At 41.7% G+C, this 236,436-nt stretch overlaps 3 protein-coding genes across 6 annotated transcripts; 1 reads left to right on the top strand and 2 right to left on the bottom strand.

Moving 5' to 3' along the window:
- The first annotated feature begins 8,897 nt into the window (after positions 1-8,897).
- Positions 8,898-128,654, top strand: LOC142401239 (rho GTPase-activating protein 7). Of its 3 annotated transcripts, none has more exons than XM_075486568.1 (17): positions 8,898-9,057; positions 104,336-104,407; positions 104,505-104,586; positions 105,586-105,649; positions 105,973-106,568; positions 106,729-106,948; positions 107,082-107,483; positions 108,821-109,122; positions 111,058-111,234; positions 116,101-116,260; positions 117,146-117,344; positions 119,012-119,225; positions 122,216-122,330; positions 122,433-122,660; positions 123,229-123,458; positions 124,267-124,440; positions 127,347-128,654. In XM_075486568.1, exons 1-17 carry the CDS (start codon positions 8,937-8,939, stop codon positions 127,453-127,455), a joined length of 3,465 nt encoding a protein of 1,154 aa, XP_075342683.1. In that variant the 5' UTR covers positions 8,898-8,936; the 3' UTR covers positions 127,456-128,654. The 3 variants fall into 3 exon arrangements, with proteins under 3 accessions (XP_075342683.1, XP_075342684.1, XP_075342685.1); XM_075486569.1 differs by having other exon boundaries at positions 111,061-111,234; XM_075486570.1 differs by lacking the exon at positions 8,898-9,057 and adding an exon at positions 94,949-95,272.
- A 12,281-nt stretch (positions 128,655-140,935) lies between these two features.
- Positions 140,936-174,932, bottom strand: rars1 (arginyl-tRNA synthetase 1). Of its 2 annotated transcripts, none has more exons than XM_075486571.1 (15): positions 174,774-174,932; positions 171,472-171,606; positions 169,445-169,633; positions 169,153-169,261; positions 168,672-168,772; positions 167,871-167,992; positions 167,642-167,762; positions 166,757-166,886; positions 166,573-166,677; positions 166,063-166,241; positions 164,218-164,327; positions 160,713-160,818; positions 151,292-151,464; positions 144,775-145,022; positions 140,936-141,192 (listed from the first exon to the last, which is right to left on the bottom strand). In XM_075486571.1, exons 1-15 carry the CDS (start codon positions 174,816-174,818, stop codon positions 141,083-141,085), a joined length of 1,983 nt encoding a protein of 660 aa, XP_075342686.1. In that variant the 5' UTR covers positions 174,819-174,932; the 3' UTR covers positions 140,936-141,082. The 2 variants fall into 2 exon arrangements, with proteins under 2 accessions (XP_075342686.1, XP_075342687.1); XM_075486572.1 differs by lacking the exon at positions 174,774-174,932 and adding an exon at positions 171,906-172,083.
- A 2,581-nt stretch (positions 174,933-177,513) lies between these two features.
- wwc1 (WW and C2 domain containing 1) lies at positions 177,514-236,185 on the bottom strand. The gene is made up of 22 exons (XM_075486573.1): positions 235,164-236,185; positions 219,083-219,192; positions 215,392-215,595; positions 213,383-213,459; positions 212,856-212,935; positions 208,260-208,389; positions 201,691-201,837; positions 200,547-200,617; positions 200,174-200,419; positions 194,716-194,805; positions 193,047-193,690; positions 188,430-188,541; positions 187,889-188,056; positions 186,742-186,934; positions 186,382-186,522; positions 185,423-185,472; positions 184,330-184,495; positions 183,870-184,040; positions 183,693-183,785; positions 183,025-183,255; positions 182,810-182,928; positions 177,514-182,725 (listed from the first exon to the last, which is right to left on the bottom strand). The coding sequence occupies exons 1-22, from the start codon at positions 235,280-235,282 to the stop codon at positions 182,659-182,661; spliced, it is 3,429 nt and encodes a 1,142-aa protein (XP_075342688.1). The 5' UTR covers positions 235,283-236,185; the 3' UTR covers positions 177,514-182,658.
- Positions 236,186-236,436: the final 251 nt, after the last annotated feature.

The following is a 236,436-nucleotide window of genomic DNA, read 5'->3' on the forward strand; positions in this document are numbered from 1 at the left end:
GGGGCCTGAAACAACTGATGGGCAGATCTGAGTGATCTAGAAAGCACATGTAAGGAGATCAAAATACAAAGGAGCTGACCCTTAAAGCTATAATGTGTAATATTTCACGTTGTCTATTAACAAATTTGAGTCTTATCATTCACAAGTATTACCTCAATCGTTATTAATTACCTCCATCACAAAAGTGCAGTGTTCTTATATTCTTTATATTCAGCATGCGAATGTACATAAGAGTGTTACACCCCAATGAATGTCTCCATGTCGCTCCGCCATTTTAAAACTACGGGATTTGTAGAAGGACATGTCATCAGCTTCGCATTTTCCGTTTCCAATGTGGAAACGACATGGAGCGACATGGAGACATTCATTGTCCGTGAAATATTACACATTATAGCTTTAAGGGTATTAAAAGTCAACAATTAAACCTTAAAATCCATCCTGAAAGCCGCTGATAGGAGGCAAGTACAGGTGAGATGTTTTCATACTTATGTGCTCGACGAGCTTCAGCATCCTGGACCAAAGGTGGCGGTTTACGTGAGCGTCAAGTAAAGTTGGTATTAATAATCAGGAATTAAACGAGCTGGAACTTTACAAACACAGACTTCCCTTCTGGGTTGGTTTGTCCTCCTCTGTTATCAATTGACTTTTTTTTTCTTCTTCACTATTTCTATTTCTTTTGGGCCAGTTTAAACTCATTTTAAACTTTTTAGCTTAGCTAGTTTAGTTCATTATCAGCTTGTCAGTCCCCTTTAAAGCAGACAAAGATGGCCCTAACCCAACACAACAGGAGCTGACTGGTTTACGGTTCTTTAGAAAGGAAGAAAAGACGCAATCAGTGCATTATTGAAAAAAACAGGGACAATTCTTTAAGAATTTGGTAATATGAGAAAAACCAGGCGAGTCCATTACTCATTTGTTCTGGTTGTGTCCTCATTGTAAAGATTTCTGGCAACATTTTTGTCATTTTGTTGACTTAAAAATATCAGCAAGCTTCCAGTTGTACTGGGAGCATGTCCTGTTTGGGTTTCAATTAAGTGACAAAAATGAATCCAAAGGTTTTCTTTATTAATTTATTAATTATCAAAGCCAAATTTCACATACACAAATGCAAATTTTTTTAAAAGAAAACCAAATTTCTATGTTTTTTTGATTGAATTAAAGCAATACTTGCTCACAATTAAACCTTCAACTAATCATAGAGCAAAAACAACAATATGGGCTTGTTCCCAACTTGGGATTATGGACGAACTGTTGTCCTAAATCTTTGTTTTATTTGTTGTTTTTTTACATGAGACTAGTTGGCACATGTCAGTTTGTTCAATAGTTTTCTTTTTGCAAGAGTTTTGTGATTGTCATTCTCTTATTATTATTCTTATTCTTATGCTCCCCTTGGCTGGCTTTTTTTTTTTTTTTGACGTTATGTACACATATATATGTCATTATTCTGCTTTGTTGCAAATAAAGTTCTTAAAAAAAAAAAGAAAGAAAAACCAGGCAAGAGTTTCTTTCACACTAGAAATAGAGGAACTCACTTAACTATTATCAGAGGGAGAAGTGAAACTTGAAGCATGCATAAATGAATGTCAGATGCTGAAACTTGAGTCTCATTTTTTGGTGTCTTCTTGCTCTGACATCTTGGAAACCTCAGAGTTAAATCCCGGAGCTGCCGTGCCGTCAAAGAGCTGAACTCTGGCCTGTTTGTTGCGTTGAGTCAATTCTCGGTTTGTGTGCAGAGGAGAGACTCATGAATATAGACAGCGCCGCTTTTGTCTGAAGTACGACAGTGCCTTGTTCTTTTGGCTGCTTGGCATTTGTCTCCGATCCACGTTGAGGGGCGTTCAGATTTGTAGCGGCCCTGCGTGCGGCTGAGTGCTCTTTAATTACCTGCTTTTGGAAAACCGCTGGGAATGCAAGTAATTTAGGTCTCATTTGAAGGGTAAACAAAAGTGCCATAAGATGTCTCCTATCGCCCTCTCAGCAGAGGAAGAGGATGGTTGGGGGGGGCAGAAGCTGCTTCCTATCACAAATATGGTAATAGCTGCCTGAGAAGCTCTTGAAGGGAGCTGAAGGAACACAATTATAGTGAAGCGACCGAAGTGAACGGATCAAGCTTCGGGATGTGCAGATATTCAGAGAGCTTTGTTCTCGAACCCTTGATGGTGAAGTCTGTGAGACAAAAGCAGGACAATAATGAGGAAATGAGATTGGCTTTGGCCTCAGGTGTTGGAGAGCGCTGAAATGCCGGCTCCATGCCGACAGATTATTTTGAGACTTCAGGTGGTGGATGTTGGATTATGGAGTCGGAGGAAGTTGTGCAGATGTGGGCAGGTGGTTTCACTGTGCCTGAATCGGAGGCAAACAGAACTGCAGAGGAGTCAAGGAAGGCTTTTGTCACTGCAACTCACAGTTAAGTTGTGTAAAGCTGGAGAATGTGCAGCCGAGATGTATGGGCTGACACGCACTCATTTTTAGCATCTTCTTTATCAGATTAAGGGTTGAATTATAGATAACAAAACAGGGAAATATAATTTAGACTAAATGTATCTACATCATACCAGATTGGAAACAGCTGACAATTAACTCTTCATTGTTCTCGCTTTTATTTTTTTATTTTCTGTCCTATTGTGTTTTCTCTCTGTGTAATTATTCCCTCTTTTCACACTGGCCATGAAGACTAACTACTCTAATTGTTGTTACTGTTGTTTTTATTGATTTTACTATCCTATGTTGTTGACATCAATCTGCCAAAGGGATTTAAGATGGAAATTAGCCATTGGCTGTAATCTTGCATATTTACATGTATATGTTCATTAATATGTATTGTCCTTGCTTTAAATAAATAAACTCAAACTCAAATGAGGAGGTGCCTTTAAACCCAATACCACCGGTGGCCACTAGGGGCTGTCTGCAAAGCAACTTTGATTCCATTAGACTTCCAGTGAAAAAGTGTCAACTCCTTTCAAATATTGTCTGCAAAACTTTCACAGAGATGAGCTCTCCACATAGAGAGTCAGCTGAGGTGGTTCATCTGGTTAGGAGGCCTCCTGGTTGCCCCCCTTTGGAGTTTTTTTCGGGCACCTTTTACGGAGGAGGAGGCCCTGGGGGCAGACCCAGAACATGCTGGAGGGATTATATACTGGGCAGCTTGCAGTTATTAGTTGGGTTTCTATAGCTGTTTTTTATTCACATTTCAGATATGTGAGAAAGGAAAGGAGAATGGGAAATGAACAGAGTTTTTTTTAAACTCACATTATTATACTTTAGGTAGTTCTTGCCGGTTTTGAAAAGACTTGATGTGCATCAGGGAGAATGGAGGCAAACTTGTGAATTGTCACTGATCTGATTTAAATTACGTGACTCTCAGTTGTGTTTTCGGTCTGAGGCAAAAAACGCTGCAATGAGAATTCAACTACGCTTTAACTAAGCTGACTATTTGTTTCCTGTTAAGGCAACTACTTCTTCTACTGAATTACAACAATTAGCAACGTAGCCTATGTCATTACTCCCTGTTGACAGAACGCATCCTAGTTTATGCTCTTCAGACAAGTTAATGGAAACTTGGCTGATTATTTTTTCTGCTTGATTGCTTCAGATTTGCTTCACTAGTGAATAGAAATCCAGCTGTTGCGGTGACTTATAATGCATGGCCAGCAGTTGAACTGAAAGTGGATCTTTCAAAAGAGTAATGATACTCAGTATCCTAACAAATCCACCAAGGAATGACTCACAAAGAGGAAATGGGGGGTTAAGGAATGGACAAATCAAAGCAAAATCTTTATTTGCATTGAAAAGTTGTTGGGGGATTAGACATTTTATCCAGCTGAAGGATTTGTGAACAGAAGATGCAGATGTTTTCTGGTGGACAACGATAACACACATTAGAGGTAATTTCTGCTAAACAGGACAATATGAGGCTTTAAAGCTTTGGACTCCAGATAAGGGTTTTAAATTTATTGTCAATAAATTATTTAAGAAAAGTGTTTATTCAAATATGTCACCTTGTTGTCCAAAAAAAAGGGCAACAAAGCATGTACCTTAGATCCAGTTCTTGCTTCTTAAACTTGCTTTAAGGTTGAAATGCTTGAAATTGAATTGAAGGCTTCGTTGGAAACTTTACTGACCATTTGCTGATTATTTACAATGACCGTGATCATTTCCTCCCAACTTTGCTATTTTAAATTTGGAGTTCAGTATGAAGACAGGGGAGGAAGTCTGCTGAAAACAAAACTCGCCAAAATTTGCTCTCAGATGACCAGTGGAGATCTATTACAACTTAACTGTTTGCACATCCAGATGAGCATGATAACAGCTGCTCTGTTATCATTAAACTGAGTTAAATGAGGTGGAGAGGCCACTGGGTGGTGGACTGGGATGTCAGGGGGATGAAAAAGGGTGGTGTTTTGCAAGAAACTAAATAAAGTAAGATGGATATGATACATTTTCATTGTTTCCATCCTAAAAATAAAAACATGTTGCACGTTATACAGCCATCACTTCCTTTATTAATAAGCTTCTTTTCTTAGTCTCCTTTACCACAGCACATGTTTATTTTTTTGGAATAAAGACATCCATAATGAGTTTCTCAAACGATATGAGGGAATCCTGCCAAATTAAGTTCCAGGGGTTTTGGTGGAAAAAAAACAAAAAACAAAACTTACATATCAAATGAATCAGTTAGCTTATTAACACAACTTGAATTGCAGCCAAACTTCTAACTTTTTTTGACAGATTGGGAATTCTTGGGATGTTACGTCTGCAATATTTGTAGAGCCAAGTGAAATACTACATTTAAGGTTTTTATTCAACATATTTAGATGGGCCACATGGAGGCATGCTCCATACATAGTCATTTCTTTCTGCCTTTTCCATAAGGCCATTTGACGTTGCAGCAGAGTTCAGACTGCAGATGTAAGCGCCTAAATTCTGTCTGAATGCGTAGAGATGGGAGGCTGCTACCTCTTACTGTTACACCCACAGGCAGGTTGATCGTGTAAAGACAGCATTTAGAGAGACATGAGGTATAACCTCCTTGGAAAGACAGACTGAGGCAGTTAACGTTCATATATACCACTTTTAAAAGTTTTTAAATCTGAGTGCCCCTGAACAAAGCTCAAACACTTCACCAAAAGAGGAAGCAATTATTGTTTGGTGTAAATCTTTCAGCCTTTGAAGAGCTAACAATCAGTCTAGTCAAAAAATGACTTTAATTTGTCATATTGAAGGTGTTTTGATTTATTTTATTTGGCTGAGAAAATTGGAAAAATATTGACACAATTCCATGAATTTAGCTAACACATTTATCTAAAGTGACTCGTGAGCCCATGGAAAAATTGTCAAGTAGAGGAGTGAAGATGGGAATCAAACCAGCAACCTTCCAACTGAAGGACAACACTTAACCTCCTGAGCTCCAGCCATCCTATTTCCATTACTCATAATACCTTTGCACTCGGGTACCTAAACAAATAGCGAGGCTTGTAAAGCTCTTTCTTTAAATTCACAGTGGTCAAAACTGTGAATTTAAACTGAGAGAAACTCCTGCGACATACCCTTGGAATCCAGTGCTTGGCAATGGATCTCACGGGTAACTGCCAAGATGTCCAGCTTTACAGGTTTTACCATTACAAAAGTATTGTTCCCTTTTTTCATTCTGAAATAACAAAGCTAAACAATGGTCAGGGGTGGCAGAATTATGGTGTTGATTGACTGGCAGCAGTTTAGCAACACTGATCTAATTAATCACATTAGCACTGTATTTACTTTGGCTCAAAGCTAGCATGAGAAAAAAAAGTACCACAGTGTTGTGTGTTATATTGCGCAACGCAGAAAAAGTGTTACCTCAAAGTGACATCTCAAGAATAATAATAATAATAATGTTTAATATTACACTTCTAAAGATCTGAATATCATAAACACGGCCTTAGTTGGAGAGTTAAGTTGAATGATGCCTATTTACCTTATGCAACTCTTCAGGTTCAAGGTGTTATCATTACAACACATCATCATTAATCATTACTAACTTCACACAGGCGGCCGCTTGGTCAAGAGCCGTTGACATTGGTTTTCAATGCTTTAGGGGTCCCTTTACCATCACTTTACGATGCACGGGGAACTGCTCAAAAGCTGCACACTGACAGTTGGATGTCTGCGGCAGTAAGTGACACACCAGCAACAACATTAGCAACAGCATTGTGAACATTTGATTGTGTTATGCTGTGTTATCAACATGTAACATGGTCTATGTAAGGAGATCGGAGCAACAACTAGGATAGTCACCCAACTTCCATGCATGGGACTTGTGTTGAAGCCCAGGCTTCAAACCACTGTATTTCGCCTCCTTTTATCTGCATTCAATTTTTATTATTTTTATGATTTCGAGTCTTTAACCCTGCACCTCTAAATATGACTTCTTGGGGTACCCTGTGCATTCAAAAGCAGCAGGCCGAAGGCATATGGTATCCCCAGATGTAATTCTGACAAAGGAAGCCAACACAGGCGTAGTACTGATCAATAAAGAAATCCACAAAGAAAATGTGTTTTTACAGTCAAGAAAAGTTGAAAGCTTTGACTAAGCTGCTTTTTTTTTACAGAAATCGCATGACTTATGATAGGATGCACACCAGGACTTCTCTAAAAGCACCTTATACAATTCTATAGCAGTCATGAATAAATTTGAGTATGACTTTGCACTTAATACAGATTATCTGAAAATTCTGATAAAAATCAGAATGTATTGTAAATTAAACAACTTTCTGACACTTTTTATTACTAAATGCCCCTTTTGGTTGACCTGTGAGTTCAGTACCTACATTGGAGGGTTCATTCATTCATTCATTACCCCTCTTAAAGTCTTCATGGTTATTATCAATGGATATTTCACTCTTCCAGTTCTTTCCATTCAGCATTTCCCTTTGTTTCTATGTTCTGGCTCCTCTTGCTCTTTCCCAAAAGTTTTGGCCTCCAGTGTTTAGTTAATCTATTTCCCAAGAGAGAAAGTGTGTTTAAACATATTCTACCATTAATAATGATTACGTTGATGAAGCCATGATGGGTCATTATAGCTGAGATTTCCCCTGTCAGCTTCAGGTTTCTCTTAATGTGTAACTTGACTTTGGCCTTGAACCCTTTTTTATTCTCCCAAAGTGTATTCTACACTCACTCTCATAAGTCTTTTGGCTTTTGTCTACATTTCCAGACTTCTTTTTGACTTTTTAGAGCTATATGATCACAACTTTACCTGATATCCCAGTGTTGTATGAACAGAGTTATCTTTAAGTCTTTTGGGACATGATAAGTCCCTGACAACAAGTTGAATTTGAGTCCAATGCCAAAGTTTGAAGCTGCTCACAACAAGTCCAAGTCCTCCATCAAATCTGTCTTGATTTATTTCAGACCAGTCAAAAACGAATCTGTCCCAGGTGTCGATTCTCAAGTCAAGTTCATGCATCACATAGTTTCAGATTATGAGAAAAGTATCTCAGATCCAGACAAAGTCAAGTCTGTCAGGACATGTCTTGTTAAAGTCCTAACAAGTCCATGCCAGCTCTCAAATCTGACTCAAGTGTTCAGTCTGTCTCTCGTCCAAAGCAAATACACACAAGTTGCGTTTCAAGGACTTTCAAACTCTTCTAAATGATTTTAGTCATTACAAATATGATTATAGTTTCAGGTCCTGCACACCCTCATACGGTACATAGGACATACAAAGTACGTTGACTTTCAAGTCGTGATGAACAAGACAAGTCTGATCCCAGTCCATCATAGCGCACCTCACGTTTAAGACACCCAGAAGAGATGTTTCAAATCAATAAAAACAGCAGATGAAGTAGTTTAAAATTAGCCCAGTCCAACAAGAAGTTTGAAGTTATTCAAGTCACATGTTGGGAACACCCTGAAGTCAAACAATCAAGTCTGTCAAGTGTGATGAAGATTTTACAGTAAAATCAGTAGAAACTCAAGGTCTGTGGCGAGTTTCATTACATTTGGGACTTCTCAGCAAAATCGAGCCTCTTAAAAATTCAAATTAAGATGCAGTGTGCCATGTCTTTGAATGCTTTTCATTTAAATGGACATTATTTTACATTCAAAGGGTTTAAAGAGGTCTTACATAAATGAGGTCAAGTCCTTTCAATGCAGAGGCCTGATAAGCAAATATTCAATGTGTGTGGTAATGTCCCGCTGAGTATATAAAAGTGTGGTGGTGCATTTGAGTTTGTGTTTATAATGCAAGTCTGTCTCTGTTTTCTTTTGTATGTGTGTGTGTGTGTGTGTGTGTGTGTGTGTGTGTGTGTGTGTGTGTGTGTGTGTGTGTGTTTGTGTAATGTTGATGTCTTTAACCCGGGTTAGATATCATTTCCTCTTCAGGGCCACCAAATCCTTTAACTTTCCACACAAAAGCACTCATGGACAAAAGATAAATACTCCTCAGTGTCGCTATGCTTCACAAGCACTCTTTTTCCTCTCATAGTTTGAAGCAGTTGACACACTTTTTCTTTTTGTAACTTTTTGTTAATCACACCCGCACACATGTATTTATATTTTTCTAAGGATAATGAATCTCCTTGCTCCTGTCTGTGAGCGAGAACTGGCCTAAATGACCCCCACTTTCCAAAGATTTTCACAGTCCCAAGAGATATAACTCAAATTAGTCCTCGCAAACATAGATGTACACCCATGAGCAACAGTCTAAGTAGGCAGCTGTTGGGAGGGAGGGAATGTGGTGGTTCACAAATTGCACGCAGACTTTTTGCATCAAGTGTCAGACCCATTGCCTCCTCTTCTTCCTCCTCCTCCTCCTCCTCCTTCCTCACTTTGCTTAACTCATAAGTCCAGCACACCCTGTTCATGAGCTGTGAGGGAGTGGACACTGCTCTCATGGATTAGAAACTGTCCGGAAAGAATTTTTAAGTGGGAATATGTAACCGTTGAACGTGTGGATTATGGCTCAGACCTCGACAGTAAAAACTCCACTGCGAAGATCCTTCAGTGAGCATGTGAAAGACTCCACCAACAAGGCTTGGGATGTCTTCTGGAGGAGTGTGAGGGAGAGGCGGCTGTGGGGTGAGTCTGGATGGGATGTGCTGCAGTGTCTTTGTTGCAGCAGCTCGTATTTCTACAGCTCAGCGTATCTTGTTTTTGCTGAAAAGGAAGATGTCACCCATTTGAAAAAGGATGTCTCTCAAGATCATTGAGAGAGTTGCCATAAGTTCACCTGATCCTAAAAAGGAGTAAAGTTGGAAATTAATAATACTTCTTAGCATTCTAATTTATATTGTTGGCTTATGTTTTGTATTATTTCAAAGTCTCTGGGGGGGGGGGGGGTGCTATGGCTTGTTCACATTCATTGTCTGCAGAGGCCACTTTCAGATGCAGATTTCAAAGCAGATTTAAAAGGCTGATTATGCTAAATGTATCTATAATTGCACCAGTGACTTGTGATGTCGGCAACCTTTTATAGTGATGGACTCGCTGCAGTCTCCATTCTGAACAGTAGGTGTCACTACAGAGACAAATGACACCGCTACACTGCAAGAATCACGCAAGAAGAGGACATACAGAAATGATATGATTCGTACATAAATGTAACTACAGTTTCAGTCTTTATTTTAAAGCAGTATTTGATGGGTTTAATAACATCTGAAATGGTTGTACCTTCTTTGGTTTTAAAGGGTCGTACAGATGCTTTTAGAGATGGGACCTGCTCGCTCTTCCCTTCTGCTATTCCCCACTCACGTAGCAGTTGCAAAGATCGGGATATGCACACGCAGCTGAAGTTTGCTGAGAACCATAAACCTACAGTATATGAAGTACTTTGACTCCCCAAACTTTGTCTCAGCAGTCATGTCCTCTTGGATGCTTGACTTCATCAAAATTTTGAAGAAAACTTCTGTCCTCATCACCATGAAATTCAGCCTCAATAGTTTTCCAATAAACTTTATGCATTTTGTAAACATGATCTGGGGAAAGAACATCAGTCAAGCTGTTAAGCATGAAGGTGGATCTATGCTTTGGACTTGTGTAGCGGCGTCAGTTAATTACAAACTAACTGTAGGAAAACATTACAGTGTATGTTTAGCTGAATATGAACAGAAGATGGCTTCTACAACAGGATAACCATCCTCAAGAGACAAAAAAACCCCCACTAAGGATGAACTCAAAAGGTGCAAATGGAAGCTTTTACAACGATTCAACAGTTCAGTTTATTTATATAGCACTAAATTACAATCAAAGTAATCTCAAGGTACTTAAAGGGATAGTTCGCCTCTTTTGACATGAAGCTGTATGACATCCCATATTAGTAATATCATTTATTAAATTTGACTTAACCCCTACTGCGTCCTGTGAGCCGAGTTCCAGCCTCGTTTTGGCGTTGATGAAGGTAGTCCGGCTAGTTGGCTGGGGCCACAAAAATAAAGCGTCTTGCTTCTCAAAATAATATGCATTCAAAAGAGTAATACATTTGCATCACAAAATCGTTCATCCAGAAAAAGTCAGACCTCACAATCGCTTGGCGCTATTTTCTCTCTACCTTCATATCAATGCGTGCAGCCACCTGCTGATAGCTGCACCTGTTACGGTGTTTGCTGCTCGGAAGCAGGGGACTGCTCGGTCTGCACTTCGGTCTGCACGGTTTACACAGCCCGTAGTGATACGAAGGGAGAGAGAAATAGCACCAAGCGATTGTGAGGTCTGACTTTTTCCTGGACAACGATTTTGCGATGCAAATGTATTACTCTTTTGAACGCATATTGTTTTTAGAAGCAAAACGCTTTATTTTCGGGACCCTAGCAAACTAGCCGGACTACCTTCGTCAATGCCAAAACTCAGCTGGAACTCGGCTCACAGTACGCAGCGGGGGGTAAGTCAATGTTCATAAATGATATTGCTAATATGGGATGTCATACAGCTTCATGTCAAAAGAGGCTATCCCTTTAAGTTCTATTCAAGTCCAATAAAACACAGTCTGATAAATTCAATCCAGCCGACTTCATTACATCCCTTCCATGGAGCCATGTTTCCATCATGGGAGAAGAAGTGGAGGTGGTTGAGGAATATAAATACCTTGGTGTTCATGTGGACAACAGACTGGACTGGAGACACAACAGTGAAGCAATCTACAAGAAAGGACAGAGCAGACTGTACTTCTTGAGGAAGCTAAGGTCCTTCAAGGTTTGCAACAAGATGTTGCAGATCTTCTACAAGTCTGTTGTTGAGAGCGTCAATTCCTCTTGCGTCATCTGTTGGGGCAGCAGCATCAGAACCAGGGACCTAAAAAGACTCAACAACCTGATAAAGAAGGCTGGTTCTGTTCTGGGGACGACTGTGGAACCTCTGGAGACAATAATGCAAAGAAGGATTTTGCATAAAATCAAGAGAATTATGGACAACCCTGAACATCCTCTCCATGAGACTGTTATCAGAAAACAGAGTCTCTTCAGTCAAAGGCTTCTTCAGTTTGGATGCAAAACGGACCGCTACAGGAAATCTTTCCTGCCCACAGCCATCAGCATCTATAATAACTCTTTGATTTAATTGAGCTACATCAACATTTAATTTCCCTCTGGGATAAATAAAGTATTTTGAATTGAATTGAATTGAATTGAATTTTAAATCCCTGCTTCATCAGTTCAGTCCAATTCAGTGTCATGATCTAAGAAAACTACAGGCCGATCTCATAAGAACCGTTTATGCTCGGTGACCCAAGAATCTCACAGAACAGAGCGTTTGCAGGAAGAAGCAACAAAAATCACCTTCACAAATGTTCCTTTATGAGCCGTGGTGCTTCCAAAAGGAGGTTGTTATGAAGAGTTGATCACAAAGCGATCAGCTGATGAAAAGAAACCTTTCAAGCAACAGACTCCAATATAAGAATTTGCCATATTCCTGGTCTTTCATTATATTGTATTGAATTTGATATTATATTTATATATTTATATTGTATATTTGTTATTTCTTACTGTTTTATGATGATTTACAGATTCAATTCTGAACAGATTAACTGAGGAGTTAATAAACTATTTGATTGTTTAATGTTTTGAAGCAATCTGTTGGATTCTTTAGTGAGAAAACTTTTTAGAAATTGGCTTAGAATGAATTGGACTCATTTTGAATTTGAAAAGTTTATTGGATTAGGATTGTATTACAGTGAATTGGATTGCATTTGGTTTGGCTGTATCTTTGAAGTGCCTTGAGATGCAGTTTGTTGAGATTTGGAGCTTTATAACTAAAACTGAATTGAATTGAGTTGAATTAATCAAGAAATAAAGTGCTATTGATTGAAACCCAAATCAAAATTTTGTAATATTACGCATTGTTGACTCCAGTAAAAAGAAATAACCAACTGAATAAAGACCTTTCTCTGTTTTCTCCAGGAATAGGGTGCCCTAACACAAGCTCAGCATCTTCTCTTTGTTCTGAAAATGTAAAAGATTTGAATCCATCACTTTTAACTTGCCTTTCTGAAATCAAGCCCTCTACTTCTCTTGTGCTGTTAAATAAAACCAGAAATTGTATCTTGGGGGGGTGGGGGGGCAGACCTTTTGGCTTCTCTGGTCTCTTTGGTGGATTTATTAAATTATTTTAAATGCTGTTAATCTACAGCTCATCTTAACGTCCCGGCTGGCTCCTGCTTCCTGCTGTCCGTCAAATGTTGAAAAAACAGCTCCACAAAGCCACGAGTATGTGAACTGGAGCTGTGACTGATTGTGGTTTTTCTGCTCTTAAGGCACATCATAATGGTAACTTGATTATTGAAAATGGAAGTGCGAAAAGGAATCTGCGGTTTTCCACTTCGAGGAATCCCAGCATGTTGTCCCCACTGAGAAGTCGCTCCCCATCTGAGGGGTCAGACAGTCTCAGCAGGAGTCTGGCAGTGTTTGATCAGTGTTAACACAAAGCAGGTTTTAATAGAAAGTGAGGCTGAGATCACACAGAGCAGCCGTTGTGTGAGTGTGTGTTTGTGTTCGTTCCCGCGCACGGAGTGGAAATTGCACAAGCTTAAGCCCAGGCTGTTTTTTATTCATGAAAAGTGGGTTTGGGGTGTGGGTGAAACTGTCTGGGCTTGCTCGATGATTTTGTGACTGGAGGCTTACCAAAAGTTTACCAAACTGGCTGGAAAGATTTCTGGATGATCTCAGGCGGGAAAGTTTGCCTCCACCTGCTGTCGTCTCAGGTGTGACTGTGACTGCTGTGTGAATGGAAAGCACCAAACTGAGGACAAAAACCGAAAAGACGCATCCCAGTTGAGATTTTGATGATATTTTCTGTTGTATGAATGGATGGCTCATGGAAGGTGGGCCTCTGGGCAAAGTTGATGTTCCGTACAATCACCTGGTGCTCTTATTAATCCTGTTTGTTCAGGCGTTTTCTAAATGATGATTGATGATATGTGCACATTGAGCGTTCTGTGTTACACACACAGAGCACTGCGCAATAGGAAAATGCGAGAAGAGTAAACGACAGTAGCAACTTGAAATAAAAGAAATATGTGGGGAAAAACAAGTATTTCCAAAAGAATAATGGGAAAAATAGGCACAGCAATGTGTAAAAGGACATGTATGTCCATCCATCCATTTTCTATACCCGCTTAAACCAAATGAGGGTCGATTGGTCGCGAGACAGGGTGCAACCTGGACAGGTCACCACTCCATCACAGGGAGAATTAAGAGTCACCAATCAACCTCACATGCATGTTTTTGATCTGTGGGAGAAAGCTGGAGTACCTGGAGAGAACCCACTTATACACGGGGGAGAACATGCAAACTCCCCACAGAAAGGCCCCAGCTGGGATTTGAACCTGAAATCCTCTTGCTGTGAGGCGGCGGTGCTAATCACCACACCACCGTGCTGCCATAATGTATGCATAAATGTTACATCATTTAGGTGAACATGAATGCGGGGCAGGTAAAGATGAGATGAAAAAATGTCATTGTGCAGTCACCTGAACAACCAAATTTTTAAAAGGCGACTTCTGTGTAGTGCAATAAATATAAATATAAAAACATAATGCGGACAGACAAGCAAACTAAAAGATGAATGCTATTTTAAATGTTGCACATCATTTAAGAAAGAAAAAAGTGTTAAAGGTGCATATTAAGGCTACGGCTACACGAAAACGAAACAAGGTTTTTTTTTAAAACGGGTACGAAAATTCTTGCGACCACACGGCAACGCGCTGCTGTAAAGACTCAGGTCCAGACGAAAACGGATGAAAACGATGAAACGATGCAGTACACACGCCACTGTGTCACGCCACGCTGTGAGACAATAGAGAAGTGTTAAAATTGGCTCACAGCGTCAACGTTTGACTGACGCAAAAACGTTTTAGCTGTAACAATGGAAACGAAACGAGGCCGTTTTCAAACTTTCCCACTCTGGAACCCGTTCTCAAAAACTATCGTTTTGGGGTAGTGGGAACGCCGGCTCCGTGTGGCCGCGACAGCGAAACGATAAGAAAAAGTATCGTTTACAGTGAAAAACGTTTTCGTGTAGCCGCAGCCTCAGAGTTCAGACAGCCCATGGGACGAAACTATTCCTGAGTGTTAATGAGCCGGTTCCTCCTACCAGAGGGCAACAGACTGAACAGGTGGTGGTTCAGATGGAGGTGGTCTCTGAATATGTTTTGAGTATTTATATACACAGATTACGTAATGTGCTGTGATTACTTCTCCAGCTGAACCAGTTAGTCATAACACCAGCACAAGCACCAGGTTAAAATTGGCAGAAAATACGTAGATTTGGAGAGAAACTCAGTTCCTCTCCTCAGGCATATGGATATTTTTTGAAAAAGAAGCTACTCATACATGTTCCGGCCTTTGATCTACATGCAAAGATATTTTGGGTCAATGCAAATTAACCTTCTGAAAACTCTGCTCTTAGCAGCACCTCTGTATTAATATGCTAACTTCAGGGGATGCAAGCAGCCACCACTACTGCAGTGTTCGTGCTTTTTTCTTCTCTCAGGATTCAGTGTGCATGTAGTGAGTATTACATAACGAATAAATAGAAACAATATTTTTAAGCCTTCAAACTCTCGATATTTCTTCATCGGGGCTTCATTCCGGGGTTACATTTTGAGACGTGCGCCCTCTGGTCAAACCACCCTGTTAGGCGCCGCTATCCACTTCGGGCAGGTCTCAATGCATCCTTGTCCTGAAGGTATTTGTAGGTCTGTCCATCCCATGACTCCAAATCCCAGTATGCCCCTCAGAGCCTTAACACTGTGAGGGGGTTTTGCACTCGTTGTCCATTCAGCCTTCAGGTACCTCACTCTCCTCCCTCCTCTGGGGAAGTATCAGAAGAAAATGGACAAATGACGTGTAAAAAGACAGCTAAAATGTCAAAGAGGTTGGTTTAACACAAAGCATCTTAAAAGCATGAACAAACTGCATTCTCGGTGTACTCTGTGGTTACTATTCCAGTGCAATACTCAGAGCAGACATTCTCAGGAGGAACGGAAAACACCTTTGAGGCACTTTTATACAACGTTTTTTACGTTTTGCTGTAGGTGGTGAGAAAAACGTTAGCAATATCTGTTCAGCTGTGGAACCTTTTTATGTCGGGTGAATCTTCTTTAAACTGTAAAAAATATTCAATAGTGTAGCCAACACCGTCGCGTTTCCTGTACGTAAAATATTATTTCCCTGCTTATTGGCTTTTGCCGTGTTGCATCAGATGTGTCATGCTGACAGGGGAAAGTAGAAAATGAAACTCTCATGTCGAAATAGTGATGATAATGTTTTTTTGTTGATCAGCAGGCTGCGGGCCTCTAAGCTGAGCAGCTTTTTGTGATGATGCTACAAAACGTTCAAACTTTAAAAGGAATGCAGCAGTAAAGCGAACAGTTGATGTGGAATGCTGCTTTTGCTGTGTGTTGACCTTCGGATTGTGTCTGTTTTAAAGTACTTCTTATTATTTTCCTCCATGTGCTTGTGTGTGCAGGTCCGTGAGTGTGTTTTTGTGCGGGTTTTTTTTGCTCTGACAGCTGGTTCTGTGAGCTGATACCTGACTCCAGCTGTGTGTACACTTACATCACCATGCGAATGTTTAGATTAAACCTACAAATTACGCCGGGGCAGTCATGCTCACTGGTCGGCTGAAATGGGTTATGCAACGGTTGTGTGGCTGAAAGAAGAGAAGCTTGGCTGCCTTTTTCTGGAAGAATCACATGGTGCCCAATGACTTTACATTAACCTCTGCCCTTGATATGCACAGTTTACAGAAGAAAAATACTGATATATAAGGCTGTGAAATCCCAAAGTGAGTGAAAACAATCTCCTTTAATGGCTGGAAAGCAAAAGTGAATTTCAAATTCTTTGTTATCATTTTTCATAAATTCCATCTAATCGTAAGAGCTGAAATTATTATATTGAACAGCAGAAACAGGATGACTAGTTTTCCTGTTTCCTCTGCCTGTCACAGTCCTTAAGAATATCACCTGCAGGTCTTGAGTCTATTTAATTCAATGGAAAATGTGACTCTCTGACAGATGAGGTCGGAAACTGGCATAGAATCGTCCATTTATCTATTTTCTATACCCGCTTGGTCCAATTCAGGGTCACAGGGGGATTGGTGTCTCTCCCAGCAGCCATTGGGCGAGAGGCGGGGTACAGCTTGGATGGATCACCAGTCCAGTAGCATCAGAATACTGCTATTTCCATTTTAAATGGATTACATTAAGTTGTATTATTTTTGTTATTGTACATACAGTATTTCTCCTTTATTTTCTCTTGTATTTAATCCCTGCATTTCTTTCTTAAAGGGATAGTTCGACTCTTTCGACATGAAGCTGTATGACATCCCATATTAGCAATATCATTTATGAACATTGACTTACCCCCCGCTGCGTCCTGTGAGCCGAGTTCCAGCCTCCTTTTGGCGTTGACGGAGGTAGTCCGGCTAGTTGGCTGGGGACCCGAAAATAAAGAACAATATGCGTTCAAAAGAGTAATACATTTGCATCACAAAATCGTCCCTCCAGAAAAAGTCAGACCTCACAATCGCTTGGCTTCTCTCTCCCTTTGTATCACTGCGAGCTTTGTAAACTGTGCAGACCGAAGTGCAGACTGAGCAGTCCCCTGCTTCCGAGCAGGAAACACCGTAACAGGTGCAGCTATCGACAGGTGGCTGAACGCATTGATATGAAGGGAGGCAAAAATAGTGCCAAGCGATTGTGAGGTCTGACTTTTTCTGGAGGGACGATTTTGTGATGCAAATGTATTACTCTTTTGAACACATATTGTTTTGAGAAGCAAGACGCTTTATTTTCGGGACCCTAGCAAACTAGCCGGACTACCTTCGTCAATGCCAAAACGAGGCTGGAACTCGACTCACAGGACGTAGCAGGGGGTAAGTCAATGTTCATAAATGATATTGCTAATATGGGATGTCATACAGCTTAATGTCAAAAGAGGCAAACTATCCCTTTAACTATTCTTTTCCACTATTCTGTTGTATATATAGTATGTAGAAAACATTATAATTTTTTTTTGCTTTAGAGTAGCAGTATTCATCATAATAATAATCATTATTCACAGCCTTTTCATAACTTAAGTTACTGAATAGAATATACGTCAAGTTGGCAATTGAGACATAGGTTTTGTAACTTGTATCACTATATTTGAATGTGTGCTAACAAGCACAAGTACAAATCAAATTCTGAAGATACAAGTCAATTCTGCAAAGCTTTTGTCACACTTTTCACTCGCCTTGCTGAGTAACCAATGGCGATGCTCGGTTTAAGTCACCAATCAGATTTATCTAATTGCTTACAACCAGCCGGGGAGAGAGAGGGATGAGTGCTTTCTTCTGCTTTCTTTGCTGCTGTTACCTCTACGTTACACTGACGACGTTCAGTTTTACTCAGAGAAGGGAGCAGCAACCGTTGTAACACGAAATCCCCCGACCTGTCAGATTGTTTTGCTGTTGTAATGCCATAACAGACATGTTAACTGATATACTGGTGCAAATGTGATGTTAAACATCTCTTTCTGCCAGTGATGGACCAATGGGTGCAGACAATGCCTTGTCCAACCTTTATCGGAAATAGCATTTGCTAGATAAATGAAGGACAAAATTGTTGATGTCTTTAAGCCAACTTCCTTTAAATAGTCACTGTGGGTCAACTTGGCTCAGTCGGTCGGATGGCAGCACAAGTACCTTTCCCCACTCTTTCCGTGACTGAGTAGCAATTAGATCAATCTGATAGGTGAAGTAAACCGAGCATCGCCACTGGTTACTCAGCAAGGTGTGATAAAAAAGTGTGACAAGAGTTTTGTTCGAGCTCCGCATTGAAACGGTGTTGTAAAAGCAATTCAAACCCGTCAGTGGACTTGTTGTAGATGTCCGAGTCCATAGTCTGTCATCCAGAATACAACATGATGGAAGGAACACAAAGAAAATGTTCAAGATAATGCATTTAAACTGTAAAATTATATATCTCTCAGTTTTTTAAACATTTACCCGTTGTTGTCTTAAGTTGTCCCTTATTGCTCACTTATGGCAAAATTTGATTCTTAGGGGCAGTCGGTGGCGTAGTGGGTTAAGCAGCTGCCCCATGTACAGAGGCTACAGTCCTCAATGCAGCTGGCCCCGGTTTGAGTCCCACACCGAGCGGCCCTTTGCTGCATGTCTTCCCCCTCTCTCTGCTTCCTGTCTCTCTCCAGCTGTCCTATCATTAAAGGCATAAAAAGCCCCAAAAAATACTTAAAAAATTTGATTCTTAGAATTCAAGGCATTAAATTGACTTTAAAAAATATATTTGATATTGATTATGTAGAAGTCCCAGCTTTCAAAAACTGTTTTGGTTCATTTTGCCAAGGAAAGCTAGAGAATTAAACCCAGCCTGCACTCTTCAAGATTTATTAAAGCACATACTTCGGTGATAAGACCTAAATAAAAGAGTGCACTTTGTACCTTTTCACTGTGGCGATTGTGTGTAAACACGATCCACGAGAACTCCTGCGTCAGTCTTCTTTTCTGTCTCTTTGTGCGCCACTTTTCTCCCATCGCATGCCGCCGGAGTGTCTCCAACCCGGGAGCATCTCCTGCACGTTCTTCATCAGCCCCTCTTCATATTTACACATCTGTAAATCACAAGAAGTTTTCATAACTCATGGCCCAAATATGGTCATCCATTCAAAGCTCACAAGCAGTGTTCTTCCAAACACAGTACGTGCCAGATGCGCTCTGTAAACTCTGCCGTAACTTTTTCCTCATGCTTGTTAAGACTGATCACTGGTGCAACATGGTGAAAGTATCCAGAAACTCACCACCAGATGCAGAGTTCAAATTGACTCCAAATGCTCAGATGTCTGGTGTGGCTGGACAACCTGTAAAATTCCCAGGGAGTGTGAGGGTATTTTGGAAAAAAGAGCAAATGCAAACATAATAATGAGAATTTAGACCGCTGTCTTGAGTTGTATTTTTGATGACTTTTTATAGTCAGAGAAGATCATGTTAAAGGTGACAATGTACAACAGTACACAGCAGAAAACAGTGACTTTGTAAAGATATACTGTATGTATGTCAAGTTGATCTGAGAAAGAAATCCCACTAACTGACTGTTTGAATTGTCCACTCATTTAATATATTGTCCACTGTGTTGTGAAGGAACCAGCAGTGCTTTAATGGTAATTCACTATATAATGCGCGACAAACCCGTCACACGATACACCAAAAGTACTGTACAGGAACTGTACATATTTTATATTCTTAATTCAGTAAATTACCAAAACAACTTATTTAACTGTTGTGTTTTCATTATATGTGGGTCTTAACATACATTTACCACTACTGTGCAGTAAAATCATTCGTAAAAATAGCCGTTAGTGGGAGGCACTACATACGAGTCAGGAAATATACTGATATCACTGTCAAACCTTGCAGCTGATTAGCAACATTAGCACTATTGTCATCATTAGTATTGCTATTATAGTGTAGTGTAGTTTGAGTATTGTGGGTCATATTTTCTTCATGATTTCTAAAGTTTCATCTTTAAATGGGCAAATGAAGCTATCTCAACCAAAATAACTCGATAAATAAAGACAAACTTTTCATGGCAAACTGTTACTGGGAAATGTTTCAGCTTATATATTACTATTTTCCCCTCCCCTGGTTGATTATTTAGTTCAAGGCAGTTATTTTTTGTATCACAGATTTGTTTGGAATAAATACATAACAAATTCCTGTAATTAAATTCTACTGTCACATGAAGCCTTAGAGGCAACTGCTGTTTCTTAGCATCAACAGACAGAGAATTTTACAGTTAAAAAGCCTTGTTCAAAGATGATGTGAGAGAGATACTGATGCTCTGAGCCAAAAATGATGGAGAGAATCAATGTGTGGGCTTCTGTTTGTTCTGAAAAACTCATCAGACAGGCCAAACTAAACAGCCAAATGGTGATATTGGGGCGGGAATCTGGTAACGCACACACGGTCCCACACACTATCATCCACCTTCAAACAAACACGCGGTTTTGGTTTTCCAACTTGTGTTGTAAATGAATCTGCTCTGGGCCGGAAGGAGCAGGGTGAATGAAGAAGGGTGTGTTTGTTATCTGTCTCTGAGCTTCAGAGGGACAAGAGGAAGAGCGCTGTTGCGGGAATGAACCACGGAGTTTAAACACGGGAGACGAAAAGAAAATAAACACTCTTTGCTCTCACAGGAAGGGCTGGGTCACAGCGGCATTTATAACAACAAGATTACAGTAAAAGAAAAATGTCTTTTAAAATTGATTTTGAGTTCAGACCCTCGCTGAGGCGACGATGTTCCACACTGCAGGCCAAGGGAGTAACTTTGATTTTGTCATTGGTGGGGACACAAAAGTGCTCCACGACAGTTTTTTTTTTTTTTTGCATTACCAATCATAAGTTAATGGCATGCAGATGCTATATGTTAACGAGCCATCCTAATGTTTAGGGAGTTGGTCTTTAAATCACAGGGTTGCAGGCTCAAATCCCACGATTAGGCTACCTCTGTTTACATCCCCATCCATGACTGGAGTGACCTTGAGCAAAACAACTAACCCAACATTGCTCCAGAGACTGTAACCAATAATGTGTTCTTATAAGTCGCTTTGGATAACAAAAGTCAGCTAAGTGTTATGTAATGTAACTCATATAATGCAGGGTATCTGCACATTTTTTATCAACAAATTGAATGACTTTTAAGACCTTTTTAAGACCTCTAAGAATAAAAATTAAGACCATTACCACGGCAAAAATATATATAAAAACTACACTCTAGGCTGTTCGGTGTTGAAAAAAAGTCCAGTGTGAAATGTGTGCTTCAGTGATACTGAATCAGTGTGTCAACATGATCGCATAAGATTTGAACGCACAAGGGAACACCACACACCACAGGACAATCGTGCCCAATTGTCACACCTCTGCGAAGGAGTGTGTTTTCGCTGCCATTTGTCTGTCTGTTTGTCTGAGGCTCTGAGCAAAATAAATCCATAATTGAACCTAATTTTCGAGTTATGTCTACTGTGCTTTTACAACTAGCAAAACGATTTTACTACCCAAGTTAACTTAAACCAGAACTTTGGACAACTCACGTGAAGCACAGACTATGGACAGTGACTTTGCATTGCATAAACCACACGACAAGTATCTCCAATCTTATCAAATAAATAAAAACGAGCACAGACCGCTCATACAGTCAATGGCATGTACCCATAGAAAAAATACACACTCACACACACATCACACAACCTGACTATCGACTGCTAACAACCATGATCAGTAACCTACACAAACCCAGACACATAATGGCTCGGCGGCCAGCAATTGGATAAACCAATGAAGTGAATCAATCCTGTGAAAGAATGAAAACAAGTGAATGAAACCTGCACTCACCCATTATGAAGTTAACTGCCAGCCCTATAATCTTGCCCCTGCTCAGCCAACTCCTTGACGTCGGGTATGTTTGGTAACGTTACTGCGGCTAGCATTAGCAACGAGGCTGCTAGGCTTGCTAAATCGGTAAGCATTAGGCTACTGAAGAAAGCTAGTCTTTTTAGCTTCGTTATATTATCATCTTTCTTCTCGGCTATAAGTTAACCTTTGTTTACGGCCACTGGCCCTAACCTGACGCGCTAGCTGTCAAATCACCGGAAGTTTTCACCGGAAGTACTGGCGCACACACGAAAGTTCGAACGCCATATTGTGCACAGAGCAATAGAAAATCGTCTCTCCAGACATATCTTTCTTTCATTTCGCCCAGATGAAATTTAATGCCACTCTTCGAAAATCGGCGAAATTTAAGACATTTTAAGACCTTAAAAAAAGTATTTTTTATTTAAGACTTTTTAATACTTTTTAAGGATCTGCGGAGACCCTGAGTAGGGGGCTGAATATTGGTAGGGACGTGACCCTAGCGTCCCTACCCAAAATTACGCCCTTGCTGCAGGCAGGCAGCAGATACAGGCCTTACTGACCCATAACTAAACTGTATTGAATATTGGGCATGCCAGTGAAACATCTTAAATGACATACACACAATTCTCTCCAGTTGGTAAAATACAGTCAACTCGCAAAACAGGGCTGACCTGTTATTTCCTCCTTCTCAAGTCATTAAGTTCTTGTTGTGGAAAAGCAGTGACATTATCCACAGGCTATAAAGCGGTAAGTGCTCAGCAGTTTATTTAACTTAATCAACCTCAAACTTCATCCGGACCGCTAGTTCTATTTCATCCTTACTGACCGCCAGAGGCGGTGCTTTCAAGCACTGAATGATACATCTCGCGCATGCGCAGGTCGAGTGTTTATACCAACAAAGTCACTCGTGACCCTCTGCTGACCCCGGAGAGCCTATATCTTCCGGTAACATCAGCAGATCAGTTCCTTTTCATCTTCTCGCTCGCAGGTATTACCGCGTCTGCATACGAGACGAATTTCCAAACCATAGTATTACTTCATTGTTCGCTGCTAGTGGTCTCGCGACGTTCCGTCGAAGCTGCGAGCTACTCGCCCTTCAGAGACCGCAACGAACTCCGCCGAGAGGTCTGTGACCTTTTTTTTCCTCGGCTGATGAAGTTTACTGCCAGCTGTTACAAGCGCCGGTCTAGGCAGCGGGCTCACTCCTTCTCCCGGTGCTGTGCGCCGCACGTCAGTAACAGTTTGTTTATAGTTACGTTGTTGGTGAAGGCTATGTGTTTGCTAGCCCTCTCCCGGCATCTGTAACCTGCCTATGTTAAGCGGCCAACTCGGTTGTGCCGGTTCTTTGAGTTTGTTGCTGCTATTGTTCTGCCCCTCTCCTGGTGGAAGGCTGCGTTTGCGCCCCCAGCTCCCAGCTCAGGTGGCCTATAGTGGTTGCCGGTGAAGGCACCGTTTGCAGCTCCCTCTCCCGGCATCCACCTATAGCTAATAGAACTTGCATTAGCCCCTCTCCCGGCGACGGCGGCGCGTGCGCCCCCCGCTCCCGGCATCCACCTAGAGATAAGTGTATAAATACAGCAATAGCCCCTCTCCTGGTGTAAGGTGGCGTGTGCGCCCCCCGCTCCCAGCATAGGCGGCCTATAGTGGTTGTCGGTGAAGGCACCGTTTGCGGCTCCCGCTCCCGGCATCCACCTATAGATAAGTGTTTAAATAAACAATTGCCCCTCTCCTGGTGTAAGGCGACGTGTGCGCTCCCAGAACAGGCGGCCTATAGTTGATTGTCGGTGAAGGCACCGTTTGCGGCTCCCTCTCCCAGCATTTATCTATAGATAAGTAGAAAAATTTTCTTTTGAAAAAAAAAACCCAACCACAACCACTCCAGCTCGGCCTGTATGGCTCCTCTACAGCTTGAGGATGGCCATGATCTGTGTCCTTCGTGCCTTGGCCTCGGACATCTGAGGCAGGGTCTCTCAGATGAGTCCTGCATGAATTGTGGTATCTTGCCTCATGCTGTCAGAGCTGCAAGGCTGGCCGAGGTAGAGCGCCTGTTGGGCCCTCCCTTGTCTCCCCAGTGACCCCTGACCAGCGGCTGGCCCCGTCTCGGTCTAGCCGACCACGGCGTCGGCCTGCTAGGACTGCAGGCCCCACCTCCGGGAAGAGGGCTAAGGGGTCCGGGCTCACTTCTAGAGTGGATCAGCTGACAGCGGAGCTTGACAGCATGAAGTCCCTCCTCCTGGCTCTCCAGCCTGGGGCTGGGGCAACCCAGCCAGGTGTCCTTGTAACTCTGGCCGTTTTTTTTTGCATCCCTTATACATCCCTGGTAATGGAAAATGTTTTGCATGTTTAAGCAGCTGATCCAGCTTTCCAAAGCCCAAGTAATTCCTGGAATTACCCCAAATCTAGATGAGTTGAAAAGGAGACGTATGGGATAAAGAACAGGAATTAAATGGAGAAAAAGGAGGAGGAAGTCTAAACAATTTCTTCCCTCGATCATCATGAGAAATGTGAGATAACAAGCAGATAAAATGGACGAACTTGGAGACCTAATTAAGATACAGCAGGAATATCAGGAAGAGACCTGGCTGCAAGAGCAACTCTAACAGCTCTCTGCTCAGCTTTAAGACTATACGGGCAGACCGAGACTGTGGACAGAGTGGTAACTGTAAAGGAGGATGATTATAAAGCTTGTTAACATCAGATGGTGTAATCCTGGACATCTCACTGAGAAAGAGGGTCTCTGCACCCTAGATGTTGAACAGTTGGCTGTGAGTTTCTGTCCATATTGTACTGAGAGAGTTCACTTGTGTTACCTGCTGACGCTGTGTGTGACATCATCAGCTAAGTTGTCGCTAAGCTACAAAAACATCATTTCTACCACACCTCTCTCTGCCACAACTTTCTCAATATTTGTGAGCTGATTTTTATTTTAACTCTTTTGTTTTCTCTCCATAACAACAGCATGTATTTAAGGCTAATTACTGCAGCAATATAGTTTCCCTTCAGAGATTAGTAAAGAATTTATGATGTCAATTTAAATGATGACATCACATGTATGTGTCGCCAAACTTGGGCACAACCCCCAGACTAGAAATCCCAAGACACACACCACAACACAGGGACAAGGATCCAAATAAAATTACAATACTTTATTTCATAATACAGAGTCCGGCCACCATATAAGCTTAGGAGAGGGAATAGTCCATTAACACAGTCCTGCACAGCAATTCCCCAGCAGTGATTACACAGCAATCATAATTAGTGGCGCACAGCACCTGTAACAGCTCAGTATCCCCCCCGCATTGTCCCATTTATCAGTCACAATGTCCTGATTCATATAATGACTGAGTCCAGTGTCCATTTCACCCTGCTCAGCATCAACATTAACACACAATTTCATCACAACAGTACTGCATACAATATACCATCCTCCCCCCATGACACATACACTCTATCTGGAAATTTCTGAGCTTTTCTTGCTTTATTTGATTATTTCTTGGTTGATGTCTGACTTGAAGTCCCACCTAGAGACAGTATCTTTGTTCCCCTTCGTGCCGCTGTTTCCCTTTTTCTTGTTTATTTCACAGCGTTTTCCCTCTTCATTTCTTTGCCTCTCCTTACACACTTTGAATGCCTGTCTTCATAGCTGTCTGGATTTCATCAGTGAAATTACCTCATCCTGATCACTGGGACCACATGCTGTCCCTCCTACCCCTCTCAACATTTTTTGTACCCTCTCCTCCTTTTTTCTTCACTCATTTCTTTCCTTCCCTTCTCTCTGTTTGCTGCCTTCATTATTCACTTCTTTCCCTTGTTTGCCATCACTCTGACTGCACACATATGCCTGGCTCAGGGGATTGCTGTGTGCTTGAGGGTTTTTACTGTTCAGATCGAAGCTCTGCTACATTTAAAAAAAACTTTCCAGATGTGAGTTGTTGTTTTTTTTTAAAGAATCCAGCTCAAATAAAAAAAAAAGGATTCTGATTTCATGTTTCTCCAGTCCAAATACTGGCAAGAGAATATTTAACAAATGGCTTATTTTATGATATGTTCACCATCTGGTTGTTGTCTTTCACAATTTGTGAACACATATATGTATGTATATATTTAACATTTTGGGCCTTAAAAATAATTTATTACAGAAATAGTTTTTAAAGATGCAATCTGTAGGTGGGAGAAGAATAAGAATAAGAAAAAGCCACGTCTCTCTGTTCCAGATGAGAAAGGCTGACTTTCTGCATGAGCTACAAAGAAAATGTGGCTGTAATGCTGCTGCAGATGAGGCAAGAGGTGGGTTACACCATCGATACGTCACCAGTCCATCACAGGGCTAAAACAGAGAAACATCCATTAATTGGGGGTCCTAGCAGCGAAGCTGCAGGAACCCATTGAGTTAGTAGCTTTTCCTATTATTGGGGGTCCTAGCAGCGAAGCTGCAGGAACCCATTGAGTTAGTAGCTTTTCCTATTATTATTATTATTGGGGGTCCTAGCAGCGAAGCTGCAGGAACCCATTGAGTTAGTAGCTTTTCTTATTATTATTATTATTATTCATCCGTTTCCGCTGCAATTGAAGTCTATGGCAGCCCCATTAACCCTATGGTAAAAAGTTGTGAAATTTGGCACACGTAATTAGCCAAGTGCCAAAGCCAAAATCAAGAATTTTCATGCCCCAAGAGCTTACTCTCTAGCGCCACCAACACGCCAAAGTTCAAAGTGCATTCAGCCTAATAACTTTTGAGTACTTGGCCCAAATTTCACAAACAAGACATCATTGGAATCCTTGGATCATGACGAGTCCAACGCACCCTATGACGTCAATTTGCGTATACCTAGATTTTCCGCCATTTTGAATTTTATCAAAAAGCTTAAAAAAGCATTTCAGGTCACAGAGATTGTCCAATTTTCACGAAACTTGGCACATCGACTCTTAAGACCAAGCCGCACAAAAGTTATTGTGTGGAATTTTAAATTAGGCTTCCAATTTTCCATAAAACCCAATCAAACTCGAGGTTGACACCCCCAAACCGGAAGTGAGGTCATATCTTGGCAACCATTTGATGTTATGACGTCAAACTTATAACACAGACTCAAGACTACAAAGGTAAGAGGCCCAAGAAGTTTGGTGACGTTCGGCCTATAGGTGGCGCTATATGTAGCAAAAATGCATTTTTGCCCATATCTTTGGACCACTTGGTCTAAATGTCACAAATGAGGTACCAATGGAATCCCTGGATGAAGCCGAGATCAATGCATATCATGACGTCATCAGCGCCATCTTGGAATGTCCGCCATTTTGAATTTAATCGAAAACCTTCAAAAAGCATTTCAGGCCTCTGAGAGTGTCCAATCTCGACGGAACTTGGCAAATAGAATCTTCAGACCAAGCCGCACATAAGTTATCATGTGGATTTTTTTATTTAACTTCCGTGTAACCGCGGCAGCCAATCAAACTCCACGCCGACGCGCAAATGGGACATTTGGCCGTATCTCTGCGATGCATTGATGTATCGATGCCAAACTTGGTGCATGAACTCACGACGCCTTCCTGAGCAGCCCAAGCCTTGCCTATTGTGCCATTCTGCTAGGACCCCCACATCGCTGCTTGCAGCTATATTTATTATTGGGGGTCCTAGCAGCGAAGCTGCAGGAACCCATTGAGTTAGTAGCTTTTCCTATTATTATTATTATTATTATTATTATTAATCCGTTTCCGCTGCAATTGAAGTCTATGGCAGCCCCATGAACGCTATGGTAAAAAGTTGTGAAATTTGGCACACCTAATCAGCCAAGTGCCAAAACCAAAGTCAAGAATTTTCATGGCCCAAGAGCTTACTCTCTAGCGCCACCAACACGTCAAAGTTCAAAGTGCATTAAGCCTAATAACTTTGGACTACTTGGTCCAAATTTCACAAATGAGGCATCGTTGGAATCCTTGGATCATGACGAGTCCAACGCACCCTACGACGTCAATTTGCGTATGCCTAGATTTTCCGCCATTTTGAATTTTATCAAAAAGCTTAAAAAAGCATTTCAGGTCACAGAGATTGTCCAATTTACACGAAACTTGGCACATAGACTCTTAAGACCAAGCCGCACAAAAGTTATCCAAGGGAATTTTTAATTAGGCTTCCATTTTTCCATAAAAGCCAATCAAATTCGACGTTGACGCCCCCAAACCGGAAGTGAGGCCATATCTTGGTAACCATTTGATGTTATGATGTCAAACTTATAACACAGACTCAAGACTGCAAAGGTAAGAGGCTCAAGAAGTTTGGTGACATTCGGCCTATAGGTGGCGCTATATGTAGCCAAAATGCATTTTTGCCCATATCTTTGGACCACTTGGTCTAAATGTCACAAATGAGGTACCAATGGAATCCCTGGATGCAGCCAAGGTCAATGCACATCATGACGTCATGAGCCCCATCTTGAATTGTCCGCCATTTTGAATTTAATCAAAAACCTCCAAAAAGCATTTCAGGCCACTGAGATTGTCCAATCTCAACGGAACTTGGCAAATAGGATCTTCAGACCAAGCCGCACATAAGTTATCATGTGGATTTTTTTTATTCACTTCTGTTTAACAGCGACAGCCAACCAAACTCTAAGCCGACGCGCAAATGGGACATTTGGCCGTATCTCTGCGATGCATTGATGTATCGATGCCAAACTTGGTGCATGGACTCACGACGCCTTCCTGAGCAGCCCAAGCCTTGCCTATTGTGCCATTCTGCTAGGACCCCCACATCGCTGCTTGCAGCTATATTTATTATTAATCCGTTTCCGCTGCAATTGAAGTCTATGGCAGCCCCATGAACGCTATGGTAAAAAGTTGTGAAATTTGGCACACGTAATCAGCCAAGTGCCAAAGCCAATATCAAGAATTTTCATGCCCCAAGAGCTTACTCTCTAGCGCCACCAACACGCCAAAGTTCAAAGTGCATTCAGCCTAATAACTTTGGACTACTTGGTCCAAATTTCACAAATGAGGCATCGTTGGAATCCTTGGATCATGTCGAGTCCAACGCACCCTATGACGTCAATTTGCGTATACTTAGATTTTCCGCCATTTTGAATTTTATCAAAAAGCTTAAAAAAGCATTTCAGGTCACAGAGATTGTCCAATTATCACGAAACTTGGCACATAGACTCTTAAGACCAAGCCGCACAAAAGTTATCGTGTGGAATTTTTAATTAGGCTTCAATTTTTCCATAAAAGCCAATCAAACTCGAGGTTGACGCCCCCAAACCGGAAGTGAGGTCATATCTTGGCAACCATTTGATATCATGACGTCAAACTTATAACACAGACTCAAGACTGGTAAGGTAAGAGGCCCAAGAAGTTTGGTGACGTTCGGCCTATAGGTGGCGCTATATGTAGCAAAAATGCATTTTTGCTCATATCTTTGGACCCCTTGGTCCACATTTCACAAATGAGGTACCAGTAGAATCCCTGGATAAGGACGAGGTCAACACACTTAATGACGTCATTTGCGCCATCTTGGATTGTCCGCCATTTTGAATTTAATCAAAAACCTTCAAAACGCATTTCAGGCCACTAAAATTGTCCAATCTCCACGAGACTTGGCACATAGAATCTTCAGACCAAGCCGCAAATAAGTTATTATGTGGATTTTTTTATTTCACTTCCGTGTAACCGCGGCAGCCAATCAAACTCCATGCCGACGCGCAAATGGGACATTTGGCCGTATCTCTGCGATGCATTGATATATAGATGCTAAACTTGGTGCATGGACTCACGACGCCTTCCTGAGCGGCCCAAGCCTTCCCTATTGTGCCATTCTGCTAGGACCCCCACATCGCTGCTTGCAGCTATATTTATTATTGGGGGTCCTAGCAGCGAAGCTGCAGGAACCCATTGAGTTAGTAGCTTTTCCTATTATTATTGGGGGTCCTAGCAGCGAAGCTGCAGGAACCCATTGAGTTAGTAGCTTTTCCTATTATTATTGGGGGTCCTAGCAGCGAAGCTGCAGGAACCCATTGAGTTAGTAGCTTTTCCTATTATTATTAATCCGTTTCTGCTGCAATTGAAGTCTATGGCAGCCCCATGAACGCTATGGTAAAAAGTTGTGAAATTTGGCACACGTAATCAGCCAAGTGCCAAAGCCAATATCAAGAATTTTCATGCCCCAAGAGCTTACTCTCTAGCGCCACCAACAAGCCAAAGTTCAAAGTGCATTCAGCCTAATAACTTTTGAATACTTGACCCAAATTTCACAAACAAGACATCATTGGAATCCTTGGATCATGACGAGTCCAACGCACCCTATGACGTCAATTTGCGTATACTTAGATTTTCCGCCATTTTGAATTTTATCAAAAAGCTTAAAAAAGCATTTCAGGTCACAGAGATTGTCCAATTTTCACGAAACTTGGCACATAGACTCTTAAGACCAAGCCGCACAAAAGTTATCGTGTGGAATTTTTAATTAGGCTTCCATTTTTCCATAAAAGCCAATCAAACTCGAGGTTGACGCCCCCAAACCGGAAGTGAGGTCATATCTTGGCAACCATTTGATATCATGACGTCAAACTTATAACACAGACTCAAGACTGCTAAGGTAAGAGGCCCAAGAAGTTTGGTGACGTTCGGCCTATAGGTGGCGCTATATGTATCAAAAATGCATTTTTGCTGATAACTTTGGACCCCTTGGTCCACATTTCACAAATGAGGTACCAGTAGAATCCCTGGATAAGGACGAGGTCAACACACTTTATGACGTCATTTGCGCCATCTTGGATTGTCCGCCATTTTGAATTTAATCAAAAACCTTCAAAACGCATTTCAGGCCACTAAGATTGTCCAATCTCCACGAGACTTGGCACATAGAATCTTCAGACCAAGCCGCACATAAGTTATTATGTGGATTTTTTTATTTCACTTCCGTGTAACCGCGGCAGCCAATCAAACTCCATGCCGACACGCAAATGGGACATTTGGCCGTATCTCTGCGATGCATTGATGTATCGATGCCAAACTTGGTGCATGGACTCACGACGCCTTCCTGAGCAGCCCAAGCCTTCCCTATTGTGCCATTCTGCTAGGACCCCCACATTGCTGCTTGCAGCTATATTTGGGGGTCCTAGCAGCGAAGCTGCAGGAACCCATTGTGTTAGTAGCTTTTCTTATTATTATTGATCCGTTTCTGCTGCAATTGAAGTCTATGGCAGCCCCATGAACGCTATGCGAGAAAGTTGTGAAATTTGGCACACGTAATCAGCCAAGTGCCAAAGGCAAAGTCAAGAATTTTCATGCCCCAAGAGCTTACTCTCTAGCGCCACCAACATGCCAAAGTTCAAAGTGCATTCAGCCTAATAACTTTGGACTACTTTGTCCAAATTTCACAAATGAGGCATCGTTGGAATCCTTGGATCATGACGAGTCCAACGCACCCTATGACGTCAATTTGCGTATACTTAGATTTTCCGCCATTTTGAATTTTATCAAAAAGCTTAAAAAAGCATTTCAGATCAAACAAATTGTCAAATCGTCACGAAACTTGGCACATAGACTCTTCAGACCAAGCCGCACAAAAGTTATCGTGTGGAATTTTTAATTAGGCTTCCGATTTTCCATAAAACCCAATCAAACTCGAGGTTGACGCCCCCAAACCGGAAGTGAGGCCATATCTTGGCAACCATTTGATATTATGACGTCAAACTTATAACACAGACTCAAGACCAAGATGGTAAGAGGCCGAGGAAGTTTGGTGATGTTTGGCCTATAGGTGGCGCTATATGTAGCCAAAATGCATTTTTGCTCATATCTTTGGACCATTTGGTCCAAATGTCACAAATGAGGTACCAATGGAATCCCTGGATGCAGCCGAGGTCAATGCACGTCATGACGTCATGAGCGCCATCTTGGATTGTCCGCCATTTTGAATTTAATCGAAAACCTTCAAAAAGCATTTCAGGCCACTGAGATTGTCCAATCTCGACGGAACTTGGCAAATAGAATCTTCAGACCAAGCCGCACATAAGTTATCATGTGGATTTTTTTATTTCACTTCCGTTTAACCGCGACAGCCAATCAATCTCTACGCCGATGCGTAAACGGGACATTTGGCCGTATCTCTGCGATGCATTGATGTATCGATGCCAAACTTGTTGCATGGACTCAAGACGCCTTCCTGAGCAGCCCAAGCCTTGCCTATTGTGCCATACTGCTAGGACCCCCACATCGCTGCTTGCAGCTATATTTATTATTATTATTATTATTAATCCGTTTCCGCTGCAATTGAAGTCTATGGCAGCCCCATGAACGCTATGGTAAAAAGTTGTGAAATTTGGCACACCTAATCAGCCAAGTGCCAAAACCAAAGTCAAGAATTTTCATGCCCCAAGAGCTTACTCTCTAGCGCCACCAACACGTCAAAGTTCAAAGTGCATTAAGCCTAATAACTTTGGACTACTTGGTCCAAATTTCACAAATGAGGCATCGTTGGAATCCTTGGATCATGACGAGTCCAACGCACCCTACGACGTCAATTTGCGTATGCCTAGATTTTCCGCCATTTTGAATTTTATCAAAAAGCTTAAAAAAGCATTTCAGGTCACAGAGATTGTCCAATTTACACGAAACTTGGCACATAGACTCTTAAGACCAAGCCGCACAAAAGTTATCCAAGGGAATTTTTAATTAGGCTTCCATTTTTCCATAAAAGCCAATCAAATTCGACGTTGACGCCCCCAAACCGGAAGTGAGGCCATATCTTGGTAACCATTTGATGTTATGATGTCAAACTTATAACACAGACTTACGACCAAGATGGTAAGAGGCCCAAGAAGTTTGGTGACGTTCGGCCTATAGGTGGCGCTATATGTAGCCAAAATGCATTTTTGCTCATAACTTTGGACCCCTTGGTCCAAATGTCACAAATGAGGTACCAATGGAATCCCTGGATGCAGCCGAGGTCAATGCACGTCATGACGTCATGAGCGCCATCTTGGATTGTCCGCCATTTTGAATTTAATCGAAAACCTTCAAAAAGCATTTCAGGCCACTGAGATTGTCCAATCTCGACGGAACTTGGCAAATACAATCTTCAGACCAAGCCGCACATAAGTTATCATGTGGATTTTTTTACTTCACTTCCGTGTAACCGCGACAGCCAATCAAACTCTACGCCGATGCGTAAACGGGACATTTGGCCGTATCTCTGCGATGCATTGATGTATCGATGCCAAACTTGTTGCATGGACTCAAGACGCCTTCCTGAGCAGCCCAAGCCTTGCCTATTGGGCCATTCTGCTAGGACCCCCACATTGCTGCTTGCAGCTATATTTATTATTATTATTATTAATCCGTTTCCGCTGCAATTGAAGTCTATGGCAGCCCCATGAACACTATGGTAAAAAGTTGTGAAATTTGGCACACCTAATCAGCCAAGTGCCAAAACCAAAGTCAAGAATTTTCATGCCCCAAGAGCTTACTCTCTAGCGCCACCAACACGTCAAAGTTCAAAGTGCATTAAGCCTAATAACTTTGGACTACTTGGTCCAAATTTCACAAATGAGGCATCGTTGGAATCCTTGGATCATGACGAGTCCAACGCACCCTACGACGTCAATTTGCGTATGCCTAGATTTTCCGCCATTTTGAATTTTATCAAAAAGCTTAAAAAAGCATTTCAGGTCACAGAGATTGTCCAATTTACACGAAACTTGGCACATAGACTCTTAAGACCAAGCCGCACAAAAGTTATCCAAGGGAATTTTTAATTAGGCTTCCATTTTTCCATAAAAGCCAATCAAATTCGACGTTGACGCCCCCAAACCGGAAGTGAGGCCATATCTTGGTAACCATTTGATGTTATGATGTCAAACTTATAACACAGACTTACGACCAAGATGGTAAGAGGCCCAAGAAGTTTGGTGACGTTCGGCCTATAGGTGGCGCTATATGTAGCCAAAATGCATTTTTGCTCATAACTTTGGACCCCTTGGTCCAAATGTCACAAATGAGGTACCAATGGAATCCCTGGATGCAGCCGAGGTCAATGCACGTCATGACGTCATGAGCGCCATCTTGGATTGTCCGCCATTTTGAATTTAATCGAAAACCTTCAAAAAGCATTTCAGGCCACTGAGATTGTCCAATCTCGACGGAACTTGGCAAATACAATCTTCAGACCAAGCCGCACATAAGTTATCATGTGGATTTTTTTACTTCACTTCCGTGTAACCGCGACAGCCAATCAAACTCTACGCCGATGCGTAAACGGGACATTTGGCCGTATCTCTGCGATGCATTGATGTATCGATGCCAAACTTGTTGCATGGACTCAAGACGCCTTCCTGAGCAGCCCAAGCCTTGCCTATTGGGCCATTCTGCTAGGACCCCCACATTGCTGCTTGCAGCTATATTTATTGGGGGTCCTAGCAGCGAAGCTGCAGGAACCCATTGTGTTAGTAGCTTTTCTTATTATTATTGATCCGTTTCTGCTGCAATTGAAGTCTATGGCAGCCCCATGAACGCTATGCGAGAAAGTTGTGAAATTTGGCACACGTAATCAGCCAAGTGCCAAAGCCAAAGTCAAGAATTTTCATGCCCCAAGAGCTTACTCTCTAGCGCCACCAACATGCCAAAGTTCAAAGTGCATTCAGCCTAATAACTTTGGACTACTTTGTCCAAATTTCACAAATAAGGCATCGTTGGAATCCTTGGATCATGACGAGTCCAACGCACCCTATGACGTCAATTTGCGTATACTTACATTTTCCGCCATTTTGAATTTTATCAAAAAGCTTAAAAAAGCATTTCAGATCACACAAATTGTCAAATCGTCACGAAACTTGGCATATAGACTCTTCAGACCAAGCCGCACAAAAGTTATCGTGTGGAATTTTTAATTAGGCTTCCGATGTTCCATAAAACCCAATCAAACTCGAGGTTGACGCCCCCAAACCGGAAGTGAGGCCATATCTTGGCAACCATTTGATATTATGACGTCAAACTTATAACACAGACTCAAGACCAAGATGGTAAGAGGCCGAGGAAGTTTGGTGATGTTTGGCCTATAGGTGGCGCTATATGTAGCCAAAATGCATTTTTGCCCATATCTTTGGACCATTTGGTCCAAATGTCACAAATGAGGTACCAATGGAATCCCTGGATGCAGCCGAGGTCAATGCACGTCATGACGTCATGAGCGCCATCTTGGATTGTCCGCCATTTTGAATTTAATCGAAAACCTTCAAAAAGCATTTCAGGCCACTGAGATTGTCCAATCTCGACGGAACTTGGCAAATAGAATCTTCAGACCAAGCCGCACATAAGTTATCATGTGGATTTTTTTATTTCACTTCCGTTTAACCGCAACAGCCAATCAAACTCTACGCCGATGCGTAAACGGGACATTTGGCCGTATCTCTGCGATGCATTGATGTATCGATGCCAAACTTGTTGCATGGACTCAAGACGCCTTCCTGAGCAGCCCAAGCCTTGCCTATTGTGCCATACTGCTAGGACCCCCACATCGCTGCTTGCAGCTATATTTGGGGGTCCTAGCAGCGAAGCTGCAGGAACCCATTGTGTTAGTAGCTTTTCCTATTATTATTAATCCGTTTCTGCTGCAATTGAAGTCTATGGCAGCCCCATGAACGCTATGGTAAAAAGTTGTGAAATTTGGCACACGTAATCAGCCAAGTGCCAAAGCCAATATCAAGAATTTTCATGCCCCAAGAGCTTACTCTCTAGCGCCACCAACACGCCAAAGTTCAAAGTGCATTCAGCCTAATAACTTTGGACTACTTGGTCCAAATTTCACAAATGAGGCATCGTTGGAATCCTTGGATCATGACGAGTCCAACGCACCCTATGACGTCAATTTGCGTATACTTAGATTTTCCGCCATTTTGAATTTTATCAAAAAGCTTAAAAAAGCATTTCAGGTCACAGTGATTGTCCAATTATCACGAAACTTGGCATATAGACTCTTAAGACCAAGCCGCACAAAAGTTATCATGTGGAATTTTTAATTAGGCTTCCATTTTTCCATAAAAGCCAATCAAACTCGAGGTTGACGCCCCCAAACCGGAAGTGAGGTCATATCTTGGCAACCATTTGATATCATGACGTCAAACTTATGACACAGACTCATAACTGCTCAGGTAAGAGGCCCAAGAAGTTTGGTGACGTTCGACCTATAGGTGGCGCTATATGTAGCAAAAATGCATTTTTGCTCATATCTTTGGACCCCTTGGTCCACATTTCACAAATGAGGTACCAGTAGAATCCCTGGATAAGGACGAGGTCAAAGCACATCATGACGTCATTTGCGCCATCTTGGATTGTCCGCCATTTTGAATTTAAACAAAAACCTTCAAAAAGCATTTCAGGCCACTAAGATTGTCCAATCTCCACGAGACTTGGCACATAGAATCTTCAGACCAAGCCGCACATAAGTTATTATGTGGATTTTTTTATTTAGCTTCCGTGTAACCGCGGCAGCCAATCAAACTCCATGCCGACGCGCAAATGGGACATTTGGCCGTATCTCTGCGATGCATTGATATATCGATGCCTAACTTGGTGCATGGACTCATGACGCCTTCCTGAGCGGCCCAAGCCTTCCCTATTGTGCCATTCTGCTAGGACTCCCACATCGCTGCTTGCAGCTATATTTATTATTATTATTATTAATCCGTTTCCGCTGCAATTGAAGTCTATGGCAGCCCCATGAACGCTATGGTAAAAAGTTGTGAAATTTGGCACACGTAATCAGCCAAGTGCCAAAGCCAATATCAAGAATTTTCATGCCCCAAGAGCTTACTCTCTAGCGCCACCAACACGCCAAAGTTCAAAGTGCATTCAGCCTAATAACTTTGGACTACTTGGTCCAAATTTCACAAATGAGGCATCGTTGGAATCCTTGGATCATGTCGAGTCCAACGCACCCTATGACGTCAATTTGCGTATACTTAGATTTTCCGCCATTTTGAATTTTATCAAAAAGCTTAAAAAAGCATTTCAGGTCACAGAGATTGTCCAATTATCACGAAACTTGGCACATAGACTCTTAAGACCAAGCCGCACAAAAGTTATCGTGTGGAATTTTTAATTAGGCTTCAATTTTTCCATAAAAGCCAATCAAACTCGAGGTTGACGCCCCCAAACCGGAAGTGAGGTCATATCTTGGCAACCATTTGATATCATGACGTCAAACTTATAACACAGACTCAAGACTGGTAAGGTAAGAGGCCCAAGAAGTTTGGTGACGTTCGGCCTATAGGTGGCGCTATATGTAGCAAAAATGCATTTTTGCTCATATCTTTGGACCCCTTGGTCCACATTTCACAAATGAGGTACCAGTAGAATCCCTGGATAAGGACGAGGTCAACACACTTAATGACGTCATTTGCGCCATCTTGGATTGTCCGCCATTTTGAATTTAATCAAAAACCTTCAAAACGCATTTCAGGCCACTAAAATTGTCCAATCTCCACGAGACTTGGCACATAGAATCTTCAGACCAAGCCGCAAATAAGTTATTATGTGGATTTTTTTATTTCACTTCCGTGTAACCGCGGCAGCCAATCAAACTCCATGCCGACGCGCAAATGGGACATTTGGCCGTATCTCTGCGATGCATTGATATATAGATGCTAAACTTGGTGCATGGACTCACGACGCCTTCCTGAGCGGCCCAAGCCTTCCCTATTGTGCCATTCTGCTAGGACCCCCACATCGCTGCTTGCAGCTATATTGTTCTCAGTCAATTTAGACTCCCCTGTTAACCAAAGACCTACTTCTGTGAACTGTGGAGGGAAACAGGAGCCCCCAGAGAAAACCCTCACATATATCTAGAAATGTCAAAAATGGGATTCAAAGTCAAACTAGAAAGCTCCTTGCTGTGAAGCAAGACCATCCTAATAAACTATATCGCCCAACTTTTCTGAAGCAGGAATAGTAACTTAAAACCGACTCCTTAAAGTCATAACTTTGCATTTTTCCACTTTAGATATACTGAAAAATTTAAATTTGAGTTTATTTGTCATATGCATGTCAACACACAGTACAAGGTCAACATCACAATGAAATTTGTTGCATCAGAAGATGGTACAAAGTCTCTCAACCTTCTGTTATTCATAAAAACCTGAAAGGAGTTGTAAACAGGAACGGTATAGAGTAAAGGAGTATATGCAAAGGTATGTTGGAGTGCAAAACATTGGCTGTATGGAATGTAGATACGTGGACATGAGTGTAAAGCAGTATTTACAGTGTAAGGATATTGCACAGTGGCCTTGTAGAAGAGCTGCATCAAGTAATAACAAACAAAAATGTCAGAGATGATTGCACACACACAATATTGCAAAATGTTACAATGTGTATAAAGTCCAGGGTGGAGCATGGTGAAAAACTTTTAAATTATAGCTATTCTGTAACCTTGACCCATTTAGACAAGCAGGTTACGCAAAAGCTCATCCTGATGTATGGAGTGTATATTTATCGAAGATCAAATACCTTAACTCGATCTCCTTTGGACATGCATGTTTCAGAACTTTGTAGATTGCATGTATATCATGATTCTAACTGCAACTCCTTTCTGCCAACCTCCTGTCAGAGCTTTAAAATCAGCAGTTTAATCATGAGCCAAATACTCACGCACTCTTCCCTCCTCAGCTGCACCATAAAGCTTTGTCCATCCTTTGGTCCTCTCAAAACTCACATTTTGAAAGGTTAAATGTGTTAATTAGTGTAATAGCATTTGATTCAAAGCGACTGGTAAGTCATTTTGATTTTCAAATTAAGACAAACCTGTCCTTGAATTTTATTGTGCACATTGTAAACAATTATTAATCAGCAAACAAAAACAATTGTTAAACTTGTCAAGCTGAGCGTTTGAGGGAATGGTTATGTTGAGGTTATTACCTTAATCAAAACACATGAATGACCTCGGGACTCGTACTGGACAGCTGAGCATAAATCTTGTGCCTTAATTAGATATCTGCATTGTTTAGAGCTCCAACTGAGCGGTGCAGATCGAAATTTATGGACACCACTCGGCAGATAGAAAGTAAACAGCAACGTAGTCAGAATGAAAAGCCAAACTGGGGCTTTACTTTTGGCCCCATACACTCCATCCATGTGCACCAATATTTATGGTTTTCCAAATTGGATTCAATATTCATGATTCCAGCCTGCAGACTAAATTGTTTATTGACTATTTTCCTATTTTTTGCCACAACTTGAAAGACTAGCTGAGACTCAGCTGAACGTCCTGTTCTGTCTGTGCTTTACCTTCCAGTGTTTTGTTGGTGTGTTTTTCAATCACAAGACCGCACAACTCAGTAGGAGTTTGCGTAAGGCCTTGTTTTTCTAAGGTTATAAAAGATTTAAACAAAATGCAACAGTACTTGGTTTGAATTTGAATTGGGGGGGAAAAAAGTTGAATGAAGATAACTTGCAGGCCCCTCCTGCTCCCTCTCTGCTGTGCTTCCGTCTTGCAAAGATTCAACATAATCACAAAACTTTCAAAATAAATCTAGAGTAGGAGTTCTGTTGTAATTAGGAACCTGAAAATCATTTTGGTTTTGGATCCATGGAGTTTTCTCTCTTATTATGTGGCAACAGATAACTGCCCCCTGCCAAAAGTCATAGCTTAGTTGGAGTTGTATATACTGACAACTAAATGCAAGATTCTAGGCAGGTTAACTGTAAAATGAAGCTAGCTCGAGTTCAGCATAAACTGTAAAGTGAGCTAGCTTAAAATTAGTCAACATTGTATGGACTTTAATAGTTTGTTAGAGTAAATTACATCTTGGCTTTTTGATGTATGCTAATCCGACCTTTTTTCTGCTATAACATTAGCTCATGAAAATGAGTTAGTCTACAATTCCAACTTAGTGTAATTCATGCAGAGAGAATTAAAAAAGTTTTTTGCAAAGTTAAGGAAACCAACAGATTGCGTCAAAATTTCTCTATGATCCAATCCTCTGAAAAGCCATGGAAAGCTCTGGATATCCGAAAAACTGTTTACATCAAGTACATGTTGTAATAATGAGAGATGTACATAATTTCTCATTTCATTAAAAACTGTTTTAATCATACTTCCTTGTGTTATTCTTTCCCTTAGGGGCGACGCCACCGTTATGATCACTCTATATTTAGATACACAATAGAGAGCACTTACAGACGGATTTTGTCAGCTCACTGCCAACTTTCTCTAGAATTACTGGTGATTGGTGTGCAGACCAGAAAGGTGGGTCACCTTTTTTGATTTGCAGTTTGTCAAGTGACGTCTCTTAGATTTAGTTGTCCAGGTAGGCACAAACAAAGAACATTGTTTGCAACCGTAACATCCCTTAATGCCTTCCCTGGGGGGCAGTGATGGCAGATACATGTTCATGTGAAAATCAGTGTTATTTTTATATGTTCGCACCATTCATTTTAGTGATTGTGGGCTTATTGTAAACTGAATCTTATTGCACTTCAAACTTCAAACTTCATCCAACAAAAAGCTACTTTTATCCAAACTTAGAATGTCTTCATAAATCTGGGAATCTGGTAACCAGATTCTGGTTTTGCAGATTTTAGTTTACAAAGTGATTGAGAGTGGTGCATCAGGTTTGAATAAAAATATATATATATATTTTAAAAACTGCTGTCTGGGTCTCCACAATGAAGTACAATAAGAACAGCTGCAGTTGTGTTAAAGCAGCGGAGGGAACTGGTTTTGAAAAAGAAGCGGAGTGAATAGAGGAAAAATGGGCTTTCAGCAGAAGCCAGGGTCCCATTTAAGACAGAATTTATAGAATTCCTTTTATTCTCGTCAATAACAAACAACTTGGAAGGTGTTTCGGCTGCTTCCAAAGAAACTAGAGGTAAGAGGAGGAGGAGACCACCTGAGAGCCACGGAAAAACCCAAAATGACTGCTTTTCTCATCTCCTCAGTCGATTTTCTTAAAGGAGGGGTGTGGCAGTAAACCAGGACACGGCAGTGGAAAATAACTTGTCTGAAAGGATTGTGCTCTCTCGTAGCAACAGGGTGTTCTGTGGCTTAAAGAGTACAATCTCCTCTTTCTGAGGAAGCTGCCGTTTAGCCAGTTTAATTGTAGTTTCAACCACTCTGTTCATGCAGTCTGCCTCCTTCTCCTCTTCAGTGTAAAACAGAACTCTAATAGCTGCTGCTTTACAAATTAATTCATCACATTCGAGCTCAGACCCATTTTTCCTGAGAGAAAAATCATAGGAAATTTAATGACCAAATGGACCATACAGATCATTTTAGAAAAAAAAATTCATGTGTCAAAGATTTCTAATATTTCCTATGTTTGGTAAATTTATTTTAGCTCCAATCATTTGTTACGTCTGTGTCACCACCGGTCTTTATGGGTTATAAGTTGTTAAAAGGTGTCTGAATAACTAACCAACTCAACTCGAGTTGAGTTGACATCCAGGCCACTTCTCAATGAGTGTCAGTCTGAAATCTCATGAAGAGACAAAAAACAGAAGAGACTTGGAAAAACCTTGAAAAGCTTTCGGCAAGTTTTCCAAGAAGCAGATTAGACTTCAGTTCAGTTCAGTTCAGTTCAATAATACTTAAATAATACTGCAGTAATATATTTTTCCTTCAGGGCATTCATTATTATTAAAGATCTGCTGTTGTTATAGACAGATAACAAAATAAAATATAAATCAGCTGACAAACATGTCGAAAGTTGAAGTGCAGCAGAGAGGAAGGTTTGGTAGAAATCTTCATTGCCCTTTGAATTGCCTTGTGTACAAATTGTGCTCTACAAATAAACTTGCCTTGCCTTGTTTACCATCAGTGGGTTGAGGTTTTGTTTTTGTAGCTTAGCAACAACTTAGTTGATGATGTTACACACAGTGTGAGCAGGTAACTCAAGTTAACTCTTATTAGACAACATGGACAGAAACTCACAGCCAACAATTTGACATCTAGGGTGCAGAGACCCTCCTTCTCAGTGACATGTCCAGGATTACACCATCTGTTGTTAACAAGCTCTGTAATCCTCCTCCTCTACTGTTACCAATCTGTCTGCAGTCTCTGTCTGCCCGTATAGTCTTAAAGCTGAGCAGAGAGCTGTTAGAGTTGTACCTGCTGCCAGGTCTCTTCCTGATATTCCTGCTGTATCTTAATCAGGTCTCCAAGTTCGTCCATTTTATCTGCCTGTTATCTCACATTTCTCATGATGATCGAGGGAAGAAATTGTTTAGACTTTGTCCTTCTTTTCTCCATTTAATTCCTGTTCTTTGTTCCTGCCTGTGTCCTCATAAACAAAACTGAATTGAATTGAGTGAAAGCAGAAGATATTAGCCCTGCTAATCCACATGATGGAATACTGCTGAAGAGTTTGTCGTACAACGACCCACAGAAATCTACTCGGTCCGGCAGGAGGGATTGTAGCCTCACAACCTGAACTTCTAAGCAAGTAATGTATCTCTTTGTGTCACTTTAGTTAAGTTTAAGCAAAAAAAAAAAAAAACAGGTAGGATTCCTCCACCCTAACTTGATTGGTTAAAAACAGGCGGGAGCGCTCAATTTTTGCAAGCATGATTACAGGCTTCAGAGGGAGCTACAGATTTCGTTATTTTTCCTAAACAGCCTATTTGATATTCTACTTCCAGAATCACATGACAGTTCAAGCTAATATGACTAAAAAAAAGTTGCCGACCGCAGCTTTAACCATGAGAAGCTTGTTCCTTTTTTATCTACATAATGTCATTTTTACATGTTGTTTTATGCCTCAACCGTGTCATTTCTTTTCAATCCTGCTTATTTCATTCCATATTTAGGTTCATAAACACCAAACTGAAGTGAGGGACCAGCAGCAACTAAAGAGCTCAGTGTCTGGGCATAAACTAAATGAAAGAAGGATTACTTTAACGCCACAAAGACCACCTGGATATGCAATATATGCCTACCTGCACAAGAGGAGGGAAGTCTGTTTTTACTGAAGCAAGCAAAGGAAAACAGAGAACTGTATTGATTAAAAAAATGTAAACAAAGCAATGCTGGTCAGTGAGAACTTGGCTGTGGAGTAGAATATAAAGAAGCTGCCCAAAGTGGGTAAAATCCCAGATTCTTCCAAAATGCTGTAGTGCCGGTCAGAGTGATCTTTCTAACTGACAGAGATTTGCTTTATATTGTGTCCATTCTCTGCAGTTTTCCATTTATCTGTATTTGTCTCAGAGCCATTGAGGCTGAGACTATATGAGCTCATACTACTATACTACTGTCCGGACCAAACCCTCTTCAGCTCATGTCAGCCACCGGGAAATAAAAACTTTTAATATCATCTGTCATCCTGTGCCTTCCAGACTCCGGAAGCTGATTAGCTCATATTTTAGTTTTAATTAATCCCTCATGCGTCTCCTGTGTCGTTGTTCTACTTCCTGCTGAAGGCCTAGTTTGAACCAAAGCTTTCTGGTGCTGTTTCCGTCCCCACCGAAAGTTTGGGTGGTGAGCGTTTGTTATTTCGTGCAGTGTTTGACTGCTGCGCCATCTCCATCTACCCGAGTGAGGGTTCTGTTCATTTTCGTATCCATAAAAACTCCCTTGATAGAGTTGATTTGTGTCTGTGTGACTGAATAACTTTCCATTCCACTACCCAGGGGGAAGAATCTGTTTATATCTCGCTTCTTTTAAAGTCTCGTAGGAGGACACTTGATAACGGCGCAGGCGACAAATTGGTTGTGATAATGCAGGACAGCAGCATTGTGTTGTCAAGGCGGGTGGAGGCGAGTCTGCTTACACGCCATTGCCCCCAAACAGACCTCATTTTCTCTTCTGTTCGCATGTTCACACCGCTGCTGGGTGAGAATCTGCAGTCCCCGACAGTAGCACTTAGAAATAACTGGATGGACATGCTCTCTTGCAGAGTGGTTGTGGGGGAATGTATGAGGATATGAATTCATTTTTATTCATTATCTATGGAAATCCCATTGTTTGAATTGTAAAGCATTCAATGTGCGGCTTGTTCAGATACAAACTTAATGAAAGTAAATAAGTAGATGAACAAATCCTCGTTCTTGACACGTTGCCATATTGCATCGTCCCAGCTGCAGGTAATAATCACAGTAAATGGTTAAAAGAAAGATCCAGATCTAATTTCAGCACACAGTTGACACCTTGATATGCAGCCTTCAGTGTCGGTAAGCCAAAAAGTGAATAAGTAGGCTGCATGAGGCAGAACTTGTCATGGTCCATGTTAATTTCTTGTATTCTGTTTGTTTTCAGTCCTCAGTGTTAGATTCTGTCGGGTCCTTGTTCCCTGTCATTACCCCTAACCCGTTACCCCTTATATCATACCACCGGCTCAGTTTTATGTACAATCCAGGCAAAATTCATGGAATCAACAGTCTCAGCGGATGTTTTTTTTAGCTTTTTTAAAATTATTTTGTGGAAAAAAATAACCAAAATACATATTTTAATACAAAACCATTTTGTGGCTTTTCAAAACATTTCACACATTTTGATGAAATTGTTGATTTTTTTTCTGATCAGGTCCAAGAAAAAACTGGGATAAAACAAGTCCCAAGTCAAAAAACCGATGAGTCGGTGGTTTAAAGATTCTCAGCTGTATTTTCTTGAGTTCATCCTCTCCCGTCAGACTTACATTCAGCTTCTAACCTGATAAAGTTCCTTCAGAGCAGTTTACTTACAAACATCTCAATGCCGGGTTGAATCATAAGCAGAAACATGAACTAACTGTAAATGAAAGCGTTCTCTTTGATAAAGCGCTGCCCATTCGTGGTGTATTTTACAATTTTACAGCCTCGCCTAACCTCTGCTCTGCTGCAAAATTCAGAATGTGTGTCTTTGGAAAAAGATTCTGCTCAAAGCATAAAACTGGTAATGTCATATTACTCTGTCATTTTTGCTCAGGCTTAAAGGATATTTCGGTCATTCTGGGATTACTTCTGATCATTATTTGCATAAAATGAATCTGTGGGCAGGAAGCTGCATTCATAATTTCACATTTAAATACCCTTTTTGGTCTTCTTCTCCATATCATACCAAGGGAAACCGCTGAGAGTTCGCTGAGTGGGGCAGCCCTTCATACATGTGCAGTGAAGCGTCTTAAACACCGATCTCTGTGGCATGTTTACTCCGTGTGAATCTGTCATGATGCTTCTCAAACACAGCTGTGGTGTTTTTCCATCAGAGCTTCAATACACAGATGCAGTCGGAGCATCACAGGTTATAATGTACAACATCAGCCACTTTTCAGTGCACGGAGGGTATTAACTGCAGAGCGGGGGCGACCATTCAGACATTCAGTTAGTTTTACTCAGAGTTGTCACCTTGGGATACTTACCAAAGTGTCCGTGAGCTCGTTTCTGTTCGTCTGTACATGCTTTCTTACCATTTAAGTGGGATAACTGATGGCTTTTTAGGATTTTTTTTTCAAAGATAAGTCTCAATTGTGTGTTGTGCAAAACAAATTCATTACAACTGTCATATTTTATTAACTTCAGCTTTGTCTACATAATACATTATGCAAACACGGAAGAAGGAGACACTGAACACATTCTAAAAGAAAATCAGAGCCCACACTCATTAGAAAACATGTCGGTACATTTGTCCACATCTATAAAATGTAGAAGTGTCACAAGTCATGGTTAGACGTTTTAAAATGGCGACGTATACCTAGCCTGTTGTTTTGTGTGGATCAGCGTTCACATGTCTTCATAGGAACCATAACACATGAATGTATAAGTCCTAAACATATATGGTCATGTTTCTTTTTAAAGTTTTAGATATAAAACATGTTTTTTACTGATCTGATCCATACCAGGTCTTAAAATGAGGTAGAATTAAACTAAAACTGAGACAAAATGAAGAAGCAGTGTTTGAAAAACTAAGCAAACCCTTACTGCTTCCACAGGAATTAAGGGAATAAGCAGCAGCCAGGTGCTGCTGATCAATGCACTGATTAATTGATCATCAGTAAGTGTGAGCACCTCTATAAAAGCAGAAGTTTTATCAGTTTGCTGATCTGAAGCATTCAGGTGTGTGTTAATACAATGCTAAGGAGGAAAGACATCAGCAGCGATCTTAGAGAAGCAATTGTTGCTGCCCATCAATCTGGGAAGGGTTATAAGGCCATTTTAAAGCTATTTGGAGTCCATCATTCTACAGAGAGAAAGATTATTCACAAGTGGAAAATATTCAAGACAGCTGCCAATCTTCCCAGGAGTGGACGTCCCAGCAAGTTCACCCCAAGGTCAAAAACCCAAGAGCTACATCTCAGACACTGCAGGCCTCAGTTAGCATGTTAAATGTTAAAGTTCATGACAGCACAATTAGAAAAAGACTGAACAAGTATGGCTCGTTTGGAAGGGTTGCAGGAGAAAGCCTTTTCTCTGTAAAAAAAAAACAAAAACATGGCAGCACAGCTTAGATTTGTAAAGTTGCATCTGAACAAACCACAAGACTTCTGGAACAATGTCCTTTGGACAGACTAGACCAAAGTGGAGATGTTTGGTCATAATGCACAGCAGCACGTTTGAAGAAAAGCAAACACAGCATATCAGCACAAACACCTCATACCAGCTGTCAAGCACGGTGGTGGAGGGCTGATGGTTTGGGCTTGTTCTGCAGCCACAGGACCTGGGCACCTTACAGTCGTTGAGTCCACCATGAACTGCTTTCATTACTTAAAAAAGTTCCATGCATCACCTCCACACGAAGCCTTTGAGTTCAAATATGTCACAAAGAAATTCCCAGAATGATTACCACACATGGTTTCTCTCTTTTAAGGAGAAGCATTACACTGTACATTGCCATTTTAACCTAAACTAAATGAGGGACACCAAATATCACTATAAAGGAGCATTTCCTAATTTTACTCCCAAATACTTTAATCACAGGTCGATCATGTGACTCTTATTGTTCTGAGAGCAGTTAGATTTATTGGAAATTAGACTGGATCAGATGCAGGATTTCACATAATTAAAGCTACAGAGACGTGAGGACAAAGCTTGGTTGGTGAAAGAAGTCAGTTGTGACATTAGATAATCAGAAAATTCAGCAGTCTACGAAGGCTGCCTGAAACACTTGTGTTAATGTGATTAGATGATGTCGGTTGCCTGGTAGCAAGCATGTTACCATCATTGAGACATTTCCATTTAATCCACAAAGGGTGTTCAGGATCTTCTGTTTGAGTGCAGACCCTCACGTCAAACAGCCAGAGGCCTGATGGCCTTAAAAGGAGTCAACCTGTCGGGGGAAGATGAACGTCGGCAGGGTTTGTGTTTGGACAGAAGCTGCGACTTAAACGTGGCAACAAAAGCATCACTCAGCACTATTTCTCAGCTGGACAGTGACTGGCCTTGTGTGAAGTTGTTTTTCAGATTTTTCCAAGGCTTTTTGGTGTCACTTGTAAGGATGTGACTTTTTAAATTAACAACATATGATGGTTTATTTTATTCTGTATCCAAGTAACTAAAAGGTTTTGAATTTCAAGAGCAACAAAGTCCACGGAAAGAGATAAATCATCATCAACATGACTGGTGTAAATATCCTCCGTTTTCTTTTTTAGCTGTCTGGTTCTTTAAGCAAACAGTTTCTAGTTTGTGAACCATTGTGAACAATAATGTAAATACATAAGGCAAAAACAGAGTTGGTACGATTATAATGAGCTATAAAGTCAGTATTTGTTCTGAGCAGCTTTATTTTTCAACACAATCTGAACCCTCTTAGACCAGCTTTCGGTTATTTCTTTAAGTAGGCTTCAGGAATAGTTCTCCAGGCTTCTTGAAGGACATCCCCTAAATTTACATAAACAATGCAGAGCCAGGAGCGAATCAGAAAAAGCCTGTACATTCTACGTCACACTGAAAAAAGGCGTTGCCCACTTGGGATTATGCCCGCCCATGGAAACCTGCCCCCCTCGGACGGAATGGATAAGTACGGGTACTAGTGAAGACACGCGACTCGCTGACTGCGGAGTCGAGAAGCTAATCAGCTAACTTTTTATTAGCATGGCGGAACATACTCGTACGTGTGCGATCTGTGGCAATAAGGCATCGTCGATGCATATGTTGCCCAAGAATGAGGATGATAGGAAGAGATGGCTGGAGTTTATCTACGGAACATCACAACAAATTAAGTTTAACAAGACGCTAGTGTTGTGTTCCACACATTTCCTGGACAGCGACTTCAAAAACTTGGGCGAGTAAAACAGGGGTTTTGCTACAAAGCTGTTTGGTGTTTGTTCTCCCTTTTTCCAACACAAAACAGAACATATAATAAACAGGGAAACTAAAACGAAATAATAAATCTAATTTACGTTTTTGGGTTATTGGTTTCCCGGTCATCCGCTCCACTCAGTGTAATCTGGCTGGCTGGCGCAATGAAATGTCAGCTCATTTAATCAATCATAACTCGCTTGAATACAAAACTGATTTTCGCGGGGGTTTTGTTTCTGCAAAATTCATATATATAGGCATGATACGAGACACATGATTCAGCGTATTTTAATATTCATAGTAGGCTTAACAGTAATATAATATCCTGGTAACATATGTGATGTAAGTCCCGGGTTCGATTCTTGCCCGATGTGTTTTGGCAGTGAGAAGTGATAGTGCGCATACCAACGTCTCTGCAGAGAAGATGCGCAATTTGAAAAACAATTCAGTTCTCAAACGGAAGTTTTGATTGCAACAATTATCTAGTGCACCAGGGTGTAAATAGCACACTTTGCTATAAATAGCGTACATTATTCTGAATGTCTATTAGCACCCCTGGTACAATAGCCTTACACTATTCACACCACTGATCTATAAAGAAGGTTCTTTATAGATCTGTGATTCTTCACACCCCGTGAATTACCACCAAAAACACCTTGCTCGTGAGCACAAAGGCCATTGCGGACATTAGTTTTTTCTTCATCAGAAAGCGAAGAATTCTGATGACACTAATATCTTTTTAAATTGAAATATAGATGTCTTTCTTAACTCTTAGCTGAGGACATCTCTGGCCTAATGGATAGCGACGTAATCCTCCATACGGGAGACAGTGGTTCACCTAGCTATCATTTCATGCTAAATCACCTCTCCCATTTTTCGTTATGATTATTAGCTATATAACCAAAGCAACCATGAAACAAAACTTTAGCTGCCATTTCAGTTTATTTTTTCATAATCATCCTTGGGTTCAATTTGAATGCGAGTGGTAGATCGAGATATCTTATGCCCTGTTGCTTGAAGCATATACCTTTGACCTCCGACATTGGTATCCCTTTATTGATCACCTCACGTTTGGATAGAAAGTCCATGTTTTGAGAAATGTTTCCATTTTCGCAAATATGTGTAGAGGAAGAGAAGCATTTTTTTTTTAATTTAGGTGCACGAGTGCTCCTGGGGTACAAATAGCATACACTTCTAATTGCACCAGACGGGGTATCAATAGAACACATTGCTGAGTGCACCGGGGTACAAATAGCATACACTTCTAATTGCACCGGGGTACAAATAGCATACACTTTTAATTGCACCAGACGGGGTATCAATAGAACACATTGCTGAGTGCACCGGGGTACGAATAGCATTCACTTCTATTTGCACCAGGGTACAATCAGCATACAGTGCTAATTGTACCAGGGGTGCAAATAGCCTTACCCTTATAGATATTGTGTTGGTCAGTTCATAGCGGAGCGGCCCCCTGCTGGTCATGTAGCGTAACTGACGCTCGGTTAGAAAGGCGTGTGCTCTGACGAGTCGACAGAGTGAGGATCGAGCAGTTAATTAACGTCCCGGCAAGTGGTGTGTGCGTGTATGAAACAAAACCACACATGACCTAATTGCCTGCAAAGGAAAGAAATAAACCACCTGAGCCATCCCTAACCTGCCTATTCATTTGGACCCTCTGGGAGTCTGATTGGCCTTAAGGTTCTGGCCGGCACCCCAGTGTGAACTTTGTGTTAACCCCTGAACTAACGCCTGATACAGTTTAGCCCAGTGTCTTCACTACACACACACACACACACACACACACATATATATAAATAAACACTAATATATGATAGAGAAGCAGATTGTGTACTACTCAGCTATTTTATTAAGTTGAAAAATGAAGAAATAATACATTATACATATAAGATAAAACACAATAGACAGAAGTTATATATCAGAAAAAATAATATCTATATCTACATATATCTCAGAAGAAATTAAAATCTATATCTATATCAGGATTGATTCAAATTGTCTTTATTAGATTTCTCAGAATCTGCCAGCAGGGGGCCGCTCCGCTATGAACTGACCAACACAATATCTATAAACGTCACACTCTAAACATAACATGTCTCAACTTTGGAACCTTTTCTACAGTGTGTGTGTGTCTGTGTGTGTGTGTGTGTGTGTGTGTGTGTGTGTGTGTGTGTATTATATTTTATATATCGTTTGTCTTTTGCAAAATAACCTATCTTACATCACATATGTTACCAGGATATTATATTACTTAAGCCTACTATGAATATTAAAATACGCTGAATCATGTGTCTCGTATCATGCCTATATATATATGAATTTTGCAGAAACAAAACCCCCGCGAAAATCAGTTTTGTATTCAAGCGAGTTATGATTGATTAAATGAGCTGACACTTCATTGCGCCAGCCAGCCAGATTACACTGAGTGGAGCGGATGACCGGGAAACCAATAACCCAAAAACGTAAATTAGATTTATTATTTCGTTTTAGTTTCCCTGTTTATTATATGTTCTGTTTTGTGTTGGAAAAAGGGAGAACAAACACCAATTCCCTTTTTTTGGTCATACAGAAAAACGGGATCGTTATTTCGTTTTTCGTTTGCCAGATTCAATGGAATAGTTGAATGATCGGATGATACACGGACCATAGATGTACGGCTGTATTTCAGAAGACATGTTGAAAGGTTTTTTTGCCTCCAAAAGTTTTCAAAACAAGCGGTGAAACTCGAGTAGCGTAGTTTTAGCGAGCTATCAGCTGATTGCTGCTCTCGGATAGACACAGAGCGGGGAGGAGGGGGGTTCATTCATTCATTCATGGGAGGGAGCCAATCACAGACGCCTCATTATCGCGTCACGGATATGCATGAGAAGGACCGGAAAACCCTGTCGTTTGTCATCAAGCCATTCTTCCTGCCCACAAAAACAGCTTGAAACAAAGCAACCATAACGTTTTTTTAAACAGAACCGACGCCTAATGCATTCAATAACAATGGTGAACACAACAGTATTAATGAAATGACGATGGAAGTTGGCCTTTAAGAATGGCTTCTTGACAGCCACCCTTCCATGGAGACCATTTCTGATGAGGCTTGGGCCAACAGCAGATGGATCAGCTGATTTGGGAATCACCTTGTTGGAACAAAAAAAAAAAATTTTTAAGTCTATTTTCTGACAGGCTGCTAGTAACAAAGTGCCTAAAGTTACAATTCAAAACTGTTTTTTTGCTAAGTTGTCTGTTATACGTTTAAACAACACTGGTTCATCCCTAAGAGTTAGGAGCCTTTTTTCTGCTTGAATGAGTCATAGGTCAGAGTTAAGTGAGTTAAAAAAGAAAAAAAAACACATTCCTCTGAAAATGTTCAGGTACAAGGACTGGACTGAAAATGAGTGAAAAAGCAGTCAATGTCCAAAGAAAAACATTGAAAGACCTTCAGAAAGTCCTGCTGAAGCCGATGGATTCCCCGGACACAGAGTTTGAGTGAAAGCCCTCCTCAGCCTGGAGCGTCGCAGCTTTTCAGCTGAGCAACATCTCACTGTTCAGCTCCAGAAGCTGCTCTGCACACAGGAAACAACTTCTTTCCATCCACCTGTCACAGTGGTGGAGTTCTGGTGTAGGAATGCTATGACTTCCTGCCCCCAACCCTCTCTGTTACAATACGTATATGACTGTTGTCTTCATCTATGGCAAGTAGGGAGGACTGTTCAGTTGTCCAAATGCTCAGCATGTTTGTGTGTTTCCAGTCAAGATTAAGTATCCAACTTTGACTTGGACTCTACACCTGTGGTTGAAACTCTTTTCTGTTTTCAGCCCCTTATTTCAGTGCTTTGCAGACTTTTGGTTTATTTTACTTCAACCTACATGTGTGGGAGAGTCTAACCACAAAACCCCCATCAATAATCAACACCTTAAGCATCTTAGGACTGTTTTATAGATAATAGCAGCTAGATGAACTCATAACATTTGAACAAGGCTTGAATATAATTTCTTTAGAGGTGTGGGAACCCTCTCCACTGCTTACTTTAGAGATATGATGAGCATAAGAAATCTGCACACGGGAGTAATTTAGATTAAAGGATAAGACCGGTTTTTTGACATTGGGCCCTTGATTTCACATTATAACATGATGTTCTACTCACCCCTGCTTGTTGTTGAACATTTGGAGCTGTTCCGAAGATATTCGCGAGGCGTCTGGCTGCTCTCTTGAGATATTCGGCCATGAAACGGTTTCCTATGGGCAAGCTTATACAGGCACAAACTATGCTGTATATAATTTATTAATTACTCTACACTAGCACTGATAACGTGGAGGTGCGTCGCTTACTTAAAAAAATCCGGGTTACTAATTTTGAATTTTAGCCGAATGAATAAAGAGGCAGCAGGTCTGTGGGCTGTCTGTGGCAGTAGCACGATGAGGACGTCAGTAACACCCACTTTACGACGAAAAAAACAAAATTACAATAACCCGGATTTTTTTAAGTAAGCGACGCACCTCCACGTTATCAGTGCTAGTGTAGAGTAATTAATAAATTATAAACAGCATAGTTTGTACCTGTATAAGCTTGCCCATAGGAAACCGTTTCATGGCCGAATATCTCAAGAGAGCAGCCAGACGCCTCTCGAATATCTTCGGAACGGCTCCAAATGTTCAACAACAAGCAGGGGTGAGTAGAACATCATGTTATAATGTGAAATCAAGGGCCCAATGTCAAAAAAACGGTCTTATCCTTTAAGTCCACCTTAGAAGCTGCCTCAACATTAATGCATCAATGCCTCTAATTACTCCCAGGAGCATTTAGGAGTCTGAGACCAGAGTGGGACCTTTATTCTTAAACTTAGTTGCATGTGATTTATTTTTTTTGGCCTAACTATTTCTATTGGGTTTTTATTATTGGTTTTCTGGACACTATATGCCAGTAGAGAGCCATATTTACACCCAGTCATTAAGTGTTACCCTCCCATGATTAAAAAGGATTAAAATCCTTCTTCAACAGTCACTTTATCTTTGCAAAAACACAACGGCTCACTTTAGTGTTCGCATGCTAACCTTTGCATGGATTTCAGGATGACTCCTCTGCAAACGTCACTTCAAGTTTTTTGTGTTTTTGTCGGTTATTGTCGCTCTGCGCGGTTTTGAAAAGATCTGGTTTTGGGTTGCGTCAATGTGAAAATTGTCCGTACATCAGCTCTTCTTTTTCTCCCTGGAGTGGACACTTTTCTGTTGTGGATGAAGACAGAAATAACACTGTAAGACATATGAGATTGGTCCTGTAGTAGCCTTTTTGTTTGTTTGTTTGTTTGTTTGTTTGTTTGTTTGTTTGTTTTTTCCGGGGTGTCACAAGTGCACCAAAGCCACTGGTTTAAGTTCAGAAAATATAAGAATTCTAAGTTATTCTAAATTCTAAGAATTAGGACTTAAATGCCTGGTTCGGGTCAGGGTGTTAAATATCATCCCATTTCTCCTGAAATGAGGCATCTGCACACACCTCCGTTTAGAAAATGCAAAACTTCCAATGTATGGAGCATTCACTGCACATATTTCTGTTTTTCCTAGAGAAACGGTTGTCCCGAGGTTGGCTTTAAAATGAGCCGGCTTTAATATGAGCGCTATAGAATGGCGTTTGCAGCATTTAAGGTTGGCCTTTACTTGTGGATGGTTGGCTCTTTGGATGTAGAAGGACAGCTAGACAGCTTGTTTCTTCATCCCTGAACCCACTGAGCCACAAATGGTCTGTCTGTTGGAGAAATGCTGCGTTGATGTAAACCAGAATGACCCGAATATTTCCTGATCATAGTTTTGAACTGTTATGCCGTACTTTCATGTGGTTCTATTGTTGTCAGACAGTTTCTTTTCTTCTGCATTTGAAGGGGGGGGGGGGGTGTTACACCTTTGATCTGCTTTGTTTTATTATAAATAATTCTCCTGTAATTGCTGTGTCAAATCTGTGTAATTCAGAAGTGCTTTGTCTCTTAACAAGCAGCCACCAGATGATTTTCTTCAGGCAGATGAAAGGAAACCATGGTGTTGCTCTTCTTAGCAGGATTATACACCTCATCAAATCAACCAGAAAAAAAAAGGTGGAGACTGCTTTTATGGGTGTAGCTGTACAATGATTCTGTATCCAGAAGGAATCCTGATCCACTTTCTGTATTTTGGTGGCCTGTGAGAGGCTGAGGATTACTCGTCTTTGGCTGCACTTGTGTGGATGTGAATGTGGCCGCTGCTGATAAAGCAGCGATGCTTCGCCGGCGTTGTCTCTCTCAGCAGGAGGGGCGGAGGCACCATCACATTTGGCTCCCTTCTCCAGTCGAGCATCCTCCTCTCGTCTTCAGTTACCCCACCACCTCTTCTTCTTCGTTGTTCTTTTGTTTTCCTTCATATTACTCAATCTGTTGCCTCATCACTTGTTTCCTCGTCATTTCTTTGCATTACCAGGTGTTCAAATGATTTCCAAGCCAGATAACTCACTCTCATCAGAAAACATGTTGTTGTAAAATGATAATTGCTAATTCAGCCCCGTAAAAATGTCAAAAGCGGCAGATGAAAGTAGGACAGATCATCAAAATTACAGATGATTAAAGTTAATTAGAATTAAAAATACTTTTGTAGGTAAAAAGAAATATTTGGCTACAGGTAGCGGTACCGATTCAACTTGATTCTTGAAGTAAAAGTTAAAAAGAGTACAGGTTCTTTTAAATATTAAAGTAAAAAGTACTCGTACGTGTTTTTTTAGTTTTATGTGTCATTTCATGCTGTCCTAACCACTTGGTGTTGCCCCCCAAATGATACTGGAGAATGAATTTAAAGCAAAAGATATTCAGCACAGCTGCGTGTGTTTTTATCTGTCTGTCAGTGAGCTGATATGTTTTTCAGGGGGTTGTTTTGGTGTGTGTGTGGTTGGTAAAAACATGCCTGCAGGGATTGAGATGTGAAAGAGAGATAGTGGGAATCCAGCCTGGAGGCTTCGAATCAGCCAGGAAGAGGACGGAAACACAAAACACACGCACGCAGTATTTCAGAGCTTTGTTCCAGACTCACTCCAGCCGAACCCTCTGATCCGCGAGAGAAAGAGAACAATCGGCGTCAAAAGAACTCACAGACCTCGGCAGATCCTTCTGAAATCATGAACTTTGGGAGAAAAATGCTGACTCTGCGACTTTTCTTGTCCCTTTTTTTACCTGCCTACTCTCTGCTTCAGTCTCTCGCACCGGCCTCCTCCGTCAGGCGGCATTCAATTTGCAGTTAGCCCACTTTCCATTTGCAGTTAGCCGGCTAAATGTGCGACTCCGGGGATGTGAGGGGCTGAGGGAAGTTGAGCTATAGTTGTCACGCTTCATTACTTCACTTTTTGCCCTTGGGAGTTAGAAATTCAGTGCAAGTGGGAAGTTGGGGGAGCCGAGAAATTTGGGGCTGCTTTCATTTCTCTTCTGAAATGAATAAGCAGACATACTTTCCCTGCAGGTGGAGGAGTTTTTTCTTTTTCACATGGCCTTCGGGTTCTGATGCGGCGGTCTTGTCCAAGGTCCACACATGAATGTTTGATAGCCAGCTCAATGTTAGGATCAATAAAGTAGGTGAGCAGAAACTTGGTAGGTGGACAGTGAGTAAAATATTTTTTGCACTGTTAGGCCTGCTGAATGGCGTTCCCACATGGAGTTTCAGTAATGGTACCATGAAGCAATCAGGGAGAAATACATTAGCCCACATGCTGGTTTTATAGTCAAGTCTTTGGGCCTTATTTGCCCAGCAACAATCAAGTTAACCCAGGGCTTGCTGCTGGAGAAAGGAACATAAGCAGTCTTGTGTTTATTCATTTATTTCTGGCCTCTGATTTAGAGGTGACGACTTCTAAAGAATCTGTGAAAGCTGCATCCTCCTGCTCAAATTCATCCAACTGGGCTTGAGCTCCACAGCGAGAGCGCACATACACGTGTTATTCTTTCTGTCAGTGTCATATTAATATTAGAACTGAGAAAAAGTCTTAATCCAGCCCTCATTTCTTTCTGTTTCCTTCCAAGCCAGACTTTCTTATAATCTTTAAAGTGGTCTTCAGCAACAGTTCTCCAGGCTTTCTGAAGGTCTTTCAAGGTCATTGGCTGCGCTTTCAATCATTTTCAGTCGAGTCCTTGTACCTGAACATTTTCAGAGTGTTTTTGTCTTTTAACTCGCTGAACCTATGAACCGTTCAAGCAGAAAAAGTGTGATTTGCACTTCAGGGCCACCGTAGGATCAGGACTTTTCGAAAATAAATTATCGCCAAAGCGTTTCATTTATGGGAACCTGCGAGTCACAGAAGTACCTGTGAGTGTTTGGAAGATACTTTTCTGTTGCTCAGTAGATCCACCAATAGAAGTGTGAATTTCATGCCAATAACCCACCAAAATTACGCTCAGTTTCTTACCTTTAAAACAAACCAAATTTAGTAAAAATTAGCTCTGAATTTGAGAAGTTTTGATTGATTCTGTTCACAAGTCTACGCCTCTACAGATAGACTCCTCCCAGTATTGCAGATGCACAGATGGACTTCTTCATAGCATGCAGCATCAAGGTTTTCTTCTTCTTTTTTTTTTTTTTGTTGTTATTCATTTTACAGATTGTTTTCATTCAAACTATTTATTGCTGTATTTTACTGCACTTTTTAAGCCGATGAGATACATCATTCAGTCTCCTTCAGGGTGTTTGAATACTCTGAGAAATGACAATAAAGGAGGAAATGCAGGAAAATAAACTGCTTAAATGTAAGCGATGGAAGTTTTTACATTAAAACTCTGAGCTTTGAACCGGTTTCCACTGCGCTTGGTCATATTTAGCTTTCATCAATATCAAATGTTACATATCTCCTTCAGCGTTCTTTGCACTATTTCAAGTATCTTTCATGTTCCATGTTTCCATCCTGCTGCCTGTATCCACAAACTGAAAACAACTGGATGGAAACAATAACGGTGGGAAAGATTTCCAACTCTTTACAGCGGAAATTATTTGAGACCTTTGCCCCGCAATGAAACATCCACAATTACAAACACATGACAGCACATTTTAGGAAATGAATGCTGGCACAGAAACTGAAAGCTCACGATCAAGCTACGGGTTAAAATTTCCAGCTACCAGATATTTGTGCAAACACGCGTGTTGCTTTTGAAAGGATGCAGCCGTCTGCATTATTGCTGCCATAGTCGTTTGTCTCATCAGTGTCATCATTGTTTCAAAAAGCATGCAGCTTATCCTAAAATAGAGGGATTCAATAGAAGATTATGCTGAATGTGGCCCGCTTCCATCCGTCAGAGCTAAATTCTGATTGTCATCATCGCCATCATCCTCATTAGGGAATAATAGAATCCAACCAAATGGATCTGGCCTGGTTTTATTTATAAGTCACGGAAGCGCGTCATGCAGCTATTGAGCATCGACTCAGAGCTACAAAGTACTAAAACAGAGGCATTCTGAGACAAATAAATACTATTTATTTATTGTCACACACGGAGGGGAAGAAATGTCCTCTGAAGGGAGAACGATCCCAGCTGTAACAGGTATATAATGAGCCCTCCTGAGACCAAATCAATGACTTTTGTCCCAAAAATATAGAACAAAGTTGTTGTTTTTTTTTTAATAAGGCTTTCAGGTGGCTGAACACACCTGAGCTGGACATCATTTATCACATTGACTGTTCACTGAACAAAGGCAGCTGCCAAACAGTGTGAAGCAAAGCAGCAGGTTTGTGTTACACTGAGACTTCTTTTCCCAGATTTGACGGCACTATGAGAGTTTTATGGCATCTGAAAACATCAAGGGACTCGTGAAGGCAACCTCTGCTCTGGTGGAAATGTTTCTCATTACTCTTAGGAGAGGTCAGCATGATTCTGCTTTATAAACTTCTGCTCGCCATCAAAAAATATATCCTGTTTATTTTTGTGAGGCCACTGTCACACCGCCTGGACACATTGGCTCTATTGGAAGGAATAATAATAAAGATAAGTCTGAGGGGTGTACTGCGAAGTTCAACACTGCCGGGCTTTCTTTGTGTTTCAGAGATAACTAGTGCCATGATGGTGCTGCCTTGTTCTTTTTGGAGAGAAGAGGCTTTCTCCTGCAACCCTTCCAAACGCGCCATACTTGTCTTTTTCTAATTGTGCTGTCATGAACTTTAACATTTAACATGCTAACTGAAGCCTGTAGAGTCTGAGATGAAGCTCTTGGGTTTTTGACCTTGGAGGGAACTTGCTGGGACGTCCACTCCTGGGAAGATTGTCAGCTGTCTTGATGTATTTTCTACTTGTGAATAATCTTTCTCTCTGTAGAATGACGGACTCCAAATAGTTTGGAATTGTCCTTATAACCCTTCCCAGATTGATGGGCAGCAACAATTTCTTCTCTTAAATGTGTGTTAACACACACCTGAATGCTCCAGAGACCAGCAAACGGACAAAACATCTGCTTTTATAGAGATGCTCACACTAACTGATGATCAATTAATCAGAGCATTGATCAGCTGCACCTGGCCGCTGCTTACCCTCTCAATTCTTTAGGCGCCAACGTCACAGAGTCACCACACTGAATAAAACATGTTGAAAAGTCCCCCATAACATTCTGCTAAGCCGAAGTGTTTATAACAAAGAAAGACATTTTGAGAAATTGAATTGAAAATATTTTTTCTTTCAAATCTTTGACGTAGACACTTTGATGAGCCTGTTGGCTATCGAGGAGACAGAGATTTGACAAATGCTGAGCCCACTGAGTTGTTGTCCCTCTTCCTAACTGATGATTTCTGGACACTGAGAACAAATGAAACTAACAGATGTGAACACCAGCTCGTGGCCACTCAAACACTGAAGCCAAAATCAAGGTCCGATGGAAAGACATTTTGCTGATTCTTACTGTCATTCCTTTACCATCCATTTACTGGTTTCCTATTGTTTTTATGAGGATGAAATAACAGAAAAACCGAAAAAAATATCATAACTTGGAATAGCTTTATTCATAGTTATATACGCGAGTTAAGAAAAGGATCACAGAAGGAAAAGAAAAAGAAAAGTATGTGGAAATGTGTTCAAAATCCAATGCCTACAGGTGTGCAGCAATGCAATGGTGTCATCAGTGATGTCACCACATGCAAATTAGATGATTAAATTTACAAGCGTCATACACTTTGGGTCACACTCAACATTTCTCCTATTTACAGTGTCATCTTATCTCAAACCATTTTTAAGCTGCAGCCTTTTGAAAGTCTGAGGGTCGATTCCTATCATCTGCTGCAGTGTGAGCATTTTCTACACGGGAATAGATTACTGAGATTGAAGAAAACATCACTCTACGCCACACTGTGGCATCTCACTGTGGCTCGTCCGTTACATGAGACTGTGACTCATATTTTTGTGGTTTTGGTGATGGCCTCAGGTGACACCGACTCAGCAGATTTTTTTCTCCAAACTGAGGACAATCACCATACTGGGACAGCACTTGAATGCCATTCAGAAAAAAAGGCGCATCACGCCACACTCAGAGCTGAGTAGCTATTCTTCTGAAGCTGCTCAAACACTGGAGCAAGCTTGATGTGTGATACGTGACATGGCGCCAGCATCTCAAGGTTCATTTCCAATTTCTGATTCAGAGTGAACAATGATCCGCCTGCTCTGACCCTTACAAATAACATTCTCATACTCGTGGAGGATAGGGATCATCAAGGTGAGTCCAGTTTTGTAGAAGCCATTCGCCCAAATGGATCTCATTACACTGCCATGTGGCCCCTTAAAACCTCATTCGTCACTGCGGGGACGGACAAGACGGAGACGACGCAGGAGAGACGAGGCAGGAGGCTGAAAAACAATCTGTTTGTGTTTGAGTTGGAGCTCGGAGGGAGTTCACTGTCTGAGGATCAGATTTAGAGTCATGGTGGTTTGTAAAGTAATTCATCTCCGTGAGGACTGGTTTAGTTTGGAGTTCATATTTGTTGTTGGAAGCTTATTTGCAACTGCTCGATGGTTTTCTGACTTTACAGTCAGTATTCCAGGGCTGTTGTTCAGACACCCAATAGAAATCCACATATTTCATATCTTACCAGTGGCGCAAAAGAAGACAACATACACTCAACTTCCAACTCTTGCGGCCTTTTTCTAAATTAAATGAATGAGAATGAGTACATTTATATATTTGCAAATTATCTTCCCTTTTTTAATTTGCAAAGGTGGCCGGTGCATGAATCTTCAAATGTTTGCTCATGAGCAGCAGGTGATTTGAAGGGGGACACTTGACATAATAATCTTAATACTTCCTCCCTTTTAGCCTGCCATCCAGGGTGAATTTAAACCCTGAAAAAATAATCTCTGTTCACTGAAACGAACACTGAATACGTTTTTTTTCTCAAATGAAAACAGTATGTTGAAGATGCCGACATCTAGTGGTCAAGTTTGAGATGGCAACCAACTTAAATAACATCCAAGAAATGGATGTACGGTTATTTTTTAAGAAGAAAGCAAGTCGTCCCCCCTGACTGGTAGGAGTAATTAACTTCAGCTAATCAGTCCACGTGATGGTGCTTAAAGACTTTGACACAGTGCTTTCTAGAATCGGGGAACAAGTGTTGAAGCTTGAATTTGTCTGTCTTTATTTTCCGAATCAAAACATTCTGAAGACATGATAGAGTTTTTGTTCATTCAGAAAAAAATTACAAACTGAGTTGCTCTTATTCCTTACATTGTGTGCAAGAATTAGGCAATGTTACACTGACTGACTCAAAACAGATTTTGTGGCCGCTTCCAGAGACCCTGTGGGTAAAAGTTGAAAGATGCTTTGACTCTGGTCTCAGGTTGAATATCCAGAGTATGGCTTCCAAAATGAGGAAATACTTTCTTCCTTATCTGGAGGGCCCGAGTTTTAAAAGTTTGCAAAATCAATTGTAACCGGATGAAAGTGTGTCGGTGCACCAGTCAGTCAAAATTGAAGGCCTCCCAGCCACGACACAACCACTTTTATCCCCTCTCCTCTTCAGAAAATGATGGAAATGGCCTTAAATGGCACCTGTCTCAACTGAAAACTCGCCATGGAGATTCATGATGAAGGCCAAAGGAAACAGCTGTTAACTTCAGCTATTTCTAATATAACAGACTCCTCTCCAAAAAGCACAGAGGCTCAAACTCTAAGAATGAATGATTTAAACAAATGAGCTGCTGGATTTTATCCCAAAGAGGGGCCATGCTGTTTTTCAAATCAAAACGCTAATTTAATGTCAGTTTCTACGATGATGAAAACATCTTGGCAGCCAAAAATTTCACACCTAACATGGCACTTATTAAATTTCAGCTTTGATGCTCTCCAGAGATTTTCGCTATTAGATTTTTTTTCTTTCGTTCCTCAGATGAAATAACATTCCTCTCACAGTTTTATATAATATTGCTAATTAAGAAACATCTGTGGGAAACAAAAAAGTTTATTATTCACCGAGGTTAAGCTCCACAAAAACAGACCTAATTAAAACATTTTCATCTGAATCTTGATAAAACAAGTGGACTGAGACCCCATGAACAGACGTGTCTTCGTATACTTCCAACTAACCCCCTGGTGCGGTTGGATTAAAGTACGAACGTGTCACGGACCAGAGACATCCAGACTTGACTTAAAGCTTCACATTTTCTTTTAAATGTAAGAGTTGTATTGCTCATTAAAGTTTAGGAATCAAACAGACGTAAAAACCTTTGTTTTCAAGCAACAAATCTTCATTTGGGTTGCAACACGGGCATTAACTCCTTTTTGAATCCACACATTTCGGAGCTCTCCGTAGGGCTGCCGAATTTGCTTTGCAGTTCGAGCACCCATTTTAATGAGGGGAAACTTTCAACGTCTTCAAATATCTTTTGAGTTCATTCAAAGAATTGTGTTTATTGCAAAGTCCTTCAAACCTAGTTCTTTGTGTCATCTCCAGAGGGGATTGTAACCTTGTTACCTGGTATGGGTAACTTCAGACACCCTAATATATGCTCCCAAGAACAGAAATAAATATTTTTTACATAATATGTCACCTTTAATTAAACCCTTCCTCGGATTCCGCACTCCGAAGGAAAATACTCCCATAAATACAGTATGTATGCAACGAAGAGTCGAACCACCGATTGGTGGGCGACTCTTCCTCCTGAGCTACAGCCGCCCCAAACAATGTCTGTCAGTTCTGCTGCCAAGAAGGGCTTCAATTGTCCTCTTTGTCCCGAATAATTTCAGGAGTACTTTTGTGGCCCCTGTGAGAGCAATAGAGCACTTTTTAAAAAGTTTTTAAGATATCTGGAACATCTTTGGTGTCCTGAAGAAAATCACTGCCTAATGATGTGACAAATAATTTCCCAGATGTGAGCGGAAGGCTCGTTGCCTGCAGTTGTTTGTGTCTGTGAAAACAGAAACTAGGGGAGAGAAGGGATTAGGAGGTGGATTTTGTGATCTGCAGCCTGAAGGAACATGAGTATCTGCCATAATTTCTGAAGCAAAGACAGCTCACATCCAGCAGCCCAGGGTTTTTGTCTCCTGACCTCCACCGTCACAAACTCACCTGTAGCTGTTCAGATAACTTGCAGCCTTCTTTTCATCTTTCTACTCATGCAACATATTTCTTTGTGGGTTTTAGAGCATCACAATGAACAAAAATGTGTTTTTTTTCCTTTCATTTTGGGAAAGTAAAAACACATTCTGTACGCATGTTTCAAACCTGAACCACAACAAATAAACGTATCCACCAGATCCACCTGGAATTACTCTTTAAAGCCTTTTTTTTAGGTCAGAAGTTAATTATTATGTTATCTTGAGATGACAAAACTGACTTTGTTGAGATAACGGGTTAATTTATATCATTATCTGTGCATTTACTTGAGCAGCTGCTGGCTAAAGCTGAGGGGCAGCTATAAGAAGACACTGTCTGCTTTATAGAACTTAACCTCAGCATATAAGACCACAGATTAATGCCTGCATTCTCTGCTCAGTTATGCATTCACCTCAACAGTCATGAAAACTGCCACGAAAGCAAATGAAGCTTAAAAAAAAGGCTTAACCTTACTTTAGAGGTTTCCAAATTACTGACTTACCAAAGCTGTTACTGCTATCTACTCATAAACACAATTGCAAGGGACTTTCGTTGTTTAAAAGAACATTTCTGGTTATCTTTATTCATATAATTAGATAATAATGACCACAATGGCACGACAAACTATTGGAATAGCTTGTGAATTCTATGGCTTGTCCGAGATAGCATTATGGTCTGGGGCTGTTCTGCTCATAGGCTGCAGAAATGGATGAAATCGTGGAATAATAGAAAATTGGACTACCCATCACCTTGATGTCAAACACACATCGAAGCAGGCTGAAAAAGGCTACCATTAAGCATGGAATGTCCAAATACTGATCTTAAACCAAATGAAAAATATGTGGACTAAATTAAATGGAAATACCATTTCAGCTCAGGGAAGAGGTCAAATATCCAAGTAGATATCAGCCAGAAGCAACTGGTCAACGAGCAACATGCGTCCAATCAAATATCAGACGGATTGTCTTTCGATGACTCTCCTGATTTTAGGAAACCTATACTTAAGTTAAAACTGTAACTTTTTGTGGATCACCATTTTCTCCTTCATGTGCAAGGAAACTCTGTGAGTTGCCAAACTCTCTGCATCAGTGCCTCCGAAGCATATTCCTGCTCATTCATCATACTTGTCGGATAAAGTGACTCTGATTTAGATCTCCCCTCTTCCCTTTTTCTTCTTTTAAGCTTTTTTAGATGGAAATGGCTTCTTTCTCTGCAAGTGGAAGGAAAAAGAGATGCATTTATCTCTGGGTGAACGAGCTTTGGCTCCCCTTATTGCCCGATGCTTCTGTCAGCTGTTTTCTCCTCATACACTCTAACTCCATCTGACCTGCTTATCCAGCACTATCTGGAGCCGCCACGGCCCAGGAGCAAACGGTTCCTGGCTCGAGTGAAATCTATCACACCACATGGGCCTTTTATGACATGGAGAGAGGAGGTTAGAGGAGAACCGCGGGTGGTCCTAACACGGGAATGAAGCGGAGAAAGATAAAGATGGCATCAAAGAGAGAAGTAATGTAAAGGAGGCCGAAGGGGAGGAGGATATAAGAAGGGAGAAGAGATGTGGAGCGGTGGAGGGAAGGGTTTAGGTGACCAAGAGGGAGGGATGTGAGAAGCAGCTTAGAAGCTGTGATGGGGTGAATAAGGCAGAGATGCGATGGTCTTGGTGGAAGTGATAGAGATAAGATGGAGGATAAACTGCACAGCAGCACAGTGCCAATAATCCAGCAGAACACGAGAGCACGCTGACGGCAAAATAGAAAAACAGGTTTTAAACTGACCGAATCACAGAATTAACGCCTCTGGATACTGACGATTCAAACTGCCTCAGAAATAATACAATATATAAATGGTTCAATAGATGAGTAAATAAGCCAATAAATGCATCAAAAAGAAAATATATGCAATGATTAATGTATAAAGTGTGATATAAATGGACGGTTTTTTTCAACTGTATTCATTTAACTTTGTTGTAATACCCAAATCGTTTGTTTTTCACTTATTTCTTAATTATCTTTCATTTCGGTATCATCTCTCTTTTATATTTCATTAGTTTCATTTCATTTCTCTGTTTGTTCTCTCCAAATAATAGATTTCTTATTTTTTTAATTATTGTCATTTTTCTTTATTATTCCCCCAATTGAATTTTCGGATAAATTTTTTGTAGAACGTGACATATAATTAATATTTCTGTTTTCATTTTCAATTTTATTCATATAGGTTCGTGTTAGTACCCATATTCATTGAATTTGACATTGAATTATCAAATTTACAGATTTTTTTTGTCAACCAGCTCTTTTTCCCATCTTTCTTAATTCTTATTTCATCCCTGTATTTGTCTCTGTATTATTTTACCTTTATGAGTAATTATTTTTGTATTCTTACAGTTATTCCTTTTCCTGTTTAATTTTTAGAATAGTTTTTTACACTGTTATTTCTCCCTTTAACTTCTCTGTGCCTATTTTTTTGCCCCAAGTCCGTTTATTTTCATATTTTGGCATTTTTCTGGTAAAATTGCAGCTTTACACTGGTTTTCTTTAAGTTTTCTGAGTAGAAATCTATAAATAAGTTTAACTGCACAAGGAGGTCAGTTAGTCATTAGTTGTACTCTTATCTACTAAACAAGGTGAGGTTGTGTTTTAGTTTTATGCTCCTAAAATTTGGAACAGTCTTCCAGAAGATGTGAGACGCGCCTCAACTCTAACAATGTTTAAATCTAGGCTGAAAACAGTTCTATTTAGCTGTGCATATGACACCTGAAAGTATTTCATCTACACTCTTTGCTTTTAATTTAATTAATCAATGATTATTTCTTATGTTTTTTGGAATGATTTTATTTGCCTTCTTGTGATTTTATGTAATAGTAAAGCACCTTGAACTGCCTTGTGTACGAATTGTGCTCTACAAATAAACTTGCCTTGCCTTATCCATGATTTAATAATCACTATTTTGAGGTTTCAATTCTGAAAATGTCCGTTTTTTGCCTTTCTAGAAGATATGGAGGCACCTTTCTTTAGACCCTGATGGTGTAATTTTTACTGCTGACGATGACATGAACCTGTCAGGCTTCCTGTCCTCTGCTTATTTCAACCCTGGCTGCAGTCTACAGACACTCCTCTCCAAATAACATGTCATTTGTAGAGGGACTGACCAGCTTCTCAGACAGGAGCTGATCCCTCAAATAGGTCTAGTGTGTGCCTAGATGTCATTAGCTTGGAGAGCCTGTTTCCCGGTTCAGTAACTCCTTATTAGGTAGTGAGGTTCAATCCTGAGAATAGGAGTCAGGAAGCTAATGATCCCTTTGGCAAAATCTATCAGTTACTATCAGTGTCCATTGTGATGGAAAACAGATTTTTAGGAAATCCTTTGTTTAAAGGTGACATATTACAGACAAAAAAATAAATAAATTCTGTTCCTGGGAGCATAATTAGGGTGTCTGAAGTCACCAGCAAGTGTAAAACTCTCCAAAAACAAAAGCAAGAGTCATTCAAATAGGGTTAGACAATAAACACAAGACAAAATAAAGCAGATAGAAAAGTAGAACACATGTAAAGGATGTATTGATAAGAATAAAAAGGTAATAAAAGAAGATTAAAAAAACAAAGTAAGACGAGATGAAAATAAGCACATTATAATGAGAATCTTAACGAGTTTGAAGGTGTGATTTAGAAGATGTAAGATTTTTGACAGATCTGCAGTTCTTTGGGAGCTGATTCCACATAAAAGGAGCATAATGACTGAAAGCAGCTCTCTTTTGAGTACTCCCAGCTCAGAGAGCAAAGCTTTACCTCAAGATCTAAGCTGCCTCGGAGGGTCCTAATGCATTTTGCTCCTAAACCATTGAACGCTTTAAAGACCAACAGCAGTATTTTAAACTCAGCTCTTTGCTGGTCAGAATGCCACGTACAGATCTCAGAAATAGAGGGATATGATCTTCCTTCTTGGTCTTTGTGAGGACTTGAGCAGCAGCGTTCCGATGTTTGTGGCACACCTGAAAATAAATGCATGAACCAGCTTTTCTTAATCCCTGAGACACATAAGTCCTTTGATTCTATAAATATTCTTGAGATGACAGCACACTGACTTTGTAACTATCTTAAAGCAATACTATGTAACATTTCTACCTTAATATAACAGCTTGAAAAAAATTGTGCGGCTAGAATGAGTTTTAATATTACGATTGGCCTGTCTCCTATGCCCTTCGGGGGTCTGAGTTGGAATAACTGCGCTATGTAACTTTGCTGGACCGGCCCGGGAGCTGAGCGGAAGTACTTCGACTTGCTTTCTGGCACACCTACCGCAAAAACAAATAGACCCCTCTCACACTCCCAGGTATAAGGCTAAGCTAATTGTCAGTACGATCATCATGGAAGAGGCACCGAAGAAACAGAAGAAGACGTTGACTGATGAAGCAAGGAAGAGAAAGAGAGAGGCCGACAAAGCAAGAGACCGGGCTAGAGTTGCTCTCGGAACAGCCTGTAGGGGGAGCTCCATAATGGGCTTTTTGAGAAGTTACGTTGTATTACTTTAATGTGGCTGTTTAGAATTTTGGTCTTCGCCAAAGATGGCACCCAGGTTTGAGCTTTTTTGATTGGAGTACTTCTGTGCTGTAGATCTGAACAGGTCTTCTGCGCATGTTTCTTTAGTTGTTTAGCTTCCAGCTGAGAGTTTCTCTTTGCGTTTGAGGTTAGAAGAAGAAAGACGCTTCAGGTGGAGACACACAATGAGTTTCAGCTCGCGGTCCTCTACATCTGCCCCCCCTCTTTCTCCTTTTGGGCATCTTGTTAATGCTGATATATCACTGCATTTACAGAGCACATACAAAACCACACACTGTGTGTTTAAACACTCAGACTCCTGCTTTGTGTAAGCTCAGGTTTAACTCTGGGTTTTCAGGCTCACGCAGGGGCGGCGCCAGAGATTTTTTTACTACCGGTGCCACGGGGGAGCACGGCTTTTTACCGAGGGTGCTACCCCTCCCAACCATCACCATGGCAGTATCTCCAAAATTACCACACTAAAATCACATGCCATGACACCAAACTTCTACAGTAGTACAAATATGGTCTGTACTCACAAAACGATGCATTTGGAAGTTTGTACATAGTCCAGGAGTTTATTATCATCAACACAAGCCTAATAGCTTCTCTGCTGCTAAAGCTGCGTCGACGTCACTTCCTTGATCTGGGAGCTTCAAAGTAAGATGAGGGTTGATCTACTACTGTAGACAACAAGGCAAGGCTGCTCAATTTCTCCATTGATAAAATAAATTCACAACTCTACAACATAAAAATTCATGTAGAATATAGCATATACTCTGTAGTCTACATTAGTAGATCAACCCTCATCTTACATTGAAGCTCCCAGATCAAGGAAGTGACGTCGACGCAGCTTTAGCAGCAGAGAAGCTATTAGGCTTGTGTTGATAATAATAAACTCCTGGACTATGTACAAACTTCCAAATGCATCGTTTGTGAGTACAGACCATATTTGTACTAATGTAGAAGTTTGGTGTCATGGCATGTGATTTTAGTGTGGTAATTTTGGAGATACTGCCAGGGTCCGTTAGTGCTTGTACCCTTTAAGCTGCTGTCGGCAACTTTTTTTTAGTCATATTAGCTTGAACTGTCATGGGATTCTGGAAGTAGAATATTAAATAGGCTGTTTAGGAAAAATCCCGAATTCTGTAGCTCCCTCTGAAGCCTGTAATCGTGCTTGCAAAAATCGAGCGCTCCCGGCTGTTTTTAACCAATCACGTTAGGTTTATCATTGATCTGTTATCTGAGCAGAACAGTCACCAACCACGTCTTCCACGCTGAGCGTGAGTCTGCCCCCAGCTTGTGTGCGCGCACACTGGTGTGAACTCACGTGCACAACCTCGTCCACAGAGGGGGAGGGACCTGAAAGTTGTATCAGTTCGAATTTTCCGACTTTAGACTCGGAATTTTGAAAACCTGCCGACGGCAGCTTTAAGGCCGCATAAGGGATAAGAACTCCTGGGTGCTGTTGATGGTATATCCCTGCTCTTCTTCTGCCTGCAACTTGAAAATAAATTGGGTCAAAGGTTATGACAGAATCTTCATTGTTTTGTGTCTAAAACAATCTGTTCGTTGATAACTTTTTTTATTTTCTGGCTGAAATATGTTACCACACAATAAATAATAGAGAATATAATTTAATATTTGAAAATGGGATATTTTCTTGGGGGTGCTACAGGGGTGTTATGGCTAATCCAGGGGGAGCTATAGCACCCCCTAGCGCCCCCCTGGCGCCGCCCATGGGGTCACGAATGTGGTTCACCTGCCAATGAGTACATTGCAGCACACTGAACCTGTTTTGGATCAGCTAATGTTCAAAGAAAGGGACTAAAAGAATGCTTTCTGACTGCCTGGGCTCACTGTTCCTGCAGATAATGAAAGATAATGTGGAGCTCGATGTGGTGATCATAAGAAAGTCTCTCAGAAGGATGGGTTTTACAGCAGAGACTGTCTAAACTTTTTATTTTTCTCCAAACATCTATATGAGGCGTTTATATAAAACAGAGACTGATTAAAGCACTTTCTTACCTTTCTTATTTGACTTGTGAGCAACTGTTTTATTATTCTTGAAGCACTTTATATGCTATATATGAAATGTATTTACTTACATACTTACCTCACAAGATTTGGAAGTTTTATTCATTTGTTTTTACAAATATTGTTGAAATATGAGAGATTTCCATTCTGATAATAAACTCCCGTATCTGTTTCAATTTGTCTGTGTGTTCAATTGTCAAAATTAAAATATTAATAACGGGTTAGGGGAAAATCTTCATAATGGCACTTCTGGGGTTTTTTTTCTATGAAAGATTAACATAGGGATTTAACATCACCTAACAAGTGATGGAGAATCTCGTAAGTAGTTACATAGTAGTAGTTGTAATGAAGTAAAATGCATGAACTTTTTATTTTGTCTAAGTAGTGAGAGCTCCTGTCTCTCGCTACTTTATTACCATGAGGACTCTGTACCCTGTATAGAACAATTATGTCCAGATTTCAGCAGACTAACTGTTGTGACTTTCACACAGGACCTAGTCCAGGGTGATCAGGATGCAAAAAAAAAGCAATGAAATGGCTCTTTTCTGCATTTTCACAAATCAGATTATTATTATTTTTTTTTTACAAATCCCACATAAGGTCTTAATGAATCTAAAGCCTCTTTAGAATAATTATGTCCAAATTTCTAACTTGTAGTTTTTCTACAGGACCTGTTGTGGGGCGATAAGGATGCAGAAAATGCAGTGAAATGGCCCTTTATGCCCATCCCTTTAATTCGCAAATCGGAAGCCAACTTCAGCGTCGTGTGCGTCTGTATCTTTTACTGTGAGACCACTTTTCTTGTTGATGCTTCACAAAGATTGAGGGTCAGACACAAACACACACCAGCATCTGCGCACACACACACACACACACACACACACACACGCTTTGATGTTAAAACACACAAACGTGCTCGGATACATGCCTCTTCTCTCTCGCAGTCATTTAAAGTCCCAGCAGCCCTGATCAGATTTCAGAGTCAGCCCAGGGGTGACGATACAGACGAGTCGCAGCACAGCCGAACGTTTAGCTCGTGCAGCTTTGTGTGTTTTGGTCTTCAGAAAGACGCCCGCATCCCAGGCAAAAGTGTTTCCCACCTGGGGTGAGAAGCATTAGCAGTGAAACAGAGCATTGGGGAGAAACCCCCCACGCCGCTCTTAGAGCCAACTGCTCGGTTTGAGTCCAAGAGGCTTTTCGCAAGGATGTCAGATCAGGAAACAGCAGAGACCAAATGCGATGTGACTTTCCCTCAAGAGTCGCAAAGATGGGCAGATTAAGTGTGCTGTAAACAGTGGTTTACACGAGCAAGATGAAGGCTTGAGTGTTGTCTTTCTGAGGATGTTATCACTTACGGGCATGAAATATTTTCTTACAAGTGTGACTTCCAATAAGAAGTCACTTGTGTTCTGAGGAAACTTCAGTGTCTCATCTTGCTGCAGATTAATTTTGAGTGTATGTAAATGGCCTTGAATGTAGAAAAATATGAATCCAGTTACGCACTGTGCTGTGGATGTGGTTTAAGCCTTTGAACATGTGCAGACTTTTCAACTTTCTCCTAAATAAATGTTTACATCAAGGGGCTTCTCTTGCTGAGCTTGGAAGTATTTTCTGGCGTAATTTGAGGCGCAGTAAAACTTGATATTGATATAACCGCCAAAAAAGTGATATTGATGGCGGTTTTCCCTTCAGACACAAAATTCACGGAGAAAAAGATTAGAATTAATCACGCAGGGCTAAACAGTCTCGGCTCATCTTAAACTTTGCACTTCATGTTGCTCTGATTGTAGCTGGGTGGGGATCGTATCAGCTGACTATTTTCACTGTAATGTGTATTAAATATCTTTGCTCTGTCAGAAACTACACTCGTAAACTAAGAAGTATAAATGAATTGGCTCATTCAGAGATATTATAAATCATAATTTCACATTGAATCTGCTGACGCTGAGCTCCAGCTGTGAAATGACTCTGCCCTTTTTGTCTTGGTAATGTTGATTTTCTGCCATTTTTTTCAGCCTCCGTCTCCTCTTTTTTTGTCCATTACTGCACTCACTCACACACCAGATACATGCCGTTCATCTTGTTGTCTCAGGCTTTTAAAGCCTCAGCTTTCCGTTTAAAAGTGTTGAGTTTCAGCTGAGGCCAAACAGAGAGCAGCTTATTTATCTCTTTGTCTACAACATGTCTAAGACTGGTTAAAATTTCATTTTCATCCCCTTAATGAAAACGGGACTGAAAGTGTTGTATTTGGAAATGGTTCCCAGTTGGATGGGTTAAAGGGATAGTTCGCCTCTTTTGACATGAAGCTGTATGACATCCTATAGTAGTAATATAATTTATGAACATTGACTTACCCCCCTGCTGCGTCCTGTGAGCCGAGTTCCAGCCTCCTTTTGGCGTTGACGAAGGTAGTCCGGCTAGTTGGCTGGGGCCACAAAAATAAAGCATTTTGCTTCTCAAAATAATATGCGTTCAAAAGAGTAATACATTTGCATCACAAAATCGTTCATCCAGAAAAAGTCAGACCTCACAATCGCTTGGCGCTATTTTCTCTCCCTTCGTATCAATGCGTGCTGCTGCCTGCCTGTTACGGTGTGTTACTGCTCGGAAAGCATGGGGGATGCTCGGTCTGCACTTTGGTCTGCACGGTTTACACAGCCCGTAGTGATACGAAGGGAGAGAGAAAATAGCGCCAAGCGATTGTGAGGTCTGACTTTTTCTGGATGAACGATTTTGTGATCCCTTCTGTCCAAACACTGGAACAACCAGCGGACTGATGGATCTGTTCTTAGGGCAACAAGCAACAAGTGCTCACATGTTTGGAGCTGCAGTGGTGTTCTCCGGCCACCAGGTGTCGTGTTGTAGCAACATAGTGAGACATCAGAGGATCAACACACACAGTGACACACAGACAGAGTACAGTGATGGTACAGCCTACATGAAGGACACAAGATCTAACACAGATGCTTTTTTTTGGGAGGGTTGGGTTTTTTCCCTTTAATGTGGCCGTTTGTGTGAGTTTTTTCATAGTTTGTCATCACTGTAGTTGCCTTTTGTGCTCTTATGTGCTTTATCTCGTCTTGTCTTGCCTTACAGTTTCTGGTGGTTTTCTGTAATGAGTACCCAGCATGCACCTGCTGGTCACATGGTTTGTGGTGCTTTAAATAAGTGATTAATTCCAGTTGATCAGGGTTGGAGAATGCTAATAATATTAACCACACCATCCTGGGTTTCGTTCCTTCGACTGATCTGCAAAGTTTATATCAAATCTGCAGATCCTCCAGCTCTTTAAACGTTTTTACTTTCAATCACAGGTTGTGTTTACGCTTCATTTACATCATTCGGTCGCCACTAAGAGTCTTCAGCTCTTCATACATTTTAGTTTGGTTTTTCACTGTATTGCTGCCTTGATGTTCAGTTGGTGGACGTGCTCGACGCTCACTGCTCTTCTCTGTAGAGATTTTGAAGTCGGAAAATCAAACGAATTGCTTTCGGGATCCAAAAAAGAAGAGACAGAGCTGCTTTAACAAAACCTGGTGCTTAAAAGAAACCACTTACGGTCTGAAAACATCCTTGGAGTCCATTTGTTCAGGCATCAAATGATCAAAAAAAATAAATAAATCATCTGACCCCAGACAAGTGGGTGTTTACTGTAATTATCCGGAGGAACAATGGTCCTTTGTCTTCTCAGAAAGCTACAACAGACACTCAGCTGTAATCTAAATGCTGCCTGCGTAGCGTGCTCATGCAGCAGAGATGAATTTTCTTTGGTGTGTTGATGGGGTCTCCCCCTTCTTTCTGCGCATGGACAAACTTCCTGCATCTGCAAACGTTATTGCAAAATAAACCAAATATATCAAATTTGGCATTGGCGATTAAGAAGGCCGCTGCTCACATGTCTTTCCCAACAATCCACAGCATCAGCTCGGACCAGTAAGCTGCTGGTTTGGACTGTATTATTTTTACTGTATTTGATCCCTTTGGGAAAAATCATCCAGAGATTTTCTGATGTTTCGTACCACATATTTGCTGATGATATCCAGCTTTACTGCTCTTTCAAGCCAACTGAGCCCCAGAGGCTAAATTCCTTAGTTCATTGTTTGGTGGAGATAAAACAATGGCTAAATGACAACACCTTGCAGCTAAATGTAGACAAAACAGAAACACTGGTTATTGCCCCTGATGACTCCATTCCAGGGATTAACCAGTACTTGGGTGACTTGGGCCAGTCTGTTAAAACGAGCCTCAGAAACCTGGGTGTTGTGTTTGACAAGGACATGTCATTAGTGCAACACTGCAAACAGCTGACCAAAAGCTGCTTTTTTCAACTGAGGAAAGTCTCCAAACTCAGGAAAATGGTGTCACGGGATGATTTGGAGCTGATTATACATGCATTTGTGTATTTATGCAGACTATTGTAATAGTCTGTTTTCATGTCTGAACAAGAAGGAGCTGTCTCGCCTGCAGTTGGTGCAAAACTCTGCTGCGAGAATTCTGACCCGCTCAAATAGGAGGACTCACATAACTCCTGTTCTTAAAGCTCTTCATTGGCTATCAGTTTCCTCTACGATAAATTTTAAAATTTTCGTTTTAACTTTCCGAGCATTGCATGGTCAGGCTCCACCCTACGTCAGAGATACAGCCTTACACCCCAGCTAGGGTTCTGAGGTCTGTGGATCAGAATCTTCTGATGGTGCCACGCACGCGTTTCCGGACCAGAGGAGACCGATCCTTCCAGGCTGTTGCTCCCAGGCTTTGGAACGATCTTCCGCTCTCTCTGCGCTCGATGGAGTCTGTTGACGCCTTCAAAAGGCAACTTAAGACCTTTTTATTTGTTCAGGTTTTTTCTTAATTTTCTTAATTGTCTTGGGCTACTATGATTGTCACTGAGTTGCTTTGGCCTTTTTAAACTTGTACTTTTATGTACTTCTTAAACTGTGTTTTTTGTTTTTTTTTTCTATTGTACCTGTAAAGCGCTTTGTGACCCTGGTCTGTGAAAGGCGCTGTACAAATAAAAATTACTTACTTACTTACTTACTCTAAAGTCACCCTGATGTTTGCATCTCTGAGGTCAAACCCGCTGCCTCTGAATGTGTGCAAACCTTATAATTAAACACGTGTGCAGAGTGAACAGTAATTATTGGTGTTTTCACTGCAGTTCAAAAGAAAGTGAACGTGATCAGACTTTAACATTGATTTCTTTCCCTAAAAGTCCAAAAGGCATCACTGGCAAACTTTACAGAAGCTTTCACATTCACGGGCAAGAATTCAACAGACTTTCTTAGACAGCGCTGGGAAAAAGAGGCCAATGTTACAATTCTCAGGAGAAGTATGGCTGCAACTTTGGAAAAATAAATCCTCAACTACAAATTCTTTCCTGTGGCAAGATTTCTGCTTTTTATATTTCCTCAAATCAGAAATCTAGATGAAGTGGCTCACGGTGGAGTGTTGGGTGGTCTCTGCAGCCTATTTTCAATTTGGACAACTATCTGGAAAGAAGTCGCACAACTAATTTCAGAAACCTTGGACTTAGCCTTAGATTTTTCCTTTATCTCCATTTATCTGCAAACTCCCCGAAGGCCCCCGGTGAAAGATCTGCTGAAGATATTCATTGGTTGCGAGCAAAAAAGCAATTACCAGATGTTGGCTTCAGCAGAATCCTCCCACCTCGAAGCTCTTTATCAATATTATAAACCCAGTTCACAACATGGAGGCATGGACTTTTACACTGCAAAAGGTGAAAGGAGAGGAATACTGCAACTGCATCAGAATATATCTGCTGTACAGAGCGGATTGCGCCGAATCCTATCTGCTTTATTATGCCTGTATGGCACTTTATATGAATAAGTAAGGACTAGTTTGTAATTGTCCTGGCCCTCACCCGTTCTTTGTCCATACAAAACAAACTTAAAGATAAAGTTTAGAAAAATAATTCAGAAAGAAAAAATTCAAACTTTGCATCGCTGGCCTACCAGCATCTACATTCGATTTGTGCGGTGAAAGAGCCCAAAACGAGTCTCGATCCCACGATCTCTTTCTTTCCAACTTGGTCAAAACTTGTGTATGAGCATAGAAATTCATGGTTTGACATAAAAAAATTGAACTTCTTTTGCAAAATGACTTTCTCGACATTACTTTCCACTACCACTACTTAGTAGATTCACTGATGATGAGGCAGCTGGTTGAAAATCCACCGCCATCAACACTGAACTCCTAGTTTACCCTAACTTGTCTCCATCTCATACACATGATCCCGGTTGGATGTCTTGTGGGTGCCTGTAGGATGTGTCCAGAAGGCATCTGACCCACCTTACCTGTTCAGCCCCAGGAGTCTTACTGGGGTTCCTGCTCGAAAATGACATGTCCAAAATGAATTGAGTATTTCTTTGCAATTACAACCTCCGTGTAAACCATCTTGGTATCAAAATAAAGGTAATACTTGTGAGACTTCATCAGAGCTGGATCTCCCGAGGTTAAATGACCACAAATACTCAAAATTACCAAAAAGAGAGACATACAACAACTAAATTAATCAGAGTGAATACTAAGATGCAAAACTACCTCAAAACCAATCAAAACGTCCACAACATATGTTGAATGATTCAAAGACACACAAAATCATCACAAAGAAACATTTTATAAGATAGATACGTGAAATTTTATCGTCATGTTACCAAGCTGGCAGGAGGATGGATCAATAATTTGTAACAATCAATAAAGGGTCAGCAGTCTCCAGGAGAAATTCCTATACTTTGTTGCCTTTTAAGTCAATAATTTATTTTATCTATCACTCCTCCATCCAGCTTTCTCTCCATCACTGACTCCCTTATTTTGGTCTTTCTATTCGCATCCCTCCATCTTTGCCTCCGCAGCCTCATCTGTTCTTCCTCGCCGCTGCTCTCTTATGGGCTCTCTCCTCATAACTTTAATGTCATGATCTTTAGCAGCCAATGATTTTCAATAGCTAAAGGTGGCCTGACCTTTCCGTCAAAGCCCTCTTTCTGAGTCGTCCTAACGCAAGGAGGCAGGTTGTTGTGGGAATCGCCTCCTGGCTTTGGTCTCAGGTGAGGCCTGGATGTGAACTGTATACAAAATGACTGGGAAAGTGGCTCATTGTATGAAGTTAACTCTACAAGGGTGGAAAAGTTGGGAGAAAGTTGAAGCTGCTAAATAGCAAGACTGGTTTAACAAACAGTGACTAAACTATTTATTTGTGTTCCGATTGCCATAGTTTTATCTCTTAGTTCAAAAGAAAGTGAACGTGATCAGACTTTAACACTGATTTCTTTCCCTAAAAGTCCAAAAGGCATCACTGGCAAACTTTACAGAAACTTTCACATTCACGGGCAAGAATTCAACAGACTTTTTTAGACAGCGCTGGGAAAAAGAGGCCGATGTTGTCATTTCAGGAGAAGTATGGCTGCAACTTTGGAAAAATAAATTCCACCTACAAATTCTTTCCTGTGGCAAGATTTCTGCTTTTTATATTTCCTCAAATCAGAAATCTAGATGAAGTGGCTCACAGTTTTTCTTGCTGGAGGGAGTGTTGGGTGGTCTCTGCAGCCTATTTTCAATTTTGACAACTATCTGGAAAGAAGTCGCACAACAGTTTGAGTTGAAGCCACCCCAAGAAAATGGCCATACGTGTAAGGTTAAATTAAATCCGAAAATTTACTGGTAGCAAATGCACTAGCAGATGAAAAATTTACTTACACCATCTCAAATTTTAGGGGCAAAATGCGACCATTTAGTGGCATTTACATTTATGTGACAGGTCCTTGAGCTGCTCTGGGAGTTATGACTCTAGTTTTCTGGGAGAAAACAGGAATAAATCACAAAAACGGGGACTTTTTACTCAAGAGACTGCTGTTTGTTTCCTGCCGACAGCTAAACATTTGTTTTTTTTAATCCTTAATCAGATCATTTTGTGCCTAGACACACTCAAAGCTCAAAAAGTCAGATCAAAATAAGAGATTATGTCTTTTATACGACTTTGAATTGAAGGACTTGTGTATAAAAACAGTCTTAAGAGTGTCAAAATAAATTTTGATTTATGTCTTTAGTTTTGGCAGGGGAGGTTTAGTAGCTTGTGTCTGGCTTGAAAAGGAGCCAAATATTAACCACACCAGAACAACAACAACAACTTGGAGCTCAACATGTATTTGAGGTTAAGAGAAATTATCCTGAAAGTGGTCACAAATGGTCACAATTCTATGATTACCAAAAGTGTAAACTTTGAGTGCTAAAAAATATTTGAACATATTCAAAACTGGTTTAGTGCAACCTTTTACCTTCTGTCTCAGAGATTTGATCATTTTTCGTCCTGGAAATCTGTGCATACAAAATTCCAAAAACCCTGACACGAGCTAATCAGTTTTGAGGCTCCTGTCGCTTTTTGAGCTCCTCACATTCACAATGCACACCATGTTCAGGCGCTGGTGGATTATCTTAAAGAATTCCGCTTTGTTAGACCTCATGGATATAACATATCCTTATTCCCTCAATCATATCTTAAACATAAGGGGCTTTTCAGGTTATCATGAGGTCATAAGGTTTCTAATCCGTCCTTTACTCTGCTTAACAAAACCATTGTGAATAGTACAGATAGAGGAGAAACTCTTTAAAGGCATTGGTGACAAAATGATAAAAGAAAACACATACAATTTATAAGAAAGGATGAGGGAAGTATTTTTGAATATTTCATGTAATCTTGTGGAAAGGAGGTGCAATCCAAGGACAGCTCCTAATTATTTCAAAGTATACCTGACTATAGACAAACTAGACCTTTGTGTCCTTACAGTCTGTCTGTAGATCTTTCTGCCGGTCCTACCTGAATGAATATGACGATGGATTTAAATTTAGTAAACACTGAGCATAGAAGAGATGCTTTTTGCCATGCAATCACAATCAAAAGTGTTGATCATCTTGTGTCGCGTTGAATTACATTTATTTATCCAGGTTTTTCCACATCTCTTTAAGAGTTTTGAACTTTTTAAAGGTCTCATGCTTGCAAAATTCATTGATCCATCAGCAGTATAGGGGACTTCTTATTATTAAATCTGGCATTAAAGACAAATGTCAGAGGGATTTTAGCCCCAAAGCTCCAGTACTTACTCACCGTGGCAATTAAGATAGTAATGAATGTAATATTACTGTTCCACCGAGCTGGAAATTTCTGTTCCCCAGGCTTCATCAGTCTCCCTGCGCCTCATTATGTTCACGGAGATCCATGCGTATTGACAGTGGCACAGGGACACGTCTCCCTACAGACAGAAAAGGGATGACACAAACGTGGCACGACATGTCCTGTTCTTCCTAAATCAAATATCGGAAAATGTGAAAAACACACTTGATCTGGAGCTAAAGGAATATGCAAGGCAAGGCATCTTTATTTATATAGCGCATTTCATACCACAGGCAACTCAATGTGCTTTACATAAAGACAAGGCATTTAAAAGATAAAAATTAAAACACAGTTAAAAGCAATCAAAGAAGAGTGGCAAAAAGAAAAATATAAAAAATAATCATTAGTTCATTAATTTAAAAGTGAAGAGTGCAGATAAAATACTTTCAGGTGTCATATGCACAGCTAAATAGAACTGTTTTCAGCCTTGATTTAAACATTGTCAGAGTTGAGGCCTGTCTCACATCTTCTGGAAGACTGTTCCAGATTTTAGGAGCATAAAACTGAAACGCAGCCTCACCTTGTTTAGTCCTGACTCTGGGCACCAGCAGGAGACCCCTCCCTGAGGTTCTCGGAGCCCGAGTTGGTTCATATGGCTTTAACATGTCAGAGATGTACTTTGGCGCTTGACCATGAAGAGACTTGTACACAAGTAGAGCTGTTTTAAAGTCTATTCTCTGAGCGACAGGAAGCCAGTGCAGAGACCTGAGCACTGGACTAATATGATCGTATTTCCTGGTTCTAGTCAGGACTCGAGCAGCAGCGTTCTGGATGTACTGCAGCTGTCTTATAGCCCGTTTAGAGAGCCCAGTGAGCAGGCCGTTACAGTAGTCTAACCTGCTGGAGACAAACGCATGGATCAGTCTCTCTAAGTCTGGTTTAGACACTATTCCTTTGTTTCTGGCAATCTGTCTGAGTTTAGCTGGAGAAAATTGTTTTGAATCCACACACTAATCTGTTCGATGCAGTGACACAATGTATCTATAGACCCGTGTTCTCCTGCCGTCAGTGACACGTAAATCTGAGTGTCATCTGCATAGTTTTGGTAGGACACATTATAGCTGCGTATTAGCTGGCCTAATGGAAGCATGTACAAATTGAACAGTACGGGTCCCAGGACTGACCCCTGGGGAACCCCACAGGTCATAGCCATTTGGTCTAAGACACAGTTACCAATTTCAATGAATACTCCACCCAAAATCTGATTTAAAGTGTGAATAGATCCTTCACAAAGTTTCCCAACAGCTGCCATCGAATATAAGATTCTTGACTAAATGTGTACACTAAGGAGTGCGTAAAGAGTTGAATAAGAGGAGTTGAGTTTTCTGAAACTGGTTTTCAGAGATCTTGGAAGTCAGGATTTCGATAGTGTTCCTTTAACAGTCCAGTAAGCAAAACATAGAGAGAATTATATTAAATTAGAGATGCATCGAGACGACATACAGTCGAGGAATCCGAGATTAAAAGAGAGATTGATAGTTCTCCGTGCACTCTATATCAAGGTGACTTCAAAATGCTACAAAAAACCCCAAAACAAAGTCCCTTTCTGGGCTTACAGCCAAGTCTGAGCTCCTCCAGCCCTCCTTCCATTAACACCCCTCCTAAGCAAAAAAACACTGGAGCAGATTTAAAGCAGCTGCAGAAAGTGTGTATTAAACACTGGCAGCTTAAATACGGCTCTCCATTAACTCCTCAGAAGTGGATTATGAATCACCAGTAACGCAATGGACGGATTTTTTTTCTTGTTCCTGAGTTATCACTCATTGTTCCCATCAAAGGTTTATGGGCCTCGGGGGGGGGGGGGGGGGGGGGTGCAGGAGAATTCAGCCACTTTCAGTGTAATTGGAAGGTGGAAGTGGGATTAAGTTTTAGAAACAAAGTTGTAAAAGAAGAGGAGAGAAGAAAAGGGTAGTGATGGATGATGGGGACCTGCTGAAAGAGACATCAGATCAGAAGACATTTGTTCTTTTGAAGGAAGTGGAAGAAATGCTGATTTTTGTTGAAAGCCAAGTCATCAGTGGTAGTTAAATACGATATATTATGCCTTTTTTATGTCCTTTTTAACAAATTGACACGTTTTCTGAAGTTTTATTGAGATGTATGAGACAGGCTTTGGTCAAAATACCTGTTGGTTTAAGCACAGTGCGTTTTTTCTCAGCCCTGTTTTGACACCTCTGAGTTAACAGTTTCGAGGTGGAGTCGAGTTTAGCAGTGTGGCTGTAAGTTAGCAGCAGATGCTAGTAAACAATGCTATCTCATCAATAGTAATGGACCAAGCTGGAGATGTACACAGTGTAACCCGTAGAAATGCACGTGTACTGTTAATAACTGCATCTAATCCACAAAATAAAACAGGAGCAATTATTCCATTTCCAAAGTCTGAAGTTCAGGCTCTGAGAGTTGGAACTGATCCCTCTTTGTGGCTCAGTTTCTTCAGTCCAGCGTTGAACTGGACCAAGTTGTTAAAACAATCTGACGAAAAGTGGTAACCGCACATGCACAGTCTTTAAAGGATAAGACCGGTTTTTTGACATTGGGCCCTTGATTTCACATTATAACATGATGTTCTACTCACCCCTGCTTGTTGTTGAACATTTGGAGCTGTTCCGAAGATATTCGCGAGGCGTCTGGCTGCTCTCTTGAGATATTCGGCCATGAAACGGTTTCCTATGGGCAAGCTTATACAGGTACAAACTATGCTGTTTATAATTTATTAATTACTCTACACCAGCACTGATAACGTGGAGGTGCGTCGCTTACTTAAAAAAATCCGGGTTACTAATTTTGAATTTTAGCCGAATGAATAAATAGGCAGCAGGTCTGTGGGCTGTCTGTGGTAGTAGCACGACGATGACGTCAGTAACACCCACTTTACGACAAAAAAAATCAAAATTACAATAACCCGGATTTTTTTAAGTAAGCGACGCACCTCCACGTTATCAGTTCTAGTGTAGAGTAATTAATAAATTATAAACAGCATAGTTTGTGCCTGTATGAGCTTGCCCATAGGAAACCGTTTCATGGCCGAATATCTCAAGAGAGCAGCCAGACGCCTCGCGAATATCTTCGGAACAGCTCCAAATGACAAACAACAAGCAGGGGTGAGTAGAACATCATGCTATAATGTGAAATCAAGGGCCCAATGTCAAAAAACCGATCTTATCCTTTAACTAACTCTGCTGGAACATTACCCTCAAATATAGTTTATCCACTGGGCTCTTATATCATCTGATGCTGCTGGTAGATGTAAGATGCATGCTCCTCAGTACAGCTGACAACAGAACATTTCCACCAGAAGTTGGCTTCATGCCTCGAGCAGGGTGGCTGTGAGTGGGCGGGGCTTCGTATAGGAGGTGAAGTCAGCTTAAGGAGTCACATACTTTTGAAATGAAAATCAGAAACGGCTCGTAAATTAGAAACTTTCAGACAAAGAGGAGCTAAAATAATACCAGGGTTGTGTTTTGGGTGAGTTTTACACTTGCTGGTGACTTCAGAGACCCTAATATATGCTCCCAGGAACAGAAAAATGATTGTGTTTTCTATAATATGTCACCTTTAAAGGGATATTCCACCCCCAGGCCAAATTAAGTGTATCCCCGCATTCCCGAGACATAAATAAGTGTGTGGGAGCGTTTTCCTGGCGACCCAGGCATTGTCCGAATCTCACAGCACTGACCACTGCTTGGTTGCGCGTAATACATATATGCTAGCGTAGCCAGCGTCACCACTCAAAATATTTTGCCCAACGTGAATTAATTTACTTGATTTACCTTCTAATTACTGTGTTAGTGGTGTACTTTCACATCGAGTGCAAATGACTGTGTAAACAACACGCAAGGCTTGGTTTGCTCATGTCGGTTTGGGAACTAGTTTCCAGCGCGGAAAACACAGCCGAAGCACACTCCCCGCTACGTTATTGGGAATCCCCCCCCGGCTGCTTCACGCTGGTTTGTTTGAGGAAGTCGGGGATGGGGGTTCCCAAAGACGTAGCGGGGAGTGTGCTTCGGCTGTGTTTTCCGCACTGGAAACTAGTTCCCAAACCGACATGAGCAAACCAAGCCTTGCGTGTTATTTACACAGTCATTTGCACTCGACGTGAAAGTACACCACTCACACAGTAATTAGAAGGTAAATCAAGTAAATTAATTCACGTTGGGCGAAATATTTCGAGTGGCGACGCTGCCGACGCTAGCATGAATGTATTACGCACTACCAAGCAGTGGTCAGTGCTGTGAGATTCGGACAATGCCTGGGTCGCCAGGAAAACGCTCCCACACACTTATTTATGTCTCGGGAATGCGGGAATACACTTAATTTGGCCTGGGGGTGGCATATCCCTTTAAGTAGCAGTTGCAAGACAAACAAACTGCTGTTATTTTCAAGTGATTTGCCAAACTATATGCTCCCAGAAACAGAATATCACCTTTAAAGCTTTATACAAGCTGTTTGTTGTGACAAACATACATTAAAGAGAAAAAATATTTTAGTTATTGAAGACTTCCCTGGCTTCTCTTGTTATAAAGAGGTACTTAGTAATTTAGTGTACAGACAGGGAATGTTTCATCCAATAAAGGCTTCAGCGAGAAATCTAAGCATTTGAAAAAAAAAAAATAGTTGTTTTGTCGCTGGTATTGATGTGAAAACTCTATCAGCTCTCCAGCAGACGGGGATTTGGTGCTGCAGAGTAATAAAAAAAACGTACTTATTGCTCTTTTAAGGGGAAGCAGAGGGAGGTCTGAGTAATAAAGTGACAAACAGGTGATCAGACGAACGGGTGACGGGATGGTTCAGACGGCCGAGCAGACAGCCATCACTCAGCCCGCTCAGGAAGGGCCCTTTAATCATGGAGGGATTTCCTGAGCTGGCGGACAGGACAGAGCGGTCAGAACGGCGTGTTCAGAAAAGGTTGTATCATCCGGTGGATCGCAGCATTCTGGGCGAAGACTTCCTGCGGTCACGCCGCATTGACAGAGACTTCTGAGGTTTCCACAGGAGGCCTCTGGGAATATAGGCGAAGACCTAATCTTTTTTAATCACATAGACACCATTCTAAGTGTCACAGTGTGCTGTAATAGATGCACGAAGTAACATTTTAAAGCAATATTTAATACTTTTATATGAGCTGTAACAAAATAACAGGGAGTTCTGCAGTTTCCCTCACCTCTCCAGAGCATTTTAGCGTTTTGTATGTCATTACCTTTGTTTTACAGCATATTTATGGCATGGTTGTGTTTCGCATTGTTGTTTTCAGCAGCAGTCAGCTCTTTCCAACAAATAAGCTGAGAAACTCATTATATGTTACTTGCCCTGCACTTGGAAGTCTTAGCAGCTATAATTTTTCTCAGGAATTTGTGGAGGGAAAAAAAAGAAGAGAAATAGGAGTGAATGTTAGACTTGTATAATTCCAGTTTCGACCTGCTGTATTTCCCCTTGTGTCTCTTTTTTCTGGTTCTCTGGCGTATGCTGACTTCCAATCGCATTAAAAATGCAATAAAGAAAAATGAAATCTGGAATGTGTCAGTTTGTTTATATTTTATTTAACAGATATGAATCAAAAACAAATATGGTATTTTTTTTCCATTCTGGCCTGATTTTTAGTATTTTTCATTTACTGACTTCATTAGATTTAGAAAAAAATATATATACATTCAATATTTTCTGTGAAGCGACACACTCATAAAAAGTTGTCATAGAGGCAAAGAAGGAGAAAAGTTTATTTAGTTCAGTTTTATTTATAAAATACTAAATCAAATTCATCCATGCATTCATCTCCAGTAGACTCGATTACTGTAATGCTCTTTTAACTGGACTTCCCAAAAAGAGCATCAAACATCTGCAGCTCATCCAGAACGCTGCTGCTAGAGTTCTAACCAGGACAAAGAGATCTGAACACATCACAGCAGTTTTGAAATCTTTACACTGGCTTCCAGTCAGTCACAGAATAGATTTTAAAAGCCTGCTGATGGTTTACAAATCCCAGATTCCTGAAAAGGTTATAGGAACTGCAAAGGGTTCCTACAGTGGGAATGCGCCTATTGATGCAGAGGTGAATATTGGAGTTTTGGAAAGACATGCTACCATGGAGGTGACGTCTTTTCCCAGGAGGTGTGTGGTTATTTTCAGCAGGACGATGCCAGGCCTCATTCTGCTCGACCTCCAACAGCGTGGCTTCATACACACAGAGTGTGTGTGCTAGACTGGCCTGCCTGCAGTCCGCAGCTGTCTCCTATTGAAAATGTACGAAGCATCATGAAGAGGAGAATCAGACAACAACAACAACCACGGACTGCTGAGCAGCGGAAATCTTAGATTAAGCAAGTTTAGACACCTCTTAGATTCTTCTATAAAAATCCAACAATCAGTGTCTTCAGTTCCCAAACCATTAAAAAGCTGAAGGAACACAAGGGGAAACATGACTCTAGAACAACTTCTACTGAGGGTGTTGCTGCATCAGACTCTACATTTGTTTCTGTTTTTTTTAAATTCAAAGAAGTTGGTCAGTGGAGACAGTGAAAATAATTTCTTTGTACTCGCGTCTGTTTAAATAAAGGCTCAAATGAATGAACACATTACAAGTTTTTCTCCTACTTTTCTATTGTCTTTTCAGAACCTTGGTTCCCTCTCTGTTTAACACATTAGTGGGGGAATATTTTTCAAAACATGGCAACGACTCCACCGCATTCAAATCTTGTGCTCTTAGTGCCAAAGTTTGTATTCATCTCTCTCTTAGAACACCTACATTATTCATGTATCCTTATGTTAAAACATAAAGGCGCACTTGAGTAAATGCTGCCCAGCTGCCATTCTGTTTGGTTAAAGTGCTCCTCTGGTCAAAAATAAGCCTCCTCTTCTTCAGTGAAGCATCTCTAAGTATCCGTGCAGACTGTGCTGAGCATTCCTGCTGTTATCTGTGTCTCAGAAGGAGTCCAAAATGTTTTTGGTGTCTCATTGTATTTGATGTTCTCCTCTAATCACAGTTCAGTAGAAACATTCGTCCTCCATAAATGGAAATGGTTCCTCCAGACAGGCTTTTACTGTCAATTCGACGGGTAATTTTCTCTTGGGATAATAACTTCCAGAGAAATGAGTGTTGATGTGACGCATCCAAAGATGATGCATCTAATCATACCTACACAAAGACGTGAAATACAAAAACAGCAGCACATACACTCAGGAGTCAGACACACTCGGTGCAGAGAACGGAAATCCCAGAGACACTCATGAGATCACGCTGGGGTTTTTCACTCTGTGGAAACACACAGAGTTACCAGGTCAATTCCAGTCAGTGCTAACAAGGCCTGTTACAGAAAATCCCATGTTTGTGGAGACTGATTGAACCTTCTAATATTTGATTGAGCTTTATAGGTTACTTTATGGTTATATGGGTTAAATAGAGGACTAGGACTTAGTTTTATGGTGAAGGTTAAAGTTGGGACATGAGTTTAAAAAAGGCTTTATGTTACTGAGGAAATAAAGCTAATATGTTTGTGTGTATTTGATTTTAAATTGACTTTTTATTTCAAGTAATAAAAGAACGATTTTATATCTGAGTAATTAGGGACACTTGAACAATTTTAGGGCCGACTTTATTTGCCTTATGCAGAACAAATTAGTTTCAGAATCATATCCCAACCCTCATTATGCCTGCTGAGGTCGATGGCCCCACTCTTCCACTATTTCTCCTGCCTTATTCAACTCTTTCCCTTAACTCGTGAATCTTTCACGGCTCTGTTTTTTACAATGGTGCCGTTTTTTGTGTGCAACCAGGGACGTCTTTATGGCCTACAGTTTTTAAACAGTAAATTCTTTATGTTAGAAATTAATTCCAAGGTGGTGGAATTTTGGATGATGTGGTTCCAGTACTGAGCCACTCCTCATTTTATCTATATATTTTCAGCAAAACTGGGAATAGTTGCTGTGATTTATTGAAACTTTGTCAAACATAAATATAAATACAGTATATAAGACAAAAACAGAGTTTGAACAAGTTTAAGGAGCTCTAAAGTCAACATTTGTTCTGAGCAGCTTTATTCTCCAGCACAGTCTGAACCCTCTTAGACCAGCTTTCTGTCATTTCTTTAAGCAGTCTTCAGGAATAGTTCTCCAGGCTTCTTGAAGGACATCCCAAAGCTCTTATTTGGATGTCGGCTGCCTTTTGTTCCGTTCTCTGTCAGGATGACCCCACACTGCTTCAGTAATGTTAAGGTCCGGGCTCTGGGGAGGATTCATCCCTCCATCAGACCTGTTGCCACTGATTTTCAGTCCACTTCTTGTGTCACTTGGCACAGCTCAGCCTTTTCTCCCTGTTTCCCTTCCTTAAGAATGGCTTTTTGACGAGGTCAAAAATTTGATTTCTGATGAGGCTTGGGCCAACAGCTGATGGATCAGCTGAAGGTCCAGATGCATCTCTCAGGTCCTGTGTCAGGTCTTTGTTGGATTTTTTTTCCTCTTTCTTAAGGACGTCACTTTCAGATACTGTTCATCTGCTGTAGATAGTTTTTTAGGCCTGACACTTCTTTTGTCCTCCACTTGTCCAGTTTCCTCAAACGTTTTAAGGACACACTGCACACCATGCTGAGATATGCCAAGTTTTCAGCTAATAGCTCTTTGGGAATCACCTTGTTGGAGTAAAAATACTATTTTCTGTCTGTCAGACTGTGTTATCTTTGGTGTTTTTCATTGATGCAACTAAAGAAATGGCAACAAATGATGTGTCTTTGTGACAGGTTACTAGTAACAAAGTGCCCAACGATACCATTTAAAACTGGTTCTTTGCTAAGTTGTCTGTTATGTGTGGACACAACACTGGTTCATCCCTTGACTTAGGAGCCTTTTTATGCTTCAATGATTCACATGTCAGAGTTAAGTGGCTTAACAAAGAAAATGAAACACATTCCTCTGAAATTGTTCAGGAACAAGGACTGGACTGAAAATGAGTGAAAAAACAGCCAATGTCCAAATAATAACTTTGGAAAACATTCAGAAAGCCTGGAGAACTATTGTACAATACCACTTTAAAAGATTATAAGAGCATCTGGCTGCTTGGAAGAAAAATATGAAGAAATTATGGATTAAAACTTTGGTTCAATACTGTATGTCTCCGTGCTAAAGACAAACTTAGAAACTACCTCAAAGCTGCCCATTTGACACCCACATGAGGATAATTTTAGAAGGGTATTCAAGTTTGGGTTTGTTGTGGACAGCCTGTTCCAGTTATGTTCACTGATAGACTTGATGGGGACCAGAGGTTGTAAAACTCGTGCTGAGGTGGGATTTCCTGGTGGGAATACACACCTCTGACAGCAACCAGTGTGGCCTTTTGCACCGGATGTGTGTTTCTATTCATGCCGATGAACTCAACAACAAGATGCCATTTATTTATAGCACACTGGTCTGCTTTCAAATACATTTCTTGTTATAAGCTCATACCTGAGCACACAAACTGAAGGTGAAAAAGCTGCAATAAACAACAATATAATAATAAAATAACTGGTGTGACTAATTAAAAAGTGAATATATATGCCAGCCATTAAGTTTAGCTTAAGTTCTGCTTCTTATGAATTAGGAAAAGGTAATGATTTGATGATTTTTAAACCTTCATTAAAAAACGTTTTTGGTTAAAATTTTTACCATGCATAAGATGAGATCCCTAGATGACTGCAGAAGTGTTACTTTCAAGGTTTGTATAAAAATTGTAAGTTAAATAGACTAATTTATCAGTTTATGTTCTGATTTTGAGAACAGATATTGGCCACAGCAGCGCCGTGTTTGAATTTTCTGGCTTCACCAGCCTCTGTACTTGGATTTTAGTCAGAGGAAGATGTTAAATACTCCACCAACTGAAGCAAACTGTCACACCCGGTGTTTAACGGGATTTGGAACAATACTCATGCTGAAAGCCCGGTAATAACATCTCTGAGCTTGGTGCCAGCAGCTCTGCTGACCCTTGGCAGTGTCTCCGGGTTTTTCTCCATTGGGCAGAACAAAGCAAAATACTTAATTCCTCGTGGAATACGATAGGAAAAGATAGATCTTTTTTTTCTCCAATGATGGGAAACTCCATATGTCAGCAAGTACAGTCCGAATGGTCGGGTTTGGAGCGTTAAACTGGGAAGAGACAGCTGCTGAACTTTTTTCTGTATGTGGCTTATCTGCTGGACTTTTTATTTATTTACGAGTAAAAATATTTTTTTTGCTGCAAGTACGAGGACACTGCACTCACACATGGGCTCTCTAGCAAATAAAATGCAGATACACTCTTCCCACCTCTACCACCAGCAATTTATCAAAAAGAAACCACAGTTGACAGAGTGGGGATGTTTGCATTTTAGCATGGAAATGGGGATGAACTCTAGAAGAAGATAACAAGATGGAAAAAAGTGAATAATCCATCAAGTAAATCCCCAACCAGCCATTTTTCTTTTGTTGTATCAACAGCACTGGAGGTGGAGCTGAGTGGAAAGCTGTAGTAACAAACAGCTTTCATCTATCAGTTAACCAACCACAAGTCAGAGCTTCAAAAGTCTTCTCAACCTTTCTGGATAGTTTTTAGGTTTTTTTTCAGCATCTTTTTTGCTCATTATCTACAATATCTAATTTCAGTCAACTGTGAAATTACTTTAATGTGACAAAAAAAAAATTTGAATTGGGTTAAAGCAACACTAGAGAAGTTTGTGAACCTTGAAACTATATGCCTCTGACATGGTTTGTCATGTGTTTTTTTCATGCACCTTCCCAGTCTTAAAGGAGCCCTAAGAGCGTCCAGGCAGGCAGGTCCAAGCTAAAATCAGGCAGGTTAAACAGGTTACCAACACGCAAATCTTTATTATCTTCAATTAGAATAGGCAACACTAATATAAAATCCGTCAAGAAAAACAGTGTATTGCAGGGCTGGAAACCAAAGTCGTGAACTGCTAACCAGGCTCCGCCCTCGCAGTGACGCAACACCTTCGGCTCTGCTACACTTACTCAGGCAAACTGCTCATTCAGGTGGATTCGAGTTCCCGAAAAAATGGGAACTCCACCCACTTTGTCGGGAAGCAATCAACTTTGAGCAGCGCCCACGGCCCAGGGTAGAGGCGTGTTCAAGGTAGTGACGTGGTTGAACTGCCACTCAACCCATGGATTGTACACGGAAGCGCTTCATTCAATATCAACATGGAGCAGCGTCAAGCTTTCGACACTGCTGTAGATGCTGTAATGAAAGTGTTCGACGGGAGATTCTCGTTAAAAATCGAGCAAAGAACAGCCCTTGAATCATTTCTTGACAGGAAAGACGTTTTCGCCTTGCTCCCTACTGGCTTTGGTAAGAGTTTAATCTACCAGTTAGCCCCGCTGGTAGCTAAATCATACGTCAGAGGAAAGAGTGGTGTGATTGGCTTAAGCTTAGGCACAGCCTTTTCTGGCCACAACCAGTAGCAAGCCGAGGGAGGCGGGTTGACCAGGCCATTTCGAATCGTATTCGTTATGGTCTTGGTCAGACCAGAATCTCGAAGAGATTTGAAAGTCTATGTTAATCAGGCTAGTGAACTGCGGTATCTCGGCCCCGAGGTGCTCGAGGGCAGTTTCTGGCCCGGGAATGTGCATAAAAAAGGTCAATGGTACTTCAAAACCAAGTCAGAAGCACATAGGTTTAAGGTTCACAAACTGTTCAGGTGTTGCTTTAAAGAGTAATGTTTTCCATGCCCAAACCTAACCAAAAGCCAAAGATTTCATGAGAGACTTACGGTGGAGTCGTGTCAGATACCCCAGGTAAAGGTAGTGTGACTTCCACCATCCAACATCCCTCCTACCTTCACAGGCAAGCCTGTAGGTCACAGCACTGACAGCAAAGGAAGCAAAAAGAAAATCTTTTTGTTTGGGTGCCTGTTTTGTCCAAGAAACCTGGTCATACAATGCGTCTGGGTGTGTAAACTGTAGAGATAACAGTCAGTTTGTATCATGACAAAAAGAGGGGCTTCTTTATGGTTGTGTTTCACACAAAAATTAGTTTGTACCTTACCCATTTCTGCGGTTATGAAATTAACACGCTCTATTTTGTGGAAGCCGAAGATGCCAGAGTTTATACCATCACTCTGTGTAGAGATCAAACAGGTTTTTGTTGCAGAGATGAGCGTGACTTCACACTTTCTGATCACTGGTAATAAAAAATGATGAGCGTGTCTAATCAGATTCCTGATAAACTGATAGTGTTACCATGTTAGAGTTAGGATCTGCCCACGTGTTAATTAATACAAACTGTGAGCATTAAACCTTCCCCACAGAGGAACAAAACCAGGATTTATTTTTCTTTCTTTAACCAGGACAAATGGCTGTACGCTTTATGCTGAAAACAGAGCAGGAACTCATACATATTAAGTCATACATACTTGTTTCGTGGTAAAAGAAATAACATCGCTCTGAGTCAGAGCCATAGCGCAGATGTTTCTCACAATGGAAACCACAAAATTCATATCTTGCAGAGCAGATATTTACTTATTTAGGTTACCCTGCTCCTCTCTAAGTGGCACCTTAAGCTAAGAGTGTGGAGCATTTACATTTAAATGAAAATCTGTGTCATCCAGGCTTTGCAAAAAGAGATTACATAATGCTGATTAAGCCTATCAATTGTGGGGGAATCTTTTTATATCTCACAGTTCCATCTTATTATCACACAAAGTTTCTGTGAGGACATTTCCATGGTAACACACTGGTAATGATGTATGTATCAAAAATTACATTCACTAAACAAACAAACAAACACAACCCATATTCCTTTCAAAATGGTAATTTATCTTTGGCATTTTTCATGGGTTAAACTAAAAAAATTTAAGCAAATTATGTGCTTGGAGCAAAATGATTTAAATAGATTGTTTATTGCGTGTCAACACAAGACTGGCTCATCCCTTGAGTTAGACGTGCATGGATTTTACAACAGTGTTTAAATCTAATTTGCTGGATTTCTAGTTACTAAAAATGGCAACTGGGCTGGCGTCTGCAGGACGTTGTGGTGGCCATGTTGGTTTAATTGTTATATTCTGAATAAACGTCCAGCATTGTCACGATTGCAGCTCTTCGTACGGTTGTACAAAATGGTGGCTTCAAATAAAAATCTTCATCATTGGACTCAACAGATTCCCATTGGTTTCATGTCCAGTTTCTAGCTGGTTTCCTGTTCAGAGTAGTCATCCTCTTCTTGTCGTCGTTTCCAACACAAACACAACATAGAAACAACAGATGGTCTCTTTCGGTGCTTTATTTGACATTAAAATACGATCTTTTGGGCTGAAATTTGTGTTTTCACAACTGCACGGTACAGCATTTAGAGGAGGGAGCACATTTTAAGTGAGCAGGCCGCTTCCTGTGCTGCTGCATCGGAAATACCAGGACCGAAGCCTCCGAGGCTGGATTCAGATTAGACTGCGCACACACACACACACACACACACACACACACACACACAAGCATTGAAAGTAAACTCAAACCTGTACACACCCCAAAGCACACACGCAAGCAGCCGTGAACATGCAGCGGGGTGAAGCTTGAGACAGTAAACAAATCCTCATATTGTCGCTGGCTCCCTCAAAACACCAAAACACACACACAACACAAATCACGCTCACACGAATGCACATATACCACACGTGAACAGAAACTCCCATCCGCCAGGAGCATTGTTGGATTCTTCCTCCTCTGACGCCCGAGAGGCTCTGGGTTGGGAAAAGGAAGTGCAGTCTTGTGGAACCTTGTGTGCAGCAGAGACACAGAGTCAGAGTGTCTTTGTGTTCACTGAGCCAAAGGTCGGGCCCTAAAACGCTGCTTTAATCCTCATTTCTCCAGTCGACATCTTATCAGCGGCACAGGGAAGCCAGAATATACTGTTCAGTTGTCACAACTAAGAGAAATAGTCCCACAATAACCGCATATAAAGCTAAAGGGGGTGCGGTAACCTCGCATTATATTTTAAAGGGGATATATTTTGCCCTTTTTAACAATTTAAGGTTTTATTGTGATGTATGAGACAGACTTTGGTCAAAATACCTGTTGGCTGAGCCGGAGACGAGGAGCTTTTGGAGAGGTTCAACCACCAAGGCTGCAACAGGACGTGTGTTTACGTACGTTACCTGTCATCAAAACCTGGGCATCCATTGTGTGATTTATGTTTATGCATTCGGCAAACGCTTTTATCCAAAGTGACTTATATGTGAGGATATAACATTACAGCTAAGGTCAAAGCTAACAATAAGCTACATTTAATAAGCTGATTTAATGCAGTAAACACAAACAAGATGGAGCTAATTCCTCCAGTCATAGAGCCTTCATTTAAAATGTTGGATATGAGCAATGCATTTAGAGCAGGGGTGTCAAACTGATCCTTGATCCTGATCCTTTACTGTGGAGTAAAAATCTACCAGGGTCAGGCCCGCAACCCACCGACGCGCAAACAAAACAAACATGCATCTTATAAAACAGAAAGAAACAAAAGGAAATATCTAAATAAATACGCAACACACTGGGGGGGCCCGCAAAGACAGGTGAGAACCTGACCGGCAACTCCGCAAAGTCCAAGCTGCCTCAATCAACCCCACTCCTGGAGCACTTCAAACTCCATGCTCTGAGTATCACCCACTCCGACTCCTCTCCCCAAGGGCGTAGCCCCTCTCCAGGAGTTTGGCTCCTGAGCCCAGTCAGGAGAGCTCAACTCTATCTGGTCTGTACTTCACACACCAGCTCCGGCTCTTTCCCCACCAGTGATGGGACGTGCCATGTCCCAAGAGATCCACTTTTGTCCGCTCCCCAGTTCACATTTTCTCCTAGGCGAGCCCACGGGACAAACTGGTGCCGCCAAATCAAGGTCTTTGAATCGCTCTCAGTCCGAGCCCGTCCCTGAGAACCGTTTGTCACGGGAGACCAGGCAAACCAGGTCTAAAGCCCCCAACAACACAGCTCTCACGATCATGGGGGTACTCAAACCCCTCCACCACGTTAAGGTGGAGATTCTACGGAGGCAGCTTGGAGTAGAGCTGCTACTCCTCTGCATCATAAGGAGTCAGCTGAGGTGAGGTGGTTCTGGCATCTAGTCAGGATGCCTCCTGGTCGCCTCCGTTTGGAGGTTTTTCGGGCACATCCTACTTGGTGGAGGCCCCGGGGCGAACCTAGGATTTTATTTCCCATCTGGCCTGGGAATGCCTCAGGATCCCCCGGGAGGAGCTGGAGAGTGTCGCTGGGGAGAGGCATGTCTGGGTTTCTCTCCTGAACTCTCTCGCCTCTGCGACCTAACCTCGGATAAGCGGAAGAGAATGGATGGATGAATGGATGGAGGTTTAACAAACTGTGCGTGTGTGTTTTACCTTCCTCACTTTCCTTATTGCAGCCGAAAAGTTCTGTTTTTAACCTCAGTCCACAAGACTTGTATCCCTCATTTAAATGTTCATTTTGCAAACTTCTGATGCTGAATTTTGTGGTGAGGATGCAAGTGATGAATCTTATGGCAAAGTCCCATTGGTGCAGGCTCAGCTGAACAACATTCCCAACTGTCGTAAGTCTTCCGGTCTTTTTCTGTCAAACAGCAGTTTCCTTTCGCCTTTACAGGAATCCTATGTGCTACTTATTGTTCACCTTCTTGCTTTCTGTCGCTATACTATTCTGGGACTTCTGGCCTTTCTGCTGAACATGCAAACAGTTTTTGTCAAATATTTTCCAAGAACAGGTGCATGTTTCACTGAACAGCATTTATTTATAGTTTGGAGTTCCCAAATATTTCCAGAACGATTTTGTAAAATATCAGAGTAAATTTAGCAAATTTATTTTGTGATTGAACTGATTTTGGGGGAGAACAGCTGCTACCGCTGAGATACAGTTGTGATGTTTTTTCTCAATCTTACCAAAGATAAGACAGCATGTATAAACTTCTTGTTTTTCTGTTTTGTTTCCCCGCTTCTCTCCTTTGACTCCACAGACTGAGAAAAGTACATTCGTTGTTTACACACTCCTGTCTCCCTCCTTTGTGAATTAATGTAGTGAATCCCGCAGACTGCTCTCCTCTCATCTGATGGAATTATTCACATTTAAAAGCCCATAATCAGACACCTATGCGTTCAATGAAAGCCCATTAAGGCTAATGGCATTGCTTGGACTGAGAAATGAAACCTTGAAGAACAAACTATTAGGGCATGGCAAGGACTGTATCCACCTCATGTGGAGTCATTCAGATGCCACCCAAATTATGTCAGTTCTTTTTCAACCACCACCAAACAGCAGCAGAGAATATTGGTAAATATTAAGTCTAAAAGGGAAAAGTTCACCATGCTTGTTTCTTGTTTCTGATTTGTACCCTGCCTCTTTTCAGGCAAAGTGGAACCCTTGACATCTAATTTTTTACAGTATTTAAAGTGGAAACACAAAAACATCCACCGTCTTCCCTGGCTGTGGTCGAATGGGCCACCGGCTCACCCTGGGATCAATCACCACCTTCCAATGGGAGGGTCAGCAATATGTAGTTTTGACAGATTTTATCTCCCAACTTCCCCCCGCTTATCCATAACTTCTTCCACGTCTCAGCTTCAGAGTCATCTCAAGTCTCGCCAGGCAGGCGCTCACACATCTACTGAAGTGTTCCCTTTAGGTTATTTTTAGGAAGACCCAACCCCTCTGTGGTGCTCAGATGGTCCAGTCCGGGCCAGAGGAAGTGGAGTGGTAGGGGGAAAGGGGAAATTTTCAACAATGACTTCATTAACATGACCATCATGAACAGCACAACTGGACTTTACCACTCCATTACAACACTGGATTTATGACTTTTCTCTTTGGATTTAAATCCTCAAAAACCTGTTTTTTATCATAATCTGATTCTCAGGGGTAATATGGAAACCTGTTAAAACTCCTTGAAAGCATGTTAATCAAAAGTAAGTATGTGTTTGGTTTCAGATTATGACAGAAAGGAGATAATGACATTATAAGACTCTCATTTTGGTGCTTGGTAATATTCATAATGCAGATGATTGGTTGAGCAGTGGATGAGTTCAGGTTTACTTAAAAAAAACTTGTAGTGTGACTGTTAATTCGTTGGTACAAAGATTTTCATCTAAATAAGTTATTTTAGTTTTAAAAAGTTGACCTTGATCCACGAGGCGAATGAAAAATGTGAAGAAGTTCAGCACAGACTTTGAGTTCTTTATTTCCTGGAAACAGTCTTGAACTCGGCTGGAATGAAAGTTTGTTCTTTAGCAGGAGGAGCGTAGGATTCACTGTGAATGTGTGTGGGTTACTTTTAAAATGTGATCTGTTAATGGGAAGGAATTTGTGTAGCAGTTATGTAAATTATGCAAGTGCATAATAATGCAAATGATATCTGTGGTTTTTGTATTATCTTCGTCTTTTTGCTTTTATAGTAACTTCCGTGGACCTTTGGTTAGCGCTTTCATACATAACATGGAGAGGTCATGTCTAACCTTCTCAGTATGTTGTTGTGTCCAGAAATGTGTGTTGTTTTAACTCAATTTTGATTGGGGATATTTTGCCCCAAAATGAATCTGGGCGGTTGTGACTGATTGCTTTTCGAGGCACTCAAAAAGAAAACTGCATAGCGCTGCATAGAAAAGTGCTGGATGATATAATGTGTTTCCCATCACAGAGTTTGCTTCAGCACTTAGTTTTGAGGCGTACGTGGGATATTTGAGTTGTCTACTCAAATATTTAAGCAATTATAACAAAATTGTGATTTGTTTTTTCTGTGTTTATCATTATATCATTGTAATCTAACTGTCTTTCAGTTGTTTCATTTTTTTTTTAAACTTTTTATTTGGATAAAACAAGTCATTTTCATAACTGTGAAAAAAAGAGATTGTAATCTTTATCTGCTCTCTTTATTTGTGTTAGAAAATAAGAAAGGAGAAAAATTCCAAAAGGAATCTGCTCATAACCTTACGAATTTGCTATAAGACCTTTGTAAATGAGGGCTGGAAGGCCAAATAATAGACCTCCTACACCACAAAAACCTCAACACAATGGATTTGTTTGTTTGCATAGTCAAGTCAAGAAGGCAAAGTTTTCCAAGTTCCTTTTAAGCTGCAGTTAATTCAAGCCAACTCTTTTTATTCTTGTCAGAAAGTTTCTTAAAAACAAGTCACAGCATGTCATGCATCATAAATAATAATAACATTAACACTTGACCTTTCTTATTCAGAGAAAGCTTAATCATAATTCAAACACAGACTCAGCTGGGACGTTTTTGGGTTTTTTTCAGATTAACAGTTAATGAGCCACAAGCAATTCTACCCAAAAGCACAAGGGGCTCATTAAGGATCATCCACAAGCAGAAAGAACTAAAGCTGTAGATTGATTCTCCAGGTAAAATAGGTTTGACTCCAAAGTCAAAGTTATGACTGGGAAACTTCAAAGAGGAAGTGAAATCTACTAATATTTAAAATGTGTGAAATGTGTCAGCATGGATGGAAAGTCCTGCCAGATTTAATTTCTCTCTTAGCAAATTTAAATCAGAGAATATTCACCCATCTTTGTCAGATAGCGACTTATGGTGTTTTAGCTAACGTAACTTAACCTATGCAAGTTTCTGCAAATTGTCTTAAAGAAAATAAAAAGTAATTTTATACATTTTTCCACTGAAAGATCCAACAAATGTGGTCTGATTATTTGTGGAACCCCTAATTAGCTCAGGTTTGTAAAGTTTCAGGTTTGTAATCATTGAAAACAATTATGAAGTTAATATATATAGAGACAGATGTATATATATATATCTATCTAGATGTATATAAATAAATTTGCGATATACAACTGGTTTATTTGTTAGTGAAAGGCTAAATACATTAAAAGAAAGATAACTTTTAAAAAATATCTGTGCGTAAAAAGCTTAATTCACTGTCACGATGCTCTACATTTCCGAAATTGCACAACAAATAACATTAACCTTCATATAAAATAAATTCACTGCTAAATTACTTCAAACAAATATCAGGTGCATGGAATGGAAATTTGCCCGTGATGGTGTGGTGACCTGTCCAGGGTGTTTCCCGCCTCTCTCCCAATGGCAGCTGGGATAGGCTCCAGCCCCCCAGTGACACTGAATTGGAATAAGCGGGTATAGAAAATGAATGGAATGGAAATTTGACTGTCTCAAATTTCTTCCAGTATGAATAAGCTTTCTTAGATCATCACCAGGGAGGCACAATGTTCCTGTGTTAGAGAAGCAGGCCAATTCTGAGCACAAAACAACTGACAGTTAACATTTGTAGCAATGGGTATTTGACAAAAACTGAAGAGATCTTCCTTATGCTGTTTCGTTTGGCTTGGTATGGTGACAGCTGGGTGTCTGGCGGGTGGCACGCCGCTGGGCTGTGTAACGACAGTTTCTTCTAAATGCCCCTGTGGTCCCTCCAATTTGCTTCATGGTAACTGGAGAATGTTTATCCGAACTCACGAAAGCCTTCTTTCCACTGGCACAGAGGCTCAGGACAGATGGTGTTGTTAGCAACGGAGGACAACAGTGTGGAGGAATGATTATCCTGTACCTACGTATGAGCTCATGCAGCTTTACCTGCCAGCTGAGGGACAGCCAAGGCTCAGTGTATGAAACTTTGTGATTGTATTCCCTAGTTTTCCTTTGTCCTTTGCATTGTCAGTTTATATAAAATTGTGGGAAGGAAAAGCGTGAATGTCGGATGAAATTAAACGTTTCATATATTAAGTAGAAAACTCAAAGCTTCGACTGATGAGCTGCTTTTCAGTTGTGTAAAATTGATTAAAGTAGATGACATTTAACATGAAAATAACTCCAACAACAATCAACTAGATAACTTTTTTGAATGTATAAAGTAAGTGCGTTCAAGATTAATTTATCATTAAAATACTTTGTATCAGAAAATTTAGGAGGTTGTTTATGCTGATAAGAAAAAGTTGTGTGAAAACGTATAATTTGTCAAGTTAGAGCACATAAATTAATGGTGAACATTAGATAAAGACTGAATACAATTGATTTTAAACCGATAAACAATTGAAAACATCAACTCTAATGTTGCTAGAATATGTCAACACAGGGCTTTAAATTCATGTTTATAAATGTTTTTGTCTTTTATTTTAACCACGAGAGACAAACATTCCCCCAAATCCTAAATTATCCGTATTAAGTCCTCGTTAAACCTTTGGGGTCCAGACAAGCATAAACACAGACACACAAACGGTTCATCGAGCACGTAACTCCGCAATCCCTGGTCTCTCAGTGTCCCCACACACGCTGTTCAGTTTCCTGTGCTGGTCGGGCGGAGTCATCCTAATCAGACATCCAATCTCTTATCAGGGTCCAGAGGGGCCGAATCACAACTTCCTCATAGACAAAGTAATTTTAAAAGGGAAGAGACTGTAGCCTTATGTGGTCATACTCAAACAGAAGCCCGTAGATACTATCAAATACGTAAATACCGCTCAGAGTAGAGAGGGGCCCCTGAATGTGGCAGCCGGAGTCTTTCACCAAACATTGAGTCTGAGGATGAAATGCTTTGTTTGTTTCTGACAGGTGAGGAATTGCCTGTTCCTCACTGTGCTCCTGATTTATGTGGTGATTAGGTCAGACATGGATTAGGTTCATTCTTAAGTACAGAAGCAACTCCTCTTTATCTGGTTGCTTCCCAGGAGATATTTATGTACTCATTTACACATTGGGCCTCATGGAAGAACCGTTCGTACGCACAGATTTGTTCTTAAATCGTCCCTACGAGTGATTTAAGAGAATTTGCGCATTCACCAATCTTTTCGTATTTTACGTTTTCTTTCAGGTACGAACAGAATTTACGAGTGATCCAGACCTGTCGTAGGAGTTTCGTAAAATAGTCCGCTGTTATTCAAATCAAGTTTGCTTGACTAATGGATTGTATATTTAATTACTTTCAAGAAAACATAAATAAATATACATTATACCCCATAATTATGCTGACATTATTTTGTTTGACTTAAATTGTGCACTATTGAAGGTTCATTTGAATCTGTAACGGGAAGCGCAGCGGCTGTCTTGCTACTTTTGGATGCCTTAGTGCGTCAGGCTCTTGGAAGAGACTGTGTGGAGACAGACGAATGGCTGACATCGCGATTAAGATTCCCAAGGACTGTGCTGCTACAAATATGCAGCTTCCTAGAGCCACGACTCCAGAGAGGAACACGCCGATCAAACCAAATTCCACACACGCCCACCATCCTTACCATCTTTGGATTTTTGGCCACTGGAACCTTTCAGAGGGAGATCGAAGACAGATCGGGGGTGTCCCAGTCCTCTGTGAGTCGTGCGCTCCCCTTGGTCATCAAAGCTCTCAGTTTATCACCCATGGTACATCAGATTCCCATAAACCGCTGTCAAACAAGTACAAATTAAGAGGGACTTTCATGCCGTGGCTGGACTGCCAATCATACTTGGAGCACGAGACACATATACGCATCAAAGCACCCGTGCTGTCGTGGAGCGCACTGAGCTGAAGGCCAGGTGGGTGCCAGATTTGCGCAATATTGCCATGATGAACGAGGGTCTCCTACTACCTGAACCAACCCAGGCAGACAAGAAGCTGTGGTGCCAGAAGACCCCCCTCATGGACCACCCCATCAAAGTGCCATCATGATGAGGCAACAACTGATTGCACGGCTTTAGTTGCAGTCATCGAGTGCCTGGCCATGGAGAGACGTTTTTAAAGCCATTTTCATATCAAACCATTTCTTTTTTTATTTCGGTGACATGGTATTAACAGCACTCCTAATTGCTTCCCATTTCTTTGCTTTAGCAGGTCCCGTAATTCCACTGCTGACGCTGCTAAAATGACAGATTTTCCTTTTTGGATCTCTGAAAGCAGAACTTCAGTCTCAGAGCTCCTAAAGTTGTTCTTTTTGCTCCTTGATGCCATTCTCATGACTCAACACTCAACACTTCCTGGCACAAGAGCGAGGAAGCACAGCTCCTAATATGGTATAATTTTGGGCGTGGAGTATGCAAATCTACTATCCTCGTGCACGTGAACTTAGATACGCACGAGTGTGATTCATCATTTACGCAGGTCGTTTACACACTTTTTCCGAAGTTAAGAGCGTTTGATGAATCTGACGTGGCGTGTTCGTACGAGACCGTCTCACGAAAAAATTGAGAGAAATTTTGAATAAAAATACGAAAATGTTCTTGCATGAGGCCCATTGTTTGTTCACATTTCACTGAAATTAGTTTGTGTCACCAGAGAGCTGACTCGGTATTCAAAGAGTTTCTTTCTCTGGCTTCATTCTCTTATGGCGCTTTTCCACTAGCTCTCTTCGGCTCGGCGCGCTCTATTGCGTGTTTCCACTAGCACGCAGTACCTGCAACCGGGTGGATTTTCTATATCACCTCAGCCCTGGTTCCAAGCGGGCCGAAGCGTTACTAAAACGTGACGTCAGCCGACTGCCTTCCACTGATTGGCCGATGAGTGTCGTCACTTTTCAATACTGTTTTGTCTGGCGGCCAGGAGTCTTCTCCGGCTCTCTTCTCTTGCCTTCTGTGCGACAAAAAGCCACAGGGTGAGCAGCAACACAAGCGCCTCGATGTCCTCCATGCTATCCTCCTCGTATGTTGTTGTTGTTGTTCTGGTCGCGCAGCCGTGTTACGACGACCCCGCCCACGTCGAGGAGGCACGAAATGATACTCGGTTGTAATGGAAATGCAACCAAACCGAGCCGTGCCGAGCTAGTGGAAATTCGCCATAATACACCATCTGACTGCTTGTATACTTTGGAGTGTCTTTTATTAAGGTAAAGTTAGTAATCCCAGACAGGATTTAGGAATAATCCAAAACTTCAGCTGTTTATTCATATATATATATATTTTTTTTTAATAACTTTAATCTACACTAGGTATAAACAGGCTTGGGACTGAGTGCAACAGAAGGTCAAATTATTCTTCAAACCCTGAAGTAAGCCAGTGGAATCGTGGAATAAATTCCCTTCGTACAGAGGATTATTTTAAATGGCCTTCCTAAAAGATCCTCTTAAAACTACTTGATCTCTCCTTATTTTATGTCTGTGGTTTAAACGGTGTCTGTTTAAAAACCGTCAATTGTTTAGAGAAATCATTGGAGCAGCAACATTTTTTTTAATCAGCTTTTTTAAGGTCAGTTTGTGACGCTGTCAGGAAGTGTGATCTTTTGATTCGTGTTCACAACCTCTTATGTGTGTTTGTTCAAGAACATGAAAATAGTTACACTTTGGAATATAGTTTCTCTGCAGTTTATGCCAAGTTGAGCTGAAAATATACTTGCTTTTGATTACCTGTTGGAGGTGTTAATTTTTTATACTCCGTGTACAAAAGATGCAATATGGAGGTGACCAATAGATGGATTGTATGACATAAAACTTGATTTAGGGCTTTAGTCACTAGTCACTTTTTCTGCCATGATATTAACATCAACCAAAAATTTCAGTGCTATATTCCATGTTCAATGTGTCATCCTGTAAATTTGTTTGTTACTTTTGCTTTTAATTGTTTTTGTTTAGGTGCCCAAAATCTCACCAAAAAATTACTAGTCTATTAAAATGTCTTTAGGTTTGGACAAAGATCTAACGAACAAAAGATTTTAAAGAAACCTGGAATGAAATACATTATTCTGTGCCAAGTGCCCAACAACCCCCCTGCTTACCTTGAGAGTCCGATGATAATTCGACTATAGATAAGGACTTTGTTTCCGTTGCTAAGATTTTCGTGGTCCAACACATCCCTGAAAATCCCTTTCCTTCAGGAGCTATTTCCCTAAGCCCAATTCCACTTTTGCCTTAAAGCGGGATCTTAGGGGCTTTTAAAGGGTGTAAAATTGGTTTAAATGGCACGGCCTTTAAGCTTGTGAGCCTTGGGATTGCAGACTGACAGGCGGTGATTTTCTGTGTTAGTAATGATGGATCAGGATACACTCGGAGTGAGGGGAAAAGGGGGTTCGGGGCTCTAACTGTCCACATATCTCTGGATTTACAGATACTCTCACAGACATGCAAGTCGGCTTCTCTGCGAGCACACTTGATCCCTTTTCTGTCTCAAATGTCACATCTCCAACATGATGCTGGAAATTGGGCTCAGCGGAACAATGTAGTCCTCCAGCTAATTCCTCTGAATTTTCCCTTCAGTTGTTTATTGCCTTTTCCTTACTTTCTGACACAAATGAAGGTTATTATGCCTACTGAGCTGCCATCCAGCGTTTACATATCTGGACCATCTGCTTTACGCTGTGAGCCCCCAGAGTGTTGAGAGGAAAGCAGCAAGAGCACATCAGAAGCCAAATTTCAACCCCTGCTGTCAAGGGAATGTTAGGAAAGGTTGAAAAGTCAAATGACATAAAAAAAAAAATCTAAATTAGATGCTCTTTTGTGCAAGAAGATTTTAAAGAATGGTGAGAAAAAACAAACCACGGATGTTTGAACCCATCCGTCATATGTCTGTTGTTGTCCTTTAGTTCGGACTAAAGTAATGTTTTACGATTTCTGCATAAGAAAACAAGAAATACTCTTCGTATTATTGTGAACTGCAGTGGGCTTAGGAAAGAAATCGGGTTTAACATTTCAGGGAGAGTAACTGCACAAATGTTTTTAGAATGCTGCAAAATCCGAAGCATCTGAGGTGTGCTGCCAGAAAAAGGATAAACCTCCCTGACCAACGGGAGCATTTTATGTTTTATGGTGGTTTTCTGTCTAATAATCTGCTTCTAATGCAAATACTGCAAAAAACCTACATATTAAGGATTGCTTTTAATACCCAGTAGTATGATGACACTTTTATCTTACTTGATTTTGTTGTATTTTATTGCTTTCACTGTTCTTTTATTGTTTTTATTTGTTTTTACTTATTCTTCTCTTTATTTATTACCTGCTGTAAAGCACTTTGGTATATCGTAACGACTGTTTGTAAAGGGCTGTATAAATAAAATACATTTACATTTACACAGTGATCCTGGAGTTTAGATCTTTCAATTTCTTTTTAAATGAAAATAAGTTTGAAGTGTTATCAGCTCATACAATGGCTGCCAGTAAGACAAAAAGGAGTGTTCATTTATTGCCCCAGCCAAGAAACTTCCTCTCTAAATAGTACAACTATGGTTGGACTCTGTGCAAGAAAGCTAGATTAAAAAAAAAAATGGAAATAAAGAAACCGTGTGTAAATTCAATAGAATTAAATTCAGTTTTATTTCCATAGCACCAAAAATAACAAAAATCAAATTCATTGAAAACCCAAATTAGTCCAATTCATATAAAGCCCATTTAAGAAAAAAACAAACAATAAACTGCAAAGAACCTCTTTGATTTAATCTCTCGTCCTGAGCATGCAAAGGTGACGGTAGGAAGAAAAAAACTTCCTTTTAACGGGAGGAAACCTCCATCAAAACCCGGAAGGGCGGCCATCTGCCTCGACCGGCTGGGGGTGGAGAAGTCAGGAAAGAGGGGGAAACAAGCACCATAACACCTGAGAGAGAGACCAACACAAGTTAATGACAACAATAATGTCATATGTACATGGAGAGTGAATGAAAACTTCATAGACATGACAGCCCCAGATATCCTCAGACGGAGTACAGAATGCATTCGTTCTGCACTCCTGAGCTTAAAGGTTTCATTGTGAGAACCACTTTTTACCTTCCAGAGAGCCAAGAGGCTGATGGATGTAAGGTAAAGAGGAGGGGAATGTGAAAAAACTCCTTTTTCCTCTCGCAGACACTCCAAATGCCACTCTCAGCCAGTTAGCAGTTATTAAAATGTTCCCTTCCAAGAGTCACAGATAATTGATAGCTTTTATGTGCTCCCAGTCATTTTTTATTTTTCATTTTTGTTTAAACCAAAATGCAGATGTAATTAAACTTCGAAAACAGACGACTGATTAACCACAAATATTTTGCCTCTTAAAGCAGGCGGAGCATGAAATGATTAAAATTAAATCAGTCGTGTTTATTTTTTTTCTTTCTCCATATTTGTAGAGATTGAAGCCAAGGAGGCCTGTGATTGGCTGCGAGCTGCAGGCTTCCCGCAGTACGTGCAATTGTTCAAAGGTAAATATGGGGTTGTTTGAGTAATCCTGTGTCACGCGGCCTGCAGAGTTAACTCAGACAACCTCTGAGTATGTGATTCATCTCGTTTGTGTGTCAGACTGCAGATCCCCCATTGACACTGAGAGGGCCAAGCGTGATCACCACTTTCTGGATAAGGATGCTCTCGAATCCCTCTGCAGGTAATCCCTCTGTTTTTTGTTTTTTTCCAAAGAAATGATACTCATTGATATGAATTCAGCTTTGCATACAAAGCAGACACGGTCAATATGAAATCGCCACTTTGGGTTGTGAACTGCTGTTAGAAATCCTTCAGGTTTCCTCTGAGCTTGGAATAACCCTGTTTAGACAATAAGTTGGTGCTGCATAGAAACACTTAACACCTGATTTTATAAAAAGGTCTTTAAGGACCTGATATCTGTTCAGTTATTGAATTATTTCCAAAATGAACATAAATAAGGAGTTCATCTAGACGGTGATACCATAATAAAAGAATATGTTTATATTACTGCAGCCTGGTCTCATGAAAAGGCGCAACACTTTTTTTTTTTTATATACATTTACGGGCCATTTTACACAAAGAATTGTGAGGAAATGATGTGCTGTCCTGTACTTTTGCCGTAACTATTTCCTAGTATGTACAGTAATTTTGACCGTATGTAGTGTGATAGGAGGAGACCCCAATCCTAACCATTTGACATGTCATTTGAATGGCGTAAAATGACACACCAAAAGATAAAAATGCTTAAATAAATTGATTACGGAGAAGTTTTTCTTTATTCGGCGTCTGTTCGCTAAGAGTTTCAGAATGACTGCGCCCTAGTGGTGATTATTGGCATTACTGTTTAAGGCACCTCCTCATTCAGAAACCAATGACAATCTTTGCTTATTTTGACCTTAATGTTTTGGTGTTGTTGCTCACTGAGTAATTTAGTAAAAGAGCTCCACCATCACCCTTTTCCAGAGTAGTCAGCGCTCACAGTGCCGGTTAGGAGAAGGGGCGCCTCTTCTTCTTTTCATCTTGCTGGTTCCGGCATTAGGTTGGCTGCCGTGTGTCATATTTTTACCATTTATTTTCATTATGTGGTGAACACAAAACACCACTGCATGAAGGAGCTGATGAGCGTGATAGGATAAATGTGAATGTTGACCTCCAGTCACTTTTTCTCTTTGACTTTCAGGAGGTTGATCACCTTAAACAAGTGCATGGAAATGAGGCTGGAGCTGCGGAGATTAAAACGCAGGGTGAGTGTTGAGAGCAAATGCTGGTAAACTTAAACACGGCAGGACTCCCACTCCACAGCAGCTCGACCCGTGGGAGGGTATCACTTTGTGAACATATATTGTGAACCTTGGTTTCCTTAGTGAGGCAACTTTTCTTAAATTGGCTTCGTATGAAGTGGACTAATTTGGAATTTAATGAATTGGATTATGATTGTATTACAAGTAATTGTACTACAGTTGGCATGCATTGGACTGAAAGCTATAAAGCTATGAATGCTCAAATACGGTGACTTACCACTCTTGTTAAAGCCAAAAAGTTCATGTTTCTCGTGGTCTTCCTCCAGGGAGACGACTGCGATGAGGAAGACTTTTGTGCCATCAGCCCCAACTGGTCCTATGACAAGCAAACCCAACAGTGGCGGCGCCTCAGCTCCAACGTGGACATCCTTTGCTTGTCTGACCCAGGTGGGTCTCAAGATGTGTCGTCATGTGACGTCAGCGACCGCCATGATGTCTGCTCCATCAACAGCTCCAGCAGCACTGAAAGCGAAGGCCACGACAGGCACCACAAGAGCCCCGGTGAACCCGTTGCAAACTCCACCACCATACCCGCCGGCACCGCAGATGACCAGGAGACCAGCAGGAGCTCGTCCCGCTGCTCCTCCACAAACAAGACCCCGTCCCTGGATACTTCTTTCAGTGGACCCCCGTCCCCTGTGGAAGGATCTTCCACGATGAGTCTGGAAGCCGAAGGCTGCTGTCCAGACAAACCACCGAGGAGGAAGTGCACAACCCTGCTGAAGAAGATGGAGAAGCTGAGGCTCAGGAGGACCCTCCATTTGGATCATAGTGGGGGAAGGAACAGTCGGAGCCTGACCCGGAACGCTATAAGTGGGCCAATTCTGGTCCAAAATGTCGAGAGACTGAACTGCAAATCAAGGTGAGGATTGAATTCATCCAGAAGTCCTCAGAGAACCTTTCGCGTAGTGGTTTCTGAACAGCTCCAGCAGCACTGAAAGCGAAGGCTTTTGAGCCACCTTTTGAGCAGAATTACACAAACTTCATCAGAACTTAAGTTTTACATTCTTCAATGTCTCCAGTCTGCAGGTCCGACCCAACAGCCATTCGTCTTCATCCCCCTCGTCTTCCCACACCATCAGCAGCGGCAGCAGCAGCAGTAACAGTCACTCAGAGAACAGCAGCACCGTGAGCACGCCCAGCCCCGTCACCCGGGTCAGGAGTAACTGCAAACGCTCCAACAGCACTGCCAGGGTTGGCAGTGGGACGACCCGGAACAATCAGGACCACACAGACACAGAGGTGAGTCTCTAAAGAAGGCTTCCTCCATGTTCAATTTCACCTGTGTCGTAATTATTGGAGATAAAAGCAAAATTCTTCTTTCTGTTCTTACTTTTTCGTGAACCCGAACTGACTGGTTACATCTCCCTGTCAGGACTACAGGAACCAGGTCAACAACAACAACAACAGCAGCAGCCATGAGAGTATGGTCTTCCAGGTCCCTCACGGACACAAACCTGGTACCTTCCCCATCTCCCTCGCACACAAACACGCCATCCTGTCCCCAATCATTGACAGCACCTCCATCAACTGGAGGACCGGGAGCTTCCACGGTTACCGGGGGCGAAACGGCTGCCAACGTGGCACATCATCTCTGGCCACCGAAGAACAGGGTCCGGCGCTGTCGTCTTCGTCCTGCGGCGTGAGCGACTCTGGCCGTCTCGCTGTACTGGACCACAGGCTGAGCGTCTACGACAATGTGCCCGACGACGTGCAGCTGTCTGAAAGCGAGGGCGGAAGCGGCAGCGACGCTGAACGGATGTGTGAGGAGTCAGAGGTGGGTGAGACAGAGCTGATGCTGAACCTTTAACCCTTTCAGCTACGAAAACCAACATTTTTGAAACAAGATTTCAAAAGGTTGCCACGTTAAAGTGGTTATAGATAAAGGGATACTGTGAATGGGGAAAATGTTGAGTGTTAAGGTAAATTTAATCACCTAATCTGAATGTGAGGACATCACTGCATCGCTGCGACTTGGATTCCACGACTTCTACTGCAGATTAGATATTGAACACATTTCCACAGGGTTTTCTTTTTTCATTTTTGTGATCAATTCAGTTCAGTTCATTAATATAGCGCCAAATCACAACAAATGTCATATCAAGGCACTTCAATGATATAGTCCAATTCAAGCGAGTGAGAGTCCAATTCATTGTAATTAAATCCAGTTAATCAAATTCAAAATTAGTCTAATTCATACATACAGAGCCAATTCAAAAAACTATTTCTTAGCTAAGGAAACCAACATATTGCACTGAAACGTGAGCAAGCATGAGGCGACTGTAGAGAGAAACGACTCCCTTTTAACTTGAAGAAACCTCTGGCAGAACCAGACTCAGGAAGAATGGCCATCTCCATCAACCAGCTGGGGTTTGAGAGGACAGAAAAGAGGGGACAACAAACACCACAACACCATTGAAAGGACACCTGCTGAGACGGAGGGGGGGGGGGGGGGGTCTGCTTCCCGGACATGTTTACTTTACTTGTTTGCTTCCTGGATGTCCACTCATTGTAGTACATGTTAAATTTCGTGCTTTACTTCATAATAAAAATAACATGAATAACTTAGTTTTAAATGTTGTGAAGTACACAGTATCTACTTACTTTAGACACAGAGTGCACGCTATAATGAGATATCTAATAATCTGTTCTACATGACCTGCCCCCATCTAACTGAGATTCACATCCACACAGCATGCAAATCCAAAACAAAATAGACTAAACAAGAGGGCTCTCTTCTACTCTTCAGCTCTCCTAAGGAAGCAAAAGATCTCAAATGAAAGTCTATAGAACAGAAGTGACTCAATCAGGGATATCGATTGTGCTTAGCTCAGCTCCATATGGAGTTGGAGCTTTTCCCATAAAGTCAGAAATACTCTGGGAGCGCTCGAATCAAATTTAATTTTAGCCTGAAACTGCAGAGTCATCTCTGACAACTTCCATTAATCCCTTTAGATGTGATCCTATCTGAATTATTAAAGTCTTGAATGAGGTCGGTCGGACTGAATTTATGTGGAAAGAGCTTTTATTTCTGGTGTTTCAACATTGGGGATATCACAGTTAGTAAAATGGTCATTCAAAGATTTATGTTCTCCACCTCTTTTTGACTCTCAGATGAGCCGGCTTTTGGCAGGTGAGGACGTTTTCTCCGCTCTCGACAGCGTTCTGGAGCGAATCAGCGACCTCCAACAACTGGTCACCACCTGGTCTGAAAATATGTCTGAAGACGACTCTCAAAGAGGCTCCGCGTCCTCTACTTCCTCCCAGGACTCACCTGCCCGCGGCTCCTCGGCCACCTCCCCCTGCCCCTCCTCCCCGAGCCACATCCACCTGGAGGTGCAGCATCCGGAGGAAGCAGAGGGCTGCGAGAACGCACCCGAGGAGCCGAAGAGCAGCTCGCCTCAGCCCAGGAGCAGGTTAGCGTGTTGCAGTTAACTCCAGCTGTATTTACAAAGCACTTCACAAGCTGCACAACTCTAAGTGTTGATAAAGAAAAAAGAAATGATACGGGTCATTAAAAAGTATAGCCGTCAGGTCCGGGAGGTACGAGCAAATTATTGGACATTGGTGGGCACTAATAATGACAGTTATGGGAAATCATTCCTTCAGGCTTCAGCTGAATCAGACTAAAGTTAATATGAGGCACTAAAGATAAAAGCAGCAACCTCACGCTGGATATTTGTGCTCAGATATGGAGCAGTAAAAAGTTATGGAGCCTTTTCTGTGAGCAAAAGTCTGCCACATCATCAGAGAGCAGCCTCTCCGACGGACACAGTTTGTTTTAGCCATTTTCTGCTGTAACGGCTTAACAAACATCTGTCCCAGACATTTCTGGCGATCCATTTCCATAACTCCAGCCTCGATTGTTGTAACATCGGCGTGATGAATACAAATGGAGAATAAGAAGTGTCTCGGGTTTTATTTTACTGAACCAGGTGGATTCATTTTCCTTTTGTCCCGTCAAACCTTTTTTCTTTTCAGGTGGCTGTTAGATGGCTTAATATTTTTATTTTTTTAACTCATTTTAAAGCTGGAAATGCGCTTTAAAGTCATTGGGCCTGATGCGACAACCGTTCGTACGCACAGATTTGTTCTTAAGTCGTGCGTACGAGATATTTAAGAGAATTTCGAGCATTCACCAATCTTTTCGTATTTTACGTTTTCTTTCAGGTGCGAACAGAATTTACGAGTGATCCAGACCTGTCGTAGGAGTTTCGTAAAATAGTCCGCTGTTATTCCAATCAAGTTTGCTTGACTAGAGGATTGTGTATTTAATTACTTTGAAGCAAATATAAAAAAAATATATACATTATACCCCATAATGATGCTGACATTATTATGTTTGACTTAAATTATGCACTAATTGAAAGTTAATTTGACTGTATATAACAAGGTCAATGGGAAGCGTAACCAGCGGCTGACTTGCTACTTTTGGATGCCTTAGCGCGCCAGGCTCTTGGAAGAGACAGTATAGATGTCCCGTAGACCAGAAGGTGTGGTGCCAGAAGACCCCCCTCATGGACCACCCCATCAAAGTGCCATCATGATGAGGCAACAACTGATTGCACGGTTTTAGTTGCAGTCATCAAGCGCATTTTTAACCCATTTTTATATCAAACTATTTCTTCTTTATTGCGGTGACATTACGAACTACAGGTGACATGGAATTAACGACGGCACTCGTAATAACTTCCCATTTCTTCGCTTTAGCAGGTCCCGTAATTCCACTGCTGACACTGCTAAAAATGACAGATTTTCCTTTCTGGATCTCTGAAAGCAGAACTTCATTCTCAGAGCCTGTAAAGTTGTTCTTTTTGGCCTTGATGTCATTCTCATGACTCAACACTTCCTGGCTCAGGAGAGAGGAAGTGTACACTTATATGGTATCATTTTGAGCGTTTGTTGAATCTGAGTGGCGTGTTCATACGAGACCTTCGCACGAAAAAAGTGAGAGAAACTTAGAATTAAAAATACGAAAATCTTCTCGCATGAGGCCCAATGTATTTTACGTAGTGTGTTTCTACAATGGCAAATATTCTATTCTGTTGACTTATTATAATTATATTTTGATTTAATTTGTTTGTTTGTTTGTTTGTTTTACAGAAGATTCCCCCTTTTCTTTACTCGTAGACAGGGGACAACAATTTAGATGGAACTTCTAAAACTGGATTAACAGAAAGTTTATTCAAAGTATCTAAACAGTGAATAACTTGTTTCCTGGGCTCGACAGGCTGAATCCCACTATTTAGATCAACTTAAAATACAAAAACATCACCAATCGCCTCGCTGCAGGACTTTGTTTTTTCACCCTGCGATGCCTCACTGGTCTGAGTTTGCCGCTGTGTGTCCAGCAGGGTGAGCCAGCAGCTGCACTGGTCCAGCGAGCAGAGCCTGCCCTCCCTGCCCTCCAGTCCCGGAGTGGAGAGCCAGTCCGCCTCCCAGATCCTCCTCCTGCAGAAGCTGTCGCTGCTCAAACTCACCGCTCTGATGGACAAGTACTCCCCGTCAAGCAAACAGGGCTGGAACTGGTAAGAACCGTGAAGAGATGAAGGCTGCGGACGGATTGTGGGGGATTTCATGCATGGACAATGAGTGTGGGGGGGGACCTGTTCAGCAGGTCGAGGACAGAGCTGGCAGGCAGGAGCAGGAAGGTGAGGGAACAAAGCCACATAAAAACAAAACGCACCGCTGGGTGGCGAAACTGCTGTGGGAAGGGTGGCAGGTTGCCAGGCAGAGGGTAAATGTTTTAGGCAGACTATGTATAAAAGTTATTAATTATTCATGGTCCGGGTGCAACCTTGCCTCAGAAAAATAACCAGACACACTTCGGCCAGGGTTTTGTCATCCTCTCGGCTGTCTGGTCAACTGCTGAAGCACTGCGGCTACTTTCTCAGAGGGGGCAAGCATGTCAGCGTCCATTTAAATTCAGAGTCAAGTGCGGTTCAGGCCATGTCACTACCACACACTGGTTCAAATAGGAATTTATAGTTTTCATTTATTCTAAAGCTGACAAAAAAAGGTTTTAATAAACACTAAGGCTACCTTTACACGGAAACGATCTGAAACCAAAACGCAAAAGTGGCGTTTCGTTTTTCACTTTTAAATCTGCATTTAGACAAGTGTTTTAGGGTGAAAATCTGCGTGCATACGGAAACGCAAAAGTGTGTGACGTTTCATATTTATCGATGCAGTAAACACGCCAGATGGCTAGGTGGCAACACTACCAGGACCAAGTCTTTCTACTTTCTATGTGACAAGAAACGCAGTTTTGCGTTTTCATCGTTTACACGGTGGGGCGACAGTGGAGCGTTTTCAAGAATTCCACTCTGGAGGGCGGTTTCACTTTTTTGCGTTTTCATGCCCCCAAAACGCCGTTACCATCTAAACGATATTATAGTGCATCCGCAAAAAGGTTTTGCGTTTTTAACCCGTTTTCGTTTCCGTGTAAAGTGCCTCTAAGAACTTCTCAAGTTTTCCAAGAAGCACTCAATGTTTAGATTTTCATTAAGCAGTAAGCAGTAATTCTTCAGCAGTTTCCTTTTTCTTAGTCAAGTAACTTCATTCTTGGGATCAATTGTTCTTGGAGTGAAGTCAAGACTTTAAGCTGCTTTGCTCCTGATACAAGATAGCAGCACTAATGTAATTTGCCCTGTCCTAGCATAAGGGATAGTAAGTGACACGGGGAAGGATTCACACGAATGCGGTGCATTAACACACGTCAGTCACATCATCAATCACACAATAAGCCGTGCCATTTGATTGGCTGGCACCTGCACTTCCTCGTGAATAGTTGAACTTTCCTCAACTTTATTCACAAAGAAATGCTTACAAAGCAAAGCGATGGGCCTCACTCACTTTGAAAAGTGAGTGAAAATTGAGACTGCTGAAGCTTGACAGCCTCGGTGTGAATTCTGCTGATGTTTGTTGCTTTTCACTCTTGCTTTTGGAGTCATTTGAATCGTCGGTGCTGCTTCCGTCTCGAAAAAAGTTCCGCTTTTACTCCCAAGTTTTATAGACTTGGCCCAGGACTGTGGCCTGTCTGAATGAACCCTTTGACTAAATGTTAAAGGAAATGGCTCCAGCTCAAAATACTTTCGGACTGTTTGAATGACAAGTAAGCACACCTCTATTTCACAACTGCAAAAGCAAAACAGCCACATTGATAAAGATGAATCAGCGTTATTGTGCAACTGCATATTTGCATAAAGGTTGCAAACAAGGTGAAACAGCTTTTCTGCCGAAACAAACCGGCTGTAACTCAAATTTATTTTATAGACATCATCTAATTCTCTACCAGAAAGCAAAAAAGTATCCGATTCTGTAAAAGTATTCCCTTTTAAAAACATATTAATCACCAGATTAGTGCCTGCTAGGTTGGTAAAGATGAAGTGTAAAAGTTGCTATATTTCCTAATGTCCTTATAGAAGTTGAACATATCCATGTAAGTGGGCTTTAAAATCTAATTTGAAAAGAGGGGATTAAATTGATGCCTTTATTCTAAAATGAAGACCTCGCAGAGCTCAAACTGAAGCTAATTCTTGTTTGTAACAGTATGCGGATTTAATGAGATCAGTTATTTATTATGCCTCCTACACTTTGTTTTTGGAATAAGCCCAAATGTAAAATCGATGCTAAATCGTTTTTTTGTTGATTATAAAACATTTAAATACTCTACATGCTTACTTTTAATAAACATTTGTGTGAACGCATGACCTGCTTCTTTTTTTGGTTTGGTAGAAAACCAATTAAATTCTTGGACAGGGTGTTATGAGATAAGGCAGAATGTGGGGGAAAAAAAGCATTTTTTAACAGAAGCCCCTCCTGAAATGACTCCTCGTAGATATTCGTCTTTAATTTTCAGGATCAGACGTGTGTTTGGAGGGAGACGCGAGAAAAGCAGATTGTTGCAGCAGGTTCAAATAAATAAAGCTTCAATGAGGCCCTCATGTTGCTCTCATGTGCTCTGTTTTTGCATTTCAAACGGCTCTATTTTACAGTGTAAACTTTATTAGACCACAATGGGGGAAATCATGTCTAATCATTATCTATGCAGCTGAAGGAAAACATCAAGTTTACATTTGGTGGGTAAAAGCAGAAGTTTTAAATTGGCACAAACTCTGAAGTGCAAATGTCTTTTTTTCACACTTTTGTGGACATCACGTTACTTCAACTCAGTGTGATTAAAAATACAATTTAGAGACACGGTTACTTTGTTCATTCATTATATGCGGTAAAATATGACAGAATATGTAATTGAAGTTCCTGCATCAGTTTGTTCGGACGCCTTGTATTTTTGCTTGCTCTGAGGTTGTCTTTTGTATGTACAGAGACACTCAAACTGTTGGATCAACCTATAAAATCAGACCTCAGTCGATTTCTAATCACAATAACCAAATGTTGAACATGCAAGTAAAATAAAAATCATATATTACTGAGTTTCAATATTAAAACACATCCTTATTGTCAATACAGTGACACATAAAATCCACTGCACATGACTTTATGTAATAAATACATCACTGAATCTGATATCAACAAAATAGTGGCTTGCTAATGAGCAGATTTAGCATGCGGGATTCAATTACTCCTAATAAGGTTACCAATAACGATTGTCTTTCTTTGATTACAGAAAAAGATTTATACCACCTGCATACATCTCCATTAAATGTACACATTGTATATATGTGGGGCTACTGCCAGGAGTTAGCATGAAGTTTGGTCAAATTTAGCTCTGTTCAGAATGACTAAACTATTTCACTAATTGACACAATATTTATCCCTTGTCCTAGTCAACTACGATTTCCTTTTCTTCCCCATTACCATTCTTAGCTATAAGCTAGCATATGCTTTTTTAACATTGGGAAACCTTGTTAATGTATCAGGTAAAAAATATAGACGTATATATTCATTTACGAAGTTTAGTTGTACTAAATATAAGGCTATGACCAGCTGCTGGCTAGCTTAGCCTAGCACAAACACTGGACATTGCCAAAACAAACTAGCTTGTCTTTGTTCAGAGTTACTAAAGTTCAACTACCAATGGATCTAGATTTCACTAGTTAACACATTATTGTTTTCTAGTTTAGTTTGTTGTTATTTAATCATTAAATTAAATAAAGCACTAGCTCTTTTTCCCCATTACTATGTTTAGCTATAAGCTATCCAACCACGTTGGGTGAAAATCTCGATTTAACATTCACAGCCACCTTCTTTTATGATACTGGAAAAGACATTGTAAACATATTATGAAAAATAAATTATTACATAAAAGTTTCACGTTTTTTTTTTTTTTTTTTTAACCACAATAATATATCCATAATATAATGCCTATGCTTGCGATTAGCTTAGCATAGCACAAAAGCTGTCTCATGTCAGGACGGGAAAAACATAATCCTAGCATCTACGAGGCCGGATTGAAGTTCAACACATATTTTTGCTAACCATTGCATTCAATTAAAATTAAATAAAATAGGTTTGACATTTGGGAGGTTTTTCACAACATTATAGACTAAAAAAAAAGGTCACTGTCAAATCTAAAACAATAAAATGAAAAAATGCTCACTGTAAGAACTATTTGATCTGAAAGTTCAGCCCATTAAACTAAATGTTCTTGCATAAGAAGGGAAAAAAACTCAACGTTCTGTAATCTTTTCAAGTCTTATCATTTCAACGATGTAATCACCAATCCCAAAGTAAGTACTTGATGATTAGAAATACAGCAATTAACTGCTGATTGGGACAGAGGATATCACTCGGAGGCACTTTTCCTCAGAATGGCCAATTTGTTTCTGAGAGCCACTGTAAGATGTTGCTGAAAGGGATTGAAGAGCAATCTGAAAAACATTAAAAGTGCACGTGTGATTAAAGAAAGCTTCAGAGATAGTGGGCGAAAAGGAAAACTTTGTTGTTCTTTTTTCAAATATGACTAATAGAAAAACTGCATTTTAATTCAAAGTGCTCTCAGACTTTAGATTTATAAATCAGAAACAAAAAACTTTCGAGCCGTCTCTGCTTTCTTACCAACATCAATGATGCAATTAATTATTGTATCAGACCTCTTCTCTTTAATAAATGTTCATGGTTTCTCTACATTTCCCTCCAATGCTGATTTTTAGTAGTGTACACAATTCAGCATCACCAGGGACTTATGTAATCAAAAACATTTTTTTTGGCTCTTCCTTCAAAAGGAAACGCATCCAAAAGCAGCCAAGTGAGGCTTGTTTTTTTTTAAACACTTGACTGGTTGAGATTACAAATTCCCAGAGCATTTGCAAAACAGCTTTTGATTACACAATAATTTCCATTACTTTTCCCTTTGCACATGTCCACACTGTTGAATTGCTTCCTAAACATAAGAGGATACTGGAGTCTAATGGGGGTTATTGACCTTACAGGACTGTTCCCAAACCTCTGAGGAAGATCAATCCAATTGAGGTGAAAGGGCGACGGGTATTCGGTGTTCCTCTGCTCCTCGGTGTCCAGCAGACGGGAGAGCCCCTTCCTCCCAGCATCCTTAGAGCCCTGGTTTACCTGAGGACCGAATGTTTGGACCAGGTAACTGAGCAACAAGTCTCTTCAAATAGCATATTCGTAACACGTTAAGTCGTGTTGTTAGTACACATTTTCTAAAACTTGTGTAAATAACTGAAGATACGTAGGACAATTTCTAGAAAAGATTGTGAACCTTAAATCTATGCATTGACTTTTATGATGTACATTACTGGGCCTGAGATTTACTATACTTAGTAAAAATTCGGTAAGAATATTCAGGGTAAGAATATTCCGTAAAGAGTGACGGTACACTGTCAGATGGAAAGAAGAGTGGCGGATCAGAGAGGGCGGTGATTTCGACCTGTTGCCCGCGCAACGGTGAGGAAAGGACAGGTCAACGGGATCGGAATGACGGGGTTAAAGATAGATGTAGACATCAGGGTGGTCTGAAATACGCTAAAAACAGTAGAAAATGTGTCGGTAGAATGACGACTGGGTTTTTAAAATCCTGATGATGTGTTCCAGTTCTTGGCCACTCAAACACTGAAGCCAAAATCAAGATCTGATTGGAAGACATTTTACTGATTTATTTATTTATTTTTTGCTTTCATGTGGATAAAATTCCAAAAACAAAAAAACATGAAAAAAAGATCATAACTTGGAATAGCTTTGTTCATTGTTGAGTACATTTAGAAAAGGATACCAAAAGGAAAAGATCAAAGAAAAGCATGTGCAAATGTTCACTAAAAGTTGCCACATAGTGATGTCAGCAGTCATGTCATCACGTGCAAATTAGGTGATATACTACCTTCATTAACTTTGGGGCACACTTAATATTTTTTTTTTTACACTGTAGTCTTTCTTTTGAAATTTTGTCAAAATTAAAAGAACCTCAGTGCTTAAAGGATTAATCGTTTTTACTTATTTCTGATGTGCCATCTCTCTCAGGTGGGTCTTTTCAGGAAGTCTGGGTTGAAGTCTCGAATAGAGTACCTTCGTGAGCTGGTGGACTCTGACCCAGATGGAATTTCGTACAGTGGTCAGTCGGCCTTTGACGTGGCCGACATGGTGAAGCAATACTTCAGAGACCTGCCTGAACCTATTTTTACCAGCAAACTCTGCGAGTCCTTCCTCCACATTTACCAATGTGAGCAGAAAACATGCCTTCAACACTTTATTTTTCTGGTGGGAGTTCATTTACATGGTTAATCATCTCCATGTCAAATGGCAATTTCTGTACCCTGGTATATGGTAATACATGAACTGCAGTGAGTTATTTGTCATCATCTCAACCACTGTGTCCTTTACCAAATGAGAATCTTGATAAATCAGGATAGGTTTTTTTTTTTTTACATGCCACTATATTCTGGCTTTTATCACAATACTCCAGATATCAGATCCAGATTTGCCTTCTGAAATCAGAATATGGGGTTTACATCAACCAGAATACACCAAAAATTCAGTCATAACAAAGATATTGGCGAAAACACCGATCAGTGGTTAGCTAGCAGTTTTCATATGTAGTCAAACAGGGTCTCTTTAAGGCTGGTGCTAACGTGTCTCAATGCCCCACATTCAGAAGTGATTTGGGACATTTGTTGCCATATTCTTATTACAGTGTGAACTCAAACGTGTCCGAGGCCACATTGAATGATAACCAACATCCTCAGATATTGACGCTACACATTCACAATCTTTAATGTACGTATATATCCGTGACCGGATGTAGGGTCATGGGGTCGATAGTGGTAAATATTGAGCAACGTTTCAAAGACAAGTGTGCAGAAAAAGTCTGCAGTTACCTGTAACTTTACGGTGTGCCACCACAGTCACAAATACGTTTGTTAGAAATGGCTGGCAGGAGATCAGTTCCTTTTTGGAAACGCACAGAAGAGAATGTCAGAGAAACGATGTTGGGACAGTGCCAATGTTTTTTTTTTTTTTTACTTCGATCTTAGTCATCTGGTGTGCCCCCTAGTGGTATCGCCTGATAACAGGCATGGTACACAGGCAAGTGATGGAGCAAGTTACTTATGTGAACGTGTAGTTAAAAAGCAAGTATATGCCTTGCCTTACACCCAGAGGAAATGTCCAAGTAAAAAAAGAGACATGTTCGGTATTAAAAAAAAAGGGGAAAAAAAGTCTAATTTCTGTTTTGATCAAGAGCACAATGAGAGTTGACGGAGCAGAGAGGAATGTCTCTGGTACAACCAGCGCATGGGTGTATTGCAGGCCGTAAGGTGGCTGTTTGTTGTGAGACACACAAAACTGAATGTATTATAGAAAAATAATACCAATGTCCTGTTCATACCTTAGCTCTGATAGTGCTGATAACTGAGATTTAATCCGTCTGAAATTGGACCACCTTTGAGACATGTTAGCACCACATGTAACAATACTATAGTTCTCTCCGATATCATTTTTTTTTACTTAATCTCAGATGTTTCAGTCGGATTGAAACAAACACAGTTAAAAAGATTTCCCCAATTTAGCCCTTTTTAACTGTCCGTTAGCATACTTTATTGTTGTAGCATGTTGGTTTTTGATTGCTGTAGGCATCTTGAAATCCCAGTTTCTGCTAACTGGTAATACTATCTGCTATGCACCTTATGAATATATTTCTTTTCCAGGGAAGATCAGCAAATCTTAGGAAAACGTTTACTGTTAAATCTCTGGTTCGAAATTCATTGTTTTGCCCATGTTACAGCTGTTATGAACTATGCAGAGACTTTCCGCTCACTAACTAAAAGTAACAAGTTTGTTTTAAACGCTACGCTGCTGAAAACAAAAGCCATAACTATGTTTTGTCTGCAGATTTTCCCAAGGATCAGCAGCTGGTTGCCGCTCAGGCGGCCATGTTCCTGCTTCCAGACGAGAACAGGGAGGCGCTGCGAACGCTGCTCTTCTTTTTGCGAGATGTTGTGTCCTGCGTGGACGAGAACCAGATGACCCCCACGAATATCGCCGTCTGCCTGGCGCCGTCTCTCTTCCACCTCAACACCATAAAGAGGGATAAGGATGCGGCCAGGTGCGGTGATTCAAAATGGCATTTTTAAACCTCAAGTTATGTTATCAGTTCTGGTTACCACGTTGTAAAACACGAGAGCAGATCTGTTTTAAAATTTAGGAAATACCCATAATCTCAGTAGAAGTAGGAAATAAATTGAGGGTGAGAGGTGTCTGACCTACATTGTCATAGTTATGTAAGTCTTAACTGCAGTTACATAAGACCTTTGCTGTTTGTTGTGGAGTTCAAGAGGATGGAGCTCAGAGGAATTATTCTTCCCCTGGACAGCTTGTGTTGCTGGTTTCAGGCTCTGAACTGCAAATTGTTTACATAATATTTAATCTGGAGTTGATTTTTGCACGTCATCCAGTTTCTGCAGGGTTAATTGTTTTTGAGCAATTCACTCACCAGTGTTGAAACTTTCCAAATACTGCAATACTGCACATTATTGTTTTTTTTGTATGTTTGTTTTGTTTTTACAGGGAAATAAAAAGTTACCAATACATATTAATGGCCAAAAACAAGTTCAAGTTTCTCAAAAGAAAACCATTTTTACACTTGTTTGGCTTTAATGTCGGCACCTCTCTCCCTTTGTCCAGATTCTGAGGTTTTTCACAGTGTTGGTTGCAGTTTGTGCCACTTACATAACTACATTTAACCTGCAAGTTCAATAATACATAATGCTGCTAAATTTTCCTTTCCAGATAAGTTTAGTTGAGTTATTTTTGATTCTGGTTCAGCTTAATAACTTGACTTCACGTTTTGGATGTGTGTCAAGTTGATTGTGATTGTGTAGAAACTTTTGGCAGGTTTTCATTTGAGGTGCCAAAGGGACAGAGTTTTTCTTCCTCCTTTTGTAAATCCCGTCGGATCACGTCACCTCTGGACAAGATCCAGATCTTACAGCAGGCCTTCTTGCTACAAATGAAAAGCTCGTCTGAATAGTTTGCACAGAGAAGGACAATTGCATAACTTCTACCAATTTAACATCTGGCCTCAACTTCACCCCCTGATAGGGAAGAGTTTTTCTGACACTTATCAGCCTCCAGCTAAAAAAGACCCGAGAGAAAACAGACAGATATAGTGAAGTTTAAATGAGGACACGCAGGGCGGGAACTTTATTTTTTACAAAATAAGAATAAGCTGTCGGTGTCTGTAAGGAATGTAAATGTATGTCAAATCCCATGCTTGTTATGTACAGAGTGAAAAGGGGAAAAAAAAAAAGATAAAATCTTATTCTTCTCATTCATTTTAATATATACATCCAATAGTTGCACAGCATGAACAAAAGGTTAACGTGAAGGGTTTGTGTTCTTATGCACCCAAAAAAAAGGAGCTCAGAGTTTGTTTTGTGCTTCGTACGGGTGTCATAGTGTTTGGTCACGTTGAGCATTTACTCGCATCTTTTTCTCTTTTGTTACGTCGTACGGACAAACACGAACAATTTCTCTTCTTTTTGTCTTGAGAAACGTACTAACTCCTTTCATTCCGCTACAGTCGTTCAGCTGTCTTGCAACACAAAAGTCAACTTTTGTTTAGTAATAATTAGAAGTACTGTATAAAATGATAACAATTTCTCATAGAACTTTTATGTACGTGTTTTCAGCTTGTGCTTAAAAATAGCTGAAAGTTCGAAGAGCCTCCAAATTTGACGGATTTTCATCTCGACTTCACTTGCAAAAGCAGAACGCTTCCATGAGCCCTTTAAAAATGTTTTTCTGAGTGTCTTCCAGTTTATTCAACTATTTGGGTGTCCTTCCTTTCCCTTTTCAGACTTTTTTTTGTCCACCCATCCTCATATTTCCTTCCTCTTCTCGTTGGAATCTCTGTCCTTTCACTAACTGTCAAACTGTCCTCCCTTGCTTTCATCTCCACCTTTTCCTCTTTCCATTCTGTCCGACAGCACGATCAGCTTGCCGTCAGAGTGGACCCTGAAGTCCCAACCCTTTAAAAACCGCTTACTTTTTGATGGTTACTCTATCGTGTGACCAGCTCGGTTGATTAGAGATGTTGGTGTCTTACTTTATCTCTGTTGTAGGTGATAAAATGAACTTTTCTTAAGTCAAACAAAAAACAAGTAAAAGTTTGCGTAAACTGACAGATAACCTCAGCAGATACATCTTGAAAAGCTGAAGTGTCACCTATCGAATGATGTATTAAAAACATTATTAAAGAAATAAACTTAATAACTGACTGCTTAATCAAAGATCATGTTCACCATTATAATTAATCTGAATTTACTATTTATATATTTAAAATCCTGAATGGTTTGTTTTCATTTTGCTGGACTTGAAATGTTTAAATTGTTTTTTTTTTTAATTATTATTATTATTGTTGTTGTTTTAGGGTAATTTAACTTTGTATAATTTTTTTGAACATTTTTAACAAAACTGTGTTGATGTGTTTGTTCACAACAGAAAATGTCTGGTGACATTGGTGGAAAACATTTGATAAGATATTATTGCCTGGCACCAAGTTAGTCAAACACGTACGACCAAATCGCCCAAATTTGTTTGCATTTCAAATAAATATGAGTCTGTTGGAATCATTGCAAGTAAATATCACATCCTTTCTGGCACATTTTATGTGTCATTTATACAGATTTGATCTAAATAAACAAACAGAATTTGTTCAAAAATAAATCAATAATAAATTGATTTAACGTCATACCCCAAATGGTTATAGTTAGGCTAAAAAATACATGAAATGATATGACTTATTGTGTCATTACTTCACTATGTCTTGAGACCACGTTGTTCAAATTATACGTTGTTGTATCTTTTGCTCTATGGTGAAATGTTTTTTGTTTTGTTTAACTTTATGATAATGATGACAAGAACAGAAATATTTGGATGAAATGTTTCAACAAGTTTGGAGGGACCAAAATTACTCTTAAAAAATGTTTCTTTTACTGGTTCCAGAATGTTGGCTGCTTCTCGTGTGAAGGTATTTTCTCCAAATGGAGATAATGAAAGTGGCCATGACATTGACATCCTGTGTTGTTGCGGCAGGTCCAGTCACAGGAAGTACAGCCTGGGCCGCCCGGACCAGCGGGACCTGAGCGAGAACCTGGCTGCCACGCAGGGTCTGGCAAACATGATCACAGAGGCCCAGAGACTTTTCCAGGTACAGCCAAGCTACTCCACAGACAAAAACAAACAAACAAACAAACAACCTGCAGATTTTTATTCCAGATAAGTTGCTGAATGAACAAAATCCTCTCTGCAGCTTCCAGAGTTTTGGCCCGGCCAAAGTGCCGCAGGCGCGATAGACAACTCCCACTATGAGGAAGGCCCAGCTCCACCGAGTCAGGGTGGAGGCGATGAAGACCAGGAGGAGGAGAGGAGGAGGAGGATTAAGCTGAGCACCCAGCAGCTCCTGAAGGAGGCCAGAGACAAAAGTCAAGACTGGGAGAGCCACCCAGCTCCAGAGCCAGTGGAGCTGGCCTTCAAAAAGGTGATTGAAGGGAGGGAGGTAGGGGAGGTTTTAGGTCTTTATGTAGTCTGGAAGTATTAAGTTTACTATTAAAAACGGTATCATTTCCATAAAATGAGCATCGATACAGTTAATACAAGCACTTGTTTCAGCGTATCCAGAAGGAAGACAAATACCTTTTCATGTCTCTTCATTTTACATCAGTTAAAGCCATTACAATTTAAATATAGGTGTATATATATATATATATATTTAATTTATTTTTTATTATTATTTATTTAGTCATTTATTATTATTAGTTAGTAGTGGTATTTTTATTAGAATAGTTTATTATTGTATTATTATTGTTGTTAATAAATAATCATTGTAAATATTAATAATTTGAATAAATAATTACACATTTTAATTTCCCCCATTGGGGGATGAATAAAGTATTTTTCTGTTCTATTCTATTCTATATATTGAAATTAAAATGGCCTTAACGATGTGTGTATATACTTTATGTACACCCAAAACTGTTTACCATCGAAGGTAAAAGAAAACCCCAAACAGCATAAAAAACAACAAGGGGTCATATCTTTGTCCCCAGATGAATGACGACTGCCCGCTGTGGATGTGGCGAGGCTCCGTGGAGGTGGACGCTCCACAGCAGGAGCTGCTCCACCGGCTGCTGAGGGAGCAGCAACTGTGGGACAGAAGTCTGCATCAGGCTGCCGTCATCCAGACTTTGTCCAAGGACGCCGAGGTCTACCGCTGTCTCCTCCAGGGCCTGGTTCACAGCCTGGGCTCCCAGCCCCTGCAGGAGCACCTGCTGCTCAGGTAATGAGGCAAAGCAAGCCCCCGAGTGCCCCCCCGCTGGGCTCTATGGAGCGGCGAGGACGGAGGGGTCAGAACTGAGAGCACCCTTTAAGTGTTAGTTTGACTGAAACTGAAACCGACTTTTCTGTGTGGAGGTTCGTGAAAGTTTAATGGAGCCCTGAAGCCCCTGCGGTAGTTGGGCAACATCTCCGTGCACCTTTATTCTTTCACGTTTCCTCTCTTTACAACAATGTGCACGACCTCTGAGTTACTCCTGAGGAAGAAATTAAAATAAGTCCCTTATTTTGAGTGTTTTCACCCTGAAAAAGGCACAAATGTCCTCCATGTTTTCTATTTATTAACATCAACTTTAAGTGAACATTTCTTTCAATATATTGAGTTTTTTGTTCTACTTGTTCCTATAAATGTAAATGTTATTGAAAGCAAATTCAATTCAGTTTTACTTATAAAGCGCCAAATCACACAAAATGTCATCTCAAGGCACTTCAGAGATACGGTCCAATTCAAGCCAATTACAATTAAATTCATTGTAATCCCATTCAATCAAATTCATTACAAGTCCAATTCATACAAAGCAATAAAAATTCATTTTTTTGTCCTATTTTTTTCATTTTCATAGCCTCCTATATGCTCCGTTTTTGTATGAAAACAAATTTTATCCTGGAACTATATTTATCAGGATTGTTGACAGTGAAAAATGTATTACTATATCATACTGATCCTTTAAAAAAACACCTTTGACCTGGTGTCAGATAACAAAATACGTTCTCTGGGACATTTTCTAAGTCCATTTTCTCCTCCTGTTCAGGACCTGGCAGTCTGATCCCACTTCTGGCCCGTTGTATCTGTCCTCTGTATCCACGGATCACCCCGATGTGCAGGTGGAGGGGGTCAGGGCCCACGTCCACTCCTGTTTCTACCTGCTGGAGCCAACAGGAACCATCAAGACCCGACTGACACACCTCTGTCGAACAGATACCGGGTAAGAACGAGCTTTAAAGTTTCTTTTCTATTAAAATATAGGATGTTTCTTTAAGGTAAAACTAAGAGGATTAAAACCCATATGAAGCTTATATGAAGACATATCTGGAGAAAGGGTTAAGTCCATCTTAAATACCTTGATTGTGCATGCTCTGTGTTCCTGACTCAATCTGCAGCACTATTACAACCTTCCTGTAGGTGAGCATGTAAGGAAGAGGGGGACGAACGTCTCTCCTCGTGATTGTTTTATTTGATGTTTTTTTAACTGGATGTTCGTTGATATTACTCCGCCACCGCTAAGAAAATAGTGCGAGCATGAACGAGCTGCCAAATAAAACACGACAGAAGCAACTTTTCGCAACGAAATTTGATATGGATTACCAGTGCACACCAGTAACCACTCCGGTGAGTTGATGATTTTGAAAACGGACGTTTATGGTGCTTTTACGGACCTTTTTGGACATGCGCATGACTTGCCATTCTGAAGCAGGTTGAGAAGAATCAAAATTAGGCAAATACCGGAGACAGCAGTAAACATCAAAAAAGCCGTGAGGAGGGTTCTAAAACATTGCAGACGACTCAGAAAAGAGGCTTAATGTTGAAAATATGGCAGTTCTCCTTTAACTTTATGTGGTGCAGTGCCCTTGAGGATCACATTTTAGTTTTACATCCTCCCGGCATTATGATTTCATCGGGTTTTCAGGTCTGCAAAGCCACAGTCAAATGAATGGACAGACGATGGTGTTTTGCATCGGTTCCTCCATTGGGGAACACGAACATCAGGAACAAGAATGAGACTCAAAGCTTCCGAGAGGGAAAACTGCGACTAACAACATGAAAAGGAGGGAGGACAGATGTGATCTGTAACTGCGGTTATCTCAGCAGGAGTTCAGTCGGCACATTAGCCGACAGGAGGACTGAGACAATCGCACACTTGTGTCTCTTTCTGATCAGCATGTGCTGAATAAAGAGCAACATTTAACTGCAACTGGAATCTGGAGCGCATATAGAAGGAAAATAAGCCTAATTTCCAAGATCGTTCCCAGGCAGCCAGGAGGCAGCCAGCGGGCAGCCAGCAGGCGTCTGAGCAGCGTCGGCCTGCAGTTACACGAGAGTGATCGTGTAAGAAAGAAGCGGAAACACCCAGAAGATGTTCCTCCTGTCATTTCCCCTCGCCTTTCATTTCGTGAACCTCATTGCTCCGCTGGCTTGACTCGGGATTATTTGCTGTGGCGTTAATTTAAAGAGCTTGTTGGCTTTCAGGATGAGACGGCATAGTTATTTTTTTGTTTTTTTTTACAGTACAGGCCTGTGACACTGATCCCAGCGCCTCCAGAGGAAATGAAACATGTTATTGTCTCACTGAGGATGTGAGGGAAAAACACTGATGCTAAATGTGGACCGGAGTCTATAGCACAGTACAGTTAAGAGATTATTTTACAAGGCAGGTGGACGAGCTCCTTACGAAACAGAAACTACAGCAACTAAAACCAGCTGCGCAAAATGTTCTTGCTAGTTTAATTGTTTTTTAAGTAACAATGAAACTGCTCTCTGACCAGTGTTCCCACCACTTCCAGTGTTGTAGCTGTAGTCTGGTGAAAAGAAAGGGGGGAAAAAAAGTCCCTAACATGTTGTTGGACTGGAAATTCCCCTCGTAGGACGAAGAAAGGTCTAATGTCATCAGCAAGTTAGTATATTTAAAGGCCGCTTCTGTCAAGGTTTCTTTAAAAAAGTTTCAAAGGCTATAAATCAATTATGGTAACATAGATATAAATAATGTGTTTAATATAATAAATATACCAGCAATTTTCACAAGCATGTTTGTCACTGTGCGCTGGCAGAAGTACATTGTAAAAATTCGGGTAACTATGGACTTTCACATCGAGCTTATCTTCCAAGCTTCCTGCCATTTTTGGAAAAAAAAGAAAATTCTAACCACTACATTCGGTCAAATGTGGCCCTACGCTGCCTATTGCAGCTTGCGAATGCGTAGGTGTAACTTCTGAGATTCAAGATAGTTTTATTTGTCACATACACAATCATACACAGTACAATGTGCAGTGACATTCTTCCTTGTCCTGCTACCAATAAAAAGATCATTCAAATTAAATATGACATATGAATAAAAACGAATGAAAAATATAAAATAAGAATAAAAGAAAATGTATAAGGTATCTGAAATGTACAGTATTAACGGATAGAAGTGGAGTCCAGTTTAATGCTCACTGTTCAGCAGACGGATGGCCTGAGGAAAGAAACTTTTCCTCATCCTCTCAGTGCTGGTTCTCAGGCTGCGGAACCGACGGCCTGAAGGCAGCAGGGAGAGGAGTGAGTGTCCGGGGGGTGGTGGGGCTGCCTGAGGATCTCCTCAGCTCTCGACCTGCATCGTTTAACATAAATGTGTTGCAGGTCGGGTAGGGTTGTACTGAAAAGTTTGAGGACTTTACTTTGAGAACGTGCTGAATAAAAAGCAAACATATTCCCATTTTTTTGGGCAGCTCTAAGGTTGTTTGTCCTAAAGGTCTCTAATGTTCTCGATTGCGCGGGTCTGAGAGAGGCTGAATCTGGGACACTTTTTATCCGACTCCCATTGGGTTCTGTATATCTGCTTGTTCCCTGTGGAACAGAAGGTTTGATGAAACATTTCAATGGCTGTAAAGTTGGTAGTTCTGTCATCGTTCTACAGGATATTGCAAACTCAAATATACGTTAAGGAACAGCGACACAACTAAATTTCTGTCATAAAAAACTTCAAGATCATTTGATTTGACGGGGGCTTTAATGAGAGCACACCACTAACTTCAATTATCAATACGAATGAAAAGAAGGAGAATCCTCTTTCCAACTGGTCATGCAAGATGTTTGTGAGTATCTGACCGTTCTCTGGTCTGCGTTTTGTGTTTTCAGGGGTCGGTCGCAGGAGTGGCACAGCAAAGTTAGCGGGCATCTTCTGGCCTCCGGTCTCCTGGCGATCAGAGACTCCTTCAGAGCAGACTACAAAGAAACCAAGATATGAGTCAAAGCCGAAGAGTTACGCCAACGCGGAGCGCTTACGTTCTTCTTCTGCACACCTGGTTAGATGGCGTCTCCACCACAGAGGACACGGCAGGAGAAAAGGCGGAATGGCGCCTCATTTTCCTGCTTCTTTTAAGTTTTAAAACTTTTTAAAACATGTTTTCATTTGTCAGGCTGCGTGCTGCATCTTTTACACTTCACACTCAAGTTAAATAGGATTTGTAGTTTGTGTTGAAGGGAAGAGGTCGTTAAGTAGCAGGCAGCGAAGTCCGGCTGAAACGTTTTGCCTGTAACACGTTTATCGAAGTCTTTCCTGAGGGAAGAAAAAGAGGCAGGGGAAACATGTGGAGGCTGCCCGGACAAACACAGGAAACCAGGAGAGAAAACTTCAGGAAACAGACTTTTAGCCACCAGACATTAGGCTTCAGAGGAAAGGGAGGTGGAGGAGAGGGTGGCTGCCGGTTCAAACGTACAAATACGAACAGAATCCGGCTGCCCTGAAGGCTGGCTGAAGCAGGGACAGCTGCCCATCACTGTAAACAGCAGAGCTCATCCCACGGTCGAACGAGACCAGAGTTTGTGAATCATTCTGGGACAGTTATATCGGCATTAACCTGAACTTTGGCGTTTCACCTCTCATTCACGCCACAGATTGGAGAAAACGAAGTTGCAGCTAATTAGAACACCTGCTGGAGTAACTCACAACTAATGCAAGATAAGTGTTTCCAAGGACACAAAACAGCCTCAGACCACACAGGGACAGGCTTGTTTTGTATCGGTTGTATCAAACATTATTTTGTCTTTGCTTTTTGATTTGTCCCCGACGATGGGCTGTAACTACCTCTCCAATGGACGACGCCTCAGCGGCGACTGTCGGAGGCGGATCTACTTCTTTGCTAGCCGGCGACGTGACTTCACGAACTTTTAACATGTGTATTTAATGTTGTCAGGCTCGCACGTCTCTGCACTTGTACAGTTTTATTCCAGTCAGCTTGTCTTTTGAAGAGTTACTGTTGTGTGCCTGAAGAAGTTTTATTTACCAAACACCATATCTCAGATTATTTAACTTAACGCACATCCAAATATAAATGTCGTATCCAGATATGTTTATTTAACTGCCAGCTTTCAGAAAGTGTTTGTGTGTGAAGTCTAAATTTATCAGTGCCAAACACCTAATTAAAATGTTTATTTCTCTCTGAACCTGCGCCCTGTTGTTTTTTTTCTTTCTCTCCTCTGCGACTCGTCGTGGTGCCAAACAGATTACTGACTGTAATTTCAGAGTAAGGCGGAGGAAACAGCAGGCAGTGTGAAGATGAGGTGCCACGCTGCGCCTCTGAAGCGCCGGAGATTAATAAGTCTGGCATTGTGATCACACCGCCAACTTCCCAAAAAAAAGCTCCCAACCCTTACCTCTGTCTCCTCCACTGCCTGAAACAAACCACTTGTGTCTCATTTACATATCTCATTGATTCATCTGGGAGATCAGATAGTTAAAGCACTGATAAGCACTCAGACTGAGAGGCACGGAAGAAAATGGGAGTAAAAAGTAATTTTCCTGGTGAGAACATCACGCCCCACTGTAAACAGGATTTCATGGAAGAGGAATAATTTATGCAAATTACAACTGAAGAGCAGATGAACCTGCAGGCGGTTTCATTTCTATGAGGAATAGCATATGTTGGTAAGACACCATGAAGTGAACTGTAGATGAACCCGAGACCAAAGTTTAAATAATGTGGTCATATGTGAAGTCCAGAGAACACAGACGTAACCTTCGGTTAAATCAGTGTTTCTCAATTCCGGTCCTTGGGACCCATTGCCCTGCATGTTTTTGATGTTTCCCTCCACCACACCTGATTCAAACGATCAGCTCTGCAGTGGCCTGATAAGGAGCCATTCATAAAATTAAAAATAATGGTCATTATTAAAGTAGCCGGTTACAAGGTAAGCCCTGATTATGAACTGGGAGATTTAGCATTAGCTGGTTGGAAGTCGGCACAGTTATGTCAGCCACACACACTGTTACTCATAGACATAATTCTATGCTATTACTGGACCGCTCGAACCTTCAAGGAGGTTGTACAAGGCACTGGCATAGTGGAGATGGAAATGTATTCATCTAAATAGTTGATGAAGCAATGTGAAAAGATTTGCGAACTCATCGGACATATTGAAATAGTTTGTTATATCTCGTGTGTATAAGATGACGTTTCAGTGTTAATAAGTGAATCTGTTGAATACTTGGAAGTGTGAGGCTCCCTACGGTGGCCGACACGTACAAACGCGCTGCAAACGGCGAAACAAATCCAACAGTAAAACGCTGCAAGAGAAAAATGCGGCAATCACAAAAACGACCGGAGCACACGCGCTGCAACCCCCAAAACACATGCAAGAAAGAAACGCTGCAAACATCAAAACACATGCAAGAGAGAAACGCTGCAAACATCAAAACACATGCAAGAGAGAAACGCTGCAAACATCCAAACACATGCAAGAGAGAAACGCTGCAAACATCAAAACACATGCAAGAGAGAAACGCTGCAAACATCAAAACACATGCAAGAGAGAAACGCTGCAAACATCAAAACACATGCAAGAGAGAAACGCTGCAAACATCAAAACACATGCAAGAGAGAAACGCTGCAAACATCAAAACAAATGCAAGAGAGAAACGCTGCAAACATCAAAACACATGCAAGAGAGAAACGCTGCAAACATCAAAACACATGCAAGAGAGAAACGCTGCAAACATCAAAACACATGCAAGAGAGAAACGCTGCAAACATCAAAACACATGCAAGAGAGAAACGCTGCAAACCCCAAAACACATGCAAGAGAGAAACGCTGCAAACATCAAAACACATGCAAGAGAGAAACGCTGCAAACCCCAAAACACATGCAAGAGAGAAACGCTGCAAACATCAAAACACATGCAAGAGAGAAATGCTGCAAACATCAAAACACATGCAAGAGAGAAATGCTGCAAACATCAAAACACATGCAAGAGAGAAACGCTGCAAACATCAAAACACATGCAAGAGAGAAATGCAGCAAACCCCAAAACACATGCAAGAGAGAAACACTGCAAACCCCAAAACACATGCAAGAAAGAAACGCTGCAAACATCAAAACACATGCAGGAGAGAAACGCTGCAAACATCAAAACACATGCAAGAGAGAAACGCTGCAAACATCAAAACACATGCAAGAGAGAAACGCTGCAAACCCCAAAACACATGCAAGAGAAAAACGCTGCAAACATCAAAACACATGCAAGAGAGAAACGGTGCAAACATCAAAACACATGCAAGAGAGAAACGCTGCAAACATCAAAACACATGCAAGAGAGAAACGCTGCAAACATCAAAACACATGCAAGAGAGAAACGCTGCAAACATCAAAACACATGCAAGAGAGAAATGCTGCAAACATCAAAACACATGCAAGAGAGAAACGCTGCAAACCCCAAAACACATGCAAGAGAGAAACGCTGCAAACATCAAAACACATGCAAGAGAGAAACGCTGCAAACATCAAAACACATGCAAGAGAGAAACGCTGCAAACATCAAAACACATGCAAGAGAGAAACGCTGCAAACCCCAAAACACATGCAGGAGAGAAACGCTGCAAACATCAAAACACATGCAAGAGAGAAACGCTGCAAACCCCAAAACACATGCAAGAGAGAAACGCTGCAAACATCAAAACACATGCAAGAGAGAAATGCTGCAAACATCAAAACACATGCAAGAGAGAAATGCTGCAAACATCAAAACACATGCAAGAGAGAAACGCTGCAAACATCAAAACACATGCAAGAGAGAAATGCTGCAAACCCCAAAACACATGCAAGAGAGAAACGCTGCAAACATCAAAACACATGCAGGAGAGAAACGCTGCAAACATCAAAACACATGCAAGAGAGAAACGCTGCAAACATCAAAACACATGCAAGAGAGAAACGCTGCAAACCCCAAAACACATGCAAGAGAGAAACGCTGCAAACATCAAAACACATGCAAGAGAGAAACGCTGCAAACATCAAAACACATGCAAGAGAGAAATGCTGCAAACATCAAAACACATGCAAGAGAGAAACGCTGCAAACATCAAAACACATGCAAGAGAGAAATGCTGCAAACCCCAAAACACATGCAAGAGAGAAACGCTGCAAACATCAAAACACATGCAGGAGAGAAACGCTGTAAACATCAAAACACATGCAAGAGAGAAATTCTGCAAACCCCAAAACACATGCAAGAGAGAAACGCTGCAAACATCAAAACACATGCAGGAGAGAAACGCTGCAAACATCAAAACACATGCAAGAGAGAAATGCTGCAAACCCCAAAACACATGCAAGAGAGAAACGCTGCAAACATCAAAACACATGCAAGAGAGAAACGCTGCAAACTTCGGCATCAACTTGTCAGACATGCTCTGCTTGAGCAGACTTGAACAAAGGTGACTTTGTGAACCACACAGAAGATGGTGATATGAGGTTGTTTTTTCTGGGAATCCAGCTTTGTATTTTCTCTGTGAAATAGTTTGTAATCTGTGAGGCAGTTTTGTGTGTATTTTTGGAGTTGTATTAAAAGTTTGCTTCCACGTGCAACAGTGTCAGGATTGATTCCCCGTTGTTAGTTGAGGAAAATGTTTAAAGCTCCAGTATGTGAAGTGTGTGACAATAAAGAATAAGACGGTTGAGCTGCTGTGTGCACAGCAACAGACAGGAGAAGGAGTGCAGGGAGCGGTGAGCTGCCAGCGGCTCCTTTTAGCACCTTTGACTCCGGCGTCTGGATGGATGGCATCGGTGTCCCAGATGAGTATAAAGCCAGAAAGCAAGTAGCTGCAGGTTTTGACTGAATTTTGTGGTGGCCTGTGATGAATAAAAATGTGGATTGGATTAATTGTGTTCATTCCAAGCAGCAGAGATTTGTTAATGGTGCACTTTCTGACAGGACAGAATAGAGCTTCGTTTCCACTGTCAGTACGGTTCGGGTCACTTCGTATCGGTACGGTACGGGTCGCTTTGGGGTCAGCTTTGCGTTCCCACAGTACAAAGGGGGCCCTCAGGGGTGGGCGGAGTGCGTGCCGAAGCGTCACTACGTCGATCGCTCCGAAGCTTCTTCAGCTTAATGCGACACTGGCTCACAGTTCGGTTGAAACCACTCTCTGCCATTTTTGCGGCAATCAGCTGGAAAACTTTTTCATTTCGCACAGCCTCCTCACCAACAACGGAGAGCAGAGCCTGGAACCGATCCTGTGTGCGAGGTACCCCAAGCAGAAGGGTTACAAAAATGGTAACGGGTTCCATGGGACCGGTACGCTTTCGTGGTAGTGAAAACACTGAAATAAGTGAACCAACCCGTACCATACTGCATAGTGGAAATGGGGCTTAGGTTAGCCTTAGACGTGTTAGTAGCTGAGCGTGGAGGTGTTTGTGCCTTTATTGGGGATAGTTGGTAGCCTGGCTGACGCGTCCACATCTCGATGAGATGGTGGTCTGGGAAGTAAGTGTGCATTTTCTCGTATTTGAGGCGTGGTTTACGAATGCCTAGAGCCGGTTATTGGGCGCTACGAATGTCTATCAAATGGAGTCTGGTTCTTCCCATGCTGCTTTGCGCGCGATTCATAGCCAATTGTATCACTTATACCAGATGACGTATGTAGAGCGACAGAAATTCGACGAGGAAGAAGAAGACGCGTTGCTCTTTTTTTAAAAGTAAACTTGCGCTCTAAGCTACTTAAAACACTTTCTAAGGCTGCATCGAACAGTAACGTTGTGTCCGCTGCCATGTTGGATTAACACTCTACAAGCTTCGGTGTCGCGCATAGACGTCGTCATCGTCTTGCTGCCCCCCCTCCGTTCTGTGATTGGTTTCCTAACTCAGGCAAAAGTAAGGGCGGTGGTTTCCAGGCTGCCTTTGCAGTGAGAATGAAATTGCGCGCAAAGCAGCATGATAATTCCCAGGCTAGATAGTTGGTGTACTTTGATGGCAAATAATAGTGCATGAGATGGTTGTGTCAGCAGAGGTTTGGAAGGCCTTTGTTAAAGTGAGGTGAGGACGGTTTGATTCTCTGTTTGTTAAATGGAAAGCGTTGATTGTTTGACTGGTATTGGGTTGTCCAAATTAGCACTGTGCAGTCGCTGCATTATACGTGGCCTTAGAGGTGTTATGGTGCGAACTATAGATAAGTCTGTACGAGATGAAATGGTAGGGTTGGGTTTGGATTGAAATGTGTCTCTCGCTCCTATGTTTGAGGGTACTTCTGTTAGTGAGGGTTAATTAGTGTCGTTATTTCTTTTATTGCGTGTCGTGATGATGTTTTGAATGTATTTGAATGAAGACATTTGATGTTTGTGGGGGATGTTGTATGTAGTTGTGTGTTAAGTAAAGTTGTTATTTTGAGTGATTAATATGAAGATATATAGTGAAAAGGAGGGAGATGTGACGACAAATGATTAATGGTGCTTTAGCATTTTTTTTGTAGTGGAGCGTAAGGGTGTGTTTTTCTGTATGTAAATCCATGTTTATCCTGTATTTCTGTGTGAAGTTAGCGAGTGAAAAAGTGATGTCTCATGCAGGTTTTGTGTAACAGCCTGTTTTTGTATGTTTAACTAAGTGATGAAATGTGAGAGCTCCTGCAAATGCTGCTTTTTGCCTTGATGAATTTGAAATAAAATTTTTGAAATGTTGATTATGGTGTCGGTGTGCTTTGTTAACAGATATTTCCACCACACACACACACACACACACACACACACACACACACACACACACACAGAGTGAACCTGTTTGTAAGCCACAGAAGAGTCCCAATCCAGCTAACTGCTGGAAACAGTGAAATCGTCTTTGTGGCTGCGATCAGGAGAGAAAGTCACCGCTTTGGGCTGGTTTGTAAAGTGAGTTTTTAAAGCCTCTGGGTTGACATTCAGGTGTTGGTGTTTTGTACGAGGTCGACGTGACTGTAACGGGAGACGCTGCTGACACCACGACGAGTGAGAGAGAAGGTTTGAAGTTTGTATTTAATCCGAGGACGTGGTTTGTGAATGGAAGTGTTTAAGAAATGTTTAGGAAGCTGATCTTGTAGGGAATTCCCAGAAATTTTGCATATGACCTGTTAGCTCTGGGTGTTAGAGCGCTGTAGGAGTATGACATGCTTTGTACGTCTGAAATGAGGCACAAAGCATATCATACTCCGCCATATATCCAAGGATAATTACCCTTGCTGAACTCATTCTTATTGTAATTTAGCCAATTATCTGATCCTTCCAGTGCCATGTAACCCCACTGACTGATAAACAGAGATCCGTATTCACCTGCAGCTTCCAGCTGCGCAGCCGGTACCTGATGAGCATTATTTCAGCAGCAAATTCCTAATCTCAGCCTCCAAACCACTCCGGATGTCCTACAGACGACTCCACCGTCAACATCCACAACCACGGTGAGCATTACTGCCTCCGCAGATGGTCCGGGATCAGCAGTCGGCTTTCTCCTCCTGAAGCGACTGCCCATCAAGCTCAAAATAAAAAATAATTACAAACAGACTCTCTCTTTGAAAGCTTAATGAACATTTCATGAAGCCGCTGAAGGATTTTATTCCCTGAGAGAGTTCTGAGATCGGCCATTAAGTCCCATGACCATAAGGGAGTGTAGATATTTCATGAGTCTCAAAGACGGGCCAAAGGCAGCAAGTGTCTGAAGAACTCTTCACTTCTGTATGACTTGTAGTGAATCGTAGACTCAAACGACCTTCATATCTGTGGAAGAGCACAACTGTCAGGTGGGAAGAGGCCGATCTTAACAATTACAGGCTTCCCGGCTGCTTCTGAGTGAGTATTATGTATAATTAACTTCAAATGGGGTAATTTGCCTCACACTTTGAGGTACCGTGAACAGAGCCCACTTACTCACAAGAGGCACGGAAGGCAAAGACTGTAATTGTTCTCATCTACAAAGCAGTTCGAGTCAAACACAACCTCCTATACGTCAGAGTCTGGGATGCAGAGCAGGTCAGGAGGTGGATGCTGCAAAAAGCAATTAGCTGAAATGCATAGAAAACTATTCCCACTGCTTAATTCCTTACCCCCGACGTGGAGACTTTTTTTTTTTTTTTTTATGTGATTAACGCCTGGAACAAAATTGTTTTAAAAACTTGGTTAAAGTTTGGTTTGTAGAAAATTACAGCTGAAAATACAACCGTTCACAAAGTGAACGTGAAGCAGAAAAGACGTGCGATTCAGATCAGAGGCGAGTTAAATATCACGAATCCTACATGGACGTGGTTCTCATTCACTGTTTCACCTGAACAAACATTCAAGGAAACCAGATCACTCAGTGGGGTTACATGGCACTGAAAGGACAAGATAATTGGCTAAATTACAATAAGAATGAGTTGAGCAAAAAAAAAAAGAAGGACAGTGGACGATCTGTTGTGATAACGCTAAACATAAACAGACCAAAGAGTTGTCAGACCTGTGTGGACATATTTTGAGTTTGAGCGGAATGAGCAGAGATGAGTTAAAAGCGAGAATGGGAACTGTGTGATTTTGGGACTGAAGCGAGGAAAAATCTCAAACTTATATAGGCAGCTTGGAAAAGAGACGTCCAGATGTGTTCACAGAGTTAAAAAATATGAGGGTTTCAGCGGTTCATTTAAGTCCAAAATTTTAAAGTAAACAGCTGTTGAGTTTTTCACGTCATATGAAAAGGCGCCATCCACCACAAAGTAGTGTTTGAATAATTAAGGAGACGCGAGATGGAAAAAAAAATAATGCATTTCCTGTGCTTGGAAGCATGTATTCGGGTGTCTGAAGTGAGTATCAACAAGTAGAGACTATCACACCAGCTCAGAGCAGAGTTATTCAGCCCTTCCAACTTAATCGCTGCACAAAATTTCAAATCATGCTGCATTTACTGTACCTTGGAAAAGAGAAGTGAGCTGTGTTGTTAACAGTAAATTAGCGGTTTTAGCGGTTAGGGGAGAGTGGGGTGAGACGTGCCAGTCTTTACTTATAGTGTCTTAAAAGCAAGGGGATGACAGTAATGCCTCCAACTAAAATATGCACATATAGTTTATGTTGTGCATCCCTGGGGACAATCGCTTTGGATCTTTAACAAACTGTTTGAGAAATATAGCTTTAGGGGAAAAGTGTGGGGTAAGTTGTGCCTTTGGAGAGAATACACTGGGGTAAATGCTATATAAAAGTAAGGAAAATCCAATACAAAATGACTTATTTAACATTTATTTAGAGATTTTACAACATCAAAGTCCACTTTTCTATAAACAAGGCCTGTAGCACCACGTGAACACGTGTTTAGAAGAAAATTAGCTGCAATTCTCAAAACCAGGCTACAAATCAACATCCCGTCTTCTTCACCAAGACATATTTAACGAGAACAAAATGAAATTCCAAATGAGCACCTAATCGACTGCAGTTTTCTTCACAGATTCGGCCACTACTGAACATCCCACTCGTCAATGCTGCAGGGGCACATGAACTTATGCTCACTTCTGGCTGTACCGCCAAGTTTTTGTGGTGTGGGTAGTTTTTGGAGCCAATCACCTCTCGTGATGACTCCATCCTTTTCTTTAAACGTAAAGATAGGCTTTCCAGCCGCAGACTTCTTACAACTTTGTTTTAGAAACTTTGCACTGATCTCGTCACCCTCAACATTCTCCACCAACCCAGCGTGGTTTATGGGATTTGTTTCTCCCTGCAAACTTCACAATGACAAAGTCACCAGCAGACAGATGATTGTCACCATCGTCACACATCTGAACTTTCGTAATCAGTGGCATCCACTGGCACAACTTAACCCAGGGCCTTTGGTACAAATCACCACAATCCCACCGTCTTGAAAAAAAAAATTGCATCATCCAGCTGTTTAGAGCTATAGCATCATGCCAACAGTATAGACTCATAGTGTAGCTTACTAAAGAACTAAATCATAAGTGAACCGTTTTCAAACTTGTCAATAATCGTTCAAACACAGAAATCAAAAAACCTCGATTGTAGAAATTTTACTTTAGAAGGCAAAAAAAAAATAAAAATTTTAACTTAAATGTGCTTACCTTTCAAGCCATGTGTCTCCTTTCTTTGCAGGATGAGTGAAATGAATGCCTCTTCAAAAAAAAATGTGGTCACATGACCAATTTCTTCTATGGTTTTCTAGATAACAGGGGTGGGACTACTTCCCCACTGGCACAAATCACTCCACTCTCCCCCAATATAGTTCTAGTTATATAGTTAAGATATGAGATAATAATGCTCAACCAGACCTCTGTTTGATGTCATTTCTAAGTTAACTTACTTCTTCACTGAAATATGTGAAGAACAGCAGCTTTTGGGGGGAATTCAGCTGTTCTGATATATATTTACACGTCATAGTTTGTTATTTTCTTTTTGCCAAAAGACAGAGATTAAACCCACTTGAGTCTAGTCAAGCATATACGTGCAGGAGTGATTTGATTCCTTACCACATTATCTGGGTCTGAACATTTATATAATAATATATATTAGGGCTGGGCCACGATTAAAATTTTAATCTAATTAATCACATGATTTCCCTGATTAATCACGATTTATCGCATTTGTACGCAATATCCCCAAATTAATTCAAAAGTAGTGTATAACTTTTAGCATTTTATTTTATTTTAAATGTGCTGCCATATAAATGAAAGTGCCATAACATTTGTTGTGCAAACACACTTTTAACATCAGCATCTTTATGTAGTTTTTATGTAGAAGCCTCGCTCCACTGTCTGTTTCCTTGAATGACTTGCTGCTATCAGTTGTGTGTTTTGCCTTTAAGTGATATTTTAGACTGGAACTACTACGGTGATAAGACAATTCAACTTGGCAGTGTTTACAGATGACTTTGGTTCTGTCTGGAAGACAGAACTCCGCCGTCTGGAAGACAGAACTCCGCCGTCTTCCAGACGGTGTTTTAAAATGAAAATGGCCGATTAAAAGTTCCGTACCCTTCTCCAGGTTTGGTGGATCCGCCAATAACTTTCTTTTCCAGTTCCGCAGCAGACAGCAACAGACTTTTACAAAATAAAATAAATAATAAAAAAGGGGTGGTCTGTGGCGTAGTGGGTTGAGCAGACGCCCCATGTACAAGAGGCTATAGTCCTCGCTGCAGCTGGCCCCGGTTCGAGTCCCGCATCGTATGACCCTGTGCTGCATGTCGTTCCCCCTCTCTCTGCCCCGCTTTCTGTATCTCTGAACTTTCCTATCCATGAAAGGCACAACAGCCCCAAAAAATAATAATTAAAAAAAACAGCGTTAATGCGCGATAAAATATTTATCGCGTTAGATAATCAACGTACTAATGCGACAATAACGAGTTAACTCGCCCAGCCCTAATATATATACATATTTTTTATACGTATATGTATGTATTAAGCCAGTGTTTCCCAACCCTGGTCCTCAAGGCACACTGCCCTGCATGTTTTCCATGTTTCCCTGCTCCAGCACACCTGATTTAAATAATTGGGTCAGGTCTTAAAGCTCTCCAGAAGGCTGAGGACGACCCATTCATTTGAATCAGGTGTGCTGGAGCAGGGAGACATGGAAAACATGCAGGGCAGTGTGCCTTGAGGACCAGGGTTGGGAAACACTGTATTAAGCCAATCACATGGCAGCAACTCGATGGCATTTAGGCATCTATACGACTTCATGAAGTTCAAACTGAGCATCAGAATGGGGAAGAAAGGGGATTCAAGGGATTTTGAACATCACATGGTTGTTGGAGTATTTCAGAAACTGCTGATCTGCTGGGATTTTCACACACAACCACTTATAGGGTTTACGGAGAATGGTCCAAAAAGAGAAAAAAATCCTTTGAATATCCACAGTTCTGTGGACGAAAATTTCTCATTGATGTCAGGGGTCACAAAAAAATGGGCTCAAGACGATATAAAGGCAACAGTAACTCGTCGCAACCAAGGTGTGCCGAATACCGTCTCTGGACGTTCAACATGTCAAACCTTGGGGTTCAGGGTGCCACTCCTGTCGGCTGAGAACAGGAAACTGAGGCTACGGTTCACACAGGCTCATCGAAATGACAACTGAAGATTGGAAAAACGTGGCCTGGTCCGATGAGTTTCGATTTCAGCTGCGACATGCCGATGGTGGGGTCAGAATTTGGTGGAAACAACATGAAAGCATGGATTCATTCTGCCTTTTATCAACAGTTCCGGCTGCTGCTGGTGCTGCAATGGTGTGGGGGAGCTCCTCACGACCAAACTGAGCCCGAGTATTGTTGCTGACCATGTCCATCCCTTTATGACACAGTGAATCCATCTTCTGATGGCTACTTCCAGCACGATAATGCACCACGTTAAAGCTCAAATCATCTCAAAGTGGTTTCTTAAACATTACATTAGTTCACTGTACTTCAACGGCCTCCACTGTCACCAGATCTCAATCTAATAGAGCACCTTTGGGATGTGGTGACAGTTGCATCATGGATGTGCGGCCGGTAAATCAGCAGCAACTGAGTGATGCTGTCGGGTCAATATGGACCAAAATCTCTGAGGAACGTTTCCAACACCTTGTTGAATCCAAACCACAAAGAATTAGGGCAGTTCTACAGGCAAAAGGGGGCCCAACCCGGAACTAGCAAGGAGTACGTTTAGATGGTGAAAAATGTCCTCTTTTTGTGGCCCTGCTCCGAGAAGCTTTTAGCTTTATCTCACCTGTTCTCCAAACTAAAGGATTAAACAACGCCGTCTATGGTAGGCAAGACAGGTACAAGTACTGTTTCATGTCAGTTTAGTCAAACAAATTGTAACCACATATAAAAAGTTATTTATTTACGGTTTAGTGTCCCTCAGAAACCACAAAGCTCCAGCTGTCTACACCCGCATCCGTCTCAGAGTCCATACTTTAGAACCAATTTACACCTCCCAGTATATACACATGGTATCTGGGTAGGGATGTTGGTGTTTGCTGCGCTTTGTGATCAAACAGGTGTAAATTAACATCTGGATAGTGATGCTGAGTACTTTGAACTTTGGGAAAACGAAGGCAACAAAAATGACAGGTGTTGATATCATTTAGACAAAGTTTCAATTGTCTATTCCCCCCCCCAGACTGACTACAAAACCCCATGGTTGGGATATAATTACACATATGCCAGGTGTAAATGGGTGAGAACAACCAGCAACACATTTTTTCCTCCTCCTCCTCCCAGCCAATCCTTTCCAAAAGAAGAGTGGTTGTTTTAAGCGGATAAACACATGACCTATCTTTATGTTAGCAGTAACACGTTGTCCCTGTGTGGCTATCCACTTTCAGTAGTTTAGTTCAGCTCAGGAGGAAGTGATTTGCCATCAGAAGCTGCTTTTTATCCTCCATTTACAAACCAAGCTTTAAAGGGGAAGTTTTTTTTTTCTTAAACCCGGCCCTTATTTCTGGAATAAAATACTGTTATCGGCGAGAGAAATGACTGACAGCAGACTGGGTCATTTTTAGATGGTTCTTTAATAAAAAGGTTATTTAATGAACCATTTTCCCCCTCGTTAATAACCTGAATGAAAAATAAAGTTCAGTGATTATTGGCGTCATTGCTGAACTGTGATGCAGGTGGATGGAGGTGGAGGTGGGGTGGATCACATCCTCTCCACGGGGTTGATTCCCAGGATGTCGAAACCTTTGGCCATGATGGCGGCTGTGGCCTCACACAGCAGCATCCTCCACATGTTGATCTTGACCACCTCACCTGAAGACAAACAAAAGAGGATTTAACTATTTCAGCTTCCACATCTTTAGGTCCCAGTTGGAAAAATATCCGTCTGGACCTCCTCGACCGACCAAGGAGTGGATTTCCTCTGCGAAGCCATCTCGTAGCAGTACAAACTGAAGCAGTAAAATGTGGAGTCTTGTCTTGAGTCTTGTATTTATTTACATACTAGTCGGTCGTCACGCGGTTATGACGCTTCCAGTGACGACACTCATCGGCCAATCAGTGGAAGGCTGATGTAATGTTTTAGTAACGCTTCGGCTCGCTTGGAACCAGGGTTGAGATGATACCAAAAGTGTACCCGGTTGCAGGTACTGCGTGCTAGTGAAAACAAGCAAATAGCGTGCCGAGCCGAAGCGAGCTAGTGGAAACGCGCCAAAAGATGGGAAAAATTTTTAGATCTGTACGAAAACGATTAAACTGACTTTTAATCTGAATTTGGTGTCACAGATGAGCATACAAGAGATATCATAAAAAGAAATCAAGTCCACTGTTGCACACTGAAATGGTTAAAAGTGATTTGCTAAACTGGAAAGCATTAGCATGTCAATATGTTAGGCATTATAGTTAAATAGCTAACGCTGAGTACGTTAGCTCATGTTAGCTTGCCATCTAAGCTTTAATCTTCAAGTACAGCTGTGGCTAACTAGATGTTTGTTTAAGAGGCACCGTGATGAACCACCAACTAACAAGTAGGTGTTAGTATAAATCCTACATTTTGAAGGCTATCCTCATCAACCGTCAAATGAATATGATAAATAACCTAGCAGATATTAGCATGCTAATATGTTGACAGTTATAGGAGTATTGCCATCATTCATTAAGTTAGCATTAATTCTAGTTTTAGAATGTGAAAAATGTTTAAACATATTAACATGCTAAAATTAATCATTTTTTTAGAGCTGCAATGACGTTAATGTAAGATTGCTGTTGATGAGCTGTATATCTCCTATCTTAACATATTCTGATTATTATGTCATGTTACGATTCTTAATTGAAAGATGAAAAAAAATGCATGTTCACTAAATCAGAGTTCATTCAGAAAATATGTTTCCATCCATCTCCCATTCAATTCAATTCAGTTTTATTTATATAGCGCCTAATACAACAAATGTCATCTCAAGGTACTTAAATAGTATAGTCCAATTCAAGCCAATTGGAATCCAATTCATTGTAATCATAATTACTTACAAAATAATCCAATTCATTCATATAGAGCCAATTCAAAAACAATTTCCTAGCTAAGGAAACCAACAGATTGCACCGAAACGTGCGCCGAAACCATTAAGCATATAAACTTTTAAAAACGGCAAAAATAAACATCTAAACTGTGATGGCAGCAGTGATTAGTTCCTAAAGGCAATATAAAATATGTTATGGTGTTTTCAAACAGCATTTACAGGGTTAAGTCTTCTTATTCATTTGTGCCAATATCAAACAAGTTAAAACCACGAGAGCGTAAACAGACTAAATAGAATCAGCATACCGTGATGTCATATGAATGTGAGCATGTTCGATCTGAGATGTCTGGTCATTCATTCATAGAAGTAATTGCATTGTTTCGGCCACGCTGCTAGAATTAAATACAAGAACTAGGATTTTGGAAAATCTTAGATGTAACCAATGGGAATGCAACAGATATAGTCTAAAAGCATAAAAAGATTGAATGAACAGTGAGAAGGAGTGTAGATAAAAACTAATTGAAAGGTCTTGCACATTGAAGAGATGGAAAATGGCAGGGAGATAGTCAAGACACCAACAAATAAAAGGTCAGAGGGCACATTTAATGACTCCACCATCAGCAGCTGACACGACAGAATGAAATAAAGATCAATGATCTTGACATCCACATGCAACGACCATGACTGTCCACCCCCATCGGGCTAAATCGTCTGACGGAGCAGAAATCCAAAGGAAATTAAGTCTGTAATGAGCAGCAGAGGGTGCATTAAACAGACAGGTCGTTAAAGGGGCGTGAACGTCGATGGTTGCTGACGGACAGCAACATTAGTTTGTAATTTACACAAACAAGACGACGCATCCAAGTGTACAGCGGGACTCCAGCGCCGGAGAGAAGCTGATGCGATGGAGAGGTAGAAGATTAAATCTAAAAAAAAAAAACAGCAAGGAAGCTCCTTTTACCCGATGTAAGTGGATGTGTCAAAATATTTCATTACATGTCCTTACATGAAGAGATTTCCTTCTACGGTAGAAAATTACACCGTTAACAGCATCTCTGATTAGAGTCTACAAGGTTGCTTACAGTCAGCTGTTGGAGGCCGTTCAACGGGAGAAGCACAAGGAATGATACAATTATATAAAAATGTATTTTTATGGGTCAAAAGCTTCGCCTGTACCCTGAAATAGAAATGATATATTAACCATTTAAGCACCACTGTAGCAGAATTGTGACAAGCAACCACACGGAATAAAAGTCTCAAACTACCACTCGATGGAAAATTTTAATTATACCCCCCCAAGTTAAGGAGTTGATTGATGTCAAAGTGAAAGAAATTAAACTGTTTATTGATTATGCAGATACATAGATGTGCTGTGAGATTCTGAGAAAATGAATATTTTAAGAGAAGCTATTTTGGCTCAAATCTTGGGGGTAGACACTTTGACGATAGTGCTGACTATCAAGGAGACAGATCTGACACATACCGAACCCACTGATTTTCGGTCCCTCTTCCTAACTGATGATTTTTGGACACTGAGAACAAATTAAACTAATAGATATGAACCAGTTCTTGGCCACGCAAGCCAAGATCTGATTGAAAGACATTGTACCGATTCTTTCTGATTGTCTATTTTTTTGATGGAAATAAAATGACAAATATACAAATACTAAAATGGTAACTGTCAGGATGTTAATATGTTAATACATCAATTAATGTAGTGACAAGGCAAGGCTAAAAGTCAAAACGTTTGCTCACGTTAGCGTGTTCTGTTAGCATTAATCTTGCAGTAAAACTGACAGTTCTACTTGGTTGTTTTGATAACATTTTATATACATCTGCTCAAAAAGATAAATGTAACTCAATCAAAATGGTATAAATATGCACACAGATTTTGTGACAAAGCTAGAAATTGAATACGTTAGCTGATGCATGTTTTGCTCGTATGAATCTCAATTTATGATGTCTCCTGCCACATCAACTGTTATTCTAATATTTAGATTTTTATTTAATGTTACATGTCACATTAATTTGCTAAAATGGCAAATATCAGGATGTGAATATGTCAATTAATGTAGTGACATAGCTAACAGTCAGTGTGTTAACTCACATTAATGTGTCTTGTTTGCAATGATCTCAAAGTAAAACCGATGTTGCATTTGGTTGCTCTGGTAACTGTTTATATAAACAGTTTCTAATAATAAGATATCTAATATTTTATATGTTAACTTATGTTAGTATTATTGAGACAAACGGATAGATAGAAGAAAAGCAGACACTGAAACGCTCGAGAGTAAAGAACGAGATGGAAATACGACATTGGTTTGTGTTTTCAATATTGATAGAAGAAGGCTGAAATGAAAGCAGTTTAAAAGTGTCTCACCTGTCTTTCTGTCCTTCTCCACACAGTAGCAGCTGTCGTAGAACTCTGTGAAGGTGGTGGCGAGCTCGTATAGGTAGTCGCACAGAGTGTGGAGTAGCAGGTCGTCCAGGATCTTCTGCAGGATCTCTGGGAACCGCAGGATGCACTTTCCCAGCTTCCACTCCTTATCGTGGTCCAGCAGGATTTCTGTGGTCTCTGCTGCTTTTTTCAGTGTGGCCTCGTCGATGTTGGCCAGGCGAGCTATGGACCTATGGGAGGATACCCTCTCATTACCTGGTGTGTTTATATTCTTACAATCTAGTCAGGGAAAAGCATCCAGAACAGTCATTGCCAACAGTCTGGCAGTAGAAAACAAGTCAAATAGTAAAGTTATTAAAGAGCAGCTGTGAAACAGCAGAAAGACGTGGATAACATTAAAGAACATACCGGGATGTTTCCTATATTTATACACTAAAGTGATTTTCTTTGTTAAAGCACAATAAATCAACCATAGTTCAGGTGGTACAGAGGTCATATCTCAGTTAAAGGTTTATTGGATCAATTCAACATTCCTGTTCACATTGAAGAGTAATGAGGTAAGATACTGAACCCCACCATTTGTACAGCCCTGTTTCTAACTTGTACAAAACTGTACAAAAATATTAATCCAGCCCTCATTTCTTTACGTTTTCCTTCCAAGCAGACAGACTTTGTTATAATCTTTTAAAGCGAAAGACCTTCAGAAAGCCCGGAGAACTATTGCTCAAGACCAAAGTTTTTCTTTGGACATTGGCTGAACATTTTCAGAGTAATGTGCCTTTTTCTTTGTTAAAGGGATACAAGGTAGTTTAGCGGCAGTATAGCGATCTCTATTGGTCAACCTGAAATTCTACACTGTCGTAAAAATGCCCCCCCTTGTATTATACACATCCACTAACTAAACATCGTGGCGAATGCTGCCGTTGTGTTATTTAGTCAGTGCAGTTTGGTCATCTGATTCACAAGTGTAGACTGCCCACATAAGATACTATAATCAGAGATTTTCTGTAGAGAGAACTCAAGATAATATGCTATAATCCTGTTGCTGGAGGAAGTGGCCGGGGACAGCTCGTCTGGGTTTTTCTGCTCAGGCTGCTGTCCCCGCGACCCGATCCCCGGACAAGCAGCAGATAATGGATGTATGGATGTATGGATGGACTGTTGCTGATCTTGAATGGGATTCTTCCCTCATCATGGTGTATTTGTGGAGTGATTCCTTTGTATTAGCAGACACTTACAAAAGTTACATCTGAGACAGATGCGCGCAAGCACTACCAACACACGCCGCAATAAACGCAGACTAGCTCTACACTATTCCGATTACAATCACAATCCGAACAAATTAATCCTTTTTCATGTGTAGACAACAATTCTTGTTCGGATCAAAACGCTATTCTTATTCTAATCAGGTCAGTCCGTGTATTTCTGAAGCTAGGCTACGTCTCGAACTCAGGAGGAATTAGAGCACCATCATCACCTGTCTCTTCACGATCTAAATCTAAATCAGACACTATGGTAGATCAACAAGATCACGCTTGGAGAAATTTCACAAATGGGAAGTGCCAACATCGAACGTTTCATATTCAGTCTGTGAAAGGCAGAATAGGAAACGCTTGGTGTTGGCTCTTCAACGCAAGCGAACACATAGCCTACAGCTACAGCTAGCATACAGTACCTAGCTAAGTGCCGTAAACACAAACGACTCTTATTGCGCATCACGACACTTCAGAAGCGGGTCGCTCCTGCCGAAGTTACATATGGGATTTTCAGCATACAGACCCCTGTTGGGAGCGAGACAGGCTTCATTCGCTTACCATTGACTTGTTTAACCTTTGGTAAACTCCTGAAGGCTATAATTTTAGGTGAAAATGCTACCTAGTGCCCCTTTAAGCCACTTAACACTGACCTATGATTTCTTCAAGCAGAAAAAAGGCTCCTAACTCAAGGGATGAACCAGTGTTGTGTCTCCACATAACAGACAACTTAGCAAAGAACCAGTTTTAAATTGTATTTTCAGGCTGTTTTCAGCAGCCTGTCACAAAGACACATCATTTGTGTCTGACACAGGAGCTGAGAGATGCATCTGGACCTTCAGCTGATCCATCTACTGTTGGCCCAAGCCTCATCAGAAATGGTCTCCATGGAAGGGTGGCTGTCAAGAAGCCGTTCTTAAGGAAGGGAAACAGGGAGAAAAGGCTGAGCTGTGCCAAATGACACAAGAAGTGGACTGAAAATCAGTGGCAGCAGGTCTGATGGAGGGATGAATCCTCCCCAGAGCCCAGACCTCAACATTACTGAAGCAGTGTGGGATCATCCTGACAGAGAATGGAACAAAAGGCAGCCGACATCCAAAGAAAGAGTTTTGGGATGTCCTTCAAGAAGCCTGGAGAACTATTCCTGAAGACTGCTTAAAGATGTGACAGAAAGCATTGTTAGGGATTGCAATTCTTTCTTACACATTCTGAAAAACTAATAGAACGAATGTCATACAATCTTGGCCAAACCCATAAAATTTTGGTGCCGATCGGGACCATTTTTAGTGGAACTCAGAAACAAGACACAGAGTCCTGTTGCTCTTTGAGTCCCTAAACTGGATCACAGTGAAAGTACAATATGCCTGAGTTGGATCACATGCTTATTAGACGATGATTAGGCAATAATCTTAATAAACTTAGGAAAGCCTTTAATTGAGGTCCACAGTTGTTTTTTATCCTCCTCATGGTTTGTTTTGAGTTAGGACTATAAACCACTTCTTCTACTGAATTAAAACTACTGATAAAAAAATAAAAAATAGCAAATACCGTCACCCTCTGTTAACACGACAGCCTAGTTTACATTTCAAAACAGTGGATGGAAACATGTCTGATCCACGCATCTTTTTTTTATGGTTTTTCTAAAGATTTCATTACAATTTTGAATCAACACAAAGTACATTTCAAATGTTGTTAAATAAAATTTCCCCCAAAATAACATCTAATTTTTTTTTTAACCAATTAATTGGTCTGTAATTCAGTTAAGGCTAAAAATATAAGATTGTACCCTTTTTGACATAACCATTAGATATCATAAGTAAAAACGGCAATCGGAGCCATGTTTGAGGATTCCTGCTCACCTCTGAAAGTCTCAGAAAGGCGAGGTCTGAATGTTGTACGTAGAGGAACCTGTGCCAACCAATCCTGACTGCGTGCGGGGTGAGGTTGTACAGCTTTGCATGTGCTGCGAGGACCAGATGAAATTGGAGGCTGGCAAACCGAGGAGAATTTGATATAGGAGAGCAGCATAAAAACGAGGTTCAGTGAAGAGCTGCAGGCTCAGAAACTAAAAACTTCCAAATTACAAAGATGAGTTCATAGAGGATTTCTAACAGCTGGGACTCCAGTAAAAACACGACAGACTTTTGAATTAACCAACTTATCGTTAATTTCATGCCAAGTATAATTTGTGTAAACTTTGATTGGGTTTTGAAATCTCCTCTGTATTTCTGTCTTTGTCTAGTTTTTTCTAACTCATGAACAGCTGCAACAGCCGCCACTTGAGAGTGATCCATCCACCGAATGCAGGAACATTGGATCCTCTCAGGCGACTGCTCATTCCTCCCAGCAAAAAACATAAAATAAAAGATCAATCTCTGCCAGGCACTCTGCCATTGAGTCTAACACCTCCAGGGAAGCAGGAGAAAGGGGATCAACGCACTCTGTGCATCCATGAGACGCTCACTCGATATGGGGGATAAGGGGTGAGGAGAGACCAGAACACCCCAAAGACTAATCCCCTGCCACGAGCAGGCTGATCTGATACGGGTAATGAAAGTACACGGGAAGATGACGGAGGTTCTCTAACAGGACAGGGTGAAAGTTTAGGAACTCAATTCAACTTTTAAAAGTCACTCACAGCCTTAAAAGTGACATATCATGTCAAAAAAAAAAAAAAAAAAAAAACTCTTTTTTTCTGTTCCTGGGAGCATATATTAGGGTCTCTGAAGTCTCCAGCAAGTGTAAAACTCCCCCAAAACACACCCCTGGGGTTATTTTAGCTCCTCTTTGTTTGAAAGTTCCTCATTTAACGAGCCGTTCTGATTTGACTCCACCTCCTCGGCTAAGCCCCGCCCACTCATATCCACCCTGCTGGACGGATGAAGCCAGCTTCTGGTGGAAATGTTCTGTTGTCAGCTGTACTGAGGAGCATGCATCTTACGTCTACCAGCAGCATCAGAGGATATAAGAGCCCAGTGGATAAACTATATTTGAGGGTAATGTTCCAGCAGAGTTAGCTAAAGACGGACTGAAGAAACTGAGCCACAAGAAGGGATCAGTTCCAACTCTCAGAGGCTGAACTTCAGGGCAGGGAAATGGAAATATAGCCGGACTGCCAAGGTACGCAAATTCCTCTTCCAACCCATCAGCCAGTACCAGTAGTTTATTTTCACATCCCTCCAGCAGCCCTGGATTCCCCTACACAACTCCAGCTGGATAACATCAACACTGCTAATTTACAATTCCTCTATTATCATAAATGTCTGTCCAGTTAAATCAAAGCCAACATTAAAAGCAGCTGCTGAATCCTGTATAAATCTCCCATGAGCCACCAGAACACCTCCGACCCGTTGAGACCTCTGAAGCGGGACACTTGTGGATCGGATGTGTTCAGCCAGCATATACGGATATTAATTTATCAATGTCTTATTTTATTATGACAATGAGAATTTACTGATCAAACAGCAGAGTATCTTCAGTCAGAGGCTTCTTCAGCCCCACTGTAATAACCTTAGACTATATCTTTAGAGTGGACTATTTTATTGACAATGACTGTTTTTGTTCTTTTTATTAATTTCTGTGTTTATTAAATTCTAATCATCAAGCATTCATTAGATTAGTTGGGGGATTAGTTAAGTATTATTCTGCTTTGTGGGACAGAGGTCGTATCATCCTGCTGAACGAGGCCACTAACATCAGGGGATTGTGTTTGAAGGAGTGTTCATGGTTGAAGAAGTTTGTGTCCAAGTAACACGGAGATTAATGTCAGGAGCCAGGGTTTTCCATTAGAACATGGCTCAGAGTAAATTACTACACCCATCAGCTTGATTTGTAGTAGCAAAACAACTCGCCGTCTCCTCTTCGTTGGGGAAACAGGACGCACACACCTGACAGCTCATTTGAAAAGAAAAAAATCCTACAGACCAAGTCACCATCTTTCATTGACCCATGGTCCAGTTCTGATGGTCACGTCTGTCATAGGTGCTCTCTACAGAGGTCAGCCAAAGTGGCTCTTCTGTACGACTCGTGGATAAACACTGCAAACCACAATAAAACCTCACAGAACTTGCTGAGCAGAGACGCTTAAATCCATCTAACCATCGGAATTTGTCTCAGATTCTCAAATTTATCATTTTCCCTGCTTCCAACACAACAGCTTAAAAAACAACCTGACAGCACAATTGACGTCTAATAAACCCCACCACTCGTCTCTGTGAAAGAACAACGTCTTCACCTGAGAGGTGTCGTTACAGCCGATCTGTGCGTTTTGTATCTCAAGCAGCAATACAAATAAAGCAGTTTGAAGGCACAATTTGCTATTTATAATGCATAAAAATCTAAAAATAAAACAGCTTACAGTTGGTGAGAATGAAGCTGAAAGACTCAATGGCAGCAGCTGCCCGAGACGTTAAAAAAAAGTTTATATAGACTGAACAGGCCCATCAACATCATACTTATCCTTCAACTACACAATATCAACATGTACACATACAAAATGTTCTCACACCATTTGTAAGTTAATGTTCTCACAGTTGGATTAACGTACTTTAGAGTAGCAACTGTTACACAATACTGTTGTGTTGTTATTTAGCTTTTTTTGGCTTGTTTTTAAAAAAAAAAATTATGACATGAAAGCACGATTTTATACCTCAGCATCAGCCCTTTACAGCGGGACCACCGTGCTGACGTTTTTTTTTTTTTACTTCTACGTTGTTAGCCCGAGGTAATTAGCCTAGCCTTCCCCAGGCATTTCCTGTTTATGACAGCTATGGATATCCACAAATGCACTGAACTGGAACCAATCGATACAGAGAAGCAAACGCTTCGGTCGCAACATCTGAAACACCGTAAAAGTGGAAGATAGAACAGTAAACAGTTGAAGGGATCAGGAAGTAAATGAGAAACACGTAAGCACATATGTCACTGTGACCAGTTGCTGTGGTCAGTACCGGTGCACTTGCCTTTAAGCTTCTTAAACCTCTGAGCTGCATGTTGGACTGCAAAATAGTCATAACTCCATTCTATGACATCTTTTTACTGACATTTTTTAGCTTTTAAACCACTAAAACGCATAATTGTTGGAACCCTGTCCTCCCATGTTTACTTCAGATGTGGTCAACTATCGTAATGATCTTTCACTTTCCCATAAAGGCATGGAAAAAAATGGTCCAAAACAGTCAAAGTATAGCTGATCAGGCAGTTTTCAGGCCTCAGGGGCGACCCCAAACGTTATAACGCAGCTTTACCTGATGCGGGTGAAAGCGTAGAGGAGGTACGCCGCCGTGTTGCCCCGGTCGTCCAGCATCTTGTCAAACGAGAAGACGTAGTCGTTGATGCGGTTGTGGGACAGGTCGGCGTATTTGACGCAGCCAAAAGCGACGGCTCTCTGGGCCCTCGTGAGCTCCTCCGGGGTCAGCACCTTCAGGGTTACAACACAGTCACGTTTCGTTTAATAAAGCCGACAATCTCCCACATCAACATTTTCACTCTTTACCGCATTATGAATGTTGATAAATGTACGTTTTCAAACAGCCTATAATTACTCGCGGCGGCGCTTCCCTTTCTGGTCCAACAGTCAAACCACAGTGCTGAATTTAACCAAAATAATCAATCTAATTTATTAAACCTCCGGCAGAGATTAAACCGACTTAAGTCAAAGTCTTCCCCTGAATCTGTGCGACGTGTCTGATACCACGGGGAGTGGAGAGGAAGATTAGAATGAAAGCGACTGGAAAACAAAAACCTGCAGTCAAACAGAACGTATCAGATCGAAGAGGTGACGTGACACGACAGGACAAGAATTAATGCGAAGAAGCACGACAGAGTGAAGACAACATGACTACAAATGAGGGACAGGTCACAACGGGAAATATCTGGAATATACAGAACAGCAAAGGGCAAGAAAACTCCACCTCTGCGTGTGTCCTCGGGTGGATGATCATGTATCTGCTTATAACTACATCTGCTGAAAAAAGCTTGAAGTAGAAGCATGATAACACACATCCATTCATTTTTCTTTTCCATAATTGATTCATCTAGCAATTTTTATTCCAGACCAATCTTCCGAGTCTGTTAAAGGTCAGAAAAGTGAAAAATGTACACGTTTCCTCACATCAAGGTGAGGCTGTTGGATAATAATGCTTTTTTCCCTGAACTTTCTTCCTTCATCGCAGAAAACTTAACAACTTAACCGTTTAATATTTGAAACAACCCAAGGGGAAGTATAAACTACCTGCAGATACATTGTTTATTCCTCCAAAAGTTAAGAAACCCTTGAAGTTCAAGCTTTTTCTGTAGAAAAGTTGAGAATTAAACTGACCTGAATTTGCCTGATTATTGAAGTCATATTAAATTATCAGTGGGACGACACCGTCTTACTGAGCTTTGTCTGTCCACCAAAGAAGCTAAATGTGATTCAAATTATGACTTTACAACCACCTGCCAATATGTTCAGGTGTACATGGTGCCCCACATGACTTTTGAAGGTGTCCCGGAGGGATCAGTCTACATTTATCTCACTTTGCACAGAGCGAAAGAATTGGGGTATTCGACCAATGCAGACATTCTTGCAAGGCGTCCTCTGAAAAGTTAACAGTGCAAAGCTTCTTCAATGACATTATGCGTCGGTTGAAGGCTAATGGCTAGCTCCAGCCAGTAGAGAACAAATATTGAAATTCGTCACATGAGAACGGAGCATGAAAAACGATAAAGAAGACGGGTGAAAATCTTTAACATCTTTGTCGGCTTCGACTCTTCCACTACAGAGAAAAGCTAAACAAGGACCAATAACAGCATGTAAACACGACCAGAAGCTGTTCACAACTAAGGTTTTATTCATTCGGACTGCTCCCAAGTGGCAGCAATGTGCTACGATGTGGAGACGGGCATTCCTGAAGCTCCAATGCAGAGCTATTGAAGAACCATGTCCAAGGGCTAAAATTCGGAGGGAGGGTTGGGACCAGGACTCTGAGGGCAGGAGATCCCGCACCCAACCTCCACGCCAACCTGGCGTCAAGTCAATTGAGCCCACTGACCAGGTCATGGGGAGTGCAGCCATCTAGTGGACAAGAGGACCTTGGAGGGTGGGTTGAGCACAGGGAGCCAGTCGGAACATGCATTAATCCATTTTCTATACCCGCTTAATCCAATTAAGGTTTGCAGGAGATATGGAGCGTATCAAGAGGTGGGGTACACAGTGGACAGGTCGCCAGTCCGTTACAGGGGTGACACTGAGACAAACAACCATATCACACTCACTCTTAGGTTAATTGTAGGGCTGGGCAACGATTAAAATTTTTAATCTAATTAATCACATGATTTCCCTGATTAATCAGGATTAATCGCATTCGTACACAAAATCCAAAAATTAATTCAAAAGTAGTGTATAGCTTTTAGCATTTAGTTTTATTTTAAATGTGCTGCCATATGAATGAAAGTGCCATAACATTTGCTGTGCAAACACACTTTTAACATCAGCATTTTTATGTAGAAGCCTCGCTCCACTGTCTGTTTCATTGAATGACTTGCAGGTATCAATTGTGTGTTTTGCCTTTAAGTGTTATTTTAGACTGGAACTACTACGGTGAGAAGACAATTCAACTTGGCTGTAAATGCAGGAGTTTTTTTTTTTTTTTTTAATTTACTTTGATATACGTGCTTTTATGTTGAAACAAGTAAAACAGGAAGTAGCGAGGGTTAGCTCCGTGAACACCGAGACCGAGGAGCACCTGTAACGGTGATGTTACCTGCTAGTTTATTTTTATTTTATTACTCCATGCTTCGTGGTGTTTGCTGTAACTGTGTGACTGTGATGCATTCAACAGACTTTTACAATAATAAAAACTGCGTTAATGCGCGATAAAATATTTATCGGCGTTGAATAATTAACAAGTTAACGCGATAATAACGAGTTAACTCGCCCAGCCCTAGTTAATTGGTGATTTTAAATTAACCTAACATGCATGTTGTGGGATGGCGGGAGGAAGCCAGAGTACCCGTAGAGAGCCCTCATATCACACAAACTCCACGCAGAAAGGTAAAGGCCAGGATTTGAACCAGGAACGCTCTTACTGTGAGGCTGGTTGTGAGTGCATTCTTTAAAACCACTCCACTGGTTTGCCTCATGCCGCCATCTCTTCTCCATTTAACCCTCCTGTTGTCTTGCGGGTCAAAAGTGACCCACTACCATGTTTAGCTGTAGAAGAAATACCTTAAACCAGGGCTACCCAAATCCGGTCCTCGAGGGCCGACGTCCTGCAGGTTTCAGATGTTTCCCTGCTTCAACACAGATGAAATGGAGCTCTTCAAAAGGTTGTTAAACCAGCTGATGAAGCATCGATCTGAATCAGGTGTGATGGAGCAGGGAAACATCCAAAACCTGCAGGACGTCGGCCCTCGAGGACCGGATTTGGGTAGCCCTGCCTTAAACTATCCTCTTCCAACTTGAAATTTTATGACTTTTCCTAAAGGGACCCCATCATTACAAAAGGTCATACTTTATTTATGTTTATGTTTCCATGTGGGCTGTACACCACTAGGGTACAAAGATTGTCTTATGGGTAATGTTTGACCCGTGAATTATAAAAACATTTAAACACCAGAAAAAAGTTCACTTTTTTTTCCCTTTCTATATAATTAATTCAGAAGTAATTACTTCACATTTATGTAATAGCAATAATAAACCTTTATTATGTAAAAGAAAACTGAGAAAACAAGAAAACTGTTGGTCCAACTGACAGTTGGTTTGTGGTAAAAAAAAAAAAAAAAAAAAAAAAAAAAGTGTAATCCTGAAAACTGGTGATTGTCTTTTTGTATTGTGTAACAAACTAATAAATGCTAAAAAAATATATATTGAATTGAGTTGAATAGATAAATAACAGGTGGTTTCATCATACAAAATAGATTTTGGATTTAAAATTCAATTAAGTTGCTTTATTGTGGGGCTTTGGTAGGGCAGGTCATTTTTGACCCATAGGACAAGGGGAGTAAACAGAACGTTAAGACCGCACAAGGGTTAAACCCGGCTGTCCACACCGTGAAAAGCCATGTTTTTTTAAATGCTTCACAATCTTAGTCTTAAACCTTTATTTTTTGTTCATGGCTTGTGTTCACCCCTGAGTCCTAACCCCCATATCTTCAAACTGCTTGGTGCTCTATATTTTTAGTGCGAGAAGGTGCGTCTTCCCTCAGTGGATATGAAACCGCTGAAAGTGTCACAGCCGTTATAATGTTTAATAAATCTTATCCTGCTGGAAGCTGCGACCTACTGACTGAAGGACAAACCCTTGGTGTTTTATAAAATCTAGGTCTTTATATCGAATTACTTTGGAATAGTGTGCGCCCCGGAAAAGATACCTCTGTACTAAAGTCCATGGAAAAACCTTCTGAAGGTGAAGCCATAAACCCCGTCTCTTTATGGAAAAATTAACTTGATTGACTGTCAAAGTAGGTGACAATTTTTGGCGGTTTGTTGATTATCTAAACGATGCAGAACCGTGGAAAAGTATTCTGCTGAGCAACAACGACACAGAACCTATAGAGGTCAGCGGTGTACTGAGCACAAATAAAGAATTGTGAAAAAGAAGAACGCAGGGGAGTGCAAAACAAATGCTAAGACGAAGCACTGTTAGTGATACAGGCTGAAGTTCTTGGAGGCGAGGCTGTGGTTTATTTTAATGAGACTGGGTTAGCAGATGCTAGACATGGGCACTGACCCAGACAGAGAGCAGAGTGCCAAGCCAAAAAGGCCTGCAGGGAAACTGTGTTGGCATCGAATTCCCACAACCTCCTCAGCATTAAATCCTGTCAGTTTAACTAGAGACGCTGAGTGTTTACAATGCACATAGCGCTCCAGATAATACTTAATCAGGTCAGGTTGTACTGCTTTTTTCCTCCATTTGTACTCCTGTGAAAGTCTGATTTCAGATACAAACACCTCAACAACAAAGGGCCCAAGCACAGATGGTCAAATTAACCAAAGGTACGACTTTTGTTGTGGGAAAACAAGAAAGCAGCTAACAGCAGCTTTGGGATGGAACAAGCAGCTGGTAAAGGTGGGGTTGAGAGAAATTTAACTGTGTAGCTCTACACCACCAACATCCACCTCTTGAAGTCCTGTGTGATTGTGTAATTTGGACTGAGAAATGTTGCTAAACACACGCACGATGACTACGGTTTGTAAAAGATGGTTCATTAACAAAATCTCAGGAAAAAAAACTCAGAAGGTTGGAGGGAAATTTTGGCCGACAAACCTCGGATTCAAAAAGGTAAAGGACAGGGTTCAATGGTCAGAGTGTTCAGAGAAAAATGAAAACAAAGGAAAAACTGAAAACTAAAGAAAGAACTAAAGAATATCAGGTTCTTCTAACGTTATTTGCAAGAATAAACTGTGCCTGAAGGAAACAGCCAATCAGAGCCAGAGGGAGTCTCTGAGACAGCTACGGTTGTTACGGTTTCTAGCTTGCGCGTACAGCCAGCCTGGAAGCAGAGCTGAAGCGTAAGAGAGAGAGGAGGGGGCGGGGCACGAGAGTTGTGTTAATTTAAATGTTTTAGCCAGACAGTATTTTTACACACCGCGTGCGGTGAACAAAAGACAAACAAGCGTGAAAATAGGAAAAACTCAAACGCGTCAACTTTAACAAAAACACCATTGCATGATGTTCCACAACATTTCCTTCCCGTCACTAAATCCCCCGTCGTGTTTACTTGGCGCCGTGTCTGGGAGCTGTGATGTGCTACTTTAGTTCCCTGAAGTTTTTCCACGTAGAGGCGAAAACAGACGAGAATCAGGAAAAAGTTATTTTCTCCTGATCTCCTGAACAGTCTGAACTGCATCGCCACAATAAAAAAAAAAAAAAAAAAAAAAAAAAAAGTGGTAGAATTTGCATACGTCTAAGTTGTTTTTTGGAGACAAAGTTAAAAGGTCAAAACAAAAAAGGAATATTAAAGAAACATGGCTGCAGCGGCTCATAGTGCTGCTTCATATTTAATAATCTGTAGGATTTCAGATTTATGGGTGAAACAGCCACGGTTTTCGGTGCAACGGTTCACATTATTTTTGCTTGTCTTAGAGGGGTTTATATCAACGTTTTCTGAAAAATGTTAAAGCCTTGATAGGCAGCCATTGAGTGAGCGGGATGCCGTCCAACATGCAGCTCATTATTTCTGCCTTCAGCCTGGATTTTGATTCACCCCGACGATAAGTATTTTACAGTAATGACCACCTCGCCCTACAGCAGCCATTATTTCTTCAAAGCGAGCCAAGCTCCATCTTTCTCAGCACCTCCAGGCGCGAGCGGGACTGAAACACCACCACACATTTTACCTTCATCCGCTGAGCTCTGAGGTCGACCCAACTTTTCATCCCGTCTGTGAGCTCAGAGCTCTACAGCTGCAGATGTGCTTTCACTTAGAAGAAAACAAGAGCGGAGCCATTTGGGATGAATGAAATGTTTTAGATTGATCATTGTCTGATTAGCTGATACGCCCTGAATATGTGAGGCAGAGAGTTGGTCTGGCTCATTGATTTCAACCCATAAATGAATGGGAACCAAGGCCAAGTGGAACAAGAATTATCGTTTAAACAGAGGAATCATTCACAAAATTATCAGAACTTTAGAGTTAAATCTTGAATTAGTCTAAACTTTACTCAACCAGGAACAATCTCATTGAGATTACACATTTCTCACAAGCAGCTACAGTTAACGGATCGCAATCATACCAACAACAGTTAAGGAACATTTGCATAGATGTAATGTGATGCCCAAAACAATCTGTGACAACAATGGAAAAAGAAATACCAAAACTAACAAAAAAAAAAAAAAACCCAGATCAAAATAAATGAATAAAACGGATTATTTTCACTGGTCAAATCTAGGGCTGTAGCGATACACTAACCTCACGGTACGATACGATACACGATATTCAGCCAACGATACGATTTGATGCACTTACATCATTTTCTGGGGGAGGGGAAGGGACAGTATGATTTGACATGAATCTTCGCTGATTGGACTGGTGGTCCAACCTTTGAACCGGAAGGACAACGCAGCCAGACAAACAGAAACAAATGAACATGTCACAAATGTGAGATCTATGCACTTTATATAACATTTTTATGAACTAATTTATCACTGTTTTGTATAATGTGGGTCACACCTGGCATTGTTTCGTATTACCTTAATGTTCAGTGTTTTCACTAATTGTAACATCTGACTTTTCAATAAAGTTTGCTTTAAAAAAATTGTTTTTAAAATTAAAAAAAAAATAAAATCGATACTTGCAGCTGGAAAAAAAAAAAAAAACTTTATCGGGAAACAAAATGTCGATATATATCGCAGTATCGTTAAAATTGCTCAGCCCTAGTCAAATCTGGCATTTTTGCATTTAAAGAAAAAACTTTTCAGAAATCACAAACTTTTTAGGTAAAAATCATCAAAACATTGGGCATAATGCAAGAACAGTGATTTAAGAGAATTTGCGCATTCACCAATCTTTTCGTATTTTACGTTTTCTTTCAGGTACAAACAGAATTTCCGAGTGATCCAGACCTGTCGTAGGAGTTTCGTAAAATAGTCCGCTGTTATTCAAATCAAGTTTGCTTGACCAATGGATTGTATATTTAATTACTTTTGTTATAAATTGGCTTTATTCTTAGACTTTATGTATTCATATTCTGTAGTTCTCTAGATAATCTATGTTCCTAGTGTGTACAGTACACTCTGCTCATACACCAACACTTTAAGATGACGTAGCGGGATAAAATAACTGGGTCAGATAAAGCGTCTCTTAGGACAGATAGGTCTGGTACAGTAGATGCACGCCTGAAACAACACACTCACACATCGCTTATCACATCCAAAGAACATGACAAAGACGGTGGATGGCCTGCTCACAGCATGAGTAAATATTCAATGATGCGTCGTCAAATGTAGGTACAACCTCTGTGAGATAAGGGTGAACATAAATATGAAATGTGTCCAGATATCGGGGCTCTCTCTGATGGAGGCCCTGCGAGGGCTCTGTCTCTCCGAGTTCAGCACGGCTAAACTTCACATGTGACCATGAATAAATACTTTGTTTAACTTAAGATTCCTCCAGCTTGTTCTTGGGCTTCCAATATAAAGAATCGGGTCTAACACTTTGAAGAAAACATAAATAAATATACATTATACTCCATAATGATGCTGACATTATTCTGTTTGACTTAAATTATGCACTAATTGAAGGTTAATTTGAATCTGTATATAACAAGGTCAATGGGAAGCGTAACCAGCGGCTGACTTGCTACTTTTGGATGCCTTAGCGCATAGATACCCATGTGGAGACAGACGAATGGCTGACATTGCGATTTAGACTGCTAAGGACTGTGCTGCTACAAATATGCAGCTTGCTAGAGCCACAACTACAGAGAAAAAACACGCTGATCAAACCCAATTCCACCACACGTCCAGGTCCTCACCACCCTTGGATTTTTGGCCACTGGAACCTTTCAGAGGGAGATCGGAGACAGATCGGGGGTGTCCCAATCATAATTGGAGCACGAGACACATATACGCATCAAAGCACCCGTGCTGTCGTGGAGCGCACTGAGCTGAAGGCCAGGTGGGTGTGTCTCGATACAGCGGGGGGCAAACTGCTCTATAGCCCAGAGAAGGCATGCCAAATTTGCAATGAACGAGGGTCTCCTACTACCTGAACCAGCCCAGGCAGACCAGAAGGTGTGGTGCCAGAAGACCCCCCTCATGTACCACCCCATCAAAGTGCCATCATGATGAGGCAACAACTGATTGCACGGCTTTAGTTGCAGTCATCGAGCGTCTGGCCAGGGCAAGACGTTTATTTTTAAGCCATTTTCATATCAAACCATTTCTTTTTTTATTTCGGTGACATTACAAACTACATGTGACACGGAATTAAGAGCACTCGTAATAACTTCCCATTTCTTCGCTTTAGCAGGTTCTGTAATTCCACTGCTGACACTGCTAAAAATGACAGATTTTCCTTTTTGGATCTCTGAAAGCAGAACTTCAGTCTCAGAGCCCGTAAAGTTGTTCTTTTTGCTCCTTGATGCCATTCTCATGACTCAACACTCAACACTTCCTGGCACAAGAGCGAGGAAGCACAGCTCCTAATATGGTATAATTTTGGGCGTGGAGTATGCAAATCTACTATCCTCGTGCACGTGCAATTATATACGCACGAGTGTGATTCATCATTTACGCAGGTCGTTTACACACTTTTTCCGAAGTTAAGAGCGCTTGTTGAATCTGACGTGGCGTGTTCGTACGAGACCTTCTTACCAAAAAATTAAGAGAAATTTAGAATAAAAATACGAAAATGTTCTTGCATGAGGCCCAATGTTTGGGAAACGTCATGGTTACCTGTTTGGAAGATCTCCATGTTTTTGGGGAATGCTGTCTTTGCATTTTTGCGTCGCCGAGTTTTTGGAAAACATCGCTGCAATTTTGAAAAATGTCGGTCGGGTTTCTTTAGGAAATGTCGCATTTTTGCAAAATGTCGGGTTTTTGGAAAAAGTCAAAGCACTGTCATCAGTGTCGCTTTTTTTTTTGTTGTTGTTGTTGTTGTTGTTGTTTTGCGGTTTTTCTTCAAGTCTTAAAATAAACAATCCTCAACTTTCTGCGGCCGTGGTGTCAGAATGAACCTCACCTTGTCTCGCTCCTTCTCTTTCAGCTTGTCCATGGACCTCTTCAGCCCCTCCTCCAGCAGGTCCATCAGCCTCACCGTGTCTCCGGATCGAGTCTTAAACTTCTTCCTGAGCAGGAACAACAAAGGAAGTACATGAATTTCCAAAGAAAGGCACAATCCGGCACACTAAAGTGGTCATGAGATCATGTGGTTGGAGTTTAATGCTGCCTGCAGGCTGGAAGATAAAACTAAATCCAACGCCCCCGAACAGATCCCGAAACAGAACTTTCGAGCACATACTCAAGTTCCACGTTCTGTCATCAATAATTACCACGACAGTAAAAGATTAGATTACTTCTGCCTGCTTACTCCTCGGGGCAACACATTTTATACAGTGAAGCAAATCAGCCGAGCATGAGGCAAAATTGAGTAACCCTCCCGTTTCTTCAATGTTTACTCGCAGCCATTACAGTTCCCCCCCGCGGCTCCATTAAGCACTTATTGTCTGGATGAGCGATCACGAAAACAGCATGATAAATTTCTAATAGAGTTTGTTGCAGCGAAGACTTAGCGGGGCCAATTTATGTCCCCCATCAGGTTACCGTGGGGCATTTAGCACCGCTGTGAAGTGAAACGTCGGCGTCGTGCCTGAGATGGCTCGTCCTCTCTGGACGATTGATATGTTGATATGATGAGATAGCGGCACCACAGCTACTAACACACAGCAGCAGATACAGCGAGTGTCCGGGACAAACTAGCTGCCAAAACGTCCCATATGTAGCTGTTCATCTTATGAGAGAAAAAGCAGATAATGGAGCGGAGCTTTTGGATTTTGCCATCCAACTTTTCGATGACTGTTGAGCTGATCTGTCCTCTCCGTCTCCTCACGCGTGGAGTGATAACAGCTGAAAACCGACTCCAGTGTTTGTTTGCTCGGCAGCTGCTGTGATCGTTTTTATCTCGTTTACGCTGAATACATTTGCTCTCCGGCATAAGTAAACCGTTTCCTTTAGCTTCAAACAGAAACTTTCCCCACATCGTCAAGCTATTCATGCAGCAATCTGAATTAAAGCGCTTTAGATTAAGTTTACAGCATTTTGAAATGAGCAGGACAGATGATATTTGTGCATAGATTTTGTTCTGCGTGAGGCTTAAAGGCGGGGTAGGGGATCTTTTTCTGGAACATTTTTTTACATATTGCTTGAAATACTCTTCACAACCCCATTGCAACCAATTAATTAAAAGTTTTGACACAAATATGAAAAGTTTTAGTGGCCTCTAGAACGTACAATCTAGGAAAAACACTATCCAATCATACTGAACGGACCGTTAACAATGATTGGATTCTGATGCGTCTATCAAACTGCAATCTGCTCCTCCCTCCCCTCCCCCTCCTTCCCCCTGTGCGCATACCCTGCTCCGTGAACGAATTACGCGTCCAGAAGCTTGGCAGGAAGCTAAACAAGAGCCAGCTTGGCTAGCACCTAGCATTATTAAACGTATAGTTAGCATATACTAAATACTAAATACGGCAACGATCGATGCTTGCTGTCAGAACAGCGCTCATGCACCTTCGTGCTCGTTCATGTACTCTAGAGGCGTGGCTTCGGGGGGAAAGTGAAGAAAAGGGTTGGGACTTTTTACCTGTGTATTTTCAAAATGCAGCTTCGCTGGACTCAAAAGCCAGGATCTCCTACCCTACATTTAAAGGACAAGACCGTTTTTTTTACATTGGGCCCTTGATTTCACATTATGACTTGATGTTCTACTCACCCCTGCTTGTTGTTGGTAATTTGGAGCTGTTCCGAAGATATTGGAGAGGCGTCTGGCTGCTCTCTTGAGATATTCGGCCATGAAACGGTTTCCTATGGGCAACGTTATACAGGCACAAACTATGCTGTTTATAATTTATTAATTACTGTACACTAGCATTGATAACGTGGAGGTGCGTCGCTTACTTAAAAAAATCCGGGTTACTGTAATTTTGAATTTTTGTCGTAAAGTGGGTGTTACTGACGTCATCATCGTGCTACTACCACAGACAGCCCACAGACAAACACACACAGACTTTACGACAAAAATTCAAAATTACAGTAACCCGGATTTTTTTAAGTAAGCGACGCACCTCCACGTTATCAGTGCTAGTGTACAGTAATTAATAAATTATAAACAGCATAGTTTGTGCCTGTATAACGTTGCCCATAGGAAACCGTTTCATGGCCGAATATCTCAAGAGAGCAGCCAGACGCCTCGCGAATATCTTCGGAACAGCTCCAAATGACCAACAACAAGCAGGGGTGAGTAGAACATCACGTTATAATGTGAGTCTTGTCCTTTAACAAGCTGTTGCTCCAATTCTACGTCTTCTTTTGTTTAAGAATGTGACTGGCATCTTTTGCTGCATTTCTTTATGATTTTAAGGTAATTATTTGCCTATTTAATCAAACTTACGTCTCTACTTGGGCAGAAACAACGAGAGAGGCTTTTTAGACAAACCACAGACGGCTGTCATCCTGCAACATGAACTGTTCTTCCATCCTAACTGGTGAGCACATGATTATCTGCCCTAAAATGTCTCATCTCGTGTTGTCAAATCTCCGTTTTATGAAGCTCACAGACGTACGGAGAAAGCCCATCCAAGGACTGATTGGGGGAAGTTGGCAAACGGGCATCAAGCTGTGAATTCAAGGCAATGAATAGAAGCCAAAACTGCACAGAGCCCAATTAAAATTCAGCCAGCGGTGCCGTTTGCAGGGGCAGAAGGTTTAAAAACCCACAGCTGAACAGCAGCTTCGGGATCTAAATGCATTTGTGGAGCTGTTGTACAAACCAGAAACTAGTACAAAATGACCTGGAAATGGGTCAAAATAACTGTTTACTGTCAAATCTAAGATGAGAAGCATGTCACGCAGCACAGAAACTAAACGATCAAGTGGAGCTTTTAGAGGCCGAAAGCACATATTTTTATTTTGATTCGCAGATCACTTCATTTTAAATGGAAACGCAGTCATTTACGGTCAGATTAGATTTTGCTTAGCATCAGATGAAAGAGGTTTATGTGGAGATTGTTAGTCGAGTTGACAATAACCCACTGAGTTACTGCAAAGTGTGAAAACTGAAGCTTAAAACCAGCCTTCCTCACATTTAGAGCGGGAGTCCGGGGCAGGCTGAAGCACACAGACTAAATTATGCGAAAACGTTGTTACGTCTCGGCTATTTTAAGGCATAAAAGGGTTATTCTTCAATTGGTAAAAACTTATTTTTAAGGCTTAAGTCAATCCTGGGGTGAAGTTCTCTTATCATTTCTGTTTGGATCAGTGAATTCTCTGTGGGTGATTATCGCTTTAACAAAGGCTTTAACAAAGCGAGCTGCCTGTAACCTCGCTGACTCTGACTTTCTGTCCACCCTCTGTTTGGAAAAACTCCTGAGAAACGACAGGGAGCACTCAAACGAATATATCAGGGGAGCTCATGTCACGTTGAGAGGACCAAAGGTAGGGCGGCCGAGTGTGTGTTGTGCACTCACTTGTCCTCCCCGAGCACCACCCCGAAGCCTGCGTGCTCCACCCGGGTCACCTGGGGGTTGTACCAGCCGATCCTCTGAGCGGCGGCAAACACCAGCTGGAAGTGTGTGCCCTGAGGGAGAAAACCAAAACGCAGAGACAAGAGATTTTACAGGTGAGATCACACTTATTTCAAGTTCAAAGGAGACGTTCCGTCACTGCTGCCTGAAACGAATCAAACACACGTATGTGGACAAAGATGTTGGTAACGTGATGATTTCAGAGAACTTTTACAGGTATTCGATCAAAAATCTCCCTGAAATGAGTTATCGTGATTTAATATCCATGGAAAATTCAATTCAAACTCAAGTCGATGTCGGCTGCCTTTTGTTCCGTTCTCTGTCAGGATGATCCCACACTGCTTCAGTAATGTTGAGGTCCGGGCTCTGGGGAGGATTCATCCCTCCATCAGACCTGTTGCCACTGATTTTCAGTCCACTTCTTGTGTCCTTTGGCACAGCTCAGCCTTTTCTCCCTGTTTCCCTTCCTTAAGAATGGCTTCTTGACAGCCACCCTTCCATGGAGACTATTTGTGATCAGGCTTGGGCCAACAGTAGTTCTTAATGACATCCCTTTCAGATACTGTTCATCTGCTGTAGATATTTTTTTAGGCCTGACACTTCTTCTTTTGTCCTTCATATGTCTAGTTTCCTCAAATGTTTTAAGGACACACTTGGTTTTCAGCTAATAGCTCTTTGGGAATCACCTTGTTGGAGCAAAAATACTATTTTCTGTCTGTCAAACTGTGTTATCTTTGGTGTTTTTCATAGATGCAACTAAAGAAATGGGAACAAATGATGTGTCTTTGTGACAGGCTGCAAACAAAGTGCCTAAAGATACCATTTAAAACAGTTCTCTGTTATGTGTAGACACAAAACTGGTTCATCCCTTGAGTTAGGAGCCTTTTTTATGCTTGAATGATTCACAGGTCAGTTCTAAGTGTCTTAACAAACACATTCATCTGAAAATGTAGAAAAACTGGACTGAAAATGAGTGAAAAAGCAGCCAACGTTCAAAGAAAAACTTTGAAAGACCTTCAGAAAGCCTGGGGAACTATTGCTCCAGACCACTTTAAAAGATTCAACAAACTCTGGCTGCATGGAAGGAAACTAAGAAATTAGAGCAGTGTGTATCTCCATCTTTTTTTCTAACACTTGTTCTTAAACTTGTGCCTGTTTGTTGTTGTTTTGTTCTGTGTTGAAGACATGGATAAATTTAATCTCACATAAAAGAAAATGTCTGAGATTTGGTCGACTGGTTGGACAAGCAGACGAGATTTTTTAATTAAACTAGAAGTTAAGAAGATTCTGCCATTTCCTCAGGCTGCCCTCATTCCTCTGCTGCTGAGGATGAGTAGGATTGTGGGTCTTTAGAACAACCCACATTACACTTTTATAAAGTTCAACTTGCATCTTTTATCCAATTAAACTGATTGATTAAGCATTTGTTTGACATGTTTACATCTTATACAAGTCTGGGAAGGTTTTATCTTCAAAACTAGTCTAAGCTTCGTCCGTCTGGTTAAATTTACAATGTTTCAATATCGCAGAATATAATTCATGAGCATAGTATGAAAATGTGATGAAATTTGTTCTCACATGGGCAGAAGGGAATAACTGAGTGGATACTTAAAAAATTCAACCAAAACAAGTGGTTTACATCAGTTTTTAAATAGTTTCCACTCATTTAAAAGTTGATTTTATCCACAGGAGGAAACAACATATCTGAGTTTTAGAACTGGTAACTGAAATAAGGAGGTCAGGCGATACCCCGACTGACCAAAGGTGGGTTGTTTCCGCTCCACCCACCTGTCCACTGTCTGTGACGTAGATGACGACGTCTGCTTTCTCCTCAAAGAGCCGCTGGTGCAGCGCAGCCAGGTCCGAGGTGTCGTAGGTGTAGCCTCCATCTGACTTGACGACGGTGAGCGGGATGGACTGGCCAGGAGCAAAGACGATCTTGCGACCCTCGTCCAGCTCCACCAGGCCTGAGAACAGGTGGAGGAGATGGAGAGAGAAGAGAAAAGCAATAAAATGATGCTCATTAGAGAAAGGAGGGTAATAAAGAGGGTAAGACTGAAGAGAAAAGTTTGAGAGGAGAACAATTAAAAAAAAACAACAAAAAAAAACTGAGGAAAAAGCAGAAAGGCACCATCTGAAAGAGAGTATTTATGGGACAATACCTCCACCCGGTGGTGACATCGGGGAACTGCATACCATAAATTGGAGCCGATTATTGAATTGAGGAGATTTGGTCAAATAAAAAAGCAAAGAAAAACTGTTTTTCATGGAAGCGTCTTTGAGCTGCGCGACACTGACCTTTCTCCTCGAACTCCTTCACCACCCGCGTCATCAGGTCCTGGTAGTACGACTCTCCTCTCTCGATGATCTTCACGTCCAGACAGTCATAGACCCTCTGAAACTCTGAAACATGCAAAAACAATTACTCTCCGTGGACAAAGGTCTGTCCACATGAGCTGTTGCTATTTAACGTCAGTCCTACCTCTCCTGGAAACGTCACAGATGAGGTTCCAGCCTTTTATGAACTCCGGCTCTTTGCTCTGCAGTCTGACGACACACTGGTACGCTCGCTTCTTGAAGTCCTCGTCCTCATCGAAACGCTTCTTCGACTCCTGAAGGAGGAGCAGACGGACACGAAGGGGCAATCAAAGAAAGGTCAATGAGCAGGAGAAACACTGGATATGTTACCAAAAGTATCCCAGTTCCACACAGACAACAGACACCTTTTAGTTTACCATACTGAATAAAATGTTTACTTTACTTTCTCCAGACTTATGGCTCTGAAGCCTCTATTCTAGCCACCTTTTCTCACTTCATCTACAGGATTATGACTGATCATTTGAAGGCTTTTAAAGTTCATACAGCACCATCTCGTTCAGGATGTTTTAAACTAAATGAACTCCGTGTGAACCCTGCACATGCACAGCCGTCCAATTAAGTTGTTGATAAGCTGAAGAGGCAATAAGATGCCGTCAAAAGCTCCCAACATCCCACAACTGTATGGGGAGCCAAAGAGCAAAACAATTAGCCAAATTCTCAAGCTTAAATATCGGATACGGACACACATACTCAGTCGTGTTTGCTTTTGATCGGACCATAAAGAACGCATCGTAACACCAGATTTGAACAAAAATGGTTTGTAAGAAAAAAACATATCTGAGCTTTAACTTGTTTTAAAAGCAGCTACTCTTTAATCTATGATTTAAATCAGGAGACGTGTCATATGCTGCCATTGCTCCACTTTGTAGAATTAGTCCCTGTAGGCTCTTTGCCGTATACTTTAAAGGAAACCGAGATCTCATTTAATGCGTCCCAGAGCAAACATCTACACCTGAAGTTTACACAGAGACAGACAGTTTGAACTGACTTTGTAGAACGCCTGCAGGTCACTGATGGGAGGAGAGACGGTCAGGTAGTTTGGAAATTTATCCTGCAGGTGGGCGATGAGCATCCCGAACTGGGTCCCCCAGTCCCCCACATGGTTCAACCTGCCAACGGTAACACACCGAGTCACAAAACGTCAACAAACTGGTGCATCAGAGACCTTTCAAGGAGCCGTGGGGTTTCTGAAATACAGATTTCAGCTGCTGACTGACCTGAGGACGTCGTAGCCCAGAAACTCAAAGAGCCGACACATGCTGTCCCCGATGATGGTGGAGCGAAGGTGGCCCACGTGCATCTCTTTGGCAATGTTGGGAGAGGAGAAGTCCACCACCACCTGAGCACCGAAACAACACAAAGATGAACTGAAGTGAGAACTTTTATGCAGGTTTCTACCAAAAACTGACCTTCAATCCCTAAATTCAAACCCATTTAGTTAATCCGTTCCTGTCAGTTCGGCAATAAACTTCCTGGATTTTCCTCAAAAACTCTTCGTCTTCAACGTTGTGCATCAACATGATTAAAAAAAAACATTGTGTTTCGAAATTTATATGCCGTTTATGGCAGGAAATTTATTTTCCGAGTTTGACCACAGGGGGCGCCATTATCTCACCATGACTGCAAATAAACTCAAATATGATGCAGAATAAGTCTATAAACATGTTATTGTGAGAGTAAAACAACAGAAACATGAAATAAGCTGTTGGATCATGGGGTTCACTTAGCTTTTCGCACACTGCTTCTGTGTTTTGTCTCAGTTTCTGTTCAATAAATAATGACAAAGTGTGATAAGTGTTGTTTTTCAGGTTGGATTTATCTAATTTAAAGACCTGATAAAGATCTGATTATCTTTTATTAGTCTCCATAAGTAAAACCTTTGAACTGAAAGAAAGACGGTGTACTTTCTTTTTCACATTCATTCTTTGAGCTACTTTAATATTTGGTGCCAACAAACCTACAGAAAACTAAAACTAAACCATCCAAATCTGCTTTTTTTGTGTCACTTATGGACAAACCTTCTTCCTGGAAGCGAGCGGCGGCGGCTGCACTCCGTTGACAAGCAGGTTGCTCAGCAGTCTGGACACAAATGACCTCTTGAGGTGGATGTTAATGAAACCTGAAGACGGGACAGAGAGCAGAGCGGCGACGGGATTCAACCACAGCACCAAAAAAATGCTCAAAATACGGCTGAAATTCTGTTTTAAACATTTTCATTTGTTAGAGAAAAAGGTTCAATTAAAATCACCTGAATCCCCCCCATTAGAAATAAATAAAACATTAAGCAAATTGATAAATACAGACACAACAATGACTTGACAATCCTTATTTATTTCCGGAAACATTTTATTTATCTTTATTTCCATCTTTATGGAGCCCCTGGAGGGCCAATAAAAGATTCTTTAATAAAGGATTTAATAGCTTGTTGCCACGGTGTATTATTTTATGCACACTTGATGCGTCTTGTGAGAAAGAGACTTATTGACACCGAGCTTGTACCTGGTCCTGCGATCTCCGTTTTCTGGACGAGCTCGTTGTCAGGAAGGTTTTGGATGATCTTCTCTGCGATTTCTCTCGGGTTCACCTTCATCCCCTTCGCCTTCAGCATCTGTAGTTCAGTTAAAAAAAGGAGAACGTAAACTCTGTAAAGTTTTAATAGTAAAGGAAACTTGAATCAACATTTAGTTTAAAAAGGTTTTTCTGCTTCAATAATCTGAAAGATGCAAAATGTTTTGCATCTGAACACAAACGTGAGCATTCGGTCTCCTGAACGCGGAGCCGGGAGCCTGACCTGAGCCATCGCCATGGCGCTGTTGCATTGGTAGTCTCCGAACTTGGCCTGCTGGTTGGGCGTGACGGCCAGCGGCGGGTTGTCGAGCTCAGGGCACGACGACCGGATGGCCCCACCGAAAATCTCCTGCAGCCGCTGGTTGATGTTGATCATGGCTTTGCTGCAGTGGGTCTTGTCCTCCTGAAGACTCTGTGGACAAACAGAGACGATGACGCCATTAAAGACGACGAACTCAGAGTCTGTACGTTTCCCCGCGGGCCGATCCGTCCATTTTTTCAGAGATTAGTTGCATCTTTTCTTTGAGGAACAAGTAATATTGACCTTTAACTGTGGCATTTACAGGCTTAGTGAGCACTTCTAAAAATTGTTAAAATCAGGAGTGATGCCAAAAAACTGCTCCAATCATGTGTTACTTCAGGATTGGACTTCTGTTATTCTTTATTCTTGGGCTGTCCAAGAAATTCTCTGAAAAGCCTCAGGCTGATCCAAAATGCTGCAGCCAGAGTTCTGATGAGAACGAACAGGGGAGATCATATTTTCCCAAGTTTTAACTTCTCTTCATTGGCTCCCTGTTAAATTCAGAATAGAATTCAATTTTTTTTCTCCTCACATGTAAAGCTGTTAATGACCAAGTTCCATCATATCTTAAAGATCTCACAGTTGGATTTCCCCAACAGAGCACTTTGCTCTCAGACTGCAGGTTTACTTGAGGTTCCCAGAGTTTCTAAAAGTAGAATGAGAGGCAGAGCCTTCAGTTATCAGGCCCCTCTCTGTGGAACCAGCTGCCAGTTTGGGTTCAGGAAGCAGACGTCCCCTCTACCTCTAGGATTAGGCTTAAAACTTTACTTCTTAATAAAGCCCAGTGTTTCCCACACATAGACTAATTCGTGGCGGTACGCCACAGATTAAACACCGGCCGCCACATATTGCGTTTCGTTATATATATATATATTTTTTAACGCTATTTAAAAAATACTCGTATTCGTTAAGCTGCATTTCCTTTCCCTGCTCTCCCTCCGTCTCTCTGTCCCTCGCGTCTCTCTCGCATAGCCTACTCACACACACAGCCCCTCCCCTCCGTGCTTCCCTGAAAGCGTGGAAGCTTGGTAGTCTCAGCGTCGTGTAGATTAGCTCAACCGAAAGAATTCACGAAAGGTTGGTATCACATGCACCTTTATAAAATCACACATTAAAAAGTCCTATAAAAAAATATTTTATATTTTGAATACAATGTTGTCCTGTCCCGTCCCATAGCAAGCGATTACGCCTTCTTTATAAAGTTAACTAGTTGCAAGTTTGCCGTAAAAAAAAAAAAGGTAGTTGGGTTGTCGAGGTCTAAACACTAGCAGCTGTGAATCAAATAAAGTAGTTTTTTTAAACTCTTACACTGAATGTTTGCTGCTTCAATCCAGATGAGTATTGAAAAATATTTTCCGCGATTCAAAAAGATACGTGCGTGTTGCGGATGAGGACCAGCCTGAACCGGAGGCATCAGTCTGAAACAGCTGAACAGTCCCACCAGTGTAATTAGTGTGTTATTAATTTGTTTACAATGAAGATGTGAAAATCTGCAGATAAGCCGCACCTGTGTCACCCACCGTGACACAGGTGTCACACATCCTTACGTCCCCCATAATTTTCCTTGATGGAGAAATTATCCAGGTTCTTAAGTCCCAATGTGACATATATGTCACATTACAGATCTCTGACAGTGGGAGGTGGTATTCTGGAAAAAAAATCTGAAAAGGGTTCTATGTGGTCTATTTAGTCTGTGTTATAACCCCCTTAATAAAGTTTTGTGTGACCAATTATTAACGAAGGAATTATTTTGAAGAATTTTAATTTTTTACACCCAACCAACCCCCCCCCCCCCCCCCCCCCATAGTTATGCAATAGCTGCTATGAATTCTCCCTCATTCCTAAAAGAAAAGGAGCGCTTCATCTCTGCCAGAACTGGATCGAGTCTTTGTGTCCGTCACATTTTAATAGAAATTAAACGGCTGCTCGAGTACCCGACCGTCACTCACCCTCTTGAGAACGTTGAGGCGGTACTTCAGTCTGGCGTTTTCCTCTTGCAGCTCGCCAAGACGTGGCGACGGACTCAGGTTCTGCGGATTTTTCAGACTCTCGATCTCTGCAGACAAACTCCGGATCTCCCGCTCCTTGAAAATAAAACACGGACAATTAAAGAATCCTGTGGCAAACACAAATCTTGGTTTCAAGTTATGAGACGAGTCGGATGAGTTTCAGTGTATTAGAAGGTTCAAAGATCATTCTGGCAAAGGAGATCTGATAATAAATGACGACAAAGCAAATCAGAATGAAACGAAAAGCAGTTTCCTCAGTCCTTATAATTCATGTGAACTTTTCTTATTTTGGCTCAAACTACATAAATTAAAATACAGACCAATTTAGAATAAGCTCAAAGGAAAATGCTCATATTTCTTTGAGTTAAACTTACTGGCTAATTAGCTCATTTCTTTGGGCAATACTAATTCACAGCTTCCAGCTCATGTTGCCTTCTCAGTAGGGTTGCCAATCGTCCCTTGAAAAACGGAATCATCCCGTATTTAGAAACAAACGCACTTTGTCCCGTATTACTGTGAGAATCTAAAAATAGGCAGTATCATGCCAATGGAAATTAATAACACGGGCTTTATATGAAAATGTACGGTAAACTTTTTTTCCCAGACCCTGTCCTGCTCGGTGACAGACCAATGAGCTGACCGCATATTCACACACGAGAATACGCTCATCCCATTGGTCGAGGAGTTACAGAGAAGATAGCGGAAGACAACAAAGCAGCATACATGGCAGTTACGCAGACGCCGACGCTACTTTAAGCAGTGGGAGACAAAGTACTCAACTCCAATACTTGAGTCAAAGTATTGATACTCATGGTCAAATCATGGTCAAGTAAAAGTCGCTCAAAATTTTACTCAAGTTAAAGTACTGAAGAACTTACTTTTAAAAGTACAAACTACATTTTCTAATATCAGTACATTGCTGTATTGTTTTCTGAATGCTTTTACAGAACCGTGTAACCCATGTAGACTTTTTGCACCACTCTGCTACAAAGTAACAACAACACGGCAACTATGAGCTAACAGTACAATAGTACTTTTACTCAAACAGGGGGAAAAAAATTTTTTCATTCATTCGTCTTAAAGTATTGGTGAAATAAAGACATAGGTCCAGGTTAAAAAACAAACAAAAAAAAAACTTCTCCTTTAAGAAAGATACTTATTTTATTCAGTTAATTTTGTTATTTTATATTAAAGTGAATTGCTGGATAATAATTAGTTTTCCAGGTGTTCATGTCACTCAAAAATATGCATCTAATTCAATTCAGGTTCGAGTCAAATAGTTAAAAAATTGTTTCACTCACAAAAAAAGGGGCTAAAAGCATTTGACCGGGTTCAAGCATTTGACACAGTGAACCACCACATCCATCTCTCTACCCCGGAGGGAATGGGGGTTTCTGGCTCTGCACTCTCCATGTTCTCATCCTACCTGACAGATCGCTCCTACCAGGTAACACAGAGGGTCTGTGTCGAAGCCACGTAGGCTCACCACTGGGGTTCCGCAAGGTTCGGTCTTGGGTCCTCTTCTTTTCTCCCTCTACACATCTCTTGGTTCTGTCATCCACTCCCGTAACTTTTCCTACCACTGCTATGCAGATGACACCCAGCTGATTCTGTCTTTTCCCCCTTCTGACACCCAAGTGGAGGCACGCATTGCTGCGTGCCTGGCAGACATCTCGGGGTGGATGTCGATGCACCACCTTAAGCTCAACCTGGACAAGACTGAGCTGGTGTTTCTCCCGGGAAGGGCTGCCCATTCCAAGATCTGGCCATCACCATGGATGACTCTGTGGTGACGTCAACTCGGACCGCGAGGAATCTGGGCGTGACCCTGGACGGCCAACTGTCGTTCTCGCCAAACATCGCATCAGTGACCCGTTCCTGCCGATTCCTCCTCTACAACATCCGGAGGATTCGCCCCTTCCTCACCGACAAGGCAGCACAGGTGCTCATCCAGGCTCTGGCCATCTCCCGCCTGGACTACTGCAACTCGCTCCTTGCTGGCGCACCGGCTTCTGCCATCAGGCCTTTGGAGCTGGTTCAGAAAGCTGCTGCTCGTCTGGTGTTCAACCTCCCCAAGTTCTCCCACACCACTCCCCTTCTACGCTCTCTACACTGGCTCCCTGTAGCTGCTCGCATCCAGTTTAAGACTCTGGTGCTGGCCTACAGGGCAGTGGAAGGAACAGCTCCTTCATACCTCCAGGCTATGGTCGAGCCCTACCCCCTCGCCGACCACTTCGCTCTGCGGCCTCCAGGCGCCTGGCTGCCCCGTCACTCAGGGGTCCCTGCGCACGATCGACACGGTCACGGCTTTTGGAAGGAAATGCACTTATGATTTCTTGTGACCTGAAGTTCTTTTGCCTACCGATGTGGAACACACTTATTGTAAGTCGCTTTGGATAAAAGCGTCTGCAAAATTACCGTAATGTAATGTAATGTAAAAAATTCACCAGGCTAGGAAGGGTGAAGGCAATCGGTTTCGGCCGGCCCTTCTAATGAGGTGTCCCTTATTTCTTTTTCAGGGAGTTGGCAACCCTACTTCTCAGTCATAAGAGCAAATTAAACATCTTAATGCTTTAGACTGTTGGCGATTCCAAGACACAAAAAAATGTCCCCTGGGTCTTTTCTAGCGCTTACCTTCGCGGTACTACAGAGAAATAAGAAAGATAAAAACAGTTTTAGGTTTGCAGAAATATTTAATCCCTGGTACGAACACCAGAGGGCGCCTGAGCGCACTTTAACAACCACGGTTCATAACTTTAAAATGAAAGTCAAACGATTATATTTCTTGTGAGAGCTGAATGAAACGCAGCAAAACGTCGCCAAAAACCACTTCAACTACAAACATCTGTTTCATTTTCTGGTAAATTCGGCAAAGATATGAGACATCAGAAAAAAGCATATAGCTTTGTAATACTACAAACTATTCATGAATACACGTCACACAGCTCCGCAAACGGAATTCTAAATTAAAAAAATGTTTAATTTTTACCGAAAAAAGACGTATGCAGTGTAAGCCGAATTTGACAGCAGAGACCAATTATTCAAGAAATGTGTTTTTTCTTCATAGTCAAGAGGGCATTTTTTAATAATTGAGCAAAAACGCTTTAAAAAATTGCAGTTTTTTAAATTAAGTGTGGCACATTGTTGACGTATAGGTTTCCCACTCTGACGCCGGTAGAACTAAATACACAATTAGCGGTGTCGCTAGCGTTAGCCTCTCCTCTCACGAACCGGCGGCTGACCTGTTGTTGCAGCCGGGCTGCGTACTCGGTCATTGGGTCTCCCATCTTTCTGACACGCAGGCTGAGACTCTACTGGCTGAAGGATGTGGACTCTCGTGGCTGATGAAACAAACTGCGGGAGGAGGAAGAGGTCCACAACTTTTAGTACATTTCCGGTGCTGCCAACTGTCGTCTTCTTCGTTGGCGTTAATAGCGGTTGATTAAAGCCGCAGCGCGCCATCTACTGTATGACATTGAGACCTACAGTCCAATTTCCTCGACTAGAATTTAGTAAAGTTTTGAGGCGTTTATTTACACTTTTATTCAATTCATCACAACTAAATTTGTGTATCAACGAGTTACTTTTAGGTTTGAGATTTAAAGTTAACACAGGGTTAGAAACGATTTTGTCTTCAAGCTGGTTTTGGCGTTTCTAAAACAGCAGATGACCTGGATGTTCACTAGCCTGGGTGCCAGCCGAACTTAGCCCCGCCCATAAAAGTTTTGGTCTGGAAGTTCGGTCTGGCTCTGCTCAGTTGGGAAATCATTATGCCCGACCAAGAATTGGTCGGACCAATCAGATTGCCAGGGCGGGCTTTATACGATGATGGACAGATGATCAACAGGGACATTATCGACTACGTCACTAAAGAGCTGAACACGGCTGCCGCTGGAGAGCTAGGGCGTGTAGATTCTGGCATCGAGTCTGTTCTACAGGATCTCCACATTGCATTCATTTTGAAAGACGAACAGAGGAACGCGATAAAGGCTTTTATCGATAGAAAAGATGTTTTTGCCGTCCTTCCTACAACAAGTGTGTGTCGCTTAATCTACGTCACATACTACGTTGCTCTGATTGGTTGTAGGTCTATCCAATTGAGCGAAGAGGCATTTTTTCTCCTGGTTCGGTTGAAACACGCCCCATACCCAAATCTCTATTGAGCGGTATCAGACTCACATTCTGACTAGAATCGTGAGTATGACGTAGTCAGGCTAGATGTTCACCATCACCCATACGCAAAAAAAAAGACAATGCACTAATGGATGAGAAGCAGCAGAGAAATAAAAGAGCCAACCAATGATACAAATGCTCTCATGTTGGAAACACAAAATCTATCCACTGAGATGCTGAAGGCTCTGGACATTGAGGGGCTGTATTGGCTGATACTCAGGGACGCAGGAAGTGGGGTGCTCCGGGTGCTGCAGTACCCCCCACTGGACAACAGACGCAACTACACCACTTGTGTATTAGCCTAAATTCAGGCATAGTTTTTCTCCCCCTAATTATTATTCTAAAATAAAAACACAAAATATGAATGTTTTCTACTTTTTTCATACCTATAAGTAGTTTTAAATGTCTTTTAAAAATTTGGTTTGAAATGAATGATAAACTTTTAGACCTCAACCAGACCGGAAAGAACAGTGGCGTAGAACAATGTGACGGGAGAGACGTTTGTTTATTTAGCTTGTGGTGTCAAGCTAGCAGCAATGCGCCCTTATGAGGGAGTTCATCAGTGCCACACCAGAGCGCAAGGCAACCTTTGGAGTTATTCCATCTGGTAAGCAATGCTTTTAATTAAGTTCGCTTTGGTTAAATTGTTCTCAGCTAGTTGTGTGGTTTTGCTGCTTGATTAGCCTAATTATTTTTCTAGTTTCCTTTATGTTATCAGGCTACTATTTCAGAATAGCAGACTAATGCATGCCTAATTGGTACTGTGTATTTCTTTTTTCATTATTACTTTGCTGTAGTTCATTGAATGAGCGCAAGTCTGAGGAGAATCAGCGCGGCTGCTTCACTGCCCATGCACAAAAGACAAAGTGCCAGGGCAGCGCGATTTGCTCTTGAGCGCGTCCTCGTCTCTTATGCGATACGTCTCCACATCAGGTGCGCGTTTCCCTTCCGCAAGAAGAACTTGATCATTTCAACGTGAGATTTAAAATAAAAAAATGGTCAAATCTAGCCTCCTTGTTTAGGCTACATAAAACATGCGAGAGTAAGTCAGATAGCCTATGGATTCGCTATTCCTCACCCTAAAATTGATTAGAATGCAGGAAATTGCATCTAAAAAAAATTAATCCCCCCCAGCACCCCCTGGTGAAAATGTGTTCCTGCGTCCCTGCTGATACTCCTCTTCAGTGCTGCATGGAGGACTGGGTCAACGCCTGTGGAGTGGCAGACCGGGCTGGTGGTTCCCGTTCCTAAGAAGGGGTACAGGAGAGTGTGCTCCAACTATAGGAGGGATCACACTCATTGGCCTCCAAAGAAAAGTTTCCTCCATGGTGTTGGAGAGGAGATGCCAACTGATTGTCAAACCTCAGATTCAGGAGGACCAGGGAGCTTGGACTAGAGCCGCTTCTCCTCCACATAGAAAGAAGTCAGTTTAGGTGGTTCATCTGGTTCGGATGCCTCCTGGTCACCTCCCTTTAGAGGTTTTTCAGGCCCCGGGCCAGACTTAGAACTCACTGGAGGGGTTTTATGTCCCTTCTGGGCTGGGAACGCCTTCGGATTCCCCAGAAGGAGCTGGAGAGTGTCGCTGAGGAGAGGTATGTCTGGGTTTCCCTCCTGGACCCGTTGCCTCAAAGACCCAACCTCGGATAAGCAGAAGACTGTGAGCATGAATGTAAGAGGGCTGAATCAAAGTGTCAGGACCTGTGCCATCGCAACTTTTCTATAGAGGTCTCTTTCATATTCGCAAGCTGACATTAAAATAATAGTTTTAAATACATTTTCCTGCTGTAACAAAAACACATTAAACACAAGTAGAAGAGAAGAACGTTTATTTATTTGTTGTGAAACTACAAAACATTCTGTACTTTTTTGTTTTTTTGTGCTGGTGAAAATATTTACAACTCTTGTCGACAGAACAGTGTCTGAGAATGAAAATTCACAGCTTTTCGGGACTTTCGATAAAAAGAAAAACAGGAAGAAAAAAAAAAAAAAGGCACACCCTAAATCACAAAAGTGCAATAAATATATGCTGTATGTTTTCTCACAGCCGCCTGCAAACACACCATCAGTTTCATCAGCAGTCGTCATACAAACAGATTCATTAGAAAAAAAAATAATCCGACGAGAAAAATGTAAAACCCACATGACCAAAATGATCTCTGAATGATCTCCGGGAGCAAAAATCCAAATTCCTTCATCCAGGTCTCGTTTTATGTAAATATTTCATTTTAAATATATTGATTATTCAGCTGAGTCCTATTATCTCAATCTATCTGCTCTACATCTTCTCTCAGATCAGACGAAGTTTGGATATTAAAAACAAACAAAAAAAGAGGGACAATAACGGTTTACGCGTTGCTTTCCAGAGGCACGAGCTTCTCACGCTACTCCGAAGGTTTGTGTCGTGGTGTTCCTGCTGCTGAGAAACCCGACGATTCACGGCGATCATCAACCTGATCGATATCGGCCTGAACAGTCCGATCAGAACTCAGCTTGCACGCTGGCGTCGTTTTGTCGTGTCAATGGAGCAAAAAACTAAGAACGAAAGAAAAAAGAAAGAAAGCGACACGAGAACCTCAAACCTCATTTCTAAACTCTGTAGGTCTGATGCTTTCCTACAAACAACAAACACTCGTTTTAGTTCCCGGAACTGAGGACACAGATGGGCTTCAAAGGGACAAAAAGTACATTATTCAATGTTTTATTAGAGCTAGAATAACAAAGACATAGTTGGGGATCGTGGGAAATGTGGGAAAAACGGGGTTAGGAAAATTTCTGCATGTGACTGAGAAGGAAATCCGACTTCTTGTGGTTGTTTATTTGATAGGTGCCATAAACCGCAAAAGGAGGGAAACATTAGCCGGGTTTCCGTTCGCTAGCGAAGCAAATCTGAAGCAATCCTTTGAAAAAGTGCAAAATAGTCACTGTGACCAAAGGGGGCGGGTAAAGGCTACGCTGGTAGTGAAGTAATTCAGTATTAGAGGTTGTACAAACCAACAAACAAACACTGTGGTGGACACCCAAAAGAGGAAAATAGGAAGAGTTACTTTCATCTCTGGGAATAACTGGGATACTTTGTCTTGGTAGATGAAGGCCAGTCAGACAGTTTATTGTTCGTCAACACTTCCTAGTTGGTGCATTTTCTCATCCACATCTTCTAAATATGAATCAAAAACAAAAATGCAAACCCAGCTACTCAGTGTAGAAAGAGAATGATGACAATCAGACTGATTTAACTATTATAGATACTAGCTTTGGCTGCTGTTAATTCAAGAACAAAGGCAGATACGTACGGCTGCAAACAAGGAAAATCAAAATTATCTCTTCAGGGCACATATGAAATGTTACTACAGGCCAGGAAACTCAGGTCACCGACTGACCAGAAGAAGTCTGGAAGGTGGCATGGCCTAAAGCCTGATTTATGGTCGTCCGGGAAAGGCTACGGAGAGCCATCTCCGTTGACGGAGACCCTCCCAGAGACTCGCGGAGACCGCAAGGGTTGTGATTGGTCGGCTAACAACATCATTTCCGGAGTCACTTTTCCGGTTTAGCGCCTTCCTCTCAGAACAACAACACCGACATTTTAGAAAGAGTTTACTGTGTTCCGGTCAACATTTGGTCAAAATCATATGCATTTCAATATCAACAAGCTCCAAATCCAACAAAAGTCTTTCTCTCTCGGTCACCATCGTTCACTGTGGTGGGTGAAACGGAGCCGGAAGGTAAACAATCAACCAACGACTTTCACGATAGACGTCGCGAGATTAGGTCGTTTAGCGTAGCGACGCCTACTGATCGGGAGGTGAATTGCCTTGCGTATCCGACATCCCAACGGAGAACTTCGAAAGGTTTAAGCCTCTGCGTGACCACGGAGTCGGATTGACGGATAGCGACGGAGTAGCATACCGAGGCCTTAAGCCTTCAACCTGCCGTTGATCCAATGTGCCAATCTATTTACTTTGAACCCTAACCTCCACCCTGCCTCACAACCACAAAACTATAGACCTCCTGGCAGTGCTGCAGCTGAAGCTAAAGCTAAAGCACCAACCTGGCTCCAACACTTCCAAAACCATTTTTATCTTTAGTTTTAAAAGTCCATCTGTCGTCCCCGATCAGACATAAAAACCACAACATATTAATGAGAACATACTACTTTTTCCCACAGCAGAGTGGATTCAGGGTCATTTTGAGATGATAAAACTGGGCGTTGGAAACACGTCGGACCACAAGCAGGTACCAAAGACTCCAGGGTGATCCACCAGGACTTTGTCCCTGCTGGTAAATCTTTATTGACTTGAGTTGATCTTTTTGAGACTGTTCAGACTGATATCAGATAAATCCAGCTGCACCTGAGCAGGTAAATGCAGCCTCACAGCATCGGATTACCATTATTCTTTGTGACGAAGAGTTGTTCGCGTCAGATTTTCTGTTCATATCGTGTTTTCGCAGGAAGAAAATCTTCCAAATGCCACCTGAATGTGGACTGGGAACAAGTACGGTATTCATGGTGAGGAAACAAGACTGAAAAGTGGACAAAACTTTTTATTTACAAAAAGGTAAAAAGACAAACATCTGGAATGAGAGCAGCAGCTGGGTTTTTGACTTTATGACAGCGGGAATGGACAGAGACGACTGTCGACATTTATTTCTCTTTGCCACCGGGGGGGGGCAGAATAGACAGATGATGAGGCGGCTACTTTACGATTGTAAGTCAGAAATAAACCCTCTTTTTGCTCCGTTTTTGGTCTCCACCACCTCCTGAGGAAGATCTGTTGCTTTTGAGCTGCTAAACGTTTGTTGATTATTCGAATAAACAGATAAAAAGAACCAAAAAACAAGAGTAACATTACGGGCTGTAAAACCAAAACACTTTGCTCAAAGACACTACAAGAGCTGCGATACTTTACAGGCTTTTAGCGGTTTGTGTAAAACTCTCGGAAACAAAAAGGTGATATGATCAGTTTTGCTTGTGCACCACGCTGATGTCCAGTTATGAGAGACAACGACGACTCCGATATGTACCCGAAATATCACATTACAGCGTGGAAACGTCAACAAGTGAAGTTAAAACAAACTAAAAGAGCGAGAACTGAAACAAGCCAATCAGAGAGAAGTGCTGGATCTTTAAGCATAAAGTAGGATTTCTGTCTCACTTTTGGCTGACTGATCATTTTTCTATCACGTCCAGTCTAACAATCAATCATACAATCAGTAATAAGTTCACAGTCATCAAAAATACACTTACTCTTCACTTCCTGTTTGTGTTTTGACAATCATTGTGTGCTTCAACAATCTTTCCAGCAAGAGGCAAAAGGTTTCTGGATTTTCTTTTCTTCACAAAAAACCCACATCAAGTTTCTTTTTGTGTTCATTGTTTAAAAAACATTTTCCTTAAGTTTCTTAAAGTGCAGACTATCTGATCAGCTACCTGAGTGTTAGTGGAAGTTAGTGCTATTACTACACTTCAATGAGGATGTTTATAATTGGTTAAAGACGATCACAAGGACGTTTTAGGTTAGACTAACAAAAAGCTTGCGTTTCTACAACCGTTTGTGAAGCAAAGACGCACTCCGGTCCAGTTTTCCTCTCTGAGATGTCGTGTAGTGTTTTCTGCAGGCTTCAGTGTGTGGATCAACCTGCCTACTTAACATAAAAATACAGTTCCTGATGAGAGCTATAATCCTTCAGATTTCAGACAGCTGATTTGGCGACACCTGTGGTTAAAGGTGGTAACTGCAAGTGCTCGAACTGCCTCATTTTTCCATCACTTTAAATTTAGTCTTTGCTAATTTCCTCAATGCAGAAACACAGAAAGTCTCCTTACAAGCAGAGAGAGAGAGCAGACAGATTTTTTACGGGGATTCGCCTCCGCAGCTGCTTGAAAAAGTTGAACTTTAATGAAACAAAGTGAAGAAACAGACTTCAATTCAAGAAGAAGAATTCAATCTGGCAACTCAGAACGTCACCCAATCGAAAAATGGATGAGAAGTAACAGGGTGGATGTCTGATACTGCTGATTAAAACTGAATTTTTAAACTCTTTGGCTGAATGTTTCCTGTTGAAATGCACCATGGGAGTTGTAGTTAGTTCCTTCAAAGGATCACATGCGTTTTTCTTTTTAAAAGTCAACCAGTAGACTTGATTTCCAAGCACATGATCCTGACTTCTGTTGTCCTCCGACAAAAGAAATAGCCTCTCTTCGGACGGTGGACACATCCAAGTCGTTTATCGGTTTACTTTGGAAGCCACGCCTACTAACTTTTAACCCCACGGCGGGTCGTAGCCGGACGCATTTCTACAAAAGGGATTTTTACGTTTGTGTTTTTAAGGATAAGAATCTTGAGGATTATAACTCTCATCAGACTGTCTCGACAGTTTAAACATAAAGCTCATTATTTACTTGCACCTATGGAGAAGTGTTTTACTTGCACCTATGGAGAAAATTATTCCTAAAAACAAAAAGAAAAAAATTTTTTGTGCTTCTATGTTTGAGTATAAAATATTCAAAATGCGCTTTAAAAAAAAAAAAAAAGGTTAATATTAAACATCTTTAAGTTTAGATATTTATTTTGCTTCATCGTCAGTTTAAATTGAATTTCAGTACCATGTTTGATTTCTTGTTGTGCTATTAAAGTACATGTTTTTGTCATTTTAGTTTAAAAGTCTTGTATGAACGCGTATGACTGGAATGATTTTAAACAGATAAGCGCTTATATGAACAGCCGGTTAGTAACAGAAACAAAACAGAAGAGCTTTTAGCGGTTTCTCTCGCTACTTTACAGACGATCCGCTTCGGAAACACGGAGCTCCTTAAAACTGTCTTCCTTCATAGTCTTTTTTTTTTTTTTTTCTAAACGTGTTTTTGTTTAATTCTTCATGACACCGCCGAACGTTTGCCTCTCTGTGTGGGAGCAGCAGGTTCGGGACTCGGGAGGGAAAATACTTTGAAATGCTTCTCTACACATCGTCAGCCGGCAGGTCGGGGATGCTGCTCTTTGCTCGTGTGAAGAACGCCATCTTCTCTCTGGAATCACACAGCAAACGGTCACAACGTGTTCTCCTGCTCAAAAGAGCAAAAAAAAACTTAAACTGAGACACAATCTGGTACCTGAAGGTCTGGACCTCGGGGACCTCTTTGCGGCTCTGTCCTCTGATCTTGTGGACGTCCTTGGCTGCGGCCCTCATCATCTTCTCCACCCGCTTCTCCTGCAGCTGCTCCTCACGAGTCTGAGCCGGACAGAGACGTCAGCTTTGGTGGGAAAAAAAAAAAACAGAAACCTGAGCTCACCTGGAGGCGGTCCCCATCCGAGCCCCGTTGCTCACCTGCTTCTCGGCCTGCCTGAGGAGGAGGCGGAAGCGTTCGTCCTCTTGGACCCAGGCGGGCAGCTCTCTCTGGCCCTGCTGACTCGCCTTCTCCAGCTGCGTCTTCAGCTCGCGCAGCACGTGCAGCTCCTGCGCCAGCCGGGCCTGCCGCGTCCGAGACACCTGCAAGTCCAACTCCAGGTCCAGGGAGGTGCGAAGCAGACCGTCCAGACCTTTGACCTGCGCAGGGGGCTGCGGGGAGGGGCGGATATGATCATCACCTTAAAATCATCCGATCGGAAAAACATCTACAACAACGTAAAGTGAAGCTAACGTGTCTTCAGGGTTAAAAAAAAAACACCTTTGAAAATGTTCAGGTACAAGGGCCGGACTGAAAATGAGTGAAAAAGCAGCCGATGTCCAAAAAAAAAAAGAGCTTCAGAAAGCCTGGAGAACTAACCCGACAAAGTCTGGCTGCTTGGAGGGTGGAAAAAAAAAAAAGAAATGAGGGCTTGATCAGGAGTTTTGTACAACACCGTGATGACTAAAATTTGTCCTTTTTGCCTTGTTGAGCTGCAGCAGCGATTATACTGAACCCATTTTCAAGCCTTTTATTCCCACAGGAGCAAAAAGTTGCAGCTGATTCAACTGTAAGGAGTGAAGTGACAAGTGAGGTTTTTTTTTTATACCTTCTTCATGCGCATGCTGCGCCTCTCTGAGGCGTTTCTCACAAACGGAGACTTCTTGGAGAGGGTGGAGCTGTCGCTGTCGCTGCGATTTATCTGCAAACACAAGAGAGAATGAACCCTGCGACAGATGTGACAGACAGAAGTTTCTCTCTGCTTCTGTTGGTGCGTTTCAGTTACCCTGCAGATGTACTGGCTCTGAGGTCCAGGGGAGAAGGTCTTGGAGCGGATGATGGTGTTGCCCCTCATGAAGGGGATCTGCTGGTGGACATCAGGGCGCCGCTCCTTCGGCCGGACCACAGAGCAGTGATGAGGCGCCGACAAGCCGTCCATGCTGGTCTCCTTGTTCACCTGGACGGAGAGAGATCAGAATGGAGCACAAAGGAGTTTTATCAGCTGGGTTTGGGGTCTTCTGAATGTTTTCAGTGTCAAAAGTTAAAAGTAAGTTAAACTCAAACCTACAAATGAACAGAAACACAACAAAAACTTTTAAAATGTCTGACACAAAATCTAAGCAGTGAGATTTCAGCCAGGTATTCAACAGTTTTATTTACTCCAGCACTGCAGACAGCTTAATTGTGGTGGCACAGAAACTTCAAGCAAGAAAAAGGTAAAACACACAACTTAAAGCAGGCGTTACCTTCTCTGTGATGGGTGCTGCTGTCAAAGTCGGTCTGGTTTGTTCCTCTGCCTCCCATTGGCTCCTCTCAGGATAAAACTCCTCTTCTTCCTCCGGAGGTGTCGCCCCCTCCATGCCATTTCCTTCTTCATCATCAAATTCATTTGCCTCGAGAGGGTCGCCGTGCCTGACAGAAACACAAACATTCTCATTCCTCGTGTCCTCTTTGTCGACCGCTACGACTACAGCTCCACAAGCTGTAAACTTCTTGAGTTGAGGTAAAAGGAGTGTGATGTACACTCTGAACCCATCAGGTTCCCTTCAGTCTGTGCCTGAATGGTCATTTCAAGGTCACATATTATGGAAAAATCTCTTTTTTCTGTTCCTGGGAGCAAATATTAGGGTCTCTGAAATCCCTGTGACTCCTTAAATTGACTTAATCTCCTCTGCAAAGCCCCGGCCACTCGCATCCACCCTGCTAGGTGAATGAAGCCACGGTATCGGCATCTCCTGCTAATTTACAGCAACTAGTAGCTGCTATGGCTGTGTTGAGCACTTCCTAAGTCTCCACCCTGAAAACTGACTGTGAACAAAGAGGTGTCCAAACAGGGCTGAGAAAAGAGCCACTGTGCTTTAACCAACAGATACTTTGACCAAAGCCAGTCTCGTACATCTCAATAAGACCTCAGAAAACACATGAAAAAAAACACAAGTGTTGTTCTTTTTGTTTATATGGAGAAGGCGTAGCATCGCATCAGACTGACAACAGCGTCCATGTTTGGATCAATATCTTCATTTTCATCAGGTGTGAACAACTGTAATTCTTTATAATTGGGCTGAAAGTTCTGATGAGAACTTGCAGGAGAGATCGTATTTCTCCAGTTTTAGCTTCTCTTCATTGGCTCCCTGTTAAATTCAGAATGGAATTTAAGATTATTCTCCTCACATATAAAGCTCTTAATGACCGAGCTCCATCATACGGTATCTTAAAGAGCTCACAGACAAAATTAACGCACTTCAATTCAAGCTGTGAAATATGGTTCTGTGATGGAAGTTTGTGAATGAAACAGAATGGAAGGACAAGGAGGACAAAAGAAGGATGATAAAGACTCACCACTCATCTTCCACAGGAGCTCGGACTCTGTCGCTGCTGCAAACACGAATCTGAAACACAGAAATTTTCGGTTCACACTGTTTATGTCATCATTACATATTGTGGTTGTTACTATTGTGCATTATAATTTGTCTGTTGAGTGTTGATGAATTTTGATATTTCTCCAACAGAGCATTTCGCTCTCAGACTGCCGGTTTACTTGTGAGCCTAGAGTTTCTAAAAGTAGAATGAGAGGCAGAGCCTTCAGTTATCAGGCCCCTCTCTGTGGAACCAGCTGCCAGTTTGGGTTCAGGAAGCAGACACCCTCTCTAACTTTAAGATTTAAGATTTAAGATAACTTTCCTTTTTGATAAAGCTTATAGTTAGGGGTGGCTCTGGTGACCCTAAAACATCCCATAGTTATGCTGCTATAGGACTAGACTGCTGGAGGACCTCCCATGATGCACCTGTCCTCACTCTGCTCTCACTCTGTTTATTCCTGTTAAAAGAGACTTTTTTATTTCCACCTCGTGGACGCTCAGACGGGGGATTGAATCGAAGAGTTCAGATGCAGTTTTGATGCAGTCTGTTGGTTTCCTTAGCTGGGCCACTCTTTTTAAATTGTCTCTGTATGAATTTGACTAAATTTGAATTTAATGAATTGGATTCTAATTGGCTTGAACTAGACTTTGTTGACACGTTGTGATTTGGCGCTGTATAAATAAAACTGAATCGAACTGAATAAAGGCCTTAACTCTAGAAACTAATATTTTCATGCATTTTCTTGTTTCTTTATACTTATACAGACCTGGAAAATAGTTTTCAATGCAGTTTAGGAGGCCTTAAAAACAAGAAGTTTTCACTTTTTGAGTTTTTTGGCTCATCGTATGCCTTTTGAGCAGCACTGAATGTTCATTTCCCCCCTGTGGATGTAATTCTGAAAGTGTCCACTGGGTGTCAGTGTCTCCCTTCCTTCATACCCCGTTAGAGCCGCCCACTGCTCTGCTCTCTGTGTCCTTGTTGCTGATCTCGGGTATGAAGACTTGGCTCAGCAGATTGTACCACTTGGTGCATCTGTCCTCTGAACAGATGATATCAGCCAGGCTGATCTGAGCCCCCGCCTGGAGGTAGAAGAGGAGGAGGGAGAATTAAACTGCCGCCCAAACAGGGGTCAATATGCAACAAGAGGGGTTTAGACTCTTTAATGAGTTTCATCATATCAAAACAACAAATAGAAGGGAAAATATATTTTTTAGACCCTTAAACTTCCTTTTAAAGTCGATTTGAACACAGAACTCAATGTCAAACATGAGATCCAAAGAGCAGAAACTTCTACTAACCAGACATTCCTCGTGGCCCGACTTGCTGGTGTTGCAGATGTCGACCCGCAGCGTCTTCTGCCGCAGTGCACTGTGGGATATCTGCATGCCGAAAACCTCGTTGATCTCCACGACATCCTGAGGCAGCAAGCCACGTGTTCGGAAGAGGCAGTGAGTGGCCTGCGAGCACGGCAGCACGGCCACGCGCACATACCTACAGGACACACAACGAACAGGCTGAGGATGTTGGTCACATGACACTTTCGCTTAAAAACCTGCTGCTGGGTTTCCATTTACAGGAAACTTATTCAATGAAGGTTAGTAAAGCGTCTGTGTTGGTATCAGATGCGCTGATCACTGATTATCCGACATGCACTTAACAATACTATATATCCTCATCTGTACCTCTCATGTATGGAGTTCCACAGGGCTCAATTATTGCACCACTTCTGTTTTCTTTATAAATGTTACCCCTGGGCCATCTACTTAACAGATTGAAAGGAATCTCCTACCATTGCTATGCAGATGATACACAGTTGTACTTTCCTCAACAGCCTCTTCTGCCTCAGTGAATGCTTCTCCGTTGCTAACTGGATGTATACAAATTTCATCAATCTCAGTTCTAGTAAAACGGAGGTTCTTGTGTTTGGCCCTGACAGTTTCTCGAAGGAGATCAGTCATTATTGGCCCCCTCGTCGGCAACATCAAATCATCTGCTGAGAACCTTGGTATCATCTTTGACCAACATCTAAATGTTGAATCTCACATCTCTCAGCTCATCCAGTCTTGTTTCATCCATGTAAGAAATATTGCAAAAATCAAACCTCTCAAACCTCAATCTTTCCTTTTGCTCAATCATCTGGAACTTTTAGAACATACTTTAAGTTTCTCTACCCTCGATTATTGTATTTATCGATATTTTTATAGTTTATATATTGTTTACGTTTATTTGCATGTATGGAAGTGTGTATGTTGGAACACTTTGTAACTGTTTTGAACAATAAAGTTATTATTATTATTATTACTACCTGTGACAGGCTATGGACGGTATCTAAGGGACATGTCGGGCTGTGTCTAAATGGGCCAGACATGTCTGAGCAAAAATAAAGACACTAAACTTTTAACTTCCACCGTACATAACATTTGGTACACAAGAGTGAGCTCGTACATTTTCTGGTCAGTCGGCAGACAGAGGGCGCTGCAGTTGGACAGCTGTATGACATAGATGGTGAAGCGCTGATCTCTGGACTCGTAGCGGAAACCGAGCTGCACCTGAGAGCAGCCCGACGGCAGTCTCTCTTCATAGGAGCCTAGGAGGTCTGCAGGCAGGCCCGGCCTGGTGGAAACAAACAAACACCAACACTCGTGAGATTCTAAGTGAGATACCAGGCTGATCTGAGGTCTGATCTGACGGTGGAATCATGTCATCTACAGTTAGTTTGTCGCAATTATCTGCTAAACAAAGATAAAAGTGTGATGTTTTAAAAGGTTCCAAAACAAAGAGATGCATCTATGTGCAGTTTTCAAGTAGCAACTGTAAAAAAGTGAATTTATTTGCAAATGAGGATTCTTGTAGAAAGAGCGAATAAATACATATTTGTGTAAAAATGTGATAGATTTACAAAAAAAAGATCAATTTAAAAGTTTGGAGACAAAAAAAAAAGTGTAACAGATGTGATTTATTTTGAATTTTTTTTTAAATGCCATACTTGCGCTCTGATGGTTCGTACACTCCGCTGTCTCCCGCTACCGACTCATCAGATACCGCTGAGGTCACGCCCACCTTCTTTGTCCCCGCCTCTCTCAACTGGGGGGCCGAATCTGAAGTAAACAGGAACAATAGTGTCAAGGAAGAGGGTATTTATTTATTCAAAATTAGTCGAGCGATATTCTAGATTTTGATATCATCAGAATAATCCAATACAAAGATTCAAACCACCACTGAATGACTTGGTGTACCTTCTTGTGTGCCACAGAGCTGCATCAAACACCTTCAAACTATCAAAAACACCAGTGATTTAAAGTAAAGACAGAGACGAAACATTTCTAAATGGACTTTATGAACAAAAGAACTGGAAAATGGTGTGATCCTAACCAAACCACATGAAAAAAATCTAACATTTTGACTCATTTCACACATTGACTTACAGTTTACTTCCATGTTGCAAATGAGGGCACATTTATACACCTGTTTTAATCATATTCAGGTGTTTTGGACACACTTTGCATCATCTTATCTATTGAAAATGTTCACACATAATCGGGCAGCTCTTCAGGAAGCTGGCAAACACATTTGTGATATTCGTACACACTGTTCTGATTAGTCTGTCTGATCGTAATGTGGTCACTCAATGGAATATAAAACCAATTGGTAGGGAGGATTAGGATTACCACGACCTGGATGACTGACAATCCACTCTGACATTCTGTTAGTTTATCAAATTTGGGAACTGAATAAAAACGGGGAAAGAAGTCAGAGAGTGACTGACATCCAACATATTTGACCTTTAACCCATTGACGCCGGATGTTGCTTAGTGCAACATTGCCCCTCGCGCCGGTTGTTGCGTAGCGCAACATTGTCCCTAACGCCGGTTGTTGCGTTGCGCAACATTGTTCATTTATCATTATTTTCAAGACGCATGCAGCATGTAATGCACAATAATTGGTTCAAATACACATGAGGTGGGTGTTTTTGATTAGCCTGTTCTGCAATAGTGCGTTTGTAACTAATTTGACAGCTCGGCTACAATGGTAGTATAGTAATAGTAGTATAATAAATAGCAGCATTGGGTATTATTCTGAATCATAAAGCAAAACTACATGAACCAAATGTCCAACATTGATTAAAAAAAAAGTAATACAATCCAGCCAGCGAAAATTTTTTAAATTTTTCTTAGGTGTTTTCAATGAATTGTTTTTAGTTCAAAAAACCCTCAGGCATTGGGGACCTTTTCTAAAAACTGGCTTAGGCATTGAGCAGCCTTTAGGTGCAGGTGCTTTAGGCGCCAATGGGTTAATGACTGAGCGCGACATGTAAAACTATACTCTGTTAAAGTACCAGAGCTGAACACTGAGCTCAGACTCTTTCTGGCTCTGAGAAGGTCTCATCTGTATAATTGGGACCCGGTAACAAGCCCGGCTCTGGCAGCAAAGATGGAGAGTTAACAGAAACCGGACACCACGTCCACCTTTCACCTGTGGCTCCAAGAGGAACCTGAGTCACGTTCACACGCAGAGCGTTCAAAGCTTCAAACGCCAACTCACTCTCACCACAAACTCCTTCTCATTCTAACTCATGTCTTAAACCATTTACATTTTCGCTGAATAAACATCTATTAAACCTCGTTCGTACCCATGACCGCAGAGAGAAAAGAGGGATATACTTTTAATATTTAATCTTGCCCACAATCAGACAAAAATACCTGAAGATTATTCAGCTCACTGACATGAAACAAAGAAAAAAAACTCAACCCAAAGGAGCTGGAAGCAGAGAATATTCCTGCTGGATGACAAATATTTCTTTGAGCCCCCCCTCTGCTCAGTGTATAACTATAAATCAAACAATTCAGATGTGCTTAAAGTCACATTCCAGACTTTAATTTAAAGCCATTTTCCTACATTTTCCAACACTTTTTATACCCAGTTCCCCTCATTTCAGGGCTCCATAAAGTTAGGACAAAGTAATGGTGGATACATTTGAGCAGCCATGTTTAGTACTTTCTACTACAGCATATAGAAGCTCAGTTGGATCTAAATCAGGTGATTGGCTTGGACATTCAGGAATGTTCCGTGTTTTAGCTCTGGCAAACTCTGGTGTTGCCATAGCGGGATGTTTGGGATCTTTATCTTGTTGCAGGATGAAGCTCCGTCCAATGAGCTTGGAGGTATTTACTGGAACTTGAGCAGATCAGATGTTTGTATCCAGCTCAGAGTTCATTGTGCAGCTGCCATCAGCAGCTCCATCATCAATGAAGATAAGTGTGCTGGTACCTGACCAAGCCATAAAACCCCCACCACCATGTTTAATAGAGGATCTGCTATGCTTTGGATGCAGCTCTGAAAGCCAACTGTCCAGAACATGGAGGTTTATGGAGCCCTGAAATGAGGGGGACTGGGTATAAAAAGGGTTGCAATTTCGACATGGTGGAACGGGAAATGTATCAAAATGACTTAAACTCAAAGTCTGACCTGTTCCATTTAGAGTTTTACAGAGGGGGGCTCAGAGAACATCATGGAGGGAGCTGTATTTTATTGTTTAAACTCTTTAGAAACACGCACAGGTGAACCAGCTGCTGCAATCCAACACCCTGCCAACCTTTCACCTCCCCTCTCTTCATCTCTCAGGTTTCACTCTTAGCGTCACATTTCTCATCTCAGACAACCAGTGGGCGGGAGGATTCCCGGTATCCCGCTTTCCAATAAAACTCGAGTGTTTCTGTGAGGTCAGCCCAGTCGAACCAGATGTAGAAGATCAATCGGTCTCTCCTCACTGGTTTAACAGAGGCGGTTTTACCACCATCAGCAGGAGACGCACGCAACTGCGTGAGGATAAGAAGCTCGGACGGTTTAAAGACACCTCTCAGATATGAAAGTTTATGTGGAAGACGCTTGGTTGTATCTAAACTGTGCATCTTTTCTTGAGTGCATTTCCATCAACAACACCCAGGAGCCAAAATATGATTTCAGCTTCGATTCTGTTGTATTTTAAGGGTAGATGAGGCAGATAAATTCAGCTGAACTCAGTCACTTCCCACCAACAGTCCTGCTGTTCCTCATCCGACAGGGCTGACCTGCTGATGTTACATTTCCTCAGGTTTTAGATTAGATTTAGATTTAGATTTGTGTCTTACAGCAGAACAGCTATAAAAGATTCTGGTTTTATTGCTCTAAAACACATCTTTGTCATCATGACTGCTGCTACCCCACAGATGAGAGCAGATGAGTTCATGTCACACATTTCTGTGGGTCGTTATTCGTCTTAGACCACAACTGCTATGAAACAATCACAGATGAACATTTCGTACTGTTTCCTGGTACTGTTTCCAAGCTGTGCACAGTTACTCCAACTTCAATCTCCATCTTGATTTTGAAAAGATCATCGAACGCAAAACAAAAGCAAATCAAGCTCTTCCTGTTGACCACATGCCGATCTGCTTCTAAATTCAGACAAAACTGAAGTTGTTGTTTTTGGACCTGAGCTATCCAGCTTACCAAAGTACCACAGTGAGGAACCTTAAGTGGACCATGCATTTGTTACTTCCAGATTGGACTACTGTAATTCTTTATTCTTGGGCTGTCCAAGAAATTCTCTGAAAAGCCTCCAGCTGATCCAAAATGCTGCAGCCAGAGTTCTGACGAGAACTAACAGAAGAGATCCTATTTCTCCTGTTTTAGCTTCTCTTCATTGGCTCCCTGTTAAATTCTTCTCCTCGCATATAAAACTCTTAATGACCGAGCTCCGTCATATCATAAAAAGCTCATAGTTGGATATTTTCCCAACAGAGCATGTCCGAGTGTTTCTGTGTACATCCTGTTAATCTGGCAGCAGTGATCAGTTGCGCCCCCTGGTGGAACTCTCCGGTTACACTCGTACGACACAGGCAGACGGTTGCGAACGTGAACGCGAGGTGAAACGGCAACTGTATCATCAGCTTAAGTATCAAGTTTAATACTTATTACTCGTGTCATTTCATCTTATTTCTGCACAACTTACTTCTTTTGATGCCTAGACATGAGTTTGGCTGTTGAAAATGTTACATCAACAGCCCTACGAGGAATATATTTACAGAAGAAAAAGGTTGACGCGTTCAATACTTATTTTTCCTGGCTGTATATGAGCTAAATGTGGAGCTAAAGGCACATTCATTCACTGCCTGTGGGAATGCCCACAAATCCAGACCTTTTTGACAGAAGCTCTGAATGTACTTTTCATATTTTGCAGGCGTGAAGATAAAATTACAATCTAACGACAGAAAGGAGCTTCTCACCTGTGAGGACGTCTGAATAAACCAAGACACCCTGCCTCACCGAATCCTCTGTCAGGCAGTTACATATAAAGACATCCTGGGAACTCGCTTTAAAAATCAAAAGACATGAAGGGGGTAAAAAAAAGTTTATGTTCCAGGAGAATCCAGCTTCAGCCTCAAAGATTTTAGATGTCAAGAGACTCGATATGATGGTTTCACAGTTTCAGACTTTCACCTTAACTGAGTAGTTCTATCACCATGTTTAACTCTACATTTATTTCTGGATGATCAGAGGAAGTTTAACAGAGATCTTGTTTTACAAACCGGACCGCAGACAGGTAGGAAGTCTTCTTGCTCACCTTTTCCGTCCTCACCCAGCGTGTTGTTGTGGTTCTGCTTCTCCTCCAGCCCCCTTCGCTCCTCTCGCTGCTCCGCAGAGTCCAGCTCCAGCTCGGCCAGTCTGCTGTGGAGGTCCAGGCCCAACCCGCCGGGCCCCGCCTGCCCTGTGAACGTCTCCCCCGACAGGAAGCTAGAGTCTGTGACCAGCGGCGAGCACGGCGGGGACAGCGAGGAAAGGGACGACCGCGGAGATAAAGAGCTCATGGAGCGAGGAGTCTCTGATAGTCTGAGAGCCTGGATCCTGGAGGAGCCCGACTCTGCTCCGACACCAGAACCGGAACACCCTGCGTCGCCGCTCGTGCCCGCTGCTTTGCCCTCAGGCCTGTCGGCGTCTCTGCCCCCGCCTCCCGTCACCACTTCGTGTTCGTGTATGGTGGTGATGGAGCTGGAGGGGCGGAAGCCTCCCTGGCCTCCCTCCTGCAGGAGGCTGTCCAGTTTGTTCCGGAGGTCTGGGTCGGCGAGCTCGGGCTGCTCCAGGTAGAGGTCGGTGAAACTGAGGGAGGAGGTGGAGCCCAGGCTGGAGGTGGTGGCTAGCGAGCCGCGGCTGGACGTCAGGGAGCCCAGACTGCTGCCCGACGAACAGGAGAGGGTGCTGGCCGACAGGCTGGAGGGGGCACAAACAGAACCAGGAGGATCAGAACCAGAGCTGAACAACAACCCTCGACAGCAGACTGAATTAAAAGAAAAAAACGGTTGAAAGATCTCAATCAAATTCTGTTTCAGCTCGTCGGTGGGACACAAACCTACAGAAACATCTCGACTGATTATGAACAGAAGCCTCTCAGTTGAAACTGCTGCTGTGTTCTGATAATGAATAAATCACCATTAAAAACTCTTTACCAACACTTTATCAACCTTCAACCATTTGGGGTCTGATTCCAGGCATTACTTGGGCTTTGGAAAGCTCAATTAGCTGCTCCAACAGGTTAACAACTTTCCTGTTGCCATGGTTACGGATCATAACAGATGTAAGCAGCACAGAAAAATGTTTCAGAAATCTGTGGCAGCGTGTCCAGAGCTGCTGCCTCTAGGGCGGCGCCGTTATGAAATAATGATGAAACAATATTTCCTTTAGAGAAGTTACAGGAAGATATAGAGAGCAGAAGGATTCTGGGAGCTGTGATTTATGGGCAACATTGTGGAAAATGATAAAAAGATAAAAAGTGAAAGGAATAGTGATGCTCAGAGCTGGAAGCGTCACTTCTTTTTGGCATGGCGACTCGTTCCTCTCATCTCATATTTTGCATCTTCTGCTTTTTTCTCTTTCAGCTCTGTTATCAGTTTCACTGACAGCAGTGATTAAAAAGGTCTTTAAGATAAAAATTTTTTTTTTTTTTAAAAACACCATATTATTTCACAGGTGTAAGAACCAGGTAATGAGCTGATGTTTATCCCTTATTGTCATCCATCGTGGGAAAAAACTTTTAATCTCCTGAGCTTCAACAGAGGATCAACAGAGAGGAAACGTCTCAAACTTCTGTGAGATGTGCACACTTCATGACAGAAACTGTCCACAACATCACTGTGTTCAGCCTCTGAGAAGACCCACCAATCCTCAGCGTGCTCACTCTAACATCAGACTTTGATAATAAAATGAATCTATTTACAGCAGAGATGAGCTGGACTAACCTTTTGAGCTGCGTATGCAGAGACGTGGCCAGTCGGACCATCTCCTCCAGCTCTCTGACCAGTTTGTTCCTCTTGCAGTGAAGTCGCAGCCTGAAAAGACAGAACATTTTGAGGTTAAAAAGAAAAGAAAAAAACACACACACAAAGAAGCGGAAAATCCAAGAGCCGCTTCACATTTAGGGACAGAAAAGAAACACCTGAACCTGATCTTCTCATCCTGCTGCAAGTAAAGTTCAGAAACACGCCGTGATGCGACGGCGGCGATGTGCTCGGTAATTGTGAGCTGCTGCTTTCTTAACAGCTTTTGATATGAGCCACAGTTTGAGTGGAAACAGGCCAAAGAGGAGAAGCCTCTGATCAGGTTACAAACCGCTGCTGTTCCCCGTCTCTTTTTATTTAATCTCTTTTCATATGTGAACGTCTACGTAAAGTAAAAGTCAGTCAAACTTTATTTGTACGGCACCTTTCAAGATAAATATCACAAAGTGCTTCACAACAAATATTAGAACATAACAACAAAAGATATAAAACAATAAAAAAAACTGAGCTGAGGTGCCATCAGTGTGGAAAAAACAGAGACACATAAGAAAGCACAAAATATCAATAAAACAGGGTAAAGAAGTGCAATAAAAAAATCCCAAAACAAGGTAAAAAAGTATGAGCAGAAGTAGAAGAGCAGAAATAAATATCAGTTCAGATGAAAGCCAGGTCAGAAAGGCAGATCTAGTTTGGCTTTATAGGCATTTATAAGCACCTCGGGTCTTCAGGAAGGCTTTTCCACAGGTCATAACAACAGGAAGATGTCTCACTTTGGGTTTTATTTCTGACTTTAGGGACAATTAAAAAAAACATGAAGAACGGAGGGTTCAAACAGGCTCAGGATATAAAAACAGTTAAAAATCTCAAAGTGCTTCACAACAAAACCCAAGAAATAAAAGCAGAACGTCATAACAATAGAATAAGAACACAACAGAAAAATCGAGTCAATTAAAAGCTCGTCTGAATGAAAAATGCTTTTTAAAAGAGTCAGTGGAGCAAATCCCAGAACTTTGAGTGCAGCAACGTCTGACCTAATGAGCTAAGAGCCCACGAAAAAGAGCGAGGTCTCAGAAGGTCGCAGATTAGCTGGGGAGCTTCACCATGTAGGGCCCTCTTACGTTAAAACTACAATTTTTTTTTTTTTTTTTAATACTTATTACTTTTACAGTTGTTTATAATTACAACAAGAACAGAAACAGTGCGGACTGGTCAGAGATACAATGGTTATAGTGGTAACACAGCGTCCAAGAACAGCAGATCAGGTCCAAAGTGGTTGCCCATTTAGGTCTCTATTGCATTCAACTCCCATTGTTTCCAGAGGTTTCCTCCAAGTGTCTATAAATAACTGAGTTTTGCCATCAATAAACTGTCCAAGTTTCAGCATGGTCATAAGGTCGACAATCAAGGACTTCCATACAGAAATAGATGGAGGGTCTTCCCCCACCCACTTCAACATTATACTTTTCCTAGCTAGCATTAATAGTGATTGAACCACCTTCTCATTTTTTTTTTTTAAATTGAAACAGGGACGTAAAACTACAATTTTAAAAGCGACCCATCGGTGCCCATTAACTCATTGGCTGCCAGCCATTTTCAGTGCAGAGAGACCCATACTGCCAAGTGTTTTACAGTATTTTGACTGATTTTCCAAGACCCACAGAAAAGTGTGTCTTATGACTATGTACACACCGAAATTACCAAAAGAAAGAGTCTCTTCTTTCATCAGGAAAAAAAAGTTTGTTTCTACCATTTTCAGTCCTTTAGTAATAGACAGTAGAACATAGGTTGGTTTCACCAAAAACAGCTGTTTTTGACCAAAAAAAATGGAGAAAACAAGCTTTTTGTGCAAAGAAACTTGTCAAGCAGAACAGTGACTTTGATGCTAACATTTTTTGCTTTAGTGACACCTCAAACATCTGAAAAGTGGTTTACTTCCATAAAACAGCAAAAACAACACTGAGAAGGTATTTTGATAGCATAGCATTGTCTGAGTCATCAGAACTGTCTGGTGGTGCGCTCCGCTGAGGTGAAATACGCGCACGCCGACGACTCTCTCCGCTTGGCCCGGGTATCTCGTCGGTGGATAGTAGTGGTGCACTACTTCTGCTGCACAGAAGGCTCTGTTCGAGCGTTAGCTGCCTAAATGTTTTGTTTTGTCTCGCCGGCGACATTTTCTCCTTCTCCGATCTTGGCAATTATAGTTTACAAACATTTTGATTAGTCTCATTGGCTTCAAAGCCGCTTCAGTCTTCTTCTACAATCTATGTGATCTTTACTCATCTCCCATCCAAAGTAAGTAATTTTGCCAGTATATTCTCTGTTTAGTGTTTACAAGCCTAAGATTTAGTGACAAACTCCGCTAGATTGTTCCCCAGCCCGCTCCGTTAAAAAACGCAATTGACGTCTATAGACGGTTGAATTTAAATTGACGTCTATAGACGTCAATGGCAGCCAATGAGTTAAAAGACCTCTGCACAGTCTGAAGGTGATCCAAAGCTGATGAGTTGAAACAAGCAGAAAGCCTCCGACACCGGCAGTCTAAGTTTGGAGATAAAAAACTGCTGATGCTTCCTGATGCTCAGGGGACAATGAACTGTCAAAGATGACTTCGAAATTTACGAGGCCTCGACTGAAAGGAAGAGCCTAAATATGTCGCATCATTTCTGGAATCACACCATCAAAGTTTCTGTTTCATCAGTATTTCACTGAAGGAAGTTGTCACTTAGCCACTGTTTGGTTTTATTTCAATTACTTAAACTAGACAATCTATAAAACTCAGAAGCTCTGAAAGAACAGTAAAGCTGAATGTCATCAGCACAGAGATGATAAGAAATATGATTAGAACATCTAATAATTTGGCCTAGAGGGAATGTGTAAAGAAGAAAAACACTAAAAGACTCTTAAAAACCCTTCTGAAGCCGACAGGAAACCAACACGAAGAGTTCAAAACTGCTGTTCCACACTCACCGGCCACTTTATTAGGTACACCTGTTCAATTGCATGTTAACACAAACAGCTAATCAGCAAATTATAAAGCAGCACCTCCATGCATTTCCGGGGACCCACTTTTGAAAGTTGAATAATCCTTGTGACCTTATTTACATTCAGCCTAGTTTCTGGAAAAGAGAATTTGTGCATAAACAATCATTTACTTACTTAAGTACTCAGTACTCAAACTGGGACTTCACTTAAGTACTCAGTACTTAAGTACTCAGTACTTTTATTGCCGTCATCTTTAACCATCATCTTAAACATGTTTTTTTTTTTAAAGAGCCAGTGGATAACAGCATTGTTCAAATAAACTGGGACTTCACACCCAATCCTGAACCAACAGTTAATCTGCTGGTTGGAGAACATTCTACAACAATGTCACTTTTGTATTTTAGAAACTTTTCTGTCTTTTTTTTTTCTTCTCTCAAATATGTTGATGCGTCATCTTCTCGGTTTGTTTCTATTTTCTAAATATGATGACATTTAAAAGTACTTCTTCGTTCTTCCATCTGAAATAAAGGTTCAAACTAACTAACGCAGTAAAGATTCAACCTTTGTGTTTACTTTTCTCTTTGTATGTTCCATGTCCTGCTCTTCACTGAGGAACAGATCGGCTCCATCAAGCAGCTTCACCTGGACGGCTCCGCCCCCCGCGGGGGCGTTTAAGTCTAAAGTTAAGTCACAGAGGAGATTTGGTGACGTCTCACCGCTGTCGGGACTTTCTCATCTGCTGATGATGTGTCCGACCTTTACAGACGTTAACATGATTACTAAGAGTTGGAGAAGAATGTGAGCATCCTCTGTCTGCCCTCCTTCTTCCTCTCTGTTTCCATAATACCAGCAGCCCTCCCCTCCTCACTTCTAACAGGACTCTCGTTGTTCGCTGTACAGGTCAGTCTCTACCTGAGCTCAGACTCTCTTTGTGTCTCCTGTTCCTGTAACCCGAGAGGCCGCTGAGCCAGCCATCAGAAAGAACCTCTTTTAGTCCACACAGACATTTTTCTCCCTGATAAGGACTTTCTCAAGACACACTTATACACAGTTGAGTTGAGCCACGGTTCCAGCTCGACTGATATTAATGTAGGCCGTCGTCTTGGTCCCAGTATACATGCATGGGAGGGGAATCGAGTTGTTGAGTGAAATATGTCCAACACTATGACGCATTGGACTGTATGAACATGTTTAAGACATTCTGTTGCCTCTAACTTACTCTGTGGGAGATCACGGTACATGTAAGCACAGCTGAATTCACTGCACAGACGTCGTCTTTAAGTTACTTTAAAAACTTCCCAAAAACACAACCCTCTGCCTTCGATACCATTGACCATCACATTATGCTCAAAAGACTGAGAGGGTCCATCGGGGTCTGCTTTGGAGTGGTATCTACGATATCTATGATCATTTTCTGCCGCTGCTTCTAAGTTCAGCTCCCCTTCTGAATTATCTTGCCTACGGTGTGCCACAAGGTTCTGTTTTGGGGGCTTCAATTGTTTACCTGTTATACCTGCTCCCTTCCATCCTTACGTCCCCAAAAGTTTAGTCTTTCCAACAAGGATGGGTCTTGGCTCACCATATGTGCCAAAGAACCATCAATAAGTTAAAAAAGTATTTCTCAGTGTAAGATTGTAAAGAACGTTGGTCTTTCAGCATCGACAGAGCAGAATATTGTTAAAAGATTCAGGGAGTCTGGGGAAATCTCCACGTGTAAAGACCCAGGACAGAAACCATTGTTGCTGGAGTGAAGATGCTTTCATGTGTTTTCAATTTATTTCAATAGGTTTCGATACTTGTGACAATATGAGGCTGAAGATGCGTGTGAGAAGGTTAAAGCCTTCACAAATGTTGGCAGTAAAGATAATAATGTGATCAGGGTATCGTTTTAGGAATGTTTTGTCCATAAATGTTCAGACTGCTGTCGTTGGTTTTCTCTGGTCTTCAAAGTTTAAAACTTTGAGTTTGGCGAGACGATCAAAAGCCACCCGAGTTTCACCTGAACGCTGCTTCAGTGGAAACATACGGCTGAATGTCCCCGCCCCACTGAGGGAGGCGCCAATGATCGCAGGATTGTGCCACGTCTTCACTGCTCAGAGGTGGTTCAAGGGAAATTTTTACATTTTCTAGATCATCAAAAATCTGTGAGGATGGAGAGCTTCGGAAATGTGCTAAACTGACAAATAAAGATCCGTCTCTACAGCTGACTGATGTGTTTTAAGCTTTAAAGTCTGTTTTTGCATGATAACGTTTGAAAACGTAACCTGCAACAATGCTGCGACTTTCTGTTCATCTCTTACTGCTTCTGATTGGATAGGACAAATATCAAGCAGCCAGGTCAATAACCTGTGACAATTATTCTTTAAATCACTGCAGGAAGGACTTAGGTAATGGTTTTTTAGTCGTTTATGACGACGTGTAAGAGCGTTCGGCTCACCTCTCGGTCAGAGCCTTGCTCTGGTTGTCTCTGGCGGCCTGCAGGTCTCTCTCCAGACGTTTCTTCTCGGTCTCCAGCTTCTCGGCGTCGTTGGGCTCCAGGCGCTTGCGGGGGCTGACGTACTGCAGCTCCTTCAGCAGCTCCTCCTTCTCGTTGATGAGGATGAGGCGATCTCGCTCCGGATCCAGCAGCCCCGGCCACGCCTCGCTGTCCAGTTTGGCGATCTGTACCTCGATGGTGGCGATCCTGCAAGGAAAAACATCAGGATGTGCAGAGAGATGGACTCAACACCGAGTTCAATGTAATCGAATGTTTCAGGAACCTCAAACAATAAAAACAATCGACTGAACAACAATAAATCAGTAAAACTTACCTCCTCTTGGTCTCCTCGTACTTCAGGCTCAGACGAACTTTCTCGGCCAGTTTGTTGTTGCTGGTCATGAACTAAAAAGAAGAAAAACAAACAAAAAAAAAAAGATGACACCATGAGGGATGATACTTCTCATGAGTCCACAGATGAAACCCTCTGAAAAACCTGTGGCGTAATTCTGCATCACAAATTAAATCAGTAAAACACCGAGACAAACTTCTCTAATGTTCAAAATTCAAACACAAAAACTAACAAACAAAACACTGAGGTTGAGACTCAATCTATTTAAAATGACTTCTTGTTTTCCACATTAAACTTGTGCTCAAGTAGCCTTGATCTCACCGTTTTTGTTTTTTTTACCACTAGTCATTCTGAGCTCTTAATCTGGTTTCATTGATGTTCCGGTTTAGAGTCTGCATCATTAACTCTGCAGTCTTTAATGAATAAGGTCTGTATTGTGCCACCTACTGACATCTACTGACACGCAAGCGTATTTAGTTACTCAGCCAGCCGCAATTCCAACCAAAGACGCTCAAGATGGCAAATCATTTGCAGCAACTAAATCATAAAAATCTCATTGGACTGATTCAATTAAATTTGGACAATTTCGCCCGGTGCACTTGACGATCTCTCACGGCATCACCATCATAAGCTCATTTACAGGTATCTAAATATATTTTGTGGATCTGCTAGAATAAGTTTAAAAGCTTCTGCTGTTTATTGTCGGGGAACATTTTAGCTCCCGTCTCTTTAAGGCTCTGAGTGGTCAACTGATTCATACAAAATGGCCAAAGGCAAAGCAGCTGCTCATTTTTTGTTTGGGGAGTGCTACAGCAGCCAATCAGCAGGCTTTATGCAAATGTGTTACAATGTGATGTCATCAAGTCCAGGAAGCTCTAAACGAGGCTTTTCAGGCCATTCAGAAGCAGCTTGTTACGTGGGAGAGAATAACTTTAATAACTGGATTTATGTAAATCTGCCAATCTTTTACAGGTGCAAAAAGCTTCAAGGCAAAGAAGGAAAAGTACAAACCTATAAAGCTTAATATGGCCCCTTTAATAGATTTATTAGATTTGCTGGAAAAAGGCTTCATTTCCTCTTCTCTTCAGGGAAAGAAAGTGAAAGGAAGTGCCTGCACGAGACTCACCTCAGCGGGGATGTCAGTCTGGGAGCCGGCATCGGAGTAGAGCCGAGGGATGGACATCTCAGAGTTGGCGAGCGACGGGTTGCTGCTCCACAGCTCTTGCTGGGAGCCTGAATCCAGCTGGAATCCATCCTTTAAAACTGCCAGTTTCTGAGAAAAAAAGTGGAGCAACACAGGAATGCTGCAGATTACTCAAGTCCCAACATGACAACCGCTTTTAAACGATGAAGAGTTCTGCTGAACAACCCTGAATGATTGAATTCATACACCGTCTTCTAAGAGTCACAACTCACTCAGATCTTGACATACAAACACAAATTACACTGCTGTTTCGGGGAATTTAATCTGATAAAACGTCATTTTACCTCATCGTTATCACTGAAAATGTGTGGGTTTTTTGTAACACTAGAGTCTAGAGGCTGTAAGAGAACAATAATGTTTTCTTAGTTTTCTTCAAAATCAAAGTTAATTCTGCAAACAGAAGTCCAGAACTGCAGCATCTGTAGCTCTGGAATTTAAAGCCCAATCATCCCCCATATCAAAAGGAGACAAAGAACCATTATTAGAGTCCAAGTATTCCTTATGTAGCTGCTTTATGAACAAAATACTCCTTTTGAAACCAGCAACTGTTGGATTTTTACACGCTTGTCTTTGACTTTGTGAATGAAGCTGCTCAGGTCAAAGGGCTCATATGAAACAATAAAGCAGTAAAATGTAAAGGCCACTTCCTCTGTGTTCCCTGACTCTTATCGATAGCTGCACAGAGCGCCGTCTTTTATCATCAAGGCTGTGATGAAAATCGCACGCGGCTCGTTTTGAAGCCCGGTCAGGAACGCATGGCGCAGAAAACAACAAAGCGCCTCTATCGTAACTGATGTTGCTGCATTTCTGCGTAGAGCAACATGTGGCTGCTGGTGGCCAAAGGGGGGCGCTTGCTTCCATGTCATTTTTTTTGCATGTGTTCTGTCAAGCTGCACATTGGCACCCTTAAATATTCATGTTTTTGGAGTTAAAGGTGGGGTCTGAGATCTTGGAAAAACGGTTCCTGCAAGCTATATTTTTGAAAATACACAACCTTTCCTCTCCCTTCAGCCCACCCCTCGAAACCACGCCTTCAAAACACATGAACGAGTCACGAGTCTGTGAACGCGCAGGGGTGAGGGGGGCTGACGGTTGATTGGCGTGTCAGAATCCAATAGAAGTAACTCTCATCATTACTTCTATTGGTCAGACATTTCCTCTTGCTACACCCTCTACAATGGACTAAAAGATTAATTTTTTTTCCAAACATTCTATTTCTGTGGGTGCAATGGGGTCGTGAGGAGGTTTTCAGACAAAAATGCTCCAGAAAACATCACAGACCCCACCTTTAAGCAACGTTTTTTACCTTTTGGACTTTTTTGTAAGTCGTGCTGTTAATCCTAATGGTAATTTCTCTGATTTGAACAGCTCATCTGTTCTGAAACCCTAAAGATGAACAACAAACACAGACAAGCAGACACACTGAGCTGTCAGCTGCAGATGGTAAAGGGGGAGGCAGCGAGCAGATTATCTATTATTAAACACACTTTTCTTCCTCTACCTTCTAACCGATATGAGAAAAACAACCACGCAGATCTGACCTGATATTCTAAGACTATATGTTTCTACGGGGGTTGGATTAATAACACTATGGGATTTTCAAAGTAATCAACATAAAAAAACGCCATGTACACCTGAGAGCAGACTCCAACTCCCATCATGCAACTTTAATAGACTCTGCAGCCATGCTGGATATATGTATGAGTTAACACTGCGGCACTGTCGCATGCAGTGATGACTGGTGGATGAATAAAGGAAGGCTGGGGCATATAAACTATAAATCAGACTGTAGTTTGTGCAAAACAGACGTCTGGAGAGCTGTGGAGCTTTGGAGGGAGACGACGAAAGAGACAGAACCAAATCCCATTCCTACTTATCTTAACCTCTTCTATTTCTACCCCCTACTGGAACCAGGGTTTGTATCCCCACCCCACAATGACTGGTGTGCAGTTGGTGAGAGGCAGCTTGTGGGGTAAGGTAGCTTGTGGTTGTGGAAAAAAATAAAAATAAAATAAAATAAAAAGATGGTTGTTGTGGTGTGAGGAGCAGTGATGGCTGTCTAGCCTCCTGGAGGTGTCGTGGGCCCAACTAGACGAAACACTGATGAAAGGAGGTTCCCACCTAATTACCCCAATGACATGTTGGTCAGCACTGCTCACTGATCTATATAGGGATTATAGGGAATTATTCACTGAGTCTGGTCCATTTTTTTTCTTTAGCACAGGTTTCTTCAGACTTAAGTATGAATTCAAACATGTCGTCTTCACCAAAACCTTCAGGCTTCGAAGCTTTCAGTCACAACAAAGCCCCGCAGCCTCCAGACCTTTAGAAAATATTCATTTCTCTGCCATTTTTGGTTTAATCTTTGATGGCGTTTCGTGTCTCTTAAGCCCTGAGCAGAGTATCGTTCTGCAGCTACTCTGATAAACAAACATTTATCTAAGATGCTTCTTAAGCAACAATAAGAAACATTTGCTGGCTTTGGCCATCAAAATATGAGAATTTGATGCTTTTTGAAGACATCTCATTATGTTTATCTCTGACTCGTCTTTAAATTCATTAATATCTGAGAATATGTAAACAAAAAGAAAACAAACAAACTGTGTCTTATACTTCTGCAACAGATGAAAATAAGAAGATTAAACAGTTTGATTAACTCGTGTTTTTAGAAAGCAATCTGCTGATCAACTGATAATCCTTTCAAATTGATGTCTAACAAAACTTCTTAGTTTGCTTCACAGCCAGTACCACGAGTATAAATACAAGGTTTAATTAAATAAGGTTCCCCAATACTTAACAGCTGATTGCAGACGTTTACAGTCAAAGCAGCTGCGACTGCATCCGTTCCGTTTCAGCTCAGAAAAAAATTGAAATAGGCAGCTTTTTAAGTACAATAATCACCACGAATGAAGTACTTTTGGGTCCTTTAGACATTAGAATAATAAATAGTGTTGCACCGATACCGATACCAGCATCGGGCGGGGCCCTGATCGGCACTAAAATGGCGGTATCGGTGAGTACCAACAAATAGGGCAGCGATACCATTTCCGATACTTGTATGACACTTGAACGTCTCCCGACACTCGCTACACTGTGTTGTGATCACTGTGCAGCTATCGCTATTGGCCTGCTCCAGACCAATGAGAGCGGGCCAATAGCCGCTCTTAACCAATGCCGGGGCAGCTTTTTCTATGTGTGAGGAGCAAGACGTCTGGCGACAGGCATTCTGTCAGCTGGGGAGGGTGTCATTCACAGTCATCTAGAGCTGCCGGCGACGAAGTCAGCTAGCCAGGGGGAGTTTGCAGCGCGAGTGTGAGGAGGGGAGGCTGGGTGCTTCCTGTAGTCAAAACAGGGTCCACGATAGAGAGTGCTGGACCGCCATCGCTCCCTGTGCGGTCGTGACAGCGCACTACCAGCCGACAGCCAGTTACCGTCTTCGCCGTCCAGCAAAGCCCCGGGGAGTTGGACGGCGGCACAAGCTCAGACCCCGGGGGAGGGTCTCGCCAAGTGGGCGAGTTAAGTATTCCTCTCCTTTTAACTTCGTGTTTATGTATAGGTCGGCCTATTGTTATGTGGTATTGATTGGTGGGGTTGCGTGGGGAGGAGTGACGGGTCTGTGGTTAAACGGGCGCCATATGCTCCAGGTTAGCCGCGTGTTTTGTGGTGTGTTGACTCTGTGTGCCGTTTAAAGCGTGCCTTAAAGCTAGTGAAGCTAGCCTGACTTGTGGTGGGTTTTCATTCCGTGTGCTGTGTTTAAAGCGTGTCTTAAAGCTAGTGAAGCTAGCCTGACTTGTGGTGGGTTTTCATTCCGTGTGCTGTGTTTAAAGCGTGCCTTAAAGCTAGTGAAGCTAGCCTGACTTGTGGTGGGTTTTCATTCCGTGTGCTGTGTTTAAAGCGTGTCTTAAAGCTAGTGAAGCTAGCCTGACTTGTAGTGGGTTTTCATTCCGTGTGCTGTGATAAGGGTTAGCCTGTCGTGTGTGTCGCGACCAAGGAAGCCTGCGTTCCCAATCCTTCTCTCTCTCCATTAGATCGGAGCCCCCCATGTGTTTTATGAACTTGTAAACTATATATATATATATATATATATATATATATTTCTAAAACAGAGTGGTATCGGTATGGTATCGGCCGATACTGCACAGCCAGGTATCGGGGCCAAAAAATGGAATCGGTGCAACACTAATAATAAACTAATAATATCTGATCTACTGAACCATCTGACCCCCTTTAATCTTTTATCTGCGTCTATAACATTGAGAACAAAGCAGCACAGCTCACCTTCTTACAGTTCTACATCATAAAAGGAGATTTCATGACTATTTAGTCTGCAGTAGTTTATTCAGTTACTCAGGAAACAATATAACAGATATACACATATGTTTTTACACCAGAAACAAATTCAAACATTTGAAATGACTGAACAGATCCACAGTTACAAAAAAAAGGAGGAAAATGATTCGCTCGTTTATCCTTCAAAAATAACTCTAAAAACCATCTTTCTTAAAACCAAAAAAGTGTTTCTGGGGAGTTTTACACTTGCGGGTGACTTCAGACCTCCTAATATATGCTCCCAGGAACAGAAAAAAGGGGATTTTTCCTTAAATACGTCCCCTTTAAACCCACCAGGTGTGTTTGTTCTCGACTCGTGAAAAAGACTCGGATACTTTCTCCTGCAATCCTCCGGTCCGAAACCTCTCCAGTAATCTCAGTTGAGTGTCACTTCCCGTCTCGCAGAGTTTTATTCCACGCCAGCAAAACAGAAAACTTAGACATCGTCACTTCCCAGAAAGCTGCTCTCAGCCTCTCCTGAGTGACCTCAACAGAGTGTCATCACGAGGATGAACACTAAAACACTGCCTGCCCCCCCGCAGCCTCGTGTATTGAGTCAGTAAATCTCTTTTAAAGCGTCAGTTTTCCTCCCAGCGTTTAAACACGGGGGACACACTCTCCCTTAGACTGCTTATATCTCTTCATTTACCATCAAAATCGACCCAAAGATAAGTCCTTCAACGGTTTGATTGTCTCATCGACCTTAAGGGGAAACATCCAGAGGTTGTCTGGTCTCTGGCACTTTTAACTCTTTTAGTTTAAGGTCTGCTTTGCGGCTGCAGTGTGAGGTGAAAGCGGTTAAATACGTCCGAAAGGAAACGCAGAACGACAGGAGAATCTCGTGTACAAAGAGTTCTTCTGCAGAATCAGCTGCTGAGACGTTTTTATCCAAACAGATAAAAAGAACACGACAGCTCAAGAAGTACGGACACTTTCTGCTTTAATTAGAAGACAAAACTTTCTGACATGTTTGACGTGGCTCTGGAGGTCAGGTGTCAGCAATTGTATTGTCTCTCTTCTTTTTCTTCCCTCTTTTGTTTGTCAAGGAGAGGACGCTTTGAGATCAGAAATGTAACAGACAGCCTCCAGCAGCTTTTAAACAAAGATCGGCCGCTACTAGCAGAAACTGGACCAAGCAGCTCACTCCAAGACAACAGAGATGTCTTTGACATTAAGAAGCTCCTTTCATTCTGCACCTACGCTGATTCGTCGACTAAAACTCCACAGAGCCTCGTCCGAACCAAACGGTTCTGAGTGATTCTGGTGCAGTGATCCGGGATCATTTGAGGAAACTGGACAAATGGAGGGCAAAAGAAGAAGAGTCAGGCCTAAAAAACTATCTAGAGCAGATGAACAGTATCCGGGGTGGTCGGTGGCGTGGTGGGTTAAGCAGCCGCCCCATGTACAGAGGCTACAGTCCTCGCTGCAACTGGCCCAGGTTCGAGTCCCGCATCGGATGGCCCTTTGCAGCATGTCATTACCCCTCTCTCTGCCCCTGCTTCCTGTCTCTCTTCAACTATCCTGTCAATTAAAGGCATAAAAAGCCCCAAAAAAATAATAAAAGAAAAAAAGAAAGAAAGAAAAAATCCAGCAAAGACCTGACACAGGACCAGAGAGATGCATCTGGAGCTTCAGCTGATCCATCTACTGTTGGCCCAAGCCTCATCAGAAATGGTCTCCATGGAAGGGTGGCTGTCAAGAAGCCGTTCTTAAGGAAGGGAAACAGGGAGAAAAGGCTGAGCTGTGCCAATTGACACAAGAAGTGGACTGAAAATCAGTGGCAACAGGTCTGATGGAGGGATGAATCCTCCCCAGAGGCCGGACCTCAACATTACTGAAGCAGTGTGGGATCATCCTGACAGAGAACGGAACAAAAGGCAGCCGCCATCCAAAGAAGAGCTTTGGGATGTCCTTCAAGAAGCCTGGAGAACTATTCATGAAGACTCCTTAAAGAAATGACAGAAAGCTGGTCTGAGAGGGTTCAGACTGTGAATTTGCACACACAGCTCAAAGGATACAGTTCTGTTATATTTTTACCATCTGGCCCGCTTGTTGATTTGTATAGCTCATGTTGTGTTTCTACTATTGTGTACTACAAAAAGATATGAGAGGAGAAGTACCACCAAGTTATTGTTATTGTCAAAATGGGATTCATTCATTACCTGCATCAGCTCCTGCTTCTCCTTCTCCCCGGAGCTGATGGCGTCTCGGATGGAGCGGACCTCGCTGAGGATGGCCTGCGCCTCCTGCAGTTTGAAGCCGTACGGGCTGTTCGACACCTTCTGGTCGATCCTGGAAGGTGAGCAGGGGAAAAGAACACGAGGTGGAGGTCAGTTTGGACAACGATTTTAAATATGACAGGCGTCTTCGTCCTCATACAGTTAACCCAGACAGAAGTGGAGCAAAAAAAAAAAAAAAAAAAAACTAAATATGCTTCTTTGTTTGTTGAGCAGAGATATCTTCTTCCGCTCTCTGTGCTTCTCACGGCTGTAAAACTTCATTCGAGCCTCATTTACATCATTGTAACATCATATGGTGCAACACATTTCCAACTCAACTAAAAAAAAAGCTGGAAGAAGGTCTTCCATCGTCATTGTCAGAGTTTCATTTCTCTTCCACTGTTAGAACCTTAAAAATAAAAGGTAAAATTACCTCCAGGATGCTGGTGAAATGCAATCAGGTGGTTCAGAGAGTCGACTTTAAACTGCGCGACCTCATTCCGACACACAGCCAAGGATAAAAAGAAAATTACTGGTAAAAACTAAAAGTGTCACAATCCACGTCCATATTTAAGAAAAAGCTAAAATTGTACCTTTTATCACTCTATATTTAACTTATGTAGGGAGAGCAGGGCCATGACACTGCTCGAACCAGAATGAACTCTGTTTAGACAATGATGAAGATGTAGTGGCATTTTCAGACAGCAGGCGCCAGATAGAGATTTGGTATGGGCCAAATACCCACAGAATGATATCAAATCAAACTTTATTTACTTTTCATACTAAAAAGCAGCACAAAGTGCTTTCCATAATAAAATCAATAATCAAATCAATTCATGCATTAAATCACACACAACACCACACCGACAACCACACTGCACAGATACCACCCCCCACCACTCCCCAACATGAGCAACATCCATATCAACAACAATCAACATTAAGAGGTATAAGAAGATCTCACAAACTAAGGTCATTGGGAATTTCCGTGCATGCTGCCATGTACACGTCTCTGCGTCTTTCTGATCAATAAATTCCCAATAAGAGGCTACAAAGGTGAGTCCGACTACTCTTTTCTCCACAACACTTACTGATAACGTAAAGAAATTTGCTCACGGATGAATGTCCTAATGTTACGTTTGCTTATTCCGTTGGTTTTTCTCCATTTGTGTTTCATCATTTTGCTGTCACATCCTCACCGGATCGTCTAACCTAATGGAACCAGAACGCTGGGATTATCTGTTGTATTCAAAGAATATCTGACCCACAACCACTTCATTGTAGAAAATTGGGCCCCCTGTTCAAAAGACCTTAAGCAGCTTCCTCTCGTATACTATATACATGCTGCATGTCGTGGTTGGTGATGAGTGTGTGTGAACAAACGGATCTGAATTGAAACCATGGCCTCGGACCGCTCTAATGTGTGTCCTGGACAAGTTAACAGAACTCTAAGATTCCCAAACCAGTCGCCCTCCTCTCTCCAACTGCACCTCTAGTTCCTGTCCATGAAAAAGAGGACCGGTGGCGGGGGGGCAGCCATGGTGGAGTCCAACGAGCTCGGCTTTGTGCCAATAATACGGACGCAGCTCTTACTTTGGTTATAGAGACCGAAAATCACACAAAAGCGACCCAGTGCCCCTACAGAATCCCTCTTTTTCTGTGATTTGGTTTTCTTTTTAAAGTGAAAATAAACACACATCAAACCCTGCAGCCAGGCTTAGGTTTTCCTTCTTTTATTAGTCGTGCAAATCTCACACTACAAGCTTTAATCTGCTGTCCAACAACGGCTTCAACTGGAGCGCTCATGCTGGACGTGTACGAAGAGCCTCACGCCTAACTCTTCTTCAAAGTTAATTCAGAAGAAGTTTCGCTCACTAACAAGGTGTCATCATCGCTCACATCAGGAAAAACACTGAGCCGCCAGAACGACACCTGCTCAGACTACCTGACAACAGCGACGAAGCAGCAGCCACGTCACACCCAACACGACAAGTCACGCAAGCAGCCCAAAAACCGGTTCCTCCACATTCTTCAGAGAGGGACGAGGAGAGGGAGGTCTGTGGCGAAAACAACTGAGAATGAGGACGTGAGGGAGGGAGGGAGGGAGGGAGGCACTCGTCTGTGACAGGGAACAAGTAATCCTCTCAAAGTCCTTCTCAAACATGGACTGAAAGCTGATTTTCATGATTAGAATCCAAACAGCTGCTTTACAGAGACAGAACGAGAGGCTCTGCACTCAAACCTGGACGCTCGGCAAAGAGAAACAACCTCGTTCAGTTCTAGTTTGATGAGGTCAACACATGACATATCACACTGTGCCGTTAATGACTGAACAAAAACTGAGACGAAACACAAAAGTGGTGCGTGAAAAACGAAGTGAACCCTTACTGCTTCCACAGCAGCAGCCAGGTGCTGCTGATAAGCTCACCATCTTTCAGTTCTCAGGTTTCGCATATCAGGACTTTTAAATAGAATGATTTTTGTCCTCATTATCAGGTGTTAAAAATAAATAAACACGTCCTCAGATGAAAAACACTCAACATATTACACGGTGTCATCATTTATTTAACAAGAACTGAGACAAAATGAAGAAGTAGTGTGTGAAAAACTTCTGTATGAAGGAGGAAAGACATCAGCAGTGATCTTAGAGAAGCAGCTGTTGCTGCCCATCAATCTGGGAAGGGTTATAAGGCCATTTACAAACTATTTGGAGTCCATCATTCAACAGAGAGAAAGATTATAAACAAGTGGAAAAATCATCCCAGGAGTGGACGTCCCAGCAAGTTCACCCCAAGGTCAAAAACCCAAGAGCTACATCTCAGACTCTACAGGCCTCAGTTAGCATGTTAAATGTTAAAGTTCATGACAGCACAATCAGACAATGACTGAACAGTACAAGGCTTACTTGTAAGATGTCATGTGGTGTTTATGAGGTTGTATTAAGACCTGATGAAGTCCTAATATTTTTCAGGAATATTTCAGCCCCTTATGAAAGTTCGCCACATTACACGTGTCACGTGGACGGTGATCATCGTGCACATCGCTGTCTCAGCTGTATCTGAGTGAAGCTGTGAGAAACTTTAAATATTCATTTGACTGAAAAAAAGATCTAAAAACCCATCTATGTCTGCTTGCAAACCTTTACAAACTGTGAAACTGTAATTTAGCTTTACTTGCACAGTCTCTGTGGGGAAAAATATCTAATATTTCTCTGCTTTTCTACACTGTCAATCCTCCACAAAATATTTGTGCGTTGAATATTAAAAACTGTGGGGCCAAAAACCAGCAGAAAGCAAACTGAAAAGTCTGGACCAGGCTGTCAGAAAACATAACTTTTACCCTCCTGTGCTGCAGTTATTTAGTGAAATCTTATCAGCACCGAAGTGTGTGGCTGCATTCCAGTCTAAGCCTATTTCGGAATGCCGTCAGACGGCTGCAATGGGAGAGGAAAGTCTCGGAGGAATGCCGTCCGACGGCTCAGCTTCAGCTGCTGTTTAATCCTCCTGACACTCTCACCGTGCTGCAGGGGGCAAGGCAAACAGAGCGGACATTCCTGCTCAATTCAGCGTCCGACAGAAAGGCCTCAGCCCTCTTTCAGAGGAACTCGCTTCGGATTCTGCGGCGCAGAAGTAGGTCAGACAGACGGAGCGTTTCCTGTAATGACAGCTGTGCTGCTGTTTAATGGTGGGATGGAATGTGTGATAAAGCCGAGGCGATAAGCAGCGGCTCACCTGCATCGACCCTGAAACGCCGAGCCGTTTCCACAGGTGGAAGTCCTCACGTCTTTATCTCCTCTTTACAAAAGAATTCGTGACAAACGGAGGAGGCGGAGGCGGGAGGATTCTGACAGTCTGCCGCAGTCGAGTTCGATGCATTTTTATTTCTGCTGTCAGACAACTTGGTGGTTAGAAGCTGAACAGAAGTTTCTTTTTGGCGGGCGAGTGGCAGGCAAACATCCCGAGGCAAAGCGAGACGTGTTGCAGTTTCATCGGATCGGACGAACGTGCCGGTGGTAAAGCAGAGAGCAGATCACGTGTCCTGACAGCAGAGTCAGAGGTTGTTTCTTTTCGGCTCGTTTACACCAGCGATTGCTCAATTTCTTTACGTCCGCTGCGTTCTTCTGATGATCACGAACAATAAAGCTTCAGTTTCTGAACTCGCAGCATATGAAACTCTCTATAAGGCTCTGCTCAGTTTTTTACTCATCTGATGCTGCAGAATTTTGGATTTTTCATCCAATATCAATCAATGAATAAGTTTGTATGACAGAAAGTGCGACAAAAACAAATTAAATAAGCTACGTTCAAATCATTGAATATTACTGCAAAAATCAATGGAATAATCAATTAGCTAAATAATAAAAGACAGACAGCTCAAACAACTATTAGAAACAGCAACTACATTCACCAGATGTCAGAGAACACCACAAACAGCTCCACATCTGGACAAACTCTGAGCTCAGGGTCCTCCCCGGGTCTTTAAAAAGCTCATAGAGAGAAAATAAAGTCTTAAGTTTAAACAAACGATGGAAACACTTACTCTCTGAGAGTGTTGAAGCCTTGTTCTTTGTACTGCAGCTCCTGCTTCATGCAGGCCAGGTCTCGCTTCAGCTTGTTCACCTGCGACAGAAGGACGGGGGAAACTGTTAGGGATGCAACGTCCTGCCATGCTCCGACTCTCAGCACCGCGGCTTCTTGTTTGGGTCTATTTTCAGCGGCAGCGAATGTGTCCAGAATGACAGACGATGATGCTTAAGTTGATTGAGTTTTGTGTCATAATCACTTGGAGTTTGTGGCTGGACTTTTGCCGCGTTAACTGCAGTTTATTTGGGCCATTACTGAGGTTAAAATGTTCTTATAGAGTTGTAGAGATTGCAGGAAATTAGTCTTTTTTCCAATACAGGTTCAAACGTTTGGTTTCTGTCAGACTGAATGGAGGAAAGGGATGTTTGTTTCCAGAAAGTGACTTTTTCTTGGATATTTGACCTGTGGTACGTATGTCTGGTTGAAATAAGTTGGAATTATTGATCACAAATGATTCGGTTGCATCTTCTCCACTGTTCTTACCCGACTTTTGGCTGTGGCTATGTCAGCTTTGAGGATCTCTGGGTCGTATTTGCTGGAGGACGATGATCTGGAATTCACTGCAGGACAAACAAACAGAAAACAGAGAGCTGAGTTAAAGAGCTGAAACTTGTGCTTTTTGTCATAAACTTGTGAGATCTGGCAGAAAATCAACCATAGGAGCCATGGCTTCAAGTCACTGTGAGGAAATGCGTCTTTACTGTCGTCTCTACTGCCAGAAACTGTAATCTGTAAAAGAAAAGCTGTAAAAACTGATAGAAAACGGTATCAAGGACTGTCGTCTGGACAGTTCCAATTAAAATAAGAAATTCAATTGAAAACTGAGTGTCAAAGTGTTTAAACAGCGACATTAAAACAAGTTTAAATTAATGCCGTTTCAAATCAAAACAGAAAACGTTAAAGTGGAGGAGGTCTTGTGTCACCAGAGACTTCCGGATGTCTATAAGGGTGACTTCATACCTGGAGATCTCGATGGACTCGGTTGATTGGGCGGGGAGGGTTAGAAAAATGTCACTTCTGTACCGACCGGACATACGTCTCGCAGTCACATCAACTGCTGGTTTGGGGCGGTTTTACCCCAAACGAGCACTGACCAGGAAAGAAAAAAAGGAAAGGGAACACGAAAACCTGACTCATCGATTGGTCTCATTTCATAAACGCAGCGTGCTGCATGTGACGTCATGTCTTCTTCTGCGCATGCAGGTCACTTCAGGGCCATAGACGGTTCACATTGGAGTCCGATGGGGTTCACATTTAAACTATAAACGTATCTCAGCAAAAATATGGGAACTGAGCATGAAGACCCGCAGTGTGAATGTAGCCTAAAGGCTCTAGCATGGTTGCCGCGTCTGCTAGCGCGAGCGGTGTTGATGACGTCACGATTTCGTGCTGGCTATATATAATGGCGCAAGTCGTTGCACCAGTAGTTGCAATTTTCTCCGTCACAGAGGTGTCGCTGCTGCGTGAAGGTTACCGCTATTCTACAACCACGAAAGTGGAGAAGAAAACAATGCCACTGTCAAGAGCAGGAATACTGTCATCAATGATACTGCTGCAGTATCTGGATCATTATAATTTTTTTAATTCAGTCAATAGAGGTGAAGGTCTGAAGTCAATAGAGGTGAAGGTCTGAAGGTCTCTGCCCTCTTCTTTGCCTTCACGTATCTGTCCCGTAGCTTCTTCCACACATTCTTACAAAACTCTCCCTCTTTCCCCAAAGTTCTGCCAATCTCTGTGCACCAGTTTTGGGAGTTTACGTGGTCCCTGTGCTGTTTCACTGCAGTTTCATACAGGTGCCTGTACAAACGCACCTCCTGACTGAGCCTGGTCTCACATTGGTCCATCCGGTTTGTCATTCTCGGCGCAGCCAAGTTACAAAAATCGACTGGTGCACGACAACGCGTTGCGTCGTCTTTTCAAGGCAAGCGCCGACCTGAAACGTCATTTTGACGTCACGGGCCGTCACGGGCCGTCACGGGCCGCCACCGCCGTGAGCGACGCGTCAACTGTAAATCCGCCTTAAGTCTATTGCGTGTTTCCACTAGCACGCAGTACCTGCAACCGGGTAGATTTTCCGTATCACCTCAGCCCTGGTTCCGAGCGGGCCGAAGCGTTACTAAAACGCGACGACTGCCTTCCACTAATTGGCCGATGAGTGTCGTCACTTTTCAATACTGTTTTGTCTGGCGGCCAGGAGTCTTCTCCGGCTCTCTTCTCTTGCCTTCTGTGCGACAAAAAGCCACAGGGTGAGTAGCAACACGAGCGCCTCGATGTCCTCCATGCTATCCTCCTCGTATGTTGTTGTTGTTGTTGTTGTTGTTGTTCTGGTCGCGCAGCCGTGTTACGACGACCCCGCCCACGTCGAGGAGGCACGAAGTATACTCGGTTGTAAATGGAAACACAACCAAACCGAGCCGTGCCGAGCTAGTGGAAAAGTGCCATATATTATCCAAACAAACAGCCCCTTCAGCCCCTCCCCCCACCTCACTCACAGCTCGTCTGTGATGTCGACTTGTCCCTCCACACGTCATTGAGCTGCCGGTACTCGCGCTGCGCCAGCCGCAGCCGCTGCTCCTTCACCTGGTAGATCTCCTTCTGAGCGCTGAGCGCGTCGCTGGCCACGGCCAGGTAGTCCCGCAGCATGGCCTCCTGCTCCCGCTGCCACTGGGCCCGCGGGTCCTGCAGCTGGGTGCTCTCTGGAGGAAAAGTAAGTAAGTAAAGTAAATTATTCACACAGCACTTTTAAAGAACATGCGTCACAAAGTGCTTCTCATTACAAAATATTAATAAAGGGGGTACATCTACGCCATCTGGTAAGAACCATAAGAAAGGACGAGTTGGGTGAGTCTAATTCAGGTCCACGACAAAGAAACATGTCACAATTGTACAATGCGTTGCAAGAAATAGAAGGTGGAACACAAGATATATTAAGGAGGAATGGGAAAACTAAGCTTACAACAATGGAAAAGTACAAGGTTCGTTGTTACAAAGGTGCCCCCAAAGAAGAGATCCAATCATGCTGGAGCTCCAAACATAAAATAACCATTTCCATGTTTTTAAGGATTATCCAGTTCTTACAAAATTCTGGGAGGAAATTAAAAAGGCAAACACTGAGGTTTACACCGGGTTCCAAATTATTATGCATAACATCACAGGCTTGTCACAGCAAGTAATGATAATATTAACTTTATTTTTACAGCACTTTTAAAAACAGACAAGAGTTACAAAATACTTCAGTTAGAATAAAAAAAATGTATTACATTCATTTACTTAGTGTTTTTCTGTGGAAGTTTTTGTTCATTTTATAACAATTGTCCCCAAATACAATTGTTTAATGAGGCAATTATATACAAAATGTTTAGACGCAGTAATTAAAGGTACACATGCATTACTACGGCGTGTACATCTCCGGCTTGCTCCATTACTGTTGATGAGAAAGCGTTGTTTACTAGCATCTGCTGCTAACTTACAACTTCACTACTGAACAATTTCCCTCTGGGATCAATAGAGAAACTATCTACCGTAATTTTCGGACTATAAGCCGAGCCTTTTTCCCCATTTTTCGACCCTGAGGCTTATATGACGGTGCGGCTAATCTAAAGGATTTTTACAGCTAACGGCAACTAGGGGAATTCCTAAATCTATGGATTTTACAGGTTACAGTCCACCAGAGGACTTCCGCCTTCTGGAAAAGAGCGCGCAAAAGTAAAAGTGGAACCGCGAGTGGTAAGAGAGACAGAACGACAGCGAGACAGACGGACATTACGAGAGCGAGACAGTTTGTGAGACACCCTCATTATGGAAAACAAACGTAGAAATGCATATGATGTAGCTTTTAAGTTAAAGGCAGTCAATCTGGCAGTAAACGAAGGAAATAGAGCTGCTGCACATACCCTGGGCATCAATGAGTCAATGGTGAGACGTTGGAGACACCAGCAGGAAAAACTGTCTCAATGCAAAAAGTCAAAAAAAGCTTTCAGAGGTAACAAAAGCAGATGGCCCGAACTTGAAGACTTTCTTGAAGATTGGGTGAACACACAGAGAACAGACGGCCGAGGTGTTTCCACTGTGCAGATCCTACTGAAGGCCAAAACAGTCGCCACCGAAATGAAAATTGAAAATTTTAGAGGTGGACCATCCTGGTGTTTCAGATTTACGAGGCGAAAGGGACTGTCCATCAGGGCACGGACGACTGTGTGTCAGCAACTCCCTCCCGACTGCCAGGAAAAAATAACAAACTTCGGCGAATTCACACAAAGAAAGATAGAGGAATATTCCATCGGACCAGACCAGATCATAAATATGGATGAATTGCTTTGACGTTTGACCTGCCTCTCGCTAGAACTGTTAACAAGAAAGGTGAATTGTCCATTACGTTGAGAACCACTGGCCACGAGAGAACGAATTTCACTTGTGTTCTTGGCTGCACAGCATCTGGATTAAAGCTTCCGCCAATGGTGATTTTTAAGCGGATTACAATGCCAAAAGAAAAGATCCCAAACGGCATCTCCTTTAAAGTCAACAAGAAAGGGTGGATGATGGAAAGCGTAATGAAGGAGTGGCTGAATGAGTGCTATGTCAAGCGCCCTGGAGGATACTTTCGCCAAGAAAAAGCTTTGCTCGTTTTGGACAGCATGAGGGCCCATATAACAGATTCGGTTAAAGCAGCCATCAAGAGCACAAACTCCATTCCAGTTGTGATTCCTGGGGGCACAACGAAGCATCTGCAGCCACTCGACATCAGTGTCAATCGTGCGTTCAAAGTGGCACTACGCGATCAGTGGGAGGTGTGGATGACTAGCGGCGATAAATCATTCCCCAAAACTGGTCGGATGCGAAAAGAAACTTTCGCTCAAGTTTACGACGTGGATCCTGACAGCGTGGAGGAATGTTAAAACATCCACGATCACCAACGGGTTCCGAATGGCTGGACTTTTGCGTGATGAAGAGGAGGACGCCGCCACAGCTGAGGCCTTTCAGAGGCTGTTTGATTCCGACAGTGACGAAGAGGAGTTCGTTGGTTTTGAGAGCAACATCGAAAGAGAGAGGAGAGTGGCTGACGAAGCCCCCCTGAGCCTGTTCGTTTCCGACACTGAAGATGAGGACTTTGGTGGTTTTACTACGCAGGAAAAAGACGAAGATGAGGATAAATGACTTGACTTTTCTGGTTACAGCCGTGTACTGCACCTTAGCCTAAAAGTGAAAACGAGGATTAATGACTGTTCTGGTAGGCTGATTACCGTATATTTTAAGCAGCCGTGTTACTGCAACTTTTAGGCTTAAGCGCTTACTGTCGTGTTACAGGCACTTTATTTTGCACTTTTTAATAAACATTTAATTTAGACATTGATATTGCCTCGTCAAGCGCTGTAAGCTTTTTTTTTTGTTATGGTACTACTGTATGGTATAATGTAGATCAGTGGTTTTCAATCTTTTTCATGCCAAGGACCACTGCTGTAGATCACTGCCGGTACTTGCGCTGGGAGCGCACCGTTTAAGTTTGAAAGTTGAAAAGTTTGTGTGTCTGAAACGCTATGTGATACAGTACAGTTTACACAGCATAGTACATGTTCTGTAGCTGCTATTGCACTAAATGGTAACACTTGAAAATGTTGTGCAAATATGCAACTTGTTTGTTGAAATGTTAATAAATGGGAGCTTCCTCAAACAGCCGCCTCTTTCTCGACAATCCCCTCTGTGCACGAACCCTTACATATGATAATTAAACATTAAAAAAACGCCGGCTTATGGTCCAGTGCGGTTTATATATGTGCACATCATTCAATTTAGCTTCTGCGGCTTATAGTCCAAAAATGACGGTATATCTTTATATAGAGCTGGAGGAATAGCTTCATTATGTCTGTGTTTACTTCATCAAATTACAGGCTTTGAGGACAAGTGACGTACGTAAACACACCGTAACTCTCCACAGCCAGCATGGCGGTGTGTCCTTCGCCAACATACAAACATACAGAAACGAACCCTTCGCCAACGTCCTGTTGAAGCCTTGTTGGTTGATCCTCTCTGGTTAAAACTGATATAATTCCAAGGGTCACTTTCTGTTCGGAAACTTTGCGTTTAAGCGCAACAAAGACGCACTGTGCTTCAACCAACAGGTACTTTGAACCAAAGCCTGTGTCGTACATCTCAATTAGACCTCAGAAAATGAGCAGCAGAACTCACTGGTGTTGTGGTCGACATAGTACGCTCCGACGACGGGGTCGTACGCCTCCTCCCAGCCGACCGGCAGCTCATCTCCAAAACAGTCGGCGAACGACAGAGGCTTCGTCTGCCTGCAGAAAGAGAACCGTGTCAGATACAGGGAGATGGTCACGGTGAGAGGAAAAGAGACAACTTACATTTGAAGAGTAAGACAAGGAACGAAAAGCTCTGCGTCACAGGGATTGTATAATATAGTTGTATAGTCAGGGATACAACCCACCCACACCAGTTTACTGTAGTTATTTAAGCCTGTGTTTCTGTTCTACTGAACACCACAAACATTTGATCCCTCTGAACAACCTCACAGGCAGTGCATGTAACCCCGTCATTTATAATCCACCTATAAACTAACTGAACTATTGTTTCTCCTGGTGTTTATTAAAGAGACATGTTTAAAGTTAAAGCATTCTTGTTGTACTCATACCAGACTGCTGTCAAACTCACACAAAAGAGAGAAAAACTGATCACTCAACTATTCTGTCACAAATTATTTGCCATTTTGATGTTGCATGAGGGAATCGGTTCATGGATTTGGCGGCTGAGTTCAATTCAGCATCGTTGAAGATAACAGTTGCAGCTCCGTGAAAGGAAGAGAGCAGGTATAGCTCAGAGGTAGCCTGGCTGACGCGTCCACAATCTCGATGAGATGGTGGTCTGGGAACTAGGTGTGCGTTTTCTCGTATTTGAGGCGTGGTTTACGAATGCCTAGAGCCGTTTATTGGGCGCTACGAATGTCTATCAAATGACGTCAGGTTCTTCCCATGCTGCTTTGCGCGCGATTCATAGCCAATTGTATCACTTATACCAGATGACGACAGAAATTCGACGAGGAAGAAGAAAAAAAATGGAAAATAAAAGTAAACTTGCGCTCTAAGCTACTTAAATTTAACAAAGTAGGCCTATATGCTATATTCTACATGAATTTTTATGTTGTAGAGTTGTGAATTTATTTTAATAATGGAGAAATTGAGCAGCCTTGCTTTGTTGTCTACAGTAGTAGATCAACCCTCATCTTACTTTGAAGCTCTGGGCTCCCAGAAGTGACGTCAACGCAGCTTTAGCAGCAGAAAAGCTATCAGGCTTGTGTTGATGATAATAATAAACTCCTGGACTATGTACAAACTTCCAAATGCATCGTTTTGTGAGTACAGACCATATTTGTACAACTGTAGAAGTTTGGTGTCATGACATGTGATTCTAGTGTGGTAATTTTGGAGATACTGCCAGGGTCAGTTAGCGCTTGTACTAAGCTTTTCGGGATAACTCGGTAACTCAGCTGATGTTCAGCCAATATCGGAAAAACTTCGGGTGGGCTACTTGGCTGGATGTCACGGTTCAAATGACCCTAGGGTGAATCTACTCCGAAACACTTTCTAAGGCTGCATTGAACGGTAACGTTGTGTCCGCTGTCATGTTGGATTAACGCTCTACAAGCTTCGGTGTAGCGCATAGACGTCATCGTCTTGCTGCCCCCCCGTTCTGTGATTGGTTCCCAAACTCTAGCAAAAATAAGGGCGGTGGTTTCCAGGCTGACTTTGCAGTGAGAATGAAATCGAGCGCAAAGCAGCATGGGAATTCCCAGGCTAGCTCAGAGGTAAACTGGTGTTACATTATTGTGAAAAAAAAAAAAGCTCACCATCTTTCAGTTCTAAGGGTTCACGTATCAGGACTTTAAAATAGATTAATTTGGACCTGTTAAAATCAGATAAATACATCCTCAGATGTACAAGATATATTACACGGTGTCATCATTTATTTAACAAAAAATGAGACAAAATGGAGAAGTAGTGTGTGAAAAACTTCTGTATGAAAGAGGAAAGACATCAGCAGGGATCTTAGAAAAGCAATTGTTGCTGCCCATCGATCTGGGAAGGGTTATAAGGCCATTTCCAAACTATTTGGAGTCCATCATTCTACAGAGAGAAAGATTGTCCACAAGTGGAAAACATTCAAGACAGCTGTCAATCTTCCCAGGAGTGGACATCCCAGCAAGTTCACCCCAAGGTCAAAAACCCAAGAGCTACATCTCAGACTCTACAGGCCTCAGTTAGCATGTTAAATGTAAAAGTTCATGACAGAACAATTAGAAAAAGACTGAACAAGTATTGTTTGGAAGGGTTGCAGGAGAAACCCTCTTCTCTCTAAAAAGAACATGGCAGCACAGCTCAGGTTTGTAAAGTTACATCTGAACAAACCACAAGACTTCTGGAACAATGTCCTTTGGACAGAGCAGACCAAAGTGGAGATGTTTGCTCATAATGCACAGCAGCACGTTTGGAGAAAAGCAAACACAGCATATCAGCACAAACACCTCATACCAGCTGTCAAGCACGGTGGTGGAGGGCTGATGGTTTGGGCTTGTTCTGCAGCCACAGGGCCTGGACACCTTGCAGTCATTGGGCCTCATGCAAGAACATTTTCGTATTTTTATTCTAAATTTCTCTCACTTTTTTCGTAAGAAGGTCTCGTACGAACACGCCACGTCTGATTCAACAAACGCTCTTAACTTCGGAAAAAGTGTGTAAACGACCTGCGTAAATGATGAATCCCACTCGTGCGTATCTAAGTTCACGTGCACGAGGATAGTAGATTTGCATACTCCACGCCCAAAATGATACCATATAAGGCTGTGCTTCCTCTCTCCTGTGACAGGAAGTGTTGAGTGTTGAGTCATGAGAATTGACATCAAGGCGCAAAAAGAACAACTTTACGGGCTCTGAGACTGAAGTTCTGCTTCCAGAGATCCAAAAAGGAAAATCTGTCATTTTTTAGCAGTGCCAGCAGTGGAATTATGGGACCTGCTAAAGCTAAGAAATGGGAAGCAATTAGGAGTGATGTTAATACCATGTCACCGAAATAAAAAAATAATTGGTTTGATATGAAAATGGCTTAAAAAAAACGTCTCTCCATGGCCAGGCGCTTGATGACTGCAACTAAAGCCGTGCAATCAGTTGTTGCCTCATCATGATGGCACTTTGATGGGGTGGTCCATGAGGGGGGTCTTGTGGCACCACAGCTTCTTGTCTGCCTGGGCTGGTTCAGGTAGTAGGAGACCCTCGTTCATCATGGCAATATTGCGCAAATCTGGCACCCACATGGCCTTCAGCTCAGTGCGCTCCCGACAGCACGGGTGCTTTGATGCGTATATGTGTCTCGTGCTCCAAGCATGATTGGCAGTCCAGCCACGGCATGAAAGTCCCTCTTAATTTGTACTTGTTGGACAGAGGTGTATGGGAATTTGATGTACCATGGGTGATAAACTGATGAGAGCTTTGATGACCAAGGGGAGCGCACGACTCACAGAGGACTGGGACACACCCGATCTGTCTCCAATCTCCCTCTGAAAGGTTCCAGTGGCCAAAAATCCAAAGATGGTAAGGATGGTGGGCGTGTGTGGAATTGGGTTTGATCGGCGTGTTTCTCTCTGGAGTTGTGGCTCTATGAAGCTGCATATTTGTAGCAGCACAGTCCTTGGGAATCTTAATCGCGATGTCAGCCATTCGTCTGTCTCCACATGGGTATCTACACGGTCTCTTCCAAGAGCCTGACACACTAAGGCATCCAAAAGTAGCAAGACAGCCGCTGCGCTTCCCGTTACAGATTCAAATGAACCTTCAATAGTGCACAATTTAAGTCAAACAAAATAATGTCAGCATAATTATGGGGTATAATGTATATTTATTTATGTTTTCTTGAAAGTAATTAAATATACAATCCATTAGTCAAGCAAACTTGATTTGAATAACAGCGGACTATTTTACGAAACTCCTACGACAGCTCTGGATCACTCGTAAATTCTGTTCGTACCTGAAAGAAAACGTAAAATACGAAAAGATTGGTGAATGCACAAATTCTCTTAAATCACTCGTACGGACGATTTAAGAACAAATCTGTGCGTACGAACGGTTCTTGCATGAGGCCCATTGAGTCCACCATGAACTCCTCTGTTTACCAAAGTGTTCTAGAGTCAGATGTGAGGCCATCTGTCTGACAGCTAAAGCTTGGCTGAAACTGGGTCATAAACAGGACAAAGATCCCAAACCCAGCAGCAGATCTACAACAGAATGTCTGAAGAAGGAAAGAATCAAAGTGTTGCAATGGTCCAGTCAAAGTTCAGACCTCAGCCTGACTGAAATGCTGTGGTGGGACCTAAAGAGAGCTGTGCATAAACCAGTGCTGCAAACCTCAATGAGCTGAAGCAACGTTGGAAAGAAGAGAAGAGTGGGCCAAGATTCCTCCCCAACCATGTGAGAGACTGATAACGTCAAACAGAAAACCATCACTTGAACTTATTGCTGCTAAAGGAAGTTCTACAAGCTGTTGGAATCATGGGGTTCACTCAGTTTTTCAAACACAGCCTCTGTGTTTTGTCTGTGTTATTTGATAATAAATAATGAGACAGATATGTCATGTGTTGTTGTACTTCACAGGTTAGGATGGTTTTAACTGAATTTTAACATGTAAGACTAACCAGATTATTTTTATGTTCCGTGATGCAAAACCAGTTCTTTCTTTGCATGACTTCATGCTTTGGGACTTAAAAACTAATATATCAACATGTTTAAACAACTCAAAGTATCTGCATCGCTTTTAATCAAACTGAATGTACTTTATTGTCCCATGCGGACATTTTTCTTGGTCCAAACTGCTGACCAAAAACACTGCCTAACAACCAGTTTGGGAGAACAGCAGCAGGATCAGTCAATTTGGTGAATCCTCATCCACAGAACAACAAGATGATATGTCAATGTGGGACAGTCGACACTTTTCCAAGTTGTGGCAAAATTTTTGAAATCTCCACCCATCCATCTACCTTTTACAGAAGCTTTGTCTTGTTCATGGTTGCAGAATCAGACGAAAATACCACAAATTCTCTCCTTAAATGTGAGGTTTTTATGCTTTTCTTTGCTTTCTCAACAGAACTATCAGTCATACGAATAACAGTTGGGACCTGAAGTTGCCCTCTGTGTTGGGAGGCGGGGTGAGTATGGGGGGTGGAGGTGGACAGTCTGTTGTTACTGAGTCCTCTATTCACCTCTGAGAGGGGAGAGTAGGACAGAAAGGGTGGAGCAGAGGGGGGGACCCTCTATTGGGCCACAATAGGAGGATACCGACTCGTGGAATTCCACAAGCAGCGCTGACGCATCGCTTGGAGGTTTCCGGGGCAACCCTCAGCCTTACAGCGGCCGCAGCCGACTTAACCGCTGCGGCCCAAAACCAACCACCTGGTCTTATGACGACGACAAACTGGCATCAAATAATGATTGATAATAAACAGACTTCAATTAAACAAAAGGATTGAAATGTTTAGAAAATCATAAATAATGTGATGAATAAACTACTCAATCTAGTTAACTTTTTTATTAAATCAGCATGTTATAATGAGCCTGCATGTTGAAAAAAAAAACAAAAAAACAAAAGCAGATATTTAGTAAAAACAGGATTTATAAAGTAGAGATTAACCTCGTCTGCAGCCGAACAGCTAATGTTCGTTCGTGCAAGTCTTTTCAGAGAAGATAAAAGACGAACAATGTTTCTATGTTTTCCAAAGAGGGGTTTCATGAAGCCATGTGAATCTGCAATCACGTACGCATTTAAACAATGCATTGTTTTATTGTCACAACACAAAATAAACCATAAGAATTGGTTTTCAATGCTCCCATCCACTGTTTTTTGTTAGTACACCCAATGCAGCGTGTTTATTGGCTTGATCCTACTTTTCATGGATAATTGTCATTTTTCATTCAATTTGAGAAGATTTGAAAAGGTCCCCTTTTTCTTTGAGTTCACAGGTGCTCTGTGTCACTATTCAAGATTTGTGATGAGTTCCGAGATGTGTGTTCAGAAAAGTACGAAAAGTAAGTGTTGTTTACAATGGCAGTACTCGACTTTTTAAAAAAAAGTTTAATTTTATTTTTGAAGCAAGCATATTTTCTGAGCTTGTGTTTAGTTGCACTTTAAGCTTAAAATACAGTTGCAGTTAACTGTGTGTACGCATGTTTATCGCAGCTGCAGAGCATATCCTGCATCAGTGTTAGGAATTAACGTTACACATACGAATGCTGCAATACGCAGGTGAACAGAAGGGGGCCTCCCTGTTGGATCCTTTCGGTAACGACCATTCTACACAGGCAGGTATGTGAACAGTTACTCTGAGAACGGTTGCTAACATGAACACAAAGCTGTTTTTTCAGCCTTAAGGCTCATTCATTCATGCTTAACTTTTAAGACGCAGACGCATACAATCAGAAACTTTATCCAAACAGGACTGAAATCAAACGGAATAAACAGACACAACCTGTAGGGTAGAAATTGAGGCTCATCTCTGTCTTTTTCTAACGTGCTGCCTCTTGTGTTTTGTGTGCAGACACTAACAACCAGAGAGCAACTGAACTGGGTCCTTTTTCAGCTGGTGAATAATGAAAGGGGCCCGACTAGACCCCCTCAGCTCCGCACTAAATTTGTCTCTAGAGGAACGGGAGCCTGCTGCCGATCCCAGAGAAAGCCGGCTGGCTGGGTACCCACATCCCCATTATTAGTTTCCTCTTTCTTCTCACCCACTAAATCCTGCCCTCTAATTGCTGACCTCAACTCGCTGTGCTCAGTCAGGGACCAACTGACGGCAACTGCCTCCATTTCACTGTCATTCAATAGCCACCTGTAGCGGATCTCAGATACTGCCTGCTGTGGCTATGACACGATAGAAGCAGATAATGAGCACAAAAACCCCCGAACAGCAAGCCGAAAATGTTTCACATTAGCTGTAGTTGTACTGCTTGTGGTTTAATTTGAACGGCTTTGACCAACTGCAGGAACAGCTGATTTTTTTTTTATTGATTGATTGAAGAAACTTAAAGAGATGCCCTTTTTTTTTTTATGCAGAATCATATGATATTCTTACACCTTAATAATCACTTTTTGCTACTAGAAGGGAAAATGCAGCTGTTTTTGCAGTCTTGATTATTTCTCGAGGATTCTTCTGTCTTCAGAAGTGAAGGTCTTGGTCTACCAGAGCGTTCTTTCTTCTTAATGATCTTCCAGAGACCCTAAGGTTTGATCCATGTCTCTCATGGTTTTATCCTTGTTTTTCAGCCTCATAACAGCTTCCGTGACTTCCACTGGCAAAGCTTGTAGAAGCAGGCCGAGTTTTCACATGTACGGTGTCCAAAAGTTTCCATGTGTGCTTGGACAAAAGGTTGGCCAGTTAGGCAGGATAACCATCTTCACCAACACCACCAACTAGAACAAAGTAAAGTTTCAATTTCTCCGTTTTTCCTTAAATTGACCACATTTCTGAGGGAACTCGTTGGTTGCATCCTACCAGTTATACAACTGCTAACCAGTACAATCCGTCAAGTAGCTGCAGAAGGTGATAGGGTTCAAGTCTATCCTTGCAGACATGAGGCAATAGTTGGGTTACACTTCCCACAGGTAATCCTAACATAACTACACCTACCATTAAAAAGCATAGCTTTCAGTAAGCATCACATGAAGGGCTGCATGTTTTCTTAAGAGGCTTATCTCTTACTCCAGCAGGAAAAACTCAATTCTTGGGCTGTTGGCATCAAAATTAAGTTACAGGTTATCAAGAGTAAACTTATCTGCCCCCCCAGGTGTGAGATACCCAGGTAAAGAGCCACACCGGGCTGATGCAAACTGGCCAACATGTAAACACACAGAAAGGTAAGCCGCATAGCTAAACGGTGACTCAACGGTGACGGCAATGCAGAGAAACGCTCATTCAAAGCACATAAATTCCTCCAACTGCATTACACAGCAGCTCAAGGTCCAACTGTAAAGTAACCACACAAATACACACAACTACCTCCCCCTTCACACTCCGTATAATCCACCATGATTCCAAATAGACGGTGATTTGATCATAAAAACGGCAGCCTGTCTCGCAAATTCTACCCTTCTCATACCAGTGTCGGTGTGTTATCTGGTAGGCAACATTCCTTTCACCTGACGATATGCATTAGATGCGTCACTGCAAGGGTGGAAAGAAGATACTGCACTCCAAAGAATTTATAACCACTTCACGGGCACTTTTTTCCCCCCCAAAGAAACCTCCCTGGGATTTTACTTTTTTGCCCAACTTTTAGCTTGATATGCTGAGTGAGCTTCAGGCCACTTTTTATGACGGACTGGTTTTCTCTATTATGTTTGTGGGCAGAAAACGAGTCATACGAGAGCAAAAGAATGTTGAAAATAAACTTTGCGGGTTTAAACACAGGAAATCAGCACTAGGATTTGGAAGCTGTGTCGAGCTGCAGGGTGCATTTAGATATTCAAATGAAGACCATCAGATACCTCCGCTCTTCCTCTGAATGCTCTAAAGCTGACGGTGACTAAAGGTGTGCGGCCTTTCTTCATTCCTGTAACTGACACGGGAGGGTTGGAGAATTTAAACCATCTAGCTCATGAATTTCATTAAATGTTTCTGTCTCTTTTTATGTCGATTCCCTCTTCCAGGAAGCCAAAGTTTTTAAACACAGTGTAATTAATATTTATGCCAAAGCCTGAGGCGCACTCTGCTCGCTGGATCACAGTAGGAATCACTTCTGAGATAAAACTGAAATTAGTTCCCTTTGGAGGGTGGCTGGGCTCAGCCTTAGAGATGGGGGCAGGAGCTCCACCATCCTGAGGGAGCTCAAAAGGAGTCAGCTGATGTGGTTCATCTGGTTAGGATGCCTCCTGGTCACCTCCCTTTAGAGTTTTGTCAGGCACGTTCAACTGAGAGGAGGCCCCAGGACAGACCCATAACCCGTTGGAGGGATTCTATATCCCTTCTGGGCTGGAACGCCTCGGTATCCCCCAGGAGATGCTGGAGAGCGTGGCTGGGGAGAAGGATTGTTCGATATTTAAAATGCCGTCAATGCAATGCAAGGCTAATTAAGGTGCCCTGCTGGCCAGGTGCGGATTCGTCAATTCTAGCGCCCGCCACATTCGTCAGGCCAAGAACTAAGATCATTAACAGCATGTTACCCTCTAAGGTCTTGTTATCCACTGGACAACCACAATACAAGCAGTCTGGGTGTCTGAGGTGAATCATCCCATGATTCTTGGTCTAAACCCAAACCCATTTAACCTTAGCCTGAACGGTCTCACGCTGGTTATCCTAATTCAATCTAACCCAAATATCCTCCCTGCTACAGCTGAAGCCGCTTAAAGCCATAGACCCTCAATGTTCTACTAATGTATTCAATTTTTACATAGAAAAAAAAACAAAAAAAAAACAGGTGCAATAGTATCATATACAGCACAGACTAACCACGGTAACATTGTGAATCACCACTTTCCTCATCGTGATACAACACAATACACTTTCGTTGGGAAATCTGCCTTGGACTGATAAAATAAAAACAGGAGCTTCTGATTGACACCGAACACCATAAGTCTGACTCAGGTTATCTGAGTAAATGCCCAGATAGCTGTAAGAGCTGACATTGGTTGATTTTTTCCATTCTAGACACTCGGGTATGATGACCCACCGACCAAGGGTCCAGCACCCTCTCCTCCGTTTTCTGAAGGCCCCAAACTCTACTGTTACTGTACCCACTTTGTTCGTACTTATGACAGTACTCAGACATGTGAAAAGAGGGCTAAAAGCAAAACAGGAGACAGTAGCAAATGGGTGGTTAAAGAATTTACAATATGGCTGTCAGATGTTTCAGCAGAGGTTAAAGATGTGAGCGAGAAGTGCTCAGATACAACCTGATCCTTCTGTAAGTTCAAATGAACAAACTGACCTTTAAATAACTTTGAAACTTTATCATAGCGAAGACAAATGTGTGCATTACTGGATCATTTTCACACACGTGAACAAAAGCACCACCAATGTCCCAAACTGAAACACATTCCTGGAGGTCTTGACGCCGTTTTGAGAGCCACCACAAATAAATAAGTCATGGGAGAGTTGGTTAAGCATTAAAAACAACCACAGAGCAGCGACGGAGCCAGGCACTATTCTGATCCCAGTTAACAGTTTGCAGGGCCTCACAATGCACTTCGACCCCGTGCACCTTGGCAGGCAGTGAAAGGGATTTCATATGAATCGACCCTTTGGTTGGCGAGTCGGCGCTCTGCTCGCTCCTTCATGTCGTGTGTTTCAGGAATGTGTGTTTGTTTGCTAAAGTTTTCATCCTCCTCTGTGCTCTGAGAGCTCAGAGTGTGAAGGAAACTGAGAGAGTTTTACCAACAGGAGAAAGTGGATGTGATAGATCACAAACCGCCACAATAACTGGACGACCACAACCAACAACACACTGTTCAAACCTCATTCAAGACATCAAATATCCATCTGTGTCGTTTTGTTTATTAAAATTGACCAAAACAAGAGGCTGATCCTGTCTTTCCAACAGTATGTGTGTCATCACAGATGGTGACGAATCATCTTTGTCTTCAATTCTTGGGCCACCTCTTTTCAGTTTATATGGAAAAGACTGATCGTACTCATGTTCTGGTGCAGGTTTTCAGATGTAGGCTCATGATACTGTTTTAGATGTAGCAGGTAGAGATGTAACATCGTGTTATTTACAGTCAAAGTTCATGCCCCACACTCAACGTTAAGTCTTTTAAAATCAGAAACAATGGTTTACGTGATGGACAAGCTTACTTTTGAATCGGAAAATTCTCACACAGCATTTGGTTTGGGGGCCTCACGTCCCATCTACGATACCGCCGTTCAACAAAATGCTAACCTCTTCTATTCGCCTCTTATTTACCGTTTAGCAGAGGGCTTCTGCTTACATCCTGTAAATCTGGCAGCAGCTCCCGGTCTGAGTGATCAGGTGCACTCCCTGTTGGAATCGTCAAGTATGCTATATTCTACATGATTTTTTATGTTGTAGAGTTGTGAATTTATTTTATCAATGGAGAAATTGAGCAGCCTTGCCTTGTTGTCTACAGTAGTAGATCAACCCTCATCTTACTTTGAAGCTCCCAGATCAAGGAAGTGACGTCGACGCAGCTTTAGCAGCAGAGAAGCTATTAGGCTTGTGTTGATAATAATAAACTCCTGGACTATGTACAAACTTCCAAATGCATCGTTTTGTGAGTACAGACCATATTTGTACTACTGTAGAAGTTTGGTGTCATGGCATGTGATTTTAGTGTGGTAATTTTGGAGATACTGCCAGGGTCCGTTAGCGCTTGTACTAAGCTATTCGGGATAACTCGGTAAATCGGCTGATGTTCAGCCAATATCGGAAAAAACTTCGGGTGGGCTACTTGGCTGGATGTCACAGTTCAAATGACCCTAGGGTGAATCTACTCCGAACCATCTCTTTAAAATGCTGCCACTCGTCTATGGACCAGTTTTCCACTTCTTTCCTGTTGTACTTTATGCAATTGAAAAGCCTACATTTATTAATGCCAAACACCCGTCCCTCGAAAAAAAAATAAAAAATAAACACGATGATCCAATTCACCAAGAGAAGTGAATCAATTCTGAAGTTGCTCCTACCTCTGGGTAAATTTCTCTGAAGAAACAAGCAACATCCTGTCTAAAAAAAAAAATTTAAAAAAAATGTGTAAAATACAGTAGACAAAGTCAAACAACTGCAATAAGATCCTGTGTTGGTTTACAATAAAACATTCCACACAGAAAAGAAAAAAGAAAACAACTGGTAAGACTTAAGAATTCCAGACATAAGCCATTAAAGAGATTTGGTGTCAAAGCCCGAGGGGTCTTAAGTAACTGGTGGAGATGAAAAACGAGTCCCCGAGAAAATCTGCCCTCCTCTCCACCCTGCGCTGTTTTGTACGAGTGGGACTGTGTCATGCTCGGCACTTTAAGCCGATTACACTGAGGGATTTCTATAACAGAGCAGAAAAAAAGAAGCTATCCATACATGATTTTTAATTACAGCTGTGTAAAAGAGCAGGATGTACTCAGGGAGCTGTACAGCAGACCAAAATAACCCCTGTTGTCAAGCTGTATTTATACCTCAGCAGTGTTTTTGTGACAAATTAAGGCTTTCAGATTCTAAATAATTGGCAGAATGTAGAAATGTATATATGCAAGAAAGTAATTCGCAAAAATTGTGTTTGCTTTTGCTACAAATCTGTATAGTATGGACTACCAATGTGTTTCAGATGAGCCACAAAAAACACCAAATAATTTCCTCGTGAAAATTCGAGATGGAAATGAAAAACGTTTAAATGTTCAAGAAGCAGAAATAAAACATAAGATCTAAACATCCAAACAGCCACTGAACTGTGCTCCTTTTTTTGTGAAATTAATATTTCGGACAGCCATTGATTTCTATTCATTTGACTGAGATTCAACTGATCAGACCGACTGATAATGAGTGCAAACATCAAAAACTTGACCTCCATTTATTTTACTATAAAATCTAACCTGTCGGACATCTGCCTTCCATTTATCTGTTTGTGGTGTTCAAACACCCAGACAGAATTGGACCTTCACTCATTTTACTCTGAGATCCAACAGTCCAGACATTGACCTCCATTGATTTCAACTTTCAAACTGACACGACTTCCATTTAATCAAATAGTGTGTTCTTTGGAAACCATTTAATTCCATTCATCAGATCGAAGCATTCAGATAGCCACCGTCTTATCCAATATAAAGTTTCTACAAAAAAAAAATTCCTTTCATCTTATAACTGTTGGTCAAATTAAAAGGCATCTATTGTTTCCATTCATTATTAAGAGGCTTACACACTGAAAGTCACCCATTGTACAGTACAGACTGACTTTATTCGTCCTGTTCAGAGTTAGGAAGCAGCTATGCACACTGTTGTTTCAGCTTATTAGTTGATTTTAAGTTTTCATAGTGTAAATATTTATGTGTCCGTGAAGTTCTTGGACTTTAATCTCGAATACTCACTTCAGCAGCCAGATAAAGGTTAGGAATACATTAGAATTTTATCAGTTTTTGGGGTATGTTGCTCTTTCAAAAATAAAAATGTTTGATTTACTAACACCCAACTTTACACAAATCCCCCCCCGACCAACAATAATAAGAATAATAAGATTCACATAAAGCCAATTCAATACCGGAGCATATCAGAATCGACAGAGACCCAAATTCACATACCCAAATCGGATCAGAAGTCCAAATAAAGTGGAATATTGCGTCTCTACTTTCAATTAATTTAAAAATGGTGCATGAAGACATTGGCTTCCAATTGTTTTATTTCTATGAAATTAAGTTATCCAGACAGACGCTGAGCACCATTCATTTCTACAACCAGGTTTCTACAACCTCAGACGGCCAGCCTGGACGGTGAAATTTTTATCAAGACGTGAGCGTCTGAAACCAAAAGATATCCACAACCCAAGCGGGCACAGAAATGAAAATTAAAAAAGCCAAATCTTGCAGAAGAACTCAGAAAAGTGATGTTTTATAGCAAATGAGGCGCCACTTTTCTCCAATAACTGCTTATTAAAGCCATTCGCTGGCTGCGGCTTCCAACCTGGTTATAGCTTCTGCTCGTCTTTAAAAAGATCTATAAGTCTATAAAACATAAATAAAGTCTAAAGACAAGCGATTATATACAGAGAAATAATCATAAAATTCTCCTTAAATGATACAAACGACTTCTTTCTTGTAATTTTTGCTGTCCTCGAGTTCGATTCACTGCCCTTTTCTTTTGTTAATCAACTTCTGGTGGAATAACTTCATAAAAAGGTTGTAAGACTGCTGGGAGCCTCCTTGACTTTTTAACATTCAGAGCTGAGCAAAAGTCTTGAGCCGACCCTTATTTCTTTATGTATATGGTCAGGAAAAAAGGAAATAGGTGCAGTCATTTATTAAAATATGGTCAAACATTAAAATTAAATAAAGAATCTATGACAAAAACTGAGTTTTGTACAATTATAAGGAGGTTGAAAGTGAATATTTGTTCTTAGCATTCTCCCAACACAGTCTGAACACTCTTAGACCAGCTTTCTGTCATTTCTTTAACTAGTCTTCAGGAATAGTTCTCCAGGCTTCTTGAAGGACATCCCAAAGCTCTTATTTGGATGTTGGCTGCCTTTTGTTCCGTTCTCTGTCAGGATGATCCCACACTGCTTCAGTAATGTTGAGGTCAAGTATTTAAAACATTACAACAATACATGCCCAGTAATATTGTTGTAATGTTTTAAATACTTGAACGCAGTTTTTCTAGAGAAGATAATTGTTTTGTATATGGGATTATCGTCCATTGACTCTTTTGGGCTTTCACATGCGCGAGCATACCGACAACCGGTGAGTTACATGCTGTTTATAAAGTTGTTTTGTAACGTCCCCATGCCAGTAATGTGAGAACCATGCATATGGTTTTGATGGTAAGGCTTGTGACTTTATTGTCGGATGGTTTATAAAGTGGTGTGACGTTTCTGCCGTGTGCAAGTTGTTGTTTTACGTGGAAGGGTTAGCGCTTGCCCCTAGCCACCACGTATTAGCCTCGCATGACAGGCTGCGCGAACAGCGCGATCTCCACACAGGGAGCGCAGATTTGCACCTGTCTGTGTCCTACTGTCAGTATTTGACAACCTCTAGCAATGGGATTGTGCTTCAAATGCCCCGGAGTTCCCCTTTAAGGCCGGGAAAGCGTACACATCTTTTTTCATGTATAAGGTTGTTTTGCACCAATTATTGACCTGCGCCAATTTAATGCATTATAATAGACACGTGAGAGTGTCGTCATATTTCCTTGTGTCATTGTTTTTAAGTAGAGTTACATCGAACAAGCATGGAGGACTTTCAGTGGGAAGACATTTCAGACGGTAGCAATTTTGAGGAGTTTCTTGGCTTTGATGATGCTGATGAACGTGCTGACCCAATTGATCGAGATTTATGGCTAGCAAGCACTATGTTTGAGGATGACGATAACGACGAGGATGATTTTGAAGGGTTTGAAAGTGAGTGGAAGACTGACAATTACCACCGTAGTCGACGGAGAGATTTCAACCGCACACCAGGGGTGAAAGTCGATTTACCTGCAGATGCCACACCGTTGCAGGCATTAAATCATATTTTTACTGAGGAGCTTTGGGCGCATCTCGTTTCCGAGACGAATAGATACAGTGACCAGGTACTTCAGACTCCAGCTCGAGCAAAGATGGCAAGGTGGTCACACGTAACTGTGCCGGAAATGATAACTTTTATTGGAATGTGTATGGGCATGGGACTCCTTGTGCTGCCAGTACGAAGAGATTACTGGCGATAAAATAAATAGATAAATAAATAATTTAAATATAAAATTTTATTACCGTTTTTTTTTTATTGAAAATAGTGCTGTTCCTGCACTTTACTTGTTACATTTTCTATTTTCATGAAGGTGTTTGTAAATAAACTCAATTTCCAAAGAAAGCCACAGGTGTAAGCTCTCAAATACTTTTTGAATTTTGTTTCTATCTGCTACAGAGGCTGAGAAATCAATCAATTAGTAGGCGTTGACACAATTGCTGAATTTCCAGAAAAACTTCAGGTTTTAGGGGGTCTTTCTGAAATCGCCCATAGGTTTTACAGGCATTCTTTTCCAGGCGTTTTAGGCCTAAATGGGTTAAGAATGGCTTCTTGACAGCCACCCTTCCATGGAGCCCATTTCTGATGAGGCTTGGGCCAACAGCTGATGGATCAGCTGAAGGTCCAGATGCATCTCTCAGGTCCTGTCTCAGGTCTTTGCTGGATTTTTTTCCTCTTTCTTAAGGACGTCACTTTTAGATACTGTTCATCTGCTGTAGATAGTTTTTTAGGCCTGACACTTCTTTTGTCCTCCACTTGTCCAGTTTCCTCAAATGTTTTAAGGACCACTTTAAAAGATTACAGTAAAGTCTGGCTGCTTGGAGGGAAAACATAAAGAAATAAAGGACGAATTAAGACTTTTGTACAGGACTGTTATGTTATACAATAAATGCTTGTCAACTCTGCAGTTTAATGTCACCTAAAGTGTTGTGCTTCTGTCTCATTACAGCGAGGAATGATGCACATATATTCAGAATACTTTTCCATTGACTATCAATGAACACATGTCAGGGGTCTAAGGTCAAAGCACCTGTTTCAGGTGAGCTCACACATTCCTACCTGTCCCGGGGATCGATCCAGCTGGTGCACTGGTTAATGTGGTCAATGTAGTAAACTTTGCCATCAAAGTCTCTGGCTTCCTCCCAACCTTCAGGTAGTGGCAACTCCTTCCTTGGCATGTCAGGCGAGTCTCCATGTAATTAACTCCTCTCTATTCAGAATCATAACGAAGGGAAACCATCGCTTTTCTCTGTCATCATCATCGTCAAAAATCCGCACTTACTCCCAAAATACCCGTCCTGAAACGGTCGGGATTAGGCCATGATAATAATCCATAATAATCCACAGATTATTCACGAAGCAAACCTCAAAAAATAGGGTAGTTAATGGGACCTATTTCAGAGGATGAAGTTGCTCCAGCTGGCTGCACCAGTTCATCTCTGAGAGTCACAGCATCAGGAGTATAAACACAACGGGGGTCAAAACTAATCTCATTTATAACGTGTCGTTTTTTTCCAGCGTGTCTTCCAACTTTTCCCGATCGGGCTGGAAACTTTGAGGCGGCCTGGTGACAACTTTTGAAGTAAACCACAATTATCCACGGTCCAGAGAACACGGACGGACGGTGCTGGTCCTCTCTCCGCGGCTGCTGCTCGGTCTTTACCCCGACAGAAGCGGCGGTGTGGCTCCCTAAATCCACAAACCTGCACGAAAAACCAACCCAAAGACGCGAACGTCTCTGGAGCTCCGGTGTTTCCCGGTAAAAAGCGGTCCGAGCGGCTACAAAAATTCCTCCAAATTCCCCAGACGGAGCTCGCCTCCTCTCTCCTACCACCAGGCCACCATGTTTAGCAACAGTAACCGATGCTAGCCGCCAGCCCCGGGGTAACGAACGCTCTGAACCACCCTCGGAGAAGAAAGTAATGAGCGAATCCACAGCCGTTGAAATCCCGTCAATCCACCACAAACTTCTCTGTTGTCTTGTTAAATTCTCCGTTCAAATGCAGTCGGGAGGATAGCTCCGGCTGCGGCGGTAAACTTCCCTCAGTCCCGACCACTTCGGTCAGCAAGTCATACTCATAATAGTCACTTAACAGTCTCACTTCCGGTTTCAAAATAAAACGAGTACGGACCAATTCAGTATACAAAATTAGACTTCCTGTCAATAAACAACATCAGGATGATTTCAGCCTTTTTTCCTGACTGTCTTTATTTGTGGAATCAGACAACTTTTATTATTTTTTTCTATTTCAAGCTTTTTTTTATTGTTTTTAAAGGTTCATCTTTTTTTCAATAATAAAAGAGATACAAAATTACCTCAAAGTGATTCAAA

Source organism: Odontesthes bonariensis, chromosome 16 (assembly GCF_027942865.1).
Source record: "Odontesthes bonariensis isolate fOdoBon6 chromosome 16, fOdoBon6.hap1, whole genome shotgun sequence".
NCBI lineage: Eukaryota > Metazoa > Chordata > Actinopteri > Atheriniformes > Atherinopsidae > Odontesthes > Odontesthes bonariensis.

What these genes read in the sequence shown, in the direction of transcription:
- rars1 (XM_075486571.1), bottom strand. Translation starts at nt 174,818, where the DNA reads ATGGGAGACCCAATGACCGAGTACGCAGCCCGGCTGCAACAACAG. An exon ending in GCGCCATGGCGATGGCTCAG is followed by an intron (nt 169,262 to 169,444) that starts GTCAGGCTCCCG and finishes ACTGAACTACAG; the next exon opens with ATGCTGAAGGCGAAGGGGAT. An exon ending in CTGGGCTACGACGTCCTCAG is followed by an intron (nt 167,763 to 167,870) that starts GTCAGTCAGCAG and finishes TACCGTTGGCAG; the next exon opens with GTTGAACCATGTGGGGGACT.
- LOC142401239 (XM_075486568.1), top strand. Translation starts at nt 8,937, where the DNA reads ATGGCTCAGACCTCGACAGTAAAAACTCCACTGCGAAGATCCTTCAGT. An exon ending in TGCGGAGATTAAAACGCAGG is followed by an intron (nt 105,650 to 105,972) that starts GTGAGTGTTGAG and finishes GTCTTCCTCCAG; the next exon opens with GGAGACGACTGCGATGAGGA. An exon ending in TGGAGCTGGCCTTCAAAAAG is followed by an intron (nt 122,661 to 123,228) that starts GTGATTGAAGGG and finishes CTTTGTCCCCAG; the next exon opens with ATGAATGACGACTGCCCGCT.
- wwc1 (XM_075486573.1), bottom strand. Translation starts at nt 235,282, where the DNA reads ATGCCAAGGAAGGAGTTGCCACTACCTGAAGGTTGGGAGGAAGCCAGA. An exon ending in CTATGTCGACCACAACACCA is followed by an intron (nt 215,596 to 219,082) that starts GTGAGTTCTGCT and finishes CTTTTCCTCCAG; the next exon opens with AGAGCACCCAGCTGCAGGAC. An exon ending in CAGTGGGCGGCTCTAACGGG is followed by an intron (nt 185,473 to 186,381) that starts GTATGAAGGAAG and finishes TCTGTGTTTCAG; the next exon opens with ATTCGTGTTTGCAGCAGCGA.